Source organism: Stenella coeruleoalba (assembly GCF_951394435.1).
Source record: "Stenella coeruleoalba genome assembly, chromosome: 2".
In the NCBI taxonomy this organism is placed as follows: domain Eukaryota; kingdom Metazoa; phylum Chordata; class Mammalia; order Artiodactyla; family Delphinidae; genus Stenella; species Stenella coeruleoalba.
The window spans coordinates 102,618,301-102,906,658 of record NC_137147.1 but is presented as its reverse complement, the minus strand read 5'-3'; the positions used below and the strand labels follow the sequence as shown (position 1 = coordinate 102,906,658).

Sequence of the window (288,358 nt, the reverse complement as noted above, 5' to 3'; positions counted from 1 at the left end):
AGTTTCTAGAAACATAAAGCCACCAAAACTAAATCAAGAAGAAATAGACAATTTGAACAGACTGAAACTAGAAGTGAAATAGAACCTGTAAAACAACAAAAACAAACAACAGATTTCCTACAAACAAAAGTCCAGGAACACATGACTTCACAGACAAATTCTACCAAACATACAAAGAAGAACTTATACCAATTCTTCTCAAACTTCTCCAAAAGACTGAAGAGGAGGGAACACTCCCAAAGACATTCTATGAGACCACCATCACCCTGATACTAAAACCAGACAAAGACACTACCAAAAAAGAAAATTACAGGCCAATATTTGTGATAAATATAGATCCAAAAATTATCAACCAAATATCAGCAAACTTAATCCAACAGCACATAAATAAAACATACACCATGACCACACTGGATTCATTCCAGGGTCACGAGGATGGTTCATCATATGCAAAACAATCAGTGTGATACACCACATGAACAACAACAAAAAAAAGAAAAAATCCACATGATCATGTCAATAAATACAGAAAAAGCATTTGATACAATTAAACATCCATTCATGATAAAACTCTTATGAAAGTGGGTATAGAGGGAACATCTCAAAATTATAAAACCTATTTATGATAAAACCATAGCCAATATAATACTCAACAGGAAAAAGCTGAAAGACTTCCCACTGAAGTCTGGAACAAAACATAGATGCCCACTCTTACCACTTCTATTCAGCATAGTGTTGGAAGTCCTAGCCACAGCAATCAGAAAAGAAAAAATAATAAATAAAACGTATCCAAATAGTAAGGGACAGGTAAAATTGTTATTATATGCAGATGACATGACACGATATGTAGAAAACTCTAATGACTTCACACACAGAAAAATCCTACTAGAACTGATAAATTCAGCAAGGTAGCAAGATAAAAGTTTAACATACAGAAATCGGTTGCATTTCTTTACATTAACAATGAAATATCAGAAAGGGAATATAAAAGAACAATACCTTTTAAACGTGCATCAAAAAATAATAAAACACTTAAGAATAAACTCGTCCAAGGAGACGAAAGACTTATATGCCAACAACTATAAAATATTAGTATTGAAGATGATTTAAAAAATGAAAAGATATCCCATGCTCTTGGATTGAAAGAATTAATATTGTTAAAATGGCCATATTACCCAAAGCAATGTAGAGATTTAATATGGTCCCTATCAATTTACCCATGACAATTTTCACAAAACTAGAACAAATAATTCTAAAATTTTTATGAAACCACGTAAGACCCAGAATTGCCAAAGCAATGCTGAGGAAAAAGAACAAAGCAGGAAGCATAACACTCCTAGAACTCAGAAAATGCTACACATCTACAGTAATCAAAACAGTGTGGTATTGGCACAGATACAGACATATGGATCAATGGAACATAATAGAGAGCTCAAAAATAAACCCACACACCTATGATCAATTAATCTTCAACAATAATCAATTAATCTTCAACAAAGGAGGCAAGAGTATGCCATGGGGAAAAGACAGTCTCTTCAGCAAATGGTGCTGGCAAAGGTGGACAGCTGCAAGCAAATCAGTGAAGTTAGAACACACCCTCACACCATACACAAAAATAAACTCAAAATGGTTTAAGTATTAAATATAAGACAACACCATAAAACTCCTAGAAAAGAACATAGGCAAAATATTCTGACGTAAGTTGTACCAATGTCTTCCTAAGTCAGTCTCCCAAGGCAATAAAAATAAAAACAAAAATAAACAAATGGGACCTATTCAAAGTTATAAGCTTTTGCGCAGCAAAGGAAACTATAAATACAACTAAAAGACAACCTAGGGAATGTGAGAAAATATTTACAAATGATGTGCTGACAAGGGATTAATTTCCAAAATATGCAAACAGCTCATAGAACAACAACAAAACAACCCAATCGAAAATTTGGGCAGAAGATCTAAATAGACATTTCTCCAAAGAAGACATACAGATGGCCAATAGGAACAATGAAAAGATGCTCATTGTTGCTAATTATTAGAACTACAAATCAAAATTCAATGAGGCACCACTTCACACTGGTCAAATGGCCAATATTAAAAAGTCTACAAATAAGAAATGCTGGAGAAGGTGTGGAGAAAGGGGAACTCTTCTACATTGTTGGTGGGAATGTAAATTGGTGCAGACGCTACAGAAAACAGTATGGAGGTTCCTCAAAAAACTAGAGTTGCCATACGATTCCGCAATCCCACTCCTCAGCATATATCCAGACAAAACTCTAATTCAAACAGATACCTGCACCTCTATGTTCATAGTAACACTATTTACAATAGTCAACACGTGGAAATGACCTAAATGTCCATCCACAGATGAATGGATAAAGCAGATGTGGGGTGTGTGTGTGTGTATAATGAAATCCTACTCAACCATATAAAACAAAGAAATAATGCCTTTTGCAGCTACATGAATGGACCTAGAGATTGTCATACCAAGTGAAGTCAAAAAGAGAAAGAAAATACCATATGGTATCACTTATATGTGGAATGTAAAATATGACACAAATGAACTTATCTATGAAACAGAAGCAGAATGAAAGACATAGAAAACAGACTTGTGGTTGCCCCAGGGAGGAATGAATTGGGAGTTTGGGTGGGATTAGCAGATGCTAGCTATTATATATAGAATGCATAAACAAGAAGGCCCTAATGTATAGCACAGGGAACTATATTCAATATCATGTAGTTGGGCTTCCCTGGTGGCTCAGTGGTTAAGAATCCGCCTGCCAATGCAGGGAACATGGGTTCGAGCCCTGGTCCAGGAATATCCCACATGCCGCGGGGCAACTAAGCCCGGGTGCCACAACTACTGAACCTGCACACCTATAGCCCGTGCTCCACAAGAGAAGCCACTGCATTGAGAAGCCCATGCACCACAACGAAGAGTAGCCCCCACTGGCCGCAACTAGAGGAAGCCTGCGCACAGCAATGAAGACCCAAAACAGCCAAAAATAAAATAAAATAAAAACAATATCGTGTAGTAAACCATAATGGAAAAGAAGATGAAAAAAGGATACGTGTGTGTGTATACACACACACACACACACACACACACACACACACACACACACACACACACACACACACTTCCTCCGTGGGGCAACCACAAGTCTGTTCTCTATGTCTGTCATTCTGCTTATGTTTCATAGATAAGTTCATTTGTGTCATATTTTAGATTCCACATATAAGTGATACCATATAAATCTATGTTCTTCCCATTAAAAAGTCATATAGACTCAGGAAAAGTTCTTCATGTACTTATTTCTCCATCTGGTGTTGAGATGGAGTACTACTTAACCACTAAACAACACCCCACAACCTTCTACTCTTCCCCCCAATTAATGCTCTGTTTGTGCACATGTCAATACACCATCTGTTTAAATCTGAATGTTTTGTTTACAGTCAAATATTTGTTTCTGAAAAGTTACCATCTTCACACATTGGCTTTTATTGTTGTTTATTCACATAGATATAGTGGTGAATATTTCCCTTTCACTAGTGATACTGCTATGAATAACTTTGGGCACATCTCTCTGTTGTTATAAATAGAATGTTAGGAATGGAATTCCTGCTGCATCATTTTGTGCACTTTGGGTGTACTCCATCGAACCAGTTTGTCTGTCTTCCAAAATGGTTAAATCCATCTCACTACTACTATCCTGGAGGAGGCTCTCTATTTTCCCACATCACCACTCCTCTGGTTAATGTCAAAATTTATTAATTATATGTGTATGATATGTTATTATTGACTTAATTTGCATTTCTTTGATAATTACTAATGACGCTGTTTATAGTGCAGTACTTGCCCACCACCTGAAGTTACATCTCTGTAAGTTGCCTGGTCATAGCCGTAATTCTATTATTTGTGAGTTATTTTCAGTTGTTTATAAAATTGTATTGTTTTTTAAAAAATCTATCCTGGACCTTATTTTGTTCCAGATGATGGACATTTACAACATATCCTTCCATTTTAAAGATTAAACTATTTTGAGACAGCATTTACTATTTTTAAAATCTCAGAGTATTAATCTACTCCTTTGTAGTTTGTATTTATCTTCCTAAATAAACCTTCCTATGCTTGTAAATCATAAAGTGTTTATTTTCAATTTTCATTGGATGTTTTCAGGTTTTCAAATTTCGTTCTTTTCATTTCATTCATCTAACATTGATTTATGTAAATAACAACGTAGAAATATGTTAAAGTTTTATCCATTGATGATTATTTACTATTCCATTATTTCCTTACTGACTAGAACCACCTCATACATTTCAGTGTTCATTATATACGAATCTCCCTTTAAGGGCTACGTATTCTGTTTAATGAATCTTAGGATTAATATTCCGTCACCACCTTCTTTGCATTACCGTTTTGTTGCAACAGATTACGGTATATGGTAGGGTAAGTTCCTTATACTGTTGTTTCTTTCCTATTTTTAGCCCTATGTTTGTTAATTTTTTCAACAATCTGGTCATTTTATATAAAAATCCATTGGTATGTTGATTGGAACTGATGGAATCACATACTGGTTTTGAGAAAATTATTTATCACTTTTTTGTAAATATGGATTTGGATCACTCTCTACTTTTTTAATGTTTAAGTCTTCCAGAAACATAATGTTCTTCATAATGCTTTGCACAGTTTTCTGAGGTTTATTTTCAAAACATCTAAATATGACTGGTAAATAATACATTTTTAAAATTTTTATTGGAGTATAATTCATTTCCAATGTTCTGTTAGTTGCAGGTGTACAGCGAAGTGTATCAGTTATACATATACATATATCCACTCTGTTTTAGATTCTTTTCCCATATAGGCCATTATAGAGTATTGAGTTCCCTGTGCTATATAGTAGGTCCTTATTAGTTACCCATTTTATATATAGTAGTGTGTATATGTCAATCCCAATCTACCAATTTATCCCTCCCCCCCCACACCCTGGTAACCATAAGTTTGTTTCTACATCTGTAACTTTATTTCTGTCTTGTAGAAAAGTTCATTTGTACTCTTTTTTTTTAGCTTCCACATATAAGCGATATCATATGATATTTCTTTCTGACTTACTTCACCCAGTACAACATTCTGTAGGTCCATCTGTGTTGCTGCAAATGACATTATTTCATTCATTTTATGGCTGAGAAATATTCCATTGTATACATATACCACATCTTCTTTATCCATTCCTCCACTGGTGGACATTTACATTGCTTCCATGCCCTGGCTGCTGTAAATAGTGCTGCAATGAACTATTGCAGTGCATGTAATTGGGGTGCATGTATCTTTTCAAATTATGGCTTTCTCTAGATATATACCAAGGAGTGGGATTGTGGGGTCATGTGGTAGCTCTATTTTTAGTGGTTTTTTTTGTTTGTTTGTTTGTTTTATTTTTAGTTTTTAAAGGAACCTCCATACTGTTCTCCATAGAGGTTGTACCAATGTACATTCCCACCAACCATGTAGGAGGGTTCTCTTTTCTCCACACCCTCTGTAGCTAAGATATGACCTTTCCTGGAGAATTTTCCATGAGCACTTGAGAAGAAAGTGTATTCTGTTGCTTCTGGATGGAATGTCCTATAACAATTAAGTCCATCTTGTTTAATGTATCATTTAAAGCTTGTGTTTTCTTATTTATTTTCATTTTGGATGATCTGTTCACTGGTGAAAGTGGGGTGTTAAAGTCCCCTACTATGAATGTGTTACTGTCGACTTCCTCTTTTATGGCTATATTAGCATTTGCCTTATGTATTGAGGTGCTCCTGTGTTGCGTGCATAAATATTTACAATTGTTATATCTTCTTCTTGGATTGATCCCTTAATCATTATGTACTGTCCTTCTTTGTTTCTTGTAATAGTCTTTATTTTAAAGTCTATTTTGTCTGATATGAGAATTGCTACTCCAGCTTTCATTTTATTTCCATTTGCATGAGGTATCTTTTTTTTTTTTTTTTTTTTTGCATGAGGTATCTTTTCCATCCCCTCACTTTCAGTCTGTACGTGTCTCTAGGTCTGAAGTGGGTCTCTTGTAGACAGCATATGTATGGGTCTTGTTTTTGTACCCATTCAGCCAGTCTACGTCTTTTGGTTGGAGCATTTAATCCATTTACATTTAAGTTAGTTACCGATATGTATGTTCCTATTACCATCCTCTTAATTGTTTTGGGTTTGTTTTTGTAGGTCTTTTCTTTCTCTTGTGTTTCCTGCCTAGAGAAGTTCTTTTAGCATTTGTTGTAAAGCTAGTTTGGTGGTGCTGAATTCTCTTAACTTTTGTTTGTCTGTAAAGGTTTCAATTTCTCTGTCGAATCTGAGTGAGATCCTTGCTGGGTAGAGTCATCTTGGTTGTAGGTTTCTCCCTACAGTAGCCCCCTTCAGGCTGTGTTCACGCAGCCAACCCCAGTCCTCTCCCTGGGATCTGATCTCTGAAGCCCGAGCCTCAGTTCCCAGCCCCCACCCATCCCAGCGGGTGAGCAGATAAGCCTCTCAGGCTGGTGAGTGCTGGTCAGCACCGATCCTCTATGCGGGAATCTCTCTGCTTTTCCCTCTGCACCCCTGGTGGTGTGCTCTCCTCTGTGACCCCGGAGCTTCCCCCACCCCCGCCCACTCCCCATCTCCACCAGTGAAGGCGTTTCCTAGTGTGTGGAAACTTTTCCTCCTTCACAGCTCACTCCCAGAGGTGCAGGTCCCATCCCTATTTTTTGTCTCTGTTTTTTCTTTTTCCTTACCCAGGTACGTGGGGAGTTTCTTGCCTTTTGGGAAGTCTGAGGTGTTCTGCCAGCATTCAGTAGGTGTTCTGTAGGAGTTGTTCCACATGTACATGTATTTCTGATGTATTTGTGGGGAGGAAGGTGATCTCTATGTCTTACTCCTCAACCATCTTGAAGGTTTCCCCCCACCAATTTTTTAATTAGATTAATTTTTAGTTTTTATTGGAATAACACTGATACACAATGTTTGTATTTGGTAGGTGTACAGAATCATTTTCAGTTTTATATATACATATATCTATGCATGTTTGGCATCTTTTCCCATATAGGTTATTAGAGAGTGTTGATAGCCTTCCTTGTTATACACAGAATCTTGCTGAATATCTGTTTATTATGAGATAGTTTGAATTTGTTATTCCCATCCTCCTAATTTATCCCTTGTCCCTATCTTCCCCTTTCATAACCATACATTTGCTTTTTAAGTCCCTGAGTCTGTTTATTTTTTCTAAATTATTTCAATGCTGTGTATTTTTAGATTCCAATTATAAGTGATATCATATAATATTTGTCTTTGTGATTCTGACTTACTCTACTTAGTATGATTATCTCTAGTGTTCTCTATGTTCCTGCAAATGGCATTATTTCATTCTTTTACATGGAGGAATCATATACTACTGTGTACATGTATCACATCTTTTTTACCCGTTCATCTGTCCATGGACATTTTGTGTATCTCCACATCTTGGGTATTGTAAATGGTGCTGCAGCACACGCTTAGGTGCATGTGTCTTTTCGAATTCTGGTTTTCTCCACATATACTCTGGTGTAGCACTGCCAGATTAATGGTAGAACTTTTTACCCTTTAAAGACACTTCCATAACGTTCTCTATAGTGGCTCTTACCATTTTCATCCCACAAGCAGCATAAAAACATTTCCTTTCTCCATGCTCTCTCCACAATTTTTTCATTTTAATTTTGGGTGATGACATTTTAAACCAGTGCAAGCTGATTTCTCGTAGTTTTGAGTTGCATGTGTCTGCTAACTGCTTGTTATGTTGATCATGATTTTGGAGCTGTTATTCCTCATAAACACTGTGAGTAGAATTTACCTGTTGAAATTGCCTTCTTGAAAGTGCCGTGTTTGAATTATTTTCCAATAGTTAAGCCTGGCCATCTTTTGAGGGCAAGTATCATTTAGAGCCCAGCAGTCCTTCTGAATATTAAGTCCCCATAAGCAATCGTTTTGAGTTTGCTTTTGCGAGGAAAAGGACTCAAGGTGGCAGAATTTGCTCGAGCACAATTCTGGTTGCCCCAGCAACCAGAGCATTAGGGGAAATCCTGTTTGGGTCTTATAAATTATAGCGGAATGTGCCAGAACAAACACCCACATCTTCTTTCTCATCACCAATTTTTAATGAGATTTTTTATTTTTCATTGGACTAAAATTTATATACAATGTTGTGTTTGTTGTTGGTATAGAGAATCTTTTTCCCTTATACATGTACACATATCTATGCATCTTTGGCTACTTTTCCCATATAGGTTATTAGTGTGTTGACAGCCCTTTCTTAGTATACATAGATCCTTGTTGAATATCTGATTTATATGAAAGAGTTTGTATTTGTTAAACCCATCTTCCTAATTTATCCCTTGACCCCTTCTGTCACCTTTGGTACCATATGTTTGTTTTCTATTTCCCTGAGTCTGTTTATGTGTTCTCCATTTGTTCATTTTTTAGATTCCAACTATAAGTGATATCATAGGATATTTGTCTTTCTGATTCTGACCTATTTTACTTAGCATGATTATATGTAGGTTTATCGATGTTCCTGCAAATGGCATTATTTCATTCTTTTACATGGTGGAGTCATATATCATTGTGTACATGTATCGCATTTTTCTATCTGTTCATCTATCCATGGATATTTTGTATATCTCCACATCTTGGGTATTGTAAACAGTGCTGCAGTGTACGCTTGGGTGCATGTCTTTTTGAGTTCTGGTATTCTCTGCATGTAGTCTTAAGGGTAGCACTGTAGGATCATGTGGTACTTGATTTTTACCTTTTAAACGCACTTCCATAATGTTCTCTGTAGTGGCTGTTACCATTTACATCCTACAATCACCATAAAAGGGTTTCCTTTTCTCCATGCTCTCTACACTTTTTATTAATTGTCGATTTTTGATGATGGTTATTCACACCGGTCCCAGGAGACTCCTCATTGTAGTTTTGATTTGCATGTCTCTGCTAATTGCTATGTAGAGCATGTTCTTATGGGCTGTTTTTATTCATAATCAGTACTGAGTAGAATTTAGCTATTGCAATTGCCTTCTAGAAAATGTGCCGTGTTTTCAATTATTTTCGAACACTTAGGCCTGGACATTTTTTGAGGGAAAGTATCATTTAGAGCCTAGCAGTCCTTGTGAATACTAAGTGCCCATAACTCATTTTTTTGAGGTTGCTTTTGTGGGAAACCGCCACAAGGCGGCAGATTTTCCTCTTCCCAACTCTGGTTGCCCTGGCAACCAGAGCCTTAGGGGAAATCCTATTTGCGCTTGTAAATTACAGTGGATTGTGCCAGAACAAATACCCAAATCTTGTGTCTCATTGTCAATTTTTAATTAGATTAATTTTTTTTCCCTGGAGTAACATTGATATGCAGTGTTGGTGTTGGTTGTAGGTATAGAGAATCTTTTTCCATTAAACATATACATATATCTAAGCATCTTTGGCTTCTTTTCCCATATAGTTAATTAGGGAGTGTTGATAGTCCTTCCTTGGTATACATAGATCCTTGTGGAATATCTGTTTTATATGAAATAATTTGAATTCATTAATCCCGTCCTCCTAACTAATCCCATGACCCCTTCTGTCACCTTTTGAAACCATGTTTCCTTTATAAGTCCCTGAGTCAGTTTATGTTTTCTGAATTATTTCAATGGTGTTTATTTTTAGACTCCACTATAAGTGATATCCTATAACATTTATCTTTGTGATTCTGACTTACTTCACTTAGCGTTATTACCTCTAGGTTTATCTATGTTCCTGTAAATGGCATTATTTCTTTTTTTAACAAGGTGCAGTCATATACCGTTGTGTACATGTATCACTTCTTTTTTATCTGTTCTTCCGTCCATGGATATTTTGTGTGTCTCCACATCTTGGGTATGGTAAATGGTGCTGCAGTGCACGCTTGAGTGCATGTGTCTTTCCAAATTCTGGTTTTCTCTGCATATACTCTTGGGGGTAGCACTGCTGGATCATATGGTAGAGCCCTTTTTACCTTTTAAAGTCACTTCCATAATGTTCTCTATAGTGGCTCTTCCCATTTACATCCCACAAGCAACATAAAAACATTTCCTTTCTCCGTGCTCTCTCCACCATTTATTCACTGTAAATTTGGGTAATGACATTTTAGACCAGTGCAAGCTGATCCCTGATTGTGAGGCAAAAGATAGATGGGCTCCAGCCTAGACATTTACAACTGGCCTCCTCTTTACACTTCCTGGTGTGAGAAGAAGATGGGCTCCAGGCTGGACCTTGATTGCAATCCCCCTGTTTACATTTCCTGAAGCAAGAGACAAACAGACTCCAGGACTATATAGTTAAGACCAGACTCCTGTCTATATTTCGAGATCTGCACCTCGATTAAAAACCTGTAACATAAATAGGATAAATAACCAGACACTGGACATTTTTATGGCTGGGACAGAGGGGGACTAAACCCTGTTAAAAGATCAAGAGGTCATACACTTCCCATCCTTGGGGCAAGGGAAACATTGCACATGTGCAGAAAGGTTCCTTGGGGGTAAAAGGATGGGGTACCACCCCATAATATGTGATGCTAAGGCCATCCCATAGGCCTCTGGGCTGTAATCCATCTTGGAAAAAAAGTTGGGCATGCATGTTGGGGAAGGTTCTAGGGCAGGGCAGGTGTGGAAGAAGAAACCAGATAATTGGCCAAAGGTAAACAAAGACCTGGAAGAACTGCCCTATATAAAGGACTTAACCGCCTCTTTACTGCCTCTGCATTAGGGAGATCACCCACACCCTTTCTCTCCAGATGTGCATCTCTGCCTTGCTTCTATCCTAACTAACTAAACAAACTGTTTCTCTGTGTGCTCTCCTACTTGTTGTTTTGCTATGTCTCTAATAATAAACTTTACACCTGTTTTTAGTTTTTGCCTCCGTGAGAAATGCATTTTTCACTGGGGGCAAGAGCCAGGGGCTGTGGTGGCTAGGGTTCCTAATTTTCATCCAGGCTACCCAGGTTCAATTCCTGGGCAGAGAATTAAGATCTCGCTTCATGTCACCACTCTCTGCTGCCTCTCCAAGATCAGATGGTGCTGAAACCCGGCAGTCAAGGTAAAACTACATATCTCGCCCAAACTGCTTGCTAGAGACATCTGGCTTTTACTCTGTCTCCCATGAGAACTTACTTGCTCTCAAGTCTCCCCTTTGTTCTCTCTCCAAGACCCACAAGGCTTAATCTTGGCCCTCTCAGTGCAGGCGCCCAAGGGGTCTCTCTCTCTCTGTCCCTTTCCCTCTCTCTGTCTCCCCTCTCCCTCTTTCTCTCGCTCTGCCTAAACTACAACCCTCAGCATGCCCTGCATCCAAGCGGCGCATCTTCATCAGCTTCGTGAGCCACATGCTAGGAGTCAGAGCTGGGTGCCAGCCGCAGCCCCCAGCAAATTGAACCCTGCTATGCACCACACTTTATTTCCCAGGGTAGAAAAATTACCTCCCCCAATCCCCACTGTCTTCCATTGTCTTTGTCCCAGAGCAAGCGGGCCAGGAGCACACTGCACCCTGCTGGGGCGCGCAACGCCCTTCCCTTTATTTCCTGCAATTTTCTTACCTACTCTACTCAGGAAGCAAGGTTTCTTTTTCACCTAAGCCTTATGTCCCCTTCAATTTTGCCTTAGATGCCAAACAAACAGGGCCATAGACTTCCGGTTGCGCCTTGTGCAAGGCTTCAATGGGGACCAGAGACGTCTGGTCAGGATTCGGTGGGAAAGTAACCCCACCAGGTTTGAAGGGAATTAGGGGGACGTCCTGAACTCTTTCAGGTAAAAGCCTCCTAGTAAGTGTTTCTGGGATACTGGATTCCATTCTAGGGGTGCTCTCTTGTTCTCGGTTGCCAGTTGCTCAACATGGGAAGATCCCCTTTCTAAGCCAGACCGCCAGACCGGCTGAGAAAAAGAAAAATCTTGATTCTATTGTAGCAGTGCCTAGCCTTTATTTAAGTTGGGGGATAAAAAAAAATGGCTTGAAAATGGATCTCTTACAGTTAGATCTTCATTGTCACAGGATGGGAAAATGGACTGAGGTTCCCTTATGTCCAGGACTTTCTCCTATAATCAAAAGCCTGAGGAATCAGGAAAACTCTCCTAACATTCTAAGCCATCCCCTTCTAACTTCTCCCAGCTCTCAGGGAGGAGGGGGGGACCAAGCCTCCCCTGCTCCTACAACTTCCCTTACTCCTTCAGATTCTTCTCATCAAACAAAGATCCCACCTCCCCAGAGGGACAGTCCCTGCTGGGACACCATTTTATCAGCCAGGCTGCCCCTGTTATCAGAGCCAATTTAAGCACTATCTGGTTTAAGTTTAGAAGGATGACTTTTGACATTGTGGCCACAATATTCTTTAGACTCTGGAGAAAATAGGTTAAGATAAAAATTTTTTTGAAATTGCAAAACCGGTTTTTTTGCATATGCAATTAGAGAAAGCTAGCTTGTCGAAATATCTTTTTCAGAATTCTGACCCTGAGAGAACAAAATACGCCTAGGAAAAATCTTGAAATTAACTCTTATCATGTTCTTGAGATACACAGCCCACTTTGCCTGAAACTTCAGCTTTGGGTTCATCAGTAGAACTTCAAGCCAAGGGAAAAAAAGGGGGGAGGCCAAGAGACACTTTAAATCTCAAGTGGAAACTGAGATCTCTGTCTGTCTGGATACATGTGTGAGTCTCAGTGTGTGTCTTTCTCTTTGGATAATAATGCTAAGGTTAATTGTAAATAAGCTCTATTTAATTGGCTTAAAAGAAAAGTAAGCACTTACAAATCAAATAATTCTAAATACAAGAGAAATTAAGCTAAATGAATTTCAGGTTTATGTGAACTGGGAATATTCAATATTAAATTAATACCTGGTATTAATGTCTGTCTGTTGATCTAATTAATATAGATATGTCTTAATAGTCATCAACATTATGTGTAATACTTTTATTGTGCCGAGGTATAACATAAGCTAAATAAGGGGCTTCCCTGGTGGCGCAGTGGTTAAGAATCCGCCTGCCAACGCAGGGGACACGGGTTCGAGCCCTGGTCCAGGAAGATCCCACATGCCGCGGAACAACTAAGCCCAGGTGCCACAGCTACTGAGCCTGCACTCTAGAGCCCGTGAGCCACAACTACTGAGCCCACGTGCCACAACTACTGAAGCCCACATGCCTAGAGCCCGTGCTCCACGACAGGAGAAGCCACCGCAATGAGAAGCTTGCACACCACAACGAAGAGTAGCCCCCACTCTCCACAATCAGAGAAAACGCCCGTGCACAGCAACGAAGACCCAATGCAGCCAAAAACAATAAATAAATTAAATAAATAAATTTAAAAATATATATATATAAGCTAAATAAGATCTTATTATATCTGCTATAAATTTGTCAACAAGGTAACTCGATGTGAAGAAACTTTTAAGAAAAGAAAATACAAATGAGATAAGAGCTTTGGATGAACTTTTTAGGAACAATCATGTTTTAAAAATGTCTACTTAAGAATATTGTTTCACAGTGACCTATGATCCTATCTGACTGAGTGTTCTAAACCCTTTTTATATTTTTTGGACAAAACTTCCTAAATCAAATTCTAACAAAGTCCTTTTGACCTCTAGCTAACTTTGGGATGCTTCAAAGGGCCCTTGGTTTCCATGTAATGAAACATCCAAGAAAAATATTAAACTAATTAGGTTAATTTTGTATGATTAAAGTACATGGGAAGTATTTTCAAATGAGTAATAAATCATCTTAGGTTAAATTGTATGGTAACTGTTTACTAATATAGATATTCTAGAAATTATATGCAGTTCCTAAAATTCTGAAATGTCCTGGTAAAACGTTATCAGTCATAGTTCTAGTTATTATCTAAAAGTGTTGTATGTCACAGCAGTAACCAAGTTACTTTATCAATTGCATTGTAATCAGATTTTAAAGGTGCCTTCTTAAGTCTTTGTCATTATAGACAGCTATAGTTTCACTCTGATGCCTTTGCAAAAATACTGCCTCTTCAAGATTTATAGAAAGGACTTTCTAAGATTAAATTAAAATCAATTAGGTAAATAAATTTTGTTATTAACAGTAAGCTGGTACCAGACTGGAATTTGGTTTTCTCTCTCTGTTAAGAGAAGAAAGTTTTCTTGGAATGCTGTTCTGATAACAGACTGTGTGAATTACCTTGCCTTTAAGTGATTTATATTTGCTTTTAAGATCTTTTGTTACTTTGGTTAAGTGAATAAGTAGTATTTCACAATGATCTATGAAGACTATGGCACGTGTAGATAAGGTTCATTCCGCTTCTACAAAAATTAACCCCTCATGGTTAGACTTTTGCCATCCTGATGTCCTTAAAGCATGGCAACAGCCTACTCCTAAATCAGGGAATTTAAAATGGGTAAACAATGGCTGTAAATTAAACAGTCAGGGCCATGGGAAATCCAAGACAGCCACTTGGCTTTTCCCAGCTCCCTGGCAAACCTCATTTTTTATTTTTGATGGGTTAACGCCTTCCTGGCTGCAGGGCTGATGCCCCCACAATGAAAAGAAAGTGGTTAAAATTGTGTCTTCCCCTTGGGGTATGCCTTCTACAATATCCAGTGATCAAGGTGCTCACTTCACTGGACTCAAACAAAACAAAAGTTAGTTACATAGGATTAAACAAACTGCTAAATATGATTATAATTTTTATGACTTTTGTCTGACATATTGGTTGTTTTTAATCTTTGTTTTTTCAGCTATTTACAAGCTCTTCTCCTCAAGCTACTTATGGTTTACAACAGTTTGGTAATTTACACCTGTGGGTAGAATTAAAACATTTATCATTCTCTCTACCTGCTCCTCTTGAGACTGGAAACTCTTAGGTTCCCAGAAGCATTATCAGCTCCTCTATGCTGGGGACAATTAAATCATACTAAGGATAATCAGTCTAGTTACAATTTAAAAATTGGGGCAAATGCCTTATGAGCAATGCCAATATATAATTTCCTTGAAAGATAAGGATTGGTACAGAACAGACTAAGTCAGATAAACTGGGTATACACTGGGCTACACCTAATGGAAGTTATTGACTTAAATTCTTACTTATGACCTTACTAATACTGCTAGCTATTCTGTTTTCTACATTACCTGTTTTACAACATTGTTGCTTATTACATTACCAAATGTGTGAATGAGCCTCTGACAAAATGATGATATATAGTTCCATATGAGATCAATGACTTTAATAGTATAACTCTAGATATGGGAAGAAACAAGAGGGAGTATTTTCCTGGACCATAAGAGACTAGGAAGACAGGTGGTCCAGAGGTTTTTGGCTACTGTTAACAGGGCCTAGTCCAGTAACAGCACATTGAGTGGCCTATCAACAAAATCTTCGCCAGACCTGGGAATGAGGATTCCTAGCACTGTGGGACGAAGTGGTCATGAAATGCCCCCCAAAACATGGTTAAACTTATGACCATGAAGGGGCCCTGCTGACTGGAAACTGACACTTGCCATCTACCTCTATAAGGACTAAATCATGGCGACTGCAGCTACTGACCTTCAACTGTTCCTAAAAGGAGTTCAGGGTGGAGATCAGAAATGAGGCACTCTGTGCTCTGGGAAAAACTGGCAGGACAGGCCTTCAGATAGTTAGCTATTTTCAGAAAAAGATTTTATGAGCCCAGTTTCTGGCATCTCCTCATACCAAGAAAAACACTAACGTCATTAATGGTAACGTCTGCTTTGGCTATTAAGGAAAAAAATTTCAGACCAATCACCTATTATCTATGTGTTAATACCACATTAAAAGTTAAAACCTACTTAAATGAAACTAGACAACTAGCTACCTGGCTACAAGTCACCCCAAAGCACCAGGTTCAGACTGGGTTTCAGGCTTTATCTCCTGAAAAGAAATGAGATCTATTTTGTCTGCAGGTTGTAACTCCTCCAACTACTTCTAATTAGGTCTGTCACACCTACATCAACAACACTGGGTTAGTAGAAAAAAGACATCAGAAAGTTATATGAAAAAAAAAAAAGTTATATGACCGTGCTCAATGGCTTCATTCCATTTGACAGGGTAACCCAAGGGCTGACACTACTTGAACTACAGTTAAAGTAATGGTATCAGATGTAACCTGGTTCTTACTCTTGCTTGGGCCCCTGGTTACAATAATGCTTTTACTGATCTTTGGCCCCTGCCTTTTAATCTACTTGTTAAGTTTGTCTCTTCCAGATTACAATAGTTTCACTTCAAGATAATGGTGATGCAGAGATTCCAGCCACTCATAATAACAACAGAAGTCACCATGGGCCCCTTAATGACACAGGACAAGAGCTCTCTAACCCCAGCTAGGTAGGGTCCACGAGCCCCATGCCAGCATGAAGAAGCTGCAGAAGACAGACCTTCACCCTTCATCCACCCAATAAAGATTTACTGGGGTTCACATCTCTCAGGGGGGATTTGAGGCAGGAAATAGTTGGGCTCCAGGCTAGACATTTACAACTGGCCTCCTCTTTACACTTCCATGGGTGAGAAGAAGATGGGTTCTAGGCCGGACATTCATTACCAGCCCCCTATTTACATTTCCTGAAGCAAGAGACAGACTCCAGGACTACATATTTATGACCGGACTCCTCTCTATATTTGGAGATCTGTACCTCGATATAAAAACCTGCAACAGAAATAGGATAAATAACCAGATACTGGACATTTTTATGGCTGGGACAGAGTAGGACTAAACCCTGTTAAAAGATCAAAAGGTCATACATTTCCCATCCTTGGGGCAAGGGAAACATTGCACATGCACAGAAAGGCTCCTTGGGGGTAAAAAGGAGGGGGCACCACCCCATAATATGTGATGCTAAGGCCATCCCATAGGCCTCTGGGCTGTAATCCATCTTGGAAAAAAGTTGGGCATGCATGTTGGGGATGGTCCTAAGGCAGGTCAGGTGTGGAAAAGAAACCAGATAACTGGCCAAAGAACTGCCCTATACAAAGGACTTAACCGCCTCTTTACTGTGTTCCTCCCGCATTAGGGAGGATGCCCACACCCTTTGTCTCCCAATGCCCACACCCTTTCTCTCCCAGTATGCATCTCTGCCTTGCTTCTGTCTTAACTAAACAAACTGTTTTCTCTGTGTGCTCTCCCACTTGTTGTTTTGCTATGTCTCTAATAATAAATTTTGTATCTATTTTTACAATTTCTGCCTCCATGAGAAATGCATTTTTCACTGGAGCCAAAAGCCAGGGGGTGTGGTGGCTAGGATTCCTAGTTTTCATGCAGGTTACCCAGGTACAATTCCTGGGCAGGGAATTAAGATCTCACTCACGACACCACTCACTGCTGCCTCTGTGAGATCAGTTGTAGTATTGATTTGCATGTGTCTGCTAAATGATTTATTGAGAATGTTTTTATGGGCTGTTATTCTTCATAAATAGTATGAGTAGAATTTACCTGTTGAAATTGCCTTCTTAAAACTCTTCCCTGTCCGCAGTTATTTTTGAACAGTTAGGCTTGGATGGCTTTTGAGGGCAAGTATCATTTAGGGGCCAGCAGTCCTTGTGAATATTAAGTGCCCATAGGCAATGTTTTGAGGTTGCTTTTGAGGGAAAATGCCACAAGGCAGCAGAATTTCCTGGGGTGCAATTCTGGTTACGGAGCACCCACAGCCTTAGGGGGAATCCTGTTTGTGGCTTGTAAATTAGAGTAGAATGTGCCATAACAAACACCCAAATCTTCTGTCTCATTACCACTTTTATGGTTATATAAATTTTTATCTTTTATTGCAGTAACACTGATATACAATGTTGTCTTTGATATAGGTATAGAGAATCCTTTTCCCTTCTACATATACATATATCTATGCATCTTTGGCTACTTTTCCCATGTAGGTTATTAGAGAGTTTTGACAGTTTTTCCTTGGTATACATAGCAACCTGTTGAATATCTGTTTTATATAAAATACTTTGAATTGGTAAACTCCTCTTCCTAATTAATCCCTGACCCCTTCTGTCCCCTTAGGTAAACATATGTATGCTTATTAAGTCCCTCAGTTTCTCTATGTTTTCTCAGTTATTTCAATGGTGTTTATTTTTAGATTCTACCTATAAGTGATATCATATAATATTTGCCTTTCTGCTTCTGATTACTTTACTTCATATGGTTATCTCCAGGTTTCTCTATGTACCTGCAAATGGCATTATTTCATTCTTTTACATGGCGGAGTCATATACCATTGTGTACATGTATCACTTTTTTTAATCTGTTTATCTGTCCATGGACACTTCGTGTGTCTCCACATTTTGGGTATTGTAAACGGTGCTGCACTGCATGCTTGGGTGCACGTGTCTATTCTAATTCTGGTATTCTCTGCATATAGTCTTAGAGGTACCACTGTCAGATCATATGGGAGCTCTATTTTTACCTTTGAAACACACTTCCATAATGTCCTCTATAGTGGCTCTTACCATTTACATCCCACCATCACCAAAAAAGGATTTACTTTTCTCCATTCCCTCTAAACCATTATTCATCGTCGATTTTTTTTTTTTTTTTTGGCGGTACGCGGGCCTCTCACTGTTGTGGACTCTCCTGTTGCGGGGTCCGGACGCGCAGGCCCAGCGGCCATGGCTCATGGGCCTAGCCGCTCCACGGCATGTGGGATCTTCCCGAACTGGGGCACGAACCCGTGTCCCCTGCATCGGCAGGCAGACTCTCAACCACTGCGCCACCAGGGAAGCCCCCCATTGTCGATTTTTGATGATGGTTATTCACACCAGTGCCAGGTGAGGCCTCGCTGTCATTTGGATTTGCATATCTGTGCTAAACGCTATGTAGAGCATGTTCTTATGGGCTGTTTTTATTCATAATCAGTGTTGAGTAGAATTTATCTGTTGCAATTGCTTTCTGGAAAGTGTGCCATGTCTTCAATTATTTTCGAACACTTAGGCCTGGACCTCTTTTGAAGGCCTGGACCTCTTTTGAAGGCAAGTATCATTTAGAGCCCGGCAGTCCTTGTCAGTATTAACTGCCCATAAGGAATCATTTTGAGGTAGCTTTTGTGGGAAACGGCCAAAGGGAGCAGAATTTCTTCAGGCACAACTCTGGTTGCCCCGGCAACCAGTGACTTAGGGGAAAGACTGTTAGGGGCTAGTAAGTTAGAGTGGAATGTATACCAGAACAGACACCCAAATCTTCTGTCTCATTACCACTTTTTAAATTACATTAATTTTTATTTTTTATTGCTGTAACATTGATATACAAGGATGTGCTGGTTGTAGATTTAGCGAATCTTTTTCTGTTAAACATATACCTATATCTATGCATCTTCGGCTTCTATTCCCATATAGGTTGTTAGAGCGTTTTGACAGCCTTTCCTTGGTATATATAGATCCTTGCTGAATCTCTGTTTCATATGAAATAGTTTGAATTGGTAAATCCCAACTTCCTAATTATTCCCTTGACCCCTTCAGTCCCCTTATGTAAACATATGTTTGCTTATTAAGTCCCTGAGTCTCAATTTTTTTCCTCAATTATTTCAATGGTGTTTATTTTTAGATTCCACCTATAAGTGATATTGTATAATATTGGCCTTTCTGTTTCTGATTACTTCATATGGTTATCTCCAGGTTTCTCTATGTACCTGCAAATGGCATTATTTCATTGTTTTACATGGTGGAGTCATATACCATTGTGTACATGTATTACTTCATTTTTATCTGTTCTTCTGCCCATGGACATTTCCATGGGTCCACATCTTGGATGTTGTAAATGGTGCAGCTGTGCACACTTTGGTGCATGTGTCTTTCCCAATTCTGGTTTTCTCCTCATATACTCTTGGGGGTAGGACTACTGGATCATATGGTAGATATTTTTTGACATTTTAAAGACATTTCCATAATGTTCTCTATAGGGGCTGTTACCATTTATACCACACTAGCACCATAAAAGGATGTGCCTTTCTCCATGCATCTACCACTTTTATTCATTGTCAATTTTTCATGAAAGCCTTAGAGACAGGTGCAAGGTGACCCCTTGTTGTATTTCTGATTTGCATGTCTCTGCTAATTGCTATGTTAAAAATCTCCTTATGGGCTGTTTTTCTTCATAATCAGTGTGACTAGAATTGACCTGTTGAAACTGCCTTCTTGAAAGTCTGCCCTGCTTTCAATTGTTTACGGACACTTAGGCCTGGACATTTTTTGAGGGCACATATCATTTAGAGCCCAGCACTTCTTGTGAATATTAAGTGCCCATTATCAATCCCTAGGAGGTTGCCTTTGGGGAAACGGGCACAAGGCCGCAAGGTTTCCTCGGGCCCATCTCTTTGCCCCGGCATCCAGAGCCTTATGAGAAACACTTTTTGTGGCTTATAAATTAGAGAGGAATGTGCCAGAACAAAACACCCAAATCATGTGTCTCATTACCAATTTTTAAATTAGATTATTGGAGTAACATTGATACCATGTTGTGTATACTGTCAGTATAAAAAAATCATTTTCATTTACACATATGGATATATCTATGCATGTTCATCTTCTTTTCCCTTATAGGTCATTACAGAGTTATGATAGCCCTTCCTTGGTATACAGAGATCCTTGCTGAATATCTGTTTTATATGAAATAGCTTGTAATTGTTAATCCATCCTCCTAATTGATCCCTTGGTCCTTTTTGTCCCTTTGGGAACCATACATTTGCTTTTTAAGTCCCTAAGTCTGTTTATGCTTTGTAAATTATTTCAATGTGTGTATATTTAAATTCCAACTATAAGTGATATCGTATAATATTTGTCTTCGTGATTCTGACTCACTATACTTAGTGTGTTTATCTTTAATTCTCTCTATGGTCGTGTGAATGGCATTATTTCATTCTTTTACATGTCAGAGTCATATACCCTTTTGTACATGTATCACATCTTTTTGATCTGTTCATCTGTCCCTGGGCATTTTGTATGTCTCCACATCTTGGGTATTGTAAATGGTGCTGCAGTGCACGCTTGGGTGCAGGGGTCTTTTCGAATTCTGGTTTTCTCCGCATATACCCTTAAGGGTAGCACTGCTGGATCATATGTTAGATCCCTCTTTACCTTTTAAAGACACTTCCGTAATGTTCTCTATAGTGGCTCTTACCATTTACATCCCACAAGCAACATAAAAATATTTCCTTTCTCCATGCACTCTCCACCATGTATTCCTTGTAAATCTGTGTGATGGCGTTTTAGACCAGTGCAAGCAGATCCCTCGTTGGAGTTTTGATTTGTATGTGTCTGCTAACTGCTATGTTGAGCATGTTTTTATGGGCTGTTCTTCTTCATAAACAGTGTTGAGTAGAATTGACCTGTTGAAATTGCCTTCTTGAAAGTCTAACCTTTTTTCAGCTATTTTCGAACAGTTGGCCTGGACATTTTTTGAGAGCAAGTATCATTTAGAGCCCCGCAGTCCTTGTGAATACGAAGTGCCCTTAAGCAAGCGTTTTGAGGTGCCTTCTGCCGGAAATGACCACTAGGCGGCAGTATTTCCTCGGGCCAACTCTGGTTCCCCCGGCAACCAGACACTAAAGGGAAATTCCGTTTGGGCCTTCTAAATTAGAATGGAATGTGACAGTACAAACACCCAAATTTTGTGTCTTATTACCACATTTTAATTAGATTAATGTTTATTTTTTATTGGAGTAGCACTGATACACAATGTTGTGTATTTTGTAGGTATAGATAATCTTTTCCATTATACATACACAAGTACCTATGCATCTTTGTCTTCTTTTCCCATATAGCTTTTTAGAGTGTTGTTAGACCTCCCTGATGCACATCGGTCTTTTTTGAATAATTGTTCTATGGTGTGTATTTTTAGATTCCAACTATAAGTGGTATTAGTCTTTCTCATTCTGTCTTACTCTATTCCGTATGATTATCTTTAGGTTTATCTGTGTTCCTGCAAGTGGCATTACTTCATTTTTTACATGGAGGACTCATATTTCGTTGCGTACATATATTACTTCTATTTTATCTGTTAATCTGGCTATGGACATTTTGTTTGTCTCCATGTCTTTGTCACCAAATTTACTGTGATAAAAATGCAAACTAAATTTTAAAAAATACAAACGAGAAGTAATGAAACATAAACTATTGGGGATTTGTCCTGGCATATTAAACTCTAACTTACAACCTAGGAACATGACTTCCAGGAAGGCTCTGTTGCCCTAGCATCCAGAGTTGGAAATTTAGAAATCATGCCAACTGTGGCCGTTTCCCACAACAGCAGCTTTAAAACCAGTGTTATGGGCCCCTTAATATTCACAACGACAGCAGGGCAGTAAATAACACCTGCCCACCCAAACTGTCCTGGGTCGGGAATTGACAAAAAATTACAAAACATGGCAAATTTTCAAGACAATAAATTAAAGAGGTCACTTTTACTCACTTTTTTTTTAAGAAAGAAAGGAAATGAAGGAATGCTCAACATCATAATTTAAAAGAGACAATCAAATCCAAAGTACAAAAAAATTATCACCTCACACCAGTCAGAAAGGCCATGAGATAAACTTTACAAACAATAAATGCTGTAGGGGGTGTGGAGAAATGAGTACCCTTTAAGACGTTGGTGGGATATAGACTGGTATCAGCTACTAATGAGAACAGAATGGAGTTTGGTTGAAAGTTAAATACTGAGCTGTCGTATGATCCGGCTGTCCCACTCCTGGGCATGTAACATGAGAAAACCAGAATCAAAAAGACACAGGCACCCAAATGTCCACTTTAGGAAGATTTACAATAACCAAAACATGGAGCAAACAAAATGTCCATCAACAGATGAATGGATAAAGAACAAGTGGTACATGTAACCAATGGAAACTTAGCCACAAAAAAGAATGAAAGACTGCCGTTTGCAGCACCACAGATGAGTACAGATAATTATACTAACTGAAATAAGTCAGAAAGAAAAAGAAAAATACCCTATGATATCATTTGTAGGTGTTATCTGAAAATTGATACCACTAAACGTATTTCCACAGAGAAAGACACTCAAAGACTTAGGAAACAAACGTATGGTTACCTAAATGAAAAGGTGGGAAGAATGGATAAATTAGGATATTGGGGTTAAAATACATATACTAATAAATATAAAATATATATATCAAAACGACCTACCATACACTAAGTGAGGTCTACTAAACACCCTCTAATAACCTGCATGGGAACAGGCTCCGAAGATGAATAGGTAGATGTATATGTGTAAATAAACCAGACTCTGTAACCCTAGAACAAACACAGCATTGTAATCAAAGTTATTCCAATACAAAGGAAAAATTAAATTAAGAAAACAAGCTTTTGGGTTTGTCCTGGCACATTCCACTCTAAATTACAACCTAGGAACTCGACTTCGAGGAAGGTTCTGTTTCCTTAGTAACCAGAGTTGGGAATGGGGAAATCTTGCCACCTTGTGGACATTTCCCACAAAAGCAGATTTAATTCCAGTGCTAACGGTCACTTAATATTCACAAGGACTGCAAAGCTGTAAATGACACCTGACCTCAAAAAATGTCCTGGTGTCGAAAATTGACAAAAAGTTTCAAAACAGGGCAAACTTTCAAGAAGATAATTTCACAAGGAAAATTTTTCTCACTGTATTTTTAAAGGAAACAAAAGGGACATAGTTAATTGCTCAACATCATGATAATTAGAGACATGCAAATCCAAACAAAATAGAGGTATCAACTCACAACATGCAGAACAGCAATCAGCCAAAAGGTTACAAACAATAAATCCTGATGGGGTTGTGGAGAAATGCATACCCTCCCCTATGCTATTGGAGATGTGAAAACTGGTAACAACCACTAATGAGAACAGAATGGAGGTACCTTTAACAGGTAAAAATTGAGCTACGATATGATCCAGCAGACCCACTACGGGGCCTGTAAACCGAGAAGACCCGAATGGATAAGGCAGAGGACCCAAAAGAACACTGCAGCAATATTTACAATAGCCAAGAGATGGAAGCAATCAGAATGACCATCGACACATGAATGAACAAAGAATAAGTGGAACATGTACACAGTGGAATATTAGCAAGAAAAAAGAATGAAACATTGCCCTTTGCAGCACCATAGACGAAACCAAGACAATCATACTCTGTGAAGTAAGTCAGAAAGAGAAAGACAAATATCCTATGATATCATTTGTAGGTGTTATCTAAAAATTGATATGAATGAACAAATTTCCACAGAAAAAGACACAGAGTTAGAAGACAAACATGTTTAACCAAAAGGAAAGGTGGGAGGAATGAATAAATTAGGATACTGGAGTTAACAAACATATACTAATACATGTAAAATATATAATCACAAAGACCACCGTGTACCAAGGAAGGTCTACTCAACACGCTGTAATAGCCTACATTAGAAATAGATCTGAGGATGAATAGATACATGTATGTGTATAAATGAACCAGATTCTGTACACGTAGAACAACCGCAACATTGTAATCAAATTTACTCCGATAGAAAATACAAATTAAATTTAAGAAACAAACGAGAAGTAATGAGACATAAGCTTTTTTGTATTTCTCCCAGCACATTCCACTCTATTTGATATCCTAGGAACACAACTTCCAGGAAGGCTCTCTTGCCCTTGTAACCAGAGTTGGGAACGTAGAAATCCTGCCGCCTGGTGGCCATTTCCTGCAACAGCAGCTTTAAAACCAGTGCTAAGGGCCCCTTAATATTCACAAAGATTACAAAGCTGTAAAAGACACCTGCCCTCTAAAAATGTCCTACAGTCCACAGTTGACAAAAAAATCAAAACGGGACAAATTTTCAAGAGGAAAATATCACAGGGTAAAAGCTACTATTTTTTTATTTTTTAAAAAAAAGAACATGGGGCTTCCCTGGTGGCGCAGTGGTTGAGAGTCCGCCTGCTAATGCAGGGGACACGGGTTCGTGCCCCGGTCCGGGAAGATCCCACATGCCGCGGAGCAGCTGGGCCCGTGAGCCATGGCCGCTGAGCCTGTGCATCCCGAGCCTGTGCTCCGCAACGGGAGAGGCCACAACAGTGAGAGGCCTGCGTACCGCAAAAAAAAAAAAAAAAAAAGGACATGGAAAAATGTAAATATCACAAATAATTAGAGACAGGCAAATCCAAACAACAAAGAGGTACCACCTCAAATCAGGCATAATGCCACTAGAACAATGGCTACAAACACTAAATGCTGATGGGGTTGTGAAGAAATGCGTACCCTCCTATGCTGTTGGAGATATGTAAACTGGTAACAGCCACTAATGAGAACAGAATGGAGGTGCCTTTAAAAGGTAAAAATTGAGCTACCATCTGATCCGGCAGACCCACTACTGGGCTTATAACCTGAGAAGACCAGAATGGAAAAGGCAGAGGAACCCAAACTAGCACTGCAACAGTACTTACAATAGCCAAGACATGGAAGAAACCAAAATGTCCATCGAAACATGAATGGACAAAAAATAAGTGGTACATGTACGAGGTGGAATAGTAGCATGAAAAAGAAATGAAACATTGCCCTTTGCAGCAACATAGATGAACCTAGAGATAATCCTACTACGTTAAGTCAGAAAGAGAAAGACAAATATCCTATGATATCATTTGTAGATGTTATCTAAAAATTGATAACAACCAACATATTTCCACAGAGAAAGACACTCACAGACTTAGAAGACAAACTTATGGTTAACCAAAAGGAAAGGTGGGAGGAATGGATAGATTAGGATACTGGAGTTAACATACAGATACTAATACGTGTAAAATATATAATCACCAAAGACCACCGTGTACCAAGGAAGGTCTACTCAATACTCTGTAATAACCTACATGGCAACAGGATCTGAAGAAGAATAGATGTATGTATAAATGAACCAGAGATTCTGTACACCCAGAACAAACGCAACACTGTTATCAAATTTACTCTGATAGAAAATTCAGATTAAATTAAAAAAACAAATGAGAAGTAATGAGCCATAAGCTTTTGGGGGTTTGCCCTGGCATATTCCACTCCAATTTACCAACTACGACACCATTTGCAGGAAGGCTCTCTTGCCGTAGTAACCAAAGTTGGGAATGTAGAAACCCTCCGCCTTGTGGCCATTCCCCACAACAGCATCTGTAAATCCAGTGCTAATAGTCACCTAATATTCAAAAGGACTACAGGGCTGTATATGACACCTGCCTTCAAAAACTGTCCTGGGGTCGGGAATTGACAAAACATTTCAAAACAGGGAAAACTCTCAAGAAAATAATTTCAAGAGGAAAACTTTTCTCACTGTTTTTTAAAGAAAAAAAAAAAGGACATGGAAAAATTCTCAACATCAGTCATAATTAGAGCCATGCAAATCTACACTAGAAAAAAATATCACCTCACATCAGACAAAATGGCCACCAGCAAAAAGTCTACAAACATTAAATACTGAACTTTTTCTGGAGAAATGTGTACCCTCTTTGCAGTTGGTGGGATATATGTAGTGTATTAACAGCCACTAATGAGAAAGAATGGAGGTGTTGTTAAAAGGTAAAAATTGAGCTACCATATGATCTGACCAACCCACTAGTGGTCCTATCAACCGAGAAGACCACAGTCGAAAAGACACAGGCACCTGAAAGTCCACTGCAGCAAGATATACACTAACCAAGACATGGAAACAACCACAATGTCCATCAACACATGAATGGACAAAGAATAAGTGGTACATGTACACAGTGGAATAGTAGCAAGAAAAAAGAATGAAAACACTGCCCTTTGCAGCACCATAGATGAGCCTTGAGATAATCATACTACGTGAAAGAAGTCAGAAAGAGAAAGACAAATATCCTGTGACATCAATTATAGGTGTTATCTAGAATTTGATACCAATGAACAAATTTCCACAGTTTTATTCTGATAAATAAAAATTAAATTAAAAAAAAAAAAACAGGGCTTCCCTGGTGGCACAGTGGTTGAGAGTCCGCCTGCCGATGCAGGGGACGCAGGTTCGTGCCCCGGTCTGGGAAGGTCCCACATGCCGCGGAGCGTCTGGGCCCGTGAGCCATGGCCACTGAGCCTGCGCTCCGCAGCGGGAGAGGCCACAACAGTGAGAGGCCCGCATACCGAAAAAAAAAAAAAAACAAGCAACAAGTAATGAGACATAAGCTTTTGGGCGTTTGTCCTGGCACTTTCCACTCTAATTTATAACCTAGGAACACAACTTCCAGGAAAGCTGCTGTTTCTCTAATAACTTTAGAGTTGTGAATGTAGTAACCCTGCCGCCTTGTGGCCATTTCCTGCAACAGCAGCTTTAAACCTGGTGCTAATAGTCACTTCATATTCACAAGGGCTGTAAATTACACCTGACCTCAAAATATGTCCTGAGGGGCTTCCCTGGTGATGCAGTGGTTAAGAATCCGCCTGCCAATGCAGGGGACACGGGTTCGAGCCCTGGTTCAGGAAGATCCCACATGCCGCGGAGCAAATAAGCCTGTGCGCCACAACTACTAAGCCTGCGCTCTAGAGCCCGCGAGCCACAACTACTGAGCCCACGCGCCACAACTACTGAAGCCCGCGTGCCTAGAGCCCGTTCTCCGCAACAAGAAAGCCACCGCAATGAGAAGCCCACACACCTCAACGAAGAGTAGCCCCCGCTGGCCGCAACTAGAGAAAGCCCACGAGCAGCAACGAAGGCCCAGTGCAGCCAAAAATAAATAAATAAAAATTTTTTAAAATGTCGTGAGGTCGGTAACTGACACAAAAATTCAAAACTGGGCAAATTTTCAATAAGACAATTTCAAGACATAAATTTTACTCACACTGAAAAAAAAAAGGACGTGGCAAAATGCTCAATATCACAAATTATTAGAGACAAGCAAATCCTAACTACAAAAAGTAGGGAAGAAGGAAGGAGACACAAGCCCTTGGGTGTTTGTCCAGGCACATTCCACTCTAATTTCCAATCAGGAAAAGGACTTTCCCTAAGGCTCAGTTTGCCCCAATTACCAGAGTGGGGCATGCAACAACAACATGAAAACTGGTGCTTGGGGGCCCTGCATATTCACAACGCCATCGAGTCTGTAAATGACACCTGTGTCTCAGTGTTAGTTATGAAAAACAAATTCAAAAGGAAGCAGGATTTCAGGAACCAGATATCAAGATGTAAATTTCCCACACAGTGATTTTATATATTTTTTTAAAAATGCACCAGAAGCTACTCAACATTGGAAATTGTAGGCTAATGCAAAAAAGGATACCTAGAATGAGGTATCACCTCTCACCAGTCAGAATGACCATCACCACAAAGTCTCAAAAGAAGAAATGCTGGAGAGAGGAGAAGAAAAGGGAACCTTGTTACACTGTTGCTGGGAATGAAATTTGCTAACAGGCACTCTGGAGAACATTATGAAGGTTCCTTAAAAATAGAAAAATAGAGCTACCTTAGGATCCAGCAAATCCACTCCTGGGTGTAAATCCGGGGAAAACCAGAAATTGACAAGACACATGCACCACAACATTCACTGTAGCACTGTTTACAAGAGCCTAGACTTGAAAGCAATGAAAGTGTCCATCGACGGATGAATGGATAAAAAACATGTTGTACATATATACAATGGAATATTACTCAACTATGAAATGAATGAAATAAGGTCATTTGCAGCAACTCGGATGGACCTTGATATACTAAGTGACATAAATCAGACAAAGAAAGGTAAATTTCATATGATATCACTTAGAGGTAGAATCTAAAATTTGATACAAATGAACTTACAAAACAGAAACAGTCACAGATTTAGAAAACAAACTTATGGCTACCAATGAGAAAGGTGGGGAGGAGGAAAAATTAGGTTTAAATTAGCATACATATTCTTATATAGAGAAAATAGATAATAAGGACCTACTATATAGCACAGGGAATATGACTCAACAGATTCTAATAACTGAAAAAGAGGATGTTATGAATCCAAAAAAGAATACCCGGACGTCTTTGTATAAGTGATTCCAGTTACTGTACTCAAAAGAGGAACACAGCTTTCTAAGTCAGCTATACTCCACTATACAATGAAAATTAAATTCAAAAGAGAGAGAGAGATAGAGAAAATAGTTTCTAAATTGCTTCAGGCGCAGTGCCCCAAACTGGCGTCACATCCCTGGAGCCAGAACTGGTTTGGGTCCCAAGGCTGCACTGTCACTGGGCTGAGAGAGTTGGGGAGACAGTGCCAGCAAATGAGGGGCCCCTGGAATTGTACTGGCTGACCCCACTACATAGATCCAAAATCTCCAAGGCCAGGCAAGCCACCCTACTGCTAAAACATGGCTCAGACACCCAATGGATGGTGGATCCCCTGGGCTGGAAGAGATTTAAAAAGTCACCTGGTCTCCCCATCTGCTGGTGTTGGGGTTCACACCTCTAGCCTTTTTTTAGAGCCACCCCACCGGCTGAAGACAGTACCCTCAACAGCCAGTTTTGCACGGCTTGGAATTTGTCCGGGGGGATGCAGGGTAAGGTGGGGAAGGAATGAGACACAAGCCCTAGGGTCTTGGACAGGCACATTCCACTCTAATTTCCAATCAGGAAAAGGACTTTCCCTAAGGCTCAGGTTGCCCCAATTACCAGAGTGGGGTATGAAGAAATCCTGCCGCTTTGTGGCCAATTCCTGAAACAACAAATTGAAAACCTGTGCTTGGGGGCACTGCATAGTCACAAGGCCCTGGAGGCTGTAAATGCCACCTGCATCTTGGGGTTAGTTATTGAAAATGACTTCAAAACAGGGCAGAATTTCGAGAAGCAGATATCGATGTAAATTTCATTCACAGTTGTTTTTTTTTTTTAAAAAAAGGCCACCAAAACCTGCTCAACATCGCAAATTCTAGGGAAATGCAAAAACACTACAAGGAGGTATTACCATTGAGGCAGGACGACCATCAGGACAAAAGTCTAAAGTCAGAAATGCTAGAGAGTATGGGGAGAATATGGAACTGTGGCACACTGCTGCTGAGAATGTAAATTGCTAACTGCCACTCTGAAGAACAGTATGAGATTCCTTAAAAATCGAAAAATAGAGCTACCAGAGGGTCTGGCAATTCCACTCCTGGGTGTAAATCAGGGAAAATCAGATTTCGAAAAGACACATGCACCCCAACATTCACTGTAGCACTGTTTCCAAGAGCCTAGACTAGGAAGCAAAGAAAGTGTCCATTGAAGGATGAGTCGATAAAGAAGATGTGGTACTTATGTACAATGGAATATTACACAACCATGGATATGAATGAAATAAGGCCAGTTGCAGCAACTCGGATGGACCTATATACGATCATACTAAGTGACACAGACAGAGAAAGAGACTTATAATATGACTTAGGTGGAATCTAAAAATGGATGCAAATGAACTAACTTACAAAACAGAAACAGAGTCACAGATTTAGAAAACAAGTTTATGGCTACCAAAAGGGAAAGGTGAGGGGGGGGAGGCATAAACCAGGATGTTGAAGTTAGCATACATACACTTCCATAGCGAAGAGATAATCGATAAGAACCTACTGTATAGCACATAGAACTCGACTCAACACACTGTAATCACGAGAAAAGAATACATAAGACTGTTAAGAATCTGAAAAAGAATATATAGATGTCTCTCTGTAAGTGAATCAAGTGGATGTACATCAGAAATAAACACAGCATTGTAAGCCAGCTATACTCCACTATAAAAATAGAGATAAATTACAAAAAGAGAGAGAGAAATTCTTACTAAATTCATTCAGGGGCGGTGACCCAACCTGGTGTCACATCATCTAGACCCAGAGCTGGCTAGGGTCCTAAGGCTGGACACTCCTGGGGCTGAGCAACCTATGAGGATGTGCCAGTGAATGCAGCCCCATTGAAGTTGTACCGCCTGGTCCCCACTCCATGGGTCCCAAATCTCCAGGTGCAGGGGAGCCAACCTACAGCCAAACATGCCTGTGACCCCAAGGATGGTGGACTGTCTGGTTGGGAAGAGTTTGGAAAAGCCGCCTCATCTCCGCATCTCCTGGTGGTGGGGTTCCCCTCCACCAAACTCTTTCCTTAAAGTCTCCTCACCTGGGGAAGATAGCACCCTCAACAGCCAGTTTTGCACGGCTTGGAATTTGCCCGGGGGATGGGGGGAAGGAATGAGACACAAGCCCCAGGTGTTTGGACAGGCAGATGCCACTCTAATTTCCAATCAGGAAGAGGGTTTTCCCAAAGGCTCAGGTTGCCCCAGTAACCAGAATGGGGCTTGAAGCAATCCTGCTGCGCTGTGGCAGGTTCCCAAAACAAGTTGAAAACCGGTGCTCAGGGACACTGCAATTCACAAAGCCTACAGGGTTGTAAATGACACCTATGCTCCACAAACGTCTTGGGGTAAGTAATCGAAAAGGACTTGAAAACAAGGCAGAATTGCAGGAACCAGATTGCAAGAGGTAGATTGGACTCGCCTTTAAAGCACATGAAAAGCTGCTCAACATCGCCAATGATTCAGCTGGGCAAAAAGGGTGAACTGGTTTTTCCTTAATATACTAAGGAATTAAATGACAAACTGATGTTTTCTCTAAGTAACAAACTGACACTGACCCTACTAAGGCCTTGATGCTGTCCCTAACTGAGGCCTTAACGCTGAGCCTAAATCCCTGAGCTGTCCTTCATCATCCTCAGCCTAACCCTAGGTAACGACCTGATACTCTTCCCTAGCTTTCGCCCTGACTCTGTCCCTAACTAATGAACTGACACTCTTCCTAAGGCTCAGATGCCATCCCTAACTAACACTCTGGTGCTGACATTAACTAAGGCCCTGACACTGTCCCTAACTAAGGCCCTGACAGTGCCCCTAACTATCACCCTGAACTGGTCCCTAACTAATGGCCTGCTGCTGCCTGAAGGTAATGTCCTGACACTGTCCCAAACTATTACCTTGATGCTCTCCCTAACTAAGGCCCTAACACAGTCCTTATCTAAGGCCCTGATGCTGTCCCTATCTCCCTGAATCTGTCCTTAACTAACGACTTGATGCTGTCTATAAGTAATGAGCTGACACTGTCCCTAACCATCACCCTGATGCTGTCTCTAACAAAAGCCTGACACTGACCTAAGTCCCTGATGCTGTCCACCAGTATCACCCTAATCCTGTCTCTAAGTAATGAGCTGATGCTGTCCCTAAATAAAGTACTGATGTTTTTCCCCAGCTCTAGCCCTGACGCTGTCCTTAATTAATGACCTGATGTTATCTGTAAGTAATGACCTGATGCTGTCCCTAACACCCGACACTGCTGCGAACTATTGCCCTGACGCTGTCCCTAACTAAAGCCTGATGCTAACCCTAAAAGTCCCTGACACTGTCTCTATTGCCCTGAACCTGTCCCTAAATAACAAGCTGATGCTTCCGCTAAGTAACAAACTGATGCTTCCTCTAAGTAACAAACATCCTCTAAGTAACAAACTGATGTTGTCCCTAAATAAGGCCCTAACGCAGTCTGTAACTATCACCCTGGAACTGTCCCTAGGTAAAGACTTGAGGCTCTTCCCTAGCTATTGCCCTGACACTGTCCCTAACTAACACCCTAACTAACTAACGTTCTGATGCTGGTCCTAACTAGCACCTTACTCTGACCCTACCAAAGGCCCTGTTGCTGTCCCTAAGACCCTGACGCTGTCCCTAACTCAGACCCTGATGCTGTCGCTAACTAATGACCTGAAGCTGTCCATAATTAATGCATGACACTGTCCCTAACTGTCACCCTGAACCTGTCCCTAGGTAACACCTGATGCACTTCCCTAGCTATCGCCCTGCCACTGATCCTAACTAATGCCCTGAACTGTTCCTAACTAAGTCCCTGATGCTGTCCCTAACTAATGTTCTGATGCTGGTCCTAACTAGCACCTTACTCTGACCCTACCAAAGGCCCTGTTGCTGTCCCTAAGTCCCTAATGCTGTCCCTAACTAATGACCTGAAGCTGTCCATAATTAATGCATGATGCTGAACCTAAGGTCCTGATGCTGTCCCTAACTATCTCCCTGAACCTTTCCCTAACAACCTGAGGCTGTCTGTAAGTAATGACATAATGCTGTCCCTAACTAACACCCGGACGCTGTTGCCAACTATTGCCCTGATTCTATCCCTAACTAAAGCTGACACTGACCCTAACAAAGTCCATGATGCGGTTTATAACTATTGCCCTAAACCTGTTCCTAAATAATGACCTGAGGCTGTCCTTGATGCCGAAAACTTGGCCTCTGTGCACTGGTGCTGAATCAAATCTCAGAGACAGAGATTGGGATGAAGTAGAAATGAATAGCCTTATTGCTTTACCAGGCAAAGGGGAACTTGGCAAGCTTGTGCCCCTCAAAACTGTGTGCCCAACCTGGGCAGATTTGGTGAGTTTAATAACACTGGTTCAAGGGCAGGGTTGCTGATAAGATTAGGGTGTGTGCAGGGCCTGTACTCCTTTAATCTGGCCTCAGGAGGTCTCCTAATGAGCTTCTCTGGTTCCTTTAATCTGGTCTTCCGTGCAATGAAAAATGCTAACATCTTCCATTTGTTGGGTGTTTTAGTTCTGCAAAGAGCTCAAACATATTGTTATGTATATCCCTTGAAGAGGAACCAGGACCTTGCCCCAAGGCTACACTATTGTTTTTGGCTATTCCTCCTTTGTCTCTGCATCCCCTCCATTCCCTGATTAGTAACTGTTCGAATCTGCCCTTTGGAATTCAGGCAAGTTCATGGCGGCTGGAGTCTATTCTTTATAAGAATTGGGTGACACCGAAAGTCTTCTGTGCCAAGGAGTCCAACAGGGTCCTGCTTGGTTTCACTCCCCGCTTTTCTTTGATACTCCTCAATCTTGAGAATAGATGTCCTTCAAGTAGAGGAATAATCGTTTCAGACAGAGACGTTAATCATAAACTCAGCAGGGTAACTCGGTTTTAAGGGGACACGTCTTGCATCCCCACTTTGGTTTTATCTTTCCCCAATTCTTACAGGGAATGGGGCAACAACCGCTCTGGCTACTTCCTGCTGAAATGGAGTGTAGGCCTGCCTAAATTTTGGGGAATGGATATCCAATTAGTAATATTTGAGTTCCAAGTCCTGGATCCGATTCTTGTATGATTAAGATCTCAATCCCTTGGTCCACTATTTTGGTGCAACAGACTCAGTTAGAAGTAGGAGGAGTGACAACTGGAACTTCCAGAATGGTCACTTAGTTTTACCTTGGATGTCTGAATCATGGTTATTCCATTTTGAATTGCAAATGAATTCCCCTTCTCAATGGCCAAAGCATATGTACAATGCATTTCAAAGGCCACAAAACAGGCTACTTTGGTCAGTAAAGTTTAAGTTAAACCATGTATAAGTCAAAGTGACTTCCTCATACCTCGATATGTGCAGGTTGTTTTTTTCATCATTTCCCATTTTGATCGCAAGTCTTTCAATAGAAAACATTGATAAAAATACCTATCCCTCAATGCCGGGATGACTCAGCAGTTTGCCCCAAGAGTAGATCATGTTCATCAGGGCTAGGCCTCCTTTCTATTTGCCTAGTTAATCCACATTGGGGAAAACTGATCAGGTGTCATGAACAAGCTCAGAGGTATGTTAATGAGGAAACGCTTCATAGGACATACATTTTATCATTTATACCCAATTGTCACACAAGCATCGTACATGTGCTTTGAGACCTAAAACAAGCAGTGATACATCGTAAGTAATTTACACTCTGAAAATTTCTCTACGTAATTTCCATTTCCTCCTAAACATCAGGACAAAATTGTGGCTAACACAATAACTTTCAAAAATACAGACTTCAATTAACAGAGCCAGAATTTCCTATCTATTGAAGCATAATCTTTTTTTTCCTAAAATTACCCTCATCTCCATCAAACACTGCCAAATCAAGACATCTGTTTCCAAAATAAGTCTGGTCCATTGACCACAAAGGCTCCTCCATATTGTCTCTGGTGTAATTCCTCAGAAGGGTCTCAGAATAAATTCCTGAAAGGCCTCTCAAGGCCAGGAAAGCCATGCCAAGGGCCAGCCATCAGATTCTGCCTTGGTGCATTTCTCTTTTCTAGAAGTCCCCAAAATATTGAGATTCCTGAACATGCCATGAGATAAGTCTTTCCCATCCACCTGATAAGATTGCTCAGAACCCAAGTGTCTCCAATATCTGGAGAGACCAGGAAGAGAGAAAAGAAAAATATTTCAATTTCACCTATAGAAGTATAATTTACCCAACTGCTCTAAGTCATAAGTAGCTTGAGGGGAATGGCTCCCCTATGTCTGGAAAACACAGATCAAAACCAGTAATAATAAAAAAACCATTATGACCATATTCACCAGTTCATTCAGTAACTAATTCTTTTATTAACTTTTTATGAAGTCATCAAATTCTCCATTAAGATTTTTAATTTCTTACCCAGCTTGGTGGTATGATATGAAATTTACCACAGACCTGTGTTTGTCGAAAGGTCCTTCGCATAAATCTTCTTGAAGATGGAGCACTTTTGCGAAAGTGTTAGAGCACAACAGTAACTGTCTATAAATCACGGAAGGACTTAAAAGGTCACAGTTAAACATTTGATCAGTGTAATTGACAAAGAAACTTAAGTTATCGCTGTGACATGCAACATTTAAAAATAACTAGAATTATGAATGATAACATTTTACCAGGACATACTAGATTTTTAGAAATTCCTTGTAATTTAACATACTAATCAAACATTTCTCTGAGATGCCTCAGGGGCCTTCTAAAGCATCTCAAAGTTAGCTGATCAAAAGAACTGTCAGAATCTGCCAAACACATGTACAACAACTACTGAAGCCTGTGCACCTAGAGCCTGTGCTCTGCAACAAGAGAAGCCACCGCAATGAGAAGCCCACACACTGCAATGAAGAATAGCCCCCACTTGCCACAACTAGAGAAAGGCCACACGCAGAAACAAAGACCCAACACAGCCAAAAATAAATAAATTTATTAAAAAAAAAAACTGCCAAACAATACTTACTCACTTAACCAAAGTGAAGAGATTTCAAAGGCAAATACAGATCACCTAAAGGCAAAGGAGCTCACAAGCTGTTATCAAAAGGAGCGATCCAAGAAAACTTTGAAGGGAGAAACCAAATCCAGTCTTGCACTAACCCACTTCCAAGAAAATCTATTTACCCAGCTAAATTTAATCCAATGTTAGAAAATCCTGATCACACACAAAGCTTTTTTCAGTGTCCCCATTTCACAGACTTTCCATCATCTTCTGTATCCATCTTATTTTTTCCCCATTCAGAAACAACCAGCTCTAGGACAAAAGACTTTCTTTTCTCTTTGTACCATCAGCCTGTTACCTAGCTGCTCATTTTCTTTATTATGTAGTTTCATAAATGCTTGAACATATGGAACTTCTTTTGTCTTTTTCTTCCTGTGACAAAACAACTCTGGCTGAAGGATAGTATAGTAATTTCGGCTACCATTCAAAGACCACCTTTCCTCATTCTCAAGAATGTACATTGGCCAGACAAAATTACAATAGAATTTCATTCTTTTCTTAGTCATAGGTCTACAACTATAGGTACACCAGTCTGCCAGGATTTTGCACAGGTGGCTATCAGGTGGAATTGAAGAAGCGCTTCCCATGTTTGATCGATAGAACACTCACGTGCGGACTAAGAACAAAACAAACTCCGCACCAGTAATGGAAGCCTCAAACCAAAGGAACCAAAACCCAAACAGTAACCAAAACCCAAAGAGCACAAGACTCAAATCGGCTTCCAAGTCTCAAAACTTAGCCTGTGACCTCTGTCCAAGTGGTGCACCTTCCAAATGAGATTTCCTGAAATGAAAAATCACCCAAATGGGAGTCAAGGTTCCCCCAAATGTACAGGGCTAAAAGGACCTCAGAGTGCATGCCAGGGGTGTTACTACACACTGGCCAAGGTGTTGCAACACCCCAAATGCTCCTTTTCTGGTTCCCCAAAATAATTCTTTGGAGTAGGACATTCAGGGTGGTCCAAGCAGGAGGAAGAGAGGAACGTCCTCGAGGCAAAGATGGCCTCGGCAGCTTCTAGGGTGGTCCCTCTTCTGCCATCTACTTCTGCCCCAGAGTTCCAACTGCTGGGATGGTGGATAGGGTATAACTGGGGCTCGGCCCTTCCAGGCAAGGGTCCCAGGAGATCTGGCCTCTAAAGGAATTCTCCAACCCTCCACTCTCTTGAAAGAGGCTAGTGTGGAGAAAATCTCGGAGCATCCGATCAAGTCAGGGGACCTGCAGGGGCGGTCCCCAAGTCAGCCCCATATTGGATGCCAAATTTGATGCAGAAAACTCGGCCTCTGTGCACCAGTGCCAAATCAAATCTCAGAGACAGGGTTTTGGATGAAGTAGAAAAAGCATAGTTTTACTGCTTTGCCAGCCAAAGGAGGACACAGAAAACTCATGCCCTTAAAAACTGTGTTTCCCAATGTGGGAGGGTTCTGTGAGGAGTTTTATAGCAATGGTTTAAGGGCGGAGCTGCTTATAAGGTGATGGGGGTGGGGGGCCTGCACTCCTTTAATCTGGGGGACGGTCTCAGGTGCTCTCTTGATGATCTTCTCAGGAATGAAGAATGCTAAAATCTTCCATGGGGTGGGGGGTTAGTTTGGTAAAGAGCTCAAAGATATTGTTATGCTTATCCCTTGAGGCAGAACCAGGATCCTGCCCCAAGGCTGAACTATTGTTTCTTGACTGTTCCTCCCTTATCTCTGCATCCCCTCCCTTCCCTGATTAGCAACTGTTTGAATCTGCCCTTGGGAACTCAGGGAAGATCACGGAGCCTGGAGTCTTTTCCCAACAAACAAGAAACAGGAGACATGGGACAGGCTTCCATGCCCAGGTGCCCCACAGGGTCCTGCTCAATTTCACCATTAGGCCCTGACCCTGACACTAACTATGGGCCTGAGCTGTCTGTAATGGCCTGAGCTTTCCCTAACTATGGATTTAACTCTCTAACTAAGGTCCTAATGCTGTACCTAACTCAGGACTGAGGCTGTCCTAATTAAGGCCCAGACAATGTCCTTAACTAATGGCCTGAACTGGCTCTAAGGCCTTGACACAGACCCTAAGTAAGGTCCTTATGCTGTCCCTAAGGCCCAGAGGCTGTCCCTAACAAAGGCCCTAAGGCTGTCCCTAACAAAGGCCCTCATGTTATCTTTAACTGAGCCCCCCCACTCTGTCCCTAAGGACTTGACTGTTTTTAACTAAGGCCCTGAGTCTGTCTTTAACTAATGGCCTCTTTCCCTAACTATGCCCTGATGCTGGCCCAAAATGTCTCTTACTAAGGTCTTAACCTTACTAAGGTGAGGCCCTAAATCTGTCCATAACTAAGTCCCTGACACTGTCCCTAAGACCCTCAAGTTATCTTTAACTGAGGTCCTGACATCACTAAGGACTTGATGCTCTCTCTAAGAACCTGAGGCTCTCTTTAACTAACGGCCTCACTCTTTCCATAAGTATAACCTGATGCTGGCCCTAAAAAAGGCCCTGACACTGGCCCTAACAAATGCCGACGCCATCCCTAATGTAGGCCTTAATGCTGTCAATAACTAAGGCCCTGATGCTGTCCCTTATAGCCTAAGTTATCACTAAATAACGCCTTGATTCTGTCTGTAACTAAGGCCCTGAATATGTCCCTAAATAAGCCCCTGATGCTGTCCCTAACTAATGACCTGAACTATCTCTTGTTAAGACCCTCAAGTTATCTCTAACAGAGGCCCTGAAGCTGGCCCTAACTAATGTCCTGACGCTGGCCCTAACTGAGGCCCTGAGGCTTTTCCTAACTAAGGACTTGATGATATATCTACTTGAAACCCTGACACTGTCAGTAACTAAGTATCTGACTCTTACCCTAACTAACACCCTAAACTTTGTCCCTAACTAAAACTCTGGCACTGTTTATAACTATGGCCCTGACCTGGCCTGAACTAAGGCTCTGAAGATGTCCCTTAGTAACAGCCTAAACTGTGTCTAACTAAGGCCATCAAGTTATCTCTAACTGAAGCCTTGACGCTGTGCTTAACTAAGGCGTGTGGTTGTCTCTAACAAAGTCCCTGATGCTGTCCCTCACTAGCACCCTAATGCTGGCCCTAACTTAGACCCTGACAATGTCCCTAATAACTTTAAATGTCCCTCAGTTGTCCATGATCCTGTGTAGAACTAAGGCCCTGAATATGTCCCTAAGTAAGTCTCTGACCCTCTCCCTAAGGTCCTGATACTGTCCCTACTCAAGTCACCAACACTGCCTATAATAGTGGCCTGACTTTTTCCCTAACACACTTTTGTTGTCCCTAATGCCCTGACACTAGTCCTAACTATGGCTCTAATCCTGGCCCTAACTAAGACCCTGATGATGTCTCTAATAGCCTTAAATGTCCCTCAGTACCGTCCTGATCCTGTCTATAACTAAGGCCTTGAATATGTCCCTAAGTAAATCTCTTATTACGCTGTCCCTAAGGCCTTGAGACGGTCTATAATAATGGCCTGAATCTTTCCCTAACCCACACCCTGATGCTGTCTTTAGCTAAGCCCACACACTGGCCATAACTACGGCCCTGACACTGCCCTTTCTAAGGCTCTGATGATGTCCCTAAGAAACAGCCTGAACTATGTCTAACGAAGGCCCTCAAGTTATCTATAACAGAGGCCCTGACACTGTCCCTAACTTAGGCCTTGACACTGTCCCTTAGGGCTTAAGCAGTCAATAACTAATGCCCTGATTCTACCTATATCTAAAGCCCTGAATATGTCCCTAAGCCCCTGACACTGGCCATAACTAATGTCTTTATGCTAGCCCTAACTGAGGCCCTGAAGCTCATCCTAACTAAGGACTTGACACTATATCTACTTTAAAGACTGACACTGTCCTTAATGAAAGACCTGACTGTTTCCCTAACTAACACTCTAATTTCGTCCCTAATTAATGCCCTGATACTGGTTCTAACTATGGCTCTGATCCTGTCTTTAACTAAGGCTCTGAAGATATCCCTAAGTAACAACCTGAACTGCGTCTCACTAAGGCCCTGTTGCTATCCCGCACTAGTGCCCTGATGCTGGCCCTAAAGTAAGGCCCTGACACTGTTTTTTACTAATGGCCTGACTCTTAACTAACACCCTAATGCTGTCCCTAACTAATGCCCTGACACTGGTCCTACCTATGGCTCTGATGCTGGCCCCAACTAAGGCCCTGACAATGTCCCTAATAGCCTTAGATGTCCCTCAGTATTGCCCTGATCCTGTCCATAACCAAGGCACTGAATATATCCCTAAGTAAATCTCTGACACTCTCCTAACTAAGGCCCTGGTGCTGTCTCTACCTAAGGCCCTGACACTGTCTCAATTATGACCTAAATCTTTCCTTAACACCCTGATGCTGTCCCTACTAATGACCTGACACTGGTCATAACTACAGCCCTGATGCTGCCCTATCTGAGGCCCTGAAAATGTCCCTAAGTAACAGCCTGAACTGTGTCTAAGGCCCTCAAGTTATCTCTAAATGAAGCCTTGACACTGTCCCTTATAACCTAAGCTGTAACTAACACTCTGATCCTGTCCATAATTAAGGCCCTGGATATGTCCCTAAAGAAGTCTCTGGAGTGTCCCTAACTAATGGCCTGAACAGTCTCTTACTAAAGCCCTCAAGATACCTCTGACTGAGGCGCTGACACTGTCCCTAGCTAAGGCCCTGATGCTGGACCTTACTAAATCCTGCTGCTGTCCCTGAGGCCCTGAAGATGTCCCTAAGGAACAGCCTGAACTGTGTCTAACTAAGGCCCTCAAGTTATCTCTAACTGAAGAATTGACACTGTCCCTAACTAAGGACCTCATGATGTCCCTAATACCCTTAGATGTCTCTCAGCATCGCCCTGATTCTGTCCATAACTAAGGCCCTGGAATGTCCCTAAGTAATTCTCTAAGGCTGTCCCTAACTATGCTGCTGAAGCTGTCTCTACCTAAGGCTCTGACACTCTATGTCTTGACTCTTTCCCTAACATCCTGACACTGGTCCTAACTACGGACCTGACACTAACTCTATTAAGGCCCTGATGTTGTCCCTAAGTAACAGGCTGAACTGTGTCTAACTAAGACCCTCAAGATATCTCTAACTGAAGCACTGATACTGTCCTTCACTAAGCCCCTGACGCTGTCCCTAGCTAATGGCCTGAGCTATAACTTACTAAAACCCTAACCATGTCCCTAAGACCCTGACACTCTAACTTAGGCCTTGACAGTCACTTATAGCCTAAGCTGTCGCTAAATATCACCCTGATGCTGTCCATAACTAAGGCCCTGAATATGTCTCTTAGTAAATCGCTGATAATCTCTCTAATGGCCTGAATTGTCTTACTAAGGCTCTCAAGTTTTCTCTAACAGAGGCCCTGATGCTGTCCCTAACCAAGGCCTGAAGATGGCCCTAGCTAACACCCTAACACTGGCCCTTGCTAACGCCCTAACGCTGGCCCTAACTAACACCATGAAACTGGTCCTAACTATGGCCCTGATCCTGTCCATAACTAAGGCCCTGAATATGTCCCTAAGTAAGTCTCTGTCACTATCCTTAACTAAGGCCCTGACCCTGTCTAAATAGTGGCCAGACTCTTTCCCTAACACAATAATACTCTCCCTCACTAACTCCCCAACAATGGTCATAACTATGGCCCTGATGCTGCCCTATCTAAGGCCCTGATGATATCCCTAACTAACAGCCTGAACTGTCTCTTACTATAAGGTCCTCAAGTTATCTCTGAGGTCCTGACACTGTCCCTAATTAAGGCCCTGACACTGGCCCTTACTAAGGCCTCACCCTGGGGTTGTTCCAGGCTGCTGGGCAGTTTTCTCTTGTCCACATCTCTGGCCAGATGCCTGCCATTGGCCAATCTAAGATTCTGTGATGCAGTGGTCCCATGTGGGATGTACCTTAGTAGGCTCACCTGCGGGAGGAGGGTCATGGCCACTCTGCCCTCCAGAGGACCACGGCTCAGCGTAGGAATCTCTCAGCCAGTGTCTGAACACAGGGTTCTATGTCCTTGTTTGTTCTAAAACCCTTGGAGTTACCTCTAACATTTTTTTTTTTTTTTTTTGCGGTACATGGGCCTCTCACTGTTGTGGCCTCTCCCGTTGCGGAGCACAGGCTCCGGACACACAGGCTCAGCGGCCATGGCTCACGGGCCCAGCCGCTCTGTGGCATGTGGGATCTTCCCGGACCGGGACACGAACCCGTGTCCCCTGCATCGGCAGGCGGACTCTCAACCACTGCGCCACCAGGGAAGCCCCTAACATTTTTTAAATGGATCTCCCCCTTGGCATATTTACAATATAAATTATTTACGGCATTAAAATTCAGGAATGACATTATTAGAATGAGCAGGAAGACACAGGATGCCCCACCACCACCAATGATCTATTACTTGGAGGATCTTAAAATTCTGATAAGATGGAGATTCGAGAGCGGGACGTTCGGCTTGCAAGCAGGAACTTCTTAGTTGTAAACGGAGAAAGAATGATTTAAAAATGGGTTTTGGAGCTTCCCTGGTGGCGTAAATAAATCAGGTAAATCTGAGACTGAAAAGCGAGAGATAGGGGAGGAGATGAGAATTGGTGATGGGGAGAAGCAGGGGGAGTCCACATTCAATCTCAGGCTGAGAGTCTGGGTTAATCTCCAACGAAGGTAAGGACCACCAGGAGCTAGCCCCACTGGCTTTGTCACCTGGTGTGGGGATTGGGGACAGCCAAACCACCATGGCCACTCTCAGAGAAGTAAAGAAGGTGAGAGGGCACCCCTGGCAGCCAGATTGAAAGTGGTCACTGCTATGAAATAAGATGCTCTTTTCAGAAAAGTGAAGGATGTTCTCTTCATTCTCAAAGACTTGCAAATACTCTGTGTTTTTCTGGAGGCATGCTGAAGCCTTCAGCGTTTGAGGGCAGTAATGGAAGGAATCTGGGCTCAAAACAATCCAGCACTCACTCCTTGAGGGTGCTGAGGATGACCAGTGTCCACCCCTTGGGTGCTGTGGGGCCTGAGATCCCCTTATCACCTAGGATGGGAGGGGCCACACACACACTCCCCTGGACCAGCACGGGGCTGGGCTGGTGGGCTACAGACCTTTATCAGAGACATGATTTGCAAACATCTTGTGCAATTTTGGATGGTGGATTATCTTTTTCCTTGTTCCTTTTATTCACAACAGTTTTTCGTTTTGAGGAAGTCCAATTCATCTATTTTGTCTTTTGTTGCTTGTGCTTTTGGTAGCAGATCTAAGAAATCATGGCCAAATCCAAGGTCATGAAGATTTACTCTCATGTTTTATTCTCCGAGTTTTATAATTTTGGTTCTTACATCTAGGCCTTTGATCCATTTTTGAGTTGATTTTGTATACAGGGGGAGGTTAAGGGTCCAACTTTATTCTTTTGCATGTGGGTATCCTGTTGTCCCAGCACCTGTGCTAATTGTTTGGGAGAAAATATTTGCAAATGATGCAACCGACAAGGGCCTAATTTCCAAAATACACAAACAGCTCATACAACTCAAAAAAAAAAAAAAATCCAAAAATGGGCAGAAGCTCTAATTAGACCTTTCTCCAAAGAAAACATACAGATGGACAACAGGCACAAGAAAAGATGCTCCACATTGCTAATTATTAGAGCAATGCAAATCAAAACTACGATGAGGTACCACCTCACACACTGGTCAGAATGGCCATCATTAAAACGTCTACAAATAACAAATGCTGGAGGGGGTGTGGAGAAAAGAAAACCCGGGGTGTGGAGAAAAGAAAACCCTCCTACACTGTTGGTGGGAATGTGAATTGGTGCAGTCACTATGAAAAACACTATGGAGGTTCCTCAAAAAACTAAAAATAGAGTTGCCATATGAACCAGCAATCCTACTCCTGGGCATATATCCAGACAAAACTATAATTCAAAAAGATACACACCACTCTGTTCATAACAGCACTATTCACAATAGCCAAGACATGAAAACAACCTGAATGTCCATCAACAGAAGAATGGATAAAGAAGATGTGGTATATATATATACACACACAATGGAATGCTACTCAGCTATAAAAAAAGAGTGAAATAATGCCATTTACAGCAACATGGATGGACCTAGAGATTATCATACTAAGTGACATAAGTCAGACAGAGAAAGACAAATACCATATGATATCACTTATATGTGGAATCTAAAATGACACACAAATGAACATATCTACCAAACTGAAACAGATTCATAGATATAGAAAACAGACTTGTGGTTGCCAAGGGGAAGAAGCGGGGAGGGATGGACTGGGAGTTTGGGATTAGCAGATGCAAACTATTATATATAGGATGGATAAACAACAAGCTCTTACTGTATAGCATAGGGAACTATATTCAATATCCTGTAGTAAACCATAATGGAAAAGTATATGAAAAAGAGTATATATATTTATATATCTGAATCACTTTGCTGTACAACAGAAATTAACACAACATTGTAAATCAACTATACTTGAATAAAATAAATTTTTTAAAAATTAAGTTGAGGGCTTCCCTGGTGGCACAGTGGTTAAGAACCCACCTGCCAATGCAGGGGACACGGGTTCGAGCCCTGGTCCGGGAAGATCCCACATGCCGTGGAGTAGCTAAGCCTGTGCGCCACAACTACTGAGCCTGTGCTCTCGAGTCTGTGAGCCACAACTACTGAGGCGCGTGTCACAACTACTGAAGCCTGCACACCTAGAGCCCGTGCTCCACAACAAGAGAAGCTATCTCAATGAGAAGCCCATGCACCACAACAAAGACCCAATGGAACCGAAAATAAATAATAAATAAATTAAAAAAAAAATTAAGTTGAGATTATAAAAGTGCCTTCAAACTAATTGGTATAAAGTAGGCCTTATTCCTCTTGTCCTTTCATACTGGGACAAATGTATAAATAGACAGAAACTAAACCAGGATTACTCCATTCTGAACTCATATCACACAGAACTTTAATTGTTGAACAAACCATTAACACCAGTTACACCACTGGGATGTCCTGATGCAGTATCAAGGTTGTAAAGGTTGTATCAAGGTTGTATCAAGCCTGCAGAATCCACTATATATGGAAATTCAAACCGAAATGAAGCCAAATATCCCATGACTTCTCCAAAACTAGTTATACGACAATCAACTGGAAACCATATACAATCAAATGAATGTAGACAGAAACAACTATACCCTTCCTTTTTTTTCTTTTTAGATGAGGATGGTATTTAAGGTGATGTCTTGGGCCATTTCAGGGAGTTACTCAATTTCCTGGGTATCTCCCATGCACACAGGAGGTACACATGTCATTTAACTTGTTTGTGCAACTATGTGAAGGTAGTTAATACCACAAAACTGTATACTTAAAATGAATTAAATGCTAATGTCACGTTTTGTATTTTTAATAACAATGAAAAAAAAGCGTAGTGCTGATATTTGTTACAACATAAGTGAACATTAAAAACATCCTTAGTGGAAAAAAGCCATACAGAAAAGGCCACCCAGATCCCATATTTATCTTGTCTGCTTTAAATCCATCAAGGTTGTCCAAATGAGGGAAAAACTCAGTAACGGTTCCAGAAAAACAAAACTAGATCAGGATGGAAAAAGACATTTTCATACAGTTGGGACAGCAGGTGAAAGTTGATGTGGGCCTGTGTATTAAATTATAATGTGGAAATCATGATTTCTTCATTTAGGGGTTATGTGTTAGTTCCTCAGGAGAATGTCCCTGTTCTGGGCAAAACACACTGAGCATTTTGTGTGAAGTGGCAGATGTGAGTACTTTTTGCCATTATTGAAAGTTTTCCATACACTTTAAATTACTGGAAAGTGAATTACTTTTCAAAACAACCATGTCAATACCATACCAGAAAGTCAGATAAGACAGCCATCAAACTTTATTATAGAGGCCAAGACTTAACCAGACCAAGTGCAACCAAAGTTGTGATACTTACTTCCCTTGTAGGAGTACACACATGATATTAAGAGGCACCATGGGAAGAGTATATTAGTAGCTACCCTGTCTTTGGTCCTGTGGATTACCTGGGATGCAGTAGAAACAGTGAGCTTTTAGCATTACAATTTTTCATATTACTTCAAAAAGCACGTTAAAAAAATAAATTCAGTAAAGTTGCAAAGTATGGAATCAATACGCACAAATCAGTTTTGTTTCTATACACTAATAACAAACAATCAGAAAAATTAAGAAAAGAATCCCATTTACAATTCCATCGGAAAGAACAAACTGTTTAGGAATAAATTTAACTAAGGACATGAAAGACCTATACTCAGAAAACTATAGGACACTGACAAAGAAATTGAAGACACAATAGAAAACAATATTCCATGCTCATGCATCAGAAAAATTACCATCATTAAAATGTTTATTCTGCCCAAAGCCATCAACAAACAGTGCCAGGAAAACTAGACACCAGACTCCAAAGAACGACACTGGTCACCATCTACACTGCACAAAAACTGACTAAAAGTCCAAAATGTTCCATATTAAACCCTTTCTCTCCTGAGTCCCCTGAAGATGCACCCCACCCACCCAGCAGTCAGCTGCACTGGAAGTTTCTCCCCACCTGCTCATTTCTTCCTCTTGTGGCATCTCCTCACCAGTGGGTCCTGAGAAAACCCAGCTCCTGTCAGTGTGGACACTGCCCAATGGTCCAGAAACCTAAGCCCTGACGGGAGACAAAGCTCCTTGTCCACTTGTCATGGAGCAAAGTCTGTGGGCAGGCTGCACCTGTGCCCGCAGGGTCAGAGAGGTGGGTTCAGCGCCCCCTGTGGGACATCAGAGAAGTGCCGGGAGCACCACACTCAAACCCAGAGGCCTCATCCCAAATGCCGTTCTGCTGTATGTACTAAATTTGAAAATCCAAACTGAAATGGAGCCAAGTATCTCACCGTATCTTCTCAAAAGATAGTTAAGGAACAATTAATTAGAAACCATATGTAATGAAATGAATGTAGACACAAACTTTACAACTTAAACCAAAATTCACTCAAAATTGCCCATAGACAAATTTAAATTAACAAACTATAAAAATTCTAGAATCTGAGAACAGAAGAAAATCTACATGACCTTGGGTCTGGTGATCCATTTTAAAACACACACCAAGTCTATCAACAAAAGAAAAATAATTAATAATGTAGACTTTATAAAATTAAAAATTTCTACTCTATGAAAGACCCTATTCGGAAAACCACAAACTGGAAGAAACTATTTCCAAAACACATATCTGATAAAGGATTTGTACGCAATTAAAACTTGGTAAAGATTGAAACACACACCTGGCCAAAGAAGATAAACAGTAAATAAGCATACAACAATATACTCAAGATGCTGGTGGAATGCATGTACAACCTACTTTAGAAGACAGTTTGGCAGTTTTTTCCAAATTTAAACAGTCTCACCTTAGGATCCAAGAAGAATACCTCTTGTATTTAGACAACTGTTTTGAAAAACTGTGTTCAAACAAAAACTAGCATTAAGTAATGCACAGCATCTCTATTCATAATGGCTAAAAACTTAAAGATATCAGGATGTCCTTCTGTAAATGAATTCGTAAGCAAATTAGAGGACATACATCTCAAGGGGAGCAGAATACACCACCCTAAAATATGCCCATTTGACAAAAGGATTATTTTGGACTGATTAAACAAAAAAATAGTAGACCCAGGAGAATCCTTGAAAACTGAGTAGAAAATGCCCTTTTATGAAGTAAATTTACATTTACTAAGGATATCTCCATTTGTAAGGGTGTGTCCCCCTCTGGACCAGGAATTGAATGATGACTAAATATCAAGAAAAACTTGTCAATGGAATAGGCCTGGATGTAAATCTGCATAACAACCATACCCTTGTTTACTGTGCTTTGCCTAATAATCTCCCTTAAATGGCTTCCTCCATTCCCTAACATCTTTCTTTTGTTCTCAGCTGAAGGTAGCATTTAAGGTAATGGCTTGGGCCATTTCGGAGAGTGACTCAGTTTTCCTGGGTATCTTTCAAGTATACAGGAGGTATGCATGGTGTATATTAAACTTCCTATGGTTTTTCTCCAGTTCATCTCCCTTTCATTACAAGGGGGGTCCCAATGAAGAACATAGAAGAGTAGAGGGAAAATTATTTTCCCTCTCATAAAATGCAATGCAATGCAATAGCATTCGGAGATATAAAGGAATGAACCATCAACCCATGCAAAAAAAAAAAAAAAAAAAAAAGGATAAATCTAACACATTGCTAAGTGAAAGAATCCAGTCTGAAGTGCTACACACTGTATGACCTCATTTATATGACATTCTAGAAAAGGCAAAACAGACATGGTAAACAGTTTATGGAATATGTGGTTGAAATAGTCCATATGATACTTTAGTGGTGAATACCTGTCATTATGCATTTGTCTACATCCACAGATTTTTACAACCCAACAAGTAAATTATAATCTATTCAAATTTAGTTACTTAGGATATGGGAGTGTCAAAGACTGGAGTACTGAATATAACAAAGAATCTAACTGATTTACAAATGTATGAAAAAACTCACTGTTGGTGGTGGAGTTACAGACAAAGGGAGAAGGTTACAATATCCATGTCATAACAGATCAGGTTGGAGACATCAGTATAAACTATCTTTAGCCTAATAGAGATACACATAGTTCCACATGGAAATCTTTATAATTATGTGTATATGTATAGGCTGGGATACGTGCATATATTTCCATGCATTATCAACTGAGCCTATTTAGCTCCCACATGTAAGTTTTTAATACTGTTCTCTAATAAAAGGAACAAGGGCTCTTTGAAGAAAGGGCTGATACTAGGACTGAGACAGTAAATATGTGAAGCAGGATAATCTTAAAATATCAGAAAGTGAAAAAGTACCAAAAAAAAAAAACCCCCACTTAAGAAAAATTATGTAAAATGAGAACAGGAGCAAATGGAAAAAGCTCTCAATAGCCAAAGCAAGAATGAACTAAACAGTCTAATAATGCAGTACTGGATTATAACCAGAAGTTTACAATAATTGTTCACATGTCCAAAAATAAATTACACAGTTTTCTATGAATGGTGTTAAATAGAAATCTCCTATGCAGAAAGATTCTAAACAATTCACATAGACACTCAGCTGTCCATCAAGGATGTGAAGCTAACTCCCCTCTCCTCAACTGTGGGTTCTGCATTATGACTTCCTCTTAAATAAGACACACAGGATGGACATGGGAAAAAATTAACCTCACTGTGGGAAAACTTGACAAACACTACCTCAACCGAGGTGACCAAATTTAAGAATATAAGTGATGAATTCCCTTGAGAGCCTGTCCTCTTGATATATAGTGAAGAGGAAGCACTTTATCTCTGTAATCTGCATTTTCAAAAGCCTAGTCTAATCACAACAAAAACACCAAGAAAATCCCAGTGCAGGGCAGTCTACAAAATACCTGACCAGTCCTCCTCCACACTGTCAAGGTCATAGAAACAAGTAGTCTGAGCAGCTGTCAAGGCCCAGGAGAGACTAAACAGACATTATGACCACATGTCCTTTGTGATCCTGGAACAAGGAAAGGTATAACAAAGGGAACATGAATATAGACTTCAGTTAATAATAAAGTATCAATATTTGTTCATTATTTGTGATGATTTTATAGAAAATTTTTCAGGAAAAATTAAAAGTCACATAAGAGAAACCTATTGTAACAAACTGGAAATCTAGAGGAAACAGGTGATTTCTTTGTAAAAACACATTACCAAAACGGACCCTAAATTAAGGAAAATACAAAAAGACTAATTAAACACTGAGGAACCTCTTCCCCCTACTGGTTATCCTCTATCACTGTTCCAGGGTTTCCCTCTCCCAGGACAGGGAGGGAACAGGCACAGAGCTGTTTGGCAGCTCCCCAAATATCTGACCCCACCCAGTATCTTCATCTCCCCCAGCCATGCCCCACCCAGTGAGGACACCTGAGGATGGATCAGGAATTTATTGATTCAGATGTGTCAACTAGGACTTTTTCTTATTCCCAGTTGTAATGCCAACTGGCCCGAGGCAGGGGAACACAATCAGATTCACCGGTTGCATCAGACCGAAACTCTCCGGACCACCCGGTTCCAGAAACTGACCTGGGGACTTTGCACTCGCCCAGCCTTCCCGCCTTTCCAGGGGCGGGACTAACGGTCCCCCAGGATACCCGAAAAGACCACCAAATAAGGAATACCCTGCGCCCTCCCAGATTCACCACACCCCTTTCCCTTCTTCCCCTATAAAGTCTTGCCCAACCCTCGCCCGGGTGCGACTTCTCGGGCCCCTCGGACCAGTGAACCTCGCCCGGGAGCGCTCCCTAATAAAGCTCACTTGAAGCTTTCCTCTGTTTCGCGGTGCCGTTTGTTAAGATACGACCTTACACCAGTGACTGGACACACTTACTGAAGTAAAATAAATTAGTATTTATTGTAAGGGTAGAAATAAATTAATACTGGCAAGTGGCAAGTTTAAGAATGGGTTTGGACCTGGCAGGTCCAGTGACCCATACTATCTCAGTGTGGTCTTGCTCCTTTACAAAACTCTGTCCTGCTCAGTGCCTTTGGGTGATCCCATTCACAGGCACAGTCTCTCACTGTCCTTGGACCAACAGCAATTCTAGGCTGACAACCACTCACCATCCTTTTTCCAAGAAAGAGCTTCTCCTTTTCTTGGGTACCAAGAAAAGTCATGGTTTTAAATTCCTTTGGCCTGGCTTGGGTTACATTCTCACCCTTGACCCATCACAGGAACGAGAAGATGGAAAATGGGACTGGCTAGATGTGGGTTGTAAACCCATCTTCGAGCTGGGTGGAACATGGGGTCATCCTTCTGTAACTGTTTGGACTGGAAGTAGGTGAGATGTAATTCCCAAAGGAAAACTGAGGCACTAGACTTGGGCATGAGAACAGATGCTGGCTGAGAGAAAGCAGCAGATTCTATGTCAATGACAGCTCACTGCACAGCACCCTTTATCCAAAAGGAAAAAAGGGGTTCACTTAGGGTCAGGGGCTGCAGCTACTCATCCAGTGTGCTCTTACTGCCCTCTCAAGACTGCAAGAAGTTCTTTCACTTGCTGAAAAGGCAGGATCGTTGGTGGTGGTAAACTCAAGCCTCCTGCCTTGGGCATCAGGTCCTCACATCTCAGGGTTTGGCCCATGATAGCCTATGTGCCCTCAGAAGACACACAGACCTCATTCCTGCCCCTGAGAGGTGAGAACCCTTGAGTCATGCCATCTCCCTGGCCATATTAATCACCCTGAAGAACAATGCTGCTCATTTTCCAGTTTCTTCTCTCTCCTTTACTAAGGGAAGAAACCAAATCCTAGGGTGGTAAGGAAACACTTGTGCAATGAAGTAATGGGAGGTTCAAGAATTATTCCATGCTGGGTTTCTCTGGCGGCGCAGTGGTTCAGAGTCCGCCTGGCGATGCAGGGGACACAGGTTCGTGCCCCAGTCCGGGAAGATCCCACATGCCGCGGGGCGGCTTGGGCCCGTGAGCCATGGCCGCTGAGCCTGCGCGTCCGGAGCCTGTGCTCCGCAATGGGAGAGGCCACAACAGTGAGAGGCCCACGTACCAGGAGAAAAAAAAAAAAGAATTATTCCATGCCATGGAACCCATAATTGGCAGGCTTTCCAGAGGCCACATGGATGCATATGGCTCTCAAGACCATGCAGCCTCAGTATGAACCTCCCATTGGGAGGCCCAGTTACTCCCATATCTTTGATTCTTAATGAATATGAATGTCAAAATTTCTAACAACTGAAGGGACAAAGGATTGCAGGGCCATGGTCTGCTGTATGGTTGTTGTGTCAGGGACACACTCAAATGTTTAGCGTTATTACCTCTCTTGGCAGGCTATGAGACTGTGAAGGCTGTGAAGAGGAGGACCTTTTCTCAACCCTATGGACACTGATAGTTGAAACATCTCAAAAGGAATGTCTACACTGCCCAGGTAGCCGTTCCATTGCCCAGCAGCATGGTCAGCTCAGTAATTGTCCATAGGGTCTTGACAGGGCCCAGGCTGGACTGAGCTAGAGGACCACAGATGCCTGCCTGGATGCTCAGAGGTCAAGGACCGTCCTGCCTGAGACTTGATTGTCTATTGATGCCCACTCAGATGGGACAAAGCATGCCTGCAGTCCCAGGAGGGTCCCACCAGCCCTCAAGTAGGCTGGGGGCTGGCAGGTTGCTACACCCAGTCCTGCATAAATCCACACATATCCATTGAGTACCCTCCTGTCTGGGCTCTGCTAGAACCTGGGGCTGCCCAGGCAGAGTGGAGCCAGCACCACCTTTCCCAGATGGGAGGGCAGGAAGAAACCTGAGTGACTTGACACCTTCCACAACCCTTGACTAACATTGAGTTTGATTTGAAACACTCAGAAACAGTACAGACATTTCATTCTTCTCTCAGAGCCCAGGACTGGGGGATAGAAAAACAGTGGTCCAGCTCAACTCCCTGACTCATGTGTGACCCTGGGCAAATCGTGTCCATCCTGGAGACCTCAAAGAGGAGAAGGGAAGAGCAAAGGGGGCCAGTTATGCTTAAACCTAACCCTAACCCTAAAGAAATCTAACCTCTAACCCTAACACCCTAAGCCCAGACCCCTAGACCCTCTACCCTGAGTCTCCAACCCTGACCCCTGACCCCTAAACCCTGACACTGACTTAAACCCCAGACCTAAACCCTAGCCTAGTGGATACCGAGGGTATATACCCTGGAATAAACCAAGGGATTCATGACCTTGAATTTAGCAATAGTTTCTTATATCTCAAACTAAAGCTCAAGCAATGAAAGAAAAAAATAGATCAACTGGAGTTCCTCAAAATTACAAACCTTTGTACATCAAAAGAGGCTATCCAGAAAGTAAAAGACAGCCCAAAGAATGGAAGAAAATATTGGCACATTGTATCTGACGAGAGCCTTTATCCAGAATCTATCAAGAACTTTTACCACTCAACAAAAGAGCAACCCAATTTTTTAAATGGACAAAGGACTTGAATGGCCTGCTCTCCAGACAAGGCATACAAATGGTCAGCAAGCACATGAAGAGATGTCAAACATCAGTAGTCGTGATGGAAATGCAAATTAAAACCACAACTTCTCACACACATTAGAATGGTTATATTAAAAATAAATAAAAATAACAAATGTTGGCAACAATGTAGAGAAATTGGAACTCTTAAACTTTACTTGTGGAAATGTAAAATGGTGCAATCTATGTGTGCTAAATTTTGGCATTTTCTCAAAAATATAAAAATGTAATTATCATAGGTTTCAACAACTCCACTCCTAGATATATACCCAAAGAATTGAAAGCATGTGTTCAAATAAAAACTTGTACACCAATATTCATAGTAGCACTATTCACAATAGCCCAAGGTAAAAACAATTAAAATGTCCACCAATGGGTGAATGGATAAGCAAAACAGGGTAGATCCATAAGATGCATTATTCTGCCATATAAAGGAATAAAGTAAAATGGTGCAAGCAGCTGTGGAAAACAGTAGGGGGGCTCCTCAAAAACTTAAACATAGAATTAACGTAGAATCCCTCAATTCCACCCCGGGGTATACACCCAAAATATTTAAAAGCAAGGACAGGAACAGGTATTTGTACACCATATTCATAGCATTATTCACAGTAGCCAAGAGGTGGAAGCAACTGGAGTGTCCTTCAGCAGATGAATGGATAAACATAATGTAGTATATACACAATGGAATGCAATTCAACCTTTAAAACTAAGGTAATTCTCACACAGGCTACAATGTGGTTAAACCTTGAAGTCATTATGCTAAGTGAAACAAGCCAGACACAAAAGGACAGACATTCTGAGTCCACTAGTATGAGATATCCAGATAAGTCAAATTCAAAGACAAAAAGCAGAATAAGGTTGCCAGGAGTTGAAGGGAATGTGTTTAATGGTTACAATTTCACTTGGGGAAAATGAAAAAGTTCTGGAGATGGATGGTAAGGATATTTTTACAACAATGTGAATGACCATAACGCTATAGAAGTATATACTTAAAATTATTTAAATGATGTTATATTTTTAAATCACAATGAAAAAAAATGATGCATGTTAACGGCATAGAAAAACACTGAAAACCTCCTAAGTGAAAGAAGCCATACATAAAAAGTCACACAGATCATACTCATCTCGTACACTTAAAATTCATGAAGGTTTTCAAAACGAGGGAAAGCCCCAGTGATGGTTCCAGAAAAAGAAAACTGGATTAGAATGGAAAAAGACATTTCCACAAAGGTGGGGCCAGCTGCTGAAAGTTGAAGTGGTCCTGTGGATAGGATTGTAATGTGGAAACCATAATTATTCCTCATTTGGGGGCTATGTGCTGGTTCCCTGGGAGAACCCAGGGTGTTTGGTGTGAACATCCTAGAAAACTTTGTACTGCTATTTAAAGTTTAAACATTTGAAATTTACTAGAAAATAAATTACTTTTCAATACAACCATGTCAGTAACATGCCAGAAAATCAGAGATGACATCAAACATTGCTATAGAGGCCAAGACTTACCCAGACCAAATTCAACCGAAGTGGTGATGCTAATCGCCCTTGTAGGAGTCCCCATGGTATTAAGAGGCACCGTGGTAAGATTATATTAGTAGCCGCTATGTCTTGGGTGCTGTGGATGACCTGGATATAGCTGGAACAGTAGGATTTCTGAATTCTAGTTTTCTACGTAAAACCCCCAAAAGACTGTCAGAACTAAAAAATGAGTTCAATAAAACTGCAGGATCATTTGTGATTCTATACACTAATAATCAACTATCAGAAAGAGAAATTAAGAAAACAATTCCATTTACCATTGCACCCCAAAAAAAACTAGCAGTAAATTTAACCAAGGACTTGAAAGACCTGTACACTGAAAACTGTAAGACATTGATGAAAGAAACTGGACACCAAAAACTGGAAAGATATCCCATGCTCACGGGCGAAAATATTGTTAAAATGTCCATTCTACCCAAAGCAACATACACATTCACGCAGTCACGACCAAAATTTCAATGACATTTTTCACAGAAACAAAAACCAATTTGTGTGGAGCCACAAAGGACGCAGAAGAGCCAAAGCGACGCTGAGAAAGGAAAACAGGCTGGAGGCATCTCCCTCCCTGACTTCAATCTACATTATGAAGCTAAAGGCACCAAAAAAGTGTGGAATTGGCACAGAAACAGGCACACTGGCCAGAGATCCCAGAAAGAAACCTACAGGTACGTGGTCAGTTAATTCACAAAAAAAGGAGCCGAGAACATACACCGGGGAAAGGACAGTTCCCTCAGTAAACGGTGCCGGGGAAAATGGACGACACACGCCAATTAACAACACCGGCTAAAACCTGACTAAAACCCCACAACTTTCCACAACAAGCCATTCCAGTTCTGGGTCCTGTGAAGACAGACACCCCTCAAGAGTCGGCCGCACACAGGAACCTTCCCCCCTCTTCTCACTTTCCTCACCTTTTCCGTCAGCCGCATCACCGCCCGGCCGGTCCTGAGGAGACGGGGCTCCCGGCAGCGTGAACTGGACTCCACAACGTCCCAAAGCCGAAGCCTCAGCAACTCCTTAGGAGACTTGGCTCCCATTAGCGTGGACTCGACCCTGTGTTGTCCCGAAGCCCCCGCGCTGTCAGCATGGACTCAGCCCCAAGTGTTCCAGAAGCCAAAGCCCCCGCGGGTCCTGAGAAGACCAGATTCGCGTCAGCTGCCCGCGGAAGCCAGGTCCGCGGGCGGAACACGCGTTCCCAAGGGGGATCAGAGAGGCGGGCTCTGCGTTCCCTGCCAGCCAATGGGAAAGTGCAGACCAAGCCGCCCTCACAGTTTAGTGGAGATCCCACCCACTGAGGGCGGTTCTGCTAGATCCCTTAAACTGGAAATTCAAACTGAAATAGAGCCAATATCCCCTAACTTCTCCAAAATAGTTAAGGAACAATTAACTTGAAACAGTATGGAGTGAAGTGAATGTAGACACAAACTTTAAAGCTGACAACAAAGCCACTGAAATTTATTAACAGACAGTTAAAACGCGAAACTATCGAAATTACAGATATAAACAGAGAAAATCTACATGACCTTGGGTTTGGTCTGTAGATAGTAAGTTTTGAGTTTTAACACACAGAAAGCCAATCCACAAAAGAAAGAAGTAATATTGTGGACTTTATAAAATTAAAGATTTCTACTCTGAAAGACCTTATTCAGAAAATCAAAAGACAAGCCACAAACTGGTAGGAAAATATTTGCAAAACTTGTATCTGATAAAGGATTTGGACTCAAAATAGACAAAGACCTGTAAAACAACCCCATTAAAAAAAAAAAAAAAGGGTAAGGATCTGAACAGACACCCAGCCGAAAAGGATATACAGTAAAAATCATACAAAAACATGCTCAACATTATATAGCTTTAAGGAATTACAAATTAAAATCATGAGATAGCACACCTATTAGGACTGCCAAATTCAAAATATGACAATACCCACTGCTAGAGGGTGAGGAACAACAAGAATTCTCCCTCCTTGCTGGTGGGATGCACGTACAGCCACTTTCTAAGACAGTTTGGCAGTTTTTTCCAAACGTAAACAAGTCTCACCTTGGGATCCAACAATCACGCTCCAAGTATTTAGGCAACTGCTTTGAAAATCTATGTCCAAATGCAAACAAAGATGCAATTATGCACAGCCGCTCTACTCAAAACAGCTAAAAACTTGAAGAAATCAGAATGTCCTTCAATAGATGAATGCATAAGCAAATTGGGGTACATCCATGTCAAGGCGAGTAGAATATGCCACCCCAAAATATGCCTATCTGGCATAAGGATTATTTCAGTCTGCTAAAAACAAACAAACAAAAATTAAAAACTCTCAGAAAACTGAGTAGAGAAGGACATTTACAATAAAGAAATCTCCATTTATAAGGTCATGTCCCTCTTTGCACCAGAAATAGAAGGATAATTAAAACTCAAGTAACTCTTATCAATGGAGAAGTCCTGACTTAAATCTGCAAACAATCATACCCTAGTTTGCTGTGTTTTGCATGATATCCTGCCATAACTGGCTTCCCCCCTTCCCCAACATCATTCTTCTGTTTTTAGCTGAAGTAGGTATTTAAGGTGATGGCTTTGGTCATTTCAGGGAGTGACTCAGTTTTCCTTGGTATCTCCCCTGTATACAGCAGGTATACATGTTATTAAACTTCTGTTTTTCTCCTGCTAATCTATCTTTTATTACAGGGGTGGGGTGTCTCAATCAAGAACCTAGAAGGGTAGAGGGAAAATTGTTTTCCTCCCACGCACATGCAATGGAATACTACTCAACAGTAGAAAGGAATGAACCAACAACCTGTGGAAAGACATGGATAAATCTTCAGTATATATTGCTAAGTGAAAGAACCCAGTCTCAGGAGGCTGCACACAGTATGACCCCATTTATGACATTCTAAGAAAGGCAAAGCTACGCTACATAAATGATAAGCAGATCATGGGGTGGGGGGTTTGAAGTATTCCATGTGATACTTTAGGATGGATACCTGTCACTATGCATTTGTCTAAGCCCATAGATTTGTATAGCCCAAGGGGTAAATCATAGTCTATTCAAATTTAGTTATTTAGAATGTAGGAGTGCCACAGGATGGAATACATAATGCAACAGAATCTAACTGTTGGAAATGTATTGAAAAAACTCACTGTAGGGGATGGGGTAAAAGGTGCTGACCTAAGTTAACTTTGGAAATGAATGGAATCTGTAGACTAAAGGCAAAATGGACCATACATAAACAGAGGACTTTATTTTATGAAGTTCTTTCCAGGCTGTAGTAGCTAACAATTCTGAAACCACTGTACATGTAATTTGAAAAGGAGAAATTGAGGCAGGAGACACATGGGCTCCAGGCTAGACATTTACAACTGGCCTCCTGTTCACACTTCCTGGGGTGAGAAGAAGATGGGCTCCAGCCCGGACATTAATTACCAGCCCCTGGTTTACATCTCTTGAGACAAGAAACAAACAGGCTCCGGACTACATATTTATGATCGGACTCCTGTCTATATTTCGAGATCTGCACTTTGATATAAGAAACAACAACAGAGGACTTCCCTGGTGGTGCGGTGGTTAAGAATCTGCCTGCCAATGCAGGGGACATGGGTTCGAACCCTGGTCCGGGAAGATCCCACATGCTGCGGAGCAACTAAGCCTGTGCGCCACAACTACTGAGCCTATGCTCTAGAGCCTGCAAGCCACAACTATTGAGCCCATGTGCCACAACTACTGAAGCCCACGCACCTAGAGCCCATGCTTCACAACAAGAGAAGCCACCGCAATGAGAAGCCAGTGCACTGCAACGAAGAGTAGCCCCCACTTGCCCCAACTAGAAAAAAAGAGTAGCCCCCACTTGCCGTGCACAGCAACGAAGACCCAACGTAGCCAAAAATAATTAATTAATTAATTAATTAATTATTTTAAAAAGAAACAACAACAGGAATAGGGTAGATAACCGAACATTGGACACTTTTATGGCAGGGACAGAGAGGGGCTAAACCCTGTTAAAAGATCGAGGTCCTACATTTCCCACCCTTGGGGAAAGGGAAACATTGCACATGCGCAGAAAGGCTCCTTGGGGGTCAAAAAGGAGGGGGCAACACCCCATAATATGTGATGCTAAGGCCGTCCCATAGGCCTCTGGGCTGTAATCCATCTTGGAAAAAAGTTGGGCATGCATGTTAAGGACAGTCCTAGGGCAGGGCAGGTGTGGAAAAAGAAACCAGATAATTGGCCAAAGGTAAACAAAGACCTGGAAGAACTGCCTTACATAAATGACTTAATTACCTCTTTACTGCGCTCAGCCTCATTAGAGAGGCTGCCCGCACCCTTTCTCTCCGGCTGTGTATCTCTGCCTTGCTTCTATCTTAACTAAACAAACTGTTTCTCTGTGTGCTCTCCCATGTGTTGTTGTGCTATGTCTCATAATAAAATTTGTACCTGTTTTTACAGTTTTTGCCTCCATGAGAAATGCATTTTCACTGGGGGCAAGGGCGAGGGGGTGTGGTGGCTAGGGTTCCTGGTCTTCATCCAGGCTACCCAGGTTCAATTCCTGGGCAGAGAACTAAGATCTCGCTTCACGCCACCACTCACCGCTGCCTCACTATCAAAATGAATTGGTAAATGGCAGATGGTGGGAGCCAGACTCCTCACTGTGGGAGTGGGAATTAACAGATAAGCAAAGCAATAAGAGAATGAAGCTGATCCCCTGACAGCCACTCCTTTCTGGCTCTGAGTTGCTTCCAACAGGACTGCAGTCACCTGCTTGTAGTCTGCTGTGACCCATCTGCCATTTCCTCTTCCTCCCTGCCATGATTCCAGTGACATTTTCAGCCTGGACCCCTCTCCCAGGCCAGACGTATCTGTCCAGCCACTGCAACCCCATCTCACCCTGGGGGCTAACAGGCCCCTCAGAGGACTGTGATCCCGCTGCTCCCCAAACCCCAGGAGGCAGCCCCACCTTCCCTGGTTGCTGAGCCCAGACACCTGGTGTAACAGAGTAGGACCCTATGGGGCCTTCCCAGGACAGACCCTCCCCCCCATATCCTCTGCTGTAGCTCCTCTCTGAAGTACCTAGATAATAGTGTCTGATGCACACTTCCTGAGCTGTTTTACAGATGCTAAAACCGCCACCAAATGGAAGAAATTAACTACTTGATGATCATCAACACAGAGCTACTGGTGCATAATAATTTGTAATGTTAACTGCCGTGTTACCTCACCATCAACCAGAGAATTGGGCACCAGCTGATCACATATCCTGTGACCACCCTCCCTCACCTGACCTTTAAAATTGCTTTGCTGAATCCCTTCAGGGAGTTTGGTGTCGTAGAGCACAAGCCACCTGTCCTCCTTGTATTGACACTTTTACAATTAAAGCTTCACTTTTCTTCACCACAACTTGGTGCCAGTAGACTGGTTTTACTGCACTCTGACACATGGACCCAAGTTTGGTTCAGTAACACTGGAGCCTCCCAGGCTCCTACTTCCTTGTGCCCCAGTGACTGTCAGCTCCTCCTCCAGAGCCTATGGCCAGTTCCCACGCTAATTCCCCTCTACACTGACAGCCCTGGCCCAAGCCCGATCTTGTGCCTGGTTCCTCCATCAGGCCCTGACAAAGCTCCCTACCCTCACCGTGCACCTCACATCCCACCCCGAATTGGTCTTTCTGAAGCATAAACAAGACCATGATTCTCTCCCACCTGTAATCCCCCAAATATTTCCCCACTTTGCTGGGGTGACTTGTGGGAGAGACATGTGCCAAGGCTCTGAGAGTCCCGGCATCCCCACTAGGCTGCTGGCTCCTGGGTCCCCTGCCACTGAGCACCTCAGCAGGCCAGGCGACACGGCACAAAACCCCAGAACTTCTCACCTCAGGATGGGGCTGGCACTCCCGCTGCCTGATCAAAGAGAGCAGAGGAGGCTTCCCCAGCTGGGCACAAGGTCTGCACAAGTGGCCTTTCCCTGAGCCATCAGATGATCTCCGTGTGACTTGAGGGAAGGAGGGACCAAGGCACATATTAGTTCCTAAGCAGGATGGTGTGGACTCAGTCATGTCCCCCAAAATTCACATGCTGAATCCCTAACTCCCAGCACCCCAGAATGTGGCTGTATTTGGAGATGGAGTTTTTAAAGAGGTGATCAAAGTAAAATGCAGTCACTAGGGTGGATCCTAATTCAATAGGACTGATGTCCTACAAGAAGAGATTAGGACACAGGCACAGGGGGAGACCGTGTGAGGACACGGAGAGAAGATGGCTGTCTACACGCCAAGGAGAGAGGCCTCAGGAGAAACCAGCCTGCAGACATCTTGATCTCACACAGCATCCAGGACTGGGAGATGTCTGTTGTTTAAGCTGCCCTGTCTGTGGTATTTGTAATAGCAGCCCCTGAGCAGACTCACACACAGGGTAACTCAGGGCTCAAACTGGACAGAGCCCACTCTCCATTCCCCCATACGTGAGTTACAGGAGCCTCAGGAACTAAGGACAGGGTCCCCGAGGAGATGGACAAGATACAAGACCTTAGGCATAACACGACTGCATTCACGTTAAATGTGCCTGAACTACATTCACGTGAGATAGTTTTGTCCTGTATGTACACCCACATCAGCACCTGTTTGAACTGCAGACCTTTGGCTTCATCACCTCCACTGAGAGCATTAGCTTCACCTGCTGTAAACCACCTCCTATAGGATTTCCAGAACCACAAAACATCAAAGAGCTCATGCTGATGTGTAATCACAATTCGCAGGCCCCAGAGGCTGTGTGCTGGTGTCCGAGCGACCCCCACAGCAGAGCCGCCCAGCTGCCCTCCAGAATCCATTTCCCTTTTTCCTGTTCACAGCTACCCTGCATCTTGCAGCTGGGGCACAGTGTCTCGTGTTTCCAAGAGGAAGCAGTGGAGGTGGTGAGGCCCTTGGCCAGCCTGCATCCTTGGACAGAGGGCTTGGTGCCCATGTGGTCACCTCACCCTGCTAGTTGGAGCCCTCACCTGGAAACAGGGAGGAGAAACAAGGTAGACAGAGCCTGGACCCCTACACCCACCTGCCCTGGACTATCACATGAAGGGGACAGAGACATCTTGAGCTTCAGCCCATTTCTGGGGGGACATTTTGTTCCAGTAACAAACCTTTGCCCTAAAAGCCAAGGTGCTTTACAAACCCCTCCCCTACTATAACAGCAAGTAAGGCTTAATCTCGTCACACTTTTCTCAAACCACAGCTCATGTTGAGACCAGCGCTCAGGTGATGGTGCTTCAGAGCAGCCCCTTTAAAAGATCCCTGCAGTTCAGCTCCCCCAGCCCTACCTTCAGTTTAAGGGAGAAGTTTCCTTGACAACCTTGACGAACCTGCTCGGTTTCCTTGACAACCAAGCTTCGCAATCTCCCAAACTCTTCTCCTTCAAACATTCCTACTCTAGGCTTGATGAGCCTAAAGAGACAGTGCTGTCATCACGTGCCAGAAAGTGATTCCTCCAAGCCCGTAATTGTTGGTTTCATGATGCTATTGATGATGAAGTCCCGGAAGAGCCAGCTTTGCAAGGTAAACACTTCTGTACTTAACACTGTGTCCCTTTCAACAGACAGGATGGAGTGGCTGTTTTCATGGGTCCCATAGTGGAAGAGCTCACCTTCTGATGAAGCCAGGCCCTGATCATTTCCAGGTGATTCCAGGGTCCTAATTCTCCCCAGACCCCCCACCTACATGGCTGCTGTCTGTGCCAGTCTATATGGGACCTTGGTAATCTCCTAAAATGAGGGTTATTGGGCTTCCCTGGTGGCGCAGTGGTTGAGAGTCTGCCTGCCGATGCAGGGGACACGGGTTCGTGCCCCGGTCCAGGAAGATCCCACATGCCGCGGAGCGGCTGGGCCCGTGGGCCATGGCCGCTGAGCCTGCGCGTCCGGAGCCTGTGCTCCGCAACGGGAGAGGCCACAACAGTGAGAGGCCCACGAACCACAAAAAAAAAAAATGAGGGTTATTTTATACACAGATAATGGGTTGAATGGTGAGCCCAAAATATGTGTCCCCCCAGAACACGTGAACAGGACCATATCTGGGAAAAGGGTCTTTGTAGATGTAGTTAAGGATCTCGAGATGAGGTCATCTTGGGTCAGGGTGACCCTCAATCCAATGGTAGCATCCTTATAAGAGACAAAAGAGGAGAGACACAGACACAGAGGAGAAGCCACGTGAAGACGGAGGCAGAGATGGGAGGGATGCAGCCGCAAGCCTGGGGATGCCTGGAGCTCCCAGAAGCTGGAAAAGGCAGGAAGAACCCTATTCTGGAGCCTCTGGAGGGACTTCAGTCCTGCGACACCTTGATCTCAGATGTCTGGTCTCCAGGACTGGGGGAGGATGAATTCCTGTTTTAAACCACCCAGCTTGTGGTCATTTGTTAGAGAAGCCACAGAACAGTCCTCTCTGTGCAACCGACACAGAGTTGCTTAAAGACTTCCCTGTGAGCAGTGCTGGGATAAAATTGAGAACCAGGAGATGCTGCAGGCCCCCTGCATCCCTGCCTGGGCCCATCCAGAGTGATGAGGTCAGTAGGCGGATGCTGGCCACTGTGCTGCATGAGGGAGGCCCCATAGGTACCACTTGTTTCTTCCACCTGACACCACAGAGGCCTCCCCAGGACAGAGAAGACAGCCTGTCCCAGGCGGGTGGGAGCTCCTGGTGACACTGCAGGGGACATGAAAGGGAAGGACCAGGCAGGAGGGAGTGGGAACCCAGGCAGAGCCATGGGACTTGGGGCCCAAGGGGGCCTTTCTGGGTCTGAGCTGGGAGTGGGTGAACAGGTGGTGAGTGTGATTCAGGAAAGGTACTCTGGTGACGTGACACTGAACCTGCTTCAAGCCTTCCGGATGATCCCAAAAATAGGATAGTAAGACGGATCCAGTTAAAAGAAGGTAAGTGAATCCCCGTAAGAGGAGGCTCTGTGAGCTGGTCCCCGGAGGGGGATGAAGGTAATGGACATGGAACCTGCTGGGAGTGGGCAGTCACCCTGGGCGGGCGGTGGGTGCAGACCCCACTCTGTGGCCGCACATCTGTGCTTCTGGCTGGGTTACTTGGCTTCTCAGAGCCTCAGCTTCCCAGTCCGCTTGTGGGGTGATGGTAGCATGGATTGGCTAGTAATTTTCTCAGAACAGGGTAGAAAGGGATCTAGTGGAAATTCCACAGAACACCGTCAGTATGGGAATCGCAGGCCCTGTTTCCCACAGGTCTGTCTTCAGAATCAGGAGAGCAAATCCGAGCCGACTTGCAGCAGAGCCCAGGGATGGGCTCAGTTTGGTGGGTCCTCCTGCTTCCTTAATTTCGGAAGGAGCAGGCTCCAGTGCGCAGTGGCAGGTTCATCCCACACCTGGAAGCATCCGGACCTCAAGGCCCAGCAACCCCTGAGCCCTGTGTCTGGGCCCCCAGGAGGCAGACGGGACATCCCAGCCTCCTCCTCAGCCCTCTTCTTGACCAGAACATTTGAAATCCAGGCCATCATTAGGGAGAAGCAGGGATGGGGGCATCCCATGTGGAAAGAGGACATGGGGTAGCTTCTTGTGTACGTGGATGTCCACACCAGGAATGTGGGTCAGTGGGACACAGGCACTGGGAGGGGCAGACGGTGGGCCTGAGTAAGCAGGGCGGGGCCGGGGGTCCCAAGGAGGGGGCACGTTGAGCTTTGCCTGAGCCGGACCTCAGACTCCACTGGGCTTCCCTCTCCTGGTCACTGGGGGGGAGGAGCTGAGCAGCATTGGTGGAATGACCACTCTCAGCCCCAGGCCCTGCCAGCATTGGTCTTTCAGGCTCTGGGTTGGGGAGCCTGAGGAGTGCAGGTCCAGTTCTGTGCACCAGGGAGGCCTGGAGGGGTCGGGCAGGAAGCTCTGGTGTGGTCATCAACTGTGCGGAAGCTTCCAAGCCTGTGTCCAGTAGGAGCTCTCACCTTGCACGGGGTTTCAAGTCCATAGCACAGATCACCTTCTAGCCACTTGGTTTGTTTTCTAGACACAAAGCAAAGTCCTAATATTTACTATGTTCACTGCCTGTAAGAAGGCACATCTGATCTGGCACCAGGTGCTGCCTCTGGGTCCCTCCTGACTGGATGCCCGGCAGCCAGTGTCACCGCGTCAAACTGTCAGGTGGTATCAGGTGTGGGGGGACAAGAGCACACGGTCCAGGCCCATGAGGGGCCGTGCTGTCCACGGAGCCGGTGCTGTGGCTGTAGGTGTTCCCTCCACCCACCCCACAGGCAGAGACCACTGTCTCCTTACAGATTGCTACCAAGTTAAGTTGTATGGACCCTGCTCGGGCCCTAGCCTGGCTGAGGCTCTCTGCCTGGATGGGGAAGATTTCCTTTTTCCATTCGGGTTCAAGTAGGTGAATAACAAAACCAAAGCTGCCACCGACACAGCACAGGCTTTATTCAGTGGCCAAAGAATGGAGAAGTGGGAGCTAAGTTCACAGATCAGCTTCTCGCCCACCTGGAGAGAGTGGTTTAATTTTAAAGAGTAAAGACAAAGGGAGGAGAAGGGAGGCTAATGATGGGAGGCATATGTGTTTGTCCACCGGGGAAGGGGCAGGGCTTTTTCCAAGGGAGCGGGGTATCACTTCCTTTTTACCCTTTTTTGGTCCTTCATGTCCAGTCATGGCCACGGGTAGATGTGTCACGTAACATGCTGATATGGTAAATTCAACATATAATGAGACTCAGGGTCTGTTGGAGGTCAGATTCATAGCCATCTTGGTCCCAGCTGGTTCCATCTGATTTTTTTGTTTGCAGCTTCCTTTCTTATCTCTGGACCCTTTAACTTAAAGACTTCTGTTAACTCCTGCTGAAGGTGGGGGGTGGAGGACAGCCCTATTAAAGGTAGGTTCATGGGTCTTGAGCAGGGCCTGGAGCAGCTCTGACAACAAGAGGAGGAGGCTGAGATGGGCAGTCGGTCTGACACCTGCACTGGGGCCTGTGGTCTGCATGTGGAGGCAGTCAGCAGGGGGCTTGTGTCAGGGAAGGTTCTCAGTGTTTACAAGGAAGATGTATCCAGATGCAGAGCTGCCTGCAGATGCTGCTACAGAAACCCCTGATTCCTTCCTAAGGATGTTGGAGGTGGGGGGGCGGCATTCAGGCAACAGGGCAAACAGCTTGTTCTGGAGGCTCTTGTGGGGAAGCGGGGACTTAGCAACAGGGGCTCAGCCTGCAAAATCCCAGAACCCCTCCCAGAACAGCTCAAGAACCGCTCCTGGAATGGCAAGAAGTGCTTCTTCCCACCTACTAGACGGGGAGGGAAGGGGTGGGGTCTGCAGGGCCACCCTCACCTTCGGGGACTTGCTGGGAGGCTCACAGGACTCAGCACATGCTTGTGGCTTGTGTGCTCACAGCTGAGATGGGCCACAGCACGCAGTAAGGATGAATGGGTGGGAGGGACCCTGCTCCAGTCACCTCATGACCCTTCATGCCCCCTCCTTCCCTCGAGGGTCTCTAGGGTGTCTCTTTCCCCAGCGACGAAGGGCAGAACCATGACAGTTACCCCCGTCCCCGTCCCCCCAGGGAAGCTCATTAGAGACTTGGCACCTGGCTGGCACCCGCCACCCCTCGGCCCTGCCCCAGCCTTGGGATGGTGTTTCTCACCTACAGGCCTGCCCTGGGAAAGCGTTTTAACATTGTGTGAGAGTACAGTGTGGTTGTCCTGTGTGTCCCTGGAGGCTCAGGAAGCCACAGAGTTGGGGCATCTCCAGCACTGGGTGTCCCAGGTCATTTCACAAATCCAGAGACTGGGCTGAGGAGTGGAGGGAACTGGTCCTTTCCTGATCCACAGGGCTAGGATGCCCTATATGCAGGAGGGCCCTGGACTCAGCTTAACTATAACCTGGGGTCTCCTACACCTCCCCTGGTAGAGGCGCCCTGCAGATTCCAGGGCCTGGAGACCAGCCCCACTTTTGACCCCGATTGAGGGGTTGGGGGCCCTGAGACCACCCCAGGTTTTTTTTTTTTGTAGTCTCCCAGGACTCACTGAAACTCTATACTCAGTGTCAGAGTTTGTTATGGTAAAAGGATGCAGATACAATCAGCTGAGGGCAGAGATCAGGAGTAGAGTTGGGGGTCCATGAGGTGTGGCTGCCCATGGAAGTGCACCTGAGCCCTGGGGTACAGGTTTTCACTGGGGTCCATCTCGTCAATGTGGGGGACACGGTATGGCGGACCTTCAACTCCAGCCTCCGGGGGGGTGGTACTCAGGAAGCCCCACCACGTATCACGCGTCAGCACAGACCAGCCTGGAGCGAGGCCCACGTAGCACGGACACTCCAAGGTGACCTCCTGGAGCCAGGAGCAGAGGCCTGGCCTCTCTGTGGGCAGGTGAACCCACACTGCACAGGCCCTGGTGCAGTGCCTGTGTGCGGTCAGCACGGGCACACGCCGGTCAGCCAGTGTCCCTGTGCCTTAGCCTGTGGCCGCTGACCACACTGTCCCGCTCAGCTCACAAGAGCGAGGACAGTGGAGGGACAACAGGGGTTGGGAAGGAGGCTGGGTCGTGGTCAGGCTGAGTGGGAAAGTGTCTGAGAAGGGAGAACACAGCTGCCCTTGCCTGGCGAGCCGGGACCTGACATGGTCAGTGATGCCTTGCCACCTCCGGGGGCGGGGCTGCCCCTTCCCGCGTCCTGCGGCAGGGTCACACATGTGTATACAGCAGGACGCACAGCACTGCGTGCAGCAGGCCTCATGCCTGCTCCTGCCATGCACTTGGGGGCTTGGTTATGGTGGAATATCCCGGTAGGACACGCCCCCGACTCCAGGAAGGATGTTGGGGTGAAGCGGGTGGGAGCATCTGGAAGGACCCCTCACCTGTCTGCTCAGGTAGATTAAGGACCCCGACCAAGGGTGGGCAGGCGGGGAGCCCAGGGAGGGTCCTGGGTCAGCCCTGAGGCTGGACAAGGGCTGTGGAGCTGGGGGTGAAGGCGGTGGAGATGAGGGGCGGACCCCACAGGAGACAGACCAGCCTAAGCAGCAGCATGGGGGTGGAGCTTGTGAAGACTGCAGCGGCGAGGGAGGCGGGGCCCGCAGCAGAAGGGCGGGGCCCGCGCGGGGCTGCGGGGAAGGGCGGGGCCTGCGGCTTAGGGTTGAGAGAGGGGCAGGTCGCCCTGAGAGGTACGCACGGGATGGGGCATCCAGGGCCCCAGGTTTCTCCCAGAGGAGGCGCGGGGGTTATGCCCGGAGGGAAGGCGGCCAGTGAAGGTCTTGGGTTTTAACAAGCACCGCGCCCAACCCCCCAAACCCCGGCCCGGGTGTGCGTTTCCTGCGGCCCCCAGCACAAAGCGCCAGACGAGGGGCTGTAATATGATACACCTGCTCTCCGTCCTGGAGCCCGAGATCGAGGTGTCAGGGGCCGCTCCTCCTGCAGGCAGGTTCTGGGGACAGTCGGTCCCAGGCTTCTCCTAGCTCCTGGGGTTCCATTCTGGGCGTCCCGTGGCCCATCACCCCATCTCTGCCTCTGCCGTCCCATCACCTTCTCCTCCCGTGTCTGTGTCCAAACTTCCCCTCGTGAGGACCCCACACATACTGGTCAGCGCCAAATGAGTGGCTTCATCTCAACCCCCGGCGGCTCTGCAGTGACCCCCCTGCACACGAGGTCCCATTCTGAGGTCTCAGGGAGTCGATTCATCTTCCCGGGAGCCTCTTGGGGTGACAAACACTTGGTGGTGACAAACAGCTCCTGGGGGTACGGGGGCAGGCGCTGTAAGGCAGGAATCCAGGAACTTCTTGGAGGAAGCTGTGTCCTGATTGGGGGAGGACAGATGGACAGGCAGAGGCAGAGGGAGGCGGAGGGGCTGTTGCCCCAGCCCTCTGAGAGTGAGGGATGTCTAGAGGGCCAGGCAGGGGCCAGCAGGATGGGGGTGTCAGAGGCGGGCGGCCTCCTCTGCGATGTGCGCGGTCACTCGGGCCGAGGGCACGCCCTCTGTCTGCTCCCAGGAAGGTGCCGGCTGTGGGCTCCCTGCCAGGTTGGGCAAACATGGAAGGGTTTGAAGACACGTCCCTGGCCGCATGCAAGGAGACGTACCTTGGTCATGTCTGGGGACATAGAGCTGCCAGCCTGCTGGGGAGTGTGCGGGGTCAGTGGCACGTGGGGCTGCATCCAGGGCCCTGAGGAGCTGGACCTACCTCCTCCAGGCCTGGCCCCAACATGGACAGAGGGAGGCTGCCACTGTGGGCACTGCCTCTGGGCTGGGAGTGGCCAGCACCTCTGCTGACCTGTCACTGCAGCCAAGCCCAGGCTGCTGAGTGGCCTGGCTCCTGCTCAGTCTCTACGGGTGGGCTGTGCGTGGATGTTGCAGGAAAGCTATGGGGCTCCTGCATCAACGGAGGCTGGTCATCCACTGGACTCAAGACAGGAATGAGCTGGATAGCAAGGCCGGCCGGAGGCACGGCCCGAGTGGGGAGGCCGCTGCATGTCCGTGTGTTCAGGACCCAGATGTGTTTGTAGAGACACGCGTCCAGATACCAAGGGGCTCTTTCCTCAGATGCCTCGTGTTTCATCATCTGGCAGGTGTGGGGATCCTGGGGCGACCGTGACAACATGCCACAACCCCGGGGGTCTCAACAGCAGAGATTTATCTCTCGCAGCTCTGGACGCTGGAAATACAAAATGAAGGTGTGGTTGGTTCCTTCTGGAACCTCAGGGAATCTGCCCCGGCCTCCCCCAGCTTCTCCGGTTTCCAGAAATCCTTGGTGCCCCTGGACTTGGGGCTGCATCTCCCCACCTCTGCCTCCGTGGTCATGTGGCTTCTCCTCTGTGTCTGGGTCCAGATTTCCCTCTTCTTATAGGACACCAGCTGTTGGATTTAGGGCTCTCCCTAATCCAGCATGACCTCATCTTAACCATATATGCAGAGACCCTGTTTCAAAAATAAGGCCTGATTCTGGGTTCAGAATGGATATAAATTTGGGGGGACGCTATTGAACCCACAGCAGTAGGTGAGGTGTTGGAGGATGGAGGGAACGAGAAGTGCCCACTGAACCGACAGGGCATCGTGAGACCAAAAACCAAGGCAGGCAGCTCCGTGTAATCAATGGATCCGCTTATCATTGGGTAATTTACTCACAGGGTAGGATCAGGATATGGTGGACAACGATCGGAAGCATTTGCGGCTGTGCTCTGCATGGCCAAGGGGTCACCAGGACAATTTATGGTTAACATTGGGGGGTGCTTGGAAACAGGACGTGCATTCCTAAGTCAAGTTTCATGAATGGGTAACTGGTCACATGGGCGCCGGGAACACATCGCCAAAGGTCTTCATCGTTTGGGGATTAACAAAGCATAGAGGCCACCTGGCCCTAATGATTATTAAACAGCCTCTGTTAACTAGAAAGGCCTTGAGGACAGAGAAGTGATTGACCACACAGTACAGTCCTGGGTAGGGTCAGTGGACGGACAGGAGGAGCTGTATGGGCCCAGGATGGCAACAGTTATGTTGACAGACAGCCTTACACAGTGCTGGGGGTGGGGTGGGGGGAGTGGCAGAGGCAGGGCTGGGGAAGGTGTGGGCTTGAGCTCCGCAGAGAAAGGGACTTGGGCCGGGCAGTGGGGCGGGCCTGGCGCCTCAGGCGGGACAGGGGTGTGGCCCTAAAAAGTGACTTCACACTTGCTCGTAGGGACCCCTCTGTGCAGGGTGGACACGTCTGTGTCCAGGGTCACGTCCTGCTGCTTTGGGACCTGACTGCTCAGACCTCTGTGTGATCTCTGCAGGCCAGCCTGAGCAGGAGCATATTGTGTCAGGAGCCTCAGGCAGGACACATCCTCAGGGTTCGGAGAGGATTCCAAGTGGGCCTTGGAGGCCAATTCTGCAGGGTGGCGGGGGGCAAGGGCTCAACTCCAACCATCGTGGGTAAGGTGAGCAGGACAGGGGGCGTCCACACATGGCGGAGGTGGTGTTATCAGCTCACATAAGAAAATAACCTTTCACAGCTCCTGTGTGTTATGTAAAAATCATGTTTCTACCATGTGGGTTTTCAAGTAACTAGAGGGGCTCCATTCTTACTCTGCAGCTGTGCTTGTGGTCCAGCAGCGACCATGGACTGACTGCAGTGCTGTCCACTTCACCTGGCAGTTCCCAGCCTCGGAGTGAGAGGAATCAGGCCACAGCCCCTGGCGTGCAGGGCTGTGGTCAGTCAGTCACCAGTGCACAGCCACCGGCCCCACGAGGCTGTTCACTGCTTGATGATAAAGCCGGCCAACCCTCCCAGTGGATTCTGTCCTGCGCTGTTGGGGATGCGTCTACACGTGTGCTGAGCACTGGATCTGCCTCTGGACCGTCCCTGTGTGGGGTCGTTCATGCCCTCATCTACACTCCACAGCCTCAACGTTGTCACCCAGGAAGCACCTGGGCGAGCAGACGGGGTCTTTCAGCAGAATTGGGAATTCCCTGTGCTGTCAAGTTGTTGATGTGATGAACAATGATTTTTTTTTTAATTGTGGTAAGATATATGTAACATAAAACTCACCATTTACCGTTAAAGTGAACGACTCAGTGGCATTTATCAAGTTCACAATGTTGTGCAAGCACCACCTCTATCTGGTTCCCAAACATTCTCAGCCCCCAAAGGAGACCCCATCCCCATGCCCATGAGCAGTCATTTCCCATTTTTCTTCCCCGCCCCCAGCACCTGGCACCACTAACCCACTTCCTGTCTCTGTGGATTTGCCTGTTCTAGATGTTTCCTATAAATGGAATCATACAGTTTGTGGTTATTCTTGGCTGAATGTTTGTGTCCCCCCCAAATTCACATGTTGAAATCCTAACCCCCAAGGTGATGGTATTAGGAGATGGGGCCTTGAGGAGGTGATGAGGTCATGAGAGTGGAGCCACTGTGAATGGAATCAGTGTCCTTATAAAAGAGACCCCAGAGAGTCCCCTTGACGCTTCCTCCATGTGAGGACACAGTGAGAAGACACCATCTGCAACCAAGAACAGAGCTTCACCAGAACCTGACCATCCTGACACCCTGATCTCAGACTTCTGGCCTCCAGAACTATAGGAAATATATTTCTGTTGTTTAAGCCCCCAGCCTGGTATTTTGCTACGGCAGCCCAAGCAGAATAAGACAGTGTCCTTCTGTGCCTGGCTTCTCTCACTGAGCATCTTGTTTTCAGGGTTCATCCATGTTGTAGCCTGTGTCAGAGCTTCACTCCTTTTCATGGCTGAGTAATGTTCCATTGTGTGGATGGACCACACAATGGACCACATTGTGTATCTGTTCTCTGTTCACCTGTTTATGGTCATTTGGGTGGTTTCCACCTTTTGGCTCTTGTGAATCATGCTGCTATGAACATGCATGTACAAGTGTTTGTGTGGACATGAGTTTTCCTTTCTCTTGTGTTTATACGTAGGAGTGGAATTGCTGAGTCATGTGGAGTGGAATTGCTGAGTCATGTGGTGACTCCATTTTGAGGAACTGCCAGACTGTTTTCCAAAACAGCATCATGTCACATTCCTGCCAGTGGTGTTTGAATGTTCCAATTTCTCCCCTTGTCATTGTCTGTCTTTTCGATTCTAGCACCTTAGCGGGAATGAAATGCTATGTCATGGGGCTTCTGTGAGCCCGTCAGACCCTCACCCCTTTTGTAGCAAGTATTTCGTGACACTCCCCTCACTTTCTGAAATCAAATGCAGAGATAACGTAATCTCTCTACACATATAATTTAAATATAATTATATTTATGTATGTATCCATGCAGTTATAGTTACAATAGAGAGGAGCATTAAAGAGAAATATATTTTAATGAAATAATACATAATTTAATAGGTGAGTGCTTGGCTTCAACTACACTAAGTAATCAGATGTTTGCTTGAGATTTTCTTCAATTTAGATTTAAGAAAATGTAGATAACATTCAACTCGATTCAACCTTTATATTTAATGTTTTTAAATAAGGGCAAATAGGCATATTTGCATATAATTTGAATTACTATTATTTGAATTATTATACTAAATAATTTGCATTTACGGGCAATTCAGCAACTCTGAGCCAGGAGATGTGATTTTCTAAAATTTTGGAGAATTCTTGTTCAAGTTCTGAATAACTATGAGAACAAGCTTTCCTAGAACCACATCATTGTGATATTCCTGCATAATTTAACTTATCTTAAAGATATACAGAAATAACTTGTTTGAAGTGGAACAGAGTCAGATTCTCGGCTCAGAAAATCACTGGCAGGTCCTTCCCAGGAAGGGCAAGCGGGCACAGGGCAGCCCTTCCTGCAAGAGATGCCTGGCAGCTCAGGGCACACCCACAATGTGCCCGAGAACTGCAACCTTTGTGTTGACCCCAAATGCACAATTCCACCTGTACCTGGGAGACCCCAGCTGAGACCAGAGGTTCCCAAACAGGGACATGTTCCCCCCCTGTTCAGGGCCCAGGAGAGCGCATGGTTTGGAAGGGGTCACTTTGCAGCTGCCCCTGAAGCTGGCCTGCCTGAAGCCCCTGTGTGCAGAGCAGCTCACAAGCAGAGGGACCCTGGTGCAACCCCCTCTTTCTAGGACAGTAAATCCTTAAGTTCCCATAAATGCCAGGCATCTTAACTTGGCTTCTATAATAAGTACAACACACAGGGCTGCTTAAAAAACAGACGTTTATTTCTCACAGTCTTGGAGGCTGGAAGTTCCAGAGCAAGGTGTCAGCAGGGCTGGTTCCTCCTGAGGCCTCTCTCCTTGGTGTGTAGACGGCCGTCTTCTCCTTGTGTCCTCATATGGTCATCCCTCTGTGTGTGTCTGTGTCCCAATCTCCTCTTCCTTATAGGGCACTGGTCGCGTTGGAGTATAGCCCACCCTAGTGACTTCATTTTACTTTAATCTCTTCTTTAAAGACCTCATCTCCAAACACAGTCCATTCTGAGACCCTGAGGGTCAGGACTCAACATGTGAATTTTGAGGACACGATTCAGCCCAGAGCAGGCACATGCCTGTAGCACAAGACTGCCTGCCGTTCCCGGCCCAGGGACGTTTGTATTGAGGGCGAGACAGAAGATGGGGCCGGTGGCCTCACCGGGCAGCAGGAAATCAGCTGTGGGGTTGTGCCCTGGAGCAAACACTCTGTGACTTCTTCCCAGCGGGTGTGATTTCCTGGAGTGGCCAGAGCTTCTTTTGTTTACTCCGCGTGTGGCTGGTCCTCATCAAACCTTAGAAAATGTTTATAACTTTCTATTAATAGAGTATCTCTCTGTACACTTTTATATTAATACAGTGTATTCTACCTGCAGACCCGATCTGCCCGCCCCTTTGCATTTTCTGGAAATGGACTCATATGTACATTTCCAGAAAATGCAAAGTAATCTGTAGTGACAGAGAGCAGATCCGAGTTTTCCTGGATTGGGGAGAGCGGGAGGAATGTTCTGGGGATGAGGGTATTGATGAAATAAAAATTCATGTTTTAAGGTAGGACAAGAAAAATTTAAAACATAAACTTTTTCTCTGCTCTTTGGCCTCCTCCCTCCCCACTAGTGTGCATTGTGCATCTGCATTATGTGTTCACCTGACCTCCCCAATGGCAGAAATATCTGCTCAGCCACAAAAATCAATTTTTCTCCAGGAGACAGCCATGTAACTCCTTAGAAGATAACATTTCTTTCCTTATCCTGTAAGCGGTCACGATAACCCACCACTCACCTTGTACATGCAGACATCTTTGGTGGACTTTATGGACAAGGCCAATATATCATTTCCCTTAAAGATAATGATTGGTGCAGAACAGACTGGTCGGATGACCTGGGGAGATACTGGGCCACACCTAAAAGAAGTGCTTAGCTTAAATACTTCCTTATGACCTTGTTAATGTCACTAGCTATATTACTTGTATTCTACCTATTTTACAAGATTTTTGTTTCTTTCATTACCAAGTGTGTGACTGAGCCTCCACTAAAAATAATGATGACTAGGTGACCTAAAACAATTGTCAAATACGTAGTTCTATAAGATCAGTGATTGTAATAATGTAACTCTAAATATGGGAGGAAGCCACAAGAGGGAACCATTTCCTGGACCATAACAGACTAGTAGGACAGGCAGCCCAGAGGCCTTGGGCTACTGTGAACGAGGCCTAGTCCAGTAACAGCACATTGAGTGGCCTATCAAGGAAATCCTCACCTGTCCTGGGAATGGGCATTCCTAGCGCCATGGGCTAAATTGGTCATGAAATACCTCCCAAACCTTGGTCAAAATTAAGACCAAGGACTTCCCTGGTGGCGCAGTGGTTAAGAATCCGCCTGCCAATGCCAGGCACACGGGTTCGAGCCCTGGTCCAGGAAGATCCCACATGTCCCAGAGCAACTAAGCCCGTGCTCCGCAAAATGGGAAATCCATGCACCGCAACAAAGAGTAGCCCCCCGCTCGCCACAACTAGAGGAAGCCCACGGGCAGCAACGAAGACCCAATGCAGCCAAAAATAAATAAATAAATATATTAAAAAAAAAAAATTAAGACCAAAAGGGAGGGGATTGTAACATAAAGAATGTTGCTCACCATCCAGTTCTACAAGAATTAAGTCGTCAGCCACCACAGTCGCTGACTTACAGGACACCCTGAACGGATTTCAGGGTGAAGACCAGGATGAGGCACTTTGAGCTCTGGCAGAACCGGCCCTCAGAGCGTTAGATATTTTCAGGAGAAAATTTTTATGAACCTGGATTCTTGCCTCTTCCCACACTTAGAAAAGTACTAAAACCATTAAGGTATCTATCTGTTCCTCCTGAGTAGCTGTAACCTCCTACCCAGCTCTGTGCTTGGTTGCACGTACCCCTTTGTCAAAATCACATATATACTGGCCTCCCCCTTACCTCTTCAGAACAGTCCTCGGAGCTTTCTGAAAAACTGCCTCCCGGGTTATAATCCTCAGGTTGGCGCAAAGAAAATTTTCCATTTCTTTCATAGATTGACCACTGATTAATTTTTCATCCACAGTACAATCATTATCTTGATGGGGTACACCTGTTTCAAAACCTATCAAACTGTACACTTTAAAGGTGTGCATTTGTCGTAGGTCGATTACACCTCGATAAAGCTGTTAAAATATCCTGGAGTTTTAGCTAATAATGCATCATTGCACCTTCAGTGGCTTAATGAGAAGTGGCATTTTGATCTCTGTTGTTATTGTGACTTAAATAGGAACCATGTTCACCCCAGCTCCATCTTATTCTGATCTGGGCGGGGCTGCTTTTAGGGATGGGTCCTGCAGTTTGCCTCTCACCTGTTTGGTGAGCCTCCTCTCAACACAGACACACCCATTTTTCTTGCAGTGAACATTGAAATGAGTCTTGACTGTCAGAGAATCCAACCAGGCTGGCGGGCCAAGCGGGGAGGATGGACGTGCCAATCATCTTCCACAAGCTTGGGTATGTAATTTGAGAAGGAATTGAAAGAATAAGTGACATTTTATAACAAAACTCCCACTCTTTTTTTTTTTTTTTGCGGTACGCGGGCCTCTCACTTTTGTGGCCTCTCCCGTTGCAGAGCACAGACTCTGGACGCGCAGGCTCAGCGGCCATGGCTCACAGGCCCAGCCGCTCCGCGGCATGTGGGATCTTCCCAGACCGGGGCACGAGCCCGTGTCCCCTGCATCGGCAGGTGGACTCTCAACCACTGCGCCACCAGGGAAGCCCACCATCTTTTTTACATCAAGTACATTTAGACCTGACCATGTTCTGCATACACTAGGATATGGGACTTAGATAGAGATGCAGCCTTGCTTCAGTGCTGGGAGCTTCAGGGTGGGTGTGGAGACCTGGGTAGAGATCTGGCTTGGCCTCAGTGCTGGGAAGCTCTGTACTTGCATCCAAATGTCAGTATTCAGATGTCTGGGGTCTGGAGCTGAGGTGGGCTTGTCTGGGTAACAGCCTCTGCTCTGAGTGTGGTTACCTGGCCCTGAGGGTCAATGCTGTGGTAGGGGCCTCAGTCCTCACCCCTGTGAGGTTCACCTTCCCTGGGGCTCATGGAGATTCTTCAGGTGGGCTACCTGGTAATTATTCCAATTCACCAGCACACACAGGGCGAGTAGGGAGGCAGGTTTACCTGGTGAATTGATTGCAGGGCATGTGGTTCTGCGCTTAAGGCTGATGGGCAGCAGGTGAAGTTGCTCTGTGCTGTACTTCCAGTCAACCATCCCTACACAGCAGAGCCTGGGCCTGCCGTCCTCTTTCAGCCCTCCTGTCCCATGAGTTTTCTCAATACCTCAGTGAGAAAGGAAAGGCTGAGCCTGCCAGAACCAAGGCTGTGTGTTCAACTTTAGCATGAAAGCATTAAAAACAATTAAAATAACATGGAACCAAAGTGGAAACAGGAGGGGACTGACTTCTCTGGGCCAAGTGTGGGGAGAGGAGACGGATCCCACACTTCTCTCTAGGGTCCCAGGAGGTCTAGGAACCTACCTTGTTCACACATATGGTCCCATTTAGCACAGCCGTGGTGTCCTGACCAAGGTAGATATGTGACCCCAGGTTCAGGGTCTGGGGAGGTGGGGGTCACTCTGGTGAGTGTGGATGTGTGACCCCAGGGGGGCGCCTGGGGAGGTGGGGATCACCCTGGAGAGCGTGGACCTGTGACCCTAGGTACAGGGTCTGAGTGGTAGGGTCACCCTGGAGAGTGTGGATGTGTGACCCCAGGTGTGGAGTCTGGGGAGGTGGGGGTCACTCTGGTGAGTGTGGACAAGTAACCCCAGGTTCAGGGTCTGGGGAGGTGAGGGTCACCCTGAAGAGTGTGGATGTGTGACCCCAGGTGCAGGGTCTGGGGAGGTGGGGTCACCTTAGGGAGTGTGGACGGGTGACCCCAGGTGCAAGGTCTGGGGATTGTGTGGGTCTCACCTCATCTGTATGGGTCAGGCTCACATGAAGGGGGAGACCCCATATCTGCTCTTTGCCTGCAGTATGACTTGTCCCCTCTGAGATTTCCAACATCTGAATTGAGGGTGTTGCTCTGATTAACCTGTGGTCCCTTCTCTTGTCTTAATCTTGTCACATTCTTTTGAGGACAGGTACCTTTGAGCAAGTTGCTGTTCCGTGTTCTGCTGAGTGACAAATAACCCTTGGTGGTATCATAGTAATATCATAGCATATTGTATATCTAATCTGGGGGGGGTCACCGCTGTCTGAGTTCCCCTGGAAAGACCTCGGGTATCACAGAGTAGCCCCCTAAGAATGGTCCCCCACGTGCCATGGGAGGTACCATTATGGCCCCCGAGGTGGGGGATGGTGCTTGGGCCTCACACATTTGTGATAAAGGGGAGTCTAATAGGAATCCCAATTAATAAGACATCATTTTAAAATTGTATTTTATTTTATTTTAAGTGAAATAAAACACACATTGCATGCCCTTTACCATCGTCACCCTTTTAGGTGCATGTATCCGAGGCATCAGATAAATTCACCTTCTCATGGAGCCATCACACCATCCCTAGAACGTTTCATCTTGTAAAACCGAAATTCCTCAACTATGAAAGCCTCACTCCCATGCCCTCCCACTGACCCTGGCACTGACGTCCACCTCGGTCCATGCGTTGTCTTCAGGGCCCCCATTTGAATGGAATCCTGCAGTGTTTGCTGATGGGTCATTTTGGAAGAGCTGACTTTCAGTCTGAAGTTCTGCCTGTTTGCATCTGAAGAATCTGCATTTAGGGTGAGGGTGTATGAGGAAGGGGGTGTATGAGGGACAAAGGTGTCTGGAGTGCAGATGAGCCAGGACCTGACCAGCTGCCTGTTGGGCCCTCTGGTCCCGTCTCTTGGGCTGGGCCTCATCTTCATCATCAGTGTCCCCGATAGCGATCCTGGGGTGTTATTGTCCGAGTGAGATTCCTCTGGTGCCCCCACTTCCACCCCGTCTTCTTGCCTGTTGGGGACAGGGCTGCTTGCTGGATGGTCTCTACTCCTGTGGCAGGAATGACCCTGCAGGGTGGACCCACAGAGTGTGGGATGTGGTCCCAAGGTTGTGGGGCCTACATTGGACACAGCATCAGGGCTGTGACAAGCCCTCAGGCCATTGCATCACCAACACAGAATGTTCCTGACACCCCACTCAGGAGGGTGTGATGGGTGGTCTGGGACCCCAGAGGCCCCGTTCCTGTCATGGAGCTCAGAGAGTGCATCCCCCATGGGCTCCAAATTCATCCCTGCATCTCAGCCATCTCCTTCTGTCCCGTCTTTGAACACAGGATAACGACCTCTACTGATCATTGTCCACAACATAACGCCTGGTCCTGTTGATATTAGGACTCTTTAATTTAGGTGTCCTGGGATAGCAGCTGTTTTTTAGGGCCTAAAGAAGGAAAAGCTCATGAGTGTAAAACATTTTGGGATGAAATTAACATTTGATGATTATCTCTATGCTACTCATTTATTGACTTTTAAAAAAATTCCATTGATTTCTTTTTTTTTATATCTATGATTTTTTTTGGCTGCATCGTGTCTTAGTTGTGGCACGCGGGATCTTCACTGAGGCATGCGGGATCTTTTGTTGCAGTGCGCGGGCTTTTCATTTTGTTGCATGGGCTTCTCTCTAGTTATGGCGCTCGGGCTCCAGGGCATGTGGACTCTGTAGTTTGTGGCATGCAGGCTCTCCATTGAAGCACTGGAGCTCAGTAGTTGTGGCACGCGGGCTTAGTTGCCCCGCGGTGTGTGGGATCTTATTTCCCTGACCAGGGATTGAACCCGCGTCCCCTGCATTGGAAGACGGATTCTTTACCACTGGACCACCAGGAAGTCCCTTATTGACTTCTATTAGTCATAATTCTCCTGGTTTTAGATCTGATGTGGGGATTATAGAGGAGTCAACATTTAAATCTTCATAATCTGTGTATTCATAGCTTCAGTATCCTTAATGACCCCTAATTTTTATGGTTTGGGAAGAGTTATTGATTTCATATATCATACAAAGGATTCACAATGATGATAGGGCAATTAAGATTACAATGATGGCTTGTGAATTGTTCAACTTTTCTCTACCTGTGCATCTGTTGTATGTATATGAGTCAGTTTAGCTGTCAATATTAGTGAAATAATACAGAGGACTAGAGAACTTATTTTAAAAATGATTATTAATGTGTGATTATGAAAATGTAAAAGTTCTTCCAGAATAGATGACGTTGTATCTTGAGAGCCTAGATGAAATGGATGTGCCTTAGTGATATACAGAATTTTTGCCTATGATTTAACTTTGAGCAAGTTATGTAATTTTTCAGTATTTTCTCATTTATTGAGAAAGACATAATGATTGTGGTGTTGGCGTGACACCAGTTGAAAAAGATTCAATTCCTTCCTTATTTTAACTTTACATAGGTAGGATCTTCAGATGTAGGATATGGTGGAGGGCATCCATGTAACCATTCTAGGTTAGTAGTAGTAGCTTCTACTACTGAGACTTCTCGTTTGGATGCAAAGCCTTCTCAGATTATGAAGATTATTAGCATTACTGCTGTTAATAAGATGAATGAGCCTATAGATGAAATATTTCATGTTGTGTGTGCAGCAGGGTAGCTGGAATACCATCAGGACATCCCTGAAAGGGTGAGAACGTGCTTCAGGAAGAAAATCATATTTACTACTACAAATATAATTGTGAAGTAAATTTTTGCTCACGTTAAGTGTATAACCTGAGAATAGTGGAAATCAGTGTACGAAGCCTCCTCTAACAGTGAAGACTGCTCCCATTGACATTACATACTGGAATTGTGTGGGTGAATTAGCTAAGACAAGTCCTGTCAAAGCACCTACTGTAAAAAGAAAAATAAAGCCTAAGGCTCATAACATAGTGGGAGATCATTTAATATAACCTCTGTGAAGACATCTAACCCTACTGTAAACATATGATGGGCCCACACGGTAAATCCTAAAAAGCCAATGTGTAACTTAAAGTGGGGTCCGGCCACTCGCTGCTCTAGCCGATAAAGAGGCAAGGATGGTGGAAAGGAAAGTTTGTTTTATTTTGGATGGCGGCAACTTGGGGGGACGGCGAACTCCTGTCCAAAGGCCGACTCCCCCCTACCCCACTGACCATCTGGGGCAAGAGATTTTATAGACAGAGGGAGGGGGCTACATGCAGAAACAGTACAGTCAGCTCTGACAGTCAACTTGAAATTGGTCATGCAGTGATCTGACCAGCATCGTCTTGCTTGTTTTAAGTACAGTTAATCTTCAGTTCCAGGGTCAGTTTGTTCCCATTTCTTTGAGGTCAATTCTCAGAATTGTGGCAGCTTATGTCATGGCTACAGTCTGGTCATCATGTAGTTAACTTCTTCCACCTGGTGGAGGTTTCAGTATCTACAAAACAGCTCACAGGATACGGTTCAGAATAGTATCTATAGCCCTTGAGGAGGAACTAAAGGTACTTGACTTTGCTTAATGACTGAACTATTATTGTTTTGTCCTGTTTGACTGCTTTTCTTTGTTCTGCATTTTCTCACTTCTCTGATTAAACTTATTGTTTATCTAAAGTTTTTCCACAGACAAAAGGCAGGCGGAGGACATGCCGGGCAAGGACCATAGGGTCCTGCTCCATTTCAAATGGATATCATGAATCATACTGTTCCCGTATATCTGAAAGGCTCATTTTGTCCTAAATAATATGTAACAATATGTGAGATTATTCCAAACCCTGGTAGGCTACGAATACATACTTCAGAGTGACCAAAGAATCAAAATAGGTGTTGGTATAGGATTGGGTCTCCTCCTGCAGGATCAAAGAAAAGTAGTGTTTAGATCTCTGTCTGTTAACAGTATGGCAATTCTGGCTGCTCAGACTGAGAGTGATAATTATAGTAATATGGCTATAGTTGGGGCAGATTCAACAAATAACGGTGTTTGGTATTGGGATGTGTCTGCTGCTTTTATATTAAAGATTATAGTAATAAAATTCATAACACCAAGAATTGAAGAGACACCCTCTAAATGTAAGGAGAAAATGGTTAAGTCAACAGAGGCTCCTGCATTGCCGGCTAGAGCTGAATTTACAGTTCCACTGGTACCAGAACCAGCTTCTACTATTGGTGATACAAGTAGGAGTAAGAATGATGGGGGAAGTAGTCAAAAGTTTATAGGATTGGGACTTCCCTAGTGGTCCAGTGGTTAAGACTCCGTGTTCCCAATCCAGGGGGCCTGGGTTCGATCCCTGGTCAGGGAACTAGATCCCACATGCATGCCACAACTAAGAGTTCGCATGCCACAACTAAGGAGCCTGCCTGCCACAACTAAGGAGCTCACCTGCCACAACTAAGACCCAGCTCAACCAGAATAAATAAATGAATAAAAAAAAAGTTTATAGGATTTATTTGGGGAAATGCTACTTCAGGTGCCCCAGTTATTAGTGCGACAGGTCAGTTTCTGAACCCTGCGATCATAATGGGCACAACTAGAAAGAAAATTATTACAAGTGCAGGGACTGTTATGACTACGTTACACATTTGGTCATCTCCAAGTAGTGCTCCAGGTTGGTATAGCTCAGCCTGGATTAACAGACTTAAGGTGCTACCTGCTACTCCTGCTCAAGCACCAAATAGTAAATATAAAATGCTGATACTTTTGTGATTTGTTGAAAATAATCAGCAGTTTATGAACAGAGGTAAAATGACAGAGCTGGCATTAGACTGTAAATCTAAAGACAGAGATTGAGCCCTCTTTTTGCTAAACCCTGTGGTGAATTAACAAGTTGAACTGTAACTTCAAAGAAGCAGCTTCAATTCTGCCAGTGCTTTTCCTGCCTTTTTTTTCCTTGATGGCAGAAATAGATTGAAACCAGTTGACTAGAGTACGTACCTGTTAACTAAAATTTCCTGGGGTGGAAGCACGTCAATCTGGTAAGGATTTAGCTTAATTAAAGTGTTTGATTGGCATTCAATTGATGTAGGATAGGGTCTTGCAATCCTTATTTTCAGGAATGAAGTAAATTATACTTGCTCAGGGCTTTGAAAGCTCTTGGTCTAAACTAACCTAAATTCCTAGTCCAGCACTGATAGAAATTGGAGTTAAGGGTAATAATTGTGTGGCTATTGTGATTAGTAATGATAAGAAGGTTATTTGTTTTGTATGTTCAAGTTGTTTTATTTTTGTGATGCTTATTGAAGGGAATGTAGTTAGTGATGTGGAGTATGTTAGCTGCAAGTGGAAATATATGCTGAGTACTGCTATAATGGGTATTAGTGTTGGTAAAATGATGTTATCATTTTTGTTATCTCTTGGATAATTATTCATTTGGGTAAAAACCCAGAAGTGGGGCTTCCCTGGTGGCGCAGTGGTTGAGAGTCCGCCTGCCGATGCAGGGGACACGGGTTCGTGCCCCGGTCCGGGAGGATCCCACATGCCGCGGAGCGGCTGGGCCCGGGAACCGTGGCCGCTGAGCCTGCGCGTCCGGAGCCTGTGCTCCGCAACGGGAGAGGCCGCGGCAGTGAGAGGCCTGCGTACCGCAAAAACAAAAAAACAACAAACCCAGAAGTGGTGAGTGACCTCCTAATGATACTATAATGGTGAGGATAAGGATTGTGATGAGAGGTGTTTTATCTCATGTGTGTGATAATGATACTGTTGTAGTACATGATCTGGGCATAAATAGTAAGAAGATAGTGTTATTATGATATAAATTAGTATATTTAGGATTGTTTTAATTAGAATATACGTTTATAATAATTGTTATTCATCCTACATGGGCAACTGATGAGGAGGCTCTAATTTTTTCTAGGTGAGTATGACTAAGTCTGCCTCAGCTTCCAATTATGATTCATAATATCATTATGATTAATAGTATGTTTATGTTGTTGGATGGTGACATGTGGTATAAAACTGATAGGGGAGTAATTTTGTCACGTTAATGGCATCAGGCCTGCTGTTCATGGAATGCCTTGTGTTACTTCATGAACTCAGAAGTGAAATGGGGAAAGTCCTACTTTTGTGACAAGGGCTATTGTTAATGACGGTGGATGCTACTGGATTAAAGATTTTTGTAATTCATTGTGTTCTTTGACCAGAGTACATTAGATTAACAATAATAGCCATTACAAGTAGTATCGATGTGGTGGATTGTTTTAGAAAATATTTGTTGTATGTTTCTATAGCTCATGAGTTAAATTTTTTTATTAGAATGGGGATAACAGTAACCAGTGTGAGCTTGTTACTACAATTATGGTTCCTGAGATGATGGTCAGTAGAATGATAGCAAAAATAGGTTTTATTAGTACAGGAAGGATATACAACAACATTTTGGGGGGTATGGGCCTAATAGCTTATTTAGCAGACCTTACTGTTGCATGTGGTATTATGTGGTAGCATGGAGAATGTAAAATTCCAAAGAGTAGGTTCAATTCCTATGATTCTAGGAATAAGAGCATTTAAACCTTTATTATTTACTCTATCATAGTAACTCTTTCCTCACACATATTACTTATGTTTGTGGTGCGATGCCTGATATGATGACAGGTAGTGAAACCTCTCATATATAATACATAGGGCTAACGTTAGTGGTAAAAAAATTTTATAAGAGATGTAAGTCAGAAAGAGAAAGACAAATACCATATCATATTACTTATATGTGGAATCTGAATATGGCACAAATGCACCTATCTACAAAGCAGAAACAGACACACAGACATAAACAATAGACTTGTGGTTGCCAAGGGGGAGTGGCATGGGGAAGGGAAGGACTGGGAGTTTGGGATCAGCAGATATGAACTATTATATATAGAATGGATAAAAAACATGGTCCTACTGTATAGCACAGGGAACTATATTCAATATCCTGTGATAAACCATAATGGAAAAGAATATTAAAAAAAAGAATGTCTCTGTGTATAACTGAGTCACTTTGCTGTACAGCAGAGATTGGCACAGCATTGTAAATCAACTATACGTCAATATAAAATAAAATTTAAAAAATAAGAGATGTATAAGTTGATCATATCAAAATTGTGCATACAATGCTTGATTTTATAGAAAGGAGGTTGTTAGGAGGAGTGTTTTAATGATGACATTAGCTGTATATAATTGTGGTATGTAGGAGTTGTGAAATGCTCCTAAAAATAGGATTTTATGAAAATGTTTCTTATAATGATATTGACATATTCTGCTAGGAAGAACAGGGCAAATGGTCCTGCTATATTTTCTACATTGAAGCCAAATACAGGTTTCTCCTTCTGTTAAATCAAATGGGATTTCTGCTAGAATAGAGATAATCAATTTATGGTCAGGAGGAAAATTAGTTATAGGTGTTCTTGTGTGCTGACTAAAGTTTGGCACTTTCCACCTATGTCTACAAGGATTAAAACACAAGCTGCTGAGACTGCTGACCTTCAACACCACCTGAAAGGAGTTCAGGGTGGAGATCAGGAATGAGGCACTCTGTGCTCTGGGGAAAACTGGAAGAACAAGCCTTCATATAGTTAGATATTTTCAGGAGATTTTATGAGCCCAATTCTTCCATCTCCTCATATCTAGAAAAGCACTAAAATATTTCATGGTGACGTCTGTTTCACGAGACTAGCAGCGACCTTCTGCAAAAATGTGTATGTACCCCTCTTCACCAAAATCACGTATATACTGACCTTCCCCCCCTACCTCTTTGGAGCAGTTTCTCTGAGTTGTCTGAAATGCTGTCTCCTAGGCTATAGTCCTCATTTTGCCCCAAATAAATCTTAACTCATAACTCTCACATTGTGCATTTTTTTTCAGTCGACATGTGTAATAATTACTGTTGAAAGTGCAAATGATCCATTTATCAGTAGGATGATTAAGAGAATAACTGCTACTGTTACTTCATATGAGGTTTCCTGTGCTGAGGTCCATAGAACTCCAATTACTGTGTATTTTAAATCTGAAGCTCATCCAGGTCAGAGGATGGAATAAATGGCTAGGCTTGATATGGCTAATATAAATAGTATGCCTAGTTTATATTAATTAGTGGATAAGGTATGAGAAGAGGAATTCATATTGTGACAGCCAGGGTTAAGGCTAGCATTGGCACAATAATAAGCATATAAATTGGTGATGTTGATGGTCATAGTGGTCCCTTAATAAATAATTTGTCTGCATCAGCAATGGACTGTAATAATCCATAGGGCTGATGATGTTTGGGCCTTTCTGGATTTGAATATAGCCTAGGATTTTCCATTCAGTTAATGTAAGGAATGCTATGGCGAGTAAAATTGGGTAATTAGTGAAAGAATGCTGATTATAAACATATTCTTAGGAAGAGGACATGAACCTCTGGGAATAGAGGTTTAAATTTTATGCAATTGCTGGGCTCTGCAAACCCTAACAAACCCTGTCTACAGTAAGGTGTGTATAAATTAATTGAATGTAGATTATATCATCATTTAGTTTGAAGGTGCTTTTGTAAAGTACGCCTTATTTCTCTTGTCTTTTCATACTGAGACAAATGTATAATAGATAGAAACCGACTGGGATTACTCTAGTCTGAAGTCAGATCACATAAGACTTTAATCATTGAACAAACAGACCATCGATAGCAGTCACACCATTGGGATGTCCTGAACCAACACTGAGGTCAAAAACCCTATTGTTGATATGAACTTTAGAATAAGATTGAGCTATCATCCCTAGGGTAACTTGTTCCATTGATCAATGTTTTGAATCAATAAGTGGTAAAATTTTGACTAGTAGGTCTAAATTTTAATCCTTCTGAGGTTGTTTTATTCTTTGAGGTCACCCAACCAAAATTGTTAATCCATTGAAAGTTATGTTATCCCTTAAAATTTGTTTATTGTTTATTTTTTGGATTAATTCATTAAAGCTTCATAGGGTCTCCTCATCTTATTTCCACCTTTTCACAGGAAGGTCCATTTCACTGATTAAAAGAGACAGTAAATCCCTTGTATGACCAGTCATACCCAACCTTCTTTAAAGAACAAATGATTAGGCTGTGTTTTCACAGTCGGGATACTGTGACTGTTAAAGAGGTATCACTGGGCAGGCAGTGCCTCTAATACCGGAAGTGCTAGAGGTAATGTTTTTGGTCAACAGGCAGGGTTTGTGATTGCCAAGTTCCTTTTACTTTTTAAAATCTTTCCTTCAATGCATACTTGTGTTGGGTTCACAATATTTGACTAGATTAAGTGTTAGTTTAGGTTTATTTTACTGTTAACTATCAGTGGGCTATCTGTTCTAAGATTCTGCATGGAGAAATATTTCTTGTTACTCATATTAACAATATTGCTTCTATTAATTAATAGATTAGTCCAGTAGTAAATTAGAAGTTGGTTTATTTACTATTGGTATTAAGATGAATGTGTTGTTGATCTTGAATGCTTTCTTAATTGGTGGCTGCTTTTAAGCCAACTATGGTGATATTTATGCATACTCTCTTGGGAAGGTTGTATCTTATATCTAAAAAGCTGTATCTTTTTATAATAACATTTAAAATTATGTTAATAGTTATGTTTTTAAATTAATATTTAAAGTTAAACTAAAATTCTTTTCTGGACAACCAGCAATCACCAGGCTTGTTAGGCGTGTCACCTCTACTCATAAATCTTTTTCACTATTTTGCCATATAGAGGAGCTTGTTCTTGTAAACTGTTCATAAGCAGCTCGTCTGATTTCAGGGCATTTAACCTAAGTCCTCTTTGTTAAAGTTTTCTAGTTAAATCATCATTGCAAAAGGTAAAAGGGGTCAGTTTTGGGTACTTTTAATGTTTCCTTCATCATTCCTTTATGGTACTTTATCTATAGCACCAGACAAATTTCTATCTCCTATACTTTAGATGCTGAATGAATGTTGTATTTAATTTACTTAATGATAGTTGAAATTGGTGGAAGGTTTGGCCTAGTTTTAGTACAAAGTGTTCATGCAGTACAAAATCTCCAGGATGTAAACTAGATGCTTTTCTTTAAGCTACACTTGGGTTCATCCAAGCACACTTTCCAGTCTGCTCACCTCCTTACAACTCATATCCTCCTGTATGTTTGGTAATTGTTAATAGGTTATGAAAAGTTATCTATATCTGAGGAGGGTGTTGGGCAATATGTGCATGCTTCATGTCCTGATTCAATCAAACACTCTATTCTTAATTTACTACTAAGTCTTCCTTGGGATTTTTATTTCATAAAAATTTTGTATGAATTATTTTATGTTCTTGAGGTAGCAAATGTAGCCCACTTCTTCCCTTCCCATAGGTTACCTTGACCTAACATTTTTATGTCTGATAATTATGCTTGCTATTGTTCTTTACCAGGGTTTTCTGAGGATGGCAGTGTATAGGGCTGGTGAGGTTTGTCCGAGTTTATTGATCATAGAACAGGTTCCTCTAGAACGGTGTGAAGCACCACCAACTTCTTTGACTTTTAGGCTCATGCTAGTAGTATTTTGGGGAATAATTTTATTGTTATAATTATTTGAATTTAGGGATAACATAGTGGGATATCTAATCCCAGTTTGGATTTCATCTGTCATGTAATCAGAAACGTTAAAGTCATTTTCATAGCTTTTTTTTTTTTTTTTTTTTCGGTACGTGGGCCTCTCACTGTGGTGGCCTCTCCCGCTGCGGAGCACAGGCTCCAGATGCGCAGGCTCAGCAGCCATGGCTCACGGGCCCAGCCGCTCCGCGGCATGTGGGATCCTCCCGGACCGGGGCACGAACCCGTGTCCCTTGCATCGGCAGGCGGACTCTCAACCACTGCACCACCAGGGAAGCCCTTCATAGCTTATTTTTATTTTAGCTATTTTTTTTACAGGTTAGCTAGGACGTAACTTTATTTTGGGATAATCTTTAACACACTTTACACTGGATTTCTATTAATATGGGTTAGTCTTGTGACCAAGGTGGCTGATATAAAGTTTGCCAACCCTAATTAGTTAATATAACTTACTTGAACTTCCTTTTATGGCTTAATTTTTATCACTGCCATTTCCCACAAGGACAAAGTTAAGCAAGGCATTAACTTTAGTGTGCTTGGTTCCTGCTCCTTTTAATCTTTCATGATTTAGAGGGCATTCTCAAAGGGATGCAGATACTTGCATGTGTAATTTTATCAGAAATTAGTAGGCTGGGACCACACCTATGTGTTTATGGAGTTAGTAAATTCATCTAGGCATTTACAGTGCTTCACTGTAATTATTAAGATACACCAACAGTTTAAGTAGGACTTTGTACATATAAGGTTTCTGTATTTAAGTGATATATTGGTATTTGGTTTAGTAGTTTGGGTTTTGTTAAAATTAGTATTGAAATATTTTTTCTTATGCAGACTATGAAAAGGTACTTTATTTTTTATTTTGTTTGAGGTAAATGGCAGATCTAGGGGATGTCTTTCTATATAAGACTTCTACAGGTAACTGATTGGTATTATAAGGAGGCTAGTTTGTACTTATACTAACTTTGGGTTGGTCAGGTGAGGGCAATATGTTTGTTAGATGAGTTAGTTGACTTATGTAGTTTTACTCTTTGCCTTATTTGGGGGGTTTGGCAGGGCAATAATGGTGTACAAAGTATGAGATTTAGTGGGAAGTAGGAGGGTTTGATTAAGGAAGCTATTTACCTGAAACGTGTGTGCGTATGTACACATGTATGTAATTGTTCTATGTACTGTGACCATTGACTCAATAACACATTATAGTTGATTACCTTGGTAAATAATATTCAGTTTACGCTCAGCTACAAGTTGTTTGACTGTGTTAAGGCCTCTGATGGCCATAGCATACCCCCAAATTAAAAACACGTACACAGGAGTAGATAATTAATACATGATTATATGATCATGTATTAGGTATGATGAAGCATATGTATACTATTTATATATGTGGAAGGATATGTAGTGCACAAAGTACATAGTAATGTCAGGTTTTTGGGGGGATTTTTTGTTTTGTTTTGTTTTGTTCTTTTGGCCACACCATGCAGCATGCAGGATTTTAGTTCCCCAACCAGAGATCGAGCCCATGCTCCCTGCAGTGGAAGTGCAGAGTCTTAACCACTGGACCGCCAGGGAAGTCCCAAAATGTCAGGTTTTTTTACGTCATTTTTTCATGCTTACATGGTACTTAAAGATAGTACTTAAAGAAAAACAGGCAAATCGTTCAGAGAAACATTTCAGTAGAATTTCAGCTTTGGGAGCTGAAGGTGGAGCTGGAGCTTCTTCCTTGAGTCTTAGAGAGATATGTTGTTCTCCTCTTCCGATTTACAAAACGAGGGTAATAAATATACCGCAGAGACCCTTCTTTTTAGGAGGTTATTTTCAATCATTCTTGTTATTGGTATAAGAACAAGAATTAAAAGTATTAAAAGAAAGTATAGATGTTAGTTCAGGTTCATGCAGCCAGAAAACAAAACCAAAACTGAGATCGATGCCGCACAAGTTTTATTCAATGGCCAAAGAATGGAAAAGTGGGAACTTAGTTCACAGATCAGCTTCTCACCCATGTGAAGAGAAGGATTTGATTTTTAAAGAGTAAAGACAAAGGGAGAAGAAATGAGGCTAATGATGGGGAGTCCCGTGCATTTGGCTACTGAAAAAGGGGCAGGGCTTTCTGAGAGAATGATGTGGCCACCATCTTTTTATCCTTTCTTTTTTTTGTTTTTGTTTTTGTTTTGCGGTATGCGGGCCTCTCTCCACTGTGGCCTCTCCCGCCGTGAAGCACAGGCTCCGGACGCGCAGGCCCAGCGGCCATGGCCCACAGGTCCAGCCGCTCCGCGGCGTGCGGGATCCTCCCAGACCGGGGCACGAACCCGCGACCCCCGCATCGGCAGGCAGACTCCCAACCACTGCACCACCAGGGAAGCCCTTTATCCTTTCTTTGGTCTGCATCTTCCAGTCATGACTGTCAATAGGTGTGTCATCTAGTAGCTAATATAGTAAAATCAGCATATAATGAGACTGAGGGTCTGTTGGAGGTCAGATTCATAGCCACCTTGGTTCCAGTTGTTTCTATCTGGGTTTTGTTTGTCTCTTTGTATACTTTTCTTTGTCTCTGGACCCTGTGACTTAAAAAGATATGTTTATTCCTGTTCAGGAAGGGGTTGTTGGGTTTAGAACTGTTCCTCACTCTTGAGGGCATGCTGAAGGTCAAAGCTCTGCCTTGTGAAACTGCTTTCTGCTGAACATGGGCATAGTTTTTCTGTGGATTTGAGGAGCAGAACTGTTCCCTGTCTGGCCTAAAATATATCTGATGGTCACCAGCCTGCAGTCCCAGTTGCTTGTACCCTAGGGTTAGTATCATCTGAAGTTTGATGGCTTCAAGCCATTTACAAACAAAGTTGACAAGGTAGTTAAGGAGTCAAGACCCGAAGATAAGCAGGAGGATAATAGCAGTTAGTGGGCCAAGAAATGGAAGAAACCAGGTTAAACCGGGGAGGCTCTGTTTGACCATATTCCAGATGGAGCTTGGATCTGGACCTTGTGTGTTACATCTATGTAACCACTGAGCTTGCTCATGTATCTCTTTTATGTTGCCCTCAATCTGACCAGAGTTATTGACATACATGCAGCAAGTTTCATTCATAACTGCACATACTCTCCCTTGCTCACTCAAGAGATAGTCAAGGGCTAGGCTATTGTCGAGAAGAACATTTGCTAGTGAGTCCAGAGAAGTACAGAGTCCTTGTAAGGCATCCCCCACATTTTTAGACAAGTACTCAAGGGCCCAGGTGAGATTTTGTAGAGTGATTTCACAGTACGCGACACCTCCCCAAGGGGCCTCCAGTCTGAGAGGGATCCCTACTCCTGCTGGAATGAGTCTCATTGCCCTTTGATCTCAGGGCTGGGTGATATTATGAATGGTTATACCTAGGTCCCGAGAACTTAGCTGGCCTAATGTGCACTGTGCACAGATTAGGCATTATCAAACAAGGGTGGGGTAGAGCCACCCCAGAGAAGGGAAGGAAGAGTTGGTGTTGTCCTGATAAGACAATGGATTAATCTGTGGGCCAAAAAGTAACAGCTACCCAGGGGAAGCACATGCCCAGCACAATTCTGAGGAATCAAACCACCTCCCTAAGTGGCTAGCCCAAGAGGGGGTGCCTTTGCAGTACAGAGAGAGAGGCCCACCTGCGTAACAGGGGTCACTAGGGGGTTCTTGACTGATGGCTTTTCCCCAGGCCTCAGGAGGGCCACGTCTTACACACCAGACAGCTGGTGTCTTCTCTCCCCAATAGGTACATCTCCCGTCTGGTCCCTGTGTGTATTCGAGTCGGTGCAGGGGGCACCAGTGGGTGAGATTTCCTTAGGAGTCAATCTGAGGGTGCTAACATAATGGGGCAATGGAAGAAGCAGTGATCAGAGTCCAGAGCAGCCCAGGGTGTTATCGCAAGTGAAACCAAGCAAGGCCCTGTGGGACTTCGAGGCATGGAGGCCATTTTTTGCATGCACACACACACACACACACACACACACACACTCCCCATTTCTCATAGGCAAGGCTCCAGCCTCCATGACCTTCCCTGAATTCCAAAGGGCAGATTCAAACTGTTGCTAATGAAGGGAGGAGCAGCCAAGGAACCACCTGAGGAAAGATTAAAGGGACCAGAGAAGCTCATCAAGACTAGGAGATGAGGGACTTCCCTGGTGGCTCAGTAGTTAAGAATCCACTTGCTAATGCAGGGGACACGGGTTCAAGCCCTGGTCCAGGAAGATCCCACATGCCGCAGAGCAACTAAGCCCGTGTGCCACAGCTACTGAGCCTGCGCTCTAGAGCCCACGAACCACAACTACTGAGCCCGCATGCCACAACTACTGAAGCCCGCGTGCCTAGAGCACGTGCTCTGCAACAAGAGAAGCCACCGCAATGAGAAGCCCGCGCACCGCAACAAAGAGTATCTCCCGCTTGCGGCAACTAGAGAAAGCCATGTGCAGCAACAAAGACCAAAGGCAGCCAAAAACATAAATAAATTTTTAAAAGATATTTTTCGATTTTTAAAAATAATTCATCACTCACCAAAACCACCTAGTTTTTGTCTTAACCCCATGAATTGTGTCTAAGATATCTGAAATTCAAATTTATATGCCATCTGCAGAGACTAGGTTATAGCATCAGGATGACTGTACTCTTTCCTGTAGGAGGTAGATTATTGTTGTTATTCTGGGACAAGGCAGCAGTCAAAGAAATAAAGATGAGAGAATATGGCACTTGGACTAAGCCAGTGTCCCTACTCAAACTGATGTCATACATTTGTTAAAATAGATCTCATCTAGAAAGAAGACCTATTTCTTCATCCATTTTAGGTTATCTTCTTCAAATACATGAGCCAGAGTTTCATTAGCCAAATTCAATAGTGTTTTCCTTTATGAAAACACAAGGGCACATCTGTAGATACTTAGTGGTCTGTTCCAGATGAATTTGAGAAAGCTTCACTGAAAATGTCATTCATTAGGTGTGTAATAAAGTAGTGGTGTTTGTTAAAATACAGTCCATTATACCTGAGAGTGGATTTGGCCTTTATTCTCTGAAACGTCCCAATAATCTTCAGTCCTAAAAGATGTCGGGATTTTAAGAGGAACACCCACACTTCTGAAAGTCAAGGACATTTGTAACTTTCCCTTAGACAAGCACTGCAGCTCTCTGACCTCGTGGCATCCAGGCCATCTTTACTTCCATGTATGAGTCAAACTTGCTTAGAGCAAACCTGCAGGGTTGGACATCTAACAGCAGGTTTGTATAAAGACCTCTGTTTGGAAGGTGTTCCCTATCACTTCTTCCTAGATCCATCATAGAATCTCTTCCCTTCATCTTATCTGTACCTTATTAAATCTATTTCAGTGTCTTTCTTGACCTAAAGAAGAGGAGGAATTAGATTTCAGTTCTCTGCCTTTACAAGAAGCTTTCAAGTGTGTTGAGTTTAGCTTATTCCTTCTTCCTTCCCTAAACCCCCATTTGTCTAGCTTCTAGGAAACCTGGGGATGAATCTTATTAATGTTTCAAAGTCCTTATCCAAGCTCTTTTTCCAAATTTCAATAAATTCAGCTTCTTCCTTAGGACAAAAGCTTCAAGACATTGGATTTGGCAATGATTTCTTGGTATGACACCAAAGGCACAGGCAACAACAATAAAAAAATAAACAAATTGGACTTCATGAAAATTTTTGAATTTGTTCATCAAAAGACACTGCCCTCAGAGTAAAAAGGCAACCCACAGAATGGGAGAAAAAAACTTTGCAAGTCATGTATATGATGAGAGATTAATGTCCAGAATATACAGAGAACCCCTAAAACTCAATAAAAATCAAACAACCTGGGACTTCCCAGGTGGCGCAGTAGTTAAGAATTCGCCTCCCAATGCAGGGGATGTGACTTCGATCCCTTCGATATATATAAAGCCAGTAAGCACAAGAAAAGATACTCAACGTCGCTAATCATTAGGGAAATGCAAATCAAAACTACAATGAGGGGGACCTTCAAGATGGCGGAGGAGTAAGACGTGGAGACCGCCTTCCTCCTCACAAATACATCAAAAATACATCTACATGTGGAACAACTCCTACAGAACACCCACTGAATGCTGGCAGAAGGCCTCAGACTTCTCAAAAGGCAAGAAAATACTCACATACCTGGGTAGGGAAAAAGAAAAAACAAAAAACAGAGACAAAAGGATAGGGAGGGGACATGCATCTCTGGAAGGGAGCTGTGAAGGAGGAAAAGTTTCCATACACTAGGAAGCCCCTTCACTGGCAGAGATGGGGGTGTGGGTGGTGGGGGGGAAGCTTTGGAGCCACGGAGGAGAGCACAGCAACAGGGGTGAAAAGGGCAATGCGGAGAGATTCCCACACAGAGGATGGGTGCCGACGAGCACTCACTAGCCCGAAAGGCTTGTCTGCTCACCTGCTGGGGTGGGTGGGGGCTGGGAGCTGAGACATGGGCTTCGGAGTTCAGACCCCAGGGAGAGGACTGGTGTTGGCTGCGTGAACACAGCCTGAAGGGGACTAGTGTGCCACAGCTAGCAGGGAGGGAGTCCGGGAAAAAGTCTGGACCTGCCTAAGAGGAAGAAACCATTGTTTCAGGGTGCACGAGGAGAGGGGATTCCTTCCCCATCTGCCCACAGAAGGCAGAGCACCACTTAAACGAGCTCCAGAGACGGGCGCGAGCCACAGCTATCAGCTCGGACACCAGAGACAGGAATGAAATGCTAACACTGCTGCTGCAGCCACCAAGAGTCCTGTGTGCAAACACAGCTCACTATCCACACTCCCCCCCGGGGGAGACTGTGCAGCCCGCCACTACCAGGGTCTTGTGATCCAGGGACGACTTCCCCAGGAGAACACACGGCGCACCTCAGGTTGTTGCAACATCGCACCAGCCTCTGCCACTGCAGACTGGCCCCACATTCTAATTATAACTACCATATCCTTCCCTCCCACCGGCCTGAATGAGCCAGAGCACCCTATTCAGCCGCTGCTTTAACCCCCTCCTGTTTGGGTGGGGAACAAATACCTGAGGTCCACTTACACAGAGAGGTAGGGCCAAAACCAAAGCTGAACCCCAGGAGCTGTGCAAACAAAGAAGAGAAAGGGAAATTTCAACGTGCAGCCTCAGGAGCAGCATATTAAACTCCCACAATCAACTTGATAAAACCTGCATCTATGGAATACCTGAATAGACAATGAATCATCCCAAAACTGAGGTGGTGGACTTTGGGAGCAAACTGTAGACTTGGAGTTTGCGGTCTGTAACTGATTTGTTTCTGATTTTTATGTTTACCTTAGTTTAGTTTTTAGCACTTGTCATCATTGGTGGACTTGTTGATTGGTTTGGTTGTTCTCTTTATTATTATTATTTTTTTAAAATTTTAATCATTTTAAAATTTATTTATTTTCTTTCTTTTTTTCTCCCTTTTCTTCTGAGCCATGTGGCTGACAGAGGCTTGGTGCTCTGGCCTGGTGTCAGGCCTGAGTCTCTGAGGTGGGAGAGCTGAGTTCAGGACATTGGACAACCAGAAACCTCCAGGCCCCATGTAATATCAACTGGCAAGAGCTCTACCAGAGATCTCCTTCTCAACGCTAAGACCCAGCTCCACTCAACGACCAGCAAGCTCCAATGCTGGACGTCCCATGCCAAACAACTAGCAAGACAGGAACACAACCCCACCCATTAGCAGAGAGGCTGCCTAAAATCATACTAAGTTCACACTAAGTTCACAGACACACCAAAGCACACTGCCAGATGCTGCTCTGATAACCAGAAAGACAGATCCAACCACGCCCATCAGAACACAGGCACCAGTCCCCTCCACCAGGAAGCCTACACAAGCCACTGAACAAACCTCACCCACTGGGGGCAGACACCAAAAACAACGGGAACTACGAACATGCAGTCTGCAAAAAGGAGACCCCAAACACAGTAAATTAAACAAAATGAGAAGACAGAGAAATATGCAGCAGATGAAGGAGCAAGGTAAAAACCCACCAGACCAAACAAATGAACAGGAAATAGGCAGTCTACCTGAAAAAGAATTCAGAGTCACAATAGTAAAGATGATCCAAAATCTTGGAAATAAAATGGAGAAAATACAGAAACGTTTAACAAGGACCTAGAAGAACTAAAGAGCAAACAAACAGTGATGAACAACACCATAAATGAAATTAAAAATTCTCTAGGAGGAATCAATAACAGAATAACTGAGGCAGAAGAACGGATAAGTGACCTGGAAGATAAAATAATGGAAATAACTACCACGGAGCAGAATAAAGAAAAAAGAATGAAAAGAATTCAGGACAGTCTCAGAGACCTCTGAGACAACACTAAACATACCAACATTCAAATTATAGGGGTCCCAGAAGAAGAAGAGAAAAAGAAAGGGACTGAGAAAATATTTGAGGAGATCATAGTTGAACACTTCACTAATATGGGAAAGGAAATAGTCAGTCAAGTCCAGGAATCACAGAGAGTCCCATACAGGATAAATCCAAGGAGAAACATGCCAAGACACATATTAATCAAACTATCAAAAATTAAATACAAAGAAAAAATATTAAAAGCAGCTAGGGAAAAGCAACAAATAACTTACAAGGGAATCCCCATAAGGTTAACAGTTGACCTTTCTGCAGAAATTCTACAAGACAGAAGGGAGTGGCAGAACATATTTACAGTGATGAAAGGGAAAAACCTACAAGCAAGATTACTCTACCCAGCAAGGATCTCATTCAGATTCGATGGAGAAATTAAAACCTTTACAGATAAGCAAAAGTTAAGAGAATTCAGCACCACCAAACCAGCTTTACAACAAATGCTAAAGGAACTTCTCTAGGCAGGAAACACAAGAGAAGGAAAAGACCTACAATAACAAACCCAAAACAATTAAGAAAATGGTAATAGGAGCATACATATCGATAACTAACTTAAATGTAAATGGATCAAATGCTCCAACCAAAAGACATAGACTGGCTGAATAGATACAAAAACAAGACCTGTATATATGCTGCCTACAAGAGACCCACTTCAGACCTAGGGACACATACAGACTAAAAGTGAGGGGATGGAAAAAGATATTCCATGCAAATGGAAATCAAATGAAAGCTGGAGTAGCAATTCACATATCAGTCAAAATGGACTTTAAAATAAAGACTATTACAAGAAACAAAGAAGGACACTACATAATGATCAAGGGATCAATCCAAAAAGAAGATATAACAATTGTAAATATTTATGCACCCGACACAGGAGCACCTCAATACATAAGGCAAATACTAACAGCCATAAAAGGGGAAGTCAACAGTAATGCAATCATAGTAGGGGACTTTAACACCCCACTTTCACCAGTGGACAGATCATCCAAAATGAAAATAAATAAGGAAACACAAGCTTTAAATGATACATTAAACAAGATGGACTTAATTGATATTTATAGGACATTCCATCCCAAAACAACAGAATACACGTTCTTCTCAAGTGCTCATAGAACATTCTCCAGGATAGATTATCTCTTGGATCACAAATCAAGCCTCAGTAAATTTCAGAAAACTGAAATCGTAGCAAGTATCTTTGCTGACCACAATGCTATGAGACTAGATATCAATTACAGGAAAAAATCTGTAAAAAATACAAACACATGGAAGCTAAACAATACACTACTTAATAATCAAGACATCACTGAAGAAGTCAAAAAATACCTAGAAACAAATGGCAATGAAAACACAATGACCCAAAACCTATGGCATGCTACAAAAGCAGTTCTAAGAGGAAAGATTATAGTAATACAATCCAACCTCAAGAAACAAGAAACATTTCAAATAAAGAACCTAACCTTACAACTAAAGCAATTAGAGAAAGAACAAAAAACCCCAAAGTTAGCAGAAGGAAAGAAATCATAAAGATCAGATCAGAAATAAATGAAAAAGAAATGAAGGAAACGATAGCAAAGGTCAATAAAACTAAAAGCTGGTTCTTTGAGAAGATAAACAAAATTGATAAACCATTAGCCAGACTCATCAAGAAAAAAAGGGAGAAGACTCAAATCAACAGAATTAGAAATGAAAAAACAGTAATAACTGGCACTGCAGAAATACAAAAAATCATGAGAGATTACTACAAGCAACTCTATGTCGAAAAATGGACAACCTGGAAGAAATGGACAAATTCTTAGAAAAATACAACCTTCCGAGACTGAACCAGGAAGAAATAGAAAATATAAACAGACCAATCACAAGCACTGAAATTGATACTGTGACTAAAAATCTTCCAACAAACAAAAGCCCAGGATCAGATGGCTTCACAGGTGAATTCTATCAAACATCTAGAGAAGAGCTAACACCTATCCTTCTCAAAGTCTTCCAAAATATAGCAGAGGGAGGAACAAACCAAAACTCATTCTTCGAGGCCACGCTCATCCTGATAACAAACCTAGACAAAGATGTCACAAAAAAAGAAAACTACAGGCCAATATCACTGATGAACATGGATGCAAAAATCCTCGACAAAATACTAGCAAACAGAATCCAACAGCACATTAAAAGGATCATACACCATGATCAAGTGGGGTTTATCCCAGGAATGCAAGGATTCTTCAATATACGCAAATCAATCAGTATGATAAACCATATTAACAAATTGAAGGAGAAAATTCATATGATCATCTCAATAGTTGCAGAGAAAGCTTTTGACAAAATTCAACACCCATTTATGATAAAAACTTTCCAGAAAGTAGGCATAGAGGGAACTTACCTAAACACAATAAAGGTCATATATGACAAACCCACAGCCACCATGCCCTCAATGGTGAAAAACTGAAAGCATTTCCACTAAGATCAGGAACAAGGTAAGGTTGCCCACCCTCACCACTATTATTCAACATAGTTTTGCAAGTTTTAGCCACAGCAATCAGAGAAGATAAAGAAATAAAAGGAATCCAAATCGGAAAAGAAGTAGTAAAGCTGTCACTGTTTGCAGATGGCATGATACTATACATAGAGAATCCTAAAGATGCCACCAGAAAACTACTAGAGCTAATCAATGAATTTGGTAAAGTAGCAGGATACAAAATTAATACACAGAAATCTCTTGTATTCCTATACAGTAATGATGAAAAACCTGAAAGCGAAATTAAGGAAACACTCCCATTTACCATTGCAACAAAAAGAATAAAATACCTAGGAATAAACCTACCTAAGGAGACAAAAGACCTCTATGCAGAAAACTATAAGATACTGATGAAAGAAATTAAAGATGATACAAACAGATGGAGAGATATACCATGTTATTGGATTGGAAGAATCAACATTGTGAAAATGACTATTCTACCCAAAGCAATCTACAGATTCAATGCAATCCCCATCAAACTACCACTGGCATTTTTCACAGAACTAGAAAAATATCTTCACAATTTGTATGGAAACACAAAAGACCCCAAATAGCCAAAGCAATTACTTTATTTTATTTATTTATTTTTTTTGCGGTACGTGGGCCTCTCACTATTGTGGCCTCTCCCGTTGCAGAGCACAGGCTCCGGACGCACAGTCTCAGCGGCCATGGTTCACGGGCCCAGCCGCTCCGCGGCATGTGGGATCTTCCCAGATCAGGGCACGAACCCGCGTCCCCTGCATCGGCAGGCGGACTCTCAACCACTGCACCACCAGGGAAGCCCCCAAAGCAATCTTGAGAAAGAAAAACGGAGCTGGAGGAATCAGGCTCCCTGACTTCAGTCTTTACTACAAAGCTACAGTAATCAAGACAGTATGGTACTGGCACAAAAACAGAAATATAGATCAATGGAACAGGATAGAAAGCCCAGAGATAAACCCACGCACGTGTGGTCACCTTATCTTGATAAAGGAGACAAGAATATACTACGGAGAAAAGACAGGCTCTTCAATAAGTGGTGCTGGGAAAACTGGACAGCTACATGTAAAAGAATGAAGTTAGGGCTTCCCTGGTGGCGCAGTGGTTGAGAGTCTGCCTGCCAATGCAGGGGACACAGGTTTGTGCCCTGGTCCGGGAAGATCCCACATGCTGCGGAGTGGCTAGGCCTGTGAGCCATGGCCACTGAGCCTGCGTGTCCGGAGCCTGTGCTCTGCAATGGGAGAGGCCACAACAGTGAGAGGCCTGTGTACCGCAAAAAAAAAAAAAAAAAAAAAGAATGAAGTTAGAACACTCCCTAACACCATACACAAAAATAAACTCAAAATGGATTAAAGACCTAAATGTAGGGCCAAACACTATGAAACTCTTAGAGGAAAACATAGGCAGAACATTCTATGACATAAATCATAGCAAGATCCTTTTTGACCCACCTCCTAGAGAAATGGAAATAAAAACAAAAATAAACAAATGGGACCTAATGAAACTTAAAAGCTTTTGCACAGGAAACCATAAACAAGATGAAAAGACAACCCTCAGAATGGGAGAAAATATTTGCAAACGAAGCAACTGACAAAGGATTAATCTCCAAAATATACAAGCAGCTCATGCAGCTCAATATCAAAGAAAGCAAAAACCCAATCCAAAAATGGGCAGAAGGCCTCAATAGATATTTCTCCAAAGAAGATATACAGATTGCCAACAAACACAAGAAAGGATGCTCAACATCACTAATCATTAGAGAAATGCAAATCAAAACTGCAATGAGGTATCACCTCACACTGGTCAGAATGGCCATTATCAAAAAATCTACAAACAAATGCTGGAAAGGGTGTGGAAAAAAGGGAACCCTCTTGGTGGGAATGTGAATTGGTACAGCCACTATGGAGAACAGTATGGAGGTTCCTTAAAAAACTAAAAATAGAACTACCATACGACCCAGCAATCCCACTACTGGGCATATATCCTGAGAAAACCATAATTCAAAAAGAGTCATGTACCACAATGTTCATTGCAACTCTATTTACAATATCAAGGACATGGAAGCAACCTAAGTGTCCATCGACAGATGAATGGGTAAAGAAGATGTGGCACATATATACAATGGAATATTACTTAGCCATAAAAAGAAATGAAATTGAGTTATTTGTATTGAGGTGGATGGACCCAGAGACTGTCATACGGAGTGAAGTAAGTCAGAAACAGAAAAACGAGTACCGTATGCTAACATATATATATGGAATCTAAAGAAAAAAAAAAGTTCTGAAGAACCTAGGCGCAGGACAGGAACAAAGATGCAGACGTAGAGAATGGACTTGAGGACGTGGAGGGGGAAGGGTAAGTTGGGACAAAGTGAGAAAGTGGCATGGACATATATACACTGCCAAATGTAAAATAGATAGCTAGTGGGAAGCAGCCGCATAGCACAGGGAGATCAGCTCGGTGCTTTGTGACCACCTAGAGGGATGGGATAGGAAGTGTGGGAGGGAGATGCAAGAGGGAGGAGATATGGGCATATATGTATATGTATAGCTGATTCACTTTGTTATACAGCAGAAACTAACACACAATTGTAAATCAATTATACTCCGATAAAGACGTTTAAAAAATAAGCTACAATGAAATACCATCTCACACCCATCAGGATGACTACTATCAAAAAAACAAAATAATAAGTGTTGGTCCAGATGTGGAGAAATTGGACCCCTTATGCCCTGTTGGTGGGGATAGAAAATGTTACGGCCACTGTAGAAACCAGTATGACAGTTCCTCAGGAACTTAAAAATAGAAATACCATAGGATCCAGCAAATTCCACTTCTGGGGATATAACCAAAAGAATTGAAAGCAGGGTCTCAAAGGGATATTTATATACCCACAATCACAGCAGCATTATTCACAACAGCTAAAATGTGGATGCAACTGAAATATTCAACCACAGATGAAAAGATAAGAAAAATGTGGTATATACGTAATGGAATATTATTTAGCCTTAAAAAGGAAGGAAATTCTGCAATATTGTATAACATGGATAAACCTTGGGAACATTATGCTAAGTGAAATAAGCCAGTCACAAGAAGACTTATACTGTGTCTTCTTATATGAGAAGTGTTTCATGTGTTTGTTGGCATTCCACTTATATGAGGTACTTAGAGTAGAGAAGATATACAGATGGGAAATATGCGTATGAAAAGATGTTCCTCAAAACATGTCATCAAAGAAATGCAAATGTCCATAGATGAGTGGACCCAAGTTTGGTTTGGTAACATTTATGGAGTGGCTATTTGGAGAGGGGCAGGGGGTATATGGGAAACCTCTGTACCTTCCTCACAATTTTGCTGTGTGCCTAGCACTGTTATTTTCAAACGTCTCAAAAAAGAGAGACTCAGGAATGTGATAAAGCTGAAAGAAAAATTTAGATAAACACAGGTTAACAATATTAAAGTGCATAAGAAAGCATTTAACATATATCTAGATATGTTACTCTTTCAAATTTGCTCAATTTTTCTATTACATGGTTTAAAGTAATCAATATGGCATCAATAATATTAATTCATTGTAGAAAATGAATTAAGTGACATATGATGCTGATATGGCAGATCCTTAATAAATTACTAAATCCCCAAGTTACTTTGGACAATTGAAAGAATAAGAAAGTAAGAACTAAGAAAAATGAAGGAAGCCAATCTCCCTCCCACAGTCCATGATATTTTGACTCTTTGCTTCAATTTTCCTCATATACAAAGAAAGAAAAACACCAGGAAATAGAGTTGATGGTTTAGTCAATGTTCAGAAATTTTAAATTGTCAGTTTCAACCTTCACGAAACTTGAAAAATGTACTATTTTTGGTCACATTTCCTGTGTTTGTCAAACTGGTTTAGCCAGTTTTTCACTCTTTGTAATCCAGGTAGACTCAAATTAAAAATGCCTCATTGTCGACACGTGAGTACCAGAATACACATCCATATGTTTATCATCTAGTGTGAATGATGCCTGAGGAGACAAGACAAGGCTTTAGGTACTACTAAAAGTAAATTTACAGTATTTGAGAAACATGGTCAAGACGGTACAGAAAAATAAGGTAAAACATTATATACAATAGTAGATAAAGTCTGAGTATCTTAAGGAAATGCAAGAAAAAAACAAGCTGACTGAAGCAAAAATATACAAAATGTGGCAAGACTGACCATGTGTTTGTAATTGTTAAAGCTGGATAATAGTACATGGCAGTGAATCATTCCATTCCCTTGACTTTGTGTTTGAAATTTTCCATACCAAAAAAAAAAAAACAAACCAGGAGAAAAATAAATCTGAAAAAATCCAACTTGTGTTTTTTGAAGACCTTTATTAAACAACTACATAAAAATATAGAAAAGTAATAATGAAAACATGATGCATTGAATTATAAGCTTTCTAGGGAAAAATAATACAATACAGAATATTGAATTAATAACAGGGGGAAAAAGACCATCAATTAACCAAGAAAAGGTTGTGACTTTTAATGAAATGAGTAAGTTCGGTATTCTTCTTTGTTGTTGCTTTAAGCTTTTAACAAGATAAATGAGAATGCTGGTTTAAACACACGCATGCGCGCGCGTGTGTGCGCGTGCGCGCGCGCGCACACACACACACACACACACACACACACACACAAAAACACACACACACACACACACTGTCCATTGCCCCAAACAGGAGAGGGGATTCTTAGGAAATTGCAACTTATATAAGCAAGTACAATTGACCCTTGAACAACATGGGTTTGAACTGCACAAGTCCACTTATATGCAGATTTTTTTTTCAATAACTGCGTACTATGTTACTACATGATCTAAGGTTGGTTGAATCTTTGGATGCAGAACCATGAATACGGAGCGCCGATTTCAGACTGTTTAGGAATGGGCACCTCTAACCCTGGCGTTGTTCAAGGGTCAGTGGTAGTTTTAGATAAATGATTTGTGAAAGTTTTTGTCCTAAGCCATTTATTTTTTTAAATCACTGGGTGCTAGGAAACTAAATGTTTCTAAAATACAAATATGGTACCAATTCAAAGACAAAAGGGACGTTTTTGGTTAAAATGATATTACATTGAGTCCAATACAAATACCTTAGTAAAATTATGTGTAGCCAAAAACTTTTGGAAATAGGATCAAATGAAAAACAAAAGTAAAGTTTTAAAGAAAAAACAGGCCTAATATTTAATAGTTTTTGTTAGTAGAATCACAGTATTAGTGGGGTGGAGGACCTTAGTATGTTACCCATTGTTTGGTCTAAAATAAAATATATACACTGCCTCAGGAAATTTTGTCTGAAAATTGAATCTGCATTATGGACTAGCTTCTCAGTGAAGAACCTCAAGCTGAATGATGAGGGTGACTTGTTAAGGAAAAATAAAATAAAGAGTTTTTATCATTAGGAAAACAATAAAAATTACAAGCCTGCATATTTTGTTCTCAGAAGTTCCCTTTGGAACGAAAAAAGCACAAATGCCCTGGTATACTACCTACCCTGGTCTGAGGGCTTTCTTTGTTTGCTACTTTGTTCCCCTGTTTCTGACCATTTCTTAGCACCCCTGGACCCTGTCTGTAATCTAACATCCAATTCTTATCAGAATTTTCTGTCCCCTGAATCAATCCTGTCAACTCCTTAAAGCTAATTTTGTATAGAACAAGATTTATTTAAACAATCTTTCTGACAAATTTATTTAAAGACTCCTAATTTAGAAGGAAGAAAAACACAGTTAAGAGGTAACTAAATAATTTAGTGATTCTCACAAGGAGACCTAAGGGAAAACTTAGGAGTGCACATGGGTACTTATTTTTTCTGCTTTATTGAGGTATAAATGACAAATAAAATTGTAAGATAATTAAAGTGTGCAACATGATGAGTTGATATACATCTACGTTGTGAAAGGATTCCCCTCCCCCCAGTCAAGTTAATTAACATATCCATCACCTAACATATTTGCCTTTTTTCTTTTTGTGGTGAGAACATTTCAGTTTTACTCTCTTAGCAAATTTCAGTTATACAAAACAGTGTTATCAACTCATAGTCACCATGTTATACATTAGATCCTCAGTCCTTATTCATCTCATAACTGACTTTTTCCTTTTTACCAACCTCTTACTTCCCCCATCTGCATTCCCTGGAAACCACTTTTCTACTCTGTTTCTATGTGTTCAACTTTTGTTTTAGATTCCCCATCTAAGTGATACTGTAACCGAAAGTGGGGTCTGGCTGCTGACCACTCAAAAGCCAATAAAGGGACTTCCCTGGTGGCCCAGTGGTAAAGAATCTGCCTTCCAATACAGGGGATGCAGGTTCGGTCCCTGGTCGGGGAACTAAGATCCCACATGCCGCGGGGCAACTAAGCCCGCGCACCACAACTAGAGAGAGAGAAGCCTGTGCACGGCAGTGGAGATCCTGCGTGCCGCGACTAAGACCCAACACAGCCAAAAATAAATAAAATAAATAAATATTAAAAGCCAATAAAGAGGCAAGTTTGGTGGAAAGGAAAGTTTGCTTTATTTTGGATGCTAGCAAGTGTGGGGGAGGGCGGATGCCTGTCCATAGGCCTATTCACCCCCACTGAAAATCAGGGGGAAGAGCTTTTATAGACAGAGGGAGGGGGCTACATGCAGAAATAGCACAGTCAGCTCTGACAGTCATCTTGAAAGTGGTCATCGGTGGTCTGATCAGCATCATCTTGATTGTTTTAAGTACAATTAATCTTTATCTCCAGGGTAGGTTTGTTTCCATTCCTTGAGGCCAGTTCTCGGAATTGTGGCAGCTTATGTCGTGGCTACAGTCTGGTCATCACGAAGTTAACTTCACCTGGTGTGGGTTTCAGTATCTATAAGACAGCTCACAGGATATGGCTCAGAATATTATCTATAGTTCTTGAGAAGGAACTAAAGGTCCTTGACTATGCTTAATGACTAAACTATTATTATTTGGTCTCCTTTGACTCTTGTCCTTTGTTTCTGCATTTTCTCACTTCTCTGATTAAACTTATTCTTTGGCTAAAGTTTTTCCACAGACAAAAGGCAGGCTGAGGACATGGTGGGCATATACCACAGGGTCCTGCTCCATTTCAATACCATACAGTGTTTGTCTTTGTCTGGCTTATTTCATTTAGCATAATGCCTTCCAGGTTATCCACATTGTCAAAAATGACAGGATTTCCTTTTTTTTTTAAGGCTGAGTAATATTCCTCTGTGTGTGTGTGTGTGTGTGTGTCTGTAAGTGTATCTAATAATTTCTTGATTATTCTTCCACTGACAGACACATAGGTTGTTTTCATACCTTGGTTATTGTGAATAATGCTGCAATGAACATGGGAGTACAGCTATCTCTTTGAGATAATGGTTTTGTTTCCTTCGGATATATACTCAGACGTGGGATTGCTAGATCATATGGTAGTTCTATTTTAATTTTTTGAGGAACCTCAAAAACTGTTTTCCACTGTGGCTGTAGCAGTTTACATTCCCATCATGTGTGCATAAGAGTTCCCTTTTTTAAATATGAAAGCATTTATTGTGTTCAGAAAGATAAATTTATAATATATTACACATGAAAAACTTACAACTTACTTTGTAGGACAGCCTCTTAGAATGTAAAGTTAATTTTAAATTACAATGAATGTACAACACTATATAGTATAAGCTCCTGTCTTTTTGAACAGTGTAATGATCATTCTTGAGAATTAAAATAAGTTTCTGTAGTATTCATTGCTGTAGCTATACAGGAATAGCACAGACACCTTTTTTCAACTTTGATGTTATAAATTTCATCACAGACTAATTTGAGGTATCTTTATTTTGACAAGCATGACAGCAGCTACTTCACAGTTGTGTTAAATGCCTGTTCATCAGCATCCCACTCTAATGATAAAAACTGTAAGATAGGGCTTCCCTGGTGGCGCAGTGGTTGAGAGTCCGCCTGCCGATGCAGGGGACGTGGGTTCGTGCCCCGGTCCGGGAAGATCCCACATGCCGCGGAGCAGCTGGGCCTGTGAGCCATGGCCGCTGAGCCTGCGCGTCCGGAGCCTGTGCTCCGCAACGGGAGAGGCCACAACAGTGAGAGGCCCGCGTACAGCAAAAAAAAAAAAAAAAAAAAACTGTAAGATTGTTTCTTTGGGTAGATCCACAGCCAAAATTTCAATTTCACTGCTTTTCTGATGTAAGTTGGCAAGGCAGGTACGAAGTGTTTTTATCTGAGTTTCATACCATCCCCTAGTGTTGGCTGACAGCTTCCCTGGGACTATCACACTCACAATATGAACAAATGTTGCTTCATGGATTTCAACAAACTTGAAGCATGTGAAAATGACCCCTTCAGATTTTGTACTGCAAGATTTTCAGAAATTTCTCTGATAGTCCTTTTGTAATTGAGCAGGACCCAAGGGGCCTTCCTGTGATACCTGCCCCCCACGTCCTCCACTTGCCTCTTGTCTGTAGAAAAACTTTAGCCAAAGAATTAATTTAATCAGAGAAGTGAGAAAAATGCAGAAGCAAAGAAAAGCAGTCAAATAAGACAAAATAATAATAGTTTAGTCATTAAACAAAGTCAAGGACCTCTAGTTCCTCCTCAAGGGCTATAGCTAATATTCTGAGCCATGTACTTTGAGCTGTTTTGCAGATACAGAAACCCCAACCAGGTGGAAGAAGTTAACTGCAATGATGACAAGACTGTAGCCATGACATAAACTGCTCCATCTTACACAATTCCAAGAACTGGCCTCAAGGAAATGGGAACAAACAGACCCTGGAACTGAAGGTTAACTGTACTTAAAACAGTCAAGATGACACTGATCAGACCACCACATGACCAAATTCAAGTTGATTGTCAGAGTTGACTGTGCTGTTCTGCATGTAGCCCACTCCCTCCACTTATAACTCCTGAAACTTCCCTTTAAAATCTCATGCCCCTTGATTGGCAGTTGGGAGTTGGTTCTTTGGGACATGAGTCCACCTTCTTCCCAGGATTGCTGGCCTCCTAAATAAAGCAACCTTTCCTTTCTACCAATACTTGTCTCTTGAGTATTGGCTTTCAAGCACCAAGCAGCCAAATCTAAGTTTAGTAACACTTTCATCACTGACTTTAGTTCTCAGTTTCTGCCCAACATGGACCACGAGATTGGACTCCAGCACTCACTTCTCTGTTAGCCATTCCTTCTCAAAAGATTTAACCTTGACATGGCTTCCTTCTTTATCTGAGACAAGGGTCACATAGGTGAGTTCATCATGTCTGCAGTACTCCTGTAATTCCTCTTGGGATTGTGACAAGTCATACATGATTTCTGCTGTGATTCTTGCTGACCAGAGTTTCTGGGCTCGGTTGATGGCCCTGGTCATGGACATCTGGCCAGCACTTACAACAAGGAGGTCACAAGAGCTTATTATAACAGGTTCTTCCAGGTTGAGGACAGAAGATTCCCTTTTCTCCACATCCTTGCCAACACCTATTATCACTTGCCTTTTCATTAATAGTCCTCCTAAGTGGTGTGAGGTAATATTGCAGTTTTGATTTGCATTTCTCTGATGATTAGTGATGTTAAGCCCCGTTTTATGTGCCTGTTAGCCATTCGTATGTCTTCTCTGGAAAAACTCTATTCCAATCTTTTGCCCATATTTTAATTGGGTTGTTTGTAAGTTTTTTGCTATTAAGTTGTACGAGTTCCTTGTATATTTTGGATATTAATCTCGCAACAGTTATGTAGTTTGAAATATGTTCTCCCATTCCATAGGTTGCGTTTTCATTTTGTTGATGGTTTCCTTTGCTGAGCAGAAACTTTTTCCCCACATTTGGTTCACTGGTATAATAGTAGCAGAAATACTACTGTCAAGTTTATAACAACTCTAAGTTGAAAGGTATGAAACAAAAAATGAATATATAGAATAAACAGATTATAGAATTATCCATGGGAGAAAAACCTTCTGTGATAAATGACTTCTGACCTTTTAAAAAATATTTATTTATTTATTTATTTGGCTGTGTGGGGTCTTAGTTGCAACACAGGGGATCTTCATTGCTGTGTGTGGGATCTTCACCATGGTGTGCAGGATGTTTAGTTGCAGCATGTGGAATCTTTAGTTGCAATATGCGAACTCTTAGTTGTGGCATGTGGGATCTAGTTCCCTGACCAGGGATCGAACCTGGGCCCCCTGCTTTGGGAGCACAGAGTCTTAGCCACTGGACCACCAGAGAAGTCCCGACTTCTGACTTTTTAGCAGTATTCAGTTGGGAGTTCCAGGAACTGAAATATTTTGTCTTAAGTTACAGTAGTTTTCTGTATAAGACTTAGCTTTGTTTTCCTAGAAACTTGATGATAATTTTTCAGAGACACATAACCAACAAATGATTCTCTGCCTCATTTAAAAATTGCATTCATTATTTACCAAAAAAGGAGAAAAATATAATAAATTTTAGAAATATTTATTTCAAATGTATTAATAAAATAGGTCTTTGACACTGCAACTTTTAGTTTCCTGGAAAATTCACTTATGTGGAATGGCTTATTCTCTGACAGGGGCACAGTACAAGATTTTTAGTTTTATATAATCCCACTTGTTATTTTTGCTTTTGTTGCCTTTGCTCTTGGTGTCAAATCCAGAAAATCATTGCCAAGACCAATGTCAAGGAGCTTACTCTTTATATTTCTTCTAGAAGTTTTACAGTTTCAGGTCTTATGTTTATGTCTTTAATCCATTTTGAGTTGATTTTTTTGTATGGTGTAAGATAAGAGTGCAATTTCATTCTTTTGCATATGACAATCCAGTTTTCCTAACACCATTTATTAAAAAGACTGTCCTATTGAGATGATCATGTGATTTTTATCCTTCATTTTGTTAATGTAGTGTATTGTATTATTGATTGATTTGCAGTTGTTGAACCATCCTGTATCCCTGGAATAAATCCCATTTGATCATGTTGAATAATTGTTTTCATGTACTATTGAATAGAATTCACTAATATATTGTTGAGAATTTTTGCATCTATGTTCATTAATGATATGACTTGTAATATTCTTTTCTTGTAGTGTTCTTGTCTGGCTTTGGTATCAGGGTAATGTTACCCTTGTAAAATAAATTTGGAAGTGGTTTTTTGAATTTTATTTTATTTTTTTATACTGCAGGTTGGAAGTGTTTTCTTGTCTTCTTTTTTGGGAGAGTTTGAGAAGGACTGGTATTAGTTCTTCTTTAAATGTTTAGCAGAATTCAACAGTGAAGCTGTCTGGTCTTGGAATTTTCTTTGTTGGGAGGTTTTTTTTATTACTGATTCAGTCTCCTTTACTAGCAATTGGTCTGTTCATATTATCTATTTTTTCATAATTTAGTCTTGGTTGGTTGTATATTTCTAGTAATTTCTCAATTTCTTCCAGGTTGTCCAATCTGTTGGTGTATAATTATTCACAGTAGTTTCTTAGGATCCTTTGTATTTGTGTAGTATCAGTTGTAATGTCTTCTCTTTAATTTCTAATTTTATTTGAGTCTTCTTTTCTTGGTAAGTCTAGCTAAAGGTTTGTCTATTTTGTCTTTTCAAAAAACTGCTCTTAGTTTCATTGATCTTTTCTCTTTTCTTTCTTTTTAGTCTGTATTTCATTTATTTCTGCTCTGATCTTTGTTATTTCCCTTCTTAACTTTGTTCTTCTTCTTCTAGTTGCTTAAGGTGTAAAATAAAGTTGCTTGTTGGAGATATTTCTTTTTTCCTTAATATAGGTATTTATAGCTATAAACTTCTTTCTTAGAACTGCCTTTTCTTTGTCCCATAATTGTTATATTGTTTATATATTTGTTATAACAATTTTATTAGAAACTTTTGTATTTTGGGGACTTCCCAGGTGGTCCAGTGGCTAAGACTCCGTGCACCCAGTGCAGGGGGCCCGGGTTTGAACCCTCGTCAGGGAACTAATCCCACATGCTGCAACTAAGAGTTTGCATGCCACAACTAAGACTTGGCATGCTGCAACTAAGAGTTCACATGCCGCAACTAAAGATCCCTCATGCCACAGCTAAGACCCAGTGCAACCAAATAAATAAATTAAACAACAACAACAACAACAACAACTAATGAAGGCATAAGGAATCTAGATTACAAGAGAAAAGTATGCTCTTGACAAACTGGGAGAAGTTTAATTTAACATTTTTGCAATCTTTTAAATATCTATGACCTCTTCTAACAAAAAACATCAGTAAGCTTTATGAGCCTTCAAAGGTCTCTTCATTACAGATGCAGGCCATTTTTAACTGCTGCCATGCAGGTTCAAATAGGCAAAACAATTTTGGAAAAAAAAAGGGAAAAAACAAAACAAAACATGTTTCAGTTGAAAACTTTAGGACCTAAAGGAGACAAATGTATTTGCACTAAAACACAGCCAGAACGGAGAGAAAAAAACACTTATTGCAAAGGAATTGATATTGAATATTTAAAGATTTTATGAAGAAGAATTTGTACTTGGGCCAGAAGATTGCATTTCTTTTCCAATTGCTGCTAGATAAACTAGGGATGTGTGTTTTCATTACAAAAGAACTCCTTGAATTAAAAAAGTACTCAAAAAATAAATTAATTAATAAATTAAAAAGTACTCAAATCAGTTTACTTAAATAGAAAATTCCCATAAGTGCTTGTGTTTGTGTATGGGTATGGGTATATTCTTATATGTGAATAAAAGTGTTGAGAGAAGGCAAACTTAAATGGAAGTCTGCAGAGTTGTTGATACATGCTCTAGCCTACATCACTTCATCTCTAGAAAAGCTTCAACAGCAAAGCAAAAATCACAGAGCCACAGTTGCTGACTGGCTTAAGAAGAAGTGGGAAAACAAAGTAACAAAGTAAAAAAATAGAAATCAGCTACTTGAACCTGGAGGGAAGTCAAGAATAACTAAATACGTACAGAAAGAAAGAAAGAAAAACTGTATTTTCTGGGTGAAAAACAAAAAGGGAAAGATGAAATTAGACTTCTAATCCTTTCTCCCTTAATAGAGAAAAATAAAAGAAGATGTAATCCTTTCAACTTCCTCTGGAAATTGGTGAGTTCCTTATACATAAATATATTATTAATTATCTCTATTATATTGATATAGTTAGTATGGTATGTATTGGATTGAACATATACTCCCTTTAGCTAAAGAAATTCATTCCACTCATCCAGTATCTCTGGGAAAATCATCATATGGCAGTAGGGGAAACTTACTGGAGTACTTCTTTACTAGAATTGGTACTATCGGAATTTTAACTATTCCAGCTACTAATTTTCCAAAATAATTTTTGACTACTCCCTCTGTCTAATTTTGTAGAAGTGTATTGTCTTGAGAGAGATTTAATTCAGACTTAGTTTCTTCTTCCAGGACATGATTAACAGACCTTTAGGTATACAAACCTCCATTTGAAGAGAAGGCCATCCTCCTAACTGCTTTAAGTATAACAGACCAAGTTGAAAATTCATTCCCCACAACCTAGGTTATCTCCACCCTTGGCTTGAGTGGGGCTGACTCCTCCCCCAAGTTCTCAGGACTTTTGATGCTGGAACTCCAGGGACCCCGCAGAAACCACACACCTTTCCCCTGCCCATATCCCTCATCGGCCCCCGACTGTTCAGAGAATATACTCATGTCTACTGAAGAGCTCAGGGAAGGCCACTAGCTGGGCAAAGAGACTTCAGGCAAATACCTTTTTGGTGAGTAATATATGAAACACAAAATTCAGAGTCAGCTGGCCTCACTGATTATTAATCTCCTGATGTAGATTATTCATATAAACTAGTTGGTCTGATTTTCCTGGAGATGTTATAGGAATGGAATGACATAAAGGCTTGTGGACATGTCCTTACATTCTTCTCTTCTTTCAAAAGATAGAAAGAGGAAATGAAGTAAGAAAGACAGGCTTGGGGGTTCCCTGGTGGCGCAGTGGTTGAGAATCCGCCTGCCAATGCAGGGGACACGGGTCCGAGCCCTGGTCCGGGAAGATCCCACATGCCACGGAGCAGCTAAGCCCGTGCGCCACAACTACTGAGCCAGTGTTGTAGAGCCCACAAGCCACAACTACTGAGCCCACGTGCCTAGTGCCCGTGCTCCATAACAAGAGACGCCACCGCAATGAGAAGCCCATGCACCACAACGAAGAGCAGCCCCCGCTCGCCACAACTTGAGAAAAGCCCGCGCACAGCAACGAAGACCCAATACAGCCAAGAATAAATAAATTAATTAAATCCATAAAAAAAAAAAAGACAGGCTTATGCTATGAGAGCTGCTCCTATGTTTGTGCATTTTTTTAAATCTTTTATCAGCTTTATTGAGACATAATTGATATATAACATTGTGTAAGTTTCAGATGTACAGCGTGTTGATTTGATACACGTATATTGTGAAATGATATATATACCACCATAGTGTGAGCTAACATCTCTATCACCTCACATACTTATCATTTCTCTTTTGTGGTGAGAACATTTAAGATCTACTCCTAGCAACTTTCAAGTATATAATACAGCATTGTTTATTATAATCACCACGCTGTACATTAGATCCCCCAAACTTTTTCATCTTATAACTGAAAGTTTGACCCACATCTCCCCATTTCCTTCACCCCCAGCCCCTGTTAACTGCCATTCTACTCTCTGTTTCTATCAGTTTGGCTTTTTTAGATTCCACAGATAAGCGATATCATACAGTATTTGTGTTTCTCTGTCTGCCTTATCAATATTTCACTTAGCATAATGTCCTCCAGGTTCATCCATGTTGTCACAAATGGCAGAATTTACTTCTTTCTCATGGCTGGATAATAATTGATTGTATATATATGACATCTTTTTAATTGAAGTATAGCTGATTTATAATATTGTATTAGTTTCAGGTGTAGAGCATAGTGGCTCAGTATTTTTGATGTCTGTGCATTTTTGATAAAGAAATCTGAGTCCCATAGGAATATAGGGTGTTTGTAAGGGTGAGCCACCAGTTCTATAAATGTGCCACCTAACAAACTATTTTGGCTGCATGGCTTGCCAGGGGGTATATTCATTCAAAACCAAAACAGGCATAGCTAATCCACTCTCCCAGCAACCACACAGCAGGCTGCAGTGACTACGGGGCCATTATTCCCTCCAGCCAGGCATAAAAATAGAGGCTGAGTATCCAAGGAGGTTTGTTTAATGGTTACAATCAGAGCCCATGTAACCAAGACCCACAGGGAATCAAAAGAGGGAATTCTTTACACTATGCCGAGATAGTGCCTTCTGAGAGAGAAAATTCCTAATGTACTATCAATACTTGGAGAGATTTTGTTCCCTAGTCTTTGGTGAATCCATCGTTGAGTTCACGTCCAGGGTTAAGCAGATCTGCTAAACAATTCTTTAATGGTGATTACTTTCAAATGAAGGACTTGAAATTTAACTTTACCCAATTTTATCAACATGCAAGGTAAACATTTATTTTCTTCTAAAACACATTATTTAACAAGAATATATTTAAGTAGAGAAAAGCTTTCTAATTCTCTCTGGTGAACGTTGCACCTTGTGTGAAATGACTGCCAAGTGCAGAGCTGAAGAGAATCTCTGCCTGCCTGTTCAGATCTGGGGAGGGGGCTCACTGGCCCTACAGAGGATCTAAGCCATACGCTCAATAAAAGGATTGTAACCTATCACAATCGTACAAAAGGAATGAAGGCAAACTTCTGATGAGGATGAACGAAGTAGGTAACTGCCAGTATGAGTTAACTCTAAAAGGCAGCTACTTCTTTGATCTCTTCTGAAAAAGAAATAAGAAAAACTTCTTTATCAGAATAGAGGAAGTTCAAATAAGGGAATTTATTTCTATTTCCCATTGTTACATTGTCTGAATTTTAGAAAATATTCCCTGGAATAAAACAAAATATTTATGTATTTCATAAGCACTGGAATTTTTAGCACTCGTGCTTTCCTTTGTAGGAACGGCATCAGTGAAATATTCCTTGACTGATACAGGGCCGTGTGTGCTGGATGGGAGAAGCGCTTTACGTTTCTGAACTTAGTAAAAAATACTACATAAGTCTTATATTAGTTTTGATACTGCATCAGGCATGCTCTTCTAACTTGTTTCTAAGTATTCTAAGTTCAGTTATTAGAATTATTATTTTATAGAAGAATCTTATTTTCTTTTTAAACATATAGAATTATGTATCTTCATACATCAGATTTAAAAATTTTTGTAATGATGTCTACTAACTCCATTTTTTAAATGAGTGCTAAGACCAATTATTTTTCTTTTTTAAAAAAATATTTATTTATTTGGTTGTACTGGGTCTTAGTTGAGGCAGGCGGGCTTCTTAGTTGCAGACCACCAGTTCCTTAGTTGCGGCATGCATGTGGGATCTAGTTCCCTTCCCAGGGATAGAACCTGGGCCCCCTGCCTTGGGAGCACAGAGTCTTAACCACTGTACCACCAGGGAAATCCTTATTCTCTTTTTCACTGAAAATGATTGAAATTCTGCATTCTTCAGGGAAGGAAACAAGCACTAAAATATTTTACTGACTTTAATGATCATGTAAAATAGGGATTGCACAGTTTTTAAAGTACTTTAAAAATACTTCCCATGAAACTATTATATAGATTTGAAACTTTGATACTTTAAAAAAATTACCAATAAATAAATTACCTTGGTAAAAATTAACAACACTAATATGTACAAAATAGATAACTAATGAGAACCTGCTATGTAGCACAGAGAACTCTACCTCACTTCACTGTACAGTAGAAACTAACACAACATTGTAAAACAACTATACCCCAATTAAAAAAAAAAAAGATTTACATGCATATCAAAGGAAAAAAAAGATTGAGACATGAATCTCATATCTGAACATGGGTTTCATTTTGTATGATCTCTTCAGAGCTGGATGAGGACAAGATTGCCGACACCATGAAGAAAGCCCTCCCTACCGTGGGCTGGGATTGGCATGTCTGTTCTTGGTGGACTCTCCCTTCGTCCATGGGAATATTGTGATGAGTGTTATTCACCTGGGAAATGAGGTCTGAAGGAAGGATTGGAGCAGGGCGATCATTCTATAAAACCCAGGCTTAGGTGGGAAAATGCAGAGGGAACAGTAACGAATGTGGAACCAGATAACTGTCTCACTCCTGGACAAATTCTGTAGCGTTTACATCTATAGCACAATTATGAGGCCATTTATAAGGTACAATGTCTTATAAAAGTGGAATTATACATGTGAGTTGTCTTAGCTACAATACAGAAAAGATGAACAAGAAGATAGTTTAAAGAAAAAATATTTTTCTCCTCTCTCATTTTACATGAAGGATAAAACATGAAATTCTATTAATTTTCTTACTTAGGTTTTAATAAGCATTTTGTGTACTTCCTAACATTGAGGTCAAGAAAACCTGATGAGTAGGGTGGTCTGAGTATGCCTTCCTAGAAGCAGTGTCCAGATGGACTCTGGTTGCCATTGTGTACTGGGCACAGCATGGAATCATGTGCACATCTTCTTTGACCCAGTAAATCTCCTTGGACATTCACATACCCTCTCTGCACACCCCTGCACACCCCTGCTTAGACAAGCCCTTCACAGAACCCCCCTCTCCCTGGCATCCCAGATATTGTCCTAAATGAAAATAGCTAGCAAAGAGAATGAGATCAAAACAATGACTTAAATGACTTATTAAATTTCAGGCTTGTTTTGACAAAATTATATATTAATTTTCTAAACATTCTAAACAATTCATCCTTCAGAAATTTTAATACCTTTTGTAAACTTTCAAAATGTAACTATAAATTCTAGGACACCTTTTTGCTTTCTCATTAATCTCTCACCAAGACCATAGCATACTTTGTAGGTTGAGACATGGAGTGGTAGAAATTGTTGAAGTAATAAATATAGTGGTTAAGAATTTAAAAGGAAGAGTATTGTACAGAATCTCTTTCCCATGTATTCCATTAAGCACTTTTATTCATGAAATATATCTGCTTAACATAAAATTATATTAAGTCCTGTTTAGTGTCTACCAAAAATCACTTTTGCAGCTCCCTCTATTAACAAATAAACAATGATTTCATTGTTGTTCCCATGGATGTTCTATAACAGAACTGCGCTGAATTGTGGCCATTAATATCCCAAAGGCCATGATATACACTGTTCAAAAAAAAGTCCAGCAAATAGAAAAAATAGAAATACAAGCGAGTTTTCTCATTTAAGAGTATACTTCAGGGCTTCCCTGGTGGCGCAGTGGTTGAGAGTCCGCCTGCCGATGCAGGGGACACGGGTTCGTGCCCCGGTCTGGGAAGATCCCACATGCCGCGGAGCGGCTGGGCCCGTGAGCCATGGCCGCTGATCCCGCGCGTCCGGGGCCTGTGCTCCGCAACGGGAGAGGCCACAACAGTGAGTATACTTCAACCGCTGGTAAAAGACTAAGTTAAAATGAATAAATTGTGCAACTATTAAAAAGAATTAGTTGTATCTAAAATTTTTTTTTAAAATGAGTAAATTAAAAACACGTTGTATTTTTTTTTCCCTATCTGCAGCAATGTCCGGAGACAAGGAAATTCCATGATGTCAGCAGTTGAAAGATGACACATTACTAATTTGAAATGTCACTGCAAAGAAGTAAATGAATAATTCAGGATGAAAGTAAACCCTAAAAATTGGAGAGGAATTCCCTTATTAACTGTGGTTCCAGCTAAAGAGCCTAGTTATTTCAGTGAGAAATAAAATTTATAAGTATTGATAATGAAATACCATTTTGTCTATTTTTCATATTTTAAATGAACAAATCTTTATTAAGCACTTACTATTTACCTAATAATTCTAAAAGCTGCTGTTTATTGGGTACCTAGTATGTGTCAGTACGTATGTACTGACAAGTTAAATGTACAAGTTATCCACACAGTTATATCATACAAGGGGTATGTACCTTAGCCCAGTATACACAATAACATGACATTTGGGTATTGAATTACAATCTGAATTACAATTCTCCAGGTTAGTGAGTAAAGTGAAACTCAGATATTGTTTTCTCAAAATCTGTCTAAGCTCAAAATGGCATTCTCATCTTCTCTGTGGTTGATAATATTCAGAGTTTTACAGACTAAAACCCAGTTTTTGCCACTAAAGATTTTTTTAAAAAATATTTATTTATTTGGTTGCACCGGGTCTTAGTTGCGGCAGGTGGGATCCTTAGTTGCAGCATGCGAACTCTTAGTAGCGGCATGTGTGTGAGATTTAGTTCCCTGACCAGGGATCGAACCTAGGCCTCCTGCATTGGGAGCACAGTCTTATCCACTGCACCACCAGGGAAGTCCACCACTAAAGATTTTTAATAAACTTATGAATACAGTTTCTGGTTCTGCATGTAAGGAGCTTGGAAGTTACTACTCCATCCTAACAACAAGTAAATGTTGAACAAACTGCAAAATCAACAACTCTTCTTGGATCTATAAGGGGAGGACACAGGGCATGATACTCAACTCTAGCCCATTCTAGCTATCCTGTTCCAACTAAAAGAGAAGAGAAAAAAACTAAAAAACACTTGTGCAGTTCACAGACCAGAGGCATAGACCCACTAAAAAACTGAGACCTAATCGTAGACGTAACACACACCTCCCCACCAGAACATTAAAAGCCTATTTATAGCAATTCCTTTTGCTCAGTACATCATGTTTGGCTATTAAGAAAAAGTTACAATCCTCCTAAAAGGCAAAAAAAAAAGCACCCCCAAACAAAAAAAGCCCCACAATTTGGAGAGACAGAACAAGCATCAGTACCTGGCATGGCAGGGATATTGGAATTATCTGACCAGCAGTTTGAAACAATTATCACTAATATGCCAAGTGCTCTAATGAATAAAGTAGACAGCATGAAAGAACAGATGGGGAGTGTAAGCAGAGAGATAAAAGCCCTAAGAAAGAACTAAAAAGAAATGCTAGAGATCAAAAGTACTGTAACAGAAATGAAGAATGCCTTTGATCAGTTTATTGGTAGACTGGACCTGGCTGTGGAAAGAATCTCTAATCTTGAGGATACATCAATAGAAACCTCTAAAACTGAAAAGCAAAGAGACCAAAGGCTGAAAAAAAAACCACCCCAAAACAGAACAGGATGTCCAAGGACAGTGAGACAACTACAAAAGGCATAACATATGCATAATGGGGTTACCAGAAGGAAAAGAAAGAGGGAAAGGAACAGAAGAAATATTTGAAACAATGATGACTGAGAATTCCCCCAAATTGATGTCAGACAGAATACTACGGACTCATGAAGCTCAGAGAACACCAAGCAGGATAAATGCCAAAAAAATTACACCTAGGCATATCGTTTTCAAATATAGAAAATCAACGATAAAAGAAGAAAGAAGAAAGAGGGGAAAAAACACCTTATCTATAGACGAGCAAAGGAAAGATTTACATCATTTAAATTTAAACCATTACATGGTTTAAATTTAAACCATTACATGGTTTCTCCTCAGAAACCATGCAAGCGAGAAGAGAGTGGAGTGAAATATTTAAAGGGCTGAGAGAAAACCCCCACCAACCTAGAATTATGTACCCTTTCAAATTACCATTCAAAAGTGAAGGAGAAATAAAAGCTCTCTCAGACAGACAAAAATTGAGGGATTTTGTTGTCAGTAGACCTGCCTTGCAAGACATGTTTAAAGAAAGTTCTTTAGAGAGAAAGAAAATGATAAAGGTCGTTAGATCTACATCAAGAAAGGAAGAGGTTCTCTTGCCTCCTCACTTCCAAGATGACCAAGGAAAGAAGGAACAATGGTTGTGCCAAAAAGGGCTGTGGCCACGAGCAGCCTATTCCGTGCACCAGCTGTGCCTGATGCGTGCCCAAGGACAAGGCCGTTAAGAAGTTCGACGTCTGGAACGTAGTAGAGGGTGAAGCCATCAGGGACATTTCCAAAGCGAGTGTTTTCCATGCCTGTGTGCTTCCCAAGCTGTATGTGAAACTACATTACTGTGTGAGTTGTGCCATTCACAGTAAGATAGGAATAGTTCTCCTTCTTGGGAAGCCTGGAAGGACCAAACACCTTCACCCAGATTTAGACCTGCGGGAGCTGCCCCACAACCTCCACCAAAGCCCCTGTAAGGAGTTAGTTCCTTAGAGACTGAAGAACTACTGTTCTCTGAAAAGACAATAACCTGGAAGTTAGACTTAAAAAAAGAAAAAAAGCTAGAAAAATGGTACTGATGAACCTATTTGCAGGGCAGGAAAAGAGACGCAGACATAGAGAATGGACTTGTGGACACAGTGCGGGAAAGGGAGGGTGGGACCAATTGAGACAGTAGTACACTATCATGTGTAAAACAGATAGCTAGTGGGAAGCTGCTGTATAGCATAGGGAGATCAGCTCAGTGTTCTGTGATGACCTAGAGGGGTGGGATGGAGTTGGGGTGGGAGGGAAGCTCAAGAGAGAGGGGATATATGTATACATATAGCTGATTCACTTTATTCTACAGCAGAAACTAACACATTATACTCCAATTAAAAAAAAGAAAGCGCATCAGAGAAGGAATAAAAGAAAGTAAAATTAAAAGTTTTATTTTTCTTTTCTCAACTGATCAAACAGATAACAGTTCATTCAAAATATTAACAGTAACGTATATTTGACTAGGTATGCTTAGGTGTAGATTTTATATATATACATATAGATATACAGATATGTTTATATATGCTTATATATAAGTGAAATGAATGAAAGCAATGAGGTAGGGATAGGAGAGAGGAACTAGGATTATTTTGTTATTATAAGGTACTCACATTACCTGTAAAGTGGTATAGTGTTATTTGAAAGTAGAGTTGGATTAGTTATAAGTGTATATTGTAAAATTTATGGCAACCACAATAAAAAGTTAAAAAGCAATTGGCAAACTATGTAGACTCAAATCTGAACCAAAGTTTTGAGCATGAGAATAAGATATGCTACAGAATCACACACAAAGATGAATGTGATTTTATAAAAGTAGCAATAATAAAAATATTTCAATTCAAATTATAATTTAAAACCCTGCCATCCAGGCTAAATTTTTAATGCTTTGATAAAAAGGTTAATATTAAAAGAACCTAGGGACTTCCCTGGCAGTCCAGTGGTTAAGACTCCACGCTTCCACTGCAGGGAACCCTGGGTTCGATCCCTGGTCAGGGAACTAGATCCCACATGCATGCCACAACTAAGAGTCACATGCCACAACTAAGGAGCCTGCCTGCCACAACTAAGACCAAAAAATAAAATTAAAAAGTTAGAAAAAGGGGCTTCCCTGGTGGCGCAGTGGTTGAGAGTCCGCCTGACGATGCAGGGGACGCGGGTTCGTGCCCCAGTCCGGGAAGATCCCACATGCTGTGGAGCAGCTGGGCCCGTGAGCCATGGCTGCTGAGCCTGCGTGTCCGGAGCCTGTGCTCCGCAACGGGAGAGGTCGCAGCGGTGAGAGGCCTGCATACCGCAAAAAAAAATAATAATAATTAATAAAAAGTTAGAGAAAATAAGATAGTAATGTCTAAAGTAAAAAAAGAAAAAGAAATCGCTAAAAAAGAAAATAAATAAAAGAACCTAAGAATTGTAACTCTCACACCTGACGAGTTCTTCTCTTTCGCTGGCATTATCAACCTAATCTTGCCAGAGCAGAATCTAAGCATTCTAGACTTCTTAAAGGAAGTGAAAAAGGCAATAACCAAGGTGAGCCCAACTGTGAATTCTATGGTCCTAAGCAGTAGATGATCAAAGGGAAAGTTCTTCTTTTTCACTTTGGGTGACTCATTTGAATACAATATTTTGGGTTTCTTTTCCTTTGTTTGTTTTAGAGTTTTTCGCATATCTGAAATCCTTTGTTTAATGAATGTGCATCTTCTATTTTAAAAATTTAATTTCTTATGCGACTTCCCTGGTGGTCCAGTGGTTAAGACTCTGCGCTTCTACTGCACGGGGCACGGGTTCGATCCCTGTTCAGGGAACTAAGATCCTGCGTGCTGCGTGGCCAAAAAAGAAAAAAAATTAAAAATTTAATTTCTTATTCTGATGGCAGAATAGAAATTTTAATGCAAGGCAGAGAGATTTTGTGTGTGTGTGTGATATTATAGGTAAGTTCTTTTTAAAAATGTGTTTCTAACTGAGGAATACATTTGAAAGGATATCAAGAATAGCCCAGACTTCAGATTCTGTCAGTAGGTAATCCTGGACGCAAGTGTGAGTTCAGTCTTGCCAGCTCTGAGCATAGGAAAGATATTTTATTTTTCTCAATCTCAGTTTCCTCATGAGTAAAATGTGAGTAACGAAGTTATCAGTTGTTAAGGATGAAATGAGCTAGTGTGGTAAAGGGCATTTCACTCCCTACAACATAGAGCTCAGAATATTTTAGTTTTTTGAATAAAGGTCTTTATTGTATAAGGGATTTCACAATCGAAGTTACATTTATAGATGAGATAAACTTTGTAACTGTAACTCCTCACTATCACATGGAAAGTTTCTTACTTTTATAATCTGTGTGAGCTCAACATCATTATAATTTTCAATGTAAAATATTGAACTGACTTTTAAAAACTGAGTTGGAGGGAAAACGTACATGAAATGCCATGAGCACTTTCTTCTAATTGGATTCCAGCTTATTCTATTGGATTACCATTTTCCTAAAGAACACACTTAAGTCTGGCTTAACTCTTATTTTTAAAAATTATTTATTTATTTGGTTGTGGCAGACGGGCTCCTTAGTTGAGGCAGGCAGGGTCCTTAGTTGCAGCTTGCCGGCTCCTTAGTTGAGACATGCATGTGGGATCTAGTTCCCTGACCAGGGATTGAACCTGGGCCTCCTGCCTTGGGAGCTCAGAGTCTTAACCACTGTGCCACCAGGGAAGTCCCTTAACCCTTATTTTTATTTTTCAAAAATCCCACTCAGGGAATCTGAAGACTAATGTTATTAGGTTGAACAATATAAAAGTGTCAATACTCAATTCCTTTGACCTAGAAAAATATTTTATTTTCACAACTATTTTTTTATAACTGCAAAATGAATACAGGATCAAGAAAATAAAAATATAAAAAAGAAAAAGTAAACCACATATAATTTTACTTGCCAGAGATTAATATATTTAGCAATTTATCGTATTTCCTTCTTGTCTTTTTTCAATTAATATATATTTTTATATGGTTGTGATCATTTTCTCCAATGAATATCATAGTTTTTCACTTAATATGGAAAAATAATCTTTATCAACAACTTCTTTAATGATTACATAAATCATATCTATGAATAAATCACAACTTATTTACCCACGCTGTTATTGTGTGTGTGCACATGCACGTGCACGCGTGAGAACTTGCTGACATAATACGCCACTTACGTAAAGGATTCCAAAATGTGTTTAACATATAACAACTAAGCACCTCTCTAACAGAAACTCTTAGTTAAATGTTAACTAGAAATAAATACATATGCATTTAAAACAGATGGCAACTGTTTATTTCAGTTACAGGCTTACCTAGAATGGAGGCATACACTAAGACAGTTTTATAATTAGCATTCAGTACATTAGCAACTATGTAAGAAACTCTGTACTTATCCCTTGATATTCTAATCTGTAGATTCACTTAGTTTCTCTTTCAGCAACTTTCCTTTAAAAAAATACGATTACTAATAAAAACCAAAAATGTGCTGAGTTTCACTTTTTCTTTGACTTTCTTTGCCCATATCCTGGAGGAGTTTTCAAAATGGCAATAAGAAAAGAGAAATGAGTACAAATAAGAAATGACAATTCACCGTTGAATGGCATGTGTGTGAAAGTTAACCCAGGCCTTCACCATGAAGAGGGAGGCAGAAAAAGCCTCGATTGCAAGAGGTGGCCTTTTGGACAGACTTGCGTCAGAAACAGAAAGAAATGCATTGGTTTTTGCGTGCAGCTGTCGAGGAAGCAGAACTTCCTGTGTTTGAAATTCTGTCTGCAGTTAAATAAAAAGAAAAAAAAAAAGGAAGTATGTAGTGCTCTCTGCAGCTTTTCTCCAACTTTACCTAAATACTGCATATGAGCAAAAGAGACCATCAAACTGCAGATGTAGAGACAATGAACAAATGATTCAGGAAATATTTCCGGAATGTAATAATTTTTAAGAAAGTATAATTTGGTGCTACAGTTATTTACTTTCATTTTACTGTTCATCTAGATTTTTAATTCCTACACATTTCCCCTGGGAGATCTAAAATGTCTCATACATTTTTCTTCTGCTTTTTAAGGGATTTATCAAGCTGGGCAATTCAGTGAGATAGTTTCCTTCAAATGCTAGAGAGAAGGTAAGAACAGAGAAGGACATTTTATATTTCACTGCTAACAGAAGACAATTTTCTCATGAACTATTTATTTAGAATTATCTCTAGTGTCCCTGTCCCCTAAGGCTTTAAAAATTTTTTCTCAACTCTATTGGTATTACAAACCCAAAACATGCATAAAGATAACATCACTTTTAATTTTATGTCAATTACCCACATCTGAAAGAAAGCTCCTCTAAATATCAAAAAATGGAGGATCCTTCAGAACAAGATACAATTAATTCCAAAGTCTACGATAAAAAATACTCTGACATTTTCTTTTATTATTGATTAATTTAAAAATTGAAGTATAATTAATTTACAATGTTGTGTTAGTTTCTGGTGTACAAAGTGATTCAGTTATACATAAATACATATATATTATTTTTCATATTATTTTTTGTTATAGTTCATTACAAGGTATTGAATACAGTTCCCTGTACTATACAGTAGGGCCTCGTTGTTTATCTATTTTATACACAGAAGCTCGCATCTGCCAATCATAAACTCTTAATTTTTCCCTCCCCCCAGCCCCCTCTTTCCCCTTTGGTAACCATAAGTTTGTTTTCTATGTCTGTGAGTCTGTTTCTGTTTTGTAAATAAGTTCATTTGAATCATATTTTAGATTCCATAAAGTGATATCATATGATATTTGTCTTTGTCTGACATATCATTTCATATGATAATCTCTAGGTCCATCCATGTTGCTGCAAATGGCGTTATTTCATGCTTTTTTATGGCTGAGATGTGATATATATATCACGTTTAGGTTGCTTCCATGTCTTGGCTATTGTAAATAGTGCTGCTATGAACATTAGGGTGCATGTATGTTTTTGAATTAGGGTTTCCTATGGATAGATGCCCTAGGAGTGGGATTGCTGGATCATATGATAACTCTATTTTTAGTTTTTTGAGGAACCTCCATACTGTTCTCCATACAATGGAAGGGGGGAACCAATTTACATTCCCACCAACAGTGTGGGAGGGTTCCTTTTTCTACACACCCTCTCCAGCATTTATTATTTGTAGACCTTTTAGTGATGGCCATTCTGACCAGTGTGATGTGATACCTCATTGTAGTTTTGATTTGCATTTCTCTGATAATTAGCAAAGTTGAGCATCTTTTCACATGCTTATTGGCCATCTGTATGTGTTCTTTGGAGAAATGTCTATTTAGGTCTTCTGCCCATTTTTTGCTTGAGTTGTTTGGGTTTTTTGTTATTGAATTGTATGAACTGTTTGTGTATTTTGGAAATTAAACCCTTGTCGGTCTCATCTTTTGAGAATACTTCCTCCCAGTCCATAGGTTGTCTTTTTGTTTTGTTTATGGTTTCATTTGCTGTGCAAAAGGTTTTAAGTTTGATTAGGTCCCATTTGTTTATTTTTGCTATTATTTCTTTTGCCTTGGGAGACTGACCTAAGATAACATCGATATGATTTATGTCAGAGAATGTTTTGCCTATATGCTCTTCTAGGAACTTTATGGTGTCATGTCTTTTTTTTTTTAGTATTTTTAAAAATTATTTATTCTTTTGGCTGTGTTGGGTCTTCGTTACTGCACGCAGGCTTTCTCTAGTTGCGGCAAGAGGGGGCTACTCTTTGTTGCGGTATGTGGGCTTCTCATTGCGGTGGCTTCTTTTGTTGCTGACCATGGGCTCTAGGCACGTAGGCGTCAATAGTTGTGGCTCGCGGGCTGTAGAACACAGGCTCAGTAGTTGTGGTGCACGGGCTTAGTTTCTCTGTGGCATATGGGATCTTCCCAGACCACAGATCGAACCTGTGTCCCCTGCGTTGGCAGGCAGATTCTTATCCATTGCGCCACCAGGGAAGCCCTATGGTGTCATGTCTTATATTTAAGTCTTTAAGCCATTTTGAGTTTATTTTTGGGTATGGTGTGAGGGAGTGTTCTAACTTCATTGATTTACATGTGGCTGTCCAACTTTCCCAACACCACTTGCTGAAGAGACTGTCTTTTCTCCATTGTATATTCTTGCCTCCTTTGTTGAAGATTAATTGACCATAGGTGTGTGGATTTATTTCTGGGCTCTACATTCTGTTCCATTCATCCATGTGTCTGTTTTTGTGCCAATACCATGCTGTTTTGATTACTGTAGCTTTGTAGTAGTGTCTGATGACTGGGAGGGTTATGCCTCCAGCTTTGCTCTTTTTCCTCAGGATTGCTTTGGCAGTTCTGGTTTTTTTGTGGTTCCATATAGACTTTAGGATTATTTGTTCTAGTTCTGTGAAAACTGTCAGTGGTAATTTGATAGGGATAGCATTAAATCTGTAGATTGCTTTGGGTAGTATAGCCATTTTAACAGTGTTAATTCTTCCAGTCTAAGAGCATGGGATATATCTTTCCATTTCTTTGAATCACCTTCAATTTCCTTTACCAATATTTTATAGTTTTCAGCATATAAGTCTTTCACCTCCTTGGTCAGGTTTATTCCTAAGTTGTTTTTTTCTTTTTTTGATGTTCTTTTAAAAGGGATCTTTTTAAAAAAATTCCCTTTCTGATATTTCATTGTTAGTGTAAAGAAATTTAACAGATTTCTGTATGTTAACATTGTATCCTGCTACCTTGCTGAATTTGTTTATCAGTTCTAGTAGTTTTTGTGTGGAGTCTTTAGGGTTTTGTATATATAGTATCATGTCATCTGCATACAATGACAATTTTACCTCTTCCCTTCCAATTTGGATACCTTTTATTTCTTTTACTTGTCTAACTGCTGTGTCGAGGACTTCCAGTACTGTGTTGAATAGATCTGACATTTTATTAAATATGAATCTGTGTGGGAAGGGACATAAATACCCAATAACAACTATCATGAAGCTGAAGGAAGGGAATAAAAAAGAATATATTAAATACTATACACCACAGTACTGGATTTTAAAGAAACTCAGAATAGTTCCCAAAGGTTCTCATTTGTTGGGTGGCAATGAGAGAAAAGAATTTATGTAAAATGTAGCATTGAAAAGGGCCTTCTGTTCACAGTTCCATGTGATCAGATTTGTTCATCTGCCGTCACTGAGAGTGTAGACCTTAGTAATAATGGGTAATGCAGGTGTCTCTTATTTTAATGTAAACTCACTATAAGAAATTCTTTATAAGATGATGGTGTAGAATGTGACTAAATTTTGTCCTCCTTAAAAAAGTGACAATGTTGAAAATTATCTCTGACAAAAGGTTGGAGGATGATTATAAAAATGCAGATGTGCATTTCCTGGTATTTTCTATGGTTAGATAAAGAAGTAGGAGAGAGGCCTCTACCTGGAGTTAACAGGTGTGGTGGTGTCTGTTCAGAGGCCAGGAATCATTTAACACTGCCAAAAACAATCAGAAGGGGGAAAATGAAAGTAAGGAAACCAGGGGTAAAGAGAATAAGGGCGCATGAGGAGAAAGAACATCTGATAAACAAACTTTCACAAGGGTCCATAGAACAGTAGAGACGAAAGGAACTCTGGGAACAGGTGTGAGGGTAGCACTTTGGAGATCGTAGAACTTTGGTGCCAATGGGAACCTGAAAAGGCAGTGAGTAAACCTCCCTCATTTACAAAGGAGAAAACCGATGCCTGGAGAGGTTGCTGTGACCACTACCTACATATATTCACATTCATTTTCATTAGCTTCAATTGCCCAACAGTTATACTTTTTTGGCTTTTTATATAAATTTTTGCATGTGAGCTATGGATAGACTGCAGGCACAAAATCTCCATCTACACTGACTAAAGAAATCAATGGAAAATAAGATTCTAAACAACTTAATTTTATTAGTTTTCTGAAAACATATATTATTTCAAGTAAGGGATACCTAGTGTTGTGGGAATAACCAGTCTCTTAGGCTAGTATTATTAGTAATTTTTTCCTAATTATGTAAAAAAGATTTTTAAAATGAAGATATCTGTAACCCAGAGAAATGTTCACTGTTAACATTTCCTTCCACAGTATTTCCTTTTAATATCTCACAAAATTGAAATCATATGCATCTGTGATTTTATATTCCTTTACAGTTAACAGTTTCTAATGCTGGATTTTTATCTTATTTCAACTTTATTTTATTGGTATTACAAAAAACATTGTAATGAATCTCATTCATTAATTCATCAAATAGTTTTGAGTGCCAAATATTTTTGAGTTACAAATATTTGGAAAAAGTGTCTAACCCTAAGTGGTTACAAACCTCACTACCAACTTCCTGCCTCCTCTTCCCCCCCAGTTTCATTCCAGGCCTGACCCTGGGTGGCGAAGTTCAGGTCTCCTATGCCAGATCTGTTTCTAAAAATGTTAAAAAAGGAGAAAAAGTGATTTGGAAAATTGTGTTATCTCTGAACAAAGCCATGCTTGCAATCCATTCATCTTGCTGTAGATTAATGTTTCTTATTTGGAGTGTTAGCCACTTGATATTGACTTTCTGTCTATATAAATTCTTGCTGTGCCAATCCTAATGTCCTCCAAGGTACGCAGATGCCTCAGGCTAACTAGGGATCTCGTGCATGAAAATGCAAAGGAGAAAAGCGTGTTAATATGCTTCAAAAATATCACCCCAGGCATATATACCTGCCTGTTTCTCTCTCTCTCTCTCTCTCTCTCTCTCACACACACACACACACACACACACACACACACACACACACACACACACACACACACTCTCACTCATGCTTGCATGGCCAGAGAGAACATTACTTGGCTCCTCTCAGGGCTTGGGAGACCTGCATTTACAATATCCTTTATCCCACAGCCCTGAGCTATTAACCTAAGTATAACATGATTTAATTAACATGTAATGTTGATTAACATGCATTAAGAAGGACTACAATACTTGAGTGACAGAGCCACTGGTATTATGTTATTTAAAAGCAAAACGCTAGTACCTTGATAGTACCCTCTCAACTGCAACGAGACCACCAGAATTTTTCCGTGCCACTTTTGCATTTACCATAATCATTTGTTGTCTGGGTATGCTATGGAGAGCAAATCAGCTCGTTAGTCCATAAACTCTAAGGTAAATATATCATTTCAATAATCTTGTCTTATGGAGAAAAATAGAGAGCGCCAACTTAGACTGGGGGCTCAGTTTTTGGAAAAAGTGACAATTGAATAGACACCTGAAGAATGAGTAGGATTATCCCCAAGGAGACAGGGGAAGGATGTTCCAGAAGGAGGGGACAAACTTTGTACTGTTCTGATATGGGACAAAGGTTAGTGAGGCAGGAATGAAACGTAGAATGAGGTTAAAATTAGGAAGTAGGTAGGGGCCAGGCAAAGCTGGGCCTTGTGAGCCAAAGAACAGGGTTTGATTTATTCAAGATGCTGCAGAAAATCATTGACGTTTTTTAAGCTGGGAAGAACAATTTGTGCATACATTCTTGCTTGTCTTTCAGAAGATATATTTAGGATAGATTTCTAAATGCGGACGCCTGGGCTTAAAGATATAACTATTTTTAAGGCTCTGGTATTTCAACCAGTATTCATACCAATTCAATTTCCTATCAATAGTGTATGAAAGAGTGTCCATCTCGCTAACCCTCAACAGCATTATCATTGAAGAAGAATTCTGCCATTGAAGAAAAGCAGTGTTGTGTTATTTTGTCATTATATTACTAGGGAATCTGAACATTTGTTAATATTTATTAATAATTTATATTTCTTTTTTCCTAAATTATCCATGGCCTTGTTTCTTTTTTTTGGTGGTGTGTGTGGTATTTATCTTACTGATGTGACATAGCTTTTTATATTTAAAGATTATTACCCTAGTTCTTATTTCTTGCATATATATATATTCTCCCAGTTTGTTTGCCTTTTAATTTTACTTGTACAGCCTTCCTCACCTTATAAGAGTAATTTGTTATCAAAAAAACATTATTGTAAGTTGAAAATGGAGCTACTATTATTTTAAATTAGAAAAGGTGATTTTATATATTTATATATATATGAATATATATGAATATATATATTCATATATATATACGAATATATATATATTTGTATATATATATGAATATATATATTCATATATATATGAATATATATATGAAATACACCATATATATATGAAATACACCCATAAATGAAAAACACCAAGTCTCATTGAAATAGACCTATTTTACTTCACTAGTTTACAGTACATGTGATAACACAACATAAATTTCTATTCACTAATTTCTGTATAATGTGCTGTTCACCTGCATTCCTGAAGGTTTTTATAGTTATTCTGTACATCACACTTAAGACTATATTCTCAAACAAAGCATACATACAGTATTCAAAGTTTATGTAATTCAACCTTTAATGCAAAATAGAAACATAAAACCAAACTTTAAACAAATAAAAGCAAGACTTTCAGGAGCACGTGCATGAACTTGTTATTGCTACATACTAGCAAACCAGGAACACTCTGAGGTGGGAGTTTAGCAGGATACCCCAACTCTATATAACTGTGAAGTCACCCTCTCTAAACTGGTCCTAAAAAAAACTGAATTGGTCCTCTTTATGTGAAGAAAGTGGGGAAAAGGGTATTAGAAGAAACGCCTTATAAAGTATAAAAGTTGTAACCCTAATGGGCGTATTTTAAAATAGGTCTATATTTGTTTTTGACATATAGGATACATAAATTTTTATATAGTCAAATTTATCACTCTTTTCTGATAAAAATTATTGCTTTAGAGCTTAGGATATTTTTCTCCACACTAATATTACAAACATTCACCTATATTTTCTTCTACCTTTAGAATAATGATTTTCAGTTTATATATATGTATTATTTAAGTCATTTGGATTATTTTAAAGTGTGGAGTGTAAGGTAAGGATATGATTTGATTTATTTTTTAAAGAGACAAAAATTCCACACCAACCTGTTGAATAATCCATGCCTTCTGTATTTACATAATATTTCTTAAAGCAGAATCTGGAAAAAGTGATATGCTGATCAAGTCAGACATTACTTGTCTAGTGTCAGTTGGGGTTGGGGAAGAATTAGGGGTGCTGCGTGGGGTCTTTCTTTGGGTGGTGGTAAATCTCTGAAACATGGCCAAGTTGATGTAAACCATTCCTCACAGCCCACTACTCTTCCTTTTCCCTCTTTTCCTTGACACCTCAGTTCCTTGCCTTCTCTTTGCAGTTTGGCAGATAAATTCATGGTATAAACCTAAGTTGTATGGAAATAACTATTTGGGTCTTCTGGGCGTCCCTCCAACTCCCAACTCCAAACCACTGGCCCCCAGACCATCTCCCCTGCCTATTAGTTATTCAGCTGGGGGGAAAATAAGGTAAATAAAACTGTTCTGAAGGGAGTATAGGGCCAAGGGTTAAATTCTAGGCAAAACCAACGTAGAATGAGAGAGAATATCTGTACAAAAATAAAAATGATGGCTAAAAACTTTGATTGTAGAAAAATGTGCAGTTAGGGTTAGTGACTTCTTTCCTAAAATGTAAGTTTCCTTTTATACATATATGATGTTTTCCTTGAGTGGCCTCTGTGAAGTATATAGAATCATGCAGTCCTCTATTTTACAGATGACTTAAAAAAAAAAAGATGATTTACTTAAAGCTATTCATTGTTAGAATTCCTGGTCCCGCATTCAAACCAGGCATGTCTTGATTTTTTTCTGACATCTTTTAATCCCTCTGCTCAATTTTAATGGAATATATTTATCCATACAATTAAAATGAGTTTAAATTATTTTGTGATGTCTCTTGAGAGAACCAAAATCTCTCTGGGATGTATTAGAACCAGGGCTATGAAATGCTATGTTTCTTCCACAGGTGTACATCATAGAACTCCTATTCAAGTACCACCCATTTCTAAATTCTAACTTAGAGACCAGCTGTGAAAGATTGTTGAATTGGATTAGAATCCCCAAATTTCTTGGACAAGTGTCTTCCGGTGATTTTCAGGTATATATGTCCAAAGAGAATCAGAGTAGGAAGTTTTGGCTGATAGGTCTTCCTTCTAAACTCCTATGGACAAAGGTCATTAGAGAAAATATGTGAATCTATTAAGTATGCTTATCTCTGAGACTTTCTTAATCCACATATGAGGATCTTCTCCTTAGATCTAGAATTACAAACTAAGAAAGATAATCTTCTCCTTACACAAATTGGTAGTGTTTTTGCCAAAAAGGTAATGGGTGGTCCCGTTCTTTCTGAAGTCCTGTTTGTGCACGTATGGAATGAGGAATTCAGCATATTCCCGCAATTTGTTTCGCTGACAGATTTTAAAAGGTATTAACACCATTTTACCGATCTTGCCAATTAAAAAATTAATGCTCCTCCAAGACTTTGCCGTTCCGACGGTGACTCTAGGCAGGTACGAGGCACACGAAAGCAGGCGTCGGCTGGGCAGTGCCCGCAGCCGCGGGTCCGAGCTGACGATGCTGCGGGTGCCGGATCTTTGTGCGCTCCGCTCCCGGCTCCCGCGTGCCCGCACGTACGTAGCTTTCACGTGTGTGTTGATATGAAGTGCATGTGTGGATATGTAAGAATATGCTCAAATTTGGGGAGAGGCGCGGAGCACAGGACGGCGGGAAGGTGGGTGTGGGCGTGCACGGCGGGCCGGGCCGGGAGGGAGCCCGCGCCGAGCCCGAGCCCGAGCCCGCAGCGCGGCCGGCCGGCGGGCCACACAATAAAGCCCGGGGGCGGCGGGCGGGCGGCGGTGAGGAGGCCGGGCCGGCGAGCGGCCGCCCCGCTCAGCCCGCCATGTGAGCGGCGCCGCGGCCTCGCAGGACGCAAACTTTCCCGGCGGCGGCGGCGCCTCAACTCCGCGCCCGGCCACGGCCCGCCGCTCGGCGAGGAGACACCGTAAGTGCGGCGGCGGGGCCTCAGCGCTTCCCTCGCCGGGTGCTTGCGAGTTTCTGTGGTGGAGGCTTGTAAACATGGCGCCCCTGAGGCGCGGAGCCGGAGCGGGCAGGCCGGGTCCGCGGAGCCGGGGAGCCAGGGATGAGGCCGGGCCCGTGGAGCCGGAGGTGGGGAGGTCGGGGAGCCGGGGCGGGCGGCAGGGAGGCCGGGTCCGCGTAACCGGAGGCGGGGAGGCCGGGGAGCCGGCGCGGGCGGCAGGGATGCCGGGCCCGCGGTGGCTGGGAGGCCGGGAGACCGCAGCCCCCCCGCTCGTCGCCGGCCCTGGCCCGGAGGAGGCGGCGGCGGCGGGAAGGAGGCGGCGCGGGCGGCGGGCCGGGCGCGGAGGGGGAGGGCCGGGCGCGGCGGCGGCGGCGAGGACCGTCCGGAGCATAATGGTGGGAGACGCTCGGCCTCGGTGGCGGGGCGGGGGCGGGGGCGCGGGCGGGGTGTCCGAGGCGGGGTGTTTGTGGAGCTCGGGCCCGGCTGCAGCTTCTCGGGCCGCGGGCGTGACCGCTGCTCGCCCCCTGCAAACAGCGCCGAGTGAACGGCGGAGCTTTGTTTGCGTCGGGCAGGGGCCTGTTGGTCTGCGGGGGTTCGGCTGCGCACCCCGCCTTCGGCCGGCCGGGGAAGGGCGGCCCTGCAGGAGGAGGAGGCCCCGCAGGAGCAGGACGGCGCGGGGCCTTCACGGGCCGCGAAGCCGGGGAGTCGCGTGAGCGCCGCCCGCCGGGCCGGTCCTCCCCGCGCGCCCAGGCCTCGGGGCCAGCGGTTCGGCTCGGGGTCCGCCGGGACGCGGCTCTGTGAGTTTGGGGGCGGGTGGGGGGCGGGCGTCTGCCTTGACGGCTAGTTGTTGGGAGCGAAGGCCGCGGCTGGGCAGGGTGGTCCCCAAGGGCCCAGGCGAGGCCTGGTCCCCGGGGCTGGTAACGGGCGGCAGCGAGGCCTCCGCCTCCTCTGCAGATCCTCCCGGGCCCCCAGGACCGCCTAAGTGTCCGCCACCCATCCCGCCGGGCGTCCGGAGGGGAGCTAAGCTGGGGCGCAGCAGCCGGCCTGGGACCCCCAACTTCCGCGTGGACTGTCCCCTTACGCTTTTCTGGCCCAGCGCTGGAGGCGCTCACGGTGTGTCCGTGGTGCCCGGTGTTATGTACGGTGGGGGTGTGATACCCAGTGTGTCCGTGGTGGTCGGTGTTACATACCGTGTGGTCATGGTGCCCGGTGTGTCCGTGGCGCCTGGTGTTATATGCTGTGTGTCGGTGTTGCACAGTGTGCACCTGGTATGTGGTGGGGCATGATTCCTAGTGTGTCCATGCTGCCTGGTGTGTCCGTGGTCCCGAATGTGTGCCTGGTGTTGTATACTGTGGGAGCATGCATGATACCCGTTGTGTTTCTGGTGCTCGGTGTGCACCTGGCACTTGGTGTTAAACATGGTGGGGATATCATACCTGGTGTGGGCATGGTTCCTGGTGTCACATATGGTGTGTGCATGGTACCTAGTTTGTCTGTGGTGCCTGGTGTTATATACGGGTCCACATGGTTCCCGGTGTGGGCATGTCATACCCGGTGTTACATACTGTGTGTTCATGGTGCTTCGTGTGCGCTTGTGGGGTGTGTACATAGTATCCGGGGTCCTGTGAACTTAAAGCAGGTACCCTGTTGAGGGATGGGTGCCTGAAGGTTGGAGGGGCCCGCTTGGGTCAGATTTTTAGAGGCCCACAGGGCTTACTGAGGTTTAGGTCCTGGGTCCTCTGGTCTGCCTCACCCAGGTGTTCTGCATCCTACAGTAAGCGGTGTCCTGTGGAAACGAGACTGCTTAAAAATAATTTAGTCTGTTTAAGAGCATAAAGTAAAACGTTTTTCTTTTAAACCGAGAAATGTAGTGGTTGTACCTTAGTAATTATGGGATGCATAACCTTTTCAGGCTTTTGGGTCATTGATTCTAATTAATGGTTTGAAGTTAGCAGAGAGATAGTCTTCGTTGTCCTTTAAAAGTTTGAGTGCTTTCTGGTAAGCAGGGTCACCTTTGTGACTTTTCTGAATTCTAACTTGAACAAGCAGGAGATAAAATATGAATTTTGTACAGGCATGTTATTTTCTTTGTCTTTAGCGTTGATTAGTCATTATTTTGGTGGACTCTTCTTTATAAGATGGCCAAGTTAGAGAATCAGAGGTCAGAAAATATGGTCTGTGATTATGACATAATCAATAAAATATTTTTCTTGCTTAACTCCATGCATGATTGACAGAGGATCTCTATTGTGGTACTTTTTCCCTGTAGATGTTGTTCATATGTTTCCCCTTAGATGTTGTTCATATGAAAATGGAATCTCCCTTTTACATTTTGTAATTGGGCAGTTTATTTTTTCAGTTACCTGTTGCAAGGTGGTTAAATAAACATATGTAAGTGCTCCCAGCTTTACAAAGAAAGATCAATTAAAATGTTAAAATTATCTCCTTAGTTCGTATGCATTGTTCTTAGGATATCATTACGTTGATACTTTGAGTGTATGGCATCTTGCATGTTTCCGTGAATTGACCTGTGTTTTTTTGAACTCTCACTTTTTTGTAACAGTATCCACTTTTCCTTTAAGGGTTGTTCAGGTAGTGTATAACAGAGACATTCATACCCTTTGGCATACCTAAATTGAGACACTGATTGAAGCTAATTAAGAATTGTAACATTTGTAATAAAGTATCAAATACTGTCCTACTGTTGCTTAAAGCCCTAAACCTCTGGTATCAGATTTTGTGTACCTACCCCTACCATCCTTCAATTGAATTCTCCATAGAAAAAATTTAAGCCAAGAGGCTGTATCTGGAAAAAAGGAGAAAATGTTAAGGAGAAGAGTCTGACTTAAAGAAAAAAAAAAAGTTTCACTGTTTGAAAACCTTAACTTGGACTTAACGTTGAATTTTTTACAGGTTGATTAGATTTTTGTAATTTGATTGGAGGTAGTATAGCAACATGAGTTTGAGGCCAGGTGACTTGGGTCTGAATCTCACCTCTGTCATTACTAGCAGAGTGATCTTGGGCAAATTATTTAAACTTGCTATGCCTGGTCTCAATTTACCCATCTGAAAAACAAGGAGTTTAATTGCTATCTGTATCTCTTACCTGAAGACTTTCAGTTACTTTGTTTCAGTGGCATTGTCAACATTTCAAAACAATAGTAAATCTGCTTTCGTACAGTGATTCTGTGAAGATCAATAGTGGTCTGAAGGTCCTCCGTATCATCAGTGGTCTGTCTTCCTTTGGTCTTGATTTTTGAAATGTTTTTGTATCCACAAGTTTATAACATAAATGAGTACCATGATGAAAATAGGCATCATATATTGTATGTTTACCAAGTGTCAGCCATTGTGCAAAGTTCTTTACATACACTATCCCACTTCTAAAAATCATACACATGATCATCTTAAAAGCATAGCAGTCTTCCTTTTAATTGTGTAAGGTCCCACCTCCTTGTAGCACACCCACACCCCTCAACACACATACATACTCTCTATAATAAGAAGTGAGTGAACTATCAGTAGTAGTTTTTTGAGAGAATATGATCCATATAACATACAGGCTTGAGAATCTCTGTGATAAGAGGTGAAATGATAGAAATGAACATAATGGAAGGGAGATACAAATTGAAATCTAAATACCCAGCAGTATGATGTAATATCTCACATGTAGTATCTTAAACATATGTGCTGCCTTAAGGAAAGATCTTTGTGTGTGTGTGTGTGTGTGTGCCTATTACTGATTTTCCGCTTAGAAAATTCTTGGAAAGCTATTTACAGGCATACCTCAGAGATACCATGGGTTCTGCTCCAGACCACCGCAGTAAAGGAGGTATCACAATAAAGCAAGTCATGTGAGTTTTTTGGTTTCCCAATGCATATACAAGTTATATATACACTATACTGTAGTCTGTTAAGTGTGCAGTAGCATTATGTCCAAAAACCAGTGTACATACCTTAATTAAAAAATACTTTATTGCTAAAAAATGCTAACCAACATCTGAGCCTTTAGTGAGCTTTAGTAGTCACATCAAAGATCACTGATTACAGATCACCATAACAAATACAGTAATAATGAAAAAACTTAAAATGTTGCAAGAATTACCAAAACGTGACACAGAAACACAAAGTGAGCCATTGCTGTTGGAAAAATGGCACCAGTAGACTTGCTCAATGCAGGGTTGCCACAAACCTTCAGTTTGTGAAAACAGTATTTGTGAAGGCCTGTAAGGTGAAGTGCAATAAAATGAGGTATGCCTGTAGTGTGTATTGTGAAAATGCTGTACAATATTTGATATCAAATTACTTACAAATGCAAATAAACAGTATGCAAAATTTAAAAAATATTTATTTGGAAATTAAGAAAATATTTGTAGAGACCATTATGTATTTAGTAGGGAAATTTAGCAAATTGTTAGGCTTAGGTATTCAACTCAATTTTACAAATCTAATTTATGTTCAACTAGTAAATATTTAGACATTTTTCATTGTATTTTGGGGGTTTGTTTTCTATTCATCAATACATAATGGCTAATCATTTGCCTAACTTCATGTGAAATTAAAGAAATAGACAAAGAGATTAATAGAAATGACAAAGGTAATGGAATACTGTCATATCAGCATTTTTTTTTTTTTTTTTTTTTTTTTTTTTGCGGTGTGCGGGCCTCTCACTGTTGTGGCCTCTCCCATTGCGGAGCACAGGCTCCGGACGTGCAGGCTCAGCGGCCATGGCTCACGGGCCCAGCCGCTCTGCGGCATGTGGGATCTTCCTGGACCGGGGCACGAACCCGTGTCCCCTGCATTGGCAGGCGGATTCTCAACCACTGCACCACCAGGGAAGCCTCCACTTGAGGATTTTTAAAAACAACTTTGTTATGATTAGTAATTCTTTTTTTTTGTTCTCCTGATACTATCTAAGCATTTAAATGAAAGATAGTCCCACTTAAAATCTTTAATATTTTTTCCTAATTTGACCTGCTTGTATGCTAAGTAAACTTAAAATAGAATTTAAAGAAGGAAGACTCTTCCTTCCTATCCAAGCATTTATCGTGTAAACAAAAGAAAGATATATACAAATAGTTAGAAATGGATTTGTTTTGAGAGCTTGTTACTTAATACCAACTTTCACAATTGGGATTTAAAATGCTATATTTTAAAAATGAGGAAGATACTGTGGTGTATTACAAGATAATCTGTCATAAATACATTGTACTTTGATTATGTACACACATTATGTCCCTTTAGAAGTCTTTGTAAGCAGTTTTTAGAAAGCTGTTTTTCATTGTAAAGGTATTGCTTGTGGCAGCACCATTGTTTGTAAAGGAAGGTGTCATTGAGCACCTACTATCCTAGGCATTTTACATACTCCTTTTAGTTCTCACAGTAGCATAATGAGGGAAGTATTTATTATAGTATGATTATATGATAAATTACAATATTATACAGCACAGTTATAAGTATTACATAACTTATAATAGACCCTAGTGCCTGGGGTCACACAGAACACATGATCAAAGGGGTATTTGAATTCACGTCTATGATTAGCAAACCTGTACTCCATTAAAAAAAAAAATTATTTACTTATTTATTTATTTACTTCCTCCTTCCCTTCTTTCCTTCCTTGGGTCTTCGTTGCTGCGCTGGGCTTTCTCTCATTGCGGCGAGCGTGGGCTGCTCTTTGTTGTAGTGTGCGGGCTTCTCATTGCGGTGGCTTCTCTTTGTTGCAGAGCACGGGCTCTACGTGTGAGGACTTCAGTAGTTGTGGCACGCGGGCTCATTAGTTGTGGCTTGCAGGTTCTAGAGCGCAGGCTCAGTAGTTGTGGCGCGTGGGCTTAGTTGCTCCATGGCATGTGGGATCTTCCGGGACCAGGTTTCGAACCTGTGTCCCCTGCATTGGCAGGCGGATTCTTAAGCACTGTGCCACCAGGGAAGTACCACTATACTGCACTTGGCTGCTCTTGTCTCCCTAAAACTCACCAACTTCTTGGATCTTTGTACTCATACACTGTCACCTTACAAGTATACATTTATGTCTGCAAAAGTATGGAATAGTAAAGGAACGTGAAACTATGCTCACTCTTCTTTCAAAAGTAGGAGATGGAAAGAAAATATTAGAAACCTCCTGGTAATCAGAACATCCCATACATAAAATTCTGGTTAATTCCAGTTTCACTGGTAACGACAGCTTGTAACCTAAGAACAAGCATAAATAATTGGCTCATTTTCCTGCTGTAACTATTAGCAACTCACATTATGAGATAACTTGCCACAGGGTGTGTGGGGGGAAACTTACAATCATTATTTTAATACTTATGTATAGGAGAGAAATGTTTGAAAATATTTGAAATTAACTTTACCACTAAAGTTTTTGTGCTGCATGAGAAGGGGCAGTCATTGTCTTGAGGAATCTTTTAGTATTCCCTCTGTTGGATAAGTTCACTTTGGATTGAAATAGCTAATTTCTTGAAAGTTACTCTAAGTGCTGAGGCTTCAGGAGTCAGTAGGTGTTTATTGTCTAAAATAAAATAGTGTGAAGCATATGGTGAAGTGAGACATAGATCAACTGAGTTGTAGCATGCCCAGGTTCAGATTGTGTTGATGCTCATCAGCGGGGATATTACATAAGGTTTTCTCATATTTAATAGTTATAGAAAGATTTTTTTAAAAAAGTCTTTTAATAAAGGCTAAAGTATCTCAGCTTGAAAGCTATTATGAACGCTTTATTTTTTTTGTAGATTCTTTTTTTTTTTTTTTTTTTTTTTTTGTAGATTCTTGATTTATCTGCTTGTTGATTGCTTTTCTGTCTCAGAACTGTATCTGAAAAATGCTGTTAGGGAGATCAAGTTCTTAATTTTCAGCTGAGTTTTGACATGGAGGCCATCTCAAATTAGTATTGAATATAAATACTTAAGCTGGCCAGTACTTGTGGTAGGAACAAGTGAGATTGATTTATTTGGGCTTGCCATTGATACCATATTTACAAGGTTTTGGAGCATTTTATTTACTATTAGAGATGTTATCTTTTTAAATTGTAGAGGATATAAAGTTTAAAGTGGTTTATTTTTCTACTGCACTTATAATTTAACATTTCTTTTATGTTTAAAAATGCCACACTTAGTGTAATGTCAAAACACCTGATCATTTATTTTGAAATAACATATTTTCTTATTCTGCACATATATTTTCTACACATACAGTTCTGAAGAAGCCTCTCGATTGTGAGGAGTGTTCGTGTTAGATTGTTTTAGTTAAGAAACTTACACTTGAGTAATTTGAAAGTTAAATTTTATTTTCTTATGATTATTAAAATAAACCTAGCTTAGTCTCAGTTATTTCCGAGTGAATTAAAAGTTGAACAACCACCAATCCAGTTTAAAGTTAGACTTTCTCTTGATTCATTTGCGTATTTTAAACAAATGCTAACCAAAAAGATACTGTTGTAAGCCTTGAAATAGTACTTGCATCTTATTCTTTTAAATAAATTCTTTGGGATTTTGGATGACACATGGGAAGCTCTTGATGGTACACTGATTCTCAGTCATGACTGAGCATCTGAATTACTTTTTTTTTTTTTTTTTGCGGTACGCAGGCCTCTCACTGTTGTGGCCTCTCCCGTTGCGGAGCATAGGCTACGATGCGCAGGCTCAGCGGCCATGGCTCACGGGCCCAGCCGCTCCGCAGCATGTAGGATCTTCCTGGACCGGGGCACGAACCTGCGTCCCCTGCATTGGCAGGTGGACTCTCAACCACTGTGCCACTAGGGAAGTCCTACTTTTTTTTCTTAACAAAAGCATTAAGTCAGAATCTCTGGGGATGGGTCTGGGCTCTATTTTAAAGTTCCAGTTGGGATTTTTTTCTTTTTTTTCTTTTTGTGATACGCGGGCCTCTCACTGTTGTGGCCTCTCCCGTTGTGGAGCACAGGCTCCGGATGCGCAGGCTCAGCGGCCATGGCTCACGGGCCCAGCCGCGCCGCGGCATGTGGGATCTTCCCAGACCGGGGCACGAGCCCATGTCCCCTGCATCGGCAGGCGGACTCTCAACCACTGCGCCACCTGGGAAGCCCAGTTGGGATTTTTTTTAACTTTTAAAGTTACAAATTTTTATTTTTTTAAGTAGGCCAAGTATATGTGACGACTTCTAGAAAGTTCTTTTTGTAATGGTTTATAGAAAATGATGTACTCTACAACCTTCAGCTCTCTGTCTCAGAAATTATTTTTCAGGAATCTTATTCTTGAAGTTTCCTACACAGGATAATCAAAATAGCCTGAAAAATAAATATATCCCAGGAGAAAACCTCAAGTCTTTTCAGGTTCCTCAGAAATGCTCTGGTATTGTTACTCTGCTGATGGTCAGGGAAGGTGGATAGCAAAGGTGGGGTTGGTTGGTGTTTCCTAATGGTCCTGCATTGTGTCTGAGGCAAATGATGTCCGGGGGTAGGCTGCCACCCAGTTCAGTGTCTCTGAGATTTCCTGTAGTTTGAGCAGCGGCCAAGTGTTCCTGCAGGTTGTGGAGTAAGCTTGTGACCCTGACAGGCATCAGAAGCACTTGGATGTCTTTCCCTGGGCGATTATGCCAGCCATGGTGAAGTTGTGCCTGCAGGTGATAGTGGGGCCATCTGAGGAGGTTTTCCTGGCACTGCTGTTTAGCAACCTGGGTATCCTTGGCTTTTGTCTGGATTTTAGGTGATCCTTGATATTCCTACAGATTGTGGGTGTCATTTCCACTTACAGGTTGTTCCCCAGAGATAGGGCCAGAGCAGGAGCAGATTCATTGTCTAAGCTGAGTACCAGAAGATTCTGAGGGAAGAAGCCTGTGAGCTATGAGATTCACTGTCCCTCCAGTCACTGATGGCCAGTATCTGTGTTCTCTCCTGTTCTTGCACTTCTCCCTCAGCATGCTGAGGCTTCCCAGTGGTCTTCCTGAGGACCTGTGGAGAGCCTGAGAATTTGCACGGGTTTCTCTTCCTTCCTCTCTAGTGCAGAATCCATCAGTCTTCGGAAGTCAGGGCTTTAGAGGAGGAGTGGCCTGGAGAAGCCTCATTTGACCTGGTGCTGACTGTTGGTCTTCAAGTTCTGAGCAGGTCGTTCACTCTTCCAGCCGGATGCCATAGCCTCCTCTGCAGGCCGTGTCCCATTGGCATCAGTCCTCTCGCTTTTGTCTATTTTAAAGTGTGTTAAGTCAGATTGTCTTAAATAAACATAAATTTCTCAGTTTTAGATTACCAGATATGTTCAAGAATTGGTTGCTCTTGTCAGAACTGCATTTTAAAATAGAATATTCCTATAAAATTGGACCTTGCAGAATAGAGTGGAAAATGTTAGATGGGTATACTATTACAAATTATTTTATATACTCTTTGTTCCTAAGTAGAGGTACTATTTCATAGAATGATTCTAAATATTATAATAATAGGGAGGGAAGAGGATCTGACATCTGATTCATAGGGAAAGTAATTGACTAAAAAATTTGAATTCTACCAAATGAAATGCTGAGCTGAAAACTGGTCACTGCAGTCTGCTCTGTCTCCTCAACTCAGGGAGACCACAGGCTCTGTTCCTGTTTTCTTTCCCTGCACTGAGGCCTGAAATCTGCTAACAGGCAGTATTCAGAGACAATTGTAAACCTCTCCTCATTCATTTTCCTTCTCCCAGAGCTTATGATCCTGTCATCAGGATATTTTGGAGTCTGTTCTTAGTCTAATTTTCTAGTCTTATCTCCTGTTCCCCTAAGTAAAACTTTTACTTCAGCCAATTATGTTTATTCTTTCAATAAGTGTTTTCTTTAATGCACAAGTAGTACTTTTATATTAATAATACTTTATAACTTTTGCTCAGGTATCCTCCTTTCCCCTCTGCATTCTGCCCCGAGTGCTGAAGTTAGCTTAAAATTTAATTTAAAATTTGTTGGCATTTGAGATCTCTATCAAGTTTCATCTTCTCCATCTTATTGCTATCCCACAGTGATCTGTCCCCTTACAGCATTTAAAGTTTGCCTCAACTAGTTCTTATTCTATTGCCTTTTGTAATCATCTTATATTTATCTTACCTTCCTATAATTATCTTATTTTCCCAGTTCCTTGACCTGAGAACACTAACTTAAAATTTCTTTATAATACCTAGTACAGTGCTGTACATATAGTAGGTCACATAGTGCATGTAGGTAGACAAAAGAATGCCCCTTTATCTTTTCAGTGCCTACAATGTATAGACAAAACCTGAATTCTGGATGAATTTACCCTAAAACCTGCATGCTGGTAGAGGGAAACTACGGAGCTCATGACACTGTATGTAGGTTCTTGGAAACCAACATACATGGTCATCTGGGCTCTCAGACTTTCTCTGGTCAGTTCACCGTCCACTTTTCAGTAATGACTTACTAAACTTTCTTCACTTTCCTCACACCTCTCTACCCCCCATTACTCTTGTAGAGGAGTTTAGCCTCTTTTCAGAGAAGGAAGGCTTCCTGTGGGAAGTAAGTAACTTGCTTTACTCCAGATCTGCAGACATGCCTGCCCTCACATCTCCTTCTGTCATTCTCTTCACCTGTGTCTCTGTAGATCATCCCTTCTGAAACCTCTTACCTATCTCATTTGCATTCCCTTCTATACTTGCTCTCTTCGATTTTCATTTAGATATACTCTGACATCATCTCACCATTACAAAACAAACAAAACAAAAACAACAAAAATCTTTTCAGAACTCCGCATCCACTGCTCTGGTTTTCTTTTCTCCCCTATATAATCTTTCTCCTTTCTGAACACTCATCCAAAGAATCATCTTTCTTTTTGTTTCTGTACTTCTTCCCAGTCCAGCTTCTGCATTATCAGACGACTGAAGCTGTTCCAGGGAGGTGCTGTGACTGCCAAGTTGCTGAGTCCACCTGAGCCTTTCAGCCCTCCATTCTACTTGACTTTCAGCAGCCGAGAGGCACAGTTGACCATTCCCTTCTTGAAACACTTTTTTTTTTTGTAACGCCACACTCTTTTGCTTTTCTTTAGAACCTTTGGCTGCTGCTTGTTTACCAGCTGCTCTTCTACCGCCTAGAATGAAACATGAGGTGCCCCCCACTCTGCCCTAGGACTCCTTTCTTTCTTCACTACCTGCCTCCCTCCAGAGTCTCATCCCGACTCATGGTTTCACTTACCACCAACATGGGAATAATTATTATATCAGCTAAGGTGCTTTTAGCTGGAACTTACAGAAGAACTTGACTCAAACTGGCTAATGCAAACTTATTCTCTCATCTAACTGGAAGTCCAGAGAGAGGAAAGACTCCAGGTGACACAAGCAACGGCTCAAAGGACCATCTTTCCTTTGTCCAGCCCTCAGCATCAGCTTTATTCTCAGGCTAGTTCCCCTCAGGGCGGCAAGAAGGCTGCATCAGTTTTGGGCATCATATTAAGACCTAATGATATTTAGAGGGAGAAGAGGCCTTTTTTTAGGGCTAGGAATTGGTCCTAAAAGTAGCCCTAGCACACTTCTCCCTCATTGAGTCACATAGCACTTGCTGGACTTGATGTCAGCTGATAAGGAAGATGGAATTACCATGATTGGTGCAGGCTAAATAGCTGCTGGGAGTCTAATCACTGTCTTCTGCTGAGAATTCTTCAGTGGCTTCCATTGCCCTTAGGTTAAAGTTTCAAATCCTTTATGAAAGGGTTGGCTTATGAAACTCCATGTAATCCGGTCCCTGTGTACTGTGCCGCCTGTGGTTATGGCCGTGGCCATTTTTAATGCTTATGAGATGGGATTATTTCAGAAAACAATATGCCTTCATAAACCACAACTAATAATTATTTTCTTTTTTAAAGTTTCCTGGAGACTCACTCTCCTCCCGCTCCTTCCCACTGTTTGCTCCTTGGCCTCAAAATTCTTAACACAATGTCTGTCCTAGGCAGTCATTACTATCTATTAGAAATGTGAAATGAGACCAGACTTTTTTTTTTTTTTTTTGGTACACGGGGCTCTCACTGTCGTGGCCTCTCCCGTTGCGGAGCACAGGCTCCGGACGCGCAGGCTCAGCGGCCATGGCTTACGGGCCCAGCCGCTCCGCGGCATGTGGGATCTTCCCGGGCCGGGGCACGAACCCGTGTCCCCTGCATCGGCAGACAGACTCTCAACCACTGTGCCACCAGGGAAGACTTTTTTGACAGTACTTGTCAAGATGATGGGAAACATGTTTTACCCTAATTAAAACTCAAAGTACTTTAGAAACAGATATTGTATTAAAATAAGTATTTGGCAACTTACCTATAGGAAGTGCTGGATTTATTTGCAGACATCAATGTCTGCTATTGCTTGTGTCTGCTGTACACATTTCAGTGTGTAAGATAATTATAAGATTTCAGATTTTCTTGCATAAATAATACTTTATACACTGTCAAAGATATTATAAGCTTTGTGATGTTTATTATAACAGTTCAATAAGACAGTATGAACAACAAGACAGGAATGTGTGTTCCCCAGTCCTACCCAGAGGCCATTGCAGCCTAAATGCCCGCTGTTCTGGATGTTTGACATTAGTGCAGGAGGAGTGCCACATGTTCTCACCCGTCCTGTGTATTTACTTTAATCTAGAAAGTGGTTATGTAATTTCTAAGTTCTTTATTCTTTTGCTCTTTCATTATGGTAAAGTAGATGTAGTTAAGTGGGATATGCTCCTTTGTTGCAGTAAAATATCCTTGTATGGACTGCCAAATAATTGAGGGTTTAAACAGTTATCGATGATTCTCATGCATTCAGAATCCAAATAATGGAAAAGTTCAGTTGCAAACTTCGGTCTCATTTCATTAATTAAAGAGATGGTAATTGTAAAGGTAAATGTATTAGGAAAAAAGAGAGGTCAGTACAGACTGAGAAAGCACCTAGACCTTGTCTGTATAAGTGTGTTGTGATTATTAATGTGCGTGAAATATAAGCTGTTATTTGAGTTGTCTACCTTTTAAATTCATCAGATGTTTATTGAGCAAGACATGTTTCTTTTAGTATAAACTGTTTGCATTGGATAAAATTGACTCATTTTGTGTTGTCTCTCTTTGACCTTGAATATGTTCAGCATGGCGCTAATATGTGCTCTAATTCATATTCCATCAGGTCTGAAGTACAGAATTGCTATTTGTCACTTTCTTCAGATTTCACATTTACCATTATACAGTCTCCAAATTATGAGAGACTCCTCTTGAAAAACATTTTTTGAGAGATGAAGCATTCTGGTTAACTTAGCATGGGCTGGTAATAAATGAATGGCTAATTTAAAATAATTTTTAATACAAACATTATACGCCCTATTTCATAGATATCTAAGTTCCTATAAGACAGTGATTGGGTCAGTTTAAAAGCCTTATTAGGAAACGTTATGAGCTGATTATAGGGGCACAGTAATCCCTGTTCTACCATGCTGGTATTTATCCAGAGTTGGCTATCTCTAACTGGAACCATCATAAAAACCTTCAGTTTTCTTCATCTCCCTACTTAAAATGGTTTTCAGGATGTTTATAATGTTATAAAAATGGTATTCTCAAAACATTTAAAAAGTAAAGATCACATTTTGTTATAATTTCAGTCAATTTTTGTTATTCACTGTAGTTATGTTCTGTAAGGTCACCACAAACACTGAATCAGCCAATACTGACCCTTTACCCCAGGGGAAATGCAGGGTTCAGTACCTGCAAGCCTCTGGCCACAAATTTTTCTAAACCAAAATTTCCAATGAATAGGTTCATTTGCCAACATCCTGGTTAAAAAAACAAAAAAAACAACTCAGTGTCCAAACATGTTCTCCTACAGAGCACTTTTCCTGTAGAGGATTTGCCTGCAAATTTCATTTTTCACATAATATCACCTTTTGAAACCTGCAGGCCAGCTCTAGCTGAGGAGGGTTTAGCATTTTCCTGAACCCTGACGTGATTGTGAATTTCTGTGGCTTTCAGCCTCAGGACAGCGCTGCCCGCTGCACTTTTTATGGATCCAGGAACTTGGCAGCTTTCCTGTCTTCTCTGTAGACAGGTTCCTAGTTCTGGACGTTAGGATGGTTGAGTCTTTAGGAAGCACCTTAACTGGGCCTGAGCTGCGCTCACCAGACACACCAGGTGCATCCCAGCCTTTGAGGCCCAGGAGACAGGACACACCTCAGCACTGTGGGGGCCATTTTAAACAGCAAAAACACCAACTTAAAAAGCACAACAACTCCAGGCACATGGCCTACATAGAGTTGGAAAAGGACACTGCTTGACGGAGCTGGAACATGAGGGCAAAGCATTGCCCTGTCCCACCTCGGCTGGCGTGTGTGCCTGTCTGCCAGTAACTACCAGAAGGCCACGAGTGTTGACTCGGGGTCACAGATTTAGCAAGTAGGTGAATTCACAATGTGGAATCCACGAATAATGACAACTGACTATAGATGCACTACTAAAGTTCTGTGTCAGGGTTTTTATGATGATTTTCATTTTTGTATGTTTTATTTCATTTTATAAAACAATAAATATTGTGCTGAAATTTCACGGCTACAAATGAAATATAAGAAAATTCCTCTTAGTTTTGAATTCTATTAATTGGACTTCTTTTTCCCTGTAATTTTATCTCTTTTTACAAGCTAGGTAGGGCTTAGTATATACTAGGCCCTTGGTAAATTTGACTTTGAAAGAAGGATTAGGATTTTTTTTTCCAGAAAGCATTTTATATGATTAAACAAATTAAATGTACTTCAGAGAAATTGAGATTTTATGGGGGAAAAATGTACATTGTTTTGGTATGTATTTTTTAAATATTGAGTAAAGTGGTAGATACCAGGGGCGAAAACTGTAAAGGGAAAGATTGGCAAGTTTGATTACATAAAAACTTAAAACTGAAAAAAACTCATTATAAACAAAGAAGGAAACTGGGACAATATCGGCAACATAAATGATAACCCAAAGCATAGTATTCATCAGGTGTTCATAAAGAATTTTGAAGAATCATTAATAAAATGCCAAACCATATAATAGGAGATAGAGAACACAGTACTTTTCTAAAGAAGAGCTACAAATGTTAAAAAAACAAAACAAAAAACTTGAAAGATGTTTGGCCTCAATGGCAATTTTAAGAAAAACAAAATAGGATACAATTTTTGCACTTTTGGTTTTGGTGAAAATTAAAACGAGATCAAAAAATCTAAAAAGGCTAACTAATAATCCATAATAATTATGACCTAAAAACACACACTTTAGTCAGAGGAGAGCATCTACCGTCTTCCACCATGACCGAGGTCCTCCCTGGGAGACCATCTGTCATGAGGGTGTTTATCTGATATTTTGGTGGACAACACATTTAAAACAGTTAAAAAAGGAACAAGGAATCCTTTGAGAAATGCATACTAAGAAGAGGTTACTGTGCCACTGAGTGTGAACACTGAGGGAGAAGGTAGAAAATTACAAAAATCAAGCACGTGAATGCAAAAAGCACGCCTGTTTGGTTTGCAGCAGTCAGTTTGCCCCCTAGGGGATATTTGGCAATGTCTGGAGACATTTTTGGAAGTCAAGCCTTGGGGGATACTCTTGGCATTTGATGGGTAGAGGCCAGGAATGCTACTAACACCTTACGATGTACAGGACAGCTCCACAACGGTCATCTGGCCCACAGTAGCCCTGAGGTGGAGAAGCCTGGTGTAGGGGCAGGCAGGTCCTGTGTACCTCAGGGGCGTGTTGATGTACTGCTGCAGGTGATGCTGACCCTGGGTTGTTAAGAAAATGTGTGTTTGTTATATACAGCACGCCGGTTAAACAGGTGTGGACATTTCTAATACGTGTATGTTAGATTTCCAATCACATTGTTTAAAGAAATTTTTAATGCATAAAAAAATCACTTACTTGGAAGATCTTTATATCTTATTTTTAAGGATAAACTAGGCATTACTGTATTTAGTGTTTTAACTACATGAGTTACATCACTGTTACTTACTGGAAAATCTTTTTATCTTTTCATGTGATTGCTTTCTTTGTAAAAATTAATTAATTAGGCTGCGCTGGCTCTGTGTTGTGGCACGTGGATCTTTGTTGCGGCATGTAGGATCTTTAGTTGAGGCATGCGGGATCTAGTTACCTGACCAGGGATCAAACCCAGGCCCCTTGCATTGGGAGCACAGAGTCTTAACCACTGGATCACCAGGCAAGTCCCCTTCACGTGATTACTTTCTCAACATAAATATGCTAATCACAAATATGATACATGCTTTAGCTTAAAGGCCCTTAAAGTTAAAATAGTTCTCTAACCTTTAGATAATGTGAAAACCATGTATTTGGAAGTATACTGGTGGATTATATTCATTTGGGAGGTAGCATATTTGTGAAATGGCGAATTTCTCATTGTTTGGTCTGAGTTTTCATAATTTTCCAGGATATGGTTCAGAGTACTTATTTAGTAAAAGCACAAAATAATTTGAGTCAAATTAAAAATTCAAAAAATACCTTTATATTACTCACTATTTTAGGTTATGTAGGCACAGATCTTTTCATTGGTACTGGGGAGTCAGTGGTATGTAATCTATCATTTCTTTGATATTTTTTGCTGGTAGGGGGAGGAGGATATAAAGGCTCAAGTTTGTTTTTTTAACTGAATTTTATAACTTACACTTAATCATTGCTTTCGTTATTAAGGATAAATTACTATGGACAGTAATGAACATTTGATACCTTTGTCTTGGGAATTTGAGGAAAATAATTTAGATTTAAAATATATGGCAAGATGTTAATTGTTGAAGCATAAGAGTTTCATATAATTCTACTTTTGTGTGTACTTGAAATTTTCCATAATAGTTCTTTTAAACATCTAGTAACAGTGAAAGCAGACAGGAGCTACTCCCTAGTGGGAAGGGAGCTGGTCTCAGGGAGGGAAGGGGAGACACATTTAAAAATAAATGATCATGGTTTGAAATTTCCTTTTAAGTTGAAAACTTTTAATAGAAGCTATAAAATAATCCTCTCATGACTCCTCACATCAACAAAATGACATGTCTGTTGGCTTTGGTGACTGTTTTGAAGTGCACAATTCTGTTGTTTCTAGCACATTCTCAAGGATGTGGAGCCACTACCACTATGTAATTCCAGACAGTTTTCACACCCCAAAAAGAAACTTCGAATCCATTAGTACACTTCCCATTTCCCCTCCCTCGACCCAGGCAACCACTCATCTGCTTACTGACTCCATGGATTGGCCTGTTCTGAGTATTTCATATCAGTGGAGTCATACAACATGTAGTCTTTTGTGTCTAGCTTCCTCACTTAAAATGATGTTTTCAAGGTTCATCCATGTTGTAGCATGTGTCAGTGCTTCATTCCTTTTTATGGCTCAGTAGTACTCCATTGCAGGAATAATATTCCATTGGATATACCACATTTTGTTTATCCATTCATCAATTAATGGATATGTGGGTTGTTTTCACTTTTTGGCATTTATGAATGATGCTGCTATGAATATACATGCACAAAGTTTTGTTGGACGTAGGTTTTTTAAATTGAGGTATAATTGACATATAACATGTAAATTTAAGGTGTATGTGTTGATTTGATACATATATATTGCCCTATGATTACTGCCGTAGAGTTAGTTAACACTTCCATCACATAACGTAAGTATCATTTCTTTTTTGTGGTGAGAACATTTAAGATCTAGTTTCTTACAACTTTCAAGTGTATAATACAGTATTGTTAACTATAATCACAATGCTGTGCATTAGATCCCCAGAATTTATCTTCTAACTGCAAGTTTCTGTCCTTTGACGAACATGTCCCTAATTTTCTTGGGCCATATGCCTAGTAGAATTGCTGGGTCACATGGCAACAATTTTTCTCCCTTCTTTTGAGGAGCTGCCAAACAATTTTCTAAAGTACCTGTACCATTTTACATTCCCACTAGTGATGTATGAGGATACCAATTCCTCTATATCTTTGTCAGCACTTGTCTAGTTTCTCAGTATAGCCATCCAATGAGTGTGAACTAGTATCTCATGGTTTTGACTTGCATTTCCCTAATGACTAATGATCTGGGCATCTTTTCATGTGCTTATTGGCCATTTATGTATCTTCTTTGGAGAAATGTCTGTTTAAATCCTTTTCCCATGTTTAAACTGGATTGTTTGTCTTTAGTCTGAGAGGTGAGAAATGGTATGTTAAAATGTAGTGTTAAATTACTCTTCTCTAATTATGAGGCAAATTAAGCATCTTTCCATAAGTTTATGGGCCTTTTGTATTTTTCTGTTTTCTGCCTGTCGACATCTTTTGTCCATTTTTTTCTGTTGGGTTTTTGAGCTTTTTCTGAAAGTTGAGGTTATTTACATATTAGTGATATGTAATTTATGACATAAGTGCAAATATTTTTTATACCTTTACCTATTCAGTTTGTCATGTATATTTTTACATTGGTTTTGCAGTATTTTGGCCATGCAAAGGGCCATAATTGTGTTCATTTGCTTACTTGTTTTTAGATTTTTGTTTTTTGTTGTTATTGGTCATGGTAGTTGAATTTATCAACCTTTCCCTTATTTTTTTAATTGAACTGTAGTTGATTTACAATATTGTATTAGTTTCAGGTGTATAGCAAAGTGATTCAGTTTTTTGTACATATATATATATATATATATATATATACTTTCAGGTTATTTTCCATTATAGATACTGAATATACTCCCCTGTGCTATACAGTAAATCCTTGTTGCTTATCTATTTTATGTATAGTAGTTGGTATGTGTCAATCCCATACTCCTAATTTGTCCCACTCCCCCTCCCTATCCCATTCTCCTGTTGTTTTGCTTCTGGATTTTGAAACACAGGAATGTTTTTTTTTTCAACTCTCGGTTTTAAAGAAATTTATCTATGCTTTCTTCTAGTACTTGGCTGGTTTCATTATTTTTATGTGTAGACTTTTGAAACATTAGGAATTCTAGTGTATAGGTGGAAAAATCCAGCTGTCCTAATGTTATTTATTAAAAATCCTTCTTTTCACCACTGATTTGAGCTGTTTCCTTTATCATATATTTCTGTAAACATTTGGGGCTAAATGTGAACTTTCTATTTTGTTCCAGTAGTTTCTGTCTTCTTATGTGCCCAGTACCTGATTATGTTAATTGTATATAATTGGTTATGTATTAATCCCTGGTAGGGCTAGCTCTTCCTCATTGTTTTTCTTTTTTAGAAATTCTTGCATATTCTTCCAAATGAAGTTTTACAGAACACTTTTCTAGCTCCAAAGGAAATGGAGTTTTAGAGTGTTTTAAGTGAAATTGCATTAACTTACAAATTAACATAGGAAGAATCAGCATCTTTATGATATGAGTCTTTCTGTCCAAGAAATGGTATATCTTTCCATTCATTCAGTTATATATCTGTGTTTTTCTGGAGGACTTTATAATTTTTACCATACTGGTTTTCATATATCTTAAGTTTATGAGTAGATATTTCATTTTCTTTTATATTTTATTATTGTAAATAGGATATATTCTTATATTATTTCTTCTAACTCTTTATTGTACATTATATAAAGGCATTGATTTCTGCATGTTAATTTTCTATCCTGTTTTACTAAATTTCCTTATTTGTATTTTTGCATTCATTCTTCATATTTTTCTGGATGCATAATCATATTATCTGCAAGTAGAGGTAGTTATTCCTCTTTATTCCAATTTCTGTTACTCTGATTTCTTTCTGTTGTGTAATTGCATTGGTAGATACCTCAAATGCAATAGTAAATAAGAATGAAGGGCTCCCCTGGTGGCACAGTGATTGAGAATCCGCCTGCCAATGCTGGGGACATGGGTTCGAGCCCTGGTCCGGGGAGATCCCGCATGCCACGGAGCAACTAAGCCTGTGTGCCACAACTACTGAGCCTGTGCTCTAGAGCCTGCGAGGCACAACTACTAAGTCTGTGTGCCACAACTACTGAGCCCGTGTGCCACGACTACTGAAGCCTGTGCGCCTAGAGCCCGTGCTCCGCAACAAGAGAAGCCACTGCACTTGAAAAACCTGTGCACAGCAATGAAGAGTAGCCCATGCTCACTGCAACTGGAGAAAGCCCGCATGCAGCAACAAAGACCCAATGCAGCCAAAAATAAATAAAATAAATAAATTTAAAAATTAATAAAGTAAATAAATAAGAATGCATATAGTGAAGAGCCTTAACTTGTTCTTTACTTCAGCAGAAAATTATCTAATATTTCTCCAGTAAGTAAAACGCTGGCTTTGTGGCCAGTATGTGTTTATTAAAGAAGTATTCCTCAGTTCTTAAGTTCTTGAGCTGCTTTTTATTTTAAACATGAGTGGATGTTAAATCTTGTAAGGTACTTTTTTAGTACTTACAGAGGTGATCATATTCTTCTTAGGTCTTCTAATATTTTTAATTGTGTTAGTGTATTTCCTAATATTGAACCATCATTGCATTTCTAGAATAATGCATTTATTTTAATGTGCTGTTTGATTGTTTGCCAAAGTTTTATTTAAGATTTCTGCAAGGATATCTATAAACTTACATGTATTATTTGTTGTTTATAGCATAAACTTGTGTGTTTATTGACTGTAAGATAATTGCTCCGTTTCAGTCTTACTCCCTGAGATGACATCTTGATGCCTCTCATGCTCTCCCTAATATGGGACTGGATTCTCTCTGGGTCTGCTGTAGAGCTTTTGGTCCAGGAGTTCCCTTTGCTTCCTTTCTGTGCTCAGTCCTGTTTCCTGGACAATGTGGGATCTCCTTTTCTTATGATTAATCTATTGATATTAGTAACTTCCTGAGAAAGTGCATAGGACGTAGATTTTGGGGTTACCTGCATGTTTGAAAATCTCTATTCAACCTTCACTAGTTGAACATTTGAATAGGAATTTAGGTTGAAAATAATTTTTCCTTCAAATCTACAAGGCACTTGCCCATTACTGCCCAGCTTCCACATTGCTGTTGAGCAATTTGATACATCTTGGTTTGTGACCACTCCCCATTGTAGTGGAAGCCTGGAGCTCTTCTTTTTCTTTCTTGTATTTGACATTCTAAGTTGATGTGCTTTGGGCCTCCTGCCATTCATGTGTTGGGCACTTGATGGACTCTTTCCATCTGTAAATGCCTATTTTCAGTGCTAAGTACTTGAGTTATTTCTTGGATAATTTTCTCCCCTCCAACTTCTTTTCCTGAAACTCTTGTTATTCAGATATTGTATCACATGAAGTTTTTTCCTCTAGTCTCGATCGTGCGTTTCTCGTCTTTTGGTTCTACTTTATTGGATATCGCCTCAACTTTATTTTCTACTCCTTTAACTGAATTTGTTATGCATCCTATTTAAAAATTTCGTGAATATTCCTGTTTATATTACCCTATTTATGGTTTCATAAATACAGTTCCTTTTCCTGCTCTTCAATGATATTAATTATGTATATTTGGAAACTCTTTACTGTTCCTTCATTTTCTATTTTGAGTTGTTCCCCTCTTCCCCACCAGGCCCCAAGCTCTTCTCTTTGCTTGATATACCTCTTTTCTCTCTTTTATTAAGAAGTGATTCTCCAATGTCTGGTGATCCTTGGCTGTAGGTTTATATTTAAGGGTGAGATGCTAGAAAGCTAGTTGAAAATTCTGTGTATGGGCTTTACTGTAGGGATGTCAGGTGGCTAGATAGCTGTTTCTTTAGGTTCCCTCAGATGTTAATGTTTAAAGGCCCTTGCTCTGGGATAATTTTATTTTTCCAGAAAGGTCTCACTTGGCCTGAGTCTGGAGTTTGGCAGTTGAAAGGGCTTGCCAGCTATTCACAATTCATTATGTAGCTTTTTACTTAACTCTTTGTTTTTAGTCTGTATCTTGCCACTACTATTCTGTCATGCTAGGTTCAGTCTCTCTGGTTTAGCTTATTCATAGCCTGTATTCCTGTTTCCTCAGGGATGAGGATGGGTAGCTGTTTGACAACCTGATGTTTATTCAACATCCCAAATTATCCCTGTACCTGCTGCATTCTATTCCCAAATCTTTCTGGAGTTCTAGGCAAGGGGCTTGCTTTTCATCACTATTTCCCTATGTAAATTTAATCTTCCTCTGGCCAGAAACTTACAATTCCTATATTCATTGTCTTTCTTCACTTTTTGTGGCGTATATGTTCATCAAAGATGTTTGTTTTTGTTTGTTACTTTCAGAGAAGGGGTAGAATGGTCTTTTACTCTGCCATCTTAAAATCTGTAATCAAAGGATAACCTTCTTGAAACAAATCAGATTATGTTATCTTTCCTACTTCCCTGAAGTTCAAAATCCTCTAAATTGCTGCCCATTGAAATTATGTGGAAATCCACGCTGGTTATTCTGGATTTTGGGTCCCCTGTGGTCTAATCTTAACTTCTGCCTCTTAGCCTCTGCCTCCCTGCCTCTTTTCACACTACAACTCTCCTTATTTACTACATTCTGACCAGTCTTTTCTGCCCCTCAAATATACCAGGTTCTTTCTCACTGTGGCCTTTGCATGTGTTTTTCCCTTTGTGTGGCTTGCTCTTTTTCATCATTCAAGTCTTACCTCAAATAGAGTCTCTTTAACTTCCTATGATAGGATTGGTTAGGTCATGCTGTGATAACAGGCAGCCTCCACATCTCAGTGGCTTCTTGAATGAACAGCATTCCCTTGCTCATCTGACATGTTCCTCACTGATTGACTGGGAGCTCTGCTGTGTGTTGTTCTCATTCTGGGATTTAGGATGACAGAGCAGCCACCATCTGGAGCCATCACCATTGCCCATGGCATAAAGAAAAAGAAAGCATAGCAAATCATAGATTCTAAATCTTCCCAAGTGGAAGTGGTGTAAATCCCATTTACTCAGATTCCATTTGCCAAATCTAGTCACATGGCCAAACCTAATTTCAGGGCAGTGGGGAAGTGCAGTCCTACCAGTGCCTAGGACAAGAATTAGAAATATTTGATGATGAACAATGCTAATGACTACCATAGCAACTTTGACCAACCAGTGTAAAGGAACAGTGCTAGGGTTCTCCAGAGAAACAGAACCAGTGGTGGACCCCCTCTCCCTTCAACACACATATGTACGTGGAGATTTATTGTGAAGAGTTTGCTATGTGTTTATGGAGGCTGAGAGGTCCCATGATATGAAGCTTGGAGACATAGGAAAGCTGATGGTGTAGTTTCTGTCAGAGCCTGAAGGGTTGAAAGCCAGAGGAGCTGATGGTATACATCTCACGCAGGAGAATATGAGATGAGGTGACCCAGCACAAGCAGTAAGGCAGGGAAAAAAGGGCAAATTGCTTCTTCCTCCACCTTTCGTTCTATTCAGGCCCTCAGTGGTTTGGATGAGGCCCACGCACAGTGAGGAGGGAAATCTACTCTTCTGAGTCTGCTGATTCAAATGTGAATCTCATCCAGAAACACTATCTAATCAGCTATCTGGGCACCCTGTGGCCAGTGAAATTGACATGTACAGTTAACCATCACAGTAGCTTTCCCGATTGCCTGTTATTTTATTATTTTCCTTCTTTTATTTTCTTCATACGATTTATCACTCACTATCTGATTTCATCTTACTTGTTTTTATGTTTATGTTTTGTCCCTCTATGTAAGTGCAGGAACCTTTCTGAGTTGTCCACTGCTATATCCCAGTTACCTAGAGCAGCGCTTAGCAAATAGTAGGTACTCATAAACAGTGGATACATGTTGACTAGATTGATTCTTTTTTTTTAAAATAAGTACAATAATGACAGCATTTTCCACTAAAGGGACTTTATACTTTCATAAAACTACTGCCATCTTCTAGTTTCTTTAATATCCATTGAACAAAATAAAGTATGCTTTTACTATGAATTGCTATAGACAACTGAGAGGAGTTTCTTTTAATTTAATAATTTTTAGGTATTTGAAACATTTTAGAAAAAGTCGTTAAGAAATCACCAATCAGTATAAAACAAAGTTATGATAAAAAAAGGTATTATGCTTGTAATTTTATGAACTTCTCTAATTGTAACATTGATTTATTTAGGTCACTGATAAAAAAAAAAAACTTCCTTGACCCAACAATATGGAAAAACAAAATTAGGAATGTTGTCTAAAAGCAAATGCTTTCAGGGAGTTCCCTGGCGGTCCAGTGGTTAAGACTCCATGCTTCCAATGCAGGGGGCATGGGTTCAATCCCTGGTCGGGAACTAAGATCCCACATGCCGTGTGGCGTGGCCAAAAAATTAGTTAAAAAAAAAAAATAAAAGCAAACATTGGGTTGGCCAATATTCAAAATTGGGTTTCCCAAACGAACTCTGGCCAACACAAAACTTTCACCTCTTAGCTATGTAATGTTTTTATGACATACTTGTTTGTTTTCTATAAGGAGAGAGACATTTGTGTTAATCATAATTTTCATTACAAGTCTTTAAAAATAAAAACCTTTTAACCTACATCTTTTTGTCTCTGTGGAAATGAATAGTTACTAGCTTTACTCCCTTTGTTTTCAGATGACATTCTTGCTTATGAAAGAAAAATTTGTTTTTTCTGTGAATAGAAAAGTTGTCACATTTTGGAAGGTTTAAGCTTTATATAGTAACAAGCTGCTTTTTGTTAGAAGTGTAAAATTTTAATACAAGAGTTTTTGCAAATTGGTATTGATTAGGTTTGCATGCATTATCCACTTTGGTTAAAATTAAATTACTTAGGGAAAGCAGAAAAACTAACAGATTTCATAATATAGTTCTAAAATTTTGTTTGTTTAGTAAATTGTTTATAAGATCAGTTACACCCAAATCTCTTCTATAATTTGATTCATTGCAGATTTCCGTTTTTATGGAGAAATGTGCTGTAGATGGCAAAGCTGTGCATTAGGTCATTTTTTGTATGTGTTCATGTGTTTTTGATGTGTTCAAAATGCAAAAAAAATTTTTTCATTTGAAACGTAGACGACAAGTTAATATATTAGTTTTAAGTATACAACATGACTTGATATACCTATGTATTGTGAAATGATTACCATAGTAAGTTTAGTTAACTTCCATCACCTCACGTAGTTATGTATATTTTTTCCTTGTTGTGAGAACTTTTAAGATTTACCCTATTAGCCACTTCCAAATATATAATACACTATTGTTAACTGTAGTCACTGTGCTGTACGTTATTATATCCCCAGGACTTATTTATCTGGAAATATTTAACTGGAAACTTGTACCCTTTGACCATTTTACCCATTTTTCTCCCACCTTCGCCTGCCTCTGGCAACCACCAGTGTGTTCTCTATTTATGAGTTTGGGTTTTTTAGATTTCACATATAAGTGAGATCATGCAGTATTTGTCTTTCTCTGACTTATTTAGCTTAATGCTCTCAGGGTCCGTCTGTGGTGTTGCAAAAGACAGGATTTCTTTCTTTGCTATGTCTGAATAATATTCCATTGTATATATATACCACATTCTCCTTATTCATTCATCCATTCATGAACACGTACGTTGTTTCCATCTTTTGACTATTGTGAATAATGTTGCAGTGAACGTGGGGGTACAGATATCTCTTTGAGATAGAGTTTTCATTTCCTTCAGATAAATACCTGGAAGTGTAATTACTGGATCATATGGGAGTTCTATTTTTAATATTTTCTTTTCCATTATGGTTTATTACAGGATATTGAATGTAGTTCCCTGTACTTTACAGTAGGACCTTGTTGTTTATCCATTCTATATATAATAGTTTGCATCAGCTAATCCCAAACTCCCAATCCATCCTCCCCCACCCCACCTCTCCCTGGGCAACCACAAATCTGCTCTCTATGTCTGTTTCATAGATAAGTTCATTTGTGTCATATTTTAGAATCCACGTATAAGTGGTATCATATGGTATTTGTCTTTCTCTTTCTGACTTGCTTAGTGTGATAATCTCTAGGTCCATCCATGTAGCTGCAAATGACATTATTTCATTCTTTTTTTATGGCTGAATAGTATTCCATTGTATATATACACCACATCTTTGTCCATTCATCTGTTGATGGACATTTAGGTTGCTTCCATGTCTTGGCTACTGTAAATAGTGCTGCTGTGAACATAGGGGTGCATGTATCTTTCTGGATTAGAGTTTTCTCCAGATAATATGCCCAGGAGTGTGATTGCTGGATCATATGGTAATTCTGTTTTTGGTTTTCTGAGGAAAACCTCCATACTGTTTTCCATAGCGGCTGCACCAATTTACATTCCCACCAACAGTGTAGGAGGGTTCCCTTCTCTACATACCCTCTCCAGTGTTTATTGTTTGTAGATTTTTTAATGTTGACCATTCTGACTGGTGTGAGGTGATACCTCATTGTAGTTTTGATTTACATTTCTCTGATAATTAGTAAAGTTGGGCATCTTTTCATGTGCTTAGGGCCATCTGTGTGTCTTCTTCAGTGTCTATTAAGGTCTGCCCATTTTTTGATTGGGTGGTTTTATTGTTGTTATTGAGTTGTATGAACTGTTTGTATATTTTGGAAATTAAGTCCTTGTCAGTCACGTCATTTGCAAATATTTTCTCCAGTCCGTAGGTTGTCTTTTCATTTTGTTTATGGTTTCCTTTGCTCTGCAAAAGCTTTTAAGTTTGATTAGGTTCTATTTGTTTATTTTTGCTTTTATTTCTTTTGCCTTGGGAGACTGACATAAAAAAATATTGATATGATTTGTGTCAGAATGTTTTGCCTATGTTCTCTTTTAGGAACTTTATGGTGTCATGTCTTAGATTTAAGTCTTTAAACCATTTTGAGTTTATTTTTGTGTGTGGCATGAGGGAGTGTTCTAACCTCATTGATTTACATGTGGCTGTCCACCTTTCCCAACACCACTTGCTGAAGAGACTGTCTTTTCTGCATTGTATATTCTTGCTTCCTTTGTCAAAGATTAATTGACAGTAGGTGTGTGGTTTATTTCTGGGCTCTCTATTGATCTTTATGTCTGTTTTTGTGCTAGTACCACACTATTTTGATTAATGTAGCTTTGTAGTAGTGTCTGAAGACAGGGAGGGTTATTCCTCTAGCTTTGTTCTTTTTTCTCAGGATTGCTTTGGCAGTTCTCGGTATTTTGTAGTTCCATATAGATTTTGGGATTATTTGTTCTAGTTCTGTGAAAAATGTCATGGGTAATTTGATGGGGATTGCATTAAATCTGTAGATTGCTTTGGGTAGTATAGCCATTTTAACAATGTTAATTCTTCCAGTCCAAGAGCATGGGATATCTTTTCATTTCTTTGAATCATCTTCAATTTCCTTTATCAGTGTTTTATAGTTTTCGGCATGTAAGTCTTTCACCTCCTTGGTCAGGTTTATTCCTAAGTTTTTTTTTTTTTTTTTTTTGATGTGCTTTTAAAAGGGATTAAAAAAATTTCCGTTTCTGATATTTCATTGTTAGTGTAAAGAAATTTAACAGATTTCTGTATGTTAACATTGTATCCTGTTTCCTTGCTGAATTCCTTTACCAGTTCTGGTAGTTTTTGTGTGGAGTCTTTAGGGTTTTCTGTATAGAGTATTGTGTCGTCTACATATCATGACAATTTTACCTCTTCCTTTCCAATTTGGATATTTTTTTTACTTCTTTTTCTTGTCTGATTGCTGTGACGAGGACTTCCAAAACCACGTTGAATAGAAGGGGTGAGAGTGGGCATCCTTGTCTTCTTCCAGAATTTAGCGGGAAGGCTTTCAGCTTTTCACGGTTGACTATTATGTTGTAGGTTTGTCATAAACAGCTTTTATAATGTTGAGATATGTTCCCTCTGTGCCCACTTTGATAAGAGTTTTTATTATGAATGGATGTTGAATTTTATCAAATGCTTTTTCTGCCTCTATTGAGATGATCATGTGGTTTCTTCTTGTTGTTGATGTGGTATATCACATTGATTGATTTGCATGTGTTGAACCATCCTTGTGACCCTGGGATGAATCCAACTTAGTCGTGGTGTATGATCTCTTTTATGTGTTGTTAGATTTGGTTTGCCAATATTTATTTATTTATTTTTTCTTGCGGTACACGGGCCTCTCACCGCTGTGGCCTCCCCCGTTGTGGAGCAACAGGCTCCGGACGCACAGGCTCAGCGGCCATGGCTCACGGGCCCAGCCGCTCCGCGGCACGTGGGATCCTCCCAGACCGGGGCACAAACCCGTGTCCCCTGCATCGGCAGGCGGACCCTCAACCACTGCGCCACCAGGGAAGCCCTGGTTTGCCAATATTTTGTTGAGAATTTTTGTGTCCATCTTCATCAAAGATATTGGCCTGTAGTTTTCTTTTTTGGTAGTATCTCTGTCTGGTTTTGGTATCAGGGCGATGGTGGCTTCGTAGAATGTCTTTGGGAGTGTTCCCTGCTCTTCAGTCTTTTGGAAGAGTTTGAGAAGGATCAGTATAAGTTCTTCTTTGTGTGTTTGGTAGAATTTTCCAGTGAAGCCATCAGGTCCTGGACTTTTGTGTGCAGATCTGTAGGCGCAGATCCACTGAAGTCAGGTACCAAGACCGCAGTAGTCTTGTACCTGGACCCACTGTGGGACCTATGCAAGCAGCCCAGACCCCAACCCCGTCCCTGTGCATGCACACCACAAAGCCTACAGCTGCTAATGCCGGACTTGCTCCAGGCACCAGTGCACCCATAGTCCACTCGACTGTCCCACAGGTGCTGAGTTTACAAAGCTGGCCACGGTAGCGTAAACTGTGGAGTGCATAGCTGTGGGGAGAGGGCTCTGATTTCAGCCCTGCTTCTAAGTCATGTGGCCCCTGGGGATGGGCTCTGAATTCAGTCCTGCCTCCACGTGTGGGCAACCTGCTGGCGCTTGTGAACTCCTAGAGCTTGTAGAGGTGGTGCCCTGCCTGCTGTGAGCATGCAAAGAGGCTGCTATGGCAGGCCCGCCTCCCTTTTGCATGCCCTTTTAATAATGGCGCTTCACCTCTATGGTGGGCCCAGGTGTTGTCCGTGTACACACCCTGGTTGCAGCCTGTACCGCACTCCAGCCCCTTCAGGCTGTCTCCATGCAGCCAACCCCAGTCCTCTCCCCGGGTCTGTCCTCTGAAGCCCTAGTTTCAGCACCCAGCCGCCTCGCACACCAGCAGACATGCATCTCCGGCTGGGGAATGCACCAAGGGGCATGGACCATCTATGCTGGTCTCTCTCTGTTCTGCCTGCTACAAACCCATTGCTGTGCTCTTCTCTGAGTCTCCGAAGCTCCCTTTTTGTCCTGACTGATCTCCCTGCTGGTGAAGGGGCTTCCCAGGGTGAGGGAACCTTTCTTCTTTTACAGTTTCCTCCCAGGGGTGCAGGTCCCATCCCAGTTCTTTTTTTTTTTTTCCTTTTGTCCCACCTGGTTACGTGGTGACCTTTCTTGCAGTTTTGGTTTTATGAGATTTTTTTTTCAGCGTTCAGCAGGTGTTCTGTGAGAATTTTTCCACATGTAGACATATTTTTGATGTATTTGTGGGAGGAGGTGAGCTCCAAGTCCTTCTATTCTGCCACCTTGCTTGCAGCCTTATTTTTAATTTTTTGAGAAACTTCCACACTATTTTCCATAGTGATTGCACCAATTTACATTCCCACCAACAGTGCCTGATTGTTCCCTTTTCTCCACATCCTTGCCAATAGTTGTTACTTCTTGTCTTTTCAATAATAGTTATTCTCATAGGTGTGTGGTGATAATCTCATTGTGATTTTGATTTGCATTCCCCTGATGATTAGTGGTGTCTAGTAACTTTTCATGTACTTGTCGGCCACCTATATGTGGTCTTTAGAAAAATGTCTGTTGAGATCATCTGACTATTTTTAAATTGGACTTCTTTTTTGTATTGAGTTTTATGAGTTTTTGTATATATATATATATATTTTTCTTTTTTTGGCCATGCCACGTGGCATGTGGGATCCTAGTTCCCCCACCAGGGATCAAACCCGCGCTCCCTGTATTGGAAGCGCAGAGTCTTTAACCACTGGGCCATCAGGAAAGTCCAAGTTTTTGCATATTTTTGATATTAACGCCTTACTGTATATGATTTGCAGATATTCTCTCATTCTGCAAGTTACTTTTTCATTTTGTTGATGGTTTTGTTTGCTGTGCAGAGGCTTTTTAGTTTGATGTAGCTTCACTTATTTTTGCTTTTGTTGCCTTTGCTTTTGGTGTCAAAATCATTGCCAAGACAGATGTCTAGGAGCTTACCCCCTATATTTTTCTAGGAGTTTATGGTTTCAGGTCTTATGTTTGAGTCTTTAATCCATTTTGAATTAATTTTTGTGCATGGTATAAGATAGTGATCTACTTTCATTCTTTTGCATGTGGCTGTTCAGTTTTTGAGACTGTCCTTTCCCCATTGTATATTCTTGGCTCCTTTGTCATATATTAATTGACCATATGTGCATGGGTTTACTTCTGGGCTCTTCTGTTCCATTGATCTCTTGCATCTGTTTTTATGCTAGTACCCTACTTTTTTGTTACCATAGCTTTGTAATACAGATTTTGTCTCTAGTTAAGATTTTTTCTTCAAGTTTTATTAAGAAATAGTTGACATACAGCACTGTATGAGCTTAAGGTGTAAGCATAGCATAGTGATTTGACTTACATATATTGTGGAATAATTACAAGGTAAGTTAACATCCATCATTTCATATAGAAAGGAAAAAAATTGTTTTCCTTGTGTTGAGAACTCATAGGATCTACTCTCTTAACGACTTTCAAATATTCACTAGTGGTTAGCTATAGTAATACAATTTGAAATCTGGAAGTGTGATGTCTCCAGCTTTGTTCTTCAAAATGGAGAAATTTTTAATTACCCAATCTGCACCCTAAATTTCTATTCAAATAGACTTATTTACTTCCCCAGTTAGGTTCTGGCATTACTGAATTTGTATTGATCTCAATAATTTTATGGGATTGCCAAAAAACGAGTGCTTTCCTTAGGATTCTGTAGATTTAAAAATGTTAAGAAATCTTTTAAATATGATGAGAACTATTAATTTGCATATGATACGTTACTAGTAAAAGCTGATTACTTCTCTTGCTTGTATTCATCTTCTGGCTTTCCAGAAAGTTTATACATTCCTTCTCTCTCATGTGTAGTCAGCCTTTGCCTCTCAAGTGAATACTCTTACTGGATCTCAAACATTTTCAAGTCTTCTATATTTGAAATAAAAGTTCAAACCTGGCTTTGTCAGAACACGATGAAGTGAACATGTATTCTTACCTGAAACCCTATTGAAATGAGTAAAAATACCTAATCCTATAAGGACAAAAGGAAAGAGATAGACTACAGCACAGAAGAGATGTCATCAACATTTTAGAAACTGGAAAGAAGGTGGATGAAGTGTTTCTGACTTAGCAGTCTGGATAGCTAAGTGCCTGCAGAGGGAAGGACCAAGAAACATGCCAATTTCAGTCTCAAAATCCTGGAAATCTCAAGAATTAGAAGTACTTTGTTCCTCTGGTGGCAGGGAAAGTGGTGTGTGTGGTGGGGCAGTAAGAGTAGGGTGATTCATCCTAGTGTGTACAGTTCTATGCCCAGCTCCCTCCTCCAGCACCTTCATCCACGTCACTACCCTGTCCTGTACTGAGAAGTCTTGAAGTGCATTTTCTGTAAAGGGCACCCAGAGCAATTGTGAAGTAGTCCCACCTGAAAATGGGTGATACCCCATTAAAAACAGGGGTATTAGGAGGAAGCTTAGACTTCCACTTCCAGCCATGATGGAGGAACTGGTACCAGCCTTGCATTCCCATCATAACAGTTGTGAAGCTGAATGAGATATATGGGATATATGAGTTCCTAGGCACTGGATAGTAGGCAATGTATGACTGTGATCCCTGAGGTGAAGAAGCTTAGGGGGTGAGTTCCACAATCACCCTGCTCTTTGTGAAAACTGTCCTGATGGAGCCAAGCAGAGGCTGAGGTTCCTGGGAGCTGAGGAGGCAGGTTAAGGTTTGGAACAGTTGAATGTGTTGGTCAGTGCATAGAGAGGAGGAAACTGCTCGTCTTAGCTGTGGACATGTTTGGGTTCTCCTAATAGTTCAATCACTGATACTGATTTAATCAGAGGTAGGGGTCTAACTTTCTCAAAAAGTTAAAAGGAAGGGTGTGTGTGTGTGGGGGGGGAGGTATGTATGTGAAAGACATTGAATGACATAGAGCAGGAAATCAATAAATAAGGGTAGGATAATTGTGTTATTTGTAAATACTGAGGTAAGTACCAAAAACAACTAAAAGTGATTGCCTCAGGGTAGCAGAGTTGGGGTAGCAAGGGGTGGGACTGTTTAATTTAAAACAAAATCATGTACGTGTATTATTTTAGTTTAAATGAGAATAAAATTTGAATAAACCACAGACCTTCAGGTGGCCTCTCATCTCTTTCTAGCTACTTCTCCATCTGCCTCCTTCCCTTTTTTTTTTGGTCAGTCTTCTGGAGAGAGTTCTGTTCTCTATTTCTCTACCTCCTACTTATTCCTTACCCCTCTCCAGTCTGGATTGGGCTCTATTACTTCACCAGAACAGCTCTTGTTATAGTCACCAGTGACCAACATTTTGCTAAAGCTAGTGGACATTTTAAATTCTTTTTGCTTTTTGACTTAGCAGCAGCAGTCTTCACTTCTTGAAATTCTGTCTTCACTGATTTAAGAGGGCTCTTCTAGATTTGCTCCTACTTGTTTGGTCATGCATCCTCTCCCCAGGTTAAATGTCCTTTATCTAATATTTAGATGTTGGGTTCATCGAGACTTGATCCATGTTCTCTCTACGAAATTCTCTTGGGTAGTCTAATCGACAGTGATGGTTTCAGTTAGTGCACTTATGTAGGTAACTCACACAGTTGTATCTTCAACACATGTTCTCAACTTCTCTGTGCCCTCTTTCCATATGCCTATCTGATATCTCCCCTGGTATGTCTAAAAGATAACCAGAACTTTGTAAGCCCCCAAACCAATGCACACACCACTACCTTCTGCAAACTTGGTCTTCATCCTAAATTCCTTATCTCAATTGAAAACACCCCAATACAGCATGCCATGTAAGCCAGAAACCTTGACACTTACCTCTCCCTCATTCCTAGTCCAAAATTAAGTGCTGGTGATCTTTTCTCCTCTCTGATACATTCTGCATACTGTAACCAGGGCAACTTAAAAAGCCCATTATTTTCCACAGCTCCTGTTGGTCTTCCTTTTCTTTTGCTTCTTTTTATCAATTTTGTTCTCTTCCCCGCCTTCCTCTCCCTCCATCCTTCCCCTTCCCTCTTTCCTTCCCCTCCACTTTGAAATGTATACTTTGCACTTATTCCCTGGCATTTGATTGTTAGATCTGTAAATGAACCAGATTCTTTCTTCCTTTTTAACCTTTTGTGAAGTCAGGTTTGCTCTTCCTGGTTGTAGATGGCCATAGCTCAAATTCACAAATGGAATATTTTATTTCCTTTCCTGGGTAATAGCAACTGGGGAAGATTTTCTATGAAAATGGTGGGGGTGAGGATTTGTGATAGATAAGAACGAGAGGACTGTTTTCAGGTTTTGTTCTGAACGTGGCCGTTGATTTCATGAAAACCAACAGTAAACACAGAGACATACAATGTTACATTAAAAATCTTTTTTCTTGTAAACTACACATAATGTAAAATTTACCATCTTAACCATTTAAAAATGTATATTTCACATTCTTGTGCAGCCATCCATCCCTATAACTCATTTAAACTTGTAAAACTGAAATCCTATACCTATTAAATAATAACTCTCCGCTCTCTCCCCAACCCCTGACAACTACGATTAAACTTTGTTTCTGTGATTTTTACCGTAAATACCTCATGTACGTGGATTCATACAGTATTTGTCTTCCTTCGACTAGCTTATTTCACTGAGTATAGTGTCCTCAAGGTTCATACATGTAGCATATTGCAGAGTTTCCTTCATTTTTAAGGATTAGTAATATTCTGTTGTGTGTGTAGACCACATTTTGTTATCTGTGCATCCATTGATGGACACTAGGGTTGCTTCCATGTTTTAGCTGTTACGAATAATGCTGCTGTAAACATCGGTGTACAAATATCTCTTTGAGAACCTGCTTTCAGTCCTTTTGGGTATATACCCAGAAGTAGAATTGCTGGATCATATGATAATTCTATTTAAAATTTTTTGAGAAATCACCATAGTTTCCACAGTGGCTGCACCATTTTACGTTCCCACCAACTGTACAAAGGTTGCAGTTTCTTCACATCCTTGCCAATTCTTGTTGTTTTCTGTTTTTTTGATAGTAAAACATTCTAATGGGTATGAGGTGGTATCTCGTTGTAGTTTTGATTATTCTAATAAATCATTACATTTTAAAAAATTATTTATTTATTTATTTATGGCTGTGTTGGGTCTTCGTTTCTGTGCGAGGGCTTTCTCTAGTTGTGGCAAGCGGGGGCCACCATCGCGGTGCGTGTGCCTCTCACTATCGCGGGCTCTCTTGTTGCAGAGCACAGGCTCCAGACGCGCACACTCAGTAATTATGGCTCACGGGGCTTAGTTGCTCCGCGGCATGTGGGATCCTCCCAGACCAGGGCTCGAACCCGTGTCCCCTGCATTGGCAGGCAGACTCTCAACCACTGCGCCACCAGGGAAGCCCAATCCATTACATTTTTAAAGTGAGAGTCTTTTAAATTATCTGATCTATTTACAGATCTAACAATCAAATGCCAGGGATTAAGTACAAAGTATACATTTCAGAGGCTTCATTTTTCCATTTAGGCATGGAATATCAGGCCTTAGAACATAAGACCAAAAGATTAAATGAACCCAAAGCACCTTAGTTTGAGGTTTTCCAAGTAAGAGCTGTTTGGTGGGCAGATCATAGTTTCTGGAGGCTCCTGACATCCTCACTTCCCACCGTGGTTTGAGCCCACATCTCCTTTCTTTGTGGTTTATTTCAGTTTTAGTGACTAGAGGAAGGGAAGCATCACTTAAAGAATAGATGTACTATTATGTTAATTTGGAAATTTCTTGAAAACAGAGTCTGCATTCTAGTTGAAGTAGTATAAAATACACAGACAGGTGGAGGACAAACACATTGATTTTCATCACCATTCCATAATTGCCCTCCGAACTGTTGTGGTAAGGTTTGATTGATTTTTTCCCGCCATAGTGATAATCTCATTGACCCAGCAGTGTTTTTTTTTTTTTTGCGGTATGCGGCCCTCTCACTGTTGTGGCCTCTCCCGTTGCAGAGCACAGGCTCCGGACACACAGGCTCAGCGGCCATGGCTCACGGGCCCAGCCGCTCCGTGGCATGCGGGATCTTCCCAGACCGGGGCGTGAACCCGTGTCCCCTGCATCGGCAGGCGGACTCTCAACCACTGCACCACCAGGGAAGCCCAACCCAGTAGTGTTTATAGAAAGAGTTGTCTTAAATCTGTTGCTCTGCTGTGCCGTCTTTGTCACATAAATCAGGTGTCCATATATGTATGAGTCTATTTCCAGATTCTCTGTCCCTTCCCATGAATTTATATGAGTGTCCTTATTCCTATTGGACACTGTTTTATTAATTACTGTAGCTTTACAATAAATCTTGATATATGATATCAGATCTTCCAATTATATCTTATTTGTTACTTATTTGTTATTCATATCTTTTTTTGTTCCTGGTCGTTCTTGGCTGTTTACATTTCCGTATCAACTTCTGAATCAGTTTGTTAATTTACACAGCAAAAATTCCACTAGCCTATTGATTGGAATTGAACTGAATTTGTGGATTAGTTTGGGGAAGAATTAACATTTTTTTACCATATTAGTTTTCTAATCTATGAATATGTTGTATTTTTCTATTATTTAGGTTATTTTTACTTTTTTCAATAATGTTTTAAGGCCTTCTGAATAGAGATCTTGTGTATCTTTAGATTTATTACTAGATCTGACTTTTTAAGGTAACATTGTAAATAAAATTTTAATTTTTTTCATTTACTCATTGTTCATTACTAGTATACAGAACCAAATAATTCTTTGTATATACCTTATATCCACTTATATTACTGAAGTCACTTATGTTTTAATAATTCATCTGTAGATTTTGGGGGGATTTTTCTATAGATAGAAATATGTCATCTCTGAATTATGGTAGTTTCAATTCTGCTTTTCCAGTCCATATGTATCATTTCTTTTTCTTATTGCACTGAGCAGGTCCTCCAGTACAATTTTAATTAATTTATTTATATTTTGGCTGTGTTAGGTCTTCGTTGCTGCGTGGGCTTTCTCTAGTTGCGTTGAGTGGGGGCTGCTCTTTGTTGCGGTGCGTAGGCTTCTCATTGCAGTGGCTTCTCTCGTTGCGGAGCACGGGGCTGTAAGTGTGTGGGCTCTGTAGTTTGCAGCAGGTGGGCTCTAGAGCGCAGGCTCTGTAGTTGTGGCGCATGGGCTTAGTTGCTCCGCTCTCCGTGGCATGTGGCATCTTCCCGGACCACGGCTCCAACCTGTGTCCCCTGCTTTGGCAGGTGGATTCTTAACCACTGCGCCACCAGAGAAGTCCCTCCAGTACAATTAAAAAAATTTTTTTTTACTTTATATTGGAGTATAGTTGATTTACAAAGTTTTGTTAGTTTCAGATGTACAGCACAGTGATTCAGTTATACATGTACATATATTCTTTTCCCACATAGATTATTACAGAATATTGAGTAGAATTCCCTGTGCTATACAGTAGGTCCTTGTTGATTATCTTTTTAATAGTAGTGTGTATATGTTAATCCCAAACTCCTACTAATTTATCCCTCCCCCAACTTCCCCATTGGTAGCCATAAGCTTATTTCCTAAGTCTGTGAGTCTGTTTCTGTTTTGTAAATAAGTTCGTTTGAATCATATTTTAGATTCCATAAAGTGATATCATATGATATTTGTCTTTGTCTGACATATTATTTCATATGATAATCTCTAGGTCCATTCATGTTGCTGCAAATGGCATTATTTCATTCTTTTTTTATGGCTGGGTAATATTCCATTGTATATATGTACCACATCTTTATCCATTGATCTGTCGATGGACATTTTGGTTGCTTCCATGTTTTGGTTATTGTAAGCAGGTGCTGCAGTGAACATTGGGGTGCATGTATATTTTTAAATTAGAATTTTCTCCAGATATATGCCCAGGAGTGCAGTTGCTGGATCGTGTGTTAGCTCTGTTTTTAGTTTTTTGAGGAACCTCCATACTGTTCTCCATAGTGACTGCACCAATTTTCATTCCTACCAACAGTGTAGGAGGGTTCCCTTTTCTCCACACCTTCTCCAGCATTTGTTGTTTGTAGACTCTGATGATGGTCATTCTGACTGGTGTGAGGTGATACCTCATAGTTTTGGTTTGCATTTCTCTAATGTTTAGCTACATTGATCATCTTTTCATGTGCTGGCCATCTGTATGTCTTCACTGGAGAAATGTCTGTTTAGGTCTTCTGCCCATTTTTTGATTGTGTTGTTTTTTTTAAAATATTGCGCTGTATGAACTGCTTGTATGTTTTGGAGATTAATTCCTTGTCGCATTATTTGCAAATATTTTTTCCCGTTCTGTGGGGTTTTTTTTTTGTTTATGGTTTCCTTTGCTGTGCAAAAGCTTTTTAAGTTTAATTAGGTCCCATTTGTTTATTTTTGTTTTTATTTTTATTACTCTAGGAGATGGATCCAAAAAGATCTTGATGCAATTTATGTCAGTGTTTTGCCTATGTTTTCCTCTAAGAGTTTTATAGTGTCTGGTCTTACATTTAGGTCTTTAATCCGTTTTGAGTTTATTTTTGTGTATGGTGTTACAGAATGTTCTAATTTTATTCTTTTATCTGAAGCTGTCCAGTTTTCCAAGCCCCAGTTATTGAAGAGGCTGTCTTTCCTCCATATTCTTGTTGCCTTTGTTGTAGATTAATTGACCATAGGTGCATTGGTTTTATTTTTGGGCTTTCTATCCTATTCCGGTGATCTCTATTTCTGTTTTTATGCCAGAACCATACTGTTTTGATTACTGTAGCTTTGTAGTATAGTCTGAAATCAGGGAGCCTTATTCCTCCAGCTCCATTTTTCTTCCTCAAGATTGCTTTGGCTATTTGGGGTCATTTGTGTTTCCATACAAATTAAAAATTTTTTTGTCCTAGTTCTGTGAAAAATGCCATTGGTAGTTTGAGAGGGGTGGCATTGAATCTGTAGATTGCCTTGGGTAGTATAGTCGTTTTGACAATATTGATTCTTCCAGTCCAAGAACGTGATCTTTCCATCTGTTTGTGTCATCTTTGATTTCTTTCATCAGTGTCCTACAGTTTTTGGAGCACAGGGCTTTTGACTCCTTAGGTAGGTTTATTCCTAGGTATTTTATTCTTTTTGGTGTGGTGGTAAATGGGATTGTTTTAATTTCTCTTTCTGGAAGTTCACCCATTTATGATTAAAAACTCTCCAGAAAGTGGGCATAGAGGGAACATACCTCAACATTATGAAGGCTGTATATGAAAAATTTATAGCCAGTATCATACTCAGTGGTGAAAAGCAGAAAATATTTCCTCTAAGATCAGGAACAGGACAAGGATGTCCACTCTCGCCACTTTTATTCAACACAGTTTTGGAAGTCCTAGCCATGGCAATCAGAGAAGGAAAAGAAATAAAAGGAATCCAAATTGGAAAAAAAGTAGTAAAACTGTTTGCAGATGATATGATACTATACATAGAAAATCCTAAAAATGCTACCAGAAAACTACTAGAGCTCATCAATGAATTTGGTAAAGTTACAAGATACAAAATTAATACACAGAAATCTGTTGCATTTCTGTACACTAACAATGGAAGAGCAGAGAGAAATTAAGGAAAGAGCCCAGTACAATGTTGAATAGAGGTGGTGAGTATGATATCATCACACATTCCCATTTGCAGAGAGAAAGTTTTCAACATTTCATTGAGTATGGTTTTTCTGCTGTTGGTTTTATAGGGGTACCCTTTTTCAGATTAAGGCGTTTTCCCTCTATTCCTATTTTGCTTTTAGTTTTGGTTATAATGAAGAGTTTTATTCAGTTTTTTCCTGCATTTATTGAGCTGATTATATGGTTATTTTCTTTAAGTCTATTAATGTATGAATTGCTATGACTGTAACAAACACGGTCACACTGTATTGTTCTTTGTGTATTGCTGAACTTGATTTGCTAGTACTTCATTTAGGATTTTTGCATTCATGTTCATGAATGAGATAGGTCTCTAACTTTACTTTCTCCTAGTGTTCTTTGTCATGTTTTGATATCAAGGTTACATTGATCTCATATCACAAATTTGTACATGTTTCTTTCCTCAGAAAGAGTTTCTATAAGATTGGTGTTTTTTTCTTTTTGAAATGTTTGGTGGAGTCTAAGGTGAAGCAATCTGGTTCTGGAGTGTTTTTTTTGTGGGGGAGGGGGTTTAAATTATTATTCAACCTCTTTAATAGTTATGTAGGCTTATTCAGATTTTCTGTTTCTTATGGTCAATCTGTGACAAAGGAGGCAAGAATATACAAGGCAGAAAAGACAGTCTCTTCAATAAGTGGTGCTTGGAAAACTGGACAGCTACATGTAAAAGAATGAAATTAGAACATTCTCTAACACCATATACAAAAATAAACTCAGAATGGATTAAAGACCTAAATGTAAGACCGGATACTATAAAACTCTTAGAGGAAAACATAGGCAAAACACTCTTTGACATAAATTGCATCAAGATCTTTTGGGATCCACCTCCTAAAGTTATGAAAATAAAAACAACTCTTTTGGTAGTTGTTTAGTGGTTTCACCAGGAGCTTGTCAATTTTGCCCTTTTGAAGGATCAACTTTTCCGTTTAGTGAATCTCTCTTTTGTATATTTGTTTTCTTTTTTTAAAAAAATATTTATTTATTTGGCGGGATCTTCGTTGTGGCATGCAGACTTTTAGTTGCAGCATGTGGGATCTAGTTCCCTGACGAGGGATCGAACCTGGGCCCCCTGCATCAGGAGCATGGAGTCTTAGCCACTGGACCACCAGGGAAGTCTTGTATGTTTGTTTTCTAGTTCATTGATTTCTGTTTAGTGTGTGTGTGTGTGTAATTTTTTTCTACATTTTTGATTTGAGTTTTTATTTTGTAATTTCTTGAGGTAGCTGCTTTTAGCCCCTCCTTTTCTTATTAACACATTTAAGGCAATAAACTTAAGTACATCTCAGAACTTTTGACAATTAGTGTTTTCATTTTTCTTCCTTTCATTATATTTCCTGATTTTTATTGTGAAGTTTTAAAGTTAACTATTTAGAGAGATGTTTTTTAGCTTTCAGAAACATAGGAATTTCCTTTTTTTTTTTTTTGGCTATCTTTTGTTACTGACTTTTTCAGTTCTATTGTGGGCAGAGAGCAGACTGTATAATTTCAATCCTTTGAAATTTGTTGAGACTTGCTATACCCGACACATGATCAATTTTGTAAAAATTCCATGTGCATTTGAAAAGAATGTGTATTCTGCAGGTATTGGCTGCAGAGGTTTGTATATATCAGGTCAAATTTGTTAAATGTTTTTGTAAATCTTTTATATACCTAGTAATTTTTTCTTTGTTTTATGAGTGGTTGTGAGAGGTACGTAAAAATCTCCTGTTGTGATTTGCCTATTTTTTTCTTTCAGTTTTGTCAGTTTTTGCTTTATGTGTTATAAGATTATGTTAAATACATAAAATTTAGAACATTTCCTAATAAGCTGGATCTTTTTATTATTATGAAGTGACCCTCTTTTTTCTTAACAATACTTTACATTATTACACTCTTGCCAACTTTCTTTTTGATATTTTTGATGGTACTTTTGTTTTTTTTTACTCTTTTCTTTACAAACTTTTTATGTCCTTGTATTTAAGATGTATCTTTTGCAAGCAGCATGTAGCTAGATTTCTGTTTTATCATAGTTTTTAATTCAGGCTCAAAATTGCCATCTTTTATTGAAGCTTCTCTGTTTAGATTTAATGTAATTGCTGATATATTTGGGTTTAAATCTATCATCATAATATATGGCTTTTATATATCTTACTCCTTTATCTTTCTTCTTTATTGGCGGTAGTGTTGATAAAGCATTTTGTATTATTTTTTTCCCCATCAAAAGCTTGGTAGGTATTCATTATTTTACTGTCCTTTTATTGATTACTCTAGAGGTAGTAACTGTGTTCTCAGTGTATAAAGGTCGTCAGTTCCTTTTTGCAGTTTGACTTTTTATTTGGGATTCTTTTCCTTCTGCGCGAGGAACATCTTTAATTTCTGTATTGTTGAACTGCGGGTGATGAAGTGTTGGTTTATATAAACTATATCTTATTTACCTTTCTTTTTTGCAGGCATAGAGGTTTTGGTTGGCAGTTACAGCCTTTGAGCACTTTGATGATATTATTTCATTATCTTCTGACTTTTGTTGTTTTGGTTGAGAAGTCAACTTGCAGTTGTATTATTGCTCCTTTGAAGGCATTATGACTTTTCCTCTGGTTGCTTAAAATATTTTTTCTTTTTGTCTTTTTGTTTTCAGCAGTTTTACTGTGATGTGCCGAGGTGTAGTTGTCTTTGCATTAATCTGATTTTGCGTTCTGGTAATGACTGTTGAATCTGTTGCTTGACATCTTTTGTCAGTAATGGAAAATTATCAGCCACAATCTCTTTGAAAGTTAATTTTGCTCCCTTCTTTTCTCTGTTCTTGGGATTGCAGTGAAATATAAGTTAAGCCTTATTATCATATTCATATGTCTCTTATGCTCTTGTTTTCTCTATGATTTCTTCTGGATATTTTCCTTTGAAATAGTTCTTAGGTTCACCAATTTTCTGTTCATCTGTATCTAATCTGATGCGAAACCCATCAGTTTAGTGATTTAGGTATTGTAGTTCTTCAGTTCTGTCCTTTCCATTTAGTTTCTTTTTATTGCTTCTTGTTCTCTGCTGGAATTATCTTTTAATTTCTTGAACATATCAACTATAAAATTAAAGTCTGTGTCTAATAACTGCATCACCTAGAACTCCTCCTGTAAGTTTGTTTCTCTGCTTGTCACATATGGAATTTGGGCAGCAACTGATTGTTTTGGAGGTTCTTGAGTCTACTTAAGACCTAGTCAACCATTTATCATTATTAAAGGCTAGCTTTATTCCTCTTCCCTGTATTATTATTATTATTTTCCCTCAAGACTTATTGGGGAATGTATTCAATGAGTAAGTGTTTTAGTGTACAGTTTGTGGTAGAATTTGTTAGGGACATAAGGAAGTTTTAAAATACGGCCTTCTTTCAAAAAACTGATAATGTTGGGCAGATAATACTCACATATGAAATAATTATGTAGCAATGAAAGACAACATGGAATTGATTCAAATTATAACTTTTATATATGTAACTTATAATAAATAAGCTATAATAAATAATAACTGAATACAACTTGATAATTATAACTTTAACTTAATAATAATAATAAAACAAGTTAAATAAAATTATGGGATACTAACAAAAGACCAAACACATCAAAGAAACTAATGCTAGTATAGATAAGAATTTAATATATAATTTAGGAATGTATCATATTCCATTAGAGAAGGAAGAAATCTTTCAATAAATTGTTCTACTACAATTGATGACCTCTATGAAGACATATATTTTCATCTTAAGTTATATTCAAACAGTAATTCCACAGTTTCTGGTTGGACATGTAAGATGATTAGAAGTTGTCACTCTATCTTAATAGCAGGTAATGAACTGAAGAACTGTAAAATCAACAAATCTACTGAGATCCATGAGAAAAGTGAGGCCACAGGACGAATTGCTGCCACGGAAGCTGGAGAGACAGAAAGGCAGATAGAATCACAACTTACAACAACCCACCAACAGAAACCTCTGCAGGAACCAGTGCTGGGGTAATGAGACCTGGATGTAACTGGCAAATTGCTGGAGGCTCAGGGCAGAAAAGTCTGAGTGAAAAACCCAGTGGGACCCAGTCTTAGGGGCTCCTCACACTTCTGTGGGGTTTTCCTCTAGGAGTTCTACCAGACTCTCACAGAGACTGTTGGAGAACAATCCTCTCATGATTCCATCATGGGTAGGCACAAGGAACCAGCTTTAAATATGCCAGAGCATTCTGTTCTTAACAAGGTGTGCCCTCATGAGAAACTGTTTTACCAGAGCCTAACCATCTGGTGTTTGGTTAGAGCCTAACTGACCTGGGGAAGTGAAATACTCAGCTCCCTCCCATTACTGAAGGCCTTTAACTGAAGTTCCTTCTACCCAATACATTATGTCTGCCTTTCAGAAAAATACTAGGCATACTCGAAGGCAGAAAACAGTTTGAAGAGACTGAACAAGCATTGGAACGTGGGTCAATATGGCAGGGATGTTGGAATTATCAGAACAGGAATTTTTTAAAAAGTAGATTAATATGCTGAGAGCTTTAATGGAAAAAGTGGACAATATTTAAGATTACATGTATACTGAAAGAGATGGAAATTCCAAGAAAGATCAAAAAGAAATGCTAGAGTGCAAGCACACCATAGCAGAAATGGAGAATGCCTTTGGTGGGATCATTAGTAGATTGGACACAGCTTAGGAAAGAACATCTGAGCTTGAAGATATGACAACAGAAACTTCCAAAACTGAAAAGTAAAAAGGAAAAAGACTGAAAAAAAGTAAAACAGAACATGAAGAACATAATAGGAATGCCAGAAGGAAAAGAAAGAGAAAGGAACAGAAACAATATTTGAAGCAGTAATGACTATGAATTTCCCCAAATTAATGTCAGACACCAAACTACATTCAAGGGAGAGAATGTATACATATAGCTCATTCACTTCGTTATATAGCAGAAACTAACACAACATTGTAAAGCAATTATACTCCAATAAAGATATTAAAAAATAAAAGAAGCTCAGAGAATACCAGGCAAGATAGATGCCCTCCAAAGGCAAGATAGATGCCCTCCAAACTACACCTAGGTATATCATTTTCAAACTTAAGAAAATTACGGAAAAAGAAGCAATCCTGAAGAAGCCAGCAGAAGAGAACCCTTTTACCTATAGAGAAGCAAATGTAATAATTACATCTGACTTCTTAGAAACCATGCAAGCCAAAAGAGTGGAATGAAATATTTAAGTTGTTGAGGGGAAAAACCCACCAGCCTAGAATTTTGTGTACTCAGTGAAGTTATCCTTCAATAGTAAAGGGGAAATACTTTCTTAGACAAACATTGATGGAGTTTTTTGCCAGAACAAATGTTAAAGGTTTGCAACTGCCTTACAACAAATGTTAAAGGAAAACAATACAGGTCCGAAACTCAGGTCTACGTAAAGAAAAGAAGAGTATTGAGGAATGAGTAAATGAGGGTAAAATAAACTTATTTTTCTGATTCTTAATTGATTTAAAAGATCTGTTCAAAATAATAGCAACAGTGTTTTTGATTGTGTGCTTATGTGCATGTACAGTGATTCTTGAACAATGTGGGAGTTAGGGTCACCAGCCCCCCAACACAGTGGAAGATCTGCATATAACTTTACAGTTGGTCCTCCACATCTGCGTTTCCATGTCTGTGGATTCAACCAACTGCAGATCATGTAGTACTGCAGTAGTATTTATTGGGGGAAAAAAAATCCACGTATAAGTGGACCTGCACAGTTCAAACCCATGTTGTTCAAGGGTCAACTGTACATGCTTTTGTATGTTTATGCATAAGTGAAAGGAATGACAGGAAACAATATCGGGTTTAGAAGAGAGAGATTGGAATATTTTATATTATGAGGTATTTGTTCTACATGGGATATGAGGTATTTGTACTACATGTGAGTCAGAAAAATAAACATGGGGTTAGTTGTAAATGTATATTGCAACCACTAAAAAAAGTAAAAAAAAAAAAGTGTAATATGCTAAGAAAGAGAATTGTTACATATAAAGTTCTCAGTTAAAATGACAAAAGACAGAATGTGTGGAAGACAAATAGGCACAATGAACAAAGGTAACAAATAGAAAACAGTAACAAATCTGAGAGATACTAGTAATCCATCTATATCAATTACCTTAAATGTCAGTAGTCTATACCAATAAAAACATGAGATTGTCAGAGTGGATCAAAAAACAAGACCTAACTCTGTGTTGTCTACAAGAAACCCATTTTAAATATGAAGACACACATAGATTGAAAGAAATGGGATACAGAAAGATATACCATACTAACACTAACCAAAAGAAAGTAGGAGTAGCTGTACTAATTTCAGACAGAGCAGACTTCAAAGCAAGGAATGTCATCAGGTATAAAAAGGGCCATTACATAATAATAAAGGGGTCAATACTCTTAAGATATAACATTCCTTAATGTCTCTGTGCCTAACAACAGAGTGTCAAGATATATGAGGAAAAACTGATAGAACTGTGGGGAGAAATAGATGAATGCAGTATTATAGTTGGAGACTTTTCACCCCCCCCGTCAGAAATGGACAAATCCAGCAGGCAGAAGATCAGTAAGGACATAGTTGAATTCTTCACAACAATATCAGTGAATTGGATATAATTGATACCTATAAACTGTTTCATTCTATGACAGCAGAATACACATTCTTTTCAAGTTCACATGGAACATTCACAAAGATAGACCACATTCTGGTCTATCTTAATTAATTTAAAAGAATGGAAATCATTGCAATGTCTGCTGTTAGCCCACAATGGAATTAAACCGGAAATCAAAAACAGAAAGATAGCTCAAAACCCTAAAATACTTGGAAATTAAACAACACACAGGTCAGAGAAGACATCTCAAGAGAAAGTTTTTAAAGTTTTGAACTAAATTAGAATGAAAATACATCTTATCACAATGTGGGATGCAGTGAAAATAGTGCTTTGAGAGAAGTGTCTATAATAGAAAAGAGGAAAGGTCTAAAATCCGCGATCTAAGCTTCTACCTTGGAAAGCAAGAAAAAGAAGAGGAAATTAATTCAAAGTAAGCAGAAGAAAAGAAGTAAGAATTAGAACAGAAATCAATGAAATTTTAGGTAGGAAATCAATAGAAAAAATCAAAACAAAAGCTAGGTTTTTTGGTTTTTTTTGCGGTACGCGGGCCTCTCACTGTTGTGGCCTCTCCCGTTGCGGAGCACAGGCTCCAGACGCGAGGCTCAGCGACCATGGTTCACGGGCCCAGCCGCTCCGCGGCATGTGGGATCCTCCCGGACCGGGGCACGAACCCGTGTCCCCTGCATCGGCAGGCGACTCTCAACCACTGCACCACCAGGGAAGCCCCCAAAAGCTAGTTTTTTGAAAAGATCAGTAAAATCAGAAGTTACTAGATAGGTTAACTAAAAAAAAAAAGAGAAGATACAAATTACTAATATCAGAAATAAAAGAGGGGCAATCACTACTGCTTCTGGACCATGAAAAGATAATAAAGGGATATTATGAATAACTGGTGAAAAAGTTGATAATTTGATAACCTAGGTAAAATAGACCAATTCTTTGAAAGGCCAGATCTGCCAAAAATCACACAAAAAGAAGTAGACAGGGCTTCCCTGGTGGCGCAGTCGTTGAGAGTCCGCCTGCCGATGCAGGGGACACGGGTTCGTGCCCCGGTCCGGGAAGATCCCACATGCTGTGGAGCGGCTGGGCCCGTGAGCCATGGCCGCTGAGCCTGCGCGTCCGGAGCCTGTGCTCCGCAACGGGAGAGGCCACAGCAGTGAGAGGCCCGCATACCGCAAAAAAAAAAAAAAAAAAAAGAAGTAGACAATCTGAGTAGGCCTATATCTTTTAAAGAGATTGAATCAGTAATTAATAACCTTCAAACACAGAAAGAGCCATGCCCAGATGTGTTCACTGGCGAATTCTACCAAACATTTATGGATGAAATTATACCTGTTCTCTGCAATCTCTTCTAGAAGGTAGAAGCAGAGACAATACTTTCTAGCTCATTCTTTGAGGACAGTATTACCCTAATATACAAATCAGACAAAGACAGTACAAGAAGGAAAAAAAACCCCAACAAAACTACCATTGGCCAATCTCATGAACATAAATGTAAAAATCTTCAACAAACTATTAGCAAATTGAATCCAATATTGTATAAAAAACGTTATATACCACGACTAAGTGGGATTTATCCCAGGTGTGAAAGGCTGCTTCAGCATTTGAAAGTCACCGTAATCTATCACCTCAACAGGCTAAAGAAGAAAAACCATGTGATTATTTCAATAGATGCAGAAAAGCATTTGACAAAATTCAACACCCATTCATAATTAAAACTTATAGCAAACTAGGAATAGACAGGAATTTCCTTAACTTGATAAAGACTATCTACAAAATCCCTACATTAACACCATACTTAACAGTAAGAAACTCACAGGTATCCCACTAAGATCAAGAACAATGTCCCCTGTCGCCATTCATTTTTAACATTGTTCGGAATTCCTAGCTAATGCAATGAGAGAAGACAAGGAAATAAAAGTATACAGATTTGGAGTGAAGAAATAAAGCTGTCTCTGTTTGCAGATGACATGATTGTCTATGAATAAAATACAAAATAAGTGACAAAAAACTCTTGGAAATAATTATAGCAAGATTGTAGGATACAAAGTTAATATACAAAAGTCTCATCACTTTCCTATATACCAGCAATGAACAAGTTGAATTTGAAACTAAAAACATGTTACCATTTACATTAGAATCCCCCAAATGAAATACTTAGGTATAAATCTAACAAAAATATTATTAAAAGATTTATTTGAGGAAAACAAGATTCTGATGAACAAAATCAAAGAACTAAATAAGTGGAAAGGTAACTCTTGTGCATGAATAGGAAGACTAATATTGTCCAGGTGTCAGTTCTTCCCAGCTTGATCTATAGATTCAGTGCTATCCCAGTCAAAATCTCAGGAAATAATTTTGTGCATATCGATGAACTGATTCCAAAGTTTGTATGGAGAGGCAAAAGACCCAGATAGCCAGCTCAGTATTGAAAGAGAGGAACAAAATCAGGGCCTGATACTACCCAACTTCAAGACTTGTTATAAAGCTATAGTAATTAAAAGTGTGGTATTGGTGAAGTAATAGCCAAATAGATCAATGGAACAGAATAGAGAGCCCAGAAATAGACCTACGTTAATATAGTCAGCTGATTTTTGACAAAGGAGCAAAGGCAATGCAACAAAGCAAAGTCTTTTCATCAAATGCTGCTGGAGCAACTGGACAACCACACACATACAAAAATGAACCTAAGCACAAACCTTATGTCCTTCACTAAAATTAGCTCAAACTGGGTCATAGATCTAAATGTAAAATGCAAAACTATCAAACTCCTAGAAGATAACAGGAGAAAACCTAGATGACCTCGGATATGGTGATGACTTTTTAGATAACACACCAAGACATGACCCATGAAAGAAATAATTGATAAGGTGGACTTCATTAAAATTAAAAACCTTTGCTCTGTGAAAGACAGTGTCAGGAGAATGAGAAGACAAGCCATAGACTGGTAGAAATATATAAAGAAGTCTTAAAACTCAACATTAAGAAAATGAACAAGCTGATTAAAAAATGAGCAAAAGAATTGAAGTGATACCTCACCAAGATGATATACAGATGGAAGGTAAGCACATGAAAAGATGTTCAACATCATATGTCATTAGAGAATTGGAAATTAAAACAACATTGATTTACCACTATATCTATTAAAATGGCTAAAATCGAAAACACAACACCGATCGCTGATGAGGATGTGGAGCAGTAGGAACGCTTATTCATGGCTGGTGGGAATGTAAAATGGTGCAGCCACTTTGGAAGACAGTTTGTCAGTTTCTTTCAAAATGAAATATACTCTTAGTGTACAATTCAGCAGTCATACTCCTTGGTATTTACCCAAAAGAGCTGAAAACTTACTTACACACAGAAACCTATACAAGGGTGTTTATAGCAGCTTTATGCATAATTGTCAAAATACAGAAGCCACCAAGATGTCCTTCAAGTTGACTGGATAAATAAACTGAGGGGCATCTAGACAATGGAACATTATTCGGGACTAAAAAGAAATGAGCTATCAAGCTATGAAAAGGCATGGAGGAACCTTAAATCCATTTTACTAGGTTAAAGAAGCCAGTTTGAAAAGGCTATATATCCTGTATGGTTTCAACTATATGACATTCTAGAAAAGGTAAAACAGCAGAGAAGTAAGATTAATGGTTGCTAGGGATTGTGGGGAGAGGGAAGGATGACTAGATGGAGCACAGAGAACTTTTAGGACAGAGGAACTATTCTGTATAGCATTTTAATGTCTTTATGCATATGTGAAAACCTATAGAATGTACACCACCAGCAGTTAACTATGGACTTTGGGTAATAACGGTGTGTCACTGTAGGTTTGTTGATTTTAAGACATGTGCCCTCTTGTTTGGGATGTTGATAATCAGGGAGGCTGTGGGAGTGTGGGGGTATGGGATTCTTTGTATTTCCTGCTGAATTTTGCTGTAAACCTAAAACTGCTCTAAAAAAATAAAGCTTATTAATATTAATACCTTAGAAAAGTTATTCCCAGATAACAGTACTGATGAACCTAGTGGCAGGGCAGGAATAAAGATGCAGATGTAGAGAACGGACTTGAGGACACAGGGAGGAAAGGGGAAGCTGGGACGAAGTGAGAGAGTGGCATGGACATATATACACTACCAAATGTAAAGTAGATAGCCGGTGGGAAGCAGCTGCATAGCACAGGGAGATCAGCTCGGTGCGTTGTGACCACCTACAGGGGTGAGAAAGGGAGGGTGGGAGGGGAGGCTCGAGAGGGAGGGGATATAGGGATATATGTGTACATAAAGCTGATTCACTTTGTTGTACAGCAGAAACTAACAGAACATTGTAAAGCAATTATACTCCAATAAAGATATAAAAAAAGTTATTCCCAGATGGATTGAGAAGTCAGTATTTAAAAAAAATTGTATAAAAGAGGAAAATACAATTGAATATTTTTCAGACTTGAGTGTGGAAGGACTTCTAATCATTAAAGGTGACCATAATGGGACTACATAGCTAGATTTCAACATTATAATTTCATTTGATGTTTACTAAAAGACAGACAAAAGTATTTTGTGAATAACTTTAATATGTGAAGAAATTAATATGTAAATGGGAAAATAGCATGAATAGACTATCAATAAAAAGTAACTTCAAATTGCTAGTAGAGTTTGGGAAAATTTTAACCTGAACTAAGTCACAAAGAAATGCACATTATACAATGAGATTAATTTTTAAATTTTATGCATTATTTGATGTAAATACTTTAAAATATTTATATATTTGTTAGATGACATAAAAATAAAACAAAAACTTGCACCCCTCCACCATAGGGGTAAAAATCAGAACATATTTGATGCTGTGTATTCTCCCAGTGTGTTCCTCCTCAATGCAGCCTCTTTTTCCTGCCCCCCTCAACTATTCTCTTGTCCTATCATGTTTATCATTTCCTTGCAATAAAAAGTTTCCCCATATATGTATGTGTCACCAAAAACTCCTTGTTTGATTTTACTTATTTATAAGTTTTTCCTGATTTGCTTTCTCTTTTATCTTTTTTTCCCCCATTTGTAGCATTTGTATGATAGGAAACAAGGTACTTACATAGATGGAAGGGATTGCATTAAATTGGATTTGTAAGGATAGAGAATTACTGGTATTGCCTGGAGGCTTGCCAAAGTTACTTGGACCAGCTTACACCCATCAGAATAACTAGTGTCAAAAAACTACAAAATTATAAGTGTTGATGAGAATGTGGAGAAATTGGAACCCTTGTGCACTATTGGTGGGTATATGAAATGATGCAGCTGCTATGGAAAACAGTATGGTAGTTCCTCAAAAAATTAAAAATAGAATTGCCATATGATACAGCAATTCCACTTCTGGGTATTTGCCCAAGAGAATTGAAAGCAGGGTCTTGAAATATTTTGTATACGCATGTTCATAGCAGCATTATTCACAATAGCTAAAACGTGTCCATCCACAGATTAATGGATAAGGAAAATGTGGTATATACATGCAATGGAATATTATTCATCCTTAAAAAGGAAGAAAATTCTGCAGTACGCTACAGTATGGGTGGATCTCATGGACACTATGCTCAGTGAAATAAGCCAGTCACAGTTGGACAAATCCTTGATTCCTCTTCTTTGAGGTACTTAGAGTCATCACAGTCATAAAAACAGAAAGTAGAATCATGGGTGCCAGGGGCTGGGGTGGGTAATGGGCAGTTAGTGTTTAATGGGTATAGGATTTCAGTTTACAAGGTTAAATGAGTTGTGGGGATGGATGGTGGTGATGGCTGCACAGCAATGTGAATGTATTGATACCACCGAACTGTACACTTAAGAATGGTTAAGATGGTACATTTCATGTGTATTTTACCACAATAAACGAAATTGGTAATTTTACTGGGAAGTTTTTGGGTTTTTTTTTTTATTAAACTATAGAACTCTTGAGAATCACTGCGAGTCTGTCATATTCCTCAGATGTGTTGGAGCTAAAAAAAAAAAAAAAGATTGAGGACTATATTGTGTATCTCTACAAGTTTTCTGATCTTTCTTTTTGATGTCTTAATCTTTGATATAACATAAACGAAGGCTTACTCTGGGACTTTATTGTTTATATAATATAACTGGAAAAGTTTAATTTTATAAGTCTATATCAAAAGTTTATCATGTTCATAACTATGCTGTGCACCTTGGAAGACAGATGAAAAATAAGACACGTCTTTTCCTTACTTGAATTAATAAATTCTTTTTAGGAATTTAAAATTATTTGTACAAGGCAATACATTTGTAAGACATGAATAAACAAATTACAGTTAGAAGACACAAGAGAATTGAGTATGATTCTTGTGAAAGCATTGGTCAGCAACATTTGCATCGTAGTAAGTCCTAGAAAGAACAGGGAATTTTTAGTAATTAGTAAAGGGGCAGGGAGAACATTCTAGACAGAGAGAACTGCTTAAACAAAGGGATAGAGTTATGAAGTTTGGGGACACATTTAGAAATTTTGAGTAGTTCAGTTTAGTAGAAATATAATATACATTCAGGTACAATAGACTAAAGTTTGGTTTGGCCAAAATAAATTAAAGGCCTTATATGATAAGCTGTAGGTGCCTAGAATATAAGAAACTAATTTTCTAAGATTTTCTTTTTATTGACAAACACCTAAATTACTCTCCTTATATCTAGCCACATTATTAATCATATTTACTAGCTAATGGAAGGATTTTTGTTTACCTTATTATTATATTCCCAGAGCATAGAATGCCTAACATGTAACAAGCATGCCTGAAATGAATGATTTTAGATTTCATAATAAAGGAGAATTTCAGTGATTGTACTTTAAAGAGATCTTGTCCTAATAAGTCAGGTTGTTTTTGGTACTTTTATAACATGCATCCAAGCTTCACTGTATTCACCTGACTTGGGTTTGCATCTTTGCAGTGTTCTATAACTATGAGCATGTTCTTTATGGTGTACCTTCATTACCAGGCATATCTACCTGTGTGACTCGGTGTAGGTAGATGTCAAAAATCTTTGGCTTTAACTTTACATCTGTTTTCCTGAAGTGTAGCATTGCTTAATTCTTTAATCTTGAGTTTAATCATTTCTAGGAATTAAGTGACATCACTTTTAGAATTTCTGCTACTAGTCTACTATATTCTTCTGGTTGTTATGTAAATAGTTATATTTGCTATTTATTTTAGTATTTGTAAATGTTAGCTTTGCCATTATATATCTTTGTATTTCTGAATAAACTATTCTTAACTTTATATGTATTTTGAAAACATCAGTTGAGTTATATATATGTCAACTGTACCTGTTTGTATTCTAGTGTTTGTTCCAAGGATTGTAATACGCATCCTTGATTTAACATAGTTTCTCTTGAATTAGTATAATAAATACCATTTCACATAAAACGTAAGAATTTACAATGATATAATTACTTACTACCCCTTCCCCTCCTTTGTGCTATTGGGTTGTCATCTATATTTTACTTCTACATATGTTATAAACCTAATGATACCTAACAATTATTTTTGTTTGCTTTAAACAGCCAATTATCTTTTCAAGAAATTAAGAAATTTTGTATTTTCCCACATATTTACCATCTTGTAGTGTTAGTTAAGCTAGAAGTAGTATCTGTTTTGTCTGAATTCTCACAACATATATTTTGTACCATTTATGTCATATATGACATTACAGTTAGTAGTTCCATGTATATGTCAAATTGCCTTTGCGAGTTTTATGTTTTTTTCTGTCAAGGACTAGAGTTCATACATTTTAAAATACTTCATTGTGTTTAGCTATTGCCTTACACAAAATAGGCAACATTTTTTTAAGTGTGCAAGAATGACTGAAATTTTGTTCTTTTATCTGAGTATTTGTATAATCTGACAAGTTGTATTTTTACAGTTCACCATTAGATGTCACTTTCTAACATTTTATATTCTTACCAATAAATTCCATACCATATTGCTTATCAGATTTGGAAAGTTGACACTCCTATACAAGTGCACTTAAACTGAGAAGTTTCTGTACATTTTAAAGTGGTTACTTTCTAGAACAGAGACATTCATAAATAATAATTATAATTTAAAAAATCTCTTAATTTTATATTGAAGTCTATACTGAACCAACTAATTTTCCTTAAGTTTTCTTTAAAACTTGAATGCTGCTGTTGTTTTTGATTCTTAATTGTTTTGTAATTCTGAAAAGCACTTTCTTATTTCAGGAGCCTAACTGATCCTAGACTCACCAGAAGAGAGTCTCTAGTTAAGCTTTAATGGCAACTGCTGGTTTTATTTGGGTTTTTTGGAGAAAGAGGGAGAATTGACTTAGCTGTGAAAAGAAATGTAGAGGTGGAGAAAAAGATTCATGAGGCTCTCCTGGCCAGTCATGGAATACAATGAAGTGCTAAGAATGAATTTTCCTTTTTATTCTCTCCTCTTAAAAGATAGGAAAGGTCAGGTCAAGGAGATTTCAGCCATCCCCAAAACTTTGATGTTTACCTATGCCTAAGGGCCTCAACATCATAACCTGTATGATTTAGGGGTCAGGTGTCTCGGTGCCTAACAGGTCCCTCTGTGCCCAGTGGAGAGTCCAGGCGTGTGGCCTCTTCTTACAGTACCATCTCTCATCAGACATTCAGGCTGCGACTCCGTGTTTTCCCCCAGTCTTGCAAGGACACAGCTGGTGGCCATTTTCCTCAGTCTATTCAGAATATTGAAATTTGAATAAATTAGCAATGTTGTTTCCTAATAACATAATGAATGACCAACACCTCATCCAAGCATCTGAACATTTCTAATAATGTGGGTCCATCCATGTCATCCTCTGGTATACCAACCCCCAGCCTTTCACACCTCAGCCAGAAACAACTATTCTATATTTTCTGTTTATGGTTTTATTTTTTAAAAAAAGGAATGTTGTTTTCATTATCAGTATGTCTATATTGAATTAAAATATTTAAACCATGAGTATAATAAACTAAAGTACTTCTAATTCGGACATTTAATTTCCATTTTGCATTGATCTGTCAAATTACACACAATGTAATATCAAAAATGAAATTTTATATAGTAACACTTTTGCTTTATAATAAATTTTAAATGTATATTTCTTTGACATATTGGTATAAGATGGCCACTCATTCTTCTTGGGAAGACCTTTTTTACTGTTGGTCTTGTAGTGTCATTCTTTGTGAAGTAATGAAATGAAAAGTTTTATGGAGTAATTGGTGATGTGGATGGTAGAAAATAAAATAAAAAGTTGGCCATACTATATATTGAGGTGCTGAGAGTGTTACTTATATTGATGATAATTCATTTTGTAACCCGTGCTTTTCCCTTATGTTTTTGTATATTGCTACAGCTGAAGGAGTAAACAGGTCATGGCACGCTTAACAAAAAGACGGCAGGCGGACACAAAAGCTATCCAGCATCTTTGGGCAGCCATTGAGATTATACGGAATCAGAAGCAAATTGCCAACATTGACCGTATTACAAAGTAAGTAATTTTAAACAAAAAAAGTCTATGTAAAATTTTATATAAGACTTTGGGAGAAAAGGTCCAAAGATTATTTATTTATTTATTATGTTAATTAACATATATTACAAAGTACTAGATACTTTGCCTTACAGGAGTATAAAGTTGTTAGGGAAATAAATACTGAAACATACACAAGCAACTTGTGTTTAGAGGTTGTATAAATGAATATTAGATAAGTAAAGTATCAATGTGTACTATTTCCAATAGTACACTAATAGATTTATACTTCTCAAAAATTTTTTAGCTCTTGAAAACAAGTCCTTATTTAAGTCTTTTGTTAAAAAGGCTTTTAGTTAATCACTTGCTTTTATGTAAGCTATCTAAAAGTCTACTGTTCATTATTCATTTTAATGTATGAATAATATATGCTACCATATAGCTTGGTGTAGGTATAGTAACATCTTACTAGTTTGTAGCACACTAACCAAGAATTTTTAACAATTTCATTTTATATTTTAGAAGTTAGAGTAAATATATCTTCAGTTGACAGAAGAAAGTTCTTAATTTTCCAATGCTGTTTATCTTGGCAGTCCAAGATTCAGAATAGAAAAAAATCAGACTACTGTATGAATACTCTATTTACATGTTATGTACTAATTATAAGGGAGTCTTCAAATAGAACTTGATTTTGTTGTGTTTGGTATTTTTAAAGGAATAAAGTTAATCTTTTAAAATGTTTGATATTTTTTCGTAATTTAAATAGAATTTCTTTATACTTATTCTCCAACACATTCTTTAGATGCTACCTATAAAAATGGAAAACAGATGATTTACGAAAGCCCATTTAATTAAGTGCTTATTTTTGTCGTTATTAATAAGTAACAAAGTTAACTATCAGATTTTTGTCACTTAGCCATATTCTAGTGGAGAAGATTATAAAGGTTACTTGAGAGGGAAGGGACATGAGAAAGAAAGATGATGCTGTATATTGCTTTAACTCTATATTTAACCCTTTGAATATTTTAAAGTTGTCCATGTACAACTCCTAGCTCCTATAGGTGAATAGAAGGGAAAAAAATAGGTAACAGCTATGTGGAAAATAAGAATAAAATAAATAGTACATAATAATTAAATTACTTTTAATATTGGTGATATTGGAATAAAAGTTTTTTTTAACAACCTCAAAGGAAAAAAAGCCTTAAGGATTTTCCTGTGGTTGGGATTTTTAAAAAACCCATAGTTTATGTATATCAAAAATTACTTACAGAAGAATGTAGAAATCTTTGGATTTAATTTTTTAAATTAAAGTCATTTAATCTTGACTGAGCTATTTCAACTTTACAGGCTATTACTTCTTATTAATGCATGGCATCTTTCTCTGAAAGCTCTAGGGACATTCTCTAGGAAGCTGTGGGAATCTCCAGGTGACATGTATAGAGTTTGGCTGACAAGGTTGCTGATATGGGTGTCAGAGTAGTGTTTGGATGACTGTAACGTGTGTACATGTGTATACATGTTAAATTGTGAGCGATGCAGAGGCTGTTGACAGCACTGCACACCTCTTCTCGTTGTGCACAATGGATTGTCCATAAACATTCTCTCTCCTCCTTTCCTCATCAGTACAACCTTAAGGGTGCCAAGGCTTATTTACCTTTCTGTCCTAAGGTCCATCCATAGATCTTAAGATAGATATGAATAAATTCATTTACCTGCCAAATAGTCATTGTTTCATCAGTCTTATCTAAAGATGAAAAAAATACTGAGAAAATCAGAGGGTAAGTGTTTGAGTGGTTCCCAGTGTTTCTTCTGCCTCATCTCATCTGAGAGTATGTCATATTCCTTTTTATTACGGGGGTGCATTTAGAGCATCTTGTACTTCTTTCATAACACTAGTCACATGTGTAATTATTTCCCTGCCAGACCGTCAGCCCTGGGAAGGAGCTGTCTAGATAATTGCCTAGCCCAGTGCCTTGGCTTCTCAGCATTGTTAATTTCCTTGCTCGTAACCCTTGCCAAGGTAAGTTAGGAAGAAGAATTGGACCATGACAGGAAGTCAGATCTTTTGCTTTAAAGTCTAATAATCTTATTCTGTATTCTAAATAGGTAAATACTTTTCAAGCTTTAGATTAATTTTAAATCAAGGTACTCTGCTTAGTTACAACTAAGTCTGAACATAGAGGTATCTTTAATCTTTATCCAAATATCTTAAGTTACTGAAGGCTTTAGTAGAGTTGATGTGAAGAATGTATATGTAGTCATTAAGTTTCATTCTATATTTGACTGGTGAGTGACTCCATAAAAATACAAACTGTACAGCTTCAGTCACGCATTAAGTTTTGGGCTTTGGGGTCATGGCTCTTTATATTTTGAAGCCTGGCACATCCTAAACACCATACTTTACCTCTGTATAATGTTTTAGTTCTGCTTGTTTTTATTTAAAATGTCTTTTAAGTCACTTTTAATCTATAGGTTTCTCATTCATCTTTTTTTGTTGTTTTCCTTTGCAATTTATTTATCTAAGGACCTGGTTCATTTGCTCTGTTGTTTCCTATAGCCTGCCTTCACTGGTTTCATCCCTGTGGTGTACTTTAACCTGCTGCTCATTCCTTTGCATCTCATGGAAATTAATAGTTGATCCTAAGGCTTGGGGGTGGGGGTGAGACTTCTTCATAGGTGGTGATGTGTTCTGCCCTCAGGAGGCCATAATGTATTTCATCTGGTGAGGTTAGTACTAAGCCTGGTATGCAGTGGCTAGATCCAATAATTCATTAAGGATTGCAAAATAGTGATAATCTAGTTTTATCTTTTCTTTTTTAACTGGAATAATTCTATAAGGACATAAACTTCCCATCATGTAGTATATGGTTATCATGTGTTATCGTTCATATCAGAAAGGTAGAATAACTGATTCTTTTATTTACCAGTTTTCACAATAGCATCCTCTAATGGCAACCAATTAGGTTTTTTTTTTGGTCATTTGGAATTCATGCGTTTCAATCCATTTGATATATATCAGTCTGTTTCTGATATAATCCCTATTGATGCTTAACTTTTCCCTTCTTTGACAATTTGGAGCCTCTTCACGTTGGCCCCTGAAGTTCCTCTCTGTTTTCTGACATGACAGAATTTTTTCAGGCTCATCTAGGATACACCCTGCTCCAGTCCTGGAACCACTGATTTCTCCAAGGGTCTCTGGTTTCTCGCAGTTAGAAATTATGTTTCAAGAGCATTTTTTGGCCTTCAGTGTGCTCATTGCTGCCAGGTTGGTCTCTCTTTCTAGGTCTTTTAGTGGACGAGTTAGGAAATACATATAATTGTAAAAGAAAAAAACTACATTATGAATTCATAATGATATTTTCCCCTTGAATTTATGGCTACTGGTTTTTACTGAGCTATCTAAAATCTTTAACTCCTTTCTTACACAGTAAGAGTCATGATTCTTTAGGACATCATGGATAATAACATTTTAGAATATCATGTAGTTACTCAATTGTTTCATCCCAGGCTGTCTGAGAATAATAGCATCAACACTTAACTAATAATACATTTCATGGAAACCATATAAGTTGTCTTGCCCATCTTTAAACAGTTGTGCAAATTCTAAACTGTCACAGAAAATAGCAATTATGTATTATACTTTCTTCCTTACAACTGCCATTTAGTCTTACTTCTCCAAGTAAGTGTGTATTTCATGCTCACCACTGATATCTAAAGTTCATTCTCTAGTACATTCTTTAAAAGAAGTTTTTCACTGCCCCACCCCTGCAGTTTTATTGAGATACAGTTGACATATAACATTGTATTAGTTCAAGATGTACAACATAATGATTTGATATATGTTTATATTGTGAAATGATTACCACAGTAAATATAGTTAACATCCATCACCTCTCCTAGTTATGAAATTTTTTTTCTTGTGAAGAGAACTTTTTATACTCTCTTAACAATTTTGTACTGTTAACCATGCTGTACATTACACACCCAGAACTTATTTATCTTATAACTGGAAGTTTGTGCCTTTTGTCCACCTTCACTCATTTTGCCCACCCCCAGCCCCTGCCTCTGGCAACCAACAGTCTGTTCTCTGTATCCATGAGTTTAGTTTTTTAAGAATCCACATATACGTGAGATCATATAGTATTTATCTTTCTCTGTCTGACTTATTTCACATAGCATAATGCCTTTAAGATTGATCCATGTTGTCACAAAATGATGGGATTTCCTTCTTTTTATGGCTGAATAATATTCCACTGTGCATGTATACCATATTTTCTCTATCCATTTGTCTGTGGATGGACACTTTGGTTGTTTCCATGTCTTGGCTGTTGTAAATAGTGCTGCTATGAACATGAGGGTGCAGATATCTTTTTTTTTTTTTTTTTTTTTTTTTTGCGGTACGCGGGCCTCTCACTGTTGTGGCCTCTTCTGTTGTGGAGCACAGGCTCCGGACGCACAGGCCCAGCGGCCATGGCTCACGAGCCCAGCCGCTCCGCGGCTTGTGGGATCTTCCTGGACCGGGGCACGAACCTGCGTCCCCTGCATCGGCAGGTGGACTCTCAACCACTGCGCCACCAGGGAAGCCCCGCAGATATCTTTTTAAGATAGTGATTTCATTTTCTTTGGATAAGTACTCAGGAGTGGAATTGCTGGATCATATGGTAGTTCTATTTTTAATTTTCTGAGGAAGCTTCATAGTTTTACATAGTGGCAGCTCCATCTAGTAGATTCATAAGCAAGACTTCCTGGGGACAAATATTTGAGTTCTTGCAGGTTATAATAACAGTTGGTCTGCAGCCTTTTTACTTAAAAGGGAATTTGGTTGGATATAAACTCCTTAGCTTTTATTTTCTTTCTCTGAGGTTCTTATATATGTTATCTATTCTGGCTTAAAGCGTTGCCATCAAAAAATCTGTTGACAAGTTGATTTTCTTTCTGTTGTGACTTTGTCTTTTTGCCTAGGTTCACAAAGATTTTTTTTTCTTTGAAGTCTAGGAACTTGACCATGTCTCAGTGTTGGTCATTCTAGGTTGTTTTGTTGGGTATACAGTGTCCCTTTAATATGTTTTTTTGAAATATTGAAAATTTTACTTTAAAAATGATAACAGTTTGACCCTTGAGCAACATGGGTTGAACCGTACAGGTCCACTTATATGCGTATTTCTTTCAATAAATACACACCACAGTACTACGTGATTCATGGTTGGCTGAATCCAGATGTGGAACCGCACATACAGAGGGCTGACTGTAAAGGGAGACAGAGATTTTTGACTGCGTTGGGGGTGAGGCGGACTCTAACCCCCGTGTTGTTCAAGGGTCAATTGTATATATATCATCCATGGACTTTTATTATCTTGTTTAGTTGTCATTTATTGGGACCTTCTCTTATACTGTGTTGGTTTCTTTTCCTATCTTCTATATTTGTAATTTTCAGTTTGGGCAGTTATAAATAAAGCTACTATATATTTTTGGTTTTTAATATTTTCTTTCTTTACAACTTCTACTTATGACTTTTTCTGCTATGTACTCACTCTTGTGTGCCTTTTACTTTGGACTTTTTACTTCTGAAGTGAATTTTTTCATTTACTTCGCATGTTTAAGTCATTTCTGAGTTTTTCTAATTCTGATTTATATCTTTCCTATATCTTAGCATCATCTTCTTAACGTCTTTTCACGTGTTTTAAAATAGTAGTTACAGTTTTCATCTGTGTTATAGGCACATCGCTCAGGCGTGCTTTCATTTTAAGGATGTCCTGCTTCTTCAACCACAGTCCTTTCATGTGAAATCAAGCTTCCAGAACTTGTGTCAGGGAAAGGTGGTTGAGAATAGTTTTTCTAGATATGGCTCTAAAGCATCTTCTTATGTCACTTTTATGAAGAGCTTAACAATATGGCCTCATATTTACCATGATTTCCTGCTTCTTCTGTACCTTCTTCCAGAATCGTAATTTCTTTTGTACCCATTGTCCTTACATTGGAGATCTTTATGACCAGACTTCAGTAGTGTTTGGTACTTTTATTACTAGCAATTCCTCTACACTGTGGAGCTCTGTACTGAAAGGGAGCTTTGGATTATTAATTTTGAGCGTTCATAGGTCTCACTATGTTCTAGCCCCTTAAGGCTTTACCATGAATTCACAAATTACCATCAATTACCTGCAAATGGAAGTGTGTAAAACCCTACCCAGTTTCAACTGCTGTTCTCAAATTGGCCCACTTTGCTTTTCAGTGACTGCCTGTTGGTTGTTTTATCCTCCTATACTCACTTCCATTAGGTGGTCTGTTGTGTCCCTTGCTTTCTCCTGCACAGGTGTCAATACCAATTGCGATTGCAGCTCTTGGAGATTTGTCCTCACCTACTAAGACTTTGGGATTCATGGGGATTCTCATCACTTAATTTTGTTGTTTATGTTGTGCAGGGGTTGGGTTGTTTGTTTGCTTTGGCTAACTCTTCTAGTAACTTTATGTAGAGGGTTTGGGAGACATTAAAAACCATGTTACTTCTACCATCTTCCCAGCTCACAGCAGTCTTGCCGTTTTTCTCAAAAAAAAAAAGTTGTTAAAGGTACTGTGTATTTTCTGAAGTCCTAAAGCGGAGCTAAAAGTGGTAAAAATTCCTTCTAGCAGAGGCAAATTCAAGGAACATTTTTCATTTTTGTATATAACACTAGACACATCAGAATCTACAGCAGTATCATCCTCAAAGGATCATTAAAATATTAAATTTGTGTTGAAATTTAAAAAGAAATTTCATGAGTAGAAGCTTCAGGTCCTCCAAGCTAATCGAACAATTAGGGACTAATAACAATTTCTTTAACAAAATAGGATAATTTTTCTGTGTTGCAAATGTTTCTTCCACCTAATATGATGATGTCTAACTTTCAGGGTTCATAGCAGTAGCCTCCTATTAGTTGTCAGTACACCTCACTTGGAAAAAGAGTCCTGAGTCTTTTTTACCACTTTTTTTTACTTTTCTTTTTTTTTTTGTTTTTAACCTGCTAGTTTTCTGTTCAAAAAGGAGTAGAAAAGGTGCTGTAAATTAGAGAATCACTGTTGAGATTTACTGAATATTTCAAGTATTTAAAAAACATCACTAAGAGAAACTTCTTTGACAAGTTCTGTTATTTGGGGATGTGTTTTTATAAAAAGAGTCAATCTGAAATCAAAATACATGTATGGGATGAAGTTTGATTGTTTAAAATTAATGGGTAACCTATGCCTCTGATTTAAAAGCTCATGTTTATAAATTTGATTTAATGATGATATAAAATTCCATACATGTCTGCACTTGGAAACTAAATAAGCACAAATAAATTTTGGCCTCTCCAAAATTTTATAAAATATAAAAAAACATTTTATATTTTTAGAAACTGAAAGATGTTTTGTGATGTTCTAGTCATCATAAGATGGAAACAAATGATTCATTTTATCATAAAAAAGAATATACGTTAGGTTAGATGAACATAAGCATAGGCAAGAGTAGCTTCTCTTTTAAAGGTCTATAAATGCTAAATTATAAGTAGCACATATGAATTCATCAATTTTTTGACATTTGGATAGGTGTAATGAAATTAAAACTTAGAAATAGTTGATTGCTTAGCACTTATATAAAACAAATATTTATAAAATATTTTTATGTTTAAAATCGTGATGTTAGCCCGTGTTTTACAGTTTTTAAATCAAGGAGCAAAGAGGTGAAGATTCATATGACAATGAAATCAGTAACAGAAATGAAATTTAAACTTTGAATCCCTAAGATTCCCAATATGATTCATAACTCATTGTCAGGTTATGTTTTAAAACGTCACCTATATTTTAATATCCAATAAAAATAAGTTACATGTCATTTTTTCCTCTTTAATCCAAACAAATAATTCATATCTAATTTGGATAATTATAATATAACATTAGAGTTTCATAAGTATTCTAAGTAATAGTTATAATTTAAAGACATAGTTTTGAAATAAGTATGGATTTTATATTAGTCTCTGCCAGCATTATTGGCTAACATTATTGGTGTCATTGGGAGAGGTCAAATTAATTTTTTTGTTTACTGTTGGAAAAAGCAGTTGAAACTTTCTTTCCTGTCTTGAACAACTTTGATTTTGTGTTTCTAGAGGTAACCATGTTTGTGACTAGCATGATTAGACTAACATTGGATTGGTTGACTTAGTCCCATTCAAGTTAATGTTTCAGATTAGGGCATCAATTAATTACATGTATTGCTTACTTTAGGGTCAAACCCCAGTTAGAAAATGTGACCTCTGACCTCTTGTGACATGTTTGGCATTGAAATTTGAGTTCTCCTGGAGTTCTTCCTGTCACTACAGACAGACATAAGCCCAAACTGTAAGTCTTCTTCATGTGTAGGTTGCCTTTGAAGTTGCAACTAGGTACACATTATTTATTTATTTGTTTATTTATTTATTACAGTTCAGTTTTATGAAACCCGTGATTTCTAGGAACTATTTGTTAAGTTATAATTTTGTCTTTGTCAATTTCTATTCCCTCATAAGATTTATTGTAGAATAGGAAAATGGCCATTGCCTAAGTTACTTCTTTGAAAATAAAGTTAGTTTTAAAAAATTAGCAGTTAATGTTATGCTGTATATGTACTTCCAAGAATTCTTCATTCTCATAACTACATTCTCATTTCAGTCTACATTGATTTATTCTTTCTTATAGATCTTCTTATGGTAGCAGATTGGCAGGCACAGTTTACCACTGTTACCATTGTTATTTTATTTTACATAATAACAGCCTTACAGAAGAAGTAACTGATTCTGAAGAACCATAATCCACAATTCTACAGTGAGTTTTTTCTAGTGGCACTCGCCTTGGCTTGGATTGTTGTCTAGCTGTTTTCATGTTTCACATTTCTCTGCAGTTCTGTGATGGAAACATACAGACAAGGCACAGAAAAGTGTCAATAACCATTAAAGAATAAAACAATAGTACCAAATAATAGGAGAGGTATCACAGACAGAAGACAGCTCAGCCCCATGTGAGTGGAATGTTTAATTAATAACATGATAGACCTTATTTGAGGGGGCAGTCACTGAGGGAGAGTCAGGGAGGCCTTATGGAGGGTATGGAATTGGTCAGGCCTTGGAAGTTGGATGGGATTTGGTGAGGCAGAGAGGGGAGTCAAAACAGAGGGACTGTAGAGTTTTGGGGGAAAGGGAATGAAAAGGCAGAGAGGCCCAAACTAGGAGGGCCTCTAATGCCAGCATTGAGATTTTAATCCTGTGGCTAGAGGGGAATGTAAATGTGTTTGGAGTATCCTAGACTGGATAGATTGAATGGTCCTCTTAAATGTCTGCTCTTCCCTACCTGGCCTGGGTTTTAGCCTTGAATAATTTCCTGCCTTTGCAGTGGCAGCAGGTTCCTAATTGGGGCCTCTGGTCTCCTGGTCTTGCTAGTCTGTTTCCTCTTCCCGTCACTGGTGTCAGAGATGTTTTTCAAAAACACTATCTTATCAGATGTTCCACAACTGAAAGCCTTCTTCTGTTGCCGATGCTTTCCCAATCCCTTGTTCAGGGTGTCAATACCTCGGCCTTCCTCATTTGCATCACCTCTTGCTGTTTCCTGCTCTGAATGACCTGTACTGCAGACACTGGGCTCTTGAGGGCCTCAGCTCTGCTGTGTTCCACACTTGGCTGGGATGCCAGTCCTCCTGGACTTGTCCACTAGACAGACTCCTTTTTCAAGACATATCTCCTAGGAAGTCATTTCTGACACCTTTAAGTTGACCTAAGCCTCACATTTTATCAGTTTTCTAGATTTTAGGTCTGATTATGTTCTTGATTTCCCCATTGTGCGTAAAGTGCAAATACTTGAACAAGCTGTTTGTGCTGAGCCTTTCACAGTCGGACCCTAACTTTCCTTCCTTCCATGACCTGCCTCCCTCAACTCAGAGTCCATCTGATGAGACTGTTCTCAGTTGCCTCAGAACCCTATTATTTTGATTCTTTATTTTGTATTTTTCCTTCATTAATGGACAGAACATCCCCTTTCTTTTAAGATCCAACTCAAACATGATTTCCTTTGAGATATTGATTTATTCCTCACTATAACCAATCCCTTTACTCTTACTCTTTGCTCACATAGTAACATGTATAAAGCTGAATTTTTATTATGTGTTATAGCCTTTTATGATCTTTAAAAAATATTTCTGCTTCCTTTGCTGTTTGTGAGCATCTTGAGGGTAGGGCATGCATCTTTCCTACCTTTGGATCTTAGTATGAAGCATAGTAGCTGGGACAAGATGCTGAGAAAAGGTTTCTTAATTATAATAAATATTCTGTTGCATTAACTGAAGAAGTAGTTTCAAAGAAGATTATAATAATTGAGAACATCGAGTCATTATTTTGTGACAAGCACAATGCCCTATATGATTTCTCATTTAATTTTCACACTGGAACTCCGTGAGGTCTATTGTCATTACCCTCATTTTGTTGATGAAGATGATGAAGTTTAGGCAGGTGAAATAAAATGCCTACAGCCACACAGGTTTCTGGCGGTAGAACTGAAATTTGAATATAGATCTAATGTCATAGTCCAAGCTCCTAACCATTAAATGTTTCCTTTTGATATTTAATGAATTTATATTTGTATCCTTGCAAACTTTGAAGTTTTAAAAACATTGTCGTCTACTCGGTGTTTCCATATTATCTCATTTCAGCCTAACAGCAACTCTGGCGTTCATTTTAGCCCCACTTTATGGGTAAAGAATATGAGGCTGTATGAGTAAATTATTTGTCACAGGTTAAATGTTAGAATTAGGGAGAACCTAGTTCTTCAGAGTATAATCTAATTTTAAAAATAAATTCATTGATGATGCTGTTTAGGTTTGAAGTTTATTACTTTTTTGTTCAATGCAATCTTAAAATATTTGTTATCTACCTATCCATCTATAAAGCACCTAGTGGCAGATCATTATTATTACTTCTAATTTTTTTTATTGTGGTAAAGTATACAGAACATAAAACATACCATCTTAACCATTTTTAAGTATGCAGTTCAGTGGTATGAAACACACTCACATGGTTGTGCTGCTGTCACCACCACCCATCTCCATAGCTCTTTTCATCTTGCAAAACTGAAACTCATTACCTATTAAACAGTAACTCCTCCTTCCCCCCAGACCCTGGCAGCCACTATTCTACTTTCTGTTCCTATGACTATGACTACTCGAAGTACCTTATATAAGTGGAATCACACAGTATTAGTCTTCTTCTGACTGGCTTATTTCATTTAATATAATGTCCTCATGTTCATCCATGTTGTAGCATATTGCAGAATTTTCTTTTTTAAGGATGAATAATATTCCATTGTATATATAGACCACCTTATGTTTATCCATTCACCCATCATTGAACACTTGGGTTACTTCCACGTTTTAGCTATTGTGAACAGTGCTGCTATGAACATGGTGTACATATACCTCTTTGAGACTCTGCTTTCAGTTCTTTTGGGTATGTACCCAGAAGTAGAATTGCTGGATCATATGATGATTCTATTTTTAATTTTGTGAGGAGCTACCATACTGTTTTACACAGCAGCTGTACCATTTTACATTCCCACCAACAGTGCACAAGAGTTCCAAATTTTCTGTGACCTAGTCAACACTTATAATTTTCTGTTTTGATAGTAGCCATCCTGATGGGTGTGAATGGTATCTCCTGTTTTGTTTTGTTTTTTTTTTAATTGGAGTATAGTTGCTTTCCAATGTTGTGTTTCTACTGTGCAGCAAAATGAATCATCTATACACATACATACACATACATATATCCCTCTTCTTTGGATTTCCTTCCCATTTACCACAGTGCATTAAGTAGTCTTGTTGTGTTTTGATTTACATTGCCCTAATGATGAGTGATGTTGAGCATTTTTTCATGTGTTTATTGGTCCTTTAAACATCTTCTTTGGAGAAATGTCTGTTCAGGTCCTTTGCCTGTTTTTGAATCAGGTTTATATGTTGTTGAGTTTTAGGAGTTCTCTGTATGTTCTGGATAATAATTTCTCATCAGATATATGATTTTTGAATATTTTCTCCTTTTTGTGGGTTGCCTTTTAACTCTGTGGGTAGTGTCTCTTGAGGTACAAAATTTTAAAATTTTCATGAAGTCCAATTTGACTATATTTTCTTTTGTTGCCTGTGCCTTCGATGTCATATCCAAGAGATCATCACCAAATCCAGTGTTGTGAAGCTTTTGTCCTAAGTTTTCTTCCAAGAGTTTTATTGTTTTTGATCTTACATTTAGGTCTTTATCCATTTTGAGTTTATTTCTGTGTATTCTGTTAGGTGAAAGTCTGACATCATTCTTTTGCATTTTGATGTCCAGTTTTTACAGCACCATTTGTTGAAAAGAGTGTTTCCCCACTGAGTAGTCTTGGCACCCTTGTCAAAAATCCTTTGGCGGTATATGCAAGGATTTTATTTCTGGGCTATCTTATTCCATTGTCTGTATGTCTGTCTTTATGCCAGTACCACACTGTTTGGATTACTGTAGCTTTGAAGTAGATTTTGAAATCAGGAAGTATGAGTCCTTCAATTTTTTCTTCTTCTTTCAAGATTGTTTTGGCTATTTGGGGTCCATTGAGATTCCATATGAATTTTCTGATTGGTTTTTGTATATCTGAAAAAAAGTCATTGGGATTTTGATAGGGATTGCATTGAATCTATAGATTGCTTTCGGTAATATTGACATTTTAATAATATTAGTTCTTCCAATCCACAAACATGGGATGTGTTTCCATTTACAGTTGACCCTTGAACAACAAAGGTTTGAACTGTGCGGGTCCACTTATACACAGACATTTAAAAAGTAAATATGTACTACAGTACTACATGATCTGTAGTTGGTTGACTCCATGGATGTGGAACCATCGATATGGAGGGCTGACTGTAAGGATATACATGGATTTTTGACTGTATGGATGTAGGTGCACCCAACCCCCATGATGTTCAAGGGTCAGCTGTATTTATGTCTTTAATTTCTTTCAGCAGTGTTTTTTAGTTTTCACTGTATAAGTCTTTCACCTCATTGGTTAATTTAATTCCTAAGTATTTTATTCTTTTTGATGCTGTTGTAAATGGAATTATTGTAATAATTTCCTTTTCAGATAATGTCAAATACTGTGCTCATTTTACTTTTTCTTTTCCAATTTAGATTCCTTTTATATCTTTTTCTTGTCAAATTTCTCTGGCTAGAACTTCCAGTACTACGTTGACTAGAAGTGGTGAAAGCGGGCATCCTTGTCTTGTTCCTGATCTTAGAGGAAAAGCTTTCAGTCTTTCACCATTGAGTATGATGGTTGCTGGGGTTTTTTCATATATGGCTTTTATTATGGTGTAGTAGTTTCCTTCTGTACCCCATTTGTTGAGTGTTTTTTAATCATGAAGAGGTGTTGAGTGTTGTCAAATGCCTTATCTGCATCTATTGAGGTCATCATAGGATTTTTTATCTTTCATTCTGTTAACGTGCTTTGTTAACGTTTGTTGATTTACATAGTTTGATCCATCCTTGTGTCTATAAAGCACCTAGTGGCAGAGCATTACTGTTAAATTTTTTTTAAACTTCTAAAAGTAACATAACCATATTGTAGGATACTTGCAGAAAAATAAAAAGCAGAAAAATAATCACCTGTAATTTCTCTACTCCAATCCCATTTTGATGTATTTCTTTCTGGTCATTTTTCACATGCTTATTATTTTCTCAACATTATTTAGCCTTTTTCCTTGTTATATGGTTACCATAAATTATTATTAGTAATGGTTGTACAATATTCCATCTGGTGAGACTGTTCCGTGCTGTTTTGGGAGGGAGGAGGGATGAGTAGTAAGATAAACATTTATTGTAAGGTTACATTACATTATCTTACCTTCAAATCAACTGCATGGGTTGACACTATTAATTTTACTTAAGGATATGCCCACTGGGATGCAGAGAGGTTAAATCACTTGTTCAGGGTTATGTAGCTAGTAAGTGGTAAAGCTGGTATTGGAACTGAGACCTGGTGACTTAAGAGGCCATGCTTTTTCCCCTTTACTTTTGTATTGCCTCCATATGTCATTTATTAAATTCTTATAACAACTCGTGTTTTAATATTCAGTAATATAAGTAATGAAGGTGAAAGCTTAGAGGATAACAGTGGTTGGTACAGGAACCATTGGTGTAGAGTGGGTTAGTGCTGGGCACTGGACTGATCGCTTTACATTCATTACCTTGTTCAGCTTTTATTACGACCCTGTGGGTACATATTATCATCATGCTGCCATTGGTTGGATAACTTGGGTGTTTTCAGTTTTTTCACTAGTCTCCTCATGCTTTGAATTATTTCCTTATGATGGATGCTCAGGTTGTCTCCATTTTCCCTCCACCTTGCAAATAACCATGCATTGCTCCAACTCTTCACAGCTACAAGTAACAGTTTAATTTTGACCCGCATGAGTAATTTGTTGATGTGTGTATCCGGGAACATTTTGACTATAGGAAATGCATCCACTTAATTTGACCAAGCTCTCGAGAGGATGCCCATCTACATGTTCATTAGTGCACAAGGACACAGTTTCTGCAAGCGTCTGCATATACTTGACGTCCAGCATAAATTTTGTCACTCAGATATTTTAATTTACATTTCTGTCTTTATTAATGAGAGCACCAGTTCTTGGTGTTCTTAGAAGGTTTTGGCCTTTCTTTCCTGTGGATGTCTGTTTTTATACTTTGCCCATTTTCCCACTGGGGTTGTCTTTTTCTGTTGGTTTGTAGAAGCTCTTTCTGTTAATTCTCCTATACACTTTATGCTTTGTAAATATTTTTTCTTATTCTGTTAATCTGTTTACTAACCTTTCCCAAAGTGTTCTTTGTTGAACAGAAATTTTAGATTTTAATATGATCAAATTCAATATTTTTTGCCTAATGTTTTGTGCTTTTGAAATTTTATTTAAGGAATCCTTCTTAATTAGACCACAAGAATTAGGTCTTTATCTGTAGTTCTCTTTTTATGCGGTGGTAGAAAAGGATCCAATTTTATTTTTCTCTCTATAGTGAGTCTGCCTGCTTCTTTAGAATTCGAACTTTAGAGTCAGTAACTCTTGGAGATGTTTTAGGGGCCCTTAGCACAACATATAGTTTACTCTTAAATATTTAGTCGTGCCATTTTTTGTTTGCCCTCGGCCCCTGCAACCTCCTCCCACCAATAAGTAAGCTTTATAGGTACGGATCTTTTTCTGTTTTGTGTATTGGTATATGCCAAGCACCAAAAGATAGTGACTGGCACATGACATTCACTGAGCAGCCTTCACCTTACTTGTGAATGTTGGGTGCATGTCCGCTCTTTTCCTGTAGCCAGTTGTCCTTGCTACAGAAAGCTTGAAATCTCTACTAGAACTAGACTGTTTCTGTTATCAGCTCTCCTATTAACTAGCTGTGTTTTCTCAGGGAAGTCAGTTTCCTTTCTTCATCTGCAAATTAATGCCCCTGTGTAACCACCATCTTAATCAAGATATAGAAAGTTGGGCTTCCCTAGTGGCGCAGTGGTTGAGAGTCCGCCTGCCGAGGCAGGGGACACGGGTTCGTGCCCCGATCCGGGAAGATCCTACATGCCGCGGAGCAGCTAGGCCCGTGAGCCATGGCTGCTGAGCCTGCGCGTCCAGAGCCTGTGCTCCGCAACGGGAGAGGCCACAACAGTGAGAGGCCCGTGTACCGCCAAAAAAAAAAAAAAAAGATATAGAAAGTTGTCATCACCCCCAGAAGTTCCCTTGTAGTCCTTTGTAGTCAGTTCACCTGTTCCTCAGCCCCAGGCAGTAGTGATTGGCTTTTCTGTCACAGTGACTGATTATCTTTGCTTGTTCTAGAATTTTATATAAATGGAATCATATAGTATCTTCTTTTTCATGATTAGTTTCTCCTGGTCAGCATGTTTTGAGATTCATGTACTACGTATATTGATAGTTTATTCCTTTTTTATTGCTAAGTAGTAGTCCATTATATGGATATACCACAGGGTTTTTTTGTTCATTTGTTTTACTTTTTGGTCACACCACATGGCATGTGGGACCTTAGTTCCCTGACCAGGGTTTGAACCCACGCCCCCTGCAGTGGAAGTGTGGAGTCTGGACTGCCAGGGAAGTACCTATGCTACAGTTTTTAAAATCCAGTCACCTGCTGAGGGGCATTCGGGATTATGATAAAAGCTACAACGTGTTTTTGTGTACTGGTGTAGATGATGTATGTTTGGATAAATACCTAAGAGTAGAATACCTGTAACTGGGGCCATAAAAAAGGATGGATGGTGGATGGTTTTTAATTTGTGTATATATATTATATTCATATGTGTATCAAATAAATATAAACAGCTAGAACTTCATTTGTTCCAAAAATATTTTGGGGACAATTAGAGAAAGAATTAAGTAGCGTAAATAGAGTAAGGTAGTATGTATCAGAAGGGGACGGGAAGGGTGAAGAAAAGAGAAATGAGCATTGATCTGAGTAACCTAATCAACCATTACAGTAGTATAACTCTCTCTCCTATATGTATATACATGTATATATTTTAAAATCTTGTCCATTTATATCTTTAATATTATACCATGAACGTTTTCTCACACTGTTGTGTTTTTTAAAACAATAACTTTATTAGGTGCATTTTGCTCTATTGGGTGAATATGTAACTTATTTTATATCCATAATTTATTTTACTGTTATGGACACTTGGATCCTTTTTTTCCCTATAAAATTTCAGGTGTGAGGAACATTTTTCTACATAAATCCCATATCTCATACAGATTGTTTCTACAGAAGTAGAATTACTGAGTCCAATGATAGGGCCATCTATAAGGTGTTGTGAGAAAGTGCTTTCCAGACGGTGTTTTTAGCAAAGCTGTGTTGAGAGTTGGCTGTCTTAATGCATCTTTACCAGCTCTGAGAATAATTTTAAGTATCTTGCTCACTTGACAGGTGAAATAGTTTTCTTACTGTTATAGTTTTGCATTTTAAGAATACAGGCTCTTTGTCTTATTTGTAATAAAATATTCCATTTTATTGTTTGCTTTTCTTTTTTTAAATATTTATTTATTTATGGCTGAGTTGGGTCCTCGTTGCTGCGCGCGGGCTTTTCTCTAGTTGTGGTGAGCGGGGGCCACTCCTCGTTGCAGTGCGCGGGCTTCTCATTGTGGTGGCCTCTCCTGCTGCGGAGCTTAGGCTCTAGGTGCATGGGCTTCAGTAGTTGTAGTTCGTGGGCTCTAGAGTGCAGCTCAGCAGCTGCGGCGCACGGGCTTAGTTGCTCCGTGGCATGTGGGATCTTCCTGGACCACGGCTCGAACCCGTGTCCCCTGCATTGGCAGGCGGACTCCCAACCACTGCGCCACCAGGGAAGCCCCTGTTTGCTTTTCATTTGCAGAATGGAAGTCAGTGGTGGTTGCTCCAGAGGCTAGGGGAAAAAAAAAGGATTTGTGATGTTTATGTCATGGAGAAATTTCACATTTCTTATCTAGTCAGATATTTTGGATCTTCTCCTCTGTTATGTCCATAGCTTTTATACTCAGAATGTCTGTTAACATCATGAGATTAGATCAATCTTCACTTAAAATTTTATCTCAAATGTGATGTTTTCAGTTGAGTCTTTTTTCAGCCCCTGAGCCAGTTCAGTGAGGCCAGTTGGGAGCCGTTAGGTACTGAAATTATGGGGCAGTACTGATTTTATCCAGATCATCCAGACTACACTTAAAATAAATTTGCTATATTGCCATCAAAACGAAGGCCTCTAGCCTTCATGATAGTGTGAAGGTGTAAGTAAGGCAGTGGTCCCCAAACTTTTTGGCACCAGGGACTGGTTTTGTGAAACACAATATTTCCACGGAGCGGGGGTTGTGGGGAGGTGGTTCAGGCAGTAATGGGAGCGATGGGGAGTGGTGGGGAGGGATGGGGAGCGATGGGGAGTGGTGGGAAGCGATGGGGAGCGATGGAGAGCGGCAGATGAAGCTTCTTCGCTCACTTGCCTGCAGCTCACCTCCTGCTGTGCGGCCCGGTCCCTAACAAGCCTTGGCCTGGGGATTGGGGACCCCTGGGGTAAGGGGCAGGAGGACAATACAAGGCGTTCCTTGTATTTTTTAATTAACAGAAAACATACCAGTGCATTTTTTGGTGGTTCCTTCTTCTGCAGGATATGATCATAGTTATATTGTTTTCATTAGTGTGCCCATCTCTCAATATACTCATTTCAAACTGCATGACATGTTTCTGAGATTGAATCATTAGAAGGGTTAAAGATAGATAATTTTAGGAAATTATGATTCATAAGACTTCTTACTTTTGTAAAAATGTTAAATTAGCAATGGCTGTTACCGTCAACCATATTTTTTTGTCTTGGAACATGCAGAATTATCTCAGGGGAGATGAAATAACCCTGGGTTCTGCAGCCTTTTGCTTGGACACACCAGTGCTCAACATCTGTTGGAAAGTAGCATCCTAGGAGAGACGTTGGGAGGAAAGTTATTGGAAAGAAAATGGATAGGATGGGAGAAAATTAAAAAGCTGTTGAAAAAGTTCAGAGAAATTGACTATAATATTTAAATTGTAGACATTTACATACTATTTCATGATTTATACTAAGTGAAATTAAAATAGGAGACTAGATGGCCTTTGTAAATGCATCTCAAACCCAAACTGCTATTTTTGTCTCTTTATTTGAAGATCAGCCCTTGTGATGGATATGTAGCATGTAAGAAAATGAGAGACCTGGAGTGGCCTTAACCTGAATTATTAGCATAAGTATTTTCACAGGAACTAAACCTTCCTGAGTACTTGATGATCTAAGAAAAGGAAGAATGGGTTGGGACCCTTTGTTATATTTAAGGTATTGTTTGAGTCACTCAATCCTTCAGAATATATTTATAATTACCTTGGATAGTCTTAAGGCTTATCCAGTATGCTTAGCCTATAATACTGAGTAAGATGACGTTACTCCTCATTTGTGTAACATCTGCAGCACTCTGGTTCTGTTCTACTTTTTGAGAAAAACAGGTGAGAAAAAGTAAGGAATTCCTCAAGTTTAGGCATTGCTCTGAACTAAGGAAGTCGAGCCCAACATGCTGTCACTAAGAGAAAGGAAAGTTCTCTTCTATTGTGCCTTCATCCATGCTCTACTGTTTGAGTGCACAGTGGCTAAGAAGACCCATTTGTGTGGTGAAATTCAGTGGATTAAAATGTATCAAGGAATAATAAAGTATAATGCGTTTCTTGTTAAAACAAAACAGCAAACTGGGACTGGAAAGGAATTTTCTTAATAAAAGCTACCAGTATCCTTTAGCAAGCATCATATTTATATTTGTCACTTTATATTGATAAAATATATCTAATAGTAACCTTCAGCAAGTGTGTTTAATGATGAACTGTTATATGAATCCTTTGTAAGATCTGAAACAAGAATATCCATATTAATACTACCTAAGGGTACATTGTACTGGAAGTCCTAATTAGCACAATAAGAAAAGACAAGTTTAGTAGATGTACTTACACAAACCTAAAACTAATACGGGTTTAGCAGGGTTTCCCAACCTTGGTGTACCAGCAACCACCGACCAGAAAATATTAAATAAAACCCTCTTTTCAAAAGAAACAAAAAACATGCAGTACCTAGGAAAAACCCAAAAGATGTGCAAGAGTTTTATGGGGAAAAATTGTAAGACCTTATTAAGGACATAGAAAAAGTTATAAATAAATTAACAATTATGCAAAGTTCATCAGTGAAAGTTAACATTACTTAATATTGTAATGGTATTTATTCTTCTCTAATCTAAATCACAGCAGTGTTTTTCATGGATCTTGCCGATTGACTTTAAAATTACTATGGATGAATAAAGGACAGAGAGCTAAGATGAGTTTAGAAAGGAAGGAGGGGACCTGCCTAAGATTGGCAAGCTTGTGTGGGACCAGGGAGCTTTCGTACATTTGGATGGATGGTAGATGGTGGCTACTTTTTCGTAAAAATAGTCTTCAGCCAATAGGTACATGAACAAAAATCAAAAGGGAGTACTGTTTAAAAAAAGAAAAGTCTTCCTCCTACCCCTGCCTGCTGAACCAATGTTCTTGGAAGTAATGTCTTTTTTTTTTTTTTTTTTTTTTTTTTTTTTTTTTTTGCGGTATGCGGGCCTCTCACTGTTGTGGCTTCTCCCGTTGCGGAGCACAGGCTGCGGAGCACAGGCTCCGGACGCGCAGGCTCAGTGGCCATGGCTCACGGGCCCGGCCGCTCCGCGGCATGTGGGATCCTCCCGGACCAGGGCACGAACCCGTGTCCCCTGCATCGGCAGGCGGACTCTCAACCACTGCGCCACCAGGGAAGACCCGGAAGTAATGTCTTTTACAGTTCCTGGAATATACCTCTAGAACTCTTATACAGAGATAATTATATAATGTTTTTGAGAAATTGTACCATTTTATACCATGATTTTTTTTCACTGACTTTTTTTTAAATTGAGGTATAAGTGACAAATAACATTGTATTAGTTTTAGGTATACAAGATAATGATTCAATATTTGTATGTATTGCAAAATGATCACCATAAGTCTAGTTAACATCCATCACCACACAGTTACAAAAAACTTTTTTCTTGTGATGAGGAATTTTAAGATCTATTCTCTTAGCAACTTTCAAATATGCAGTACAGTAGTATTAATTATAGTCACCATGATGTACACTATATCTCCATGAGTTATTTGTCTAATAACTGGAAGTTTGTACATTTTGACCATGGTCACCTGTTTTGCCCACTCCCCTCCCCACTCCCCACCTCTGGCAACCACCAGTCTGTTCTCTGTATCAAATGAGCTTTTTTTTTTTTTTGGTTTGTTTCACATATAAGTGAGATCATATGGTATTTGTCTTTACATGTCTGACTTATTTCACTTAGCATGATGCCTTCAAGATCCATCTATGTTATCACGAAAGGCAAGATTTATTTCCTTTTTTGTGGCTAATATTCCATTATATATCTGTATCTCACATTTTCTTTATTCATTCGTCTGTCCATGGACACTTAGGTTGTTTCCATGTCTTGTCTCTTGTAAATATCTTGGCTATTGTAAATAATGCTTCAGAGAACATGGGGGTGCAGATGTGTTTTCATTTTCTTCAGATAAATACCCAGAAATAGAATTGCTGGATCATATGGTAGTTCTATTTAAAATTTTTTGAGGAACCTCCTCTATTTCTTTTCCATAGTGGCTAAAGCAATTTACATTCCCACTGACACTGTACAAAGGTTCCCTTTTCTCTACATCCTCACCAACACTTGTTATCTCTTGTCTTTTTGATGATGGCCATTCTAACAGGTGTGAAGTGATATCTCATTGTGATTTTTGATTTGCATTTCCCTGATGATTAGTGATGTTGAGCATCTTTTCATATACCTGTTGGCCATCTTTATGTCTTCTTTGGAGTGTCTATTCAGGTCCTCTGCCTGGCTTTTAGTTGGGTTGTTTTTTGCTATTGAATTGTATGAATTCTTTTTTTTTTTTTTTTTTTTGCGGTATGCGGGCCTCTCACTGTTGTGGCCTCTCCCGCTGCAGAGCACAGGCTCCGGATGTGCAGGCCCAGCGGCCATAGCTCACGGGCCCAGCCGCTCCGCGGCATGTGGGATCCTTCCAGACCGGGGCACAAACCTGTGTCCCCCACATCGGCAGGTGGACTCCCAACCACTGCGCCACCAGGGAAGCCCCATGTATGAATTCTTTATATATTTTGGATATTATCCTTTATACCATGATTTTTTAAACACAATATATCTTAGAACTTATGTCATCTTAATGTCTGTAATACTGCTTCATTTCTTTTAATGATTATATAATAATCCTTGGCATGTTATATTATAAATTAGCCAGGCCCCTAAGATGTATGTTTAGATGTTTCTCATCTCTTCTTGCTGTCAAAAATGCTAAAATGAATTTCCTCCCTTGGGTATTATTTCACACGTGTCTGACTATGTCTATAGGATGAATATCTAGAAGCAGAATTGCTGAGAAATTCTTGTTTAGTCCTCTACAGAACTTTAGAATCAACTTGCCTAGTTTGTGGTGGTGTTCAGTTAAATTATCTTAGAGGCAATTTGGATTTTGTTGTCTTTCATCTAAATATCGAGCATGTCTTTCCATTTGCTCTTTTTTTATATCAGTAGCTTTTCAAAAATTTCTTCGTATAGTTCTTGTCCTTTCTTCTATTACTAAGTATTTTATTTTTCTTATTGCTGTAGTAAATAATTGGGGTCTTGTCTTTTTTTAAATCTCCTAAATTTTTTTGTTATGTATGTGTATATGAATGCTATTAATTTTAGTATATTAGTTTGTACCCAAACAAATAATTGATTAAATTCTTTGATTTAAAATAGCACACTAGCTGATTTTCTTGGGTTTTATAGGTATGTATTATGCAAATAATGATCATTTTAACTCCTTACCAACTTTATACCCCATTTCTTTCTCTATTTCAGCTATGTTGGTTATTACCTTTGGCAGAGTGTCAAAGACATTTTTGTTTGTTTGTTTTGTTTTTGTTTTCTTTTTGCGGTACACGGGCCTCTCACTGTTGTGGTGTCTCCCGTTGCGGAGCACAGGCTCCAGACGCGCAGGCTCAGCAGCCATGGCTCACGGGCCCTGCCGCTACGCGGCACGTGGGATCTTCCTGAACTGGGGCACGAACCCGTGTCGCTGCATCGGCAGGCGGACTCTCAACCACTGTGCCAGCAGGGAAGCCCCAAAGACATTTTTGAATATGCCTGATCAGGTTAAGGAAGTGCTTATTCATTCCCATTTTGTTAGGGGCTAGATGTTGAATTTTACTGATTTTCAACATGTTTAGAAATTCTGTGCTTTTTCACTTTCGATCTATTAATGGGATGAATTATATTTCTAGATTTCTTAATAATAAATCTTCCTAGAAATCCTGGAATTAAATACCCAGTTATGGTACATTCTTTTGATATTTGAATGTATTAATATATTAACATTAATTTATGTTAATATTTAATATTAGACTGTATATTCAAATATTTTATTTAGGATTTTTTAATACCAGTATTCCTATGGGACACTAGTTTTCTTTTTCTATGCAATTTTTATGGGGTTTTGTTACCATTATTATGTTAGATTGCTTGCTTTCCTTCTTTATTATGTTGTGGAAGACTCTAAATTGCGTTGGAGTTACCTGGTCACTAAAAGTCTGATGGAATTACCTTGTGAATATGTCCCTACCTGGTGTTTTTCTGGACAGGTTATTTGCCAACTTCCTCTGTTTATTTCTTTGGAAACATTGGCCTTTTTAAGTATTCTTTTTTTTTCTGTGGTCAACTTTTGATCATTTATATTTTCCTAGAATATTGTAGTGATTATATCTTCGTACAGAAATGAACAAAGTAGTTGCTTATGACTGTTTTAATTTCCCTTTTATATATGGCTTTGTCTCTGTAGACATTTCTTAGTTTGTATGTTTTTGTGCTTTGTGTCTTCATTCTTGATTAGATTAGCTAATGATGTCTTCATTTTATTTTTCACTGAGAAGGAGCTCTTGGATTAATATTCTACAATTTTTGTTTTTTTTCCACTAGCACTGCTTTAGCTTTTTAATGATTTTTTTAGATTTTTTGCAGTTTTCAGATAACCTTCTGAATCAGTAGTTTATGAGAGTTTTCTAGTTTCATTATTAATGTCTGGTTTAAGTTCACTGCAACTAGGAAATGTCTATATCACTTTCGGAATCTATTAAGGTCATTTTTTTTGGCTGTGTTGGGTCTTTGCTGCTGCGTGCAGACTTTCTCTAGTTGCAGCGAGCAGGGGCTACTCTTCGTTGCAGTGCACAGGCTTCTCATTGTGGTGGCTTCTCTTGTTGTGGAGCACGGGCTCTAGGTGCGTGGGCTCAGTAGTTGTGGCTCGCGGGCTCAGTAGTTGTGGCACATAGGTTTAGTTGCTCCACGGCATGTGGGATCTTCCTGGACCAGGGATCGAACCGGTGTCCCCCGCATTGGCAGGCGGATTCTTAACCACTGTGCCACCAGGGAGGTCCCAAGGTCATTTTTATGGCTGACTTCATGCTCAATTTTAATGAATCTTTCTTGGACCTATTGACAAGTTTGTTTTGGATTTCAGAATGAAATCAATTAGATCTGTCTTACGAATTAGGTCTTCTGTATCCATACTTAATTTTGTTCAGTAGATGTTTTTGTGGACTGAGAAAAGTGAATTAAAGTCTCATAATTCTGTATTCCTGTCCATATTTCCTTTCTTTCTTATAGTTTTTGTTTTATAACTACCTATGCCCTATTTGTCTTTTTTAAAAATGATTTTTGCCCTGATTTCCAAATCCTATCCATTGCAGTATTGATCCCTGTTTCATTTGGATTGCATTTTTATGATATGCCTTTGCCCATTCTTTTTCAGTCTAAGTCACTTTAAGTGTCTCTTGTAGATAGTATATTTTTTGTTTTGTGATCCAATATGTGTTTTTCTTTTAATTGTTGAGTTTAGCCAATTTGTATATATTAGAAAGACAAACTTGTTTGGTTTTGGTCCTCTCATGTTTAATAGCCTTTCTTTTGTTGGTTTTTATCTTGCTACATAATGTGTTTTTTATGAGTTTCTTCAGATAACTTAGAAATTTTGTGTTTTTGTTCAAAGAGTACCTTTATAAACTTAAATGCAGTGGTGTGCTTAATTCCTAAGAGAATTTCTGTTGGCTCCCTATTGTGAACAGTGAGGAAATTAGTACATTTTCACTTTTGCCCATTTCCCTTCCCCATTTTCCAAACTTCAGTTGATTATTTCCATTGGTGTTGACCTTTATATATCAAAATATATTTATACCTCTACTGCATGATTTGTCTCCCTTGACTGACAGTCAGTAAAGTTGACAAATCGGTCTGTGTGGACTGACTCCACCTTGTCTTCTCCTGCCCCTTCTCCTACCACAGTGGGGCTGCGACTCCCCACGTCACTTCCTTCTTACCCTCCAGTTAACTTTAAATAGTGCTGTTTTCTCTGCCAATGCAGTTATCTCCTAAACAGAAAACAGTTCTCTTCCATGAACTGAAGACACAGAAGGCTCTGCAGTCCCTCTGCCACAGTTTACTCCTTGTCTTGCTTGAAATTCATCCCCTGAGTTTAGAAGTTTCTTCAGGGATGAGTTCTTGCTTTTTTTTTTTTTTTTTAATTTTTGGGCCGCGCCGAGCAGCATATGGGATCTTATTTCCCCGACCAGGGATCAAACCCGCAACCCCTGCACTGGAAGTGTGGAGTCTTAACCACTGGACTGCCAGGGATGTCCCAAGTTCTTGCATTTTGTTTTTTTAGGTTTTTTTAAAAATTAATTAATTAATTATGTTAATTTTTGGCTGCATTGGGTCTTTGTTGCTGTGCATGAACTTTCTCTAGTTGCGGTTGAGCGGGGGCTACTCTTTGTTGTGGTGCGCAGGCTTCTAATTGCGGTGGCTTCTCTTGTTACAGAGCACGGGCTCTAGGGTCTATGGGCTTCAGTAGTTGTGGCACACGGGCTCAGTAGTTGTGACTCGCGGGCTCTAGAGTGCAGGCTCAGTAGTTGTGGCGCACGGGCTTAGTTGCTCCACGGTATGTGGGATCTTCCCGGACCAGGGCTCGAACCCATGTCTCCTGCGTTGGCAGGAGGATTCTTAACCACTGCGCCACCAGGGAAGCCCTTGCATTTTGAAAATGATTTGTTTTGACTGCTTTGATACTTAAATGACAGATTAACTGGATACAGAATCCTCGTGTCGTACTTAATTTTCTTGCAGACACTTGGGCACTTCTGCTCTGTCTTCCAGCACAGAATGTTTCTCTGGAGAGACTGAGGCCAGCCTGGTTTGTCTCATAGTACGTTTTTGTGTCGGGATATCCTAGTTTACTGGTAGAGGGTGTTGGGGTTTGATTGGAGGGGAATGGAAAATGGCACAAATTCAACTGTAGCTGTAACATTTTATTTCCTTAAAAAACAAAATGATATGAAGCAAATATGCCATGAGTTCAGTATGATTGCTGAGTACAAGAGATTCTGCAATATTATTCTCTGTGGTACAGGGTGTGTTTGAAATAAAATTTTTTAATTAAAAAATATGCCATGTAACTATAAATCAGGAAGAGCTTGTATTCTTTAGTGATCGAGTTCAAAATATATTTAATCGAAAAATCACATATTTGCCTTATTGATCACAGCATTCATTCTTGTTTTCTTTATATGTTGACAACCACTTGTGTAATTCCTGTATTTTCTTTAGTGTCATTCCCTAAGTTTTGAGTAAAAGTACTTTATATTCTAACATCTTGAAGATTATAAAATTCTAGACTTAGGATCTGTAGAGTGGAGGTTAGTGGCAATTGCTACAGAGGCTAGAACTAAATGGGATGTTTGAATAAAATCTGTTAAATGACTTATATATGCTAGTTTGGGACTATTTTGAAGAAATATTCCTCTAAATATACAAAGTAGACTTAAGGTTTAAAATATCGTGATAATTGAAAGAGTTAAGTATTGAGGACTGGCTTTTCTCTCTTTCTGCAGGGCTCTGATAAGTATGTCACAATAAAAGAGAAATCACCTCTATTTTCTTATTTTTATTCATTTTTATTTTTTAGTACTAAGGGATTTTAAATTTGTTTTTCCTCTGTATTCAGGTACATGTCTCGAGTCCACGGTATGCATCCAAAAGAGACCACTCGTCAGCTGAGCTTGGCTGTGAAAGATGGTCTTATTGTGGAAACGCTAACAGTGGGCTGCAAAGGTTCAAAAGCTGGTATCGAACAGGAAGGATATTGGTTGCCAGGCGATGAGATTGTAAGTTTTTTTTATTTTATAAATCTGGAACGTTATTTAAATATAACCCATAGAAATTTATTTTCAGAAGTTTAGTAATATTCACTTCCACAGTTTTTATTAACATTAAGGACTACATTGGTAGGATGGATACTTTCCTTCCTGATTCTTTAGGAGAAAACTTGGAGCCTGCTTTTTCTGTCTAGATTACCTTGAATCTGAAAAATAAAACAAAGGAAAGCCCTTTTAATGTACGCACAATTTAATGGTACTCCTAAGCGTTTTCTTCAGTAAATATTAGTAAAAAATGTTTCGATGAGGATAATGTTGATGCCATCTAGACAGATTTGAAAGGGATATATACTTTTTTGCTTAGGGGCACATATAGAAGTATATTTTTTTAATGTAAAGCTTGGTTTCATGTGTACTGTTTCTGTCTTCCTACCTTATTTGCTTTTGATTTTTCTAATACCTTCATGAAAAGTCTATTTTTGGAAAGCTTTCAAATATAATAAACATTAATTTTTTAGTTCTGAAAGGAATAGATTTAGTAATTAGATATATTGAGAGTGTTTTATCATGAATTCTCTAAAACCTAAAATTATAAAAATGACACAAAAATCTTAAAATTGGTTATTTGTGGAAACATTTCCCCCAAACATTGTCTTTCCCTTTCTGGCTCTAGGCAATTGAGCCAACACACAAACACCCACCTGTTAGGTCTGAGAGCAATAAACTAAGAACACTGTTTTCTGTGGGGAGCTGGTCCACAGAGGCAGCTATCAGTTATATACTTAGAGAAGCTGTTAGTTTTTTACACTGTTTTTGTTAATTTAATATGTGCCTTGAAAGTTTCTGGAAAAAAAATTCACGTTTTCCACGAACAGAAAACATGGAAGAAAAAAATGTTTAATTTCATTGGTATCATTTGATTTGTGCACTAGAAGTATTCTTGAAAACTTAGGTGAAAATGTTTATAGGAGTATAATTCTTCTGTAAGCTAATTCTTCTTTAGCTTACAGAAAAGTAAAGCTTTTTGCCAATAAAGAAACTTTGGGTGCCAGGCCATAATAATAATAATAATGTCAAGTGACATAAATCTGTCTACAGCAGACATTTAAAGGAGGGCCATGATTAGCTGATACCTTATTATACACTCAAAATAATCTAGATAATATAAAATTTCTAGTCCCAAAACACTTAGCCATGTACAGATTTAGTACAGAAGGGTATATTGATACTGGGTTGGCCAAAAAGTTTATTTAGATGTTTCTATAACATGTTACAGAAAAAAGCGAACGAACTTTTTGGCCAACCCAATAATTTCTGAGCTGTATATAGTAACTAACCAATAGTAAATGCAACTTAATCCACAGGACTTTGGTTTGTGGATCATGTGTACATTTATTCATAAAAGTGATTTTATTTCTCCTTTTTAGTTTTGTCCTTTTCCATCTGCTTTTTTTCCCCTTCAAGTTGAGGCTTTTTTGTTCAGTTTAATTCAACAAGCAGTTAATGAGTTGTATGTTCACGACTACATTAGGTTCTGTATTCTACTTTTATTTTTGCGTGTTCTTACTGCATATATTTTTATAGCATCCTTTTTCTTTTTTCTAGATGAAATCTTACATGTAAATCAAACAGTGTATACAGATTTTATTAATTCTGGTTGGTTCTTATTCACAAGCATTTTTATACCAAGTATGTGTATATGATTTAACTACAAGTATATTAAAATTATACCTAGTTTATGAAATATGCAACTATTAAAAATACATAGGCAATGTAGTGTAGTTGAAAGAGCTAAGGTCGCCTATGTTACAATTGATGAGAGTTTCAATCCCATCTCAAGTATTTTTTTAGTTGTATGACCTTGAGGAAATTTCTTAACCTCTGATCCTCATTCCTCAGCTGTAACAGGGACACATTAATATAGCTTTCATTTGATTGTTTTGAGGATTAAATGAGATTATTTGTAGAAAGCATATAACTATGTACTCAAAGCAAGTTTTTGACTAGTGAATAAGTATGTTTAAAACAAGAAGTGCCTATATATAGAGTAGCAAAAGCACACAAATTTCTTACTGAACAGCAAGCAAAAATTCCCATCACGTTTTTTTTTACTTTTAACCTGTAACCTCAAACACAAGATTTGTTAAGAGATTTTCCCATAAGATGATGGATCTATATTTAAGGCGCAGATATAAAATGATGAAACTAATTATATGTGTATCTCATGGTTATGGCTGGTGGACCACCTGCCGACCCTGGGGCTGTCTTGTGCTATAGTTTTCATGCCCTAAGAATACTCTAGAAGGACACGTGACTGACATGGGTCACACTTGGCACAGCACAGTCATCTTACAATGGCCAGCTCTGTGTGTTTGTAGGGACTGTGTGGCCTGTGCATGCAGGCTGCTGTGTATCGGGGCCGGTTTTGAACCGCACAGCTTAGGAAGTGCCATCTACTTCTCAGACATCAGGTACTTGCATGTTTATTCAGCAGATCTCTAGCAGATGGCAGTAAAGCGTCCTGTTCTAACAAAATCAGTCTTAGGGAAGGATCAACTTTCTAATTGGCACAAAGGTACTTTGTGGGCTAGTGACAGCCCTGCATGCTGGCATTTCAGTCTGGGACTCTCCTTTATAGTTTCTCCACTTTGTATATGATATGATTCCTCTAAAAGCTTGAGTTTTTAGATTGAAAGGTGTACGTTATTATTTTTGTTGACTTCCTACTCATTATCAAGAGAAGAAAAAGTCAAGTAGGTATATATGGCCTTGGGAAGGAAAGGGATAGGAGTTTTTGGCTATTCATTTTTAAACCTTTATTCAAAGTTACAAAGATTCTTTACTCAGCAAGTCATTTGAAAAATGGTAGTAAAGCTCTTCTTCTTTTCCTTCTATAGCCTCTAAAAATAGTAGCTATAGCTCAGAGGTGGGGGAAAAGTTTTCCTCTTGATAAGTCCCACAAGTTATATCCCTCGAGATACCTTGTATTAGCAAAGAGGCTGGAATCCTCTTGTATTCACGGCCATGATTATGTTGAGAAAGAGAAGGTAGGCAAGAGTGTCATTTCTTTAGGCCACTCAACTATCATTGAGCAAAGAGTCTGTTGTGTCATGTTTTTATTCCGCCTTGCTACCTTTTTTTGAATGCTTATTTTTAAAAACTTGATGCAATTGAAAAATACGCATATCTTGAACAATATTTTTATTAAACCCAGCTCTCATGTAATAAAAGCCTAACTCTAAGACTATTTCAGGATATAATTATATATAACCGTTTAAGAGGAAGCCTGTGTAAGTCAAAGAGTAGCCTCCATTGTACTGAGACTCTTTCTGCTAGGAATGGAATGATTTTTAGACATTTTGAGATGCTGATATTAACCACCATTTGTATCTCTATTGAAGTGATAATTTATTTGGAGAAACTATGATAAAATTCAGTAATAGACAAGCATCTTCACGGTGATATTTTAAATATGTCCATTTGAGATAGTAGAATGAAAAACATAATTATTAAAAATGAGGCCTCTCTCAATTTTAAATGGTTAGCTTAAATATTAGCAGAATTAAACAAGTAAAAGTATATGTACCAACCAATTTTTAAAACGACAAGCTTGCTGAACCTGGGCAACACTTGTAAGTTTTCTATGGTAGTCCTTAATTTCCAGATTTCTGTCATTAAGATTCACTCATGATCTGAATAATTCTTTTAGAGATCGTTTTTAAAGCTTTTGAAATTATATTGGTAAAAGGCCACTAGACCTGGGCACAGTGTGAAACTGTTGTGTTATATCAAGGCTTGTTTCTTTTGATTTTTCAATTTTTAAAGAAAGACTACATGTTTCCATAGATTGCTTCATCATCTGCTTGCTCTAAACTAATGTACATGGATGGTTACATTCAATCCATATTCGATCAAGATATTTCACATCCTCTATTCTAACAACTTGAGAAATATATTTCTTGGGCAGAATTTTACCATTGCTCAGCTGAGTTGAGTTTGGTATTTAGCTCCCTTTGTAATAAATACAAGTTAATTTCTTATGAGTTAAACTCTTAACCCACTAAAGATAGAAAGGTCTTATAAAAATATTTAATGTAATACAGGCATACCTCGTTTTATTGTGATTTGGCTTATTGTGCTTTTTTTTACAAATTGAAGGTTTGTGGCAACCCTGCGTTGTCAGGTGATGGTTAGCATTTTTAGCAATAAAGTATTTTTAAATTAATGTCTGTACATTTTTTTAGACATAATGTTATTGCACACTTAATAGACTGCAGTATAGTGTAAACACAACTTTTATGTCACTGAGAAACCAAAAAAATTCGTGTGACTCACCTTCTTGCAATAATAGCTTTATTGCGGTGGTCTGGAACTGAACCCGCAGTATCTCCGAGGTGTGCCTGTATAAGTACAGTAGGGCCGGTGACCTTGATTTATGGATCATTTGCAGAGAAAACATATCAAACGTGTGTTTTAATATTGAGGCAGTTGATATTATTTATTTGGTGACTCCCAACTTGATTCATGGTCCCTGGCACAAAGCTATGACTCTCCCTATAATTTGACAAATACTTTTTATCTGACATTAAATAATTTGGTCACCAGTGTAGAGGATAACTTAGAAGTGTAAAAAGGTGATGTTTGCTATGAGACTACTTCTCTCTTTACTTACCTGCCAGATCTGGACTCAGGGTCTCATTTCTTCTTGCGTGGTTAATGCCAGTCCAAAAATAAAGTATCAGCTTAGGAACCACAGCTTACATTTTCAGTTAAAGTCCTTCCACCAGGTTCGAGAGCAACTGCAGACATGAGCTCAGGTCTTGGCTGGTCAGCCCTGCTTCAGCTTCAGTACTTTTTACATAATCCAGTTTGTTCTGCTGATAAGCAGGACCTCATGCTAGTTTTTATGTAGGTCTTTAGTTAAGGTTTGATACCTTTTAAGAAGCATCATTAATGAGAATACAAATTTTATGGTTTCTTGAAGAGATTAACATGTTATGTTGGGGATAAGTGGATTTAGTTTTAGTTTACAGAGGGACAAGATAGGCACTTCTTTCCATCTTCATCTGCTTCTCCTGATTCAAAAGGACCAGTCTAAAAGAAACTAAGGTTTATATACCTCTTAAAACTTGGCTAAAAGCTCACATCTTTTGTATAAGAGGTAGGATTGGATTTATGTCTTATTCTTCAGAAATCACACCATTAAACAGCCCTGTCCAGAAGTGTTCTCTTGCTTTGTTCTTGGAAAAATATTAAGAGGCCTGCAAACAGCTTGACTTTCCTAGCCCACTTCATAAATATAGCTCAGTGAAGTAAGATTTTTTTTAAAAGTTTATATCTTTGCATTTTTCTTGTTATAATTATAGTTGTCATAAATTAATCAGTCATATGTTTTAAATACCCTAAGTCCAAAACTTCATATCCCTTGGATTCTGTTAATTTTTTTAATGTGAAATATATTTTATTATATTTATGTTAATTATGTGCAGAACTACACATTTCTTCCAAAGGTCGTTACCTGCATCAGATACAAAAATATAAACAATTGTTTATTTACTAAGTAAAGTATTAAGTAGTAAGTGAAGTATTGGTGATTATTAATTAGAAAACAGTTATACTATGGTTCTATGTGCAAAACTGTAATGTACTTAGACGTTATTCTTGCTTTGGTGAAGAATTTCCATTTTATTCAATAGAATATTTTGGGTCACGCTATCCTGTTATACTCTTTTCACCTTGTGTGTGTGTGTATGAGAGTTCTGTCTTTTTTTGCCCTCTTTCTAAATTTTATTTCACTAAGCAATGTTTTAATATTTTCATTAAAAAATAATATTTAAAATTACTGCAAATATTTAACCATAAAATTCTTACCTCTCAATGATGAACTGAATTTATTAACAGAATTAAACTAAACCTAGAATTGTATAGAATTAATTAATTTTACATTGTATCTTTGTTAAAATACCACATGAAACACATATTTGATGATGTAAGATTTATCTGCTCATTATGTAGGAATAGGGAATTAATTTAAAAGCTGAACTCTCTTTTGAATATGAGGGTAGATAGTTTGGGAGACCCTGTCCAGACACAGTTCTCCCACTGAGCCCTCTTGCTTCAGCGTCTTCTCTAACGCCAAGTTAACAGTGTTTTTGCTCCATCTTGCTTACAGAGTCAGCTGTCTTAATAAACTTAAGGTCCTGAAGAAGAAATTCAAGTGTATAATTGAAAGTGTCACATCATTTTGTGACTTGTCAATTCCTGTTTTGTGCTCTATAGCAAATAGATCATCTTAATAACACCAGCTAACAGTTTAACGAGCATTGTAACTCGTTTGATTCTTACAAAAATCCTATAAGCTGGGATTTGAGCCGGTCTGGCTCCAGAGTCTTAACTGAATGCTATAAATGGTGACAGAGACGTAGATCAGCAGGCTGCCTCTTGGTGGTGGAATGTTTTCTACTAGGTTCTGAAGACAGCCTGTATAAACTTCACACTGTGGTGAATTATCAAGTTTACCACATTTACATTCATCACTCCTGATTTTTTAAAAAAAGTCCAGTTTGAACCAGTTTCGGATCAATAAGACATACATTCATGATCTTGTGCAAATTTATAATGACGCTGAATTTGTTAGTAAAATGTTTTTCTAACATCTTTATAGGTTTCATGGCACATGAATTCCTATAGATTTTCTCTATGTCCATTTTGTAGCTTTTGTGGTAGTGTAAAAGTTTCCTCTTAAACTAGTGATGATTCTTGAGTTTGCATGCTACTGTCTTTTCATTAATGATTAGCACATTGATAGATTATCAATTGATATCATCTGCAAAATAATATGTCGTAAAGCAAATAATAAACAGTTTGACCATGTACAAAATCCCTTTAGCTCTGTGTATTGCCTGATATTGAGCAAAGTTATAGTAGAGAGACCAAGATTATTTTGTTTTTATTTTGAAAGGCCTACAGTATGCAGCCTTTCTCCAGGACAGCAACCCCAAACAAGGTGAACTAATTTTGCACTATGTTATTTTACTTTAATTCTGCTTTTTTAAAAATTAAATTTCTCTTTCTTTAGGCTAGCTTAGTTAACTCTTGCTAGAATTGTTCATTAAAACCATACTATCTTTACATTGCTTCTAGTTTTGGATTTTGTGCTCATAGGTTTGCTTTTTAAAAACTTTCTTGTATTGAAGTGGCATTTCACATATTATGATGTTGATCAGACTGAATGTAGAGTAGTTGCTGATTTCTGGTGAAATCCAGTGAAAATGCAAGCTTAGCTTTTTGGCATACATTATTGAGTATTAGTCAAAAGCACTGTATAAATGAATTCTGTTTACTAAAAGACAAAGCGTAGGCAACTCTACCTATAATAAACATGCTTATATCGTTTATACCTCAGAAAAATGTTTCCTGGATTCAGAATGTAGTAACTTTTGAACTTGACTTTTGCATGTTTTGTATATTCTAAACAGCTATTGCAGTGATTAGAAGAATGAACAGCACATACATTCCCAGCTCATACTTTCTTTTATATCAGATAAGAGTTAGTTGTATGCCATTATATAAACATATATCCAAATGTTTCTCTACTTTTACTTCATTTGAATTACACTTTCATTTCTATAATTTTTATGAAAAACTAGGTCTAGAATTAAACACCCCATTGAAGAAAGATCCGTTTTCATCCTCGTTTCATAGGTGGATGGGAGAAGGTAGGGATAGACGAAGGTAGGAGGTGATATGGGGAGGCTGGAGCTATGGACCAAACTTGTGTTCTCTTGCTTCCTTTTCTTAGTTAACCTAGTAACTATCATTTTGAGAATCACAGGAAGATGAATTAATGTAAAAAAATTCAAATGATGAAGAATGGCAGTTTCTTTTGTTAATAATGAGTATATATAAGCCACGAAAATCCTTTAAGATGTTTCTGAACAGATACGAGGAAAATATTCTGAAATCCTTTGTTTTAAACTTGGGAAGAGTTAATTAAAAAAAAATCTTATCTCCATTGAAACCTAGATCATCAATGATTTTTTGATACAGACATTGAAAGAGCTAAAGTGCAGCTTACTTATGAGCTCTGTGAAAGGGGTACACCAATGATTGTTATTTTAGTACAGCCAGGCACCACAACTTACTGTGTCTCTGTGGCATCACTGTGTCAAACTTTTTGGGGGAGATTTTTTCCTACCATGCACAGATTAGGGTTTTCTGTCAAATCAGTATCTTACGATTTTTTAAGCAGTCTGACTGAAATTATTCCTCCATAGTAAATCTCCAGAGTTTATACATCTGCAGCAAATAACTAAAAATGGTCATGCTTTTTTCTTTATTACTTTGGTTGATAAAGACCGCCAATTTCTTACTAAAAAGCAAACCAAAAAGTTTACATTTTTGTAGAACTTACTAATGTACTTTAGCCATGACTCTGAATGTAGATTGGAAGGTGTGAATTTCAGAACAGTAGCAACTCCCTTCACTTTTGAAGGAGAGAGACGTAGCCTTCTCATATGGTCAAGCAGTAATACATTTGAACCTTAGGTGCCAGTGAGTCAGTGCTTACTAGACAAGTGCTCTATCGAAGCCAATTTATTGGGGGAGTTATTGATGTAAGAGGGAATGAAAAAGCTGCTCTCTCCCAGAAGCAGAGTAGACAGTGATTTATAAAAAGAAAAATGATGGCAGAATCCAAGTTTGAAATTTCAAGATCCCCATTGGGAAGTGGCATTGATAACACTAAATGTGGGTTTAACCCTTATTCATGTAACTACCACATCTACAAAAGAAGGTTGAGAATTAATCCATCACTCTTAACAGGGGTATTTTTTGATAAAAGCTAAGAGTGATATTTATGAAGAATGAATTCCAAATTAAGGGAGCTTACACTATTCTCCTGTTTGTGTTTAAATGGTACTGGCTGTACAAAAAAAAAGAGTGTAACAAAAAAGAAAATGTTGAAGAAACCTGTATACCTGCAGTTATGGTCTTTTATTTCCAGGAATAGTCCCAATAAGAAAATAAGCCTGCTTCCTTTTTTGTTTTTTTTTTTGTGGTAATGTCCTTTGGAGAATGTGATTAAACCTTTAGTTTCACATTTTCAATTTATTTTTCCAAATTCAACAGACCCTGAAAATTTGACAACCTATCAGAACATGGACATTCTGATTAATGGTTATTTTCAATAAAGCATCCAATACCATGGATGAGAAGATAAGAATAGTGAGCATCACCATTTATTACTATTCTCTCTGTTCCCAAAGTATGCTAAGTACTTAGTATATTTTTAAAAAATCAGAACAAAACAGAGGTTTGTTTATTTGAAATACTAAGTTATAGATCTTGCTTTGGGGTATTCCATTTACTGAAGAAATTATCCCATAGACTATATAAAAACGAAAGATAATGTTAGAACTGGGATTGGCTTTGGACTTATTTCATTTTGGACTGGTTTTGTTATCAGATCACCTTAAGATATTTCTGAATATTAATATGTTTAGGAGAGAATTAAAAATTTAAAGAAGCGAATTTCTAGGTATTTTTTCCCTCTTGTTTTAACACAGTAAATGTCTAAAATTGTTTATAATGCCTAACTTCTGATGGACTTTAGTTTCAATTTTGTTCTTAGTCATTGCAGATATTGACAAAATGTCATACGAAACTATTTTGTATTTTTTGTAGGACTGGGAAACAGAAAATCATGACTGGTATTGTTTTGAATGCCATTTGCCTGGAGAGGTGTTGATATGTGACCTGTGTTTTCGTGTGTATCATTCCAAGTGTTTGTCTGATGAGTACAGGCTTAGAGACAGCAGTAGTCACTGGCAGTGCCCAGTTTGCAGGGTGAGTACCTATGAGCTTTAATGTGCTGGTCAGAGGGGTGGAATTCATTAATAATAGCTGCACCAAGATATCCCAGGTGGTCTTGCCAGGTTAATGGATAAAGTACTGGAGGGTGGGGGTTATCTACTGCAATGTTGGTTAATGAACATAGAACAATCATAAATGAATATCACAGGACACATATTCAGGGTATGGATTTTAGAAAGTTTCAATCATGTAAAAATATACTCTTTTCTCTTACTTTACAATTCCCTCTGGATTGTGTGACTCTTTAATGGATAGCCTTTAGGAATCAAGAACCACTCTCCCATCCCAAGGTCTGTTCAGTCAGTCCTCTCTGCTTCTCAGAAAACACAGGTAGCAAAAGGCACATTGTTGGAAACGTTCTGTATCTACTTCCCATTTTATATCCATGTAATGTGGCCTTTATTTTTTGTCATATCATGGGTTAGTTTATTTCTTTTATTTGGAGGGTGGAGGGATGGAACAGTTGTATATAAAGAATTCTACAAAATGAAATAGTCTGGTAGGTAAAATAGGTACTTCCCACAATTATTTTCATTCATATTATTTCCCCATTGAAAAGTATACATGGCTGTGCTTGTTGGTTGCAGATGTGGTATGTGTGTATATGAGTGATGTGAGATGCCTAAACACTACATTATGTATGGCATTGATGGTGATCAGTAAAGAATTATTTGATTGGAACTTCTATTGTTTTGTACTTACAATTGTTAAGATACTTACTTGGAACCATGCAAATTGCCCAGATTACTCATGAGTCCTGTTGGTGAATATGTTTTATAATACTCATTTATTCGTCCAAAAAAAGTTTTGTCTTTATCTCCTCTTTGGTATCAGCTAAAAATTTCCTGGCTCATTTGCCAGCACGACGAGCAAAGTACAGTGTTCATTCTAGTCTTCCCTTAGTGTCTGTGGCTTTGTATTACCTTGGTATGTTTCTTAACAGCACTGCTGTACATATTCAGTAGGCAGAAGAAAAAAAAAGACCATAGGGATTGCATTTTAAAAAATGTGTAATGATGACTTGTAATCAAATGCCTAAATGCTAGGTAAGTCGTGATAAATCCCTAGGTCTGAATAAATCAGTGTCAGGCCTCAAGGTATAGACCTCCTCTTTGAGGTCTGCAAGAATTATAATGGCTACAAGAAATCAGTGTTATTGGTCGTGTGGGAACTGCATTAATACTCATAATTTACTCTCATGGATTTGTGTTTTACCAGTAAATATATCCTGGTTTTTGGTAACAATTTACACTAGAGGAAGTAAAGAATTAATGAGATCTGAAGAACAAAAGCATTAATGTAGTGAAAATATAAAAGAGGTGTGGTCACTGATCAAATAATAGGGACTCAGGGACTTAGGAAATACAATTCTGGACACACCTGTGTCTTTATAGCCATAGCTTTTTAATATCTAATATTTAGTTCATATTCTCATAGTAAAGAATTTAAACAAAAACACTGGGATTTTTGAGGTTGGGTTAAACGTGATGGTAGATGTTTTATATTCCTTACATGAAGAATGAAAGCTGAACATTTATACCTTTGAAGAAAATGTGTAATACTTTCTCCATCAGAATTCTCTATCAAGTAGTCAGATTCCATTTTCTAAATGTGTTTGCTCTACTCTTTACTGATAAGATGAAAAATTTTAAATTTCAGTGAGTTGCTGGCTCACACAGAAAAGTGATAGCCAAAGTAGAGCTTAGCCAATCCCATCCTGCCTTTCTCTTCTTTCCTTTGGTTTTCTTTTTGTCTTTGTCAGGCTAGATATTTTCACATTGTGATATAATTATGCTTACTGAAATGATGCTGTGAGTCAATAAAAAATTGTGATTCACATATTCCTTTCATAGACTGTGAGCTACTCTTTCGTTAGACTCAAAAAGCCTGTGTCTGGGTTGGGGATGGTGAGTTTTAGCTTGAGCTTTAAAAATTCCAAAGAGAGAGTTATTTCTATGTTAGATCTGTTCTATTTTTTAAATTGTTATGTTCAAGAAAAGGATAAGTGCTAACAGTTTCTTTCCTGAGAAAAGGGATAATAATAACCTTGAGATTCTAAGAGAATTTTAAATATCTTTTTTGGTTGGTTTTGGGTTAATTTATTTTTTTAAACGATGTGTCAAGACTTCCAGTAAAGCTGTTTTTAATAATCTAACGTGAGAGTGACTGACCAGATTTAAATATTCTTGGACTAAGAGAACTAAGTCTATAGACCGAAACTTAAAAATTATGGTTCCAAGTCAGCATAATGACTTCTCTACTTTTCTTTGAAATTAATGTTTGGAAAGAATATATATTAATTAGATTTACTAATGAGGAATTTTGAAGATAAGATGCGAGGGCCAAATTTCAGTACAGGATAGAAGCCAATCACTGCTATATAAAATTGAAGATGAAAACATTTTTAATACTTAATAGTGGTCAGAAGACTTGTTTTTATATAACCTCTGTCCCTTACAGCATTGAATAGGTTACCTCTCACCCAGCTGTGAGCTGTTACCAGATTCACTTCAGCTCAAGTAACTTTATATCATATATCTGATGAATTCCAAAATATCTTAAGAAGGCAATGATGGGAATTTTTCTCAATTTAGAATAGTTTTTTCAGTTTTCATAATAAATCTCAAGAATCTCAGAACCCTGAAGATATTTCTTTGGAATGTATGCCTTTCTAAACAATAATTAAACTATTGTTTTACAAGTACAGTAGATTGTTATTGAAATAGAGCCTATGAATATCAGATTAGCATTTTGCTTTGAAAAAAGTTCAAGTAATGTCCTGTTTCACACTCCTGTTACTGAGAACTCTTATTAATTGAAAATAAAAAAGAATTTTAAATTACTTTTTTAAAAGTTTACTGTAAAAAAAAATTCAAATAATTTAGAGGAAGATAAAGCAAAAAAATAAAATTCCCAGAAATGCAACTGCATCATAGGTGAATGTGCTCACAGACCTCTCTGTGCGCACATGCACATCCATTTGTATCCATCTGTGTAACTGGATGGATTGATGGCTTACATACACTGCTGGATCATAGCCAGTTTGCTTCCTCAACAATGTCCCAGACATCTTTTTTCTACAGTGTGAAAGGGCTTCCCTGATGCACATTTATGTTGTTTCCGTGTGCTGTCTGACAAGCAACACTGCACTGAAACTCACCTGTCAGGGTGGGCGGGGGATGGGACACCAGTACCACCGTGTTTGGGATCGTGCCCCCCTTACACCTGGAAGAGCAGTCTGCTCATAATAATTTATTTCTGTATGAAACTGAAGTTTATATTTTGTTATATTTAGATATATTTGAATTTTATATTCCTGAAATAGCCATGAATTTTCCAGAAAAAAGAGAAAACCATAACTTTTAAGTGAAAATTGCTTTAGAGATTTTATTTGCCTAAAGGATATATCTTCTAAACAAAATGTAGTCAATTATATTTTTAAAAAAGAGAATTAATTTACATATGTCTACCTAATTCTGTTTGATTGCCTTCACAGGATAAATTCATTGAAGTGGAATTCTTAAAGGATAGGCACATTTCAGTTTGTGATTAAAAGAATCACCAAGTTGTCCTTCAGAAGATTATACCCATTTATACCAACATTGAAAGTATTCTCCAACTTTTTGTTACCAATTTGATAGGCTCCAAATGGATATCTCATTTTAATATTCCTTCATTTTCATTTATATGGTTTGCAGGTTACAGTCATTTTTTCCTTGATGCCGTAATTGCAGAAGGCAGGCCTGTGTGTGTGCGCACAAGACTGTGTGTGTGTGCGTGTGTGCCTGTGAGCATACGTGTATGCAATGTATGTCTGTGTGTGAATGTGTGTATGCATGTCAGAGTTGTGTGTATGCATTTGTGTGTCGTGTGTGTGCAGCTATGCATGTACATGTATGTGTGTGTGCGTGCATGCACGCACTGCACACTTGCTGGCCTCCAACCCTGCTGGTAGACATCATGGTACTGTTTGAATGATATCTACTCGGGCTTTTTAATACATGGGCAAGGTGACATCTTACAGGAAACCCTAAGACCACCCCCCAGGTTGGTGCCATGTTGCCTTTTAGATCATAGCTATCTGGTAGATCTTTCTATGGGCATGGAAGTGTTCTCTCTGTGCTGTCCGGCAGGAGCCACTGGGCATGTGTCTGTTGAGTACTTGAATGTGGCTTGGAGACCCAGGAACTGGATTTCAGTTTGGCACATGTGGCTTATGGCTACTTACTGTATTAGTGCAGTGTTATAACTGCATATCTAAATGCCTGTAGTACTCCAAGAGAAACATTTTGGTATAAAATGTCAGCCTCATGAGTGGCCTGGCATTTGTTCTCCCCATCAAGCCATGGTTACGACTTGGAAGAATTCTAAAGGAAGGTTATAAACCAGCTTGCGCCCTGCCGCCCCTCCTCTGCGCAGCAGATCGTACAGCAAGCACTGCATTGTGGCTGTGTAAGTTACAGTGTGGTGTAATGTAATGTATAGTGCACAGATCAATGGCTACAATATTTGATAGTGCTGTGTTTGCTATTAAGCTGGTACTTCCCAAAAATCAGATCAACTGCAGGGGAAACTGTATAGCAAAACAAAATAGTTGGCACTTTCCAGGCTAACAATTCTGAGACAATAGTATTTTGAAAGGTCCCTATTTCCTCCATCCTCTTTTAATACGTTCATGTTCCTTACATAAATGAATTTTGTTTTTATAACTTTAAGGAGTTGTAGATTCATGTTACTGCTTTCAAATTCAGATAAATGAAAATTTTATGTTAGGACTAAAATCTGTCATTAGGGAGCAGAATGGAGGGCTCTGAACTGTGCTCCCATGGAAAGTACTAGAATGGGAAGTCTGCAGTGACCTCCTTGCCTCCTTTTCCATATTTGGTCCACTGTGCTGCTCCAGTGAAATCCATCCAAAGATTTTTTTTTTTTTTATTGAGGTATAGTTGACATACATATTATGTGTTTCAGGTGTACAACGTAGTGATTCACAATTTTTAGAAGTTATATTCCATTTAGTTATTATAAATATTGGCTATATTTCCTGTGTTGTACTAAATATCCTTGTAGCTTATTTATTTTATGCATTGTAGTTTGTACCTCTTATTCCCTTACCCATATCTTAGGCTTTTATAATTGTCTTATAATATAAAAATGTTGTATTACTATTTATATCCTTAACATCTTTGATTCACTTTACATCCCATTTATGATGCACTTGTCGTGACTTACATATGAAGGGATCAACTTAAGTCACAAAAGAAAAAATACCATTCAAAGTATTGGATAGGGGATATATTATTCCAGTATGTCTTTAAAACTATAAAATACTCATCTGCCCACAAATGTTTCATATGGTATTTTTCTCTGTTTAAGGGTCACAAACTTTAAAATTTGTGTTAATGTACAAATGTATGGTGAATCAACTTAGCCTACTAATAAAATACAGAAACACAAGAAAATGTAGATACGAAAATGAAGAAGAATTTATATGGGAGAATTTTACTTATTTAAGAATACTTTGGTTCTACATCTAATCTGCAAAGCTCTCCCAAATTTGCAGTGCCTGAGTCTCTGATGCTTGACTAGTAGGCCATCTAAGGAGATCCGAGGAAGGGAGCTACACTAGTAAGAATTATTCCTAAAATCTCCCTACTACTGCAGCTTCTCCTTAAAATATTTAGAATGAAGATGTCTATTTTACAGGCAACTTAATAGATATATACAGAAAGAAGTCTATAGAAAGCATTTAAAATTAACTTTTAGATTGGATGTTAATCCCCAGGTACTATATATTTTTTTCACATGGGGTAGAGTATACTCGGTAGACAGCTACTGAAAACAAGGGAATTTAACTGTTTACTAAAACTAAACCAAGACTGAGTTGCTATTTAGGAGGTTACCATGGGTACATACTGACTTGTCACTGTTAACTTAGTTCTGGGTAAGTTATATTTGAGTCATTTGTACTGTGACTCCTGATGAAAGCTATTTCTTGAAACTGGAGATAGAAATTTACTTCTGAATTCATTTTTCATTCTTTTGGGTATGTAGGCAGTATAGTTTTTTTAAATCTCAAAATTAAGGAGAATTCTCATTTAATGTTCAGAGTGAAACAGGACAAAATGTGAAACGAAAATATTTTGAACGTATATTCTTTACTCTATGTATCTACTGTGAAACTGTATTCTTGCTTTCTGATTAGTCTTCCTTTTTTAATGTGGGAAGTTTATTAATATTTTCACCCTGAAAGTAAGTACTTTTACCTTCAAGATACATATTATCAATTCTGGAGTAGAGATTTGATTTTTAAATAAAATAGAAGAAGCGTTTTTTAAAAATGTAGACAATCATAGTATTAAAAGCTACGAATGAACATTAATCAAATTTTTTTTACAATTTTTAAAGACAATGGGGTCTTATTTTTATACTCACAAAAGTAGAAAATTAATTTTTAAGAAGATCTTTGTCTGAACCAATTACTTTGTAAGGCAGTTTTGGTATTCATTCCTGGCTTTACTAGAGGAAAAAGTAATGGGAACATTGATAAAGGATTTTTTTTTTGCGGTACGTGGGCCTCTCACTGTTGTGGTCTCTCCCGTTGCGGAGCACAGGCTCCGGACGTGCAGGCTCAGCGGCCATGGCTCACGGGCCCAGCCGCTCCGCAGCATGTGGGATCTTCCCGGACCAGGGCACGAACCCATGTCCCCTGCATCGGCAGGCGGACTCTCAACCACTGCGCCACCAGAGAAGCCCTGATAAAGGATTTTTAAAATTGGATCTAGGATATAAAATTGTAAAATCTCATGTATTGTTATATAAGCTCTTTATAAAACTACCTGGAGCCAAGCAAGAAAGAAAAAATCCATACTTTCTGCATTGCCTCCCCATGATGAATTTAACAAGTTACAGTCAGAAGGTGTTGGATGTGAGTGTGAAATGTTTGGGGTGTATTTTGTCCTTGAGATGTATCTTTTTAGTGGCTTTTAAAAAATGTTAATTGAGCTTTATCTTTTATTTTTAGCTATAAGGGATTAAAGAGATAATAGTTGGACTGGTTCCTACATCAAGATGGTTACAACTTAATCTAGATAAGTGTTCCCAGTATTGATGTACTGAAAATATGTACAAAGTGCGCACAATTTCCTTTTATTGTCTCTGCAGTGATGAGGCCGGAGAGGAAGGGGTGGAGAGGTAGGAGTGGGGAGGTAGGGGAAGGAGTGGGGAGGTAGGTAGTGTAATGTTGGCTGGTTGTCAGCCTCATTAAGCAGAGAACATATGATACTCATTCCGCGACCCCAAAACAGAGACATGTAAGTTATTTTCAGAAGAGAGAATGGAAAGGTTTACTCCATTGAAGAATCCGTCCTCCCTCTGCCTTTTGAATCTTGTTCTTTCTTTAAAGACTAGTGTTGGTAGAAGATGGAAGGAACAAGGAGACACAACCTGTGTTCTATGAACTTTTTCGAATGTCCCTTTCCTATTCTTAAATCCCTGTAATCTGCTGCAAAACAACTTAAAGTTATGTCCAAAAGTAAATTTAATTTTGAATGATAAAATTCCTGACATAACAAGAATAACATAACACCCTTCTCTCTATAGCTACTATTATAGCAATTTCTATGTGGATGTAGTGGATATAGAAATACTCCATGTTTTCACAATACCAGTCAGTTGTGTGACTTGTGGAATTAATTTGAGACTATACTTTAATAGTTGGTAAATCACCCTGGACTGGCAGATACAAAGCTGATTATATCATCTGAACTTAGTCAAAACCTCCCAACCTCAATCAGAGAGCAAAGAGTTGACTCTGTTAAAATTAATAAATATAGATACAGCTGAAGTAGCATTCAGTGCTGTTTTGTAAATCTCCATGAAGAAGTCTGGAAACCCTGTGCATTAGTGATTCAGTAGGAGCAACTTCTCAAGTAGAGAGTGCTTGGGAGTAGAGTCATGTTAGCCAACACACTCCAAGAATCCACCTCAACATGTTCTTTGTGGTTTGAATTATCCTCCAAGTTCAACTTTTACCTATGAGTAAGAAGGCATATTTGTGACAGCCTAGGGGAGATTTTTAAACTTAAGTTTCTTTAACTTAAGTTTAAAAAAAAAAAAAACCAAAAAACTAGTGCCAGAAACTCAAGTGCAAATGATTGTTGCTGGACTGACCATGGGAGATGTAGGATGGAGCTATAGCGAGTCATGCACTCCGAATGCAGAAGTGTTTAACCAAGTTCCTACGCTGGTGCTGGCAGCAGGTGTGGTGTTCTGTTCTTCTGCTCTTGTAGAGGAGACTTAATTTCAGTGTGTCAGTACTGGGGGTGAACAAGACTGAACATTGGTATATTTTTAGAAGACTGTGCTAGAAAGTGATTGTCATTGAGGGGCTGCTGGGGTCCCAGTGGTACAGAGGAGAAATAGTAGGGCTTGGGGCCACTCCCACCAGACCAGCTCTACTGTTAAAATCTCAGATATTGGGTTTCTTATAAATTCTTTGATTCCTTTGTATTCCAGCATTACAAGTGGTTATAGAGAATATTGCAGAGCCCCTGATTTCCTTAACATAGGCAATTTATGTGCAGCTAAAATTCATTGGGATTCATTTCTATTCTGTGATTACAGATAGTTATGGAGGAGAGCTTGGAGCTTCCTGGTTCCTCTGACAATATAGGTAATTTATATGCAGACTGGTGTTTCTCCAGTAAGCCCCAGAGACCATCTGTAGCCGAATTACTGGATGTGCCTCTAGAACACATCCTTGGGGTTGGGGCTCAGGAGTCCTGCACGCTCACTGACATCCAGTGAGCCTCTGATTGTCAGAGGACATCAGCCATGTTTAGGTGTCATCTGACACTGAAATGGTACATTAACAAAATGGTTTATAGTGGCTTGAATGTGCTAACACAGCTTGGGTGTGAATAAGTATTTCACATTTTGGAAGGATCTTGTATTGTTGAGTTCAACTACATGGAATGTTTTTTTCTAGTAGGCAGTGAAGTTGGTTAGTAATGACTGCCATTAGTTCAATTCAACTAGTATTTATTGAGTATTTACTATTTGATACTGTACGAGGCCCTGGCAAAAGAACACTGAACTAAACCATCATGGACCCTGCTGTCATAGAACTTATAGTCCAGGGGTTGGCAAACTACGACCCATGGGCCAAATCAAGCCCACCACCTGTTTTTGTACTGCTCATGAGCTGAGGGCGGGTTTTCTACTTTCAAATGGTTGAAGAAAAACAGAAATAATATTTTGTGACATGTGAAGATTATAAGAAATTAAAATTTCAGTATCTACACGCTTTATTGGAACACAGCCCTGTTCGTGGAACGCATGCATTATTTATAGCTGTCTTCTCACCACAATGGCAGGGCTGAGTAGTCGAGACAGCCACTAACTGAATGTCCTCAAAGCCTAAAATAGTTACCATCTGGCCCTTCACAGAAGTTTGCCTGCCTCTGGTCCAGCCTGCTGTGGGAAGAACATTTTGGGTGTTGGGAATCCCCAAGAAAGTGGGAAGCCCTTGTTAATAACAGACTTGGGAGCTTGGATTTGGCGAGGTGAGCAGCACAGATATATTATCTGAGGAAAAGACTCCTGGATTTCTGATTTTACACTTCTTTTTTTCTTTTGGATACTTGGTGTATAGAAGTGGTATTTCCAGAAGTTAATTCTCTGCTGAAATATGTTTCTACAACTGAAGTGCCCTATGTTTCTAGGGCACATTGAAAATTCCAGACTATTCAGTCCTGAATGTTCCTTCAAATAATGGTGCTTGGGCATCATTATCAATAATCAGCTGTGGATAAACCTTGACAGGATCAAAACTTGTTCCTACCTGCTTCCAGCCAAAAAACACTGTAAGGCACTGAGCGTGGCTGAATTACTTTATTCATGTTTTGTCTTGTGGTATCTACCTAGACTCATTTGATTTGCTATAATCCAGCAATTATTGTAACTGGCTTAAGAATTCCTTACTCAAGAAGATATTCAAGATTTTCTGTTATTTTTCCCTTAAAGGGAAGCAGCCCCTCGGTTATCTGTAATATACCTAAGTGCATCTTAGGTTAGTGGATGTCTTATCCACCTCTGTAACACAGCTTTGGCCATGTGATTTCTGTTGTCTAACAATGGTTGCAGCAACTTTGGGCATGTAGTAGGAAGTTTCGCTCTTTATTATTTGTAGATATTGACCAAAGTCACTCCTGTATGCTGCCAGGTGATATGGGCAGTTACCAACACTTACTGGGCTTCACTCTGGTGGATCCTGAGCTGTCACTCTTACGAAAAGGCCTTTACTGAGGAGTTCTGAGGTCTGCAAAGCAGTTCTTCAAAGTCTGAGAAAGAATTGGATCTGAAATAATCTGCAGATTTTATACAGCACTATTTTTCTCTTTTTCTTACCTTGTTGTCAAGAGCTATCTGCTTAGTTATGTTACAAGCAGAATGGTGTTTACCTTAGAAGCTACCTCTTTCATTTCTCTTATAGTGGCTTTTTCCAAGCCACGCCAATGTCCTGGTTTGGCCGACAGGCACCAACTCTGCTGTGACTGTCACATAAGGCAGCTCACAACATGCTAACTAAGATGTCCTTAGAAGTCTTAGGGTGCAGCCCTGGACGGAGCTGTGTGCTCTGTTGATTTCCTTTGTGAAATGCCAACTCTCTAAATCATAACCAGAAAGTGTTAAAAAGAAAGCCCACAAGTTTAGCAAATGTGAAAGCGTCTTATAACAAGTGCTTCGTCCCTACAAATTGTTGAAAGAGATTTTGCATCTGTTCAGGGTCTTCTCTTTTGTTTGCTTCCCTTCTCTGAGCAAGTGCCTCAGCCTGCACGTGTGGGAAGTGGGCTCCCCCAGCCTCCTGGATACACCTACCAACTGGAGTGTTCACACGCACTTCAGTTCTTGCCCTACATCTTCAGTAGAATCCCATATCTGTCACCAGAAAAGATGTATTGGGTAGCAAGTAAAAAAATAAACAAGTAACATAGAGGCTTTCAAAAAAATAATCCTCCTTGGATAGGAAACTTCTTTTGGTGACTCCTATACAGCCAGAATGATTGAAGTTTCTAATACCTTAACTGAAGAGAACCAACAAATAGTTGGAACGTAAGAGAGGTGCCTTTCTGTTAGTGTGAGCAAGTAGACAGAGCGGCTTCTAGACCTGGTGTCACTTTAGAAGCCAGCTTCGCAGCTTTGCCTCTTGACTCTTCTTGGGACAGCAGCAGAGGTGAGTTGGGCCACTGCATGTGTTTGTGTAAGGAAACAGCCTCTCTTATGTTGCTGTGCAGTGGTTCTCAGTCGGGACTGCCTGGGAGAAATACCTGGGGTGTTAGGACTGCCAGTGCCCAGGCTCCTCTGTAAACCAGTGTCAGCACCATCTCTGGGTGGCACCTAGACAGTGGTGGCTTTTTCCTTGGAGGTAAAATTTACATTGCAGTGATTTGCACAAGTCTTAAATATGCCACTTGAGAAATAGACAAATGCACACATAGCTGTGTACCCAAGTCCCACCGACATGACCATTGAATCCCACCCCATACCAGATGGGCGTCACTGTCATTAATGTCCGTCAGATAAGTTGTTCCTGTTCCAGAACTTTGTATAAATGGACATTGGTGTTTTTTTAAAGGCTTTCCCAGGCGGTTCTAATGCACAACCAGAGGTGATCAGCACTGAAGTGGGCTGCCTGAATCTGGGTGGCACTTTATAAAATGTGTAGGGGACTTTCTAGGTAGTAATATTTTGCCAGAGTTGGAGCTGTGAAGGGTGGGGGTGGGTCACATCCATTTAGCCGCAGAAAGTCATCCATCCCCCTTGTTTCCTTTTACATTTTGCTGAAATATAGTCACTTTCCTAAGCGTATATCACCACTTTAAATTGCACACTGAAGAGGAGAGATACTCTTAGCACCTTACTCTAAGCAAATTTAAACATGATACAAAATCAGATTTTTATCCTCTAATTTATCATTTATTATATAGTTTTGTAAAATTAAGGCCCTCGGCCTGAACTCTGTACATTTGGAGTCTTCCCAGAAAGAAATGTGGCTGCACACGGTTATGCTAAATTAGCAGTTAATCGAGAAATGTTTAAACAGGTGAAACCAAAGTAAAAGCATTCTGAGAGCACGTAATACCCATGTATTTTGTAGATTCTCTATGGAAAGGAAATACGAACTGAAAATAGACCTTCATTTAAACAGGGGAATTACATGAACAATGTAATGCACAGTTACCTAAACTTAAGCAAAGTAAAATAGGGTTTTCCCTACTGTTCAAAAAGTTTCAATATTTTTTTATTTCAAAGAACGAACCAGTTGGTTAGGATATTTTAGCTATACAGGCATACCTCGGAGGTATTGCAGATTTGGTTCCAGACCACAGCGGTAAAGCAAATATCACAATCAAGTTAGTTGCACAAACTAGTTGGTTTCTGGATGTACATAGAAGTTATGTTTAAACTAGTAAGTATGCAATAGCATTATGTCAAAAAAGGTACATACCTTAATTAAAAAGTACTTCATCGCTAAAAAATGCTAACCATCGTCTGAGCCTTCAGCGAGTCATAATCGTTTCACAATAGTAACATCAAAGATCATTGATCAAAGATCACTGTAACAAATATAATAATATAGTAATATTGAAAAAGTCTGAAATACTATGAGAATTACTACATGTGACCTAGTGACACTAAGTGAGCGAATGCTGTCGGAAAAAGGGCGCCAATAGACTTGCTCAATGCAGGGTTGCCACAAACCTTCAATTTGTAAAAATCACAGTATCTGCGAAGTGCAATAAAACGAGGTATGCCTGTAGAGATATTCTGATTCTAGCACTGCATAAATTTCACCCACAGAGAAACATTGAATTGCTTTATTTTCTAAGGCTCTAAAACCAAAAGGAGTTGGATTCTAACTAACAGTGAAGTACTTCATAGGTTGATGTTGAGAGTGCAGAAATGAGAAAAAATATTACCGTGCATGTGTAGAATACACAGCAGCCCTGGAGACAGGGCAGCCATGTTGCAGGGGATGCAGTGAGCACCCATCCCCACCGTCGCCTCTCAAGTGACTGCAGACGTCCCAGCACTAGTGGACATCGGCTTCAAGAGCACTCATTGCCTGGTTGAGCTCGAGGTGTTCAATGGGAGACCCAGAGGGGAGAGTGTTCCCACCCTGCTTAGTTTGGCACAATTTTTAGTGAGCATTAAAGTAATATTTCAGCACTACATACAGTGCTGGTTGTATATTTCACCTGAATAATATGTTACCTATTAAAAGAACCATGACCCCACAGATAGTATTACAAGACTTCTAATCTGATGTAGGTTGCTGTTATACCTGAATTTATACACAGTTGTATGATTTAATGACCAGAATGATATTTGGGATCTGCAGTGTTGGTAGTCCTCCCAAAATATTTCCAAGTTGGCATGATAGAGCATGTAGTTGGAAGCATTTGGCTTTTTTGTCTGTCTGTTTTTGGCCATGCCATGCGGCTTGCAGGATCTCAGTTCCCCAACCACGGACTGAACCCGGGCCACGGCAGTGAAAGCCCGGAATCCTAGCCATTAGGCCACCAGGAAACTCCCTGGAAGCATTTGTTTTTATTCTCCTCTCTTTTTAAGGGAATATAGGTTTCCCAGGAGGTGAGGAAAAAGCCTTCTTGGCCTTCTTACCCTTTCTTCCCTATATCCAATAGCTCATCAAGCTGTTTAGTATAGAAAGCAGTGCTTGGAGGGATGGCCGTGCTAGCAAGAATGTTTACACAAAAGCATTAATAGCTGATTGTGTTTCAGATCCACTGTTTTACTCTGGCTTACAGGAGGGAGCCGTTAATAGTTCTCATGTGTTTGTGTGCCTGGGACTCACTGGGGATTTTGTTTAAAATGAGAATTTACAAGCTACATCAAAGTCCCTTTCCCCAGAGATTATAAAACCTGGGGTTCAGGAAATGTCATTGCATTTTAAACTCCACATCTACACCATTGGTACTTGGTCTTGGCCAGATGTCACAACCACCTGAGGAACTAACAGTGAATGAATGAACTTTCCCTTAGAAATTCCAATTCAGATGCTCAGGGGTGGAGCCCAGCTGCATTTTATGGGAGTCCACCAGTGTATCTGAGGTATGGCCGGGGTTGAGAAAAACTGCTCCATAATAAAACTGCACAGGTCATAGAATAAAGCTGAGTAAGGAGAGCACTGACTGCATTGCCAAAGAATCCAGGTGAGGAGGAAGGGAGGGGATCATGTCAAGCATGAAGTGTATGAAAGTAAGTCTCCAGCTCAGAAAACAGTTTTCCACTTGTTATGCAGATATTTTAATGTTGTGTATGTATAATCAGTTTGCTTAAGCCATAGCTAAGGTTTCTCATTTACATGAGAAAGTTTTGCTCCTTCTTCCATTGTACTTAGGATATTGAGATGACTTCCTGTGTATAAAATTCTTTTGGGAGTAAGTAATAATACCACTGGGTAGAGACTCATAATGTAGCGGCCTGAAAAAGTTAAAGCGTCTATTAAATAGTGGCCCAAACCTACTCAGTCCTCTGCAGTGCAGTCTACTTATGGTCCAGTGTCTGTCATGGTATATTAACCTTGACTAGGGAAACGGGAACATTGGTCCTTGTTTCCTAGCTGTCTAGAAATGACATAAAAGTTAAAAAATCCTGTCTTTTTTTCTTCATGTAAAGTTAATTTTCTGAGAGATAAATTAAGGAACCTAATTAGCTTTTAGGCAAGACTAACAGGAATTGGAGTTATTACTGAAGAGATCTGTGACACTTTAGAATAGTTATGTAGATGTGTGTGCTGCAGTGTATGTAATTCCTTTGTGACACAGACATTTAATAATCTTTTTAACAGAGAATAATGTTATGTTGAAATTCACCATTCAATATTGCTATTTTAAAATATTCCCTAAAGGATTTCAGCCATTAATTTTTTTTAATAAAATAAGTGATTCTACATTATATCATTATTATATCATTATTGTTATTATTTCTTTTCATCTGAAAATTGGTTGAAGTTTTAAACATCAAGAAAAGAAAAAAATGCATAGTTCTCTAAGTTATTATGTCAGGGACAGTATAATATTTTCCGATTCTTACCTTGTTAAATGCTGTTTTTGGTATGCAAATTTTGAAGATTTCTCGGCATCAGATAATGTTGGAAATAGTACATCTTTTAAGAAAATCTTTGCACACTATAATCTTTTATATAAGAGACATCTTTTACAAGAATATAGACTTATAAATGATCAGATTTTATCTTGGCCTTTTCTATCTTCAACAGAGCATCAAGAAGAAAAATACGAACAAGCAGGAGATGAGTACGTACCTGAGGTTCATCGTCTCCCGCATGAAAGAGAGGGTGAGTCCTGTAAGGGGGGCTCTCAGAATCGCCCAGAATATATTTCACTCTGGCTTACTCCTTAAAAGTTAGTGACTGATAAGGAATAGAGCAGTATGAGGGGTGGAAACCACTGCTGTCCCGTTTCTTTTGTGCAGTAAATAGTTCTATAAAAGGCTTTTAAATTTGTTTTGTCTTTGTTTTCAACTCAGGCATTTCTTTAGCTGTATTAGATTAGAAACATATATATTTTAAAATTCCATTTATCAGAATGAACATATTCATTGATAATTAGTGTTTAAAATGAAATTGAATTTTCCAAAATAACTGTTCTTTCTATTCAAACCTTAAGGAATGCCACATTAAACTATAGTGCATGTACATTTTTCATTAAGTTCTAAAGTACTTGTTGTTTAGAAATTGATGTTTTACCCCTCTCTCTAGCCACGTTTAAACTGATGTGTCTCATGACCTTTCAGGCTATTGACCTTAATAAAAAGGGGAAGGACAACAAACACCCCATGTACCGGCGGCTGGTGCACTCGGCGGTCGACGTCCCTGCCATTCAGGAGGTAAAGCTCCCTGACAGCACAGCCCTGGTCGTGCACCTGCCGCCCTCCTGCCTGAGCAGCTGCCCTTGTGAATGGCATGCACTCCCTCTAGTGCTCTTTAGGGGTCATCTTTTAAGAGGCTTGGTTTTCAGCAGCCTGTTGATTCTTGACACTTGCTGCTTAAAGAAAATGTATTGTAGCCTGGTCAGTGTAATGTTCCAGATGTAATTAACATGTGGATGTGGTTTCCTAGTTTCAGAAGCAGTACTTAGGAGTTTCTCTCAAGGAAAGATTAGAACATAGAACTGATCTAGGATCTTGGGAAACACAATGACATGCACTCGAACAAAACAGTTTTAACTAGAAAACTTTATCCTTCTTTAATGAAGTTCTTATTTTTACCTACTCTAGCTGAGGATTGTTAATGGGTTTGTTAATATTTAATTACAAATTGCAGTAAAATGCAGTGAACACTTTGACCTGTTTCCAATTAGCTTTGCAGATTTATTAATTCTGTACCTATGTATCGTTTTGAAGTTTTAAAATCTTATGGTTGGCCATAATAGGGAGACCATAGGAATAATTTAAAATCATCTTACTCCTTTCTTAATCTGCTTAATAGCTGAGGAAGAATGAAGGTGTATTATTTCAGTGGAAGAAAGGGATAAATGAAGGTTGTTCATAAAAACGAGCAATTTAAATTTTACCTCCTACCCCTAGATTGTGTGGCTTCAGGCATAGCCTCTTTTCCTAACTCGGAGCCTCTGAGAACAATGAAGAACTCAGCTGCCCTTCCTGCCCTCTCCCTGTGTGGCCCCTCCCCACGTTCTGCAATCTGATCCTGTTGGGTCCATGGAGCACACTGGCTGGGCTGATGGTGCCTTGTTAGCAAGTGCTGACCATGAGCGGAAGCACCATAAAGAAAATGAAGAGGAAGACATGATTTTCATGCTTTCAGGAGCTTACAGTCCAGACCAAAATACGAGCTATGATGGTGCTTGGGGACTGTGGGGTGCGGTTGTCCCCACCTGGGTATAGGCAGGTAGCCTGGGAGCGCTGCACAATGCCAAGGCCTGAGCACCTGCGAGCCCAAGGCCATGAGAAGTTCAGGGTGGAGTTCAGATATCAATATTCATAAAAGTGCCCTGTGACCCTTGATGCCAGACAGAACCATCATTTGCCTTGGTGCATATAGGACCTCCTAGGACTTTAAAATTGTTTATACATCAGCACCTAATCCCAATTCAGAATTACAACCGTATCTTCTTTGTGATAACGGTAAACTGTCACAGAGGCTAACAGCTCTTTCTTCTTTCAATTTTTATTCTCTTGAGTTATAAAAATAGTAGATATGTAGTTAGGGTCTCATCAACCCCACTGACCAAAGCTTTCGTTATTTACAGTGCTTAGCAGCAGCTTTTTTAATTACAGAATGAGGTGTTCACGCTGCAGAGTTCATACTAGTAAATAAATATCGGGGACAACGTGGCTGCAGGATGTTGGCTCTGCACACTTCACCATCCTGTAATAGTCTAACTGCAGACGGAGTTGTGGGTTTCTTTTACGCACATTCTGTCAGTACCATGGGACACAGGAGTAGTCGTAATGCCATTCTGGAAAATTTGCCTGTTTCCTACACTCTAACGCTGTAATGCTGACAGGTGTTTTCACCATTAACCCTTTGCCATTTTGTTGTTTTCCCTCTGCAGAAAGTGAACGAAGGGAAGTACCGAAGTTACGAAGAGTTCAAAGCTGATGCTCAATTGCTTCTCCACAACACAGTGATTTTCTATGGAGGTTGAATATTTTTTGTTTTTTTCTTTTGTATAGTTTTTTAAAATTCATACCATTTACATTCCATGTTGAAAAATATCTTATATAAAATATTACATTAAAACAATACCTGAATGATCTGTAAGTAATAATGTTAGGGTTTAAACTTAAAAATATTTGGTAATGGAGTTATAGCTTATAGAATTGACTGGCCAAAAGCAGAACTCTAGTTACACTAAGTAATATTCATAGTTTTATATATAAACTTAGTTGAAAGGCTTTTTATAAGCACTTTGATTGCTTTTGATTTTCTGCATTAATATCCCCTCATTCAAAAGTAATGAAAGAGGTCCCTCTGTACCTAGAGTATTATGTTACATTGGATATAAAATTAAAGCTGCTGATAGCGTTTTCTTTTACTGCCTTAATTTTATTTTAAATATACATTTTTTGTTTTAAATGGTATGTGTCCACTTTTGTTAAAAATGAAAGAAAATTTAAATGGCTGTATTAATTTTGATAGTCTTGTGTTTCTAGATCACTGGTAATAGATACCTGTCTTTAATTACAGCAGACAGTGAGCAAGCTGACATAGCAAGGATGCTCTATAAAGACACATGTCATGAGGTACTATCCATGCCTAATAACTAAACTCTTGCTATATTCCACATTAATCTATTTCAGAATTCCACTCTGATATGTACATTTTAATTTTGCCATTTTCTTTAAATATAATTTTATGTCCATGTATGACATACATGGGAAATAACGCAAACAGAAGGGGAAGAATTCTGGCAGAACTATTTTCAGAGAAATCCTGGGAGTTAGATTTAGTTACTAAGTAACTTCTACTAGTTAGAAGAAAAGGAAACTTTGTTCTCTCCTCTTTAATTACCCTAAAGAGTATTAGTTATATAACTACATGTAAATGTGCTGCACTGGGCAGGCACTCAATAAACATTACCCTCTGCGAATGAAAGGTTCAAATTTGAGTTCTTACTACACTACACAGGCAAAAAAGCATCCAAACAACAGCATGCATATTTATACAATAAATGAAATATATATTTAGGGAAGGATTTTTTGGGTGGTCTTTCTTATTTGAAACACTCATCTATAACCATACTATCTTTGCAAAAGCATCTCAATTTATATAAAAAGTTTTGTTTCTTGATTCCATTTCACATATGACTTTTTAAAAATTCGTTAAACATGTTTATTGAGTGTCTACTATGTGCTGTGTTAGGAGGAATAAAATGGGGATCAGGATGCTGGCTTCCTGCTCATACAGTTGTATTCTGAAGAGGGAGACTCAAGAAAAGGACAGACAAAATAGGTTTCTTTACAAGTTATAAAAAAATGTTATGAAAGAAAATAACACTAAGAGAATGAGGCAAAGTAGGGACTGCTTTTATTGGTAGCGGATATTTTATATGGGTAGATCAAGAGACATTTCTGAGGAAATAGCCTTTAATCTGAGTGCTGAACTGGAAAGGTATCAGTGAGGCTGGGGAAGCAGAGGTCAGATGCAGTGGTCCCCTAAGGAATCTGTCCTCTATTCCAAGTGCAATCTGGGACCTTCGGGAGGTTCCAAGAAGAAAGTGGCAGGCTCTTCTGGTATTATTCATTGGAAAATTAGAATTTTAAGCTTAAGGAACAAACCTGGAGACTGTATACATGAAAGAGAATGTTAATTTGCATGGATCTATTTTATATAGTTTTATGCATGTGTGTATTTTATGTAGGCTAAATAGTTGATTTTCTTCTTCAGCTGGATGAATTACAACTTTGCAAGAATTGCTTCTATTTATCAAATGCTCGTCCTGACAATTGGTTCTGCTATCCTTGTGTATGTAAAATTTTGAGATTTTTTTTTTAACCTCTTAAGTGTCTGATGTCTTATTTCCAATTTGCTTGAAGATTATAATCCTTCTAAATATTTTTCTTTGTGTCATAGTATGTATGGTTTTAATGAGTATAAAAACTGAAACATGGAGGAAACAACTTGGGATCAGTATCCATTTCTGACTTTAAAATGAGGACCCTCAAGAGTAGGAATAAACATTGAATCCCTTAATACATAAAGTAAAAATTTGCTTTTCCTCTCATTCTCTCACAAGAAATCTAAGTCTTTATATATACTTACAGCTGTGTGATTTCCCCTAAAACGGCATGATTTCAAGGAGTGTTCCAGGGGCAGTCGCCCACCGCTGGCCATGGTGTAAGAGCCTGCCTGAGAGCCCCTATTCTCCGAGATATTGGTGTGCTCCTCAGTCACTTGAGGGTCTCATTAAAGTTTGCATCTCCGACTTGATAGATCGGGAGGAAGGCCTAAAATTCTCCCATTTCTTATAGGCTCCCAGGGTTGGACTGTATTTCATGAAGCAAAGTTAGGGTGTTCTGTTTGCCACTGTTACACTGCTGGCTTCATTCCAGATGCCACAGGCTATGAAGAGATTCTTTTCACTGTCTTTTCTGCGAAATGAAGGTCCACATTGCTTATGCAAATTTTAATTTTTTTGGTGTTTTTCTTGGAGGCAAAATCAGTCAATCCTGGGGTGGGGGTAAATTCTGTGTGCTTAGGAGTTAGAAAAAAAATATTTTCAAAATCATGGATTATGCTTGACTGAGTAGTTCAGTATTAATGATATTCTTGTATTTAATACTTTAAAAGTAGTATGACAAGGTAAAACATTTTATTTCCAGATACCTAATCATGAACTGGTTTGGGCTAAAATGAAAGGTTTTGGATTCTGGCCGGCCAAAGTCATGCAGAAAGAGGACAATCAGGTTGACGTCCGCTTCTTCGGTCACCACCACCAGAGGTAAATCATGTGCAGCATCACCCCTGGGCCTCCAGGAGTCGTGGGGGGCGCCCAGTCCTGCTTTACCAGTGCTCTGTGGGCTTTGCCATTAGAAACTGTGTGAACTGTATTTCATTTTATTTTTTTATGAATTTATTTATTGTATTTATTTATTTTTGGCTGCGTTGGGTCTTTGTTGCTGTGCGCAGGCTTTCTCTAGTTGCAGCGAGCAGGGGCTACTCTTTGTTTCGGTGCATGGGCTTCTCATTGCGGTGGCTTCTCTTGTTGCAGAGCACAGGCTCTAGGCGTGCAGGCTTCAGTAGTTGTGGCTCACGGGCTCAGTAGTTGTGGCATGTGGGCTCAGTAGTTATGGCATGTGGGCTCAGTAGTTATGGTGCACGGGCTCAGTTGCTCCCCGGCATGTGGGACCTTCCCGGACCAGGGCTTGAGCCCGTGTCCCCTGCGTTGGCAGGTGGATTCTTAACCACTGTGCCACCAGGGAAGCCCTGAAGTGTATTTTAAATTAAAAAACAAATCAGCACATAACTTGACTGGGCACCTAACAGTGCTTTCTATACATGGTATTTCTAGGTGTATTTCAGATAATGGTTACTAAACAGGACAGTTTCAATAGCTGACTGTTGAGTTCAGAAGCGTGTTAATGGTGGGATTGAATCCATATTAGGAGTTAAGTGGAAGGTTTCTCAGGATGTGTTCATTTCATAGAATTGTAATATCATTACGGTAGTTTCAACCGTACTTTCAAGGTTCTGTCAAAGCCATAGACAAAAATAATCAACTCAGGAGTACAGGAGAGTGTCGATGTTATGATCTAAGAATGTACATGAGGGAAAAATTTGACTTAGTTTTTTGAATTTCATTAAATAAACAGTTAATTTAGAAAAATGAAGAATTCAGTTATTTTTAAAAAACATACTACTAGATGAGAACAATCTGATAATCAGAATTTTCCTATATTTTCTTTTTTCACTAATTTTAAAACAACTTTATAGTATCTTCAACCATGAGTGGTATTTTATTAATAATATGAGTTTGTTTTATATCATTCAGTATATACTGTGCAGAAAATATTTTAAAAGAATAATTGAGCTGATTTACTTGGGTCCTTAGAGTAAGTTTGTCATCTGAAGAGGGAATTAAAACAGAAAATTACATTTCCAGAGTCTTCTTCCCCCAGACTTCTAATTTCTTGGAAGATTTTATCTAAAAAAATTATGGACAGATGGGACTCTAAGGACTTTATTTTAGAAAATAAAAGATCTACAATTTTACTATAAATACAGTTTTATTATGAATCTTTTTCATTTGCTTTTCCTGGTTACAATATAGCAGCAAGATATTTCAAGTGAATGATGGGGACATACCTTAAAAATGATACTCTATCATGTTAGAATAATTGATATATTAAAAAATGAACTCTATAAAAATAATAGTTTTAATTACTTAAGCAACATGTTATATACCAAGAAGAGATGGCCTATAAGGGCCCCCAGCTACAAGTTTTCATTAGTAAATACTTTTTTAAAACTATTGTAAACATTTTTTAGTGTGCCATTCAGTGGCATTAAATACCACATTGTTATGCAGAGATCACTATGAATAAATACAATAAATATTCTTTAGCCATTTTATCATGTCTCTACACTTAGGTGGGAGAAAAAAAATTTAAGCAAATAAATGATTTTGGACTAGTCCCTCTGTATGCTCACACCAGAACATGCTGCTCCCTCCCTAGACCCTGAACCCTGAGCAGGTTGTAATGTTCAGGGAGCAGATGCCTGTGGTCCTGGTAAGTACAGGCAGGGTTTTCATAGGGTATGCAGGGTTCTTCCTGTCAGAGGAAAAAAAGTAGCTGATAGGGTCTGACTGTCAGCAGGGCTAAATCTTCTGCTGCCTGTAGTTGGAGGGAGCAATGGCACAGGGAAGAAAGAAAGGGGACATTTTGGGTTCATTTGCCATCATATCACTGAGCCATTTTATTGTGCATATATTCAGAGAATTCCGGATTGACAGATGTGTAGGTATAGCCAGATTCGATTTTACCTCTTTTTATTAAACTTACTGTAAAATTGTGGGGTGCCGTTTGCCTTTTATTTTTAGTGTAGGTCAGATTGCATGCTCAGTGATACTCTTTAAAACTGAAATCTGATTATCTACAATAATGGAGATGATTAAGAGAGAATAGGAATGTTTTTATGAATTGCATTGAGATGTAAGTCTCATGTTAAGAATAGATTCAGTTGATTAAATCAGTAGATTAAATTCAGTAGATTAAAGGCAGTGGCCATGTATGTAGAAGTGCCAACCTAATAATTAGGCACAGTGAGGACCCTCACTGGGTTCCAGCTGGTAGTAGATAAATGAATAAATTCAATAAATTCAATAGATTAAATAGATTCAATAGACTAAATATATCCAAGGGGATAAGATTCTCTCCTAGGTCACAAGTTGATTCCAGGTAGTCAGCACTGCTTATAACAGAAATCTCTCTCAAAAAACATACTGGTTTTAAAAAGTGTTTTAACTTTTATTGATTGACTGGTATGTAATAGGTGCTCAATAAATGTTTGTTGACTGAAAGAGTAAATATAATATAAATACAAGATCTAATGGTAAGGAACTCTTCCACAAGCAAAATTTTATTTGCACTCTTTTTCAAAGTGTAGTTTACTTTGGTTTCTAATAAAGCACTGTCAGATGATACTGTTAATGTAATATTTATAAATAAGTTCAAATTTAACAATTTCAGTTACCATTACCATATAACTATGGATTATTATATATTTAAAATGTGCTTTTAAATTCTAAAGCAAACAGCTTAGTTTGTACAAGCAAATTAGAAGTCTACATTTTTGGCTTTAGGCATATGTGCCGGGATTCAGTAAGATCCCTTCAGAACAGTCATAGGTCTAGTATTTCTGAAACTCCTAATAAGACTGAAAAGAGCAAATCTGTATATTCATAGTGCTGGATCCCAGCTTGTACCCTGTGCTCTAGAAAATGTCATACTAACTGTGGCTCACATGTCCTTATATTTTCTTATTTCATTTGTGACATCCCTTCTGCCTAGAAGTCCTTCCCTCATATGGTCCCCTGTTTAAATCTTACTCCTCCTTCAAGATGGAGCCCAAATGAAACCTGTGACCACTCACAGCCAAATGAAACCCTCTTCCTCTCCAGAGTACCCCAGAGTCACCTCAACTCTGTGCTGCACTGTTTTATCATTGTTTCTCAGTTAAAGGCAGTGGCAATGTATATAGAAGTGCCAACCTAATAAATTAGGCGCAGTGAGGACCCTCACTGGGTTCCAGCTGCTAATAGCTTTCCTTAACCCCATTTTGGCAGCACCTCTGCCAGCTGTCAAATGAGGTGGGAACAGTCAGTCATAGGTCCCATGCACTGTATGCTTTGTGGTGCCTTCCACTGGCACATGGTAAGCCCTGGTTGAGTTGGATACTAATTTAAGTCCAGTCAAGCAATTAGCACCCAGGAAAATTTTCTTAAATTTCTAGCATTCTTCCCAATAGAACCAAATGTAGTTTTAGATCAACTTATGTGTTCGCAGTTGAGTACTTGGTTGCTGAATGATACAAACGGTTTTCCATTTGTTGGTCATGGTTCATCTGATGAATAGGGATGTGATGACTTACTAGATAATAGTTGTTTGTATGTAAGTGTCTCATGAAAATTTCTGGGCATTTACAAATGATTCTATAGTTCTAACATGCAAATAGCTAGATTTTGAATAATTTACAGTATTCAAAACAATGAGATATTGTACATTTTAAAAAGAGCTGTGAATCACTCCCATTCTGAGAACTTTGCCTTGATGACTGTGAAAAACACGTGTCACTTCACCTATTTTCTACTTGGTAAGAGTTTTTATTCAAGCCACAAATTGTATTTTACAATTGGTAGAGTTTCTACCATTTTGGAAATTTCTTCTTTTTTTTTTGATGTGGACCATTTTTAAAGTCTTTATCGAATTTGTTAAAATATTGCTTCTGTTTTATGTTTTGGGTTTTTGGCCACGAGGCATGTGGAATCTTAGCTCCCCGTGTGTTGGAAGGCCAAGTCTCAACCACTGGACGGCCAGGGAAGTCCCTCCCATTTTGGAAATTTCTAAGCATCCCTTTCAATGTTGTTCACAGGGCCTGGATTCCTTCTGAAAACATACAGGACATCACAGTCAACGTTCACCGGCTGCATGTTAAGCGCAGTATGGGCTGGAAGAAGGCCTGTGATGAGCTGGAGCTGCATCAGCGCTTCCTTCGTGAAGGGAGGTTTTGGAAGTCTAAGAATGAGGACCGAGGGGAGGAGGAGGCAGAATCCAGCATCTCCTCTACCAGTAATGAGCAGGTGAGAGGCGCCAGTGAGAGCCTGTCGGTTCTTGTTCTGAATGTGCAGGTGTCAGCGCACACTCCTCACTGGAATGAGCAGATTCTGACTTTCTTCTTCCTTTCGTGTAACATTTGTAAAGTGCTCTGCGAAAGAAACCAGAAACAGTTCCAATACAGGGAAGCCACCACCAACCCTGATCCTGACTCTACCAGCATATTAGCTCTTTCAAGCCCTCGGCCCAGAAGAATCATTCTGTGAGTGCCAACCACATGGTCCTGAAAGAGCTAATGCGAAAGGGAACAAGTGCTCACCCCTGACCTGTGGTTCCCTGGCTAGTCTTAGCAGCAGAGAAGTGTTTCATAGTGTCGGGAATAATGTGCTGTTACTTTTATGATGCCCACAGCTAAAGGTCACTCAAGAACCGAGAACAAAGAAAGGACGACGTAATCAAAGTGTGGAACCCAAAAAAGAAGTAAGTTGCCTGCCTTGCAGTGTCCAGGTGGCAATTGAAACAGGAAATATTTTCACAGTTGTGATCAAGGCAGTGCTCCTCACAGGTCCTTGCGAAAAGCATTGCCGTCAGTCAACCTGTAGCAACCAAGATGGACCCAGTCTTCCCACTGTTCCCGTCATAGAGTAACACACGGGAGCTGCAAGTCTCCTTACCAGTTAAACAGCAGTGACGACGGCTGGCTAAGTGGGAGGGCACTTTGCTGTATTTTCTAGAACTCTGATATCTTATCATAGTACTAATAAAAAACAAAGTGTTTATCCAACAAATCAATGAGGCCAACATTTAAAAACTGGAGGAAACTATGGCTGAGCTCAGCCTTTTAAAATTATATAATCCATGCATATTTTAAAATCAGGTGTAAATATGGGCAAAATCCTACCAGATATTCAGTGAGAAGTGGTTTAGGGTATTTGTTAAAGAATCTAAACCAAAGAAGTTGACTATAAATTGATAATGATTTTGTACGACAAATTTTTTTGTTTAGTCTGTTTTGAAAAGAAAAAACAATATTGATATGTAATTGTAAATGACGTTCCTGTTTAGAATTATTGTACCTACTAATTGCATGTGTTTTAAATTTTTAAAAATTAGTTTATTTTTAATTGTAAAATACACAAAACAATTTTCCATTTTCTTACATTGTGTTTGAACTGCAGTTTTTTATATGGCTATTTATGTATATCACTCTGCTTTTCTCCTAATAGAGCTTGCTCTTGAACTAGTGAATTCTATAGCACTTTCCTTATCCTTTAGGAACCAGAGCCTGAAACAGAAGCAGTAAGTTCCAGCCAGGAAATCCCCACGATGCCTCAGCCAATCGAAAAAGTTTCTGTATCAACTCAGACCAAGAAGTTAAGTGCCTCTTCACCAAGAATGCTGCATCGAAGCACCCAGACCACCAGTGACGGAGTGTGTCAAAGCATGTGCCACGACAAATACACCAAAATTTTCAATGACTTTAAAGACCGAATGAAGTCTGATCACAAGCGAGAAACTGAAAGAGTTGTACGAGAAGCTCTAGAAAAGGTAACGCAGCCTCCACTGCCAGTGTTGCCTTCAGACGTCTGGGCAGGATAAGTGAATAGTCTTCCTATTGTGGTTTAGCTTCTGTCACTGAGGCATCAACCAGGTAGCTGCTTTTTAATAGGACTATAATAAAATATCTTTTTATAATATTTTAATTAACAGTAGCACTTTTCTCATCTAAAATATTTTATAGCCCTTAATGAAATAAAGGGAAGAGGTACATCAGTTAAGTAGAAACTATGTATTAAGGTTTTGCTTAATGGTCTGTGTAAATTATGAGCTGACATATTGTGGGTTAACTTTTTTTTTCATTTCAGCTGCGTTCTGAAATGGAAGAAGAAAAAAGACAAGCTGTAAATAAAGCTGTAGCAAATATGCAGGGTGAGATAGACAGAAAATGTAAGCAAGTAAAGGAAAAGTGTAAAGAAGAATTTGTAGAAGAAATCAAGAAGCTAGCAACCCAGCACAAACAACTAATTTCTCAGACCAAGAAGAAGCAGTGGGTAAATACCACTATTTTCTTAGAATCTGATTTCTAAAAAATATACCATAGGTATGATGAAAATTAATTCAGAAAGATATATATGGCATATGCAAAAATTACTCCTGAAATAAGTTCTGATGTGAAATTGTCAACTTTAATTAACTAAAAAAATTTTTTTAAAACTCCAGATCCCACATTACTGAGTATTGCTCAGGATTATTTTGTTAAATTGAGATTATGATACTTTGGGGCATAACATATTTAGTATAACTGATTTATATAACTTTTCCATCTATGCAAGTATTTTATTTTGATAAGTGGGCTGGCCCTGACTTTTGCTGGTAACTCCTGACAGGTAATATCTAACTTGTAAAATTGTAAATGTAAGTATCGTAATAGCAAACTAAGGATTTTCAGATTTTACTGCACTTAACATTTATACATTAGATTCTAGTAAAGAAATCGATTACATTTACTTTATGATAGTAACATCTCACGGGTCTCTAACTTAACTGAAAAACTGACAAATGTTCATTTTTTATGTCCTGTTTGTGACTCCTATCTTCCGCTCAGATCAGCAGCTTCTGAGCATACAGATGTTTCTCTGCCAAATGACTGAGCTATGTGAACAAAGTTTTGTTCCCAAAAGCTCATAGCTTGCTTTTAATTTTGATGAATTACTGTATGAAGTTTTGTGATTCTTCATTTGATCCAGACTACATTCTGAAAAGAGTCTTTAAATATATGTAAATGTTTCATGAGGGAAAATAAACATTTTAAAATTTTTGATGAAGATTTGACAAGAAGGAAAAGAGAAACAGATATAACTTAGAAGAATATATGAAGATAACTTAGAAGGAAAAACAGATGAATGATGAAATATAAATATCACTAGATCGAATTATTAAGGTGTGCTCAAGATCTTATCAAGCAGAATGCCCCAACACCATGTCTGTAATTCTGTCTTCATGCAAAGATGAGAGAAAGCTAGAAAGTAGACACTAGACTTATAAGGGGAAGTTCCCATAAGTTTACTCATGAATCAAGGAAATGGGAAGAGGTGGCTAAAGAAAAGAATTATAATACTGCTTTTTATAACATTTTACCATTGATGAAATAGCTGAATTATTATACCTATTTGATTCCACATATAAATGATACCATGCGATATTTGACTTATTTTACTTAGCATAATACCCTTGAAGCCCATCCATGTTGTCCCAAAGGGCAGCATTTCCTTCCTAACTTGTGGCTGAATAACCTTCCAGTGTGTGTATGTGTGTGTGTGAGTGTAGTAGTATATATACATACATCACACTACGTTTTCCTTAATCTGTTCATCCACTGATGGACATGTAGGTTGTATATAGAGATCTTGGCTATTGTGAATATGCTTCAGTGAACGTTGGAGCACAGCTATCTTTTCGATACCCTGTTTTCATTTCCTTTGGGTAAATACCCAGAAATGGTATTGCTGGATAGTATGGTAGTTTTATTTTTAACTTTTTGAGGAACCTCCATACTATTTTCCATCATGGCTGCACCAGTTTACATTCCCACCAACAGTGCACAAGAGTTCCCTTTTCTCCAAATCCTCACCAACACTTGTCTTTTTTTATGATGGCCATTCTAACAGGTGTGAGGTGATATATCACTGATACTGATTAGCATTTCCCTGGTGATTGGTGATGTTGAGCTGTTTTTATGTATCTATTGGCCATTTGTATATCTTCCTTGGAAAAATATCAATTCAGGTCCTCTGCCTTTTTTTTTTTTTTTTTGTGGTACGCGGGCCTCTCACTGTTACAGCCTCTCCTGTTGCAGAGCACAGGCTCCGGACGCGCAGGCTCAGCGGCCATGACTCACTGGCCCAGCCGCTCCGTGGCATGTGGGATCTTCCCGGACCGGGGCACGAACCCGTGTCCCCTGCATCGGCAGGCGGACCCTCAACCACTGCGCCACCTCTCTGCCTATTTTTTGATTGGGTTACTGGGAGTTTTTTTTTTCCACTGAGTTGTATGAGTTCTTTATGTATTTTGGATATTAATCTCTTATGGGATATGTGGTTTGCAAATATTTTTTCCTATTCCAAGGTTGCCGTTTTATTTTGTTGATGGTTCTCTTTGATGTGCGGAAGCTTTTTAGTTTGATGTAGCCCCACTTTTTGTTTTTACTTCTGTGGCCTTTGCTTTTGGTGTCAAACAAAAAAATCATTGCCGAGACCAATGTCCAGGAGCTTACCCCCTATATTTTCTTCTAGGAGTTTTATGGTTTCAGGTCTTGCGTTAAAGTCTTTAATCTATTTTGAGTTCATTTTTGTGTATGGTGTAAGATAGCGGTCCAGTTTCATTCTTTTGCACGTCATTGCCCAAGTTTTCTCAATACCACTCACTGAAGAGACTATCCTTTCCTCATTGTATACTCTTGGCTTCTTTGTCATAAATTAATAGACCATGTTTGCATAGGTTTATTTCTGGGCTCTCTATTCCATTAATCTATGTGTCTGTTTTTTTTGGTTTGTTTTTTACATCTTTATTGGAGTATAATTGCTTTACAATGGTGTGTTAGTTTCTGCTTTATAACAAAGTGAATCAGTTATACATATACATATGTTCCCATATCTCTTCCCTCTTACATCTCCCTCCCTCCCACCCTCCCTATACCACCCCTCCAGGCAGTCACGAAGCACCGAGCCGATCTCCCTGTGCCATGCGGCTGCTTCCCACTAGCTATCTACCTTACGTTCAGTAGTGTATATATGTCCATGCCTCTCTCTCGCTTTGTCACAGCTTACCCTTCCCCCTCCCCATATCCTCCAGTCCATTCTCTAGTAGGTCTGAGTGTTTATTCCTGTCTTACCCCTAGGTTCTTCATGACATTTTTTTTCTTAAATACCATATATATGTGTTAGCATACGGTATTTGTCTTTCTCTTTCTGACTTACTTCACTGTATATGACAGACTCTAGGTCTATCCACCTCATTATAAATAGCTCAATTTCGTTTCTTTTTATGGCTGAGTAATATTCCATTGTATATGTATGCCACATCTTCTTTATCCATTCATCCAATGATGGACATTTCGGTTGTTTCCATCTCCGGGCTATTGTAAATAGAGCTGCAATGAACATTTTGGTACATGACTGTTTTTGAATTATGGTTTTCTCAGGGTATATGCCCAGTAGTGGGATTGCTGGGTCATATGGTAGCTCTATTTGTAGTTTTTTAAGGAACTTCCATATTGTTCTCCACAGTGGCTGTATCAATTTACATTCCCACCAACAGTGCAAGAGGGTTCTCTTTTCTCCACACCCTCTTCAGCATTTATTGTTTCTAGATGTTTTGATGATGGCCATTCTGACTGGTGTAAGATGATATCTCATTGTAGTTTTGATTTGCATTTCTCTAATGATTAATGATGTTGAGCATTCTTTCATGTGTTTGTTGGCAGTCTGTATATCTTCTTTGGAGAAATGTCTATTTAGGTCTTCTGCCCATTTTTGGATTGGGTTGTTTGTTTTTTGTTATTGAGCTGCATGAGCTACTTATAAATTTTGGAGATGAATCCTTTGTCAGTTGCTTCATTTGCAAATATTTTCTCCCATTCTGAGGGTTGTCTTTTGGTCTTGTTTATGGTTTCCTTTGCTGTGCAAAAGCTTTGAAGTTTCATTAGGTCCCATTTGTTTATTTTTGTTTTTATTTCCATTTCTCTAGGAGGTGGGTCAGAAAGGAGCTTGCTGTGATTTATGTCATAGAGTGTTCTGCCTATGTTTTCCTCTAAGAGTTTGATTGTTTCTGGCCTTACATTTAGGTCTTTAATCCATTTTGAGCTTATTTTTGTGTATGGTGTTAGGGAGTGATCTAATCTCATGCTTTCACATGTACCTGTCCAGTTTTCCCAGCACCAATTATTGAAGAGGCTGTCCTTTCTCCACTGTACACTCCTGCCTCCTTTATCAAAGATAAGGTGACCATATGTGCGTGGGTTTACCTCTGGGCTTTCTATCCTGTTCCATTGATCTATATTTCTGTTTTTGTGCCAGTACCATACTGTCTTGGTTACTGTAGCTTTGTAGTATAGTCGGAAGTCAGAGAGCCTAATTCCTCCAGCTCCGTTTTTCATTCTCAAGATTGCTCTGGCTATTTGGGGTCTTTTGTGTTTCCATACAAATGGTGAAGTTGTTTGTTCTAGTTCTGTGAAAAATGCCAGTGGTAGTTTGATAGGGATTGCATTGAATCTGTAGATTGCTTTGGGTAGTAGAGTCATTTTCACAATGTTGATTCTTCCAATCCAAGAACATGGTATATCTCTCCATCTATTTGTATCATCTTTAATTTCTTTCATCAGTGTCTTATAATTTTCTGCATATAGGTCTTTTGTCTCCTTAGGTAGGTTTATGCCTAGATATTTTATTCTTTTTGTTGCAATGGTAAATGGGAGTGTTTTCTTGATTTCACTTTCAGATTTTTCATCATTAGTGTATAGCAATGCAAGAGATTTCTGTGCATTAATTTTGTATCTTGCTACTTTACCAAATTCATTGATTAGCTCTAGTAGTTTTCTGGTGGCATCTTTAGGATTCTCTATGTATAGTATCATGCCATCTGCAAACAGTGACAGCTTTACTTATTCTTTTCCGATTTGGATTCCTTTTATTTCCTTTTCTTCTCTGATTGCTGTGGGTAAAACTTCTAAAACTATGTTGAATAAGAGTGGTGAGAGTGGGCAACCTTGTCTTGTTCCTGATCTTAGTGGAAATGCTTTCAGTTTTTCACCATTGAGGACGATGTTGGCTGTGGGTTTGTCATATATGGCCTTTATTATGTTGAGGAAAGTTCCCTCTATGCCTACTTTCTGTAGGGTTTTTAATCTTAAACGGGTGTTGAATTTTGTTGAAAGCTTTTTCTGCATCTATTGAGATGATCATATGGTTTTTCTCCTTCAATTTGTTAATATGGTGTATCATGTTGACTGATTTGCATATATTGAAGAATCCTTGCATTCCTGGAATAAACCCCACTTATCATGGTGTATGATCCTTTTAATGTGTTGTTGGATTCTGTTTGCTAGTGTTTTGTTGAGGATTTTTGCATCTGTGTTCATCAGTGATATTGGCCTGTAGTTTTCATTCTTTGTGACATCCTTGTCTGGTTTTGGTATCAAGGTGATGGTGGCCTCGTAGAATGAGTTTGGGAATGTTCCTCCCTCTGCTATATTTTGGAAGAGTTTGAGAAGGATAGGTGTTAGCTCTTCTCTAAATGTTTGATAGAATTCACCTGTGAACCCATCTGGTCCTGGGCTTTTGTTTGTTGGAAGATTTTTAATCACAGTTTCAATTTCAGTGCTTGTGATTGGTCTCTTCACATTTTCTATTTCTTCCTGATTCAGTCTTGGCAGGTTGTGCATTTCTAAGAATTTGTCCATTTCTTCCAGGTTGTCCATTTTATTGGCATAGAGTTGCTTGTAATAATCTCTCATGATCTTTTGTATTTCTGCCATGTCAGTTGTTACTTCTCCTTTTTCATTTCTAATTCTATTGATTTGAGTCTTCTCCTTTTTTTTCTTGATGAGTCTGGCTAATGGTTTATCAATTTTGTTTATCTTCTCAAAGAACCAGCTTTTAGTTTTATTGATCTTTGCTATCGTTTCCTTCATTTCTTTTTCATTTATTTCTGATCTGATTTTTATGATTTCTTTCTTTCTGCTAACTTTGGGATTTTTTTCTTCTTCTTTCTCTCATTGCTTTAGGTGCAAGGTTAGGTTGTTTATTTGAGATGTTTCCTGTTTCTTAAGGTAGGATTGTATTGCTATAAACTTCCCTCTCAGAACTGCTTTTGCTGCATTCCGTAGGTTTTGGGTTGTCGTGTCTCCATTGTCATTTGTTTCTAGGTATTTTTTGATTTCCTCTTTGATTTCTTCAGTGATCACTTCGTTATTAAGTAGTGTACTATTTAGCCTCCATGTGTTTGTATTTTTTACAGATCTTTTCCTGTAATTGATACGTAGTCTCATAGCGTTGTGGTCGGAAAAGATACTTGAAACAATTTCAATTTTCTTAAATTTACCAAGGCTTGACTTGTGATCCAAGATATGATCTATCCTGGAGAATGTTCCATGAGCACTTGAGAAAAATGTGTATTCTGTTGTTTTTGGATGGAATGTCCTATAAATATCAATTAAGTCCATCTTGTTTAATGTATCATTTAAAGCTTGTGTTTCCTTATTTATTTTCATTTTGGATGATCTGTCCATTGGTGAAAGTGGGGTGTTAAAGTCCCTTACTATGAATGTGTTACTGTCGATTTCCCCTTTTATGGCTGTTAGTATTTGCCTTATGTATTGAGGTGCTCCTATGTAGGGTGCATAAATATTTACAATTGTTATATCTTCTTCTTGGATCGATCCCTTGATCATTATGTAGTGTCCTTCTTTGTCTCTTCTAATAGTCTTTATTTTAAAGTCTATTTTGTCTGGTATGAGAATTGCTACTCCAGCTTTCTTTTGGTTTCCATTTGCATGGAATATCTTTTTCCATCCCCTTACTTTCAGTCTGTATGTGTCTCTAGGTCTGAAGTGGGTCTCCTGTAGACAGCACATATATGGGTCTTGTTTTTGTATCCATTCAGCCAATCTGTGTCTTTTGGTGGGAGGATTTAGTCCATTAACATTTAAGGTAATTATTGATATGTATGTTCCTATTCCCAGTTTCTTAATTGTTTTGGGTTCGTTATTATAGGTCTTTTCCTTGTGTTTCTTGCCTAGAGAAGTTCCTTTAGCAGTTGTTGTAAAGCTGGTTTGGTGGTGCTGAACTCTCTCAGCTTCTGCTTGTCTGTAAAGGTTTTAATTTCTCCATCGAATCTGAATGAGATCCTTGCTGGGTAGAGTAATCTTGGTTGCAGGTTTTTCTCCTTCATCACTTTAAATATGTCCTGCCAGTCCCTTCTGGCTTGCAGAGTTTCTGCTGAAAGATCAGCTGTTAACCTTATGGGGATTCCCTTGTGTGTTATTTGTTGTTTTTCCTTTGCTGCTTTTAATGTTTTCTTTGTATTTAATTTTTGACAGTTTGATTAACATGTGTCTTGGCGTATTTCTCCTTGGATTTATCCTGTATGGGACTCTCTGTGCTTCCTGGACTTGATTAACTATTTCTTTTCCCATATTAGGGAAGTTTTCAACTATAATCTCTTCAAATATTTTCTGAATCCCTTTCTTTTTCTCTTCTTCTTCTGGAACCCCTATAATTCGAATGTTGGTGCGTTTAATGTTGTCCCAGAGATCTCTGAGACTGTCCTCAGTTCTTTTCATTCTTTTTTCTTTATTCTGCTCTGCAGTAGTTATTTCCACTATTTTATCTTCCAGGTCACTTATCCGTTCTTCTGCCTCAGTTATTCTGCTATTGATCCCATCTAGACTATTTTTAGTTTCATTTATTGTGTTGTTCATCATTGCTTGTTTCCTCTTTAGTTCTTCTAGGTCCTTGTTAAATGTTTCTTGCATTTTCTCTATTTCCAAGCTTTTGGATCATCTTTACTATCATTATTCTGAATTCTTTTTCAGGTAGACTGCCTATTTCCTCTTCATTTGTTAGGCCTGGTGGGTTTTTATCTTGCTCCTTCATCTGCTGTGTGTTTTCCTGTCTTCTCATTTTGCTTATCTTACTGTGTTTGGGGTCTCCTTTTTGCAGGCTGCAGGTTTGTAGTTCCCGTTGTTTTTGGTGTCTGTCCCCAGTGGTTAAGGTTGGTTCAGTGGGTTGTGTAGGCTTCCTGGTGGAGGGGACTAGTGCCTGTGTTCTGGTGGATGAGGCTGGATCTTGTCTTTCTGGTGGGCAGGTCCACATCTGGTGGTGTGTTTTGGGGCGTCTGTGGACTTATTATGATTTTAGGCAGCCTCTCTGCTAATGGGTGGGGGTGTGTTCCTGTCTTGCTAGTTGTTTGGCATAGGATGTCCAGCACTGTAGCTTTGGTCATTGAGTGAAGCTGGGTGCTAGTGTTGAGATGGAGATCTCTGGGAGATTTTTGCCGTTTGAAATTATGTGGAGCTGGGAGGTCTCTTGTGGACCAGTGTCCTGAAGTTGGCTCTCCCACCTCAGAGGCACAGCACTGACTCCTGGCTCCAGCACCAAGAGCCTTTCATCCACATGGCTCAGAATAAAAGGGAGAAAAAGTAGGAAGAAAGAATTAGTAGAAGTAGAAAGAAAAAAAGGAGGAAGGAAGGAAGGAGGGAAGTAAGGAAAAAAAGAAAAAGATAATGTAAAATAAAATAAAGTAAGATAAAATATAATAAAGTCATTAAAATAAAAAAATAAGGAAAAAAATGGACGGATAGAACCCTAGGACAAATGGTGGGAGCAAAGCTATACAGACAAAATCTCACACAAGAAACATACACATACACACAAAAAGAGGAAAAGGGGAAAAAATCATAAATCTTGCTCTCAAAGTCCACCTCCTCAGTTTGGGATGATTCACTGTCTATTCATGTATTCCACAGATGCAGGGTACATCAAGTTGATTGTGGAGCTTCAATCCGCTGCTTCTGAGGCTGCTGGGAGAGATTTCCCTTTCTCTTCTTTGTTCTCACAGCTCTCAGGGGCTTAGCTTTGGATTTGGCCCCGCCTCTGCGTGTAGGTCGCCGGAGGGCGTCTGTTCTTCGCTCAGACAGGACGGGGTTAAAGGAGCCGCTGCTTCGGGGACTCTGGCTCACTCAGGCCGGGGGCGACGGAGGGGCGCAGAGTGCGGGGCGAGCCTGCGCCGGCGGCAGAGGCCGGCGTGATGTTGCACCAGCCTGAGGCGCGCCGTGCGTTCTCCCGGGGGACTTGTCCCTGGATCCCGGGACCCTGGCAGTGGCGGGCTGCACAGCCTCCCCGGAAGCGGGGTGTGGTTAGTGACCTGTGCTCACACACAGGCTTCTTGGTGGCGGCAGCAGCAGCCTTAGCGTCTTATGCCCGTCTCTGGGGTCCGCGCTTTTAGCCGCGGCTCACGCCCGTCTCTGGAGCTCCTTTAAGCAGCACTCTTAATTCCCTCTCCTTGCGCACCAGGAAACTAAGCGGGAAGAAAAAGTCTCTTGCCTCTTCGGCAGGTCCAGACTTTTCCCTGAACTCCCTCCCGGCTAGCCGTGGCGCACAAGCCCCCTGCAGGCCGTGTTCACGCTGCCAACCCCAGTCCTCTCCCGGCGCTCCAACCGAAGCTGGAGCCTCAGCTCCCAGCCCCGCCCGCCCCGGTGGGTGAGCAGACAAGCCTCTTGAGCTGGTGAGTGCCTGTCGGCCCTGATCCTCTGTGCGGAAATCTCTCTGCTTTGCCCTCCGCACCCCTGTTGCTGCGCTCTCCTCCGCGGCTTCGAAGCTTCACCCCTGCGCCACCCGCAGTCTCCGCCCGCGAAGGGGCTTCCTAGTGTGTGGAAACCTTTCCTCCTTCTTGGCTCCCTCCCACTGGTGCAGGACCCGTCCCTATCCTTTTGTCTCTGTTTAATCTTTTTTCTTTTGCCCTACCCAGGTACGTGGGGACTTTCTTGCCTTTTGGGAGGTCTGAGGTCTTCTGCCAGCGTTCAGTAGGTGTTCTGCAGGAGTTGTTCCACGTGTAGCTGTATTTCTGGTGTATCTGTGGGGAGGAAGCTGATTTCCGCGTCTTACCCTGCCGCCATCTTCCCGGAAGCGCCCCTCTTCTGAATAACTAGGCTTTAAAATGCTTAGGCCCTGGATTCTACCTCAGCAAGTTTCTGCCTAAAACTGAATCTGTGTGTCTGTTTTTATGGCAAACCATAGTGCTTTTATTTATACCCATTTTTTTAGATAAGGAATTTGAGGCTTATGAGATTAAACAGAGTGACTAGAAACCTGGTCGGTGAGCTGGGACTCACCCTCCTAAGCTACTTCTGCTCGTATATCGATTCTAGTAGACTGGTAAAAGGTTTAGAATTATTCTTGTATTATAGTTATTCTTGTATTATAGTTAAATCTTACATTATTGTAAGAAGCAGTACAGTACTGTAGGACAAGAGAGTATGTAGGTAAATCAGATACCCAAAAAGTGGATGTTAAGATGGCATGCAATCAAGAGACACATAGTAAGAATGATACATCCTTTAAATATATTCACAAAGAAAGGCAGAAATACAAAATGAATGCATTAAGTAATAGAAGGGATGGTGCTGCCTGAAGTATTATCTGAGGATGAGGAAACTAAGAAGTTAAATAAACGTGGTCTGAACTCACTTGATTAATTAGCACAGATCTAAGATTCAAACCCAAATCTGACTATTACAGCTACTTCCAAAATTAAAACATGCTATCCACACTTTTTAAATAGTAACCTCACTGAAGTCACAATTGCTGACATAGTAAAATCACAGGAAATATACCAGAGTACTACTGACATTTGGACCAAAAAATTGGGGACACTCCTTTGCACCGTAGGATGTTTAGCAGCAGCTAAGCCTCTATCCCCACCCCGAGTGATGACAATCAAAACTTCTCCAGACGTTGCCCCATAAGATGAAGGCTGAGAATTAACCACTGGTTTTAGACCATAAGTGACCTTGATAATAGCGCATTCAGTGGCAAGGCACGGGTGAAAGACTGCAGTGGGCTTAAGAAAGAGGGGAAGAGAATACTCTGAAATAACAAGTGTAGGTAATTCTTCCAAGATGTTTGGGAAGGGGAGCAGAAAAATGGGGGTGGTAGATGGAAAGAAATATGAGGTGAAGAGCCTTTTTAAAAAACTGTGGTAAAATAAATTTACTATCTTGATCATTTTTAAGTTTACAGTTCAGTGCTATTAAATACATTCATGCTGTGCAACATCACTGCCATCTTATTCCCATAACTTCTTTCACCCTGTAAAATGGAAACTCTTTACCTATTAAACAGTCACTCCCTGTTCTCCCCTCCCCCAGCCCCTGGTAACTACCATTCTACATTGTATCTGTGACTGCGACTACTGCTGGCACCTCTTATAAGTGGATCACACAGTCTTTTTAGGACTGGCTGATTTAACTTAGCATAATGGCACCGAGTTTCATCCATGTTGCAGTATACTGCAGAAGTTTCTCCCCTTTTAAGGCTGAATAGTACTCCAGTGCATGTATATACCACGTTTTTGCTTATCCATTTACCCACTGATGGTCACTTGGGTTACTTTCATGGTTTAGCTATTGTGAATAATGCTTCTATAAACATGAGTGTACAAATATCTCTTTGAGATCCTGCTTTCAGTTCTTCTGGGCATATACCCAGAGTGGAATTGCATGGTTATATGGTAATTACGTTTTAAATTTTTTGAGGAACCACATGCTGTTTTCCACAGCAGTTGTACCATTTTACATTCCCACATGACAGTGCACCAGGGTTCCAATTTCTCTACATCCCCACCAACTCTTGTTTTATTTTGATAGTACTCATACAAATAGGTGTGAGGTGGTGTTTCACTGTAGTTTTGATTTGCATTTCCCTAATGACTGGTGATGTTGAGCATCTTTTCATGTGATTATTGGCATTCCTGTATCCTTGATAAATGTCTATTCAAGTCCTTTGCCCATTTTTTGAGTTGAGTCTTAGGAGTTCTCCATATATTCTGGATATTAATCCCTTTTCAGATACATGATTTGCAAATATTTTCTCCCATTCTGTGGGTTGCTTTTTTATTCCATGAATAATTTTCATAAAGTGCCATTTGTCTATTTTTTTCTTTGTTAACTGTGCCTTTGGTGTCATATCCAAAAATTCATTGCCAAATCCAGCGTCATGAAGTTTTTGTCCTTTGTTTTCTTCTAAGAGATTTATTGTCTTAGATCTTACAATAAGATCTTAGAATTATGTCCTTGACCCATTTGGAGTTAATTTTTGTATATGGTGTTAGGTAAGGGTCCAACTTCATTCTTTTGTATGTGGATATCCAGATTTTCCAGCATCCTTCGTTGAAAAGACTATCTGTTCCCCATTAAACGGTCTTGGCACCCTCATCAAAAAACAGTTGACCATATATATGTTTATTTCTGTGCTCTCTATTCTGTTCCATTGGTCAGTATGTCTGTCTTTACGCCAGTACTTCACAGGTTGGATTAATGTAGATTTGTAGTAAGTATTGAAATTAGGATGTATAATTCCTCCAGATTTGTTTTATTTTTTCAAGATTGTTTTGGCTATTTGGGGTCCCTTGAGGTTCCATATGAAAATGTGGGTGGGTTTTTCAATTTCTACTAAAAATGTCACTGGGATTTTGATAGGGATTGCATTGAATCTTCAGATCACTTTCAGTAGTATTGACATTTTAACAATATTAAGTCTTCTAATCCATGAACGTGGCATGTGTTTCCATTTATTTATGTTGTCTTTAATTTCTTTTAATTCTCATTGTATAAGTCTTTCATCTCCTTGGTTAAGTTAATTCATAAGTATTTTGGTTTTTTTAGGCTGTTTTAAATAGAATTGTTTTCATAATTTGCTCTTGAGATTGTTCATTGTTTGTGTATAGAAATGCAGTTGATTTTAGTGTATTGACTTTGTATCCTGCTCCTTTGCCAAATTCCTCTTTTAGTTCTAGCAACTTCGTTCTGGAGTCTTCAGGGTTTCTACGTATAAGATCATATCATATGCAAAGATAATTTTACTTCTTCCTTTACAATTAGCATGCCTTTGATTTCTTGTTTGCCTAAGTGCTCTGGCTAGGACTTCTAGTACTATATTGAATAGAAGTGGTGAAAGTGGGCATCTTTGCGTTGTTCCTGATCTTTGAGTATGATGTTTGCTGTGTGTTTTTCATATGTGGCTTTTATTATGTGGAGGTAGGTAGTTTCCTTCTGTTCCTGTTTGTTGAGTGTTTTTATCATGAATGCGTGCTGAATTTTGTCAGATGTTTTTTCTTCACTTACTGAGATGACCATGTGGTTTTTCCTTCATTATGTTGATGTGGCATATTACACTGATTGATTCTTATATGTCGCATCATATCCTTGGTGTATAATTCTTTTAATATGCTGCCGAATTCCATTTGCTCGTATTTTGTTGAGGATTTTATCTCAGTGGTCATAAGGCATGTGGATCTGTAGTTTTCTTTTCTTGTAGTGTCTTTGGCTTGGTATCAGGGTTATTCTGGACTCACAGAGTGAGTTAGGAAATATTCCCTCCTCTTCCATCTTTGGGAAGAGTATGAGAAGGTTTGACAGCTCTTTAAATGTTTGGTAGAATTTACTAGAGAAGCTATCAGGTCCAGGGCTTTATTTATTGGGAGATTTTTGATTAATAGGTCAATCTGCTTATTAGTTATGGGTCTATTCAGATATTTTCAAGATTAGTCTTGGTAGGTTTGGGGTTTGTAGGAATTTGTCCATCTCATCTAGGTTATCCAGTTTGTTGTGTATAATTGTTAGTAGTGCATTGTTACAATCCTTTTTATTTTTGTAGAATCAGTAGTAAGGTCCCCACTTTTATTTTTCATTTAGTAACTTGAGTCCTCTCTTTTCTTCTTGGTCCATCTAGCTAAAGGTTTATCAATTTTGTTTATCTTTTCGAAGAACCAACTTTTGGTTTCGTTGATTTTTCTTTATTATTTTACTCTTCTGTATTTTGTTGACCTCTGTGCTAATTTTTTTTTTTTTCTTCCTCCTGCTAACTTTTGCTTTAGCTTGCTTTTTTTTACCAATTCCTTAAGGTGGACTTTTTGGCTACTGATCTGTTTCTTCAGGTAGATATTACAGCTATAAATTTCCCTCTGAGCACTGCCTCACTGCATAACCTAAATTTTTCTTTGATCCATTGGTTGTTTAAAAGTGTTTTTTTAAGTTTCCACAACTTTGAATTTTCCAGTTTTACTTTTGTTTTTGCTTTCTTATTTTATCCCATTGTGGTCAAAAAAGATACTTAGTATGATATCTACCTTTTAAAATATGTTGAGACTTAATTTGTAAAGTGTCCCTCATGCACTTGAAGAATGTGTGCTCTTGTTGTTGGGTAGAGTGCTCTGTGTATATCTGTTAGATCTAGTTGGTTTATTGTGTTACGCCCTCCCTTTCCTTACCTATGTCTGGTGGTTCTATCCCTTAGTGTGAGTGGGATGTTGAAGTCTCTATTGTAGAACTGTCTGTTTTTGCTTCTTATGTTTTAGTGGTCATTACATGTGTAAATATTTATAATTATTATGTCTTCTTGCTGTATTGAACCTTTTATTAATATATAGTGTCCTTCTTTGTCTGTTGTAACCTTTTTTTGATTTAAAGTCTATTTTGTGTGAAATTAGTATAGCTACCTTGCTCTCTTTTGGTTCCAATTTGCATGGAATATCTTTTTCCATCCTTTCACTTTCAGCCCATTTGTGTCTTTAGGTCTTAAGTGAGTCTCTTATAGACATTATATTATAGACGTGTTTTTATCCATTCTGCCAATCTGTGTCTTTTGATTGGAGAGTTTAATCTGTGTAAATTTAAAGCCCCATAACTTTTTTGACCCTCATTTCCTGCATTCTTGTTTTTGTGTTTAGTTGATTTTTTGTAGGGAAATGTTTAAGTTCTTTTCCTTCTGTTTATATGCTATAGCAGTTTTCTTTGTGGTTACCACGGGAATTACATTTAACAGCCTAAAGTTATGAGACTCTAATGTGAATTTATAGCAGTTTTAGTTTAATAACATATATTAAAATCTGTTCCTTTACAGCTGCATCTCAACCCTTTGATTGCTGATGTTATAAGATCACATTGTCATACATTGTGTGCCCAAAAACATAAATTAAAAATTCTTTTAAATGTATTAGTCTCCTAAATTATGTAGAAAAAAGATTTGGGGTTACAAAGTAATTTACAGTAATACTAGCTTTTATACTGATAACTTTTTTCTTTAAATCTTGGTTTCTTAAATCGTAGAAGAGAAAAAGTACAGTTACAAGCCATTGTAAGCCATAGTACTGGCTCTTATAATTGCCCATGTGTTTACCACAGTTGAGATCTTCTGTTTCTCCACATGGCTCCAGGTCACTGTCTAGTGTCCTTTCATTTCAACTGCAGGACCCCCTGAGTACTTCTTGCAGGTACAAAGGAGAGTTTTGCTGCATACAGGATTCTCCACTGACAGGTTTTTTTCCTTCTTTTAGCGCTTTGACTATATCAGGTCTTCTGGCCTCCAGAATTTCTGATGGGAAATCTGCTGATAACATATTGATGATCCTTTGTGTGCGACAGCTCCCCTCTTTCTCGCTGCTCTCAGGAGTTTCAAAAGTTTGGTTACAACATGTTTCAGTGTGGCTCTCTGAGTTCACCTGACTTGGAGTTACTGAATATTTATATTCATATCTTTCATCAGATTGAAGGAATACTGACTAAAAACTTCCCCAGTATTCTCTCTGCTCATTTCTCTCTCCCCTCCTTCTGGGACTCCCATGATGCATATCTTGGTCCATTGGCTGATGTACCACAGGTCTTTTTAGGCTCTGTTTGCTTGCTCTCCAGTCTTTTCACCTCTCTTGTTAATTTCCATTGTCCTGTCTTCTCTCTGCTCTGCTCAAATCTGCCTTTGAATCCCTGAAGTCAGTTTTTCACTTCAGTTAATGACTTCTTAGCTCCACGTTTTCTTTTTGGTTTCTATCTTTTTATTGATGTTTCCAGTTCATACATCATTTTCTTGACTTTCTCCATATTTTCCTTTAGTTCTTTGACCTTCTTTAATAGTTGTGTTAAAGTCTTTGTCTAATATATCTGCCAGTAGGTCTTTTTCATGGCCAGTTTCTGTTGACTTGGCTTTTTTTTCCTTTGAAATAATCATACTTTCCTGCTTCTTTGTATGCCTTGTGGTTTTTTGTTGAACACTAGACATTTGAATCTAGTAATATGGTAACTGGAACTCAGTTTCTCCTCCTTCTCATAGGTTGCTGTTTTTGTTTCTTTGATGGTTGTAGGCTGTCTATTTCTGTGCCAAAGATCAGATTGAGGTGTAAACTAAATGCCTTCTTAGGTCTTTTCTGAGCCTCTCCTTGGGTATGCACATTCACTTTCTAATTTCTGCTGTATATGCAGTTGATTTTGAATATCTGGCTTGCAAAAGGGGGAATAAAAGGGCAGTGGCCCTTTAACTCTTCTGAAAGTCACTTCAGCTGGAGGAGTTGTGACAGCGGGGGCAGGGGGTGGAACAGCAATGGCTGCCCATTTCTGTGACCAGAAGCGCATCTTTTTTGCCCACCCTGGCTCCCACAAGGTGCTCCATTCACAGCTGCTTGGGTGGAGAATAGGGATGATGTAGCTATTACCGTGCTAAGAGCCGAAATTGACCAAAATTAACCATAACTTACTGTTCAAGCCTTCAGTAGACTTCAGAGTTCCAAAATAGTTACTTCAGACAGATTCTATAGTACAGCTGTTGTCCAGGTGGGAAGGTAGATCCTGGTGCTTCTGCTCTGTCATCTTTCCAGAATCTCAGGCCCTTTAAGAAAATAGAAATTACTTACGCTTGTGTGCTGACGGGAATTACCTAGTGGAGATGGAAAAGTTGATGCTGTGCCCGAGTAAGCTTGAGTTTGCTGACAAAGGACTGCGTGCTGAGCCTCGGTCGTCCATCCCATTGTTTCCTGCCATCCTGCTCAGGACAGAAAACATGTTCTTGGTGATACTAGTTTAAGCTTGAGCCAGAAAGAGCTTTAAAAGCACAGTTTCAAAAGTCTGTCAATCACTGTACCCAGCTTCCTATGCATTTCATCCCACGTTTAACTGCTGGTTATGGTTTCTTGCCTGCAGTGCTACAACTGTGAGGAGGAGGCCATGTACCACTGCTGCTGGAACACATCCTACTGCTCAATCAAGTGTCAGCAGGAGCACTGGCATGCGGAACACAAGCGCACCTGTCGCCGGAAAAGATGAAGGCTGGTTCTTTCTGGAGAATCACTGACGATTATTCTTCTCAGACACAGCGGTTTTTGTTTCCAAGAAGCCAAAATTGTTTAGAATTTGCTTCCCATTTTGCACCAGCCTTTAAACACTTTTCGTGAAGAAATTTTGCACAGTAGTTAAATCTTTTGTTAATGCTCCTCTGGAGTTTTTCAGGGGGTAAAAGTAACATCAGTGGAGGGTATTATTTTAAATAAATTTTAATTGAGAGTTTGTTGCATTTTCAGCAAATTTTAAAACATTTTTAGGTTTTACAGAGATTTTAACCTTTAAACAACAGATCTTTAAAAAAACAGCAGGTGAATACAAGTGAGTTTAACAAAGAAACATTTAAAATAGATCTGAATGTAAGAACTACAGAACTGTTTCAGAAATAAAGCATACTACCTTGATGTGAAATTTATTTCTTAACCTTGTTGAGCTGGTTTTGTTCAGCTTAATTTACTGTTTAAAGGCATTATCTATTGGTTATGCCAGTGGGTATATGATTGATTGAATTTAGGGAACAGGGTTGACACAGCAGGTGCTAGTCCTGCATATTTTTTCTTAAATATTTCCCAATTGTGTTTTTCATTATTTCTTTTCAATATATAACTTTTATAACAAATTATTAGCTTTGATCTTGTAGTTTAAAATTGCAGGGAACTGGGGTAATCTTTACTGAGCTGGATCTTAGAGAAAATGAATATTTAAATTTTAAAGTTTGCACATTTCATCTTTGTCCTAACATGAGTGCTTGTAACAAAATAAAAATAAAAAGCCAAAAACTACCTTTATCCATACACGAAATTATAGATGAGGCATACAAATTTCTCTAATGCTTCCCTTCCCTCCCCAAATATCATCTGATTGATTGATTGCCTATTATCTGGTGTCACCTCTTACATTGTAAGTTAATACTGAAAGGAAAGAAAGCACTTAAGTTTCACAGAAGCCGTTATGTTTGTAGTAGTGGGTCATTGCCTACTAATGAACTCCACCACTGTACACAGAATGAAGAATAATGCATGTTAATTTTCTTGTATTAAAGATGCCGTGATTTGTAAAAAGTCTGTATTTTGCGGAATGTCTGGATTAAGAAGCATTACCAATAGGAATGGATCGATAGTTGAATAATGATTTTTTTTATACATAGACATATAAAATACAGCCAGGAAAACTTAAATTACTTTTTACAAAAAAAAAAAACCTCACAATTTATGTTTTTTCAAAGACTGATCTTAGACCAAGTCAAAATAAATTCCCATTTATCATTTATTTTTAAGGTTAGAGAAATAATTTGTAAATATTTATTTAGACCTTTGATATTTATTAAAGCAATTACACACCATGTAAGTGAGAGAATCAGGAGAAAAACCTTTTTAAAAGTTTTCTCCAGGTTTGTCAGGGTCACTCTAAAGAGCCTTCTGTGAACTAATCATCCATCCAGTCCTGATGCTGTTACAGACGGTGGTGACACAAGTTAATCGACAAGCTACTGCCCAGTGGCGCCCAATGGCTTGTAGGACCTGCCCAGTAGCCCCATTTCAGCACTGTACCTGGATTACGCAGGGACTCGGCACTCTCGGTCCCTCCTCGTTGCTGTGTGATTTGTCCGTGTTGCCACGGTGCCGTGGTCTGAGCGAGACGACGTAACCATGAACACTTAACCTTCTCTGATTGATTGTTTTGATTTCAAGTTTTAAAACTTCGATCCACCCCTATGAGAGCAAGTTATTGTGGAACTATTTTTGGTGTAAAATCATTCCAGAGTGTGTACTATTTACCGATAGCTGCATGAAAGTAAGATTCGTGTTACTTTGGCTTTTTTGTCTCCGTTGACACGGTTGCACATTTCCAAGTTACTACAGCGTGAAAACTGTGTGTTAAAAAAAAAAAAACAAAATTAAAAAAAGAGATTGTGGCCTGGTTTTGTAAAAGTTTTAGGTAAAATTACAATTGATTGTTTTAGGAATCATTATTAAAAATTTTCTGCAATCATAAAGCTATATCAAGGTGTTGAGCTTAGCCACTATGCACATTGTAATTATTCATCGTGGCTGTCCAGTTCTATGATGCATTCTGGCATTTTGTAAGCTGCTCTGACTAGCAATATATAGGTTCATTTAATGTGTTAACATTGGTTAATAAATGTATTTAAAAAAACTGCCTTTAATAAATTGTTGATTTAGTCCATTCCCCTAAACCAAAACAAACACAACTGTATCACATGGTAATCATATACTGTGGGCTATCCACTGGTGACTGTTTAACTTTATATAAAATCAGTGTGTTAAAAATAATTTACTTAAACATTTGTTTAAGTTGAACTTACTTTTACCAGTTGTCAAGTTCAGGTTTGTTTGACTACAAAGCCCCCTTTCTGGGTAAACTTATGCTAGGCTGAACATAAAGATAGATAGAAAATTATTCAGTGAACATTTGAAATTAGTCAATATCATCAATTTCAACGCATCTAGAATCACATCCATCATCTCACCTTGCATCACTGCACTCCTCCAACCAATTCACATGATGCCAATCTCAATTCAAGCCAGCGTCACCCTCCTGACCAGACTGTAATGTAGTAAGTGGCTCGACCCTCTTCTTTGCCTTCCTCTCTAATTCAGTGGTTCTCAAACTTTTGACATCAGGATCACAAGAGGACTTGTTCAAACACTGCTGGTCCCCACCCCCAGCATTTTCATTGCCGACAAGTTCCCAAGTGTTGCTGACGAGGGCATCCTTTCATAATCACTGCTTTACTGATGATGAAAATAAAAACAGACCCTTTCATGAACAATATACATAAAGTTTCAGTATTTTACAGAGTCCTAGGGCCCATCTGTAGACTTCCCACCCCCATAAGGATCCAGGTCCCTCATGTTAAGAATCCCGGATCCAGTGAGATTAGAGAAGCAAAAATAGGAGAGGTAGCAAGAATCCTGTTACTGTGATCTAGATCAGAGCCTCTCAAATGTTCCTGTGCACACAAATCGCCTGGGGCTCTAGTTAAAATGCAGACTCTGACTTAGATGGTCTGGGGTGGGTGGAGCTGGTGACTCTGCCCTTTCTCATAAGCTTCCAAGTGATAACTGCTTGTACTGGCCAGGGATTACACCTGAGAGGCTAGGTCTTAAAGGATATGTAAGTGCTCAGAAGTGTAACTACTACTACCACACTAAATTATAAACTACAAAACAATGCTGTCAAGTGAAATTATGTAACGTGAGGTACCTAAGAAATTTAAAATTTTCTAGTAACCATACTAAATATTAAACCATTAAATAACCATATTAAATATTTAACCGTATTAAGAAGGAACAGGTTAATTTTAATAATATATCCTACTTAACCTAATATATCCAAAATATTTCAATATTTAATTAATATAACAATGAGACCTTTTATATCCTTGTTTTATACTAAGTCTTCAAAACCCAGTGTGTGTTGCATGCTCTCAGCACATCTCCGTTCGGACTAGCCACAGTTTATGCACGTGTGGCTGATGACTACCCATGTTGGACAGAGCAACCTAAAAGCAAGAGCCTTGTCTTACCAAATAAGGGCCCCCATCAGCACCCGACCTGTAGTCAACATGCATTTAGCAAATGTTTAGTAGAGGTCCTCCTTGAAACCTAGGAGCTGACAAGAAAAAAATTAATCAGTTTTCAACAGAATTTGACCTCTCTGGGGGTAGGCTTAGTCTTTCAGAGTCTGAGATTTGAGAGCTTAAAAATCTTCCAACAACCTCTAAACTGACATTGCAAGTAGGCAGCCCTGGAAAGTTACCTAAGGATCCTTATGGCTCTACAGGGCAGTTTGAAAACCTTTATCTACTCCAACTCCTTAACCTCATACTGGAGAGAAAGCCGAGACCCAGAGCTGCTCAAAGTCAGGAACCAGGTTCCTGACATCATACCTTCTGTTCTACAGCCCCATGAAGACAGTCTGTGGCTTAATAAAGTCATGCAGTGATGAATAATCCCTACCTCCAGGAACAGGAAAGAGTATAACTGGGGGTAGAGACTGCTAAGGAAATTTAGAAGACAGTGTAAATATTACTCATTCATTTAATAAATACTTGAGCCCCTACAGCATTTGTGTTAGATGCTAAGTGTATGATAATGAGCAGAACAGACACATTTCCTGTCTCTATGTAGCTTATATTCTAGTGAGGGCATCAATCAAATAAGTACAACTCTAATTATAACCCAGAGTTGGGTGCAATGAAGAAAAAATATGGGACTATAGGATACGGAGAAAGCACAACAGGAGGGGAAAGAATTAGGGAAGGCTTAAAAAAACCTGTACGGAAGCTCGAACTTGAAAGGTGAGCAGGAGCTAGCTGGAGAAGAAAGGCATTCCAGAGCATCCCACATGGATTTCGGATGATTCATTTTTTTCCTTCATATTTCTACTATGAACATAACTTTTAAAACCAGGAAAAAAAGTTACAGAAGAAACAAAATTCTTGGCTAGAGCGGTCTGCAGGGTTAAAGGTTACAGGAGAGTAATTCTTTTCAAGCAATGAGAGAGATTTGACATGGTTAAGGAAGCCATCAGACAGGAAGCAGGAATGAGGGTGATGCCACGAGAGAATAACTAGAGGGTAACCTCACAGTGACTGCGGAAGATGAGATGGTGCAAAACGACAGATGATAAAGTGAAGATGAGAGAAGCCTACTCTTGAAAACTGCTCGTGAATGGGAGGGAAATTATGTTTAGGACAAGAAGAGGCTATAAACAAGTGATATCAGCATCACGGTGGTGCAGGGTGTTCCTCCTTTTGTCCTTTTTCAACAAAGAATTAGGGCATCTTTCATGAACACAAGGACCTCTGTGGTTGCTGTGGGAACCAGCACCATATGCCAGGGGACCTGTAAGGGGTCTTGCCCACCTCTGCATCTGGTAATAGGGTTAGGGTTAGACCTTGATATGGGCTGTGGAGCCCATGGGGCAATAAACTTGCCTGACCCTTCTGGCTGCAGTTGGGAAAAAACCTGGAGTGTTGACCTGGGCAGACACCCACAGAAGATAGAGAAGTTGCAGAAATCCAGCCTTTCCTAGGGGAGATTCCAGCATGTCATTGGAGAGGGAGAAAGTTTGGATGCAGTGGATCTAGAAGAACTTTCTCAGCACTGCACCCCACCCCCACCCCACCCCCCAAGGAATCACTGCATACAGAGGGTCTATCTGACAGTGGTGACCTCTTTCACAAGATACAAGGAGAGCAATGAGTGAGTACCTAGCTAGCTAGTGGTGTGGGAAGCAGCTGGAGAACCTGTTTCTCTCCAGCAGCACCCAGAGTACTGACGCAGGACTTCCATGACTGCCAAGAGGGAGGAGATCAGGAAAGAAGCAGATAAAAATATCGAAGGTCTTTAAAGGGATGCAGTTCCTGCTAACTGAACTCAGCAAGAAGTTCATCCATGAGCCTCTGGGAGTGCCACTCCTGGGGATCCCCTTACCAGGTCCATGGGCATCCCCAGTGCCCTAAAAGCTAAGCTCACACTCTCCCCCACTCTGCAGCCAGCATCTTGTGCATGGCTCCTGAGTGCAGCAGCAAAAGCAAGCTCCGGTAGACAGAGCGTGTGATCAGAGAACTGGCCAGGGTCTGTGGGCAAAGGAGAAGCCAGAAACTTGGGCTGTAGCATCACCTTCTTGAAAACAAAGAAGCCAGTGGCCAGTCTGGTGAGTTGTAAGAACGAAAAAAGATACAAAAGCTTTAAAAGTTTGCCACAAAAGGGAACAAGCAGAGTGAAACAAGGGTACCCAGAAAAAGGCAGAATTAATGACAATACCAACAAACAGAATGCCCCATTTGAAGACAACTAGCAAAGATTTGAGGAGGTGTCTGCTACTTCAAATGCAACAGCAACAACACAAAACTACAAGGAACATGAAAAATCAAGGAACCATGTCATCGTTGAAAGATAATAATTCTCCAATAACCAAGCTTAATGTCATGGAATTTTGTGATCTAGTTGATAAAGAATTCAAAATAGCTGTTTTGAAGAAACTCAACAAGCTATAAGAAAGCTCAGAACGACAATTCAATGAAATCATGAAAAGAAAAATACTGGTTCAAAATGATATTTACCAAAGAAATAGAAATTATAAAAAAGAACCGAGGAGAAATTCTGGAGCTGAATAACTCAATGAATGAAATGAAAAATGCAGCAGAGAGCATCTGCAGTGGAGTCCAGCAAAGGGGAGACAGAATAAGTGCGTTAGGTGACGGGAATTTGAAATAATTCAGTTAGAGGAGAACAAAGAAAAAGAGAAAGAATGAAAAAGAGTGAAGAAAACCTACATGACCTATAGGATTCCATCAAAAGAACAAATAGAATAATTGGAGTTTCAGAAGAAGAGGGAGAAGGGGGCAGAAAGTTTATTTAAAGAAATAATAGTTGAGAACTTCCCAAACCTGGGGAGGGAATGAACTGGAAGTCTAAATTCAAAGTTAATAGATCACCCTATTTTCTCAGCGCAAAAAAGACCTTCTTCAAGACACATTATAACAAAACTATCAAAAATCAAAGATAAAGAATTCTAAAAGCAGCCAAAGGAAAAAAAGACTGTAATCTACAAAGGAATCCTCATTAGGCTATCAGCGGATTTCTCAGCAGAAACCTTATTGGTCAGGAGAGAGTGGAATAACATATTCAGAGTTTTGGGGAAAAAAAACAACGCTGCCAGCCAAAAAATGCTCTCTCAGGCCAAGTTACCCCTCAGATATGAAGGAAAATAAAGATCTTTGTAGACAAACAAAAGCAGAGGGAGTTCATCATCCTAGATATGCATTTCAAGAAATGCTGAAAGGAGTTCCTCCAGCTGAAATGAAAAGATGCTAATCAGTGACATGAAAACGTAAGAAAATATACAACATACTGGTTAAGGCAAATATATAGTCAGACTTAGAAAACTCTAATTCTGTAACAGGATGGTATGTTAATCGTTTAACTGTAGTGTAAAGATCAAAGGAAAGGTATTAAAATAATTATAGGTACTACAATTTGTTACTGCATACACAATATAAAAGAGTTAAATAATGACATACAAAATTTTAAAAGGGGGAGTCAATAAGTGAAGATTTTATGGCTGATCAAAGTTAAGTTGCTATCAACTTAAAATGGACTGTTTTATCTATGAGAGTTCTTATGTAAACCTCACGGGAATCACAAAGCAAAAACCTATAGTAGATTAAAAAGGGGGAAACAGAGAGAACCACCACAAAAAACCCACGAATTTATGAAGGTGGGCAGAAACAGAGGGAAAGGAAACATTGGAAATGCAAAACAACCAGAAAATAATTAGTAGGATGACATTAGTAAGTCCTTGATGCTAAATGTAAATGGGTTGAATTCACCAATCAAAAGCTAGAGTGGCTAGATGGATTGAAAAAAAAAAGAAGCCACACAAGACCCAACAATATGCTGCCCATAAAAGACCCACTTCAGGTTTAAAGACACATAAGCTCAAAGTGAAGGGATAGAAAAAGATACTGCATGCAAGTGGAAAGCAAAAAAAAAGAGCAGGGATAGCTATACTTATATCAGACAAAATAGACTTTAAGCCAAAAACAGTAATAAGAAAGTCAATATTTAATGATAAAGGGGTCAATTCATCAGGAAGATAAAAACAACTATAAAGTATAAAATATATATGCATCCAACATCACAGCACCTAAATATATTAAGCAATAGTAACGGAGCTGAAGGGAAAAATGGAAAAAAATACAATAGTTGGGGGATCCAATACCCCACATTCAGCAATTGTTAGATTATCTGGACAGAAAATACCAGGAAATGTTGAGTTTGAACCATACATTAGACTGAACTGAACTAATGGGCATTTATAGACATTCCATCCAACAGAAGGAGAATACACATTCTTCTCAAGTGCATACAGAACATTCTCCAGGATAGGTCATATGATATGAGACAAAAAATGTCTCAGCAAATTTAAAAGATTGAAATCATAGCAAGTATCTTTTCTAACCACAATAATATGAAACTAGATATCAATAACAGAGGAATGATGAAAAATCTACAAATATGTGGAAATTAACACACTCCAGAATCACCAATGGGTCAGAGAAGAAATCAAAAGAGAAATGAGAAAATACAGCAAAACAAATGAAAATGGAAACAAAACATACCAAAACCTATGGGATGCTGCAAATGCAGTTCTGAGAGGGAATTTTATACCAATAAATGCATATATTAAGAAAATGGGAAGATCTCAAATAAACAACATAACTTTACACCTCAAGGAACTAGAAAAAGAAGGAAAAATGAACCCCAAATTTAGTGAAAGGAAATAAAGATAAGAGCTGTAATAAATGAAATAGAGACAAGAAAAACAATAGAAAAAAAATCAATGAAACTAAGAGCTGTTTTTTTGAAAAGATAAAATCTACAACTCTTTATTGAGACTAACAAGAAAAACAGAATGAATACATAAATAAATAAAATCAAAAATGAAAGGGAAGAGGTTACTGGTACTACAGAAATACAAAGGATCATGAAACTATCATAAACAATTATACACCAGTAAATCAGATAACTCAGAAGAAGTGGATAAATTCCTAGAAACATACAACCTGTCAAGACTGAATCATGAATAAATAGAGAATCTGAACAGACTAGTAACAAGTAAGGAGATTGAATCAATAGCCAACACTGAAGCAGACTCACAGATATAGAGAACAAACTGGTGGTTACCAGTAGGGAGAGCGAAGGGGGAAAAAAGGGTTATTATGGGATACATGAAATCATGTGTATAAAACTTTTGAAAACTGTAAAGCATTATAGAATTTAAAGAATCTTTCATTCAACAAGAAAAAAGAAAGAAAAAGAAAAAACAATTCTAAAATTTGTCTGGAACCACAAAGACCCTTAATAGCCAAATCAATCGTAAGAAAGAATAACAAAGACAGAGGTATCACACTTCCTGATTTCAATCTATATTACAAAGTTAGAGTAAATTTGTAATTTATGGTCAACCAATTTACGGTCAACCAATATTTGACTAGAGAGCCAAGAACACTCAATGGGAAAAGGACAGTCTCTTCCACAAATGGAGCTGGGAAAGCTTGAATAACCACCCAAAGAGTAATGAAATTGGACCCCTATCTTACACCACTTACATAAATTAACTTGAAGTGGATTAAAGACGTAAGCATGAGACCTGATGATAAAACTCCTAGAAGAAAACATAGGAAAGAAACTCCTTAACATTAATCTTGGCAATGATTTTCTAGATAAGACACCAAATGCACAAGCAACAAAAGCAAAATTCAACAAGTGGGACTACATCAAACTAAAAAGCTTCTGCACAGCAAAAGAGCCAGTAAAAAATGAAAAGGCAAACTATGAAATAGGGAAAAATATTTGCAAAACACATATTGGATAAGGATTTAATATCCAAAATATAAACAACTCATACAACTCAATAACATAAAAGCAAACAATCTGATTTAAAAATGAGCAGAGGAACCAAATAAAATTTTTTTTCAAAGACATGCAGGTGGCTGGCTAACAGGTACATGAAAACATGCTCAACATCATCAGTCACCAGGAAATGCAAATCAAAACCACAATGAAATGTCACCTCACACCGTTAGAATGGCCATCATCAAAAAGACACAGAAAATAAGTGTTGACCAGGATGTGGAGAAAGGGAACACTTATGTACTGTTGTTGGAAATGTAAATTGGTTTAGCTACTATGGAAAACAGTAGGGAGGTTCCCCCAAAACTAAAAATAGAACTACCATCCGATCCAGCAATTCCACTCCTGGTATATAGCCAAAGGAAGTGAAAACAGGATATCAAAGAGATATATGCATTCCCATGTTTACTGCAGTATTCACAACAGCCAAGATATGGAAACTACCTAGGTGTCTGTCAGTGGATGGATGGATGGATAAAGAAGTTGTGGTACTTATATACAATGCAATATTATTTAGCCATGAGAAAGAAGGAAATGCTGACATTTGTGACAACATGGATGGACCTTGCGGTCACTATGCTAAGTGAGATAAGTCAGACAGAGAAAGACAAATACTGCATGATCTCATTTAAATGTGGAATCTAAAAGAGCCAAACTCATAAAAACAGGCAGTAGAATGGTGGTCACCAGGGACTGAGGGGTGGGGGAATTGGGAAGAAACTTGCAACCAATAGGCAAATAAGTTTTGGAAAACTAGTACGCAACATAGTGATTACAGACAACAATACTATATTATAAACTTCTGCTAAGAGACTAGGTCTTGATTTCCACCACAATTATGTGATATGATAGAGGTGTTAGCTAACACTACAATGGTACTCATATTGCAATATATAGATGTACTAAATCAACATGTTGCACACCTTAAACTTATACCATGTTATATCTCAATAAAAATAAATTTTAAAAAAGAATACATTTATAATTTAACAAGGAAAGCTGATTGAGAGAGAGCAAAGGTGCGAGTCTTCTACAATGTAGAATTTTTTAAAATTATCTTTTGTTTAGCTCTTTTTGGTGGTTCAAAAATAATTATTGAATACCAATTATGATAATAGTACAACATCTGACTATAGACTGTGGTCCGAATTCTATTATTTATGGAATATAACTTCATAAGAGTTTCTGTATATTCACCACATAGCTCTTTTTTTCTTTATTCTTTTAGCCAAAGAACTTTTATTCCACTGAACCAACTATCTTAAAAAATGCTTTTTTTGCATTTAAAAATATTTTTAGAACAGTTTTAGTTTTACAACAAAATTGAGAAGCAGGGACCAAGATTTCCCATATGTCCCCTTCCACCACACATACACAGCCTCACCCATTATAGACATCACTCACCAGAAGTTTTTTAAATTTTTTACCAAGGATGAGCCTACATGAACACATTAATCACCTAAAGTTCGTAGTTGACATCAGAGTTCACTCTTGGTGTTGTACATTCTAAGGGTTTGCACAAATGTGTAATGACATATATCCATCATAGTATCATATAGAATGTTTTCATTATCCTAAAAATCCTCTGTGTCTGTCTAGTCATCTCTCCCCACCACCATCCCTGGTAACCACTAATCTTTAAATTGTCTCCATAGATTTGTCTTTTCCTGAATGTCATATTGGTGGAATCATACAGTATTTAGCTTTTTCTGATTGGCTTCTTTACTTCGTAATTTATCATTTAAGGTTCTTCCATGTCTTCTCGTTATCTGAGAGCTTATTTCTTTAGCACTGAATAATATTCCACTGTCTGGATATACTTCAGTTTATTTATCCGCTCACCTACTGAAGGCAACTATGAAGCAAGCTGCTATAAACATCTGTGTGGAGGTGTTTGTATGGACATAAGTTTTCCTTTGGGTAAACACCAAGGAATGTGATTGTTGGATTGTATGGTAAGAGTACGTTTCACTTCGTAAGAAACTACCAAATTGTCTTCCAAAGGTTGCATCATTTTGCATTCCCACCAGCAACGTAGAGAGTTTTTGTTGCTTCCCATCCTCGCTGGCATTTGGTGTTATCAGTGCTTTGGTTTTTGATCATTCTAAGTAAGTTGTGTAGTGTTATCCCATTGCTGTTTTAATTTTCATTTTCCTGATGAAATATGATGTGGAACATCTTTTCATATGCTTAATTGCCATCTGTATATCTACTTTGGTGGCATATCTAATCAGGCCACTGGCCCTCTTTTTATTTGGGTTGTCCATTTTCTTATTGTTGATTTTTAATAATTCTTTGTATATTTTAGATGAGAGTCCTTTATCAGATGTGTCTTTTGCAAATATTTTCTCCCAGTCTGTGGCTTGTCATTTCATTCTCTTAACACCGTCTTTCACAGAGGAGTTTTTAATTTTAATGAAGTCCAGTTTATCAATTTTTTTCATGGACCATGCCTTTAATATTATATCTAAAAAGGTATCACCATACTGAAGATCATCTATGTCTTCCCCTATGTTACCTTTTAGGAGTTTTACAGTTTTGTGTTTTACACTTTGGTGTAAGATCATTTTGAGTTAATTTTAGTGAAGGGTGTTAAGGTCTGTGTCTAGATTCATATTTTTGCATGTGGATGTCTAGTCATTTCAGCACCATTTGTTGAAGATACTATCTTTGCTCCATTGTATTGCTTTTGTTCCTTTGTAAAAGATCAGTTGGCTATATTTATGAGGACCTATTTCTTGCCTCTCTACTCTGTCCCACTGATCTATTATCTATCCTTTCTCCAATACCACACTGTCTTGATTACCAAGCCTTTGTAGTAAGTCTTAAAGTCAAGGTGCATAAGTCCTCCAAATTTGCTCTTCTCCTTCAATATTGTGTTGGCTATTCTGGGTCTTATGACTCTCCATATAAATTTTAGAATCAGTTTGTCAATATCTACAAAATAATTTGCTGGGATCTTATTGGGATTGCATTGAGTCAAGGTAGGAGGAATTGACATCTTGATAATATTAAGTCTTCCTACCCATGAATAAGGAATAGCTCTCCATTTATTCTTTGATTTTGTTCATTGGAGTTGTGTAGTTCTCATGTAGTTTTTATATGTATTTTAGATTTATACCTAAGTATTTCATTTTGGGAGTGCTAAAGTAAAGGGCATTGTGCTTTTAATTTCAAATTCCACTTGCTCATTACTGGTATATAGGAAAATGATTGGCTTTTTTTTTTTTTGCAGTATGCGGGCCTCTTACTGTTATGGCCTCTCCCGTTGCGGAGCACAGGCTCTGGACACGCAGGCTCAGCGTCCATGGCTCACGGGTCCAGCCGCTCCGTGGCACGTGGGATCTTCCTGGACCGGGGCACGAACCCGCGTCCCCTGCATTGGCAGGTGGACTCTCAACCACTGTGCCACCAGGGAAGCCCAAATGATTGGCTTTTGTATGTCAACCTTGTATCCTGCAACCTTGCTGTAGTCACTTATTAGGCCCAGGAGTTGTTTCATTGATTCTTTTGGATTTTCTCCATAGACAATCATGTCATCTACAAACAAAGCAGTTTTATGTATTCCTTCCTAATCTACGTATCTTTTATTACCTTTTCTTGCGTTGTTGCATTAGCAAGTACTTCCAGTACAATGTTGAAAAGGAGTGGTGAGAGGGGAATGTCTCTGCATTGTGCCTAATCTTAGTGGGGAAGCTTTGAGTTTCTCACCATGAAGTATGATTTCAGCTGTAGGTTTTTTGTAGATGTTCTTTATCAAGTTGAAGAAATTATCCTCTGCTCCTAGTTTACTAACAACAAGAGCATCAACAAAGTAGCAATATTGTCTTCAAATCTATGAACATAGGATGCATTTTCTTTTACTTATATCTTCTTTAATTTCTTTCAGCAATGCTTTATAGTTTTCATTATACCCAAAGTGATCTACAGATCCAAAGTAATACCTATCCAAATTCCAAAGATGTTTTTGCACAAAAAGAAAACCCCATCCTAAAATTCATATGAAATCTTAAAGGACTTCAAATATCCAAAACAACCTTGAAAAAGAAAATTAAAGTGGAAGGATTTGCACTTCCTGATTTTAAAACCTACTACAAAGCTACAGTAATCAAAATGACATGTTACTGACATAATACTGACATAGGAATCACATAGAGAGCCCAGTAATAAACCTTAGCATATAGTTTCAAATAGTTTTTGACAATGGTGTCAAGAGCATTCAATGCAGATAGGACAGGTTTTTCAACAAATGGTGCTAGAAAATGATATCCACATGCAAAAGAATGAAGTTGGAGCCTTGCCAACACCATATACAAAAAATACCTCAAAATGGATCAAAGACCTCAACATAAGCCCTAACTCTATAAAACTCTTAGAAGAAAACATAGGGCCAAAAATTCCCATATTAGATTTGACAATGACTTCTTAAATACGACACCAAAGGCACAGGCAACCAAAAAAACAAGTAGAAAAACTTGGCTTCATGAAAATTTTAAAATTTTGTGCATCGAAAGACACTATCTACAGAAGGCAACCCACAGAATGGGAGAATATATCTGCAAACCATGTATCTGATAAGGGATTTATATCCAGAGTACACAGAGAACTCCTAAAACTCAAAACAAACCAACAATTCAAAAGTGGGCAAAGGACTTGAACAGACATATCTCCAATGAAGAGCTACAGACTGTCAATAATCCCATGAAAAGATGTTCAGCATCACTAGTTACTGGGGAAATGCAAATCAAACCTATGAGATACAACCTTACATCTATTAGAATGGCTACTATCAAAACAAAACAAAACAGAAAATAAGTGTTGGTAAGGATGTGAAGAAATCAGAACTCTTGTGCACTGTTGGTGGGAATGTAAAATGGTGCAGCCACTGTGGAAAACAGTATGGTGGTTCCCCCTAAAAATTAAAAACAGAATTTTCATATGACCCAGCAATTCCTCTCTGGGTATAAACCCAAAAGAACTGAAAGCAGTGTCTTGAAGAGATATTTGTACACCTATGTTCATAGCAGCATTATTCAACAATAGCTAAAACATGTAAGCAACACAAATGTCCATCAATAACCGAATGAGTAACAAAAGGCAGTCAGACGTCAGAGACATCCGAGTAGTGTCAGTCATGGTAGATAGGGAGCAATGCCCCAGTAACAGACCCTGAGTTCCTGAAGCTCAAAATTTCAACTCTGAAGGCCAAGGGGACATCCAGAAACCAGGCAGCAAGGCATGTCATTGAGAGATCAGAAGACAAAGGTCACTGCATGGATCCAAAGACCCCTCACCTTTATCCACCTGCAGAAGACACACTTCTCCCCCTACTCTAAAAACTCTTGAGGGGAAGAGCAGGAGACGGGAAGTTAGCTCAGAGACCCAGTGTTCTTGTCCACGAGAGACTGCACATGACCTGAGAGGACCAATTCTATCATCAGTTTAGACCAAGCTTTCCTTTGAACCAGGTCTGTTCAGTGAGTGAGGTCTCAGGTAGTAGGCAAGATTAGGTTTAAACAAAACAAATTATTACACATTCTTTGTTTAAAAAAAAAAAAGGAATGACAATCTACTCTTTTCTAATTCATTTTAAAGAGGATCATAAAGATTAAGAAAGATCAAGCTATAATTCTTACAACCTTTTAGTAATTCCAGCCACCGAGTACCTGCTGCTGGAGAGTGAAGACATGCCATGGAGCACACCTTCTCCATTTGTGTGTCTCCAGTTTAAATCCTGCGACTTGTGTTCAGTTTCTTTCCGCTGTTGCTCTTTAGGCCAGCGAGTGGGAGCTCTTCTTGTAAATAAATCACTTCCAAGCATTTTATTCTGGATTTTACAAGAGTTTGCAGTAAGTTTTTCAGAAGCATAAGGAATGGTCTTAGGCACTGCCCGAGAATCCCAGAGGGCCTCCCCAGACCCAGGCACCTTCTTGGAGACTGGCTGTGACATGTCCCCCACACTGGCGGGGGACTCCTCACCTGGGCCTGCGTGGGGTGCTCCTCACCCGGCCTTTGGGCCGAGAGCTGCATCTGCTCTGCTCTTGGTCCTTATCCTGGCTGCCCTGAGCCTGGGTCTGAACAGAGAAAATACATAATTAAGAAGGGCTCAGAAAAAAGGATGAGGGAAGAGTGGAAAGGCGGGAGGGGAAGTTTACCTGGCAGAAGGTCCACGTACAAGTTACGTCTCACCGCCTTTTGTGCTAACCGCGCCCCTTGGGAGAGCAGCTGTCGGTGAGACCTGCCGTTTCAGGTCCCTTATCCGTGTGGAAGCTACCTTTCCCCCCAAGTCTGTCTTTGCATCCTTTACCTCTGTCTCTAAAACCCTTCCTGCAGCTCTGGGAGTACCAGATGGCTCCAAGCGCCTACCTGTCCACATGCATTTTTTTTTTCTTTTTTTAAGCATCCAGCTCACGCCCCATACCGAACTTTTCTTTGCAAATCAGTCCTTTCCCTCAGGTCTGATGTAGTAATTAGGACTGGTTCCTTTTATCCGCAGAAATGGCATAGTATCTTGATGCTATACACATTCCTCTGGTCTCCCAGAAAGCGGCTGGTTCCTCTGGAATTCTATTTGAGAGCATACAATAAGAGATGAGATTTTTTTTTAAAGTAAATAAGTTTATGCACAATTGGAATGCAAAGCGGAATCTTTTCTGGTCTTGTAATCTTAAGAAGTGCAAGGAAAGTGCCTGATCGGTAGCAACATACACTTATCAGAATGACTATCTCCAGGCCCTCACTCGTCTTAGGCTCCAGAAAGTCTGGAGCCTAAGACGAGTGAGCCTCGTGGAAAAAACCAACTAAGCAGGAGAAGTAACATGGACTGAAAGCGTCATGTGCTCAAGCACAACAAACTCCAAAGCCACACAAGGTGGATAAATTCAACCACAAAAACATAAGAAAGTTCAGTGTGGCCAAAAAAGTGAATTAAAAAAAAGGGACACAAAGAGGGAAAAAAAAACTCAACTCATCACAAAGGGCCAATCTCCCCAACTAACAGAACTCACAGCAATCAAGAGGAAAAAGTGTGTCCAGGACAATGGCAAAGAGGAACAGTCACGACTCCCGTGCCGATATAAACACGTATCAAAGATTTTACAACGGGTTCACAGGAGGATTCCAGGAGCGCCACAGATACAGAAAACAAGGAATTCTGAAGTGAATTTACAAATAGATGCGAAACAGGTCTGTCTACAGGGACACAATCTGCGTTTCTATGGACAAGAATAATCAGTATTATTATCAGTCTTCCACAATTTACAGATTGTAAAGTAGCTCAAGGACAGTAAAAGGCAGAGAACCTGGATAGGTGAGTTAGACAGGACTTCCAATAATTTTTTTTTTTCCTTTTAAAAATTTCACAATATTTCCTGACAAGTTAGTAGTTCAAGGGACATGAACAAACAGTCCACAGAAAGAGAAATACAAGTAGCCTTTAAGATATTTTTAAAACATTCAAACTTACTTATAATGAGATAAATGCTAATTAAATCGATAATTTCTGTCTTGAAGAGTTGCTGGTGAAAGTGAAAAATCAAAGTGAAACCACTATGGGGCTCTCTGGCAACATCCGTCAAAGTTACAGATGCATTTACCCGATGACTCATCAATCCTATGTCCAGAAATCTACCCATCAGATACGCTTGCCTACATGTAAAATCAACTGTTTTTGTCATAACAAAAGTTGATTGGAAAAGGCTAAGTGTCCACTGACAGGAATGGAATTAGGGAAGATGGAACGCTGTGACACTTTTTAGAAAACAGCAGCTCTTGGCGCCAACATTACAGAGCAGAGTGTATGGCAGACTACCTTTGGGTTAGAACCAAGGGATGATAGGATATGTATTCATAACTGACATGTATTCACATAAAGAAACACAGAAATGATACACCAGAAACGAGTATACATGGCCACCTGTCATGGACTGTGTGGAGGGGGGGGTGCCAGGACAAGACTGAACCTCTTCCTGTAGTTTCCATATTTGGACCATGTGACTGGATTACCTATTCAAAATGTTACCTTTTTTTCAAAATGACGATTTGGGTTTTCCTAACAGCCCAGGCTGTAAATGGTGAGGTGGTGATGGCAGGTAACAGTGATATTTTTCTCTTTTTTCCTCTTGTCTAACTGCATTGTGTCTAACTGGAGAGGTCTGGACACCTTCACACACACTGCGCCTGCCCACTCGTGCTTTCTAGTTTCATTTTCCATAACTAGACTGTTGTCCCTGATGATCTCATGCCTCCTGGAACCTCCTCCCTTATCCTCATTAAGTGCTTTAAACATAGTAGGAGCTCCTTACAGCCATTAAACTGACTTATTGTCCTTGTTCCCTGAACCTCAAGGATCCACGGAAGCCCACGGCTGAGTGAATCGAGGATTATGTAGCAGAGATGTCTGGACGAAGGACAGGCTGGAAAAGCGGAGAGGTACCCATGGGGAGAAGGACCTTCCTGCAGCAAATTGTCCTCCACAGACCACCCTCTCGCATGACTAAACAAAACATTTAACATGTGAAAACTTGCATATTTGACTTGAATTTTAAGCAGACCAAATGGAGGCTTTAACTGTTCACATTACAAAGGACCATGGGGTCTCTGTAAACAGCTTCTCAAATGTTTCTCCTTATATCCTGAAACATTTGATAGAGTTAGAAACTAAGAGCAAAGTGTTAGCCTCTGCTGATAGATTATCAATCAGGCACTGAGATATAAAATTCTGAACTTGGCTGTTTAAGAAGAATCCTGACATTTTGGGGACTTCCCTGTTGTTCAGTGCAGGATACCAGGCGCCCTAACTCCTATACCACGAAGGGAGGCGGGAGGGGCCGCTCTGATATTACTTGCCGACAGGGCGTATCGGCACGGATGACGCCCCCAGACACCCTGAGGCACGTGACCAGTTCACCCTGGCTCTACTGTGAGAAACACACGAGTCCCTTCCTCCCTGTGCAGCCCCGGCTGAAGCAGGTTAGTTCCGAGGAGCACCAGCTGCTTGATGGTGAGACGAGGCTTCATCACCGTATTTTGGTTAGAGGATTAGTCTGAAGAACAGCGTGTGTAAGGGAAACAGGATCAAGACCATCTAGTCTCACCCTTCTTTGTAAAGACGGGAAAGCTTATGTGATCCCCTGTGTTGGCAGAGCCAAGACTGACCCTCAGTCTCTGGCTCAGGCCTTGCTGTCCCTGCTGGACACAGACTCGGAGGAGGGTGGGCTCCTCCCCGACTTCAACCCAGCAACAACCCATGGTTGGTGTTCAAATGTTTATTGACTGAATAAGTGAAAGAGACATAAGTTGGAAAATCAAAACATTTAAAGCCCAAACTATCAGACTCAGAAACTTATTGCTTTTGAAAGAAAAACCAGAATCAGAAGTTAATTCTCAAAAGTTTGCCTTATTACTTGTGTGTCTTACAACAGGAATCAGCAAACTACAACCCCAAATCTGGCCAAATCCAGCTACTATCTATTTTTGTAGGGCCCACAAGCTAAAAGTAGCATTTACACTTGGAAAAAATCCACAGAATAATATTTCATGATGGGAGAATGATATGAAGTTTACGTTTCTGTGTTCTTAAATACAGTTCTGTTGGACCAGATCCTTTCCCATAGATCTGAGGGCTGCACCTGGGTCACAACATCAGGACTTGAGTGGTTCAGACAGAAGCCACCTGGCCCTTTACAAACATGTCCGCCACCCCAGCCTTAGCAGGCTGGTGAGGATCCGGTTCAACCCTCACTGGAGCTGTTGCCAAGAGGCAGCATAATCAGTGTGCCATTGCCCGTCCAGGTGTAACTGCCCGCTAACGACCAATGGTTTAACCTTAACCAAAAGCATCCCTAAGACCCGTCAAGACCGGCCAACTCACCTCACAGCCCACTCCTACCTCCAGGAACCCCAGCCGGTGACACCCTGCAGCCATTGTCCAGGTGACGCTGACCTGAAAGCCGTGCTGCCCCCTTGGTGGCTAGGAGCTTTGCTCCGCGAGGAGAGCGTCTGTCTTTGAGGATTCACCCCCTGGCTCTCAGCTTCGGATGCTTTTGATGCTGCCTGACCTGTGGGAAAGCCCGTTGGACAGTGGTCAGGACAGGTGGCCTCTGCCCTCTCACGGGAGGCTGAGGAATGGGATGCACAGCAATGCTGCCCCTTGCCCCCCAGGTTCAGGGAGCATGGACAGGGCTCAGGGACCACCAAGGGTGACTTGACAAGACGCGTGGGTGCATCCAGTCCCTCGGAAAAAGTCCCACCGGAATGCAGGGAGGGGGCAGCTCTGGCCGCACATGGCGCTCACCTCACTGCTCCGTCCCGGGCTCCGCCGAAGTGCGGGTCCCAACGCGGTCCTCGTCCTCCTGACGGTCAGCAGAGCGGGGACGCATCAAGTTAGCAGACCTCTGCCCCTCAGCGGCTCCCCCGCATCTCCTGAATGTCTGCTCGGGCTGGTCTGGCCCGCAGAGAACACATGCCCTGGTCCCCCCAGGGAAACTGGACAGGCCCAGAGATATCTGTCAACACGTGTCAACACCAACACGAGGTAGGGAAACGAAGCAACACGAGGGGAGCTGAGGCCAAGCCTGGATCCTCTGCGCCCGCACTGCCGGGCTTCCCTTCCTCCTTCTCACTTTCCATTTCTGTTCCTTTGCTTTTCCCCTGGTCAGTCTGTCCCCCG

At 39.7% G+C, this 288,358-nt stretch overlaps 1 protein-coding gene, 2 long non-coding RNA genes and 1 pseudogene across 21 annotated transcripts; 2 read left to right on the top strand and 2 right to left on the bottom strand.

Moving 5' to 3' along the window:
• Positions 1 to 119,565: 119,565 nt before the first annotated feature.
• On the top strand, positions 119,566 to 119,915 carry LOC307182355 (small ribosomal subunit protein eS26-like; annotated as a pseudogene). Its single transcript has one exon. The product of its transcript is annotated as a small ribosomal subunit protein eS26-like (transcript).
• Positions 119,916 to 132,457: 12,542 nt separating this feature from the next.
• On the top strand, positions 132,458 to 268,240 carry ZMYND11 (zinc finger MYND-type containing 11). 18 transcript variants are annotated; one of them, XM_079914033.1, is made up of 16 exons: positions 132,458 to 132,546; positions 187,708 to 187,842; positions 214,497 to 214,656; positions 221,609 to 221,653; positions 224,332 to 224,493; positions 239,825 to 239,902; positions 240,361 to 240,453; positions 242,142 to 242,229; positions 242,777 to 242,832; positions 243,977 to 244,054; positions 244,912 to 245,030; positions 249,182 to 249,389; positions 249,775 to 249,843; positions 250,639 to 250,911; positions 251,229 to 251,414; positions 268,103 to 268,240. In XM_079914033.1, exons 2-16 carry the CDS (start codon positions 187,727 to 187,729, stop codon positions 268,223 to 268,225), a joined length of 1,854 nt encoding a protein of 617 aa, XP_079770159.1. In that variant the 5' UTR covers positions 132,458 to 132,546; positions 187,708 to 187,726; the 3' UTR covers positions 268,226 to 268,240. The 18 variants fall into 18 exon arrangements, with proteins under 18 accessions (XP_079770159.1, XP_079770149.1, XP_079770165.1 ...); XM_079914023.1 differs by lacking the exon at positions 132,458 to 132,546 and adding an exon at positions 132,562 to 132,917; XM_079914037.1 differs by lacking the exon at positions 132,458 to 132,546 and adding an exon at positions 133,001 to 133,081.
• Positions 249,472 to 288,118, bottom strand: LOC307182632. Its single transcript, XR_013827222.1, has 3 exons — positions 287,984 to 288,118; positions 283,356 to 287,747; positions 249,472 to 249,514 (listed from the first exon to the last, which is right to left on the bottom strand). It is a non-coding gene; the product is annotated as an uncharacterized lncRNA (long non-coding RNA).
• LOC307182633 lies at positions 266,635 to 271,869 on the bottom strand. Its single transcript, XR_013827223.1, has 3 exons — positions 271,791 to 271,869; positions 268,207 to 270,996; positions 266,635 to 267,791 (listed from the first exon to the last, which is right to left on the bottom strand). It is a non-coding gene; the product is annotated as an uncharacterized lncRNA (long non-coding RNA).
• Positions 288,119 to 288,358: the final 240 nt, after the last annotated feature.

Coding starts and splice junctions, on each gene's coding strand:
- ZMYND11 (XM_079914033.1), top strand. CDS start 187,727: ATGGCACGCTTAACAAAAAGACGGCAGGCGGACACAAAAGCTATCCAG. Junction 221,654..224,331: donor GGACAGCAACCCCAAACAAG/GTGAACTAATTT, acceptor TATTTTTTGTAG/GACTGGGAAACAGAAAATCA. Junction 249,390..249,774: donor CCTCTACCAGTAATGAGCAG/GTGAGAGGCGCC, acceptor TGATGCCCACAG/CTAAAGGTCACTCAAGAACC.